The sequence below is a fragment of the Periophthalmus magnuspinnatus genome, chromosome 1, assembly GCF_009829125.3.
Source record: "Periophthalmus magnuspinnatus isolate fPerMag1 chromosome 1, fPerMag1.2.pri, whole genome shotgun sequence".
Taxonomy (NCBI): Eukaryota; Metazoa; Chordata; class Actinopteri; order Gobiiformes; family Gobiidae; genus Periophthalmus; species Periophthalmus magnuspinnatus.
The window spans coordinates 17,656,658-17,945,015 of NC_047126.1; the positions used below are offsets into that span (position 1 = coordinate 17,656,658).

At 38.6% G+C, this 288,358-nt stretch overlaps 1 protein-coding gene across 2 annotated transcripts; it reads right to left on the reverse strand.

The window, feature by feature from the left end:
- Nucleotides 1-537: 537 nt before the first annotated feature.
- LOC117394140 (VPS10 domain-containing receptor SorCS1) lies at nucleotides 538-241,627 on the reverse strand. Of its 2 annotated transcripts, XM_055223835.1 has the most exons (28): nucleotides 241,064-241,627; nucleotides 132,050-132,117; nucleotides 114,521-114,620; nucleotides 82,101-82,259; nucleotides 71,399-71,472; nucleotides 62,913-62,977; nucleotides 58,602-58,720; nucleotides 58,375-58,464; nucleotides 53,526-53,705; nucleotides 49,765-49,911; nucleotides 47,034-47,136; nucleotides 43,931-44,007; nucleotides 42,009-42,100; nucleotides 40,797-40,904; nucleotides 33,377-33,494; nucleotides 30,069-30,202; nucleotides 26,221-26,334; nucleotides 24,062-24,233; nucleotides 23,387-23,573; nucleotides 20,797-20,930; nucleotides 18,776-18,902; nucleotides 14,863-14,975; nucleotides 11,967-12,101; nucleotides 9,155-9,254; nucleotides 7,518-7,623; nucleotides 4,706-4,863; nucleotides 3,043-3,102; nucleotides 538-1,181 (listed from the first exon to the last, which is right to left on the reverse strand). In XM_055223835.1, the coding sequence occupies exons 1-28, from the start codon at nucleotides 241,598-241,600 to the stop codon at nucleotides 1,117-1,119; spliced, it is 3,642 nt and encodes a 1,213-aa protein (XP_055079810.1). In that variant the 5' UTR covers nucleotides 241,601-241,627; the 3' UTR covers nucleotides 538-1,116. The 2 variants fall into 2 exon arrangements, 1 of the variants encoding a protein (XP_055079810.1); XR_008648783.1 differs by lacking the exon at nucleotides 538-1,181 and having other exon boundaries at nucleotides 3,072-3,102; nucleotides 4,706-4,859.
- Nucleotides 241,628-288,358: the final 46,731 nt, after the last annotated feature.

Below are 288,358 nucleotides of genomic sequence, written 5' to 3' on the forward strand. Positions count from 1 at the left end.
ATACGTTGCCCGTTTTGTTCACTGTGTGTTTCAGAAGTCACCCTTCACACTTCTCTGTTCAGAAATATAGTACATATTCTTGCTCTGAATAGACAGACGGGTCTCTCCTTTGACACGATCTCTGCTTTTCTGTCACTTTTTTTCATGTCATTTAAAATTTAACACTGAGCTTTTGATTGTGACCTTCCTCTGTTACTCTACATTTTATTTCAACTGTATTGCTATTTTAATTAACATAGGAACGGTTCTTCCCATTACGAAGTTTGACCTCGACATTAGTGATACATTTGGATAAATAGCTCATAACTTCATCGGAAAAGCTAATAATCTATGAATTTAAACTGTTCAGGGTTTTAAAGGGTGTAAATGGCAAGTAGTTTAATCCAAATGAAATACAGTCCTTTTATAGTCAATGTAATACTTTCACTTATATTTATAGTATTACAAAGTGCACGGCTGTCTTTAACTTAACTGAGAATAAACCCTTTGTATCACTATGCAATAATATTAAAATGTGTGTGATTTATAATACAGTGAAATCTGTTTATAAAGAGAAATAAAATGGAAAAAGAAGCCAGTGGAGTACAAAATTTGTATTGTGCCATAAATCATCTTTCCAGGAGACAAGCCTCGACGTACGCTTTTACAGTTTATACAACAGCATTTCTGTTAAGTATGACGTTTGTTATTAAAGTACACAAATATTCTAACATAGACATTCATGATTTACAAAATAAATGCGTATTCACTCTGACAACATACTTCATAAAAGTATTTTATATGAATAAATAATACAATACTGCTGTTAGCTTCAAACAGCAAACAAAGTGGAGACCTGTAAGCAAAACCCAACCATTGTAGCTTTGTACATTTCCCTCTTTCTCTAATAGTCATGCTGTAGTCCTCACTGGAGTGATTATCAGTCTTTATAAATAAATGTAATTTTCAAAAGGCCTTATGTTAAAAGATGAACCTGTACAGAGTCTGTGTGAACGGTGGGTCCAACATGCACAGGTGTAAAGCTCCAAACCTTTGAGTCCCGAAATGGTAAAAAAATATCCATGACAACGCTGTAAATATCCATGACAACACTGGAGCGGAGAATCCAGTCTGTGATCAGACGATGTACGTGGGGAGCTCTGTGGAAAACTTCACATGATGGACATGAGGTTTCATACATCCTGCAGGGGGCGACAGAGAGAAAAAGTCAAAATGCATAATATCTGTCCTGGACAATTGATAATCATGTAATGTTCATTCACTTTTCTTCCACTGAAAATGTCTGTTATTTTATTGTTGATCCCTTCTTCTGACTTCATCTGGTAATAATCCAAAGTGCCACAAATCCACAAATCTTCACTAAACTCATTCACTTAATTTCAATTCTATCTGCCTTACACCAGAAAATGACTAATGTTAATGTCTATTGTTTTATTGTTTCTCATGCTTCATTCTTATTTTGGTGTGCACTGTGTAACTTTTCTTGTGAAGGATCATACATCTGCTTGTTTCCATGGAGGTGCTATTGCTTTGCCTGAAATGTCACATAGTATTGCATTTAATCTTATCTATCTCCATGGAGACAAGCAAGTGACACTGCCTTGCTAAGTTACAGGTCAGATCTGTGGAGTGGCGGGCTTGCTCTCAAAAATAATGCATGTTTTAAAGGTATTTTCCAGCCATAAACGACCTGGAACTGAGCTGTGGAAAATTCTCAGCAGAGATAACATCTGCATGAAGATAAGAAGGTGACAGACCTTCAGAAAAGTTACAGTGCACCATTTATTCAATTTTTAAATAAGTTTGGTGTCACTAAAGGCCAAACGCTACTGGAAGCTGTTCATCCTGTTACCATGTCAACTGAAAACACACACAGTGCACCTGGTGTCTGTGTGCATTTTACCGTAAATAAACCACACAGGTGTCCCTGGTTGTTTTGGTTTAAACATGTGATCAGCACATTCACACCTGCCTCATTAAAGGTGCAGTGATTTAATTAACAGAAGGAAACTGGCATAAACATCAGAGGTGGATAGAACTTTTTAAAGAAACTGGACTTTTCACAGTGCTTTCGTAGCGGAATACTATTACTCCTACTTGAGTCATATTTTTAATTGAAGTAACAGTACTCTTACGCTTTATGTTGACAGTATGATGTGATTTATTTTGAACATCTGCGTTTCTTGCACTGCTCCTTCAAATATGATTTAATTTGTGTCATTGTTGCGTCTGTCCTTTGAAAATACTAGATTTTGTGCATTATTTAATGTTTTATCCTTCAAATTGCATTAACTTCATGTTGTTATATCCTCTCTTTACTCTTTAAGTTACTCTTACTTGACTAGTAGTTTTCCCAAACACTTTTTACTCTTACTAAAGTATTTCCATACCCCTACTTTCCACTTCTACTTGAATAATATTACTTTGAAGTAACATTCCTCTTACTTGAGTATCTTTTTTGCCTACTCTACTAACCTCTGATAGAAATGACTGTGGTGGAGGCTGAAGCTACTGGAGGAAGACATCATTGTAAGGATTGGTATCAGAGTACATTGTGAAGAATAGAGAAACGCACAGTATGTATATGGACTAATAACATATGTGGGGATATGAGTATGACATTGTACACAGCCAAAGGAAATTCTTAGATAGATGCCAGAGTACACAGAATGATGTGATGAATATGAAAAAAGATTGTAAATATCTTTTCAGCTGAAACTGAAGTAAACTAAGTATTTTACTGCAGTTAGTAATTGGTAGCTCCACTATAGGGCAAATAAAAAGAAGGCAAAATTACATTCAACTCCTTCTTTTTGAATACAAACAAATAGAAAATAAATAAGTTTGAAACTGATAACTGAATTTGATAAAACAATACATATCAAATTGGACATATATTTTAAGAATGAATGTGTCTTGGTAGAAGCTTGTAATATCATGGTTTACATAGTGATATCATTTTTTTTTCCATTAACTAGTTTTTTCTCAGTTATTAACTCTATCGCTCTGTACCCTGTAGTTACAGTATAAAATGTGAAATACCAGCAGATCTAGCTGCAGCAGACCTACTCTCATTCACCAGGGGGTCGGCCCATTTCACCTCTGAGAAACACAAAACAAAAAGATGACTTCAATGACACAAGCATGGACAATGAACGACAATACACTGCAGAATGTAATATCTGTGAGTTGAATATTAGTTATGATCTCATGATATTATTACATACACTGCATACAGTCCCAATCACTACCTTTTCCAGATATGTTTTTTCTTTGATTGAAACATAATTATAAAATACCTGTAATATACTTTATTTCTAAGATTATACAGACATACTACTATACTTTCATGGATTTTCATTATTGAACTTGACTTACCCAATCAAAGCCCTCCTCAGATCAGATATAGGGCAGATAGAGCCATAGACGGCAGATCCTGAGCCACTACAACTAAGCATACCACCGCTATGGGCTTGTTCCAGAATATTTATTTCGGTTTTATCATTATTTCCAGTTATATTATGGTGTATGCATGTCGTTTATCCAATCTGTTAGATTTTCTAACCCCACTGACAGTTTATTTGAAATCAAACAATCAGTCTTAAAGTGCATATGACAGGTTTTCATGTTTTCCTAATTTTACTTAGTTTGGTGGCATAGTGCCAGTGGTAAATATTTATCATAGTTTTACATCAGTTAAGTGGCAGTTTGCAGAAATAAAATGTTGAGAGAAATGTACAAAAATACAGGACGTTTACTCAGTTAAAAAATGCCATACCTATGTCATCAACCCTGGAAATTTCCGAGTAAGGAAGGTATTTTTCTGGCACTGCATTTAATAAAATAAAGATGTTGTCATTTATTTTTAATAGTCTAAACCATAGACTGGTATATATAAATGGACAAAGTTAACCTGCTAGTCGCCGGTTCCAAATAGGAAATGATCATGGGCGCACTTCTGGCTCCATCGACTTGGGCTCAAGTTCACTTTACATTGAAAAATTGTCACATTTCTCTCTGCTTCTGCTAGCATTAGCAACAGGTTCGATTGACAGCGTTACCTTCATCAGCCTCGCTCTGGATTGGCTCTTTGGTCTAATTCCAAATATGGAACTCAGCTCCAAATTTGCCTGTATAACTGCTCTAGTCTCGATGAGCATCATTTGACTGGAGCCGAACGCTATGGGTGACGTCACACTCACTTAGTCCACTTCTTTATACAGACTATGGTCTAAACATAACCACTGTGCGATTTAGACACGTTTTGGCTCTTGTTTATATTGTGGTTGCTAGGTAGTAGAACTGGAATTAACTCTACGTATATCGTCACTGCTGCCCAAGTCCAAACAGGAAGTGACATAATAAAAAACACACAAAAAAACTAGGCAATATTTTTAGTTATAATTAGTAATATAATGTTTTTAAATATATATATGAATATATATATATATGAATACATATACATATATATGAATATATATATATATATATATATATATATATATATATATATATATATATATATATATATATATATATATATATATATATATATATTTGAAACAAGTAGTCTACCCTGTCATATACACTTTCACAGCATTAATATTAGTAACTTCACCTCATGTAGATATCCACATTTTGTAGTGTGTGACATGAACAAGCACATGATGTAATATGAGACAAACATTCAGCCACATGTTGTTACCGATGGGTCGCGAGTTGAATTCTGTGTCCAGTATCTCCAAAGAGGGTCCGCAGTCCCGCTGTGAGGGGGGCGTGGCCTCGTTTGGATTGGCTGGACTCATCATTTCTTGTTCTTTTTCGTTCTGCATCTGCGCATAGACGTTGAGGCCTGGGATCTTCCTTGAGAAAAGTTTTACAGTGAGGCAAAGGGACAAAGACAATACAGTGGTCTACACAAGATGGTTCTCAAACTGCTCCCACCAGCCACCATCTCACAAAAGACAGGGCTTATTCATTTAACTAAAAGAAACATATATAATTAATCATATGAAGTCAGTAATTATAGTTACTGACAAAATACTTAAGCCCCTTTTTCACTGGCACAGTTCACTTGGGCCGCCTTGGAGCACATCTGTCAGAAAACCATCTCAAATGCAGAAAGAACCAGGGTTGTAGTAGCATTGAAAAGTTTATAGTAGAGTTGTACGTGTTGCATACAATATAAGTAAAGCAATCCCTAAGAAATTACAGTAACTAGTGTAATATAATCCTTTTAAAACTAGTATATAACTCATGTATAACTAATTCTGTTTAAAGTAACTTTCCCAACACTGGAGACTAACCACCACTCTCCCAGCCTGTGTGTCTGTACAAAAACTGTATTTTATTCACATGGTCCCTATTCAAAATCAAGAGTAAACCAATCCCTGTGCAGACTGCAGCTTGAGAACCACTGGTCTATAAACAAGCAGAATACATATTCTATTTAAGCCTGTTTTCTTATAATGTCCTAAGATGGTGTTGTATTGTTTTCCATGGCATATGCTCATTGGCGCATGGGCCCAAAAATGATTTTCTCTTCTGCATTACTTCCTCAACGCGGCCTAGCTCCTCCCACCCATGTGAGGTCAGAAAAGTGCATCGAGTGACCAGTTCTGACCAATCAGAGCAATAGCTGCTACAGCAGAGCTAGTGCGAGCTCAGAGTAGGGCTAGGCTAAATGATAGAAAACTAACTTTTTGCTGCTTTCAGGATTTAAAATTGTTAAATGTTCATGTTGTGAAAATAGAGAAGAATCCATATAAAATTGTCCCTTTGTGAAAGCTGTGGATGCCCTGTTTGAATTTCACAAAAATGCATGGTGCTCGATGGAAGAATTATTTCTGCGCCCAAGCTCCTGGGAGCTGCAGTACCTATAGAGCACCGCGGGACAGAGGGGGAATGTCTTATCACGTTCTTATTATAGATCCATGACACTGGTTTATCGTCAGTCCAGAGAAACCATTACTCAACAAGCTGTTTTTCTGTGATTACAGGTGAGGTAAGTGCACAAGCATTATATGATTTAAAATATGAGGAGCATATGTAGAAATGTTTTATTCAGCCAAGTTTTATTTTGAGATTGTTCTGTTGATTTAAACATATTTATTAACTGGCATTACAGCTGGCTTCTCCTGTTGCTGCCTTGTGTAAAGATCTTTAAGCCATACTATTGTTTGTAATACTTTTTGTAACATATGTAATTTCAAGTATTGGTGAACTGGTACAAAATAATAGGCGCAGTACATGAAAATGTTTGTATTATGACAAGTTCAGGGTTATTTTCATGAACTTGTTTTTCTTGTGTAAAACACACGTACCAGAAGTGTCTGGAAATAACTCTGTAAATACTAAAAGATTATTTTATGTAGCCATACACCTGAAACACCTCAGTTCAGTGTGAGCTGGTTTATAATTAGTATAGAGACCCATCACTCAACAAGCAGCTTTTCTCTGTTTACAGAGATAAAAGTCAACCTGTTGCACACAAGTTATTGTCCCTGTCGTCACATGTGCAACACAGATGATGTAACTAAGGTAAAATAGCATGCCTCCATGTGCTAAAAGCTAAACATTTCATTCTCTACTTGTCTGCTGATCTGTCTGGCCTCTTGTGCCCTTTTCCATTTGAAACCACACCTTGGCGAAGAGAAATCATTTAACATTTCACAAAGGTCAAGTGCTCACATATAAAGGGCTTCATATTGATAGCAACTGAACGCTGAGAGACCTTTCTTTAGCGAGGTCTGACCCGACAAAAGGCAGAATTTTTAAACAATCCCTCCTGTCTACAGAGGGCACTGGGGAGTCTAAGGATTGGCTTTTGACAGGCAGCTATCAGACTTCCTGTACTGCCTAGCAAGCATCTTTCTTTTACAAAGCTGTTGGAAACCTTTTCACACTGCTGCCTGTCTAGTTCCAGTTCTCTAAGTTGTGCTAAAATAAAACATCATCATCATCATATGAGGCAGCACACAGCAAGTTACAAATGGATAATCACAGACAGCAGCACCTTTACTATGATATAAATATGTCACTGGAGGAAACATCTGTGTTTAGAAAAGTAGGTATTTGTGTCTCGAGACTAATGCTAACCCCATATAAAATACAGCACAAAAAAATGACAAGTCAATTGTTTTTGTGTGCAGTAATTCAGATTGTAGAACTCTATTTAAATAATGAATGTAAAATTCAGTTAGCATTAGCTTCAACACAGTGATTTATTTATTTTACTGCAACCCAGTTAATTCCTCATATGAAGGGAGTGGATAATTTTAGAGTTGCATCTAAAAGTTGCAAAAAATAGTACATAAAAATAAAATAAACTTGAAATTTGCAATGGAATCTTCCAAACAAGAATATTATATTTCTGAACCTTTGTGTTTAATCATTATAATCCATTTTCATTCTCAGATATTTACCATAGCACATTTTAGCACATTTCTCATTTCGCCAGAATCCCAGAAAATATCGCCCAACTCTATACGATATTTGGCATTTTGTGGACACTTTACCTTTTGAATTTGTAGATGACAAATACAGCTAAACCCGCGACCACTCCCGATAGGAGCATTAGCATTGCAGAGCCACTGTGGTTCTCGCTCGTGTCCACAAGGGGCGCTGCAGAGACAGGGAGACAAGCAGTTCAACATCAACCAAACGTTCAAGCAACAACAATGTATTAGCCAAAAATCATGCCAAAAGCAGACAATAGCATGAAGGTCTCTAGAATATGGATTTGAAGGGCCTATATTTTGCAAGATTTACTTTTTTTTCACCCATGTACTGCCATCAACAAGGCTCCCTGTTGGCTTGTCACAAACTGTTTTCTTTTTCACTCTGATAGAGATGCAGGCCTAGTGTCATCATCTGCTGGTGTTTTGCATAGAACTTTCACAATAACTAGAGCCAGCAAAAATGTATATACCACAGAAAATAGCAAGACTGTGCTACGACTGCTAAGTAAAAACCTTAAATCTCTTTCACTGACAGTGCAAGACTATGTAACCAACCGACTTAATGAAATCCGACTTTCTAAATGTTGCAACATAACCAGGTAGATTCAAAAGTACTTTACGTTTAGGTTTACTTTTTGGAGTTCACTACAGGGCAGTTTTTCTAGGTCTTAAGAATATATGAAATTTCTACTTGAACTAGTTTAATTCACAAAAGTCTTCCAATACGACCCTTACGAACAAACAAAATACAATGTTGTGACCCATTTAATCATTGTACTTTTTGACATCCCTTGTTTGCAGTGGTGTAAATACTAAATCCTACATAATATAGGCCCTTTAAAAGCAGTAGTGTGGACTTCCTTACTCTTCTCTTATTTGGCCCTTTAGGACAGTAGCAGCATCACCAAAAGGAGGACGCACAAATACTTGTAGCGGTGCTCACTCTCTGAAAGTCTCTGTGTAGCTAAAGGGGGAGGAGCCAATCACACACAGAGTGCCTTGGATTAGTTTAAGGGGCCACAAATGGAGTTAATATTCCTGACTATCTATCAGTTTTTTTTCTATTAGTTTGCATGCGTTATGTCAGACCAACCACTTGTTCTCATTCAAGGCCCAATATAGTCAGGTGCATGGACATCTCTTTTTCTTTTTTTTTTGTAGTATAATCATTATTTTTATTTGGCTAATAAATGTGGTCAGATTTTAACGGATTTTCATTTTCATCGCAGATGCCCTCTTCATTTTAATAAGCCATTACTACGTTTTGATTGGGAAAAATAAAGATCAGACAGGCTAATAGTAATTGGCCATTTGGCTTAGATCTGTTTCTGAGATTTTATTTCATTTTTTGTGAATTGGAAGAGCCAATTCTCATTAGAGGCAAGCCCGACCATAAGAACCGGCATTTCGCTGTGAGCTGATCCAAAAGAACTTCATCTGAGCTGAACAATGACATGAATTATAATAAAAACAACCCCACAGAGCTTTTGAATAGTCCGTCCTATATGAAATGCTTCAGTTTGTATGACTTTAACAAATACACAAGCATAATAGGCGTAGTTATTGATTTGAGAAAATACAAAACTTCTAATCTGATAGAACAGCACTTGATTCATGAGATATCCAGTCCTTTGTATCTTAGGCCTTGAGACTGAGAACAAGCTGTAGATGCATAAATGTTTGTGTGTGATTACCTGCTGATAAGTGCGCCGCATACACCGTGACCTGGACTCCTGGTCTCAATGTGAACTGCACCAAGTTTTGATTTAAAGCGCTGAGCAAAACTTCTGACAGCTGTGGAGACAGAGACATAAAGTGCATATGACAGGTTAGGCTACTATTCATCCATCCATCTTCTTCCTCTTATCCAGGGCTAGGTCACAGGGGCAACAGCCTAAACAGGGACTCCCAGACTTCTCTCACTCCGGACTCCAGCTCCTCCAGGGAGACCCCAAGCCGTTCCCAGGTCGGCTGAGACACATAGTCCCTCCAGCGTGTCCTGGGTCTTTCCTGGTATCTCCTTCTGGTGGGACATGTCCAGAAAACCTCCCCAGGGAGGCAATTCCTCAACTAGAAGCAGAGACTCTGGACCCACCTGGAGAAGGCAAGCCACCTTTTTTCCAGAGATTTAGAAGAACTGATTTTCATCCCAGTCGCTTCACACTCGGCTGCAAACCGCCCCAGTGCATGTTGTAAGTCCTGGTTTGATGAGGCCATCAGGAAAACATCATCTACAAACAGCAGAGATACAATCCTGTGGTCCCCAAACCGGGCCCCCTTCGGCCCCTGGCTGCACCTAGAAATTCTGTCCATAAAAACAGTGAACAGAACCCATGACAGAGGTCAGCCCTGGCGGAGTCCAACATGCACTGGAAACATACATCGCTGCATGTCCAGTCATATAGGGACCGGGCAGCCCTTAACACAGACCTCATACTCCCAGAGCACCCCCAGAGCAGCACAAAAACAATGCTCCTCAATCTGAGGTTCGACTATCGGTTAGATTTTTCTTCTAATACCCTGGAATAGACCTTACAGGGGAAGCTGAGGGTTAGGCTACTAATTTCAACCATTTCTGTTTTAACGCTGGTGAATTAGCCTACGTCTGATGCTGGTAGCAAGTGCCGTGGTTGGTAGGCTGGTTTTGACCAGAAATTACCTGTTTTTTTTTTTGTAAGCAGCAAGTTTTGTATTTTGATGAATTGTTTGTTGGCAGTTTGCCATTTTTAATTTTGTGTTGTTGTTTTTTTCTTTTCTGGGCCCCACTTCCATGTTTGTGGGCTGTGGGAGTCATCTTGATCTTCATGCTGTGTAGTTTGAATTGCCGGCTGAGGCTCTGGACTGCAGCCTATGTAGCCTACTCCTACAATGTGGTCCTGTTGATGACTACATTCTAGATATTTGTACCTTCAAATTTTACCACAAATGGTTACTTGATTGATGTAAAACTATGCTAAATGTTTACCACTGGTAGTATCAAACCAAACTAAGCAACAATTAGAAAAACAAAACAAAACATGAAAACCTGCCATATCCATTTATAAGAGATTGTTTAAAAATACATATAAAAAAGAGAGAAAGAAAGGGTCGTTGTTCAAGTTCATCAAACTTCAGGTTCATCTGTCTCCACCTCTTCATACATCAACACTTGTGACATTTCGAAGCAAATGAGTTTGTAGTCCTGATCAATCTTTGCATGGATTCATTTTTTTAATGTCAAGCGAAAAATAATGGGGTTCAAATACTGGTTGCCCTTGCTGGCACTTTGAGGGGCGCTGCTTCATAAGTCTGATACAGCAAGTTGTGAGTGATAGCCACGAGATATTTACTGGAAAAATATTAACCGATAGTGTAGTGTGGTATGAAATAGGTAATGTGACTGTACAAAATTGCAGAAACAAATTTAAAGGTTTTCATAGAGTAACTATTTGTCAAAGTTTTAGATTACTTAAAGCTACCATCTGCAAGTTTCTTCTTATTTTTTTTTTCACCAGTAGATGGCAGATGTGAACCTTGTGCCCTCACCTGGGATTGTTCAATGGGAAGGGGGTAAATTCTCAAGGACAAATCCTCTCCACAAACAAGATGAATGTGACACATGTGCATGGGATTACAGTTTCACATGTAAATAGAAAACCTCCCCAATTCATCAGCTTCAAATTATGCTCAAGATGAGCTCTGTATCTCAAACGCTACACCTGCTATAACAGAATTAATGATCCATACCTTCACACTGATGAATAGAATTCTCAATCATCCATGGGAAAGTTACAGATTTCAAGATACAAATTCAAGTTAAGGTTAACAGGTGATGTTTATATACCAAATATTGTCAAAGGGAAATCTGAGTCTTGTATCTTTTAAAATGTTTGAGTTTTGGGAGGTGAGATAAAAATCAGATCTAGCAAAAAATAATACGTTTCCTTAACCATCGACTTTGGACTGTATGTTGCAGTTTGTTACATTTCATTCTAACCTTTTATACTTTATAATATAAAGTCTGTCAGTTGGGTGTAAACTGTGTCATATTGTGTCGAGGCACCAACAGATGATACGCCATACTTGAGAGAATTAAATAAATGTAGGGGCAAAATCCAATGGCAGTAATATGAAATATGTAATCTCTACGACCCAACAGAGAAACATGAGGTAATAAACAAATCCATGTCAAGAAATCCCTTTGTTTGGCAATACTGACATCTGCTGGACAATAACAGGAATTGCGCCTGGAGTGGATCAATGTTACAACTTACAGTATGCTTGGCTTTTTAATTGTGAATGTCTGTTGAATTAATTTAATGTGGAAAAATGTTCAATTACATTTGATGTTGATAATGGATAGAATAGAATAGATATATTGCTTAGTGAATGGGTGATACTATTTGGACAGTTACTCAATTTTTTTCTGAAATTAAAACAAAAACTAAGAAACAGATAATGTTACTTATGTATAACAGCTGAGCACAAGAATCAGTTGAGATTCTTTCACATGTTCAAAATACCCACCTGGTCTAAATGCACTGCGCTCTTGTCGGGCTTGCCCTCTGTTATCTGTTTGTCAGGCAGCAGGAAGAACTCTGCGGCTGTGGGTAAACCAGGAAGTACTGTGACCAGGAGCTGTTCCTCTCTCACACCTGTGGCCTGGAAAACACACACACACACACATAGTCCAATTAGGTTCAATAGGTTTCATAATATAGACTTAATTGTAGAGTGTACAGCTGTGACATTAAGAAACTCTACATTATAATTATAACATACAGTATACTCAATAAAAACAGGAGATAAAGGTGAGGTGAGTTCTTTGGTGTTGCTCTAGTGATTCATATAGAAGGATGTAAGACACAGGTGCTCTTTAAGGATAAGGCCACCCATCATGAAATAACAGAGATGTAGCTTAGCACATACAGACGTGGAAATGTACGGTAGTGGAGCTGGCCCATATCTTAATAAAGGACATGTAATGTTTCTATGCAAGAGTGCTTTGGATTTTTTCAGCTCCACCTCAGTTTACATCTCCATGTCGGTATGTGCTAAACTAAATCTCTGTTATTTGATACAATTTACTCGTTTGACAGTGATTTTATATGTGAGTTGACACCTAGGAGAAAGAATATGAATAATAAAGTTTTAATGTATGTATTTGAAATCATAAAAGTAATCACAAATATGTAGTTTTTGGTAAAATTTGAAAGCCGTCAAAATATTCTGAGAGGACGAAGCTCAAGTTCAATACTCAATACTACTGGTTCCTTAAGGTGGCACTAGCGAGCAGTTCCCCAGCACAATGCACAGCTGGTTAACAGTTCATGAGAATTTGACAGAAGAGGAATGACGTTAGAATTAGAACTTAAAAAAGTTTAAAATGTCAATCTGTGTGGACAAAAAAGAAAAAAAATATATCTCTAATCGATTGGACTTCACACCTTGTTGTTGTATTCACCTTTAAAGCAACAAAACATGTGCCAAAACTCCAAACTTTTCCCCATACTGCCCTGTTCTGTTCCGTTTCTTCTGCTCCATCGTGAATTTGAATGTTTTCGACCACAATCACGTCAAATTGTCAACTCATTCCCTTTTTCATGTTTTGCCTTCGGCTTTGGGTTGTCGTACAGAAATGAAGTCAATAACAAATAACAAATCTGACATGTTCAGTGGAGAATGAAGAGCCAGAAGGAAGCAGGGGATATTTTTGGCATCTACTTTGATTTCTGCCCCATCAAAAAGTGTGAAAATATGATGCAAGGCTGCGATCTTTTCAGGAGGAGAACTGTATTGATGTTTTGGTGCGCATCGCTGCAAACAGGGAGTTAATGAGGCAAAAGCTATACCTGAGCTGTGCCGTGAAGAAGCGCTCAAGCCATATTGGATTCCTTTTATTTTGTATATTATTTGCACTCAGATGGTTCAATTATCAGCATTATTATTATTAATATTATTATTATTATTATTAATAATATTATTATTATTAAATAGTGCATTGCACTGTTTATAATAATAATAATATAATAATATATTGTAAATATTAAGTTATGTTTTTATGTTTATCACTGAGGACTGAGGACTCAGAACTCTAACGAAGTATGGAATAGAAAATTGTAGTGTGAAAAATGTAGTTACACAATTAATTTCTTAACTAAAAGGAAGTGTCTTACTTAATTACATGTATGACAAAGAATTTAACATATATTTCCAAATAATGTGTCTGTATATGGAGAAAACTATAGAGCTAGGGATTGAGCCATAAGGTCAATAGATAAAAATCATTAGAACTTAAAAATCTCAATATGTCTGTGTCGCTCAGGTCAGTTACACAGCAATTTATTTATTTTTTTGTTATGTCAGCTGGAGAAAGTTAATAAATCTCTCTTGCCATATACAAGATGATGAAAAAAGACACTTAAAAAACACAAAAAGTTTTCATAAATCATAGTTTGTTATTGTATGCCAGTAGTACTTTGTCTTCTTTTCAAGTTTTAAAGATTTTGCCAAGAACGTTTCCCAAAGTTTATTTTTAGAAAAACATATGTAAAAGTGTGTATGTGCTGTGATCATCAGACAAATACTTTTTCCTTTGAAGGCATCCGTTCGGCTCAGGATACATAATGGATTAGATGTACTCTGTGCGTGTTGCCATAGCAAGACTGACATACATTTAGGCATCTGACTCAATTGTAGTACTGACACAAACTGTAGAATATAACATCACTGAAACCTATGAACTGATAGAGGTCTTTTCATGTACATGTGCATCTTAAAGAGGGACTAAGTACCTGAAGGACCAAAGAAAAACGTGAGGGGGGGAGTCTGGACATATGAGGAACAGTGTGATTGGTCTAACAAGCGTCCACAGTTCAAACTTCACCCCTGCATGGATGTAATCAGGGCAGTCTTTAGTGATGTCACCAACTACTGGGAACTGCAAAGGCCACTGAAAGGCAACACAAGCTTACATTTTGACGTTTTTTGACCAGGAAGCTGCAAATTCTACCTTAGTTCCCAAAAATAATACTATTCAAACACCACACACACACAGTTCAGTGGATTTAGCGTTTAGTTCCACTTTAAATGGCATTCCGTACTTACGACTCTGAGGATTTCTTCCGACTAAAACAAGTCTTTTTGAATATTTTTCCCCAGTACTACTTCTATACCTCCTTAAATCTGGTTACTCTGTGGCCGTGAACCCCGCAGTGTGCTCCTCTACTGCAATCAGCATGTTCTTGAACCACATTTGCCTCTGCCCCCCCTCCTCCTCCGCTGCGTCATCCATCATCATAAAAGTCAAACGCTTGTCTGAAAATCCTTGAGGGGGTCGACATAGAGAGGCAGAGGTGCGGTCACTGTTTACCCGAATAAAGCTACAAGCAAAAAAAAAAAAAAAATGTAGACAGTGCACTACCTGGATCAGGGCGTTCTTGATGACTCTGCTAACATCCAGTCTCCACTCGGCTACGTCAGGGTTGTGTTCGTCTAGGTTTGATGAAAAGGCCAGAAGATGAGATCGGAAATAGTCTGCGGGGAGAGGAGAGAATATATGAGTGTATTTTAACATGACCTAGAGACGGAGGGGTCAGCAGTTCTACACAGCAACAGCCTCAGTGAAGACTACCCTACCATTTATCAAACACATTCAGATTTGACCATGTACGAAACATAAACCATGTAGTTCAGCGATTCACCAGTGACCACAGCCTGTGAAAGCTTTTCAAGTAGTGGAAAAAACAATAAAATAGATCTAAACCTGGAGGCAAGGTCCTTCATGAATAAAATAAGAGGTATCTAACCAGCAACTTGCATTGGGCTTATCTTCCAATAAATGTAATAAATTCTTGTCTAGCCAGGTGTGCTAAATAAGTTTTTTGGTAGAGACTATGCTATCTGCTCGTCTCCATGGAGATGTCAATGCTTGATCTCAGGGGTGTCCAAACTTTTTTCACAGAGTGCCACATACTGAAACATATTGGAAGCAGAGAGCCATGAACCAGAGTCAATACAGAGAGTCAAACGGTGCATTTAACACAGGTCTGATAGAGCCATTGTACCTTTAATAAGGCTTGGAAGATTATTTTTAGGTCTGTGTCACATTACAATGTGATGTTATTCAGGATATAGATGTTGAATCTCTTCAGTCTGTAATAAAAAAAAAAAACTTTCTGATCAATTGGGCCAGTTTAGAAGGATCTTGCATTTGTCTTGTATTTATTCAATTGGTGGTGCTTTTATTGCTAAAAAATACCTTGATAAACTTCTTATAATGGCCCTGTGTCTCCATATAGAAAAAAGTTTAATGCTATACTGTGGAATATTACAAGCAAAACAACATCATTCTCTAAGCAAAAAAAAAAAAAAACTAATAAAAAACAACTAAACAGACAGACAGACAGACCATCTGAAAAGCTAGTGCAACTTTAAACCAATACCAAGAGAAATTGAGGACATCAGATAAAATGGGGCTATTCAAATATGACATAAGAAAACAGCATACCATTAGTTTGAAAAAGAAAAAGCAGTTACCCATCATGGTTATGCTTTTCTTGAGTAAGTAAACCTAAACTAGTCTACATAAAAAAGAAAAAAAAGGCTTTGTGGAAGTCTCTGATTGTGATGTTGCATATTTAATATTTGTCTTTTAATTATGTACTCTAAAATTCTGTTAACTACAGAAGGAAACTATTCAAATGCACTTTATGCTACATCTTTATTGTATCTGTTATGCAGGTTGCAATGCCCAGTGGAAACTTGTACTAATCATAAAATAACTGGACTAAGTATATTAGCTCACACTGTACTAGATACATGCAGCACAGCAATATTCAAATCTGCTTCCAGTGCAGATTTAACCACAAGCCAATGCAATGAAATATATTTACTGCAATCAGGCCATAACACAAGAATGGACACTGGAATGGATAGCCCCCATGGGAAAAATATAATACGTAGTCCATTTCAATGCACAAGGGGCTGGGTTTATGTCAATTTTAATGTATTGTGTGTTGCCACTCATGGTGCCTCACCAGAGGCCCTAGAGTATAAGCACTTCTGTATTCATTAAGGGTGCACTATGTAACTTTTCTGATGAGGGTTTTTTGAGCTGCTGTGTCCAGATAGTGTGCAGATAGTATTACTTTCCCCTGAATGTTCTACATTACTGCATCAGTGTTGCATTTATTCAACTACATAATGTTACACGGCTCTTCTCCAGACATTATCCTGACTCTCCGTTTGTGTGAAGGCGTAGACCAACCTTCTATAGACATTATACCGAGAGGTTAACTCAGGTGTACACCAAGTGCACTAATCAGCTCAAGAGGCGTGTCAACACAAGGCACAGATACAAAGAGACAAAGGCAACCAAGATGACTCCTGACCAACAAGTGGGCAGATGATGACACTGGAGCTGATGACACAGCTGACGCAGAGATCCAGTAAACCCTGCATAATGCTGCGAACAATCACCTGGCATCTGAGAGAACACGTGATTCACATTATCATATATTTACATATTCATACCAGGTTCATTTGAAGATTTATTTAGCCTGTTCAATAGGCTATTGAAAGTTGTAACCAATGTCTGAATTTGTCTGAAATAATATTTTGATCATTTCTATTTATTTGTATTTAATAGACCATGAAAGCAGCTGCAATTTCCCAAAATTCTGGAACTTTTTTTTATTTTATTTTTTTAATCATCTGCTTTACACAGTGCTGATTGTGAATGTGTAGGCCCTTTATAGTCTAATCTAATCTATCCACAGCAGGATCACCTCCCCCCGTGAGCTGCATACTGCCCTCGGTATGTGCTGTCAGGATTTTCTAAGGAGTGAAAGGCCAGTTTGATGGACATCTGCTACTGTGAAACGCTCTGGTTCTGTGGAATACCAGAGTCAGAGCCAAAGGTAAAGTGTCTTTTTTACTATCTGCTTTGGAAATGACTCATTAGGAACTTAATTTAAATTTTTCTGCCTTAAATTCGCAAAGGACAAAAATGTGAAGAAATGCAGCTGCATCAGTAAATTTTCCACACGGACCTTTCCTGCCCACCAAACACACACAGATGGCTTTCATGCAGACGACTTTTATGCAGAAGGCTGTGTGTGCAGGATGTTACAAGATCGTATTTTCCCCTGCTGTCTTCATTGATAGTTTCTTTTATGGTTCAGTTTGTGCAGTGAATGGTGCATCAAAAGCATCAGATCACTAACAGCCTCACCCACCCTGTACCTGTATCTATCTTGTATCTGTAGGAGCCACTGCTGCACGTCTTTGCTCCCGCCCCGACTCATTTACCCAGCCGTGTGGATCAGTACACGCCCAACAGCCTGTCATGGCGCTGCGTGTGAATGAAACTGTTGTGACATTATCCTACTAAGATTCTCTGCACCTTGTCCGATGATGGTGTGTGAAAAAGTATTGAGAATCAGATACTAATTAATACTAAAAAAAATAGTATCGGAACTAGATTCTCCTTTGACCAGGTATCGATACTAACACAGCAACATGGACTCTCCTTTAAAACAGTGTAACGCACTGCTCTGATTTGTTTAATCCATATACACCATGCTCCCACAAACTGAAAATAGTTCACTTTTAAATCTGACAACCTTTTGGCAGTTTAAGGCATTACTTATTTCTGCTTTAGTTGAAGCTAGTCCCTCCTAATAGTAGTTAATTTGTTTACCCATTGCTATGGTGATGCTCACAGCGTAGCAATACAGAACAGTGATTAACTGTTGCCGGGCTACCTGTGTGGATATACATAAATAATGAAATTGCCATAAGAATACTCACTGACCCAGGTATAAGACCACACAGAGCAGTACACGCTCATGGAACACTATGGAACATACCTAGAGGACTCAGGAATTACAGATATATAACACCACATGGTAATATAAAAGAGAGTACTATGATTTCACATAGTGAATTCTATTATCAAAAGACAGACTGTGTTTTATTATCATCATAGAATCAGAGTGGGTATTGAGTATTAAGTCTATTCCTTGGTATCAAAAGTTGGAAATTTTAGTATTGTAACCGCACTACTATAGAGATAAATATGTTTAACTTCTGTTAATGTCTGTTGAACATTCCAGCTACAGCAATAACAGCTCCACAGACAAAGAAGTGATGGGCTTTCGACCAGAAAAGTTACACAGTGCACCTTTAAAGTCATGGGAAACAGCTGAACCAGAGCATTTGTGGAGAACCATTATAACACTAAATCTACCATTGGCAAGTTATTTTTATCTATTCCCATTTTAATTTACAGTCACATATTCCCTGTAGAGTAGAGTGAGAAGATGTCGGCTCACCATGGACCGCGATGGTTTTCTTGTCCTGCATTATGGCACTCCCCGCGGACACCTGCACAGTCACTGAGTTGGATCCTTCCCGGGAGAATGTGCACGCCACACTGCCCTCTAGAGTGATGAGGGGCTGCTGCACACACAAACACATGGGGAAATGAATGAATGACATAAACACAGTTATAATGTCCATGGGGAAAGCCTTATAAACAGTAGGTTAGAGCTTGTTCCCAATTTTGAACCACAAGTGGAGAACTCAGAATGAACTGTTAGCCCCGCCCAGTTTATCCCTCGCTCTGAGCCTGAACCATGACAGAGAAACAACTGTGGGATAGTCACAAGCAGTTATTTCCAGATGGCACTCATTCAACAATAGCTCTGTTTGGATGCAATTGTCTGTTCCTGATGACTGCTTCCTTATGGTTCTCATCTAACAAAAGGCTGTTAAAATGTAAGCTATTTTTTTTAATCACAAGCAACTTAAACAGAATACTGACAAAATATAAGTTGTTTTCCTGAACTAGAAGTGCTTATTGCTTTCCCACCAACCAGAGTTTCCTATTCAAAGTATGCACAAGCAGATATTTCCTTTGTGTCGCTGAGCAAGACACTTACGACACTTACATTGGGCACTGAGTCACAATATATGGCATGTTCCAAATAATCATGCAACTGAAATAAAAAAAATAAAAATAAACTCAACTCATACACAAATATCCTCTTAATTAAAATATTCTAATGATGAAGTACAACAACAACAGCTACTACTACTACTGCTTCTGCTACTACTAGAATTAGTACTACTACTACTATTGTTAGAGCAATTTCATTTCGGTGCTGTTTCTAGGGCACTTACAGCCAGCTCAGTCCTTGTTATCTTGGCCTATGTCACCAGAAGTATAATACTCGCTACAATGAAAGCATAGCCAGACCAAACTGTACTAGACTGGAATGGACAACACTATTACAATGTCTTGAGGGTTCATGTCTCTTCTCTTGTGTTAAAACTCAAGTGTCATGCCTCCTCGGGCTACAACAATTTATTCTACTTCTACTACTACTACTGCTACTACTACTACTACTAGAGTACTACTCATTCTACTCATATTTCTACTCCATAGGCTACTCTTCCTCTTATTATTAATGCAATTTAGTTTAGTGAGCTTAATTTTCCATTTGGTACCACACACACACACAGAGCTTTGTGCCTTGTTGCATTGAAGTCCTGGTCCTTAGAGATTTCCCACAGTACCTCATTATTCACATCTCCATTTGCTCTTCACATGGGGCTAGCTGAGATGCTAATGCCATCGCGGCGCATGTTAGCACTACAGAGCTAACTGTCCGTCATGGCGGAGAGCTTCATGTTAATGCTGAGCAAACATTTACACAATAGTAATAATGAAGCCAGATTGCATAAACTAGAGCATTTCTATATAAAGCTTTGAAATATGCACTACATCTACTGTGCCTGACAATTGGGATTCACGCTATTTTTACACACTATACTTTTTTTCAGAAGCAAACCTGGGTTATTCAATTATAAAACTATCATAATTCTAAATAGATTTTTTTTTTGCTTTGTTTTTTGCACTATAGAAATAATATTTTCCTCTTGCTTCATTTTACAAAGTCTAAGAAAATAGCAAACAAATGAAGAAAAAATACTCCTAATATAAGATACCTAATATCAGTCAATTGGCCCTATATCCTACTAAATATACTGTGCACTGATTCTCTTTAAAACTTACTTTGAAACTTTTGAGCAGAATATCTGATATATACACCTCAGTGACCATCAGTAATTAACTCCATGTATATCTGTCAGCTCAGCATTTCGCACAATGGCTTTCAAAGCTGATTAACAAGGCCACAAGTTTTTGCAACCTGGTTCTGCACAGAAATAATGATTGCGTATTTTAGAGCACATGGAGTCAGCAACCTACTTAATTACAAATGGGCAGAGGTGCAAAGAGTATAGAGAAACATAAGGAGACATGGAGAGAGCGTGAAAGTCTTAGGGGTACCTCTGTGTTATTTCCTATCCACCAGATGTAGGTGACTGTTCCCACTTGGCTCGGCCACAGCACTGCAGTCAGGTTCACCTCCTTATTCCTCACAGCCACAAAGGGAGCGGAGAGATGGATATACTCCAACTGACCTACTCGCAAACACACATGCAGCATACGGTTAGTACAAAGGAGAGATACAACTTATACCAAACAGTAGCAAATTAAACAGGAAAATAGCATGAAAGAGTAAAATGGACTGTAAAAGAGAATATACTGCAAAGAGGAGTATCCTGAAGTCAATCCGTCTTTGGTAAAAAAGTAAAGGGATTTATAAATGGTATTTTCTCATCTTTTATTGTATTGATTAGTTCATTGCCATCATTACATTTATTGTTCATTGATGCCATTTATTTATTTACATTTTAATTCCATTACATTCAGCCTTTATTATTATTATTATTATTATTATTATTATTATTATTATTATTATTATTATTATTATTATTATTATTATTATTATTATTATTATTATGTATTAATTTTATTTTTTTCTATCATGCTATCACATTTTTATCCCAATTTAGTGCGTCCATCCAGATATATGCTATCCATGTCCATTGCCTGCAAAAACTGAATGCGGGGCAATGTAGGGCATGATGTGGGCTATAAATGTTGAAATATACAAAATAAAATAAAATAAAAAAATCTTCCTAGTCTAATTATTTTCTGGACCTATTTTTTGAAAAGAATAACCATCAGTTCCTCAGTGTCCATGTGGAGAAAAAGGTCTTTGAGCTCATCTCAGTGTAAACAAAGCCAAAGATGTTGCAAAGAAGCGTCACAGTTTTATTTATTTATTTAATACCATAGATGTCATACAATGTTCTTTACCTGCACAAAAAGGGAAAAAAAAAGTGTTGTTTTGTCACTGTATGTTATATCTTAGCTTTGGAAACTCAAACATAGAAGTATGAAGCTTATATGTGTGCGTGTTTGTACAAAATTCTCTGCAGCCCTCGCTCGAGTTGCTTACCATCTGTGTGTTATTTTTCATTCGCGAGACTCCTGAGGACGCAGCGGCTTTATTTGTACGGCTGGCACATACGATTGACAGATTGGAGGGAGCAGCCGCACTCCCTGATCAATAAGTCAGCTCCATTACATCTGTCACCCAAAGCCACAGGGGGCGCCGGTGGTCAGTCTTACATATTACTCCTGCCTCTTTCATATAGGCACCAAAAATCTGGATTCCAGGAATAAGGCAACTCCGGAGAAATAGGATTTGTTCTATCTGACTTGTTTGTTTGGAGATTGGAGGAGGGGGCTTGGTCTGTGCCGAGATAGAGTGTGTACATGCTGACAGTCACAATCCCACTCTATGTGATAAAAAAATAGGGAAACTGAGGAATAGTTGAATGTGTAAAAAGAGACTCATATCTGTATGAATGTACGTCACACAGCTTAGAAAAAAGTAAATGCGAGTGTGTGCCACGGCGATAGGGAAACTGATGGTTCGGTCAAAATGAATTGGGGAAGTTTTTCAAGATATCAACAAGGTATTCACATTGTGGCCTGGGTTTATGAAAATAAAACATTTATTTTCAAAAAGATGTATAGTGCTTTATGTATTACAGTGAATGTTGGATTATAGAAAATATAGACTGTATAAAGAAGTGGACTAAGGGAGTGTGACTTCACCCATAGTTTTCAACTCCAGTCAAATGAAGCTCATCGAGGCTAGAGCAGTTATAGGGACAAATTTAGAGCCGAGTATGATATTAAATTATCTATAATGATTTTATTAAATTACAGGTAAAAAAAAATAGTGCAGTTACCTCCTTGTCTCCATGATGATATAGATATGTTTAATGCCATGCTGTGAAACATTCCAGGCTAAACAATCTTCATAGAGACAAGGGCCCTTGAGCCCTCCAACTGAAGTTACGTAGTGCACCTTGAATACAGAATGTGTGGACAGTGGACACCTGTAGAAGCCCTATACCTTGAGTGACAAGCAGGTGTCAGTTATGACGTTTTTAAATTTAATTTAATTCATTTATTTAATGAAATACATGAAGTTGCTTAATAAGTTCACTTTTATAGTAAAAACAGGTAGTGCTACTTAATTCAAATTGTATTTAAATCTAAGATGAAAATGATACAAAGCAAATGTATTCCATTATTCCCTGTGGGGTGTTGTATTTTCACTTTTTAAATAAGGCTCCACTTTGCATCCTGAGCCTGTTCTTGTTGATGGGGTTTCGTCTAATCCCTGCCTCAGCACTGAGCCTAAAGCACATGTCTCTACACACTACAGCTGGGAACCACTTCTTCTCCAGTTCGATGCTTTGTTTTGTATTTTTTTTATATGTAAATCAAGGAATGAATAAAATAAAATAAATTGTCCTACATTTATATAATGAAAATAAAAAGTATTTTAAAAAACATATTTTTTTGTTTAGTTTTTTTTTTTTTTTTTTTTTTTTTTTTTTTTGAGCACTTCTTATGTAGTCCATTTAGTCCATAACTCAGATCATGCACCCAAAACTAAAAATCAGTTTTCAAGCCATTTAGATATTGTTGTACCAGTGTTTCTGAGACTCACAGTTGACGTGGAGGTACAGGACTGCAGTCTCAGAGCCCAGACTGTTCTCTCCTGTGGCTGTTACTCTGTAGATGCCCACAGCTCTGTAGATGTGCCTGATGCCTTCCTCGATGGAGCTCACGTTGGAGTAAGTCACGGCGTGTCCATCTCCAAAGTCTAAAGTGATACTGGTCCTTGCCCCATCGCCCTGAACAAGAGTGTATGACACAAAGTGATTTATAATAATTCATTCAGTAAAGTAGAATATGGACAGACAGAAATGAGTAATCTGGAAAAAAAACAACAACAAAAAAAACAAACAAAACATGAAACTAAAATAAAGACCATAAATATTAGATTTGATTTAGCAAAACTGACTGTGGATAAATAATAAATATTGGACATTGGCAGTAATGTAAAGGTTACAGCTGAAATACCCAACTTTTTCTGTCATAAATTAGAGAAAAAAGTGAGCTGTAAAAGCAGAACTTTGTTTGCAAGAAAGAGCCATGTGGGTCATTGTATGATGCTTTGTGATGAGAGCTGATAGGCTGTACTTTGATGGTCCACCCTGTTCCAAGTTCAACACTTTTCTTCAATTTTTCTTGTTTATATTTCCATATCTTACCATATAACACAGAGTCATTATTGAATACTGCCCCCATCTGATTTAATGTAATAATGAGCATGTCCTACCTCCTCCAGAAACACAAGGAAGGTGACATTGGCTCCGAGGGTGGCAGTGTGGGTGCCCTCGCTGGTGACCAGGTGCAGACCTTTGGGTGCTTGGATGGGACATGGCTGCCTCCGGGCCGTGTACTGCACACTCACCCCCGCAGTGCAGTTATTAGAAACCACTTTTCTGTAACTAAACACATAAAACAACTGCATTATAGTGGAGATATACAGTAAGTCCACGTGTATATACATGATTATTTCAAATGTGGAAACACTTCCACTTGTTGGAATATTTGGCAGGTATTGGTTTTCAACATATTTGTAGTGTATTGTAATCATATCAGTATCATGGGCTATGTACGTAGAATCATGACGTGTGTAGTGTGTGGTGAAGACCTTGTATTTTTCTGAAGCACTTTCTTCTCTTTGTGCTGCTGCTGTTTGAGAGTAAAGACTCTTCTACATAAACAACAAGGCCTTTTGACAGAGATGAAAGTAATATGAGCGCTTCAACTCCTTTCACACTTTTAAAAAAGCTTTGCACTAGTTTTCATCCAAGCATTGCATTCAACTTTATTCCACTACCTCTTATTGCTACAACTTTGTACTACAAACTCCTAATACTCTTACTACTACTCTGCATCTTCACTATGTACTTTATCCACTCCACTTCACTGGGATGTAAAAAGAGTTGATTTATTTTTCAAGATACAAGCTTGTCTATGTATGTAAAAATGAGTTACTACTCACATTAGTGATTATTTCTTTCTCAATTAATGAATGAATGAATTACTTAATCATTGACTTTATATGGCGCCTTTCATGACACCCAACGCGCTTTACGGTGCATTTTTTCATTCACTCCACACTGGTGGTAACCTACTTTTTTAGCCACAGCTGCCTATGGGGCAAACTGACAGAAGAGAGGCTGGCAATCTGCACCATCTGCCCCACCAACTACCACCAGCGCTCTCACGCACACACCACTTCCATACTTTCTTGTTTTACCCCCAAAAAAGAAGTGTCCATGTGTATTTTTATCATTAGTATACAATTATTTTGTATAAATTTATTTATTTGGCTATATAATTGAGTTGTTTAGCCTACATTTTTATTTTTAGCAGAGAGAATTGAAGAAGAATGCAGCATTTTGGTCAGATTTTCATCATAAGACGTTTATGAAGTGTTGTAAGTTGGCAGCATTATTTTCCCCATTATTCCTGCTTAGATCTGACAGCATTCATAAGGTCATAAAATACCACTACTTAACAGTGAGTCTTTATGAACTACATTTGGATGTTGTTCAAAAATGTCACTGTCTTAAAATACTACTTCAGTTCCACTTCATCTGATTATTACCTCTCTTCCTCCTCTGCTGGTCATCATATTTAGTCAAAGTGAGTTTCATTATTCAGCCCTCATGGGTCTCAGTTTGCCCTTGTCTGTCCCCAGTAAATTAATCTGCTGCACAAAGTTACAAGCATCTAAAAATATAATCAAGAAAGAAACAATCACTTCAAAACAACATTAATATTAATAGCAGTTCCTTTCAGTTTTTTTTAAAATAATAATGTATAGACCGTATAATTCTATGTAAATATTTGATGGCATTTTTCTAAACATGCAAAGTTGACTCACAAGTTGCCTTATAGATGAAAGCTATCTACGTGTGGATGGGTTTCAGCTTTTTGCTTTTGGTGACATTTTATGGACTTTTCATAACTCAAAAGATATGTTCAACAGTGCTAATTTTTCCAAGACTGATGGATAGAAGACCCAATCATCACACACTTTCATACAAGTAAGGTACGCTTTGTTTACACAATGGGAATGAAACCATCAAATACAAAATTTCATAAGCACTGAGCCCAGATTTTTTATTATATATATTTTTTTCTCGCGCCAATGTTTATAGATAGGCCCAGTAATTACAGCGATAGAGACAGAGCATGTAAACATAACATCTTAGTTAAGCCAATCTGACCGCTGATGTAATTAAGAATGAGTCTACTGAAGTTATGTAGAGCTACTTGAAAAACAAGGAGGAGCACTTTCTGAAGTACCTCGTAATGTCACACTGTGGAACTGAGATTTTGAGCTGTGAAGAGTGAAATACAAAGTTAAAGCACAAGGCTGTTTAAGTTACTGCCAGCGCTGGAGCTCTTATCCGTACTTACCCGGTGCTGTTGAGAAAAGTCATCCCTGTAGTGCAGCTCCTGGACATGGAGGACAGGTGGAACCAAAAGGCTGGAGCACACTTCCCGCTGGTCCGACGCTCAAAGCCATAATCACTGGAACAATATTTAACAACTCTGGATTAAAATGATTGCTGTGTATGTCCACTGTTTCTCCATGTATTATTTAGTGGTGAGTAAAGAGGCCATTAAACAGGACGTTGCCATATGTGTTGGGTCATGTGGTCAAAGTGGTACAATTATAATTACTGCATTCTACTAAATGTACCACCTGTGCTACTATGCGTCTTTGTTCAATATATTCATCCATCCATTTTGTTTCGCTTATCCTGGGCGGGGTCACGGGGGCAGCAGTCTAAGCGACGACTCCCAGACTTCCCTCACCCCAGACACTTTCTCCAGCTCCTCCGATGGGATCCTTGGGCGTTCCCAGGCCAGCCGAGAAACGTAGTCCTTCAGTTTATTCAGTTCCATTTTATTTATACAGCACATTTAAATAAAACTTAAGATGCCCCCTAGTGCTTCACTTAAAAAGTCAACAAAAAAACAAAAATACAGATAATACGACACATTGGCAAAGAACAATAAAACAATAAAACGCTGATATATCCTGTCTTGCTTGAATTAAATGCTAGGGAGAAGAGGTGAGTTTTTAGTCTAGCCTTGAACTGCAACTACTACAGACTGCGAGGATGTGACAGACAAAGGGAGACTGTTTCATTTGGGTGCAGCCAACAGGAGGTGGTCAGCTGACCTCAGAGCTCTGGGTGGAGTATACGCCTCCAGTAACTCACTCAAAAGAGGACTCATAGAGTGCAGACATTTAAACACAATTAATTACTATATGTCCAATTGTGTGTGATGTGAAGTCAGTTGTTCCAAGAATGTATGACTATTCTAGATTTAAGTATTTAGATCCCAAAATCATGCACAAAATCAAAGCAAAATACAACTAATACAAGCTACAATACATCATAGCATGGTTAAAAGCTAATATTTCCCCTTTAAAATCACACACAAACATCAAACCAGGATGAGAATGAAAACAAGTGGGAAAAGACACATGACAAAGACAGATCAGATCTTCCTGAGGCAAATTCAATTGGAGCCAAGATGGAGGAGACTGCAGTGTGACACTCGCTTAAGAGATGACTGATGCTACTCAAACCCAGACAGACGGAACAGGGCTTCACAGAACATATTAAACAACACTATACCACTGTGACATTCAAACGCTTTGCCTTTATGCGATACACTCCAATCCACCGCAGTTGTTTGTCCTAGGAATTAAACGGCCAGGCCTCAGCGCTTCCTCGAAAATGATGGGGACAAATTGGCTCAATTAATGCAACGCGCTCGCAGATGCAAAAGTGTTGTGATTGTAAATGAAAGCTATTAAGCCTGCAGATTTATGAGGGACAGGGCTGCTTCACTCAAGAGACCCGCACCCCAGAGACACCGCCGCGTAAAGGAGAAAAGAAAAGATAAAATACATTTAGCTGATAATTGTGTAGAAAGCAGGTTACGGTGTTTATATAGTAACTCCAGCTGGGGCCATGGGGAGAATGGATACACAAGCTGATCTGAGGTATGAGCTTTCTACGATACTATGACTGACCTTTGACCTACTAGTGCATACTGTCAAACAAATCTGTGGCTATTTATTGAAATTTTCACCTTCAGTATATTTATAGTGTATACAGTGTAACCCTTGGTGCCACACTGCAATCCTATAACTGTCGTAGGCAAACAGCATTTTGAATTAAACTGCAAAAAGTGACTTGAATTCAGAATATTTTTAACATTTTTTATTAGGTTTTATTGGACTTATTCAATTTAATGTATTTCTGGCTTGTCAATACAATGCTTCTTTTTTAAAGCAAAATTTACTCCCAATGAGGTAAACAAAAATCAACATATAATACCCATTTCCAGCCAAATTACATCAAGATTTTGTTAGTTTAATGCCACATCGCGGAACATTCAGCAATATCACCTCGCATCATCGAGACAAGCATCGAGATAAAGGCAGTTCTGATACGTAATAGCTAACATTTAGTTTAAAAAAAACAAAAAAACAAACAAACTTTGTTATCACCGCTGTAATACAAGTAAATACAAAATGTTCAGTTCTGACAATTTTGTATTCAAATCTAAGAAATGTATTCAAAATTATTAATAATGCAGTTCCACCTGAAAAAAAAAAAAATGAACTTTGTTCTGAACAAACTACCCCAACCACTTGGTCCTCTGTGAACCAAAATTGCATAGTTCAAAAAACATCCTTGGACTTGGCTCAATCTGCCTTTTCCTTTCAAACCATCAGATGGTCGAATCAGCCTCCAGACAGTCTGAAATTTTCTGTAGATTTGAATAATTTTAATAGAAATTTTAGTCTAGTTTTTAGTCTAGTTAAGCTGTACTGTTCTGTTTCACTGTAAAAACCTGCATATAATTATATATATATATATATATATATATATATATATATATATATATATATATATATATATATATATATATATATATATATATATATATATATATATATATATATATATATTTATATATATATTTATATATATATTTATATTTGTATAGACTGTAGGAAACATCCTGTATTGGACATGGGGACATTTTATTGTATTTTACTGCTAATGTTATTGATGAACTGTTCGTCTTATAGTGTCATTGTAATGAAATGTGTATTTTAAAATGTGTTCACCTGCTCAGGGTGGCACATGGAAAGTAGCAGTAGCTAAATTTGATACAAATCATCTTTTCTTTTGTTAGATTAATGAATCTGTACATGGTCCCTGACAAATTACGAACAAATAAATAAAGAAACAAAGAAAGTTTAAACTTAAATCAAGCCTGATTTAGTTTTGTGGTTAGTGACCTTAGACCTAGTCAAAAGTCAAGCAACAATTTTAACTTCCAAGATGAAATTTGAGATTCCTAGTGCAAACTCACACCCAGCCCTCTGTCTCACACATCATAATTGACCTGGACTTGTGTAATCTCCAAAGCTTTATAAAAAAAAAAAAAAAAAAAAAAAAAAATCAAGATTAATTACCCATTTCCAGCCAAATTAAATACAAGAAATGCTAAGAAACTATTTACATTTAAGTCTGATAGACCAGAGCAGATGTCTGTATTTACCCGGGACAGTCCCAGTTTTAAACCCTGTGTCCTCTGTCCCGGTAGATTTATCAAAAACTACGGATTTGTCCCAGTTTTGCACAAGAAATGTCCCAAGTGTCTCTATTTTTGACCATTCTGATCCCCACCAACAGTAAAGGGGAATATGTTCTCATTTGTTCAGCTAAAATACAGAACACAAGGTTGAAAATGAGCATAAGGCAAAAAAAATAAAAAATAAATTCACTGACAGAAGTCCTTGAAATGCTATTTATACTAACCATCCCAACCCGGGCGTGTCCCACTTTTGAATTTTGAAAATCTGGTCACCCTAGATAAGTAAATATTATGCTGAGTGCAAGTAATTTTTTATCTCATGTAGATAATGACGTTTTGCAGTGTTTGTTTTTTTTTTGTTTTTTTTTGTTTGTAATTGAATAAGCTAAGGTAAGGTAAACTTTATTGTCCCTAATTTGTTTTGGGCTATATAAACATAAAATTCCACGTGCAAACACAGTCACTCAGAACAGTATACAGATACATGAAGTCTAGCTCCTAAAATATCCGCTGTCTGTTAAAACCTGTACAAATCAACAGTTCATAAGCCCCGTCACAGCCATCAAAACACAGTATACAACACAAAAACTACTACTGGCGAAAAAGTGCCACAAAAATAGAGCGAGTCTCACCACTCAAAGTCGGCCTCGGTGCAGTCACACGGAGCAGACGACATAGACAAGGCAAAGCTCTGGCCCATCACACAGCGGGACATCGACTTTAGCTTTCTGTAGATCCTCTTGGCTCCCATCAGGCACGGTTCTCCCTGGGGGTTCCAAAGTATGGAAAGTATATTTAAGAGTCAAGTCACAAAAATAGCGCCATGAAATAAACTGCTTTTGTCATGCTTTTCTCTATAAACAACAAAGACATGCAACAACAATCTTTGTACAAAAGTTGTATGTGTCACTGCTTTAAATGTATACAACAAAATAGCATCCGAGAAGCTGCCAGGTCTATCTCCATTTTTAGTCTAGGTGGGAAGTGAATATGAGATGAGCTTAAAACAAGATAAAAAAGATTAGCAGGCGATAGTTCCCCCGGCATGCATTGGGTGTCACTAGTGAGACGTCAAAAAGCAGCTTGGTCTCATGAACAGACTTGGTTTTCCAATTGTGATGTTTTGATGAAAAAGTTACACTATAAATCTTTACTGGTGAGGGGTTCGTTACCTACTTGCCTTTAATATATGAAGAATTTGCTTTGCATGAAATATTTCACTGTATGAAGCCTATCTATTTTTTTTTTATTGCTAGTGGAAATATGCATTCTTACAGTGAGCGGGGGCCTCTCCAGAGACTTTTAACTTCAATTTTCTGGAGAGGTGCGCTAGATAAGTTTAATGCGTCACTGTGGAACATTCAGCAATATCATCTACCATTACTGGGGCAAGCATCGAGACAAAGGGCATTCTGATAACATTTAGATCTGGTTTAGTTAGTTTAAACTTACACGAAGTCTGATTTCATCTTGTGGTTAGTGATTACATCAGGCATGCCCAAACTGTGGCCCGGGGGCCAAATGCGGCCCTCAGAGCAATTTTTCTTGGCCCTCAAGCTTAGAGGTGAATTGGCCCATATTATCTTAAACGGTACTTTTTATTGTACATTTCTGAATATCTACTTTAACAAGCCCATATCAAATATTGAATGTGTCCCATTGAGGTTGTAAGCATGAATAAAAGTCTAATGGTTCAGTCTAACTTGTAATAATAACACAGATTTGAAGTATTTACTATACTGGCGACCAGTCTATGGCCCTCAGTCGGTCCTCAGCTTTGTCTGTGTTTTTATATTTGGCCCTTAATAAGAAAAGTTTGGACACCCCTGGACTACATGCTGGTTTGATTCTGATTTTTGCCATGTTCTGTTTAATTGTACTTTACATCTTGCTGGCGTAGACCTAGATAGAAGTCAACTAAAAATTTTTACATCAAAGATGAAACTGAAATTTGAGATTCCTTGTTCCAAATCACACCAGCACTTTCTCTGTCTGCGCTGCTGACTGGGACCTACCCCGTCACATCATAATCGACCTGGACTTGTGTCATCTCCCATGCTTTATAGTTTGATCATTGGCAGACTGGGAACATATGTGAGTCCAGACTGATTACTGCTCTGGTGTAAGAATAAAGGGGAGCTCCTGTTTGGTCTGGGCAGGTCTGAAGAGCTTTGGGAAGGATTTAATTCATGCAAGAAGACGACACTTGTAGACACGCTACGTAAATGATTAGAGAAAGTGAGATCAGGCATGAGGGCCCAGCAAATGAAAATATACGCAAGATCATTGCAAGATTTTGATGAACAAAGGGGTATGTTATTGAATTCAGTGACAGGGAGGATTTTTTTTGTACAAATAAGGTAGCTGAAGTGTCTTGCCAAGGACACAATGCAAGATGGAACAGCCGAGGTAAGTCAGGGTTCTTGCCATAGCTAAATCTTCACTGTCCTTCAGTGCAACAAGGGCATTCTGTCAGGAGCAAAGGCTAAAAGGAACAGTAGTGGGAGTGGTTTCGAGAGGAACTTCCACTTCTATTTAACATATGGAAAAGGCCAAGTGAAAGGTCCAATCTGTGGAGTGACAACCGCATTCATAGTGATTACAAAATGTTATTATTATTCGAAAATTTTATACATGAGGACTAAAACATGGGTCGTTCCAAATAGGACACGCTTCTGGTTCCAACAATGTCAACAATGTCATTTTGGTCTTAAAATGTTTGTATTAACCCACTCTACATGATTCTGGTGTTTTTATTTTGCTATTGTGTCCTGTACAATGCTATTTGCTATTGTTGTTTGATTGACAGCGTTGGTAACTGGACTACACGAGGTCAAAATAAAGCAAAACTACATTCAAAAAGTGAAAAGTGAAGATGTGTAAGGATAAGACGTCAAGGGCCATGAAGAATAATTGAGACCAAGCACAGCAATACAGTACATCCTCAAGTCTAATCAACAATCGCTTAATAAAAGACAAAACTGTTATAAAATGACATAACATAAACGACTGGATCTCACCTTGTCAGCACTATGTAAATGACAGTCTTATTAACATATCATTTTTTCACAAGATTGAGAGTTTCAGCGCTGTGTTATATCTTATGCAAACCTGGTAGTGATCCAATTTGAAGATGGTGAATTTTAACACAAATTTATGGAGATGTCGCATTAAGTGTCGCTCTTATGTTCAAATGAAGCTGGGATCTATATTCCCGCTCCATCTGGACAGTGTTTAGAGGGGCCGCTGTAATGAACAGTTTGGACTCTTGCGTACCTAGTTGTAGAGGCAGAGGTGCGTAGAGCGGCCAAAAAATGTATTCAAGTAAGAGTAGCGTTACTTCAAAACAGTAAAAAAAACTATTGGGGAAAACTACTACCCCAGAGTAATTTAACTGTTTAACAATGGGAAGAAGAATCAAAACTTTTACTCATGTAAGAGCACTGAATGAAAATATTATACAAGTATGAGTAAGTACGCAGCTAGAAATGTACTCTGCCTTTAAAAGGTTATTCAAGTACATGTAATTAAGTAAATGTAAATGAGTATTACCCACCTCTGTGTGAAGGTGTATTGAACAGTTTGGGTTCTGGTGTACCTGGTTATGGAGGTGTAATAAACTAATGAACAGTTTGGGCTCTAGTGTACCTGGTTGAGGAGGTATAATAAACAGTTTGGACTCTGATGTACCTGGTTATGGAGGTGTAATAAACAGTTTGGGCTCTGGAGTACAGGATTATGGAGGTGTAATGAACAGTTTGTGCTCTGGTGTTGCTGATTATGGAGGTGTATTGAACAGCGTGGACTGGTGTACCAAGTTATGTAGGTGTAATAAACAGTTTGGACTCTGATGTATCTGGTTGAGGAGGTGTATTGAACAGCTTGAGCTCTGGTGTACCTGGTTATGAAGGTGTAATGAACAGTGTGGACTCTGGTGTACCTGGTTGTGGAGGTGCCAGGTCTGATAGTCTGTTTCACTGCACCTCCGGTTGAAGATGGACCTGAAGTCAATTTTCACCAGCTGCCACTCAGAGCGATGACTGACGTGGCCGAAAATCCTGCGAAATAGGCACACATACAGAGGCTTGTTATTGAAGAGCACGCTGTACCAAAGTTTTCTCATAGATTTAAGGATATGTATGTGTTTTGTGTTTTAAAATATGTCTGAAACAATTAGAATTATAGAAAGTTAATCTTGAGTCTTTCATTTTAAAGGTGCACTATGTAACTTTTCTGGAGGTGGTGCAGCCTGCCGCTTGCCTGTGTAACGGAGTAATATATATGCTGCTTTGCCTGTAATGTCCCATAGTATAGCATTAAACTGGTATATTTTGCATGTATGTCTTTATTTAAATACACTTGTTTTTATTGCCCAAAATTACCATGTTACCTCTCCACAGATCTGGCATGTAACTTGGCTTGATGATGTCACATGTTTTTTTGTGTATGGAAATAAACAAATTTATAATGTAATAAGTAATATTCTTGAAGTATGAGAGACAAAAAATGATAAGGAGGATATTTCAAAACTATTAGATTGAAAAAAATGTTATTGTTCAAGAAAGGATACAAAATCTTCACATTAAAAAGTTAGAAGAATCTTTGAGCAGACCACCCTTGCAAATTGAGGGTAATTAATCAAATCTACCAATTAAACACATCATGTTTTAATGATAAATGAAGGGCAGGCAAACACTACCTTGCAAAAAGAACCCAGCACTATAGCAGTTAATTTTATCTGAATTCATTTGAACTACAGTGAAACCTTTGCTAACCAACTTACACCGATTGAGGTCCAGCACATTGCACGATAGTGATGGGACTTTCGGCTCATTTGTGGGATCCAAATCTTTTGGATCCGATCTCATCAAAGACTGGCTCTTTTACTGTTTGTGAGAACAATGTGAGAACTCATTTTATCCACAAACTAATCACAGAGAGATGACCAAGGCTGTTTAAAATGGTTCAAACTGAGAGTGGCAGCATGTTTACCCTTTAGAATTATGAAAATCCAAATAAAATGTTGCACTACATTATTATTATGATTATTATTAGTAATAGTAGTGGTAGTAATAGTAGCAGTAGTAGTAATAATTATAGTATATGACATTATAATCCCAAATATGTTTTTTTTTTCTTGCACAAAGATCTCATTCGTGTTCCGTGCTCTGCTTCTGTGCTGATTCTTGTTCATGTTGCTATTGTTTGTTGGTTTAGCATTAATCAGTGAAAATCCAAACAAATCAATAATCAGTCAATCAATAAGATTTGGTTCTTTTAAAAAATAAGATCCGGTTCCAACCATTGATATGAAGGAACCGTTCAAAAAAGCCGACTTGTTCGCAAATGTCACATCCGTACTGTATGGCATGTGCATATTAAACACAAAAATACCATATCTAATGCAAAAATAATCTAACACGATGAAGAAAAGAACACGATCAGCATACAGCCTGAACAAGAACATCTTAGTCCTGTAATGGGCACTCTGCAAGAAAAACGGTCATGTATCTTATTGCATTAGTCAGGAGACAGATCTACATGCACTTTCCTCCCTCAGAGCTTACGGTAATCACCACAACTAACCAGATAAATATTCTGTATACTTCTTCAGATTAAGCGGGAGTATTTTTGTGCGCTGACCGCCCTCACCGTTCATACCACAACCTATTCATCACAATCACACTGTCAATTAGGCTCCCAGGCACCCAGCCGTGACAGGCACTTACTGTAAAAATGAGTACAAATTGATAAGAAAACGGCATTATGAAAACTAATGGTGTGTCTCTTGTTCGGAGGGGGTTGTAAGACACTAGAGTACTGCTGGAACGTGCTGTGTAAAAGATCAGGGACATTGAGGGGGAAAAAGATATGGAACAAGAACTGATATGGACATTTCTGAGGAAACTTTAATTATCCTCCAAAGTAGATTATGTTCTTTGTGTTGTAAGGTCTTTGCACTACTGTGATAAAGAAATGTCGTTTTTGGACTAGAGATAAAGCGAAACCATGGCCATGTACATAGAAATAGGTAGATAACGAGGAAGGGTATAGGTTGAATATCCAAAATGGTGTACATCCATTAATGTTATGGTTAAATCAGATTTCATTCATGCGATAAGGCCCAAAAAACTCCACAAAATGGCAGTGCTGGGAGTCAAAAAATACAGTTTCTGGAAGAGAGAGTTATGTTTGCAGAGAGGGAGCCAAGGTGGTTCTGAATAGGTGAAATGGAGTGGGGAGGATTGATAGAGAATAACTTCAGAATTGGAGGTGTTGAGCTGAAGAAAGTTCTGCCCCATCCGACTGTTCACATCGTTAAAGCAGTCAGCAGCCAGGCTTCCAGGATTGTTGTGTCATTGTCTCAGTGGGAGGTGTCGTACAGCGTGGTAGTTATGGTGGACCACGTGGACTAGTACAGTCTATGTGGTCTCATTTATTGGTTTCAGACATACACTGTATATATAAATGGACATAGCTAACCTGCTAGTTCCTGCGTTCCAAATAGGAAGTGAGCATAGTTGTGGTTCTGGCTCCTTTGACTTTGCATTAGAAAACTGTTACCCCTCTCTCTGTAACTGCTGCTGTCAGGCTTGTCATTTTGGTCTTAAAATGTTCATATTGACTTGCTCTACGTGATCCTGGTATTTTTTATTTTGCTATCGTGTCCAGAACTCAAGATATAAACATTAATAACAGACAAACATGCAGCGTCTATCCCCAATACTGCTCCCGTTAGCGTTAGCAACCGGTTCGATTGGCAGCACTGCGAAGGGGTGTTACCGTCAACAGCCTCACTCTGTATTGCCTCTTTGGTGGCTATGATACTCGCAGCCAGAAATCCAAATATGGGAATATACACACTCACTCAGTCCACACTTTTTGACACTTTATACAGTCTGTGGTTTCAGATATGCAATTCCTTCCTGATTTGAAGGAATTTGTGAGGACCAGGTGAGGACCTTTCCCCAAATGTTCAAAATGTTAGATTTGAACTGCTATGGCCACGTGTCAATCACACCCATCTGAATTCAATGACCAGGCTCACACCTCTGTAAAATATTGGGGAAGTGTGTACTTTGGATTCCAGGCAATATGTTAAATTATAATTGGCTGTAAAAAAGTAAATTAGCATATGCTCAAAGTGACAGTGATGGTATTGCGAAAGCTAAAGGCGTGTCTCCTCTTGCACTGGTTGCAGCAGACTTGGGACAGACTGAAACGTGTGTGTGTCTCCTTTAGGGCGCACTACAAAGCTCTGCCAGTCTGTCTATGGTGGCACTTGTCATGAAACATTGATGTAAAGCCTGTGGAAATCCTCTGCTAACACGAAATAACTTCTAATTTACTGCTGCAGAGAGGAGAGAGCGGGGTTATAGACCATGCAAGTCACAGTACAGCATTCCAGTGAGAAGAAAGTTTGCTGCAGTATATGAAGGAATACATTTATCAGGAAAAAATATGCAAATTGCGTTCCCTTCTTGAATTTAATGATGTTATAATTTCAGATGAGAGATTCACTATTTTTGAAATAAATAAATGCTGAACCATATTATTGTTTGTTAAGGATCCACAGACATGCCATTATAATCTTATACTTTTGTTTATTTATGCTGACAGTGAAGTTTTTGTTTCACGTGGACAGGCCCAGTAATTACATAGATATTGGCCATAAACCAGGTCAACAAAGAAAGTTGAACGGCAGATTCCACCATAGAATTATAAAACTATTATATGTGTTGAATTCAGTTTTATTTAAACAGGGACGTCCCGCTGAGATTCAATACCTTATTCACACGGGAGATCTAGCCCACGAGGGACCTACTGCGGTACATATGTTTACAGAGGGAAAACCAGAGCACCCAAGGGAGACATACAGGGAGATCGTGCTACCGTCACCCAAAAAGACACCACACAGGAATAGTTGCTGTGAGGCAGGGACTAACCACTTTGCAACATTATTTTAATATTACTTGGGTGGAAAAATGCTTCGAATGTGTTCAAATCCAATCACTCTGAACCACTCTAGCTGGTGACAAAAGAAAACTCCTGCCACTGTCGTAATTAAAAAAAAAAAAAAAAGAAGAAGAAGAAAAAAAGAAAAATCCCAGATATTAATGAATACTAAAACTAATATTATTTTATCATTTGATGTGGCATTTTTTTACCTTATTATAGTTATAATATTGATTTGTTAAAGGAGGTTTAATTTCACAGTGTCAAACAGCACATTAATGCATCTTATACTAGTCAGAGGGAATTTTTGTGTAAGGTGGGCATTAAAGCTATTTGTAAGTAAAAAAAAAAGGGGGAAAAAATGTTGATGATAGTAGTGCAATAGATCAACTACCTAATTTGCACTTTTTTGTGATAATGTGCAATAAGTTTCAAATATATGCTGTTCAGTGTGTTTAGTTGTGATTTGTAGATTTGTATTGTAACAAATCTTGTGTTCTCATGTTAACTGCTACTACTGGACTGACGTTGCATGGTCTTGGCGACAGTAGATCAGTTGGTAGGGAGTTTGTCCACTGATCCAAATCCCGCTCCCACAGATGAATGCCGCCATTGTGTCCTTAGGCAAGACACTTAACCTACCTCGCGCACAGTCTCTGCGTAGATTGGTGTATGAATGTGTGTGTGAATGGGTGAGTGCCTCCCATTGTGATAAGTAAATGCTCAGCTTCGACAATTTAATCCTGTCTTCAAATCTAAGAAACCTATTCAAAATTATTAATAATGCAGCTCCACCTCCATTGAATAAAAAAAAAAAAAATTAAACTCTGTCCCGAACAAAGTACCCTCGGCATCAGACAAAGGAATCAGCTCCCAGACAGTCTGAAATTGTCTGTATATTTGAATAATTTTAGTAGAAATTTGAAAAAGCTCATTTTAGATAATTGCGTGTCGACATCAATCTAGTTTGTAATGTTCTGTTTCACTGTAAAAACTTGCACATAACAATTTTTAATATTTGTTTGGACTGTAGGAAACATAATGCATTGGACACGGTGACATTTTATTGTATTTTACTGCTAATGTTAATGATAAACTGTTAGTCCTATAATGTAATTGTAATGAAATGTGTATTTTTAATGTGTGCTCACCTGCCCAGGCACTGCAAATGGAAAGGAGCAGTAGCAAAATCTGGTAGATATTATCTTTTCTTTTGTAAGATTAATGAATTTGCACAAGGTCCCTGACAAATAAAGACAGACAGAAAGAAAGAAAAGTGCTATATAAAAATGTGACAGTTTACCATTTGGTGTTGTGGATGGGGAGTGATTACACCGTCTATTGTCGTTTGTTGTTGTGTTTTGTGTCTATTGCCTGTCCAACAAGACTTTCCCGATAAAGGAGACAAAACGCAAATTTAATCTAAGTATGGTTTTGCATTGTATTGTAATTGGTATTGCGTATTAAGCTTTTCCTTTGGTGTCTGTGTAATCTCTCAGTCGTCCAGGTCTGATCCACAGTAAAAGAAAAATTCAAATCTGTCAACTGGACAAAAAGTTGTAGGAGTGAAGATGCTTCGCTGCTCATCTAAGCCGCTTCTTCAGTTCCGGTCAGATTACTGATGGACACGGCCTTATATTTATCTGGAGGGAGGAGCAAACTACACTGAAACTAATGCACCTATTGTTTACAGTTTGTTTGTTGGCTTGTTGTAATGAGCTACACTTTTTCCCTTGGTATTAATATCATGTTTCAAATGACACTAGCTTTAATCATTTTTCTTCAGTATGCAAAAACGCTAACATTATCATTGATTATGCAACAATGTTAACTATTCATTTCCATGCACTTTTCCCTTATGGGGCTTGGCAGTGGAGCTGAACCCGCGTTTGATGAAAGGTGAGGTGCACTCGGGACTATGGCCAGTTAATACTTTTAGATAATGAGAGACAACCAGCGAAGCACTACAGGCAATCCACATTTGCAAATTCAAACTCCGGATGTGAAACCACAGAAGCACAGAGCAGAGAGAGGCGAACTCCACTCCAAAGTACTGCTCTCCTACTGTGATGACATTAAAAACCAGCCTAAGTCGAGTTCACACAAAATATAAAAATACCATAGTTATACGTTCCTGTGTAATTTCTCAAGTTCTTTTTATGCATGTTGTGATAATTTGTCTTCCTGTTCATCAAATGTACGGATCTCCTGTGATGCTTGTATGGGGAGTGCATTTTTGAAGTTGGATATAGACCTTGAAGGAAAGCTGTTTTATTCATGAAATGGAAAATATAAAGTATACAGGCACAGTTGGGAGGGCTGAATTGAGCAGGCTTAGATAGAGACGCAGACAGAGGCTTAGCTCACACAGCATAAACTAGGAGCGTAGAAAATAGTGCAAATATTGTTACTCTAATATATGGAAATAGCTTACATGTACGGGAATAATTTTAAGGCAGTACATCTGACAAGAGATTAACCAAAACTCTACAATCAAATCCTTAAAAAATACTGACAAATCATGTTCAAACCACAAACTGTGCATTTTTTAGTGTTCTGTTCCCAACACATCCTAACAAATTACCACGATGAGTTTATAAGCAAATTTCACAGCAATGTTAATAAACACTTGCATGCATAAAACATTTTATAAACCAGGAAGTACAGTGTTAGCATGATATATGTTATTGTTAGCTTTTTAAAACTTCACTCTGGTCTCTGAAAGTTCTGAAAAGTGCTTATAAATAAAGCAGTTGTAATTTGTTGAAGAATAGATGTTAATTTTATGTTTAAAGGGCCCGTATTATGATATGTTCTGATCTATGTTTCCTCATCAAAAATATACTCGGAGTTGTCTTTTGTTTCATTCACACATGTTAAACACATTCTGCATATTTAAGCTGTTCTTCTCCTCAACAGAAAACACTCTGTTCCACCTTATGATGTCATCTGGTAATACAGGACATGCTTCACTATGTTTTTAAACTTCATACACTTTCACTAGAATCATTTGGATACTTTCAGGCCAAAAATGTCCCATTTCTACTGATTAAAAGGTAAAAGGAGCTGTTAACTTTTACTACCGCTGTTACTACCGCTTCATGACATCACAAGGTGGAACAGAGCATTTTGAGCTTTGGATGTAGACACACTAATAATAAAGGATTACTAAAACATGTGTGAATGAAACAAAACACATTATAATATGATTCAACGCTCACAAGAGTTAATTTTGCGTAATATAGGACCTTTAAACAATGTAATGTTGCAATCTTGAGTAAAACCAAATACCTCAACCTCTATGCAAAGATATACATTCCCAGCGTCTACCCTCTTCACACTGTGGATCAGCACTATCTTTAAGCCTACATATGATATTATCTCCATATTTGTGTTGTACTCACGTCATGATAAGCGTCTCCTCTCCAGGCTCGCCCAGCACCCCGTCCACAAACAGCGGCGTGTTTGTGAAGCTGTACTTGTTCCACTGTCTCCCCTCGTCCACACTCAGCCTAGAACACACAAATGATCAGTGTATGGACCATATCTACGACACGTGTGTGCAAAATAATGACCCGGGGGTTGTCTAGTGAATGCTACTTCATTTCAGATTCTTTACAGAGATGGCAGTTAATCCTATAGTATACAACTGCACAGGAAAAGGTGAAACTGGGTGGAATGATACACTATAAGCTGCATTTGTAATGACTGATGATATTCTGTGTCTGTTTCTGTTTTATTTCTGTTTCAATGAATAAATGTTATAAATTGACGATAAAAATTACTGTAATCTCATTTTGAATATTGTTAGGGTTATCTGGGCTGTCGTTGTGTAGTGGAATTATTCAATCAAAATGTAAAAAGAATAAACCATTTCAGATTTTTATCACCATAGTCACCATATTTCAACACTAAACATTTGTACTGTAAATATTGTAAAAAAATAAAAAAAAATAAATAAAAAATGCACGATAGAAATAATGATCTGCCCAGTCAACTTATTGGAAGTCAACTATTTAGATTTAATACAAACTCAAAAATGGCACTGTTGATACTTCATCAATATTCCCTGGTGATGTGAAGCTAACTGAGGCACTGCTCTGTCTGAAGCGCTACTACAAAAGTTAGACTTTAATGTGTTGAAGCATAGCCCATAAAAAAAAAAGAGAGATTTGGAGCTACAACCGGTAAGCTGAGTCATGCAATTAAACAAGTTCCTCACAAATAACTTTACAGTCACAAGCTAGCTAGCATCAGCCAACAGTTTTTCAGTTAACCACTTTCATTTTTTTATGTTGAAAAGTGGGACCATGAACGCTCACATTTATCACAGACTCTTGAATTTGTATTTTGTTGTTTATTTTCTTAGTTATTTTAAAAGGTTTTTGATTGTTACTGCTAATGTGTGCACCATCATAACAGCTGAACATTCTGCCATAGACATCAATGCTTCATGGTTGGAATCATATGTTAACTGCAATTTAACAAATGTATATCGTTTGTCTTATCCTAGTCGTTTAAGTGCGATTGCGTTAAGCCTTGTAAACTTTCTGTGCAAATTGACAATAATAATAATGTGACAGATGCAGCTTGTTGTTATAATAAAAAGTAAGTACCACAGGTGTCGGATGGACTGCGGAGTGTGTCTTATGGCCACCAGCGCTCCTCCTTGGTTGAGAAACAGCACAGCATACTCCTCGGTGAAGATCTGCAATGACAAAACAAATGTCCAAATCTCAACATACGGACAAAAACGAGCATAATAAGCCTACACTATATATACGCGCATGTGTCATATGCAGCAAATATAAACTATACACAGCTGAAACAAAACACGGTGGGTTATAATGATATTTTAGCACATTGAAACTCCATCTGTACTATACCAAAAAAACCATGTATAGCGTTTGGATGTTAGACTAATAATACATTTAGACTTGTTTTGGCATGGTTGCAAGGTAACAAGTATGAAATTAGCTCAATGTGTCACCTCTGCTGCCCATGTCCAACTGGGAACTACTGTGTAATAATAAAAAAAATAAAAATAAATTAGTAATAATAATAATAATAATAATAATAATAATTCTAACTCCCACAGTTGAGTGCTGCCGTTGTGTCCTTGGGTAAGTCACGTGGGCACGCACAGTGTCTGCGTACTCATGTGCATAAATGTGTGTGTGACTGGATGAGTGTTTCCTTGATGTAAAGCGCTTTGATTGCCTTGAAGGTGGAAAAGTGCTGTATATAAATGTGACCAGTTATGATTTACCATTAGTGAAATGAGTAGGACTCTTACATAAATGCATATATAAGAGGATATTTGGCCTCTTGAATTATTGATGACAGTTATGTTCTACTCTGTACCAACAAAATCAAACATTTCGAAAGTTTTAAATGTATTTAAATAATAACAGTAATAGAAATCATATCTGACTCCACAGTGCACCAGCCATGCACTACATACATTCATGATATTATCCTCAACATTATTCGTTTTCATTGCCTTGTTTAATCAGAAACAAGCCCTCTAAATTACAAGTGACAAGATCAAGGGAAGAAAGGGCCACCCACTCGTGACTCATACCGCCACTGAATTGAATTACCTTTGAGATTTGATTTGATTAATGACCATAAGGAACAGAGACAAGAGTACAGTGATCAAAAGATTGCAGATTAGTCTTAAGTGAGAGGAGATAAAAAAGCAATAGAAAAAAGCTGGTTGTTTGCTCAGAGGGGCAACGAAAGTCATGGTCATCCACCTACTTCAACAAGACGTCATTGAAAAGATGTTAATTCTACACAATTGATAGAAACATTATCTTTTGAATGGAGATATGTAAATGTGTTCACACAAAGATACGATGTAAAACTGAACCCTCCAAGATGAATAGGTCTACACAGCATAAGGTTTCCTTGAAAGTATGTATACATTTACTATAGCCCTGACTATATATTAAACACAAATAATGCAAATGTGTAGAAATTCTGAGAAGTATATCTGGTTCGAAGAAGAGATATATTAAATTTGAAAAGACGTGTTTGTTTCTTTTTTAAATACAATTATTTCTGAAGTGCACGGTGAAACAACATACCCAACTACATCCCCATAAGGCACCTTTATTTGCACCTGCTACATAAAGTACAGTAACAAACCTGTTTATGAAATGACATGTTATCATATACTATTACAAGTACAAGTACAAGTAATGAAAAATAAAGTGTGGAAAAAAAGGGCAAAAAATGTGTCGTTCATGAAAGAGCACTTTTGAATTATTAATTCACATCTAATTTCCATTCTGGTAAAGGCTCTCTCATCTCATATTAATTCATTAATTACAGCTGTGTCTCCCAGGAGGTGCTTTGAGTAGACTCAATGCTCCTTCACACTGAGAGGAAACAGGTAAAGCTCAGATGACCCCTGGATGCTTCTTTGAGGAATTTTCTGAGAATTTTTACCATAAATGTCAAGTCTTTGATTGATTGACTGGTTGATGGATTTGTAGATAGGTAAAGAAATAAAAAGCATGTTCCTTCTCACCTGTCTCCATGTGTTGCCTGCATCTGATGTGATGAACACTGTGACGTTTGTGGTGGTCAGCTCTCCCCCGATAGATCCTGAACAAAAAGAACATTTTTTATTCAAAACTACTCAAATTTGGATTTCAAGTTATTTTAAATACTCTGGATGTGCAGTAGATGTGCATGTTTGTTAAAAAAGGTTTGTGTAGTGCTGGTTTTCGCAGCATGTGGAATGACATTCACACATCCGCACCCTGAAATGAACCAATAAATCCACATTACATTGGTCTCTGCAGCAGCCTCGTATGAAGACAGGCTCTCTGCTCTAATGACTTTGATTTAATCGTAATTGGAGGCAGGTGGTTCGACATGAGGCTGGGGCAGGGCACTTCTGCAGAGGTGTGGTGAAACCTATTAGTTTGGCTTAGATAGGACGCATTAAAAAAATGAAAAATTACACCGCTAACAGATTTCCGTTTAATTCCCAAGAGTGTTACAAAAATAATAATTTAACTAAACAAGAAAATGTATGATTTGACCACAGTTAAAATGCAGTGTGTTGTATGCCTAGAATTGGCAATGTGCGATTATTACCAAAGGACAAAATTATATCAAGAGAGATTAGAACTTGCTACTCTTTAGTCAGCGGGAAATGTACACTATTTCTTAATTTTAATCAAACAAACTTTATTTATCAAGCTTTAACATCACCTGCACAATAGTCTCATCTTCCCGCAAAAGTAATGCTCAATAGAACTAACTATCGCAGATCGCCAGCTTCTCCTGACAGAACACTCATATTTTAGCCTTTTTTGCTAGATTGAGATTTTGCCTTCAAATACATTATACTTAACACAATGATAAAACATTTTTGGCTTTGTAGGCCGTGAGAAAACGTCACAATTACAACATATTTATCAATTCATTTATTACTCCTCAAAGCTTTTCTTTAGCCATAACTGCCCAAGGTCTTTAGGGCTTTAAGATGATTTCTCTACCCCACAAGTCACTGTTTCCCTGCGCTTACATTCCTCCATGCATTTAAAGGTGGCAGATTATGTAAAATCATCTTTAATGAGCTAATAGTTATAACAGTGTTTGTACATGTTCGGATTAGCTAAATCAAAGTTGTATTTGGATTGATTCATGTATGTTTGAGTAATCTTTCTTTGTTCTGTATTCAAGTTTTGAGTTTCACCTACCCTCTATTTCCACCCATACTTACTTACAATTATAACGGTCAATAGATCTGTTTCTAATATTATAACTAAAAAAAAAAAAAAAAAATGTCTTTCTTCATATTTAGCCTCTCTTCACTTCTTTCACTCAGGTCAAAAGCTGTATGATTTGTGCATCTATAATAATAAAATAAAAATACATAAGGGCCATTGCAATAGTGTTCAAAAATGTTAAACAAAATATTATATCTTTTGAAAGCTCTGAAAATGTTCCATATAACAGACATTGCTCCATATAACAGAAGTTTATGAATAGTCTCAAAATGGCTTCCATCTTTGTTTGTGCTTTAGCCTGGCCTTCCCAGGACATCAGGGCCACGTGCTGCTGATGTGTTATTGACAATGCAGGCACACGCTGAGTAAATATCACTGAGCTGTGAATTCACCTTGGGGCATCGGACACATATTGCACTTTTGCTCTCTTCTCTCTTCCTTTATTTCTTCTCTAAAGCCAATTCTATGTTTTTTTTGTGTGTAAGACTGGTACATTTCCAGGCTCTGCAGCTCAGTCCTGCCATTTGGCCCTAATGAAAGGTGAAGTGACACATGCGGGTTGTCATACGCTGTGGGGAACAAACAATGCAGAGATTTATATGGCAACACAAGAAAAGAGGATTAGACATACTGTGGACTATGTTGTTGCACTGAGATGTTGGGAGCAAAGATTTTCAGCAAGAGAAACTGGCAGCTTTTGTCTGTGTTGTCTAAGTGATTTTACAGTCTTTTATGTCTATTCAAGTTAGCGTGACACTTTAAATTGTGTTCAAAGAAAGGATAAATGCTTGGTCTGAAAAGGAAACTAGATTGATATGGTTTTGGAACCCTGTGCTGTATCAATGTGCTTTTGTAAATATCTTTGGAAGAACCGATCAGCAAACACAATACGCAAACAAGTAAATGTCAATAATGCATGACGTTACTATAGAGTTTTCTAATGCTTAATATTAACAGCAAGCGGTGGAGCTGGTTAGCCTGATGGCACCCTACCAGCCTCTCTAACAACCGTTCAAATACCAAATCTCAGTCCAGTCCCTATGGATTAAAATGACTTTCAGATGGAAGTCAAAACGTCTCGATTTCAAACACATTGTCCAGTTGACTACCTTTGAAACTTTTCCTATTACAGACTGCAAGGCCATTTTCAAGCTGCCCAGAGAATCGATGGACTTGTTGGTGCACATGAACACTGGACATTTTACACAAATCAACTTTATTTATGGAGCTAGCGTAAATTCAGCCTGGAAGACCTAACTCCGCTCCCATCTACTCACCACTTCTCCAGAGTTTACCCCCCTCCCGCTCGCCCCACACCCTCTTCATGCAACCGGCACCCAGTCTGCCCTATTTAAACCCCTATCGCAGATGCATGGCTGCTTCAGTTTGTGCCGCATCCCACCCCCTTCGCAGCACCTCCTCAGCTTCAACTTTACCACCTCCAGTGCCTAGACCCTGGGGGAAAGACATCTCCTAAACATCATCTAACTCACTGGCACGCCCATCTTCGCAATGTCTTCTGCCGGGGTCTCAGCGCCAAAGATAACTCATTCAATAAAGCCTTCTAATACTTCTCTTTCGTGTCTGTCTGTCTTTCCAGGTTGATATAAAACACCTGACAGTCTCCTACTGTTTAACTTTACATTCCTACTTAACCAGAAGTGCGTGTTAGTAACCATCTGAAGCAAAAGTGGGCGGGTGGGGCAAGTGGACTGCAATAAATCTGGTTTTAAAAGGGTTATGGAAATGTAGTAATAATGTCTGCACGGTTTCTCATCCAAAACATATAAGACAAAAAATAAAGCTACGGTTGTTGTTTGAAAATTCATTTACATATTACTTCATGCAATAAAAAAATCACCACAAATACATCTAGTAGATTTTAATCACCTGATGCAATTATGAGTCCTGGTGCTGACTCTTTGCTCGCGATGTTTCCAGATGTGTAGGGATTCGCCGAAACGTGCAGATGGAGATGCAGTGAACAATATGGCTGTGGAAAAGAAAACTGAAGTTATTTAACAACCTTGTCATGTTGAATCACATCACCAGAACGTTCCAAAATATCCAATATAAGAAAATTACAGTTACAAAGTCTTGGATGCAACACTCAAGTTTTATCCTCGATCAGATTTCCCCATTGGCTGGTCTCACCATTAATTTTGATTGGGTTAACCTTTACAGACACAATTCTCATTACGAGGCAGCCAAATGCCAGTATGCAGCCAGTGTTGTGGCTCGCTATGTTAGAGGTTTATTAAAACTTTGACATTTCCTGACAAATAACTGTATAACACAAAGCAGAAGGTACAGCACTGAATGGCTAATTGGTTTATCTTATGTGAGTTATTTCCATGTAATGCGTTAATGTGAGACTATAATGCTTAGGTGAACAAATGGAGGTGAAGGCAGGTGTGCAAATGAATTATACACAAGACATTCTTTGCTTTGTGTTAAAATCAGCAGAGAAACAAATTTGGTTAGACGTTCTAACTTTTTAACTGAAAAGACAGAATTTTATAATGAATCTATTATTTATTAATAATGACCAGTAGATAGCTCAGCAATTACTTGATTAAGGGGTTAGGAGGTAGATAAGTAGAAGTAGTTGCTAAGTCTGAATAATTCTTAATTACTTGGTCATTATGACAAAATTATTTCTACAAGCCTCCTGCCGCTTTTCACATTACTTCTCACACTACTCACAGTGCCTGTCATGGAACACATGCTATAATATTCCACAGTATAGACAGATTCATCTCCAGGGACAATCTTGTGAAGTATAATTTTAATATTCTATTTTAAATGAATCATGCTGGTGACGTGCCACCTCCGGAAAGTTAAGCAGTGTTACTTTATGTATCACGCAAATGAATTTGTAGATTTCCTTCCTTTTATTTGTTTTAATCTTTTCTTTTTTAGACTTAAAATCTTGAATATAAAACCAGAATAAAAACTAGATACTATATTTGTCTGTATCAATAAAAAAAATAAAAATAAAAAAACATCCACAGGACAAAAAATGTACCTTTCCCGAATAGCTTTAGAATGATCTTGCTGTATCAAAGTACAAGATCACATAGACTATTATACGCCCATGGAACCGGACAACTGGAGGCTCACACAGATATAAGACACATGGTAACATAAAGGAAAGTACTATTATTTAACGGTGAAAATCACAGTGTCTTTTATTATCATTGGGGTATTGGAATCAGTATTTAGTATCAAGTCTACACCTTACTATCAAAATCAAGTTTGAAATTTAAGAATCAAGATAACACTAGAATACAATATCAACATATTTATGCAAAATTAAGATAGCCTTGGCTCGGCTATTTCCCCTTTGTCAAACTTAAACAGTCTAATTCGTACATGAAACATAACTTTAGAGACACCCGGCAGTGAAAAAGGCCTTTGTGTTCCTGTCACACACCTTGTCTCCGTCTCTGTTTGCTAAATGGGAGGTCAGCTCATTGGACTGAATCAAAATGGCTGCCCTCTGGACTCTAAGCACTCAGCTTTGACGGCAGCTCGAGTCAGCCTGCTCCTGTCAAGGCCCTTTCTTTGAAGAAGTGAAAACACATCCACATATCCATACAGTAAGGATCAAGAGGTGGCTAGTACTTACTTACTGGGTAGTACTTACTTATTACTTTATTTAAATATTATTAATATTTTAAGTTACATGTACTTTGATGAGTTAAATAAAATTGTACAAAAGAGAGTAGGTTTCAGACAATAGACTTGAGCAATATATCTTACTAAAAAGTTTGGTTACTCTTCCCACTGTGAGTAAGGGTGCATTTACACACAAACCCTTAACCAAAATTAGTAGTAAACTGAGACTAATCATGGAATTAAATCTGGAATAGACCAGGACTAAACCAGGACTAGAACAGGACCTACCCCGGCTCTCATCAGGAAAAAACTGGGCTCAAGACCAAAACAAGTACATGTGTGAGTGCATGTGAACAATGCTTTATATTGAAAATATTAAATGATCTGAGTGTTTCTTGCACTGATCCTTTATGCATTTTTTCCTCAATATTTGTGGTTCATCCATTGAAAATACCAGATTTTGCAGATTATATAATATTATGTAATGTTTTGTCCTTCCATTATTATTTAGCAGCTTCAGCCACCCTTTTTTACTTTTACTTGGGTAATCTCTTGGACCCCTACTTTGTACTTTTACTCGAGTAATATTATTTTGAAATATGGCTACTTCTACTTGAATACAATTTTGGACTTTATGCACTGAAATGCGAGTCTGAACAGGTCCCACAGTGGAGTGTTTTAGGTCCACTTTTGTTCTCTGGCTTTTAACATTATACTTGAGTTGTGTAGTGCTCCATCTTTTATTTCTTTTTATTTACTTTACTTATTTATTGCTATTTTATGCTATAATGGTTTTGTTTTTATTTGTTTTTATTGTTTTATGGCTATTTATTTTACGACTTATTTTCAGGACTATGATCAAATGGCCCTATTTTGTTGTCTTTTCATGGTCTCTGTGCAGCATTTTGTTTTGTAAATTGTGCCATATAAATAAAGTGGATTTTCACTTCTCTCCCTTCCTCTGTAGTTATCCCTGTCTATGTAAAAGTATGGGTCTCACCAGAGCGCAGTGGATGTTGTTTCCACGCAGGTCTTTGCTGGGTGCCTGCAGGAGCCTCCAGTCTCGCCCACGGTTGTAGGTGATGTATGTCTTCACCTGGTTGTCCATCCTTTTGTTGGCTAAAAACATGCCTTTGATACCGGCCACCTGGTGAAACCAAAAGTGAAAAGGTGAAGACATAACACCAAAGTAGTTGCTTACGTTTACTGTTGACTTTTTTCTCACGTTGAGTCAAGAATATTTCAAACAGGACTAAATCCGAATCACCCCAAATTTCAAGTTGAGTCTTACAACCCATTTGGGCATCAACAATTTGGGCCAATTTAAAATATAAAAAAAATGTTGAAAAAAAAGTGCAATGTGCAACTTTTCTGAGTGTCTGTCATCTGCTTGTCTCCATAGGGATGCTATTGCTTTGCCTAAAATGTCTCACAGTATGGCATTTATCAAATCTATCTCCATGGACACAAGAGACGCCCCGCTGACCGTGAAACTGCTTCTGCCTGTAATTTAATGAATGCAAGATCAGCTGAAACCCATACTGTGGAACACTCCAGGCAAAGCAATAACATGGAGACAAACCAGTCCAGCCCTCTCTCCACTAGAAAAATTCCACAGTCCAGCTTTAAACTTTTTATCATTTCAAAATCTCTCAAGTCAAACAGAAAGTTCCAGCTAATATTCGCAAGTCTCAAGTTCATTCAAGTAATCCACAATTGCACAAAACATACTCCTGTTTATGTATATTTCAGTCACGTTGAAAACTTCACAAATCACCCCCCTCCCACAGAGGCCCATTCACACTCTATAAGCTCTTTGGTGCCACCGGCAAAATACAAATAACTTCTTCAACACTGAGTGGGTGTCATCTACTGCCCGCAGGCTCCCACCCAGTAATCAATGCTACTCTTAAATGGATGTGACTTGTTGTTAGAGATCTGTACTTCGCCCCGCGGGACACCGCTGAGGCAGTCGGCCACTGAATGTCCACTTTAGTAATTGGCAGGTACTTCAATCTCCCTGCAGAAGCAGATTTAGCATATCCTGCCTTTTGGGTGGCGACCCCAATCACGGCAGTGGATCTGAGTCTATAAGTGAGGCCACCCGGACACGAGCTGCATCACACATGGATTAATGATCTGATTGGGAAGATAAGAGAGGAAATAAGAGGCCGCAAAATTATCAGTTTTAAATCTGTGTTTCTCAAACTGTGGGAGAGGTACCGCTAGTGGCACTCTTTTACAGTTCTAATGTTTATTTACAGACAATTTTGTTCACTTTTTTAACTTTATAATAACTATACTTCCAGCCACAGAAAAGCATGGAGTAATACTTGAAGCTGTATTGTGGTTTCCAGACTCTAGAATGTGATGGTACCATACTCCCAGATGGGACAAGAGACAGATTTCCCTATTGATTACAATGTATTTTCCAATAAAATATCCAAAAGGTAACCTGATCATTTCTATTAGTGACCACACCCTATAACTCTATATTACAAGAAAATCTGCATTTTAACTACATACATTTTAGCTGCCCCCGCATCTGTGTTAAATGATATGGGCCAATAGAAGTGTGTGATGTCATCTGAAAACCTGCAATAACATGGTTGAAACCTCAAAAAAGTATTAAAATGTCCTTTGCTGCACAACTTATTGGGATAGCTATCGGCATCAGGTACACATTTCGATCATTGCCATAGTATTACTTGGTATCATATCAAAACAAAAATCACTATTATTGCCCATCATTACCACCTACAGTAGGGTAATCGGGCACCAGATTACTTTTTTGCTATAAGAATGTATAGTAATCTAGTAATCTTTTTTTTTTATTGTCCTAATGGTCCCTCAACCACAGCCACTTAACCATATTTCCCCTATACCCTGGTTCAGATGGATCTTATTGCAGGGAGTAATATCTCTGGTAATTCATCAAAGAAAGAAATAATCTGCTCCTCCCAAAATCCATATCCCTGGCACAATCCCTGCGTGTCTTCTTCAGTGTCAGCATATTTGAAAGTGCTTGGTATTCACTCTGTGCCTTTGGAGCAGTGTAGGCCTACAGCAGTTTGCTCCAAAATGACAAAACAAGTTCTTTTCATCGTCGGTACCTCCCCGCTCCACTATATTGATCCAAGCACATAATAGACTTGTGGTTTGGATGCTCATCAAGTCCATTGTGTGCATGGTTTTGTATAGGCTTTCACAATCATGAGTGAGTGACTGCATCCATTTTGTACCAATGTTTTGTACGGAAAAACTAGCTAAGACAAAAGATAGGGTGAAAAAATACATTAAATGAAATGTAACTGAAAGAATCATACAAGATCACGGTCACATTGTAGTGGCAATGCATTAGAGGAAGAAGAAAGTACATTGTACTTTGTCTCGTCTTCATCGATCTATTAAAACATGGGACACAAACTTGCAGATTTCTAATTTCCATTATTAGTGGTATGTCGATAAAATGCATTGCAAAATTATACAGTTCCCATAATGCATTGCTACCTATAGCGCCGATTTGGCCCCTCCCCTACTGCTGGTGCAGCAGCGGCAAACAGCGAGACGGAGTGAGAGGAGGAGACAGTGCTTCTACAAAGACTTTAAATCAGACCTATTATGCAAAATCAACTTTTTAGAACTTTTAACCATGTTATAATTCATTCCCCTTCTCATTTACTCTTTGTTGTAATTGGAATGATTTGTGTATGTTTCAGCAATCTTTAATTTCTTATTTACAAGACGCCATGTTGCTGATCAACCCCCATTTTCACCACCACTGGCACACTCCCGCTGCTCTGTACTTACTTCGTTCTCCAATTTTATTTTCTTAATCGGTGATACGCATAGGATTCCGTAGCATTGTATAGTCATTTTTTTTACAAAAAAACAAAACATCACTAGCTTGATCTGCAGCTATCCATAAGAGGTGCTAACAACTTCATAGCTCTTTGTTGCGATGACGTTTGCAGTAATGGGCACCGCAGTTTTCTAATGTGGAAGCCAGCAGACTTGTTTCTTTAAGTCACTTTAGATGAATATTGCATTTTAAAAAGTACAAATTAGAACATAATGAGCCACAGGTATCACAGATTATAACTATATAGCAGACACAATCACAATAGGTCTTCTTTAAAACTTACTCCATACAAGAAACAAGACACATGTGAGAACAAAAGCTTCACAAACAGGTGGGGTGACTGTCAAAGCGAGAGGGGCAGCCTAAAGAGCTAAAGTCGTGGCTTAAGTGGTCTGGAAAAAAGTACCAATCGTTGCATTGCACATCGTACTTGATATTTACTCAATGGCATCTACTTAATGGTTTGTTGCCTTTGCAGAAGTAAATATTTATCCTGGCGCTCTGGTTGAAAATATAGCAAATTGAAAGCAACACGGAGGTACTTGAGGACACTTTTTTAGGATTTAGAAATACTGGTTAAAAGCCTGTAATAAATCACAAATATTACTTTTATTAACTAGCCTATTCTTAACCCCACAGGGCCCTCTGTCTTGCATTAGCCTATATACACAATCATTTAGTATCCTAGTATATTATGTGTATTATTATCGCTTATAAAATAACATACTATGTGTAGATCAATCAGCACTGATTTTATAAATTCGGCCCCTGCACCAACTGAGTTTGAAACACCTGTATTAAAATATCTGGATAGGGTAAAAGGCTAAATTGTTACCACACGCCCTCTGTCTCACACTGCCTATAAAATTAATCATACATATATCTGTGTGCAGTTTTACCTCATACAGGTCGACCATGACGTTGCCCTCGATGCCCATGCTGCTGACCACGTTCTCCAGGGCCAGAGAGTAGAAGACTCCAGAAGTATCTGACACGTACAAGTTATATGTCTCATTCTGGTTCCACTCCTGCACCGCTGCCACCACGCGGTTATCATCGGTGCTGATCACATGGAGCTCCTGTAAGAACAAAGACTTATTATTATACAGTTGTAAAAGACATTTGTTATTACATGTGATTTTAATGCACAGACACAATCCGACTTTACTGGTGGAGTGTGCACTACCTGCTTGTCTCCATGGAGATGTTATTGCTTTGCCTTCAATGTTCATAAAACGTATCTAACTTTATTTATTCAATACTGCTGTATCTACCACTTGAAAAACATGCATTCTTACAATGAACAAGGTTGCCACTCTCCACAGATCTGATCTGTAACTTGGCCTGGTACCATCCATTGCTTGTCTCCTTGGAGGCAGATACATTTAATGCCAAACTGTGGAACATTCCAGACAAAGCTATAATATCTTCATGGAGACAAGCAGATGATGGACTTGACTAGAAATGTTACAGCACCTTTAAGTCAGATGAAAATGTAAACACACTGTAGTTGTCACAGTACTTACAGTAGCATCTATCATAATCACAAATTATAAACTACATCTTCACTTTCCACTTTCATTGATACTTTTGCATTGTATTGTACTTTTATTAGTGTGAATCAATAGCTTTCAAATACAAATCATTTCTTTTGTTGGCATTATTCTTTTTTCTAATATGGTTTTATCATAGTACAATCTTACCCTTTCCTTTTCCTTGGACTCTGGAGTGTGCCTGTTCAGTACCTCTCTGTGTATGCCCCTACTCAACGGTGCTTAACCTTTTTTGATTCACGTCTGGTCAAAGCTGTTGACCCTCTCATGCCTCTGCCCTGAGCTTTAGCTTGTCTAAACTGTTTGTATGAGAAATCTATTTAAAAGGTACACACATGCCACAAGTTACTCCTCGGCTGTTTGATCATTCTTTCCCACGATAGTTCGATCTTTAAATGTACACTATGTAACTCTGCCAAAAAATACATTGAAAAAAAAATAGCCTGTCTCATCATCTCTTCCTCTCTGTCTTCAACACTGACAAAAAGTGACCTAACCATAATCCTGTTTGGTATTCCTCCATTGAGTCGTCCAGTCACAGCCAGTAGGTGGAGCTTGGTGATGCAACATTTCTAGCACTAAAACGTATCTTACCAAAAGTGTCAAAATGGCTGCCAGATTTGATTAAGAGTCTAATACTGTCCTTCTTCAACATCAAAAAAATGACCGTTACCTTGGAAATCCGCCATGTTTTTTGACAGAAGTGCAAAATGTCCACACAGCAATGTACAGTAAACAAATAATAAGCTGCTGGGTCAGTGCCATAGACTGTATAAATGAACATAGCTAACCTGCTGCCACCGCGTTCCAAAAAGGAAGTGATTATGGACGCGCTTCCTGCTTCACTGACTCATCGAATCAAGATATGAAGAACATAAATAACAGAGAAATCAGACGCCTTCTTTCCACAAGGTCACTCCTACTAGTTTTAGCAACAGGTTTGATTGACAATGTTCTTAAGCGCCCGGTCCCTGCTAAACCAGTAATGTGCGCAGGACCCTGTAGTGACCGAATACTTTTGAATGAACACTAAATGGCTATGAGGTACAACACAGCCCAGAGCTCTAATGGTGGTTTTCAGATGCTAAATTGATGTGATGATGTAATAATCCCAGATGGGGACAAGAGCCAGTTTCCTCTATTGATTACACTGTACTTTGCCTTATCTAATAATCTAATTATCTGAAAATAAAGTCACACAAGTTGAACCTGACCATTTCTATCACTAACCAGACCATCACAATCTGCATTTTGCTAACAATAATTTAACAATAACAGGTCTACTTGCTGTTTCCACTTGTAGAAAAGTTAATGAACACCTCTGTTGTTTCTCTGGTTAGACCGCACCTAATGAAAGAAACATTGAAAGAAGCCAGCGCAGACTATATCTCTGTTGTTGTAACCGAACTCCCACTGAGCACAAAACAGTCTCTCTGCGTTCCCTTCCCTGCACATTCATTACATCTGATTTGTAATTTCCATTCAGCAAATGAACCAACCTTATTCCAGAACTTATTTCAATTACATGTTATTTTTCCACACACCTACTGCGCTTAATCATATCGTCTAATCAGGCCAGCTACTGCTCCGCTGGTCGTGTTTTGGGTCCAGATGCCAATCGCTCTGCTGCGTCAGCTATATTGGGCAGGTTTTGTGTACGTTTTACCATTAGAGGCAGTGATCCTACATCCAAATAGCTGCACACTGTGATTACAATGTCACTGAGAGCTACTTCAGATAGAACTAGAATAACTGACCTTTTTAAGTGTTGTGTTTTGCTGTGTAATATTTCAAAATCTATTAAAATTATATGAAGTACGACACATATAGAGCTGATTCGGCTTGCTCTCTGTGGACTGTTCAGACCTCAGTGTTTGCTTTCCCAGTAAACAACACTTTGAGTTTTACTAAATATGTTATAACAAGTTTGCTCAGTGTGTTGAACATTATAGTAATAGTGATGCTCAGTTTGTCCACTACAACTCAACATCTAGGAGTACTCAATTTCAGCTTTGTAAACAGGGTTACTGCAAACATATAGCAAAACAACTGCATATTTTAAAGTAGCATTGGTGTTTTCTTATTGTTGACTTTGACATTTAGCTTGGATAGAGATTGTACTTGGGCAGCTTCAATGGGGTGATCAGATTTATTCCAAAATTTAATTAAACTGCATGTGATTTTTCCGCACACCTACTGCGCTTAATCATATCCTCTAATCAGGCCAGGTACCGCTCCCCTGGTTCTGTTTCGAGTCTAGATGCCAATCGCTCTTCGTCAGCCATATTGGGCAGGTTTTGTGCACGCTTTACCATTAGCCGCAGTGATCCGATAACGTGTGCGCTTCATCTACCACTGACTGTGCCAATAGCTGCACACTGTGGGTCCAATGCCGCTGAGAGCTGCCTGGGGTCTGATTGAATAAAACACGTTTAATTGTCAATGGGGACGTGACAGGAGCATTCTGGGAGAACCGGAGGAGCGCAGTGGAATAACAATGGAGGTTGCGCAGTTGGAGTTACTTTGAGCTGTGATTTGGTCATAAATAACAAAGACAGAGCCACACTGAGCGACGGTAACACAGTCTGCGACTTTGGCCAGAATATAAACAAGAACTGTTGGACGATTATTGGGGCTGGTTTTAAGTACGAATTGTATAAAAGCAATTGTAACTGTTTTCTGTCAGACTGAAGTGGCAAGGCAGGGGGTCCAGAAGAGGCAATTTCAGTGGCATTGTGCAGCACTGTGTAGTAGCAGGGTAAAATATTAAAATCATTGCTAATCAAACATTTATAGTTAAACCATTGTAAACACACAATGGAAAGTGATGTGGGGTGGGAGTTTATAAGTTATTCTTCTTCCCTCTCCATTTTAAGCTACTGTGGTGTTTGTAAATACTATAGAACATTTAAAAGTAGGTGTAACTATGACTTAACATGTGTGCATCGTTCTGTTATATTTGCAAGCTCACAGAGTAATGTTTTTCTTTTTTAATACATTCTTTCTTAATAGTTTCAGCAGCTCACTAGCGGTCTTCCTCAGAGTAGTCATGTGATGTTGCTGTAATGTGTCTGGTCAGCTGATTTAAACAGGTTTTGGTGCTGTCTTCCTACCGGTTGAGGCAGGACGAAAGCATCATCTACAGTCTGACTTCTTCAGGGCAGTATCCCAGGTTTGTGAGAGTAAAAAATACCCCTCGTCCTGGTTTAAAGTCCCTTGGCCACATTTTCATATTCCAATTTCCTCCTTAATCCAGCAACAATGTTTTTTGTTCTCTGGCCCAATGATGTTCACTCCGTCCCAGTCCATAATGTCTCTCTCTCTTTTACAATGGTCAGAAACAGCCGATTTGAGTTGCTCCTGTTCTGCTTTATGTTTTGTTGCTTGTGTACACATCTTCGCTTTTTCCTTCTCACATTATATCCTATGTTCCTTTTTGCATGTACTGAAAGCTTTCTCTGTTTTCCCAATGCATGTTTTATTGCAAAACATGCCAGTACATTGGAATATGACGTAAGAGTAAGAGTAATGATTAACAAATCTCAAAAAATATGTGTGATGAAGCCGACACTTTTGTAATTTACGTTCTAACAAGAATATACCAACAAAATATGTTCAGGGACGGCATGTTTACAGTACATTTTTGGAATATAGATTGAATTACAGTGATTTAATTTTTACTTCTTAATGTTAGTCCTGTTGATTGTATTATGACCAGAATAATCACAACTACCTGAATAGTCTTGAGGCCTACAGATAAATGCTCAATTGTTTTTACAAATCCAAAGTTGTTGAATAGATATTGTCGGTCCAAAACAATAAAATAACAATAAAAGAAGATGGGCTGTTTAAGTGTTGAGTGTTGCAATGTACTATTACAAAATGTCTTTCTGTGGACTGTTCAGACCTCAAGGTTTTGAAAATAAACAAGATTTTAGCTTTTACTAAATATATTATGACAAATTTGGTCCCGGGTGAGGGAAGTCTGGGAGTCCCTGCTTAGACTGCTGCCCCCACGACCCGGCCCCGGATAAGCGGAAGAAAATGGATGGACGGATGGAAGTTTGGTCAGTGTGTTTGCGCTGGTGATAGTGATGCTCTGTCTGTATGTACTAGGCGTACAGCTAAACAATTATATATTTCAAAGTGGCACTTGCATTTTTCTATTTTTTGTATTGTTGACTTTGACATTTACCTTGGGCAGAGTGTACTTGGGCAGCTTCATGGGGGTGAACACGTCTCTTTTCGCGGACACGTAGTAGATTGGCCTCCCTGTAGTCGAAACCTTTGCAACAAGAAACACCATTTTGTAATTACATAACAGACAAATCCCAACATACTTATTTGTTACAATGCCCTTGTACACCCCCTTATTCAGTCTAACCTCTTTATTCTCCCAGAGCAAAGTGGACCATTACATACCTGCACAAACACGTACTCGTCCTGCACCACCAGAGAATTGGGGTCGATGAATCCCGGGAATGGCTTGCCCTTATTGGCCTCAGTGCAGTTCTGGAGTCGACAGGTGACGTACAGTGCCTCTGCTCCCAACACAGAAAATACACATACGTCAAGATATGGACCTATAGTGTAAATGTAGATGTACAACCACCCACAAGTGACACAGTATAAACCAAACACTAATCTTTTAATGTAATGTTTCATTCATTATTTTATTTAGAAACTCACCGAGAGACATGTCAATAATTGTGATTCAAACTCCTGTCACATAGCTCAGCACTGTTAAATTTATGTGCAACTAAGCTACTGTATTAGCAGGGCCATTTCTCATGTGAATATATTAGACGTTCTATCTAAAATGTCTATTTGTTTGTCACATAAACCATATTATAAACCAATACAGAGGTGTAGTTGGCAGTACTCTTTATAGCTTTTTTGTTGTTGTTAGGACATCACATCTAAACTAGGGTAAAATCAGTTCTTAATCCCAGGAAAGATGAGCCTAAATCAACATATACTAAAACAGACTTTGAAGGGGCACTATGTAACTCTTGTGGTGGGAATTGCTTTGCCTAAAATGTTTCACAGTGTCATTAAACTTATCTGTCTCCACAGATCCAAAGATACAAGCAGGTGATACCATGTTACAGTTTAGGTCTATAGAGCGATGACCCTGTTTACAATAAGAACTAAATAAATTGAATATTTGTGTTTAATACCAAACTGTGGCGAATTCATTGCAAAGTAATAGCCTAAATGCATTACACAAGCTGGTGACATAAGCCCCTAGATGTAGTTGTATAGTAACTTCTATAACAGACTCCTCCTTAACATCTGAACAAGCTGTTTACCAGTTGTCCTTGCCCCCTGAAAACCCCTTATCAAAGCAGCGACCATGCAGCAACCACTTGCCACCTCTCAGTCAGGTGTCTCCTTTGGGTGTCTGCACATTTACAGGTGTCAATAAACCTCTTGAGAGCAGACGATGGGTGCGTTCTGGTGTAGACAGATGACTGCCCGGGCCAATTGCTTTCTTTGGCTTCCATCGCGGCGCTGTCCGGACACATTAGCCTCTGCAAAATGTGTGAGGGGCGCAGACAGAACCAGGGGCGATGGATCCTCGCTGTGTAGACCTAACTTGTGACACTTGTGATGTTTGGTATGATTGGTTTTTCTCTATTATGTCAGCTACAAAGGCCCACGCAGAAATCACATCAAGGTGGAACAGACTGCACTGAAGCAGGAGGGATACAGCAGGGAGAGTAAGTTAAGGTAACAGAGTTTGAGAGTAGTTAATACATCCAGACATGAGAAATAATAGATATACTGAGGGTTTCTTATAGTGTGCTTTTGCTGGTGTTACTGCTTCAACAATACCCAGACAACTATTGACAAGAAGAATTACATTTAATAAAGATTTTCTCCAGTCTGATCCAATCCACCGATCAAGAATAATGCACACATAACACATTGAACTAATCCACTTTTAGTTTAAGCCTCTGCCCACATCTGTGATATATATATGAAATGTAAAATCCATGTAAAATCCCTATATTCCTTACAGCTAATCTTTTGTACAGACCCATCATTGACTTGAACCATTGATCACACAATCAATAGACAAATGTTTAAACAAAATGATTAGCACTTTGCAGGACTAGCCCGGTCAATAGCACTTCTGGGAGGTCCATAGAAAAGCATTATTATTTCATGATTGCACTGACAGCCTGTGTTATGTGATTGACCTATGGAGATTCAGAAGGTGTATTTTTAATCACACTAGATTGAATAATGTAAGATGGCCTTCACAAAAACTAGATTTGTCACTGGAAAAAAAAAAAAAAAGACCAGAACCGAAGAAGCGGCTTGAATGAGAATTGAAGAACTGAAGATTAATCTGACTAGAACTGAAGAAGCAGCTTGGATGAACAGTGAAACGTCTTCACTCCTACAAGACAGATTTAACTTCGGCTTTTGTTATTAAAGGTGCACTGCGTAAAATTCCTGTCTCCATGGAGATGTTATTGCATGTTCCACAGTATGGGCATACTTACAGTGACCAGGGCAGGGTCACCTTTCCGCACATCTGACCTGTAATTTGGCATGGCAGTGTCACTTGCTTGTTTCCATGAAGGTAGATTGGCTTCCCTAGAATTCCATACAATTTAGGGAGATTCCAGCTAAAGCAATCACATCTCCATGGAGAAAGCAAAAAATATATATAGAGAGAACACCTTTAAAATTACTTCATTTCTGAATATTTATCTAAATTTCAGTAGATTTTACTTGTTTATTAGTTTAGTTTATATTAGGTTTATGTTTGGGCCTTTGCGAGTAGGGCTGCACGTTTGCTCGACTGCAGTGTGTGTGGGATTTGAACTCTTTTATTGCTTCTTTATGGATCTTTTGGTTTGGCTAACCACGTACCAGATGCTAATGTGGACTTACCCGGATTTTCCACCATGAGAAAGGAAAGCACGGAAAGCAAAGGCAGGAGCCTCATTCTGTATGCTAACAAACTATGGTGTCATCCCAACCATCTGACTTTTAAAACTGTCATATGCTGCTACGATCTGGAACAACTTGGTGTTTGCATCAGACCATACTTGGTACCACATGATTGTGTTCTGTGTTTACATTTCACCAAGAGCAGGTGATTTTAACCATATGACACTAGAGGCTACCCTCAAGTCGTTCCATCAGTACGCTGACTGTCCCACAAGGAAAAGTAGGGCAATAGATCTGTTGTATGTAAACACAAAGGATGCCTACCCAACCTCTGCCCTCCCTCCTCTTGGCAGATCTGACCGCAATCAGTTCACCTGCAGCCTACCTACACTCCCCTTGTTAAAAGGCAAGCTGTTACATCTAGGCAGGTCAGGAGGCATTGAGAGACTGCTTTGTCACCACCATGGAGAGAGGTGCAGAGGGAAGTTAAAATCTGCCTGAATAGGTCTAGGGAGGCATATGGGAAAAATCTGGAGGGTCAGCTGAAGGACAACATGCAGGAAGTCTGGAATGGTATGAAAAACATGGCTGGCTGTGGCAGCAAGAGCAGTGTGGTAGGCGGGGCTCTCCAGATGGCTGATGAGCTGAACCTATTCTGTAACCGGTTCAGTTCCTTTCTGGGCACCTGCTCTCCTCCGTCGCCCCCTGCTGTTCTTCTGACTGTCATCGTTTTGCCTCTCCTCCTGTATCACCCTCAACGTCCCTTTCTGCCCCCCCATCATAGCTGCGGACCAGGTGCGGATAGAACTGCATCAACTCCTTTCAAGGAAGGCTGCAGGTCCAGACTGTGTCTGTCCAAGGCTCTTAAAAGCCTGCGCTGAAAAACTGGGAGACCCTTCACATCGTGTCTATAGCCTGAGCCTGCAGCTGTGGAACATGCCCTTATTGTGGAAAAAATCCTGCATTGTTCCAGTGAGCTGAATGACTGCAGAACAGTTGCACTCATGTCTCACGTGATACATGCCACATGGAAAAGTTCTCAGATGACACTGCTATTGTGGCATGTATAAACGAGGGTGAAGAGGGGGTCTATAGGGACCAGGTAAGGGCTGGTGTCAGCAGAACAAGCTCCAACTGAACATCTCCAAAACCAAGGAGATGGTGCTTGATTTCTGCCAAGCAGTGGCCTCCCTACGCCCCATGATCACTGATGGATCAGAGGTGGTACCCTCATACAAGGGGCTAGACAATAAATTGAACTGGTCTCAACACATGGACATCATCTACAAAAAGAGGCAGAGAAGGATGTATTTTCTGCAGAGGTTATTCTGCTTCAAGGTCTGCTCCAAGCATCTGAATGCATTTTGTCAGTCTATTGTTGGTTTGGATTGGCTTATAAGGAAAGCTGGGGCGGTGGTTGGACTGGGCCTGGACTCTGGGAGAAGGTGGAAAAGAGGACTCTGGAGAGTAAGAGCTATCCTGTCCAACCAGAGGACACTACTTTTTATTTCTTTGCCAAATTATTTACAATTGGGTATAAACATATGGTAACAGTTTATAAAAACTTTTCCTAATTGGCCTTAATAAACCATTTATTAATACTAATTAAGGTTATTATAAAGTGTAACCAAAAATGTACTCTTGTAAACTTTATATTCTTCATTTTCTCATTGGTTGCATTGGTTGTACTTGTGTGTCTGCAACATTTGTCTATTACACATTTGTGAGTGCTGGCCTTTCTATTCCACTTCACCCAAACGCTCGCAGCACAGGGCTCACAGACATGGGGAAATGGAGGTGTGGACTGGGGATTGAATTACTCACGTCCGTCAGAGATGCTGGTTTCCAGGTGAATTAGGCCGGCCTCTTTGTCCAAACCCATTTTGGACCTGAAAGGAGAGGCAGACAAATGAGTTTCAGGAACATCAGCTGCACTTTAGTCCTTGTGTGCCGTCTGGAGCGATTCCTCACAAGAGTGTTGAGAAGTTCAGAGAAGTAGGGGAAGTTAAACAAATATATAATGACCAACATGTTTGCATTTAACATCATAACTGTCTCTCTTTTTTTCTTGTAATAAAGCAGAATTTGTTTTCTCCAGTACAGATATATTGTAAAAACAACTCCTAGGGTCAAAATCAGACTGCTGTGTGCTACCTGCAGTTTTATCCTCTGTGAACCAATATCCTGTTAATTGTTGTTTTAATGTCATATATAAGTTATATATTGTACCTTTAACATTTGATGAACTAAAAATATGCAAGTCCTGTGCATCTAACCTGAATGCTCACATCGCATATGCTTATAGAATTAACATTTAATACTTAGGCTCCAGTATTAATACCTAATCTTCCTCACAAGCTTCTAATCAGCAGACATGCAACTGAAATGTTAATTGCATGTATGATATAATTCCTTGACCTTTAGACATCCAGTGCTTTGTAAATTTAATCCAGTATAGATTTTACATCCAAAGCCTCTCCAGCCATCTCCTTCTATAATCCTCCATCTCTTAACTTATTGTGGAATATAACAATTACACCACCATCATAATTATTTTGACCTGATTAAACTCTTTGTGACTACATACATGTGTGGTATCTGTTTTATCAATATGGCATTTAGGTTTTTGACTTTAGGTCTGGTTTCAAAGATAGATTTATTGCATACTGTGGAACATTCCAGGCAAAGCAACAACATCTCCATAGACACAAGCAGGTAGTGGACACTCAACCAGAAAAGTGGCACAGTGCACCTCTCTTGTGAACCATTTCTAAACACATTGCCCCACATTTTTTCCACTTTGCTCTTTTATTGCTTGACCATTTTCCCTGAGTCTAACCTGAGAGACAGCAGTGCCCAAAGTTAGACAAATGCCTAACTGCAGGCACTGTCAGCACCAATGACACCTGTGGTAAACATCAGCATTAGTACAGCGAATGACCAGTGCTTTGTCTGTGCGATGGGACCAGACAAAGTAAAAAAAAAAACTCAGGGATTAAAGGCTCACATAGAGAGATGGAGCGTGATGTTTCCTGACATCATTAGCGTGGGAAAAGCCATTGATTTGCCAGTGGTGCGTGTGCTGGGCTGCAGATGGAACGGCATATAATCATTAGGGCATTAAATATGTATTACACAGACTGGGGGATCAGTGTGGAGCTCAGAAGAACCGATAAGGATGGATTTGTGGACAGGTAGCACATGGAAGACAACTGGTTTCGATCCAGGAGGGTTAAAGTATCGGCTCACTGCAAAAAAGACAAGACATTTAAAGGTGCACAGTGGAACTTGGAATGGAAAGGGCCATCACCTTCTTGGTGTGAGGAGGGAATTGCTTTGCCTTGAATGTTCCACAGTATGACATTAACTATATAGATTTCCATGGGAATAAGCAAGTGACCACACCAGGCCAAACTACACTTTAGATCTGTGGAGAAGCAATGCCACCCACAGTAAGAATGCTTTCCTTAGCAATAAAACCACCAAACGGTATTAACACAGTGGAACAGTTTTAGTTCTTGCAGAGTACTTTGAGATAACGGCCAAATAGTCGTAACTGACTTATCATCCTGGTTTTCTAGTTTTTCCTTATAACAATTTTATAACTTTTTTTTTTTTATTCATTGCTTACATTTAATCTGTTCATGTTTGAAAACCTGTGGATGGCAATGACGTTTTGAAGAAAAATACAAACACAAAATCTACATTACATTAAATTATACATTTTATTCTGTAAAGCGCTTTGAATTACTTTGTGTACGACTTGTGCTATACAGAAAAACCTGCCTTGCCTCTTATTGTGCTTAACAGGCTTGACAGGTCTCTCAAAGTCCTAAACTTATTCCACCCCACTGCCCTATTGACATAAGCACAACTGCCATTCTGCACCATCAGCCCCTTCCTCCAGCACCACCAACACTCACAAACACTATACAAGGCAACATGTGAAGCATCTTGCACAAGAACACAATAACACTTAGCACTAGTTGAAGCGGGAGTTATTTATATAGTCTCCTTGCTTAAAAGGTTTACATTTGTAATATAAGGCTCCAGCAATTCATTACGCATTTGAACGATTTTTCTTTCAATCTAGATCATACCTGGACGACTGGGGGATTACACAGACATCGTAACCATAGTTCATTGAGCGTAAAATGGACTATATATCCTATGATACATTCAAATCTCTAAACGTTTGATTTTTAAATATTTTAGTCAGTGCAGATTCCTCATTTCAGTATTTTATTGATGGTGGATTTTGATATGTCTGAATTATTTACATAGCATATATTGTTCTTTGATTCTATCTCTCTTTTACCAGTTCTATTTTACACCATGAGCTGAGCCCCGTGGACAGGACTGCACATAATCATTAGAACATTAAATATGTATCACACAGACTGGGGGATCAGAGCTGCTCTAAAGAAGCCCCAATATGAGTGAATTTGTGGACCAGTACAGGCAAGACTCAGCAGAGGTAGAGCAGATGACTCGGTGGCCATTATAGCATCCTTTCATTAGACTTATTGGTACATTGGTAATTTCCCAGATGAAGCACCGCTGTGAATAGGCTGTCCTACTTATTCAATCCACATTTCCATTTTACACTGAATAATGCAGTCAGGTGCAGAGCAGAGGCAGCTGTGATACCGTTTTGGAAATAGTGGGGTCTAAAGTTGAAATTAAAATCTAATATCTCGCTTAAAATTGACGTACAATAACTTTTCTGGTGAAGGTTGTTGCATTTTTGTCTCTGTAGATATTGCTTTTCCTGGGATGTTTCACAGTATAGATAAATGCTAACCTACTGGCAGACTTGTAAATTTAGTTTTAAAATGTTTATATTAACCCGCTCTACATGATCCTGGTGTTTTTATTTCGCTATTTTGTCTGTAAATCAAGATATAAACATTAATAACAGACAAATCAGGCTCCTTCTCAGTGTGGTCATTCCCGCTGCCGTTAAATCAACAGGTTTGATTGACAGTGTTGCTAAGCGCCCACTCACTGCTAAAACAGCGTTGCAGGCGGGAAGGGGCATTACCTTCAATAGCCTTACACCAGATTGGCTCTTTGGTTGCTATGATAGTCGTGGTCAGAATTCCAAATATGGAACTTGGCTCTAAATTCGCCTCTGTAACTTCTAGCCTCGATGAGCTTCATTTGACTGGAGCCAAACGCTGTGGGCGACGTCACACACCCACTTCTTTATACAGTCTATGCATTAAACTCAGATTTGTGTAAGAATGCATATTTTTCAAGGTATTTTAAAGCCATACCAGGCGTCTCCATGGAGTGAGTCAATAGCAGAACCCTAAAAGAAAAGAAATATAGTGCACCTTTAAATAAGAAAACAAACTTGCCAATGGGATAAGTAAATTGACTTTATATAAAAAGTGGAATACTTATGTCCATAATGAATTCAAGCCATTTTAACTCATCTTTACTTGCACAATGTCCAATTTAGAGGGGAAATGCTAAAAAATGCCTGCCCATGTTTGGTAAGTGGAAAGACAGCCCAGTTGGATTTTTGGTCACAACAGATTGAAGAAAATCTGAGCCAAGTCTCTGGTGCCAGGAAGAAATATCGCATGCAGGCAGCTCCAGATGTTTTTGTTCAGATTTGTAATGTCATATGCAAACCATTTCATGGCTGGGCATTAGATATACTCACTAACGGGATGGAGGGGAGGCGGGGGGATTTCAGTGTATATTTTGTGTTGGATTTTCTCTTTTTAGTATTTTAGGAGAACATAGGCTTAAAAAACTCCCCATACCTCTGATTGGTTGCGATCCTGAATAATACCCCACAGACCTCCACCAGGATGCACCTCCACTGAAATGCCCCTCCCATCTTTATAAGCCGTAAGTGATTTCAGTTGTTGCCTTAGTTCATTGACTATTCAAGTTAATTAAAGGTGATAAAGTTAATTTCCAAGTTTTCAAGCGAAGCACTTCAAAGACATTTAATCACCAATAGATTTCATTTTTAGTTTGAAATGAAATAGCTTTGTGTTGCCTCTGCTCTGTTCTGATAGGGAAACAGATATTTAAGTGTCAGCATAGGCCTACGTTTACAAGGTCGTAATTAGCGTAGACATTAGATATAGTTTGTCCATAAATGTGTTGCTGTAGGCCCTGCATGTGTCTGATCTGTGATGGTTATGGGTTAGTGTAAAATTACAGTATGTCTACTTTGATAACGGCTGGCAGGAAACAGTGGGCTGGCGGTCTTTGGTATGTTTGTTTACTTTTAGGGACCTGTGGATGGGGGTAAGTCACATGAGGGTTTGGTGGAGGTCTGCAGGTTGGGTCCTCCACCTCAGGCATAGCCGCAGCCCTCGATCAGTCAGTCAACCCAACCCACCCAAACCCACTGCACACTGGTCTCACTCCTCCCAGAAACAGCAGATGAAGGAGAGAACCATGCACAGAACCCTTTTTTTTTTTAGTTTTTTCTAACAAACGTAGAAACATTGTGCTGTGTGAACATAGAGCTGACCTCATCCAGGCAACCCATCTGGACTGGAGTTCAGTTCAGTCTGTTCCGATCAGGGAATCATCGCACTATGGTGAGTGCTTTGACCGCGTCTTTACTGCTGTTGGCTGCTGCTGCTACTTCCTTTCCAAACTGATCTGCAGCAAGTTGTATGCAAATTATGCATGCTGTAGTTTTATGTTTAAAACAACGAGTCCATGATAACTTGGGATGAATTCACATATGGAAGTTAATGAGGGCTATAGTGATGTGTCTCTGGGTGTACAAATACTAGTTTGCGTTGGTCAAAGGGACAGAAGGGATCAGCAGATTAAAACAATGTAACAATTTACCACTCTACATTGTAAAAAAACACTAACAATTTTTGAGGGTGTGACCATTATCCTCCCAATTGAAAAGACAGCTTCTTTGATCCAAATTCATAACATTTATAAGATCCCATTTAAAACACCGTAGACCTCCACACTACCTATCCCAAACGACTTACATAATGCAGGGATTTTGGACGGACATTTTAATTGGACGTAGGTTCCCACCAACCCAGTCCCATTAGCTCTCCTCATGTTTGGTGTCTACAGCAGATACGCAGCGCTAACTTCCAAGTACCGAATCATTAGAGAGGCTATAGCGCCATACCTCACCCCCCCCCCCCACACACACACACACCCACACACACACACACCCACACACACACAAACGTACATATACCTGGTTCTCCTCTTAAAATAGCTCTCTGGGTCGGCAGCCGCATTCCTCCAGGCTGCCTTCACTCCCGGACCGCTTGTTAACAGTCTGACATCGTCTCTACCCAATGGGAAAAGAACAGCGGTGTACATGTGAGCGTATACAGAGGCTGACTAAGACCAGAGACGGGCTAGCTAAGGCTAAGTTTGGACAGAGCCATGACTTGAGCTATTTATTAGCAAAGTAGAGGTGCAGAGGTAATTACATGGGACTACACTAATATGAAGTGTCAGGGAAAGTTTTATGAACAAATTGGATTTCAGTAGAGACAGAGAGGATGAGGTGGCTGATGGTGCAGTGGTGAAGGAGTGGAGGAGGGAAAAGGACAGAAAGAGTGCATTTCAATGAACAGCTTGAGAGGCGGTTGGTTGAGAAGTTGCCTGACAACCAGTCCCTCCTACTTTCTGTTGAAATGCAGAAGCGTCTGGAACTGGACCATAAAGTGCGTCAAAGTCTCCTTACTCGGCACGGTCCAATCACAGACGGTAATTTGTAGCGGGCGTGGCTTTCAAATGCGGTTGAGATCTCCTCTTGTATATTCAAAAGAAAACAAATATAACTTTTTTTTACAGCAGATACAAAAGAGTTGAGTGCTTTGCTTGTTGATGCTGTTTTTTTTTTGTCGTTTGCGTTATATGCTTTGTTTTTGTTGGATTTTTGATGCTTGGCCATAACATCTCATCTGAATCATGGAGATAGGATGCAGTTCCAGACCAAAATGTCTTTCCAAAGCATTGTAAAAGTATTTTGGCTGGACAGAAAAGTTGAGAGGCAGTGATTAGCTGATAATAAAAGATTGGCACCTGTTAGACGGTTCATGTATTAAACAAGTGAATATTTTGTCTTCAAAGCTGGTTAGACACAACGAGGAAACTGAAGGATTTGTGCGTATTTGACCAGGGTTAATCTGAAAATGGCTGGGCAATATGCCAAACTTCAGCTCTGTCAAAAGTGGTTCAGAGGAAGGAACAATAGTGAGCACATATATACGGACTGGAGCGTAAGTCGGGCTGTAATACTGACCTACTGTAGTACATTTTATTGAAGTTAATCTTGGTTCTGATAGAGAGGTGTCAGAACACGGTGCAAGCTTCATGGTTGGTTAAATAATGCACTAGTTATATATGGCACCTGTATTTATTATTCATTAAATCCTTATATAACTTGGACAGACACCCATTTTACCACCACGTGTCACACAACCACACATAAACCAACAAAGTGGGTGAAGTGTCCTGCTCAAGGGCACAACAATAACATGTACTGCCAACGTGCTTTAGTTAATCTTTTGAACCAACATTATTTTTATTGCTCTGTCATAAATTAATATATAAGTAAACAATTATGCTCGTCTCTGTGTCAAGCGATATGTAGATCATTATATTAGATTTTGTTCATTATTATAGTTTTGGAAAATAACTATAGGCAACATATTTGAATACTTCTGTTTGAAGTTTGAGTTTAAATGAAAAAAAAAAAAAAAAATACAGAGTTGTCAAGTCTCAAATGCAGGATAAAACAGGATTACGCAAACCTGCATGGCTCAATCAAAACATATCCACTTAAATGACAAACATGATTTCATAAGAAACATTTTTTTGAATTTCCTTCAAGGTAAAAGGCAAGGCAAGGCAAGTTTATCTGTATAGCACAATTCGTACACGAGGTAATTCAAAGTGCTTTACAGAATAAGAAAGACATTAAAATCACACAAATCAAAACATAAATAATCACCCAATCTGCAACTCTCTCACCCACTCATTTGCACCCTTTAAAAACTCTCTCTCACACTCTTTAAACACTGTCTTGCTCAGTCTGAGAACTTTCCCATTACTTTACAAAAAAAACTTTCCTGTTACTTCTCAAAAACTTTCCTGTCACTTTACTATGTCTAATAAAAGTCCATCAGTCCATGTTTCTTTTGTCATCATAAAATTACCATTAAAGGAGAAGAGTGCAGAATAAAAACCTTTCAGTCGTACGCACAACTAAACAGAACCGTTTTGTGCCTGGATTTAAATATTGTCAAAGTAGAGGCCTGTCTCGCAAGGTAAAAAGTGCCCAAAAGTAATAACAACATGCTACAGGGTCCAAACGCCTTGATTGTTTTGCTCTCCTTTTCTCTGACAGACAAATACATCAAATTCAAACTAGACTGATTATAAGGCCTTGTCCTACAGAAGCTCACTAGGGTCAAATCATGCACCTGTCTGCCACCCACAACATCAAGTGTGACACCCACATCAATAATGAAAGCTGTAAAACCTCAGCACCCTCGTCTCCTGCTCGCTATGGGGTGAAACGGTAACGTAACTGTCCCGGAAGTTTGCAAAAGTGAAAACTCTGCAAACTAATGTCACACTTCAGAAAGTAGTAACTAGCCATAATAAAGCATCAGCTCAAGCTTATTCATGCTGATTAAGGTGTAGTTATTTGAAAGTGTTAGATGTACATACATGAAAGTAAAAAAGAGTTGAATGTAAACACTTAAATAAATAATAATGTGTTAAAAGCGCTGTACTAAATTTTTACATTAAAACATAATTAATTCATTTTAATCTGTTTGTAACTGTCTAGAATTATTCCTCACTTCTACCGCAATGAGTTCATAAGCTTTACACAATTTTCAAAGGCCAGAATGAAGATCGGGCTTCAGATGACTGCTCCCAACTAGCATGCTAACAGCACACCATTACTTCCTGGTTCACGGATGATGAAAATGCTTTATATTTAGATGCTGACTGCACAAGGTGATCCAATATTGACCATAAGAGCTGCTTTGGCAATATATCTGTACTGGTGCAAAATACTTTTACTGTGTTATATGAAAAAATGGGGCACACACAGAAAAGAGTTTCATATGGTGTTTTTAATCTATGCGTGACTTTTACTTCGTTCTTTTAATAGCAGTATTTGTGCACTTAGTTTGAGTGGTTTATGTAAGACACTTCTGTAATCACTTTTACTGCTGTCAATGGAGAAAAAATACAGGTTCTACTGTATCAAAAGGTACATGCTTTTTGGGTTAGAAGTAAGAGTGCTCTTTTTGTGCAGTGTAAGTACTCACCAGTAGAATCGATTGGGGGCCACTCTCTCATGCACGAGTTGCCACCTCCGTCCAAACTCCACTGAGCTGTACAGCTATGAAACAACACAGGAAATTAGTGAAGAATCAGCACTGGAGAAGGTTATGTTACAATTAAAATGTCCTGCTCAGATTCAAATTAAATGTTGTTAGTTTGATACGGGTCATTTTCATTTAACCACAGAAGCCTGTGTTGTAATACGGCTGCCGTGGTTTTGATACTCGGGCTTTGATGCTGAGTTTCCAATTAGTCATGATTAAAGTTTCTACATTTGTTAATCAACTTTTTGAGATTTTAAGCCTGTTTTGATTAAAATATGTCTAATTGTATGCTCAAGTAACCAGGCAGTTGTACAGTTATAAAGTAACCAGACAGTTATATAGTTAATAAATGAATTGAATTGATTTATTTAAGTTGTATAGGTAAGTCTATGGAACCATTTTGATAATATTTTAGGTGCTTTGAAAAGTATTACAATTTGTTGTGTCCAATACTTCACCTTTACTTTATAAGGGGGCTGGCTACAGTCTGTCTATTTTATCCCCATGATGAATCACTATACAATACTAGACCAGAAGTTAAATTAGCCAATCGATGATTGTTAAGGGTAATGACAAAACAGGTCCTCTCTAAACACAGCAATTTGTAGAAACATGTATTTTCAGAATCTCATAGTTAAATCTAAGACAGGTCTGTCTTAGATCCACTTATTTCATTTTTTTTTTATGTTTTTGAACAGTTTGGTGTTCAGATACTTCATCTGCTCAAAAAACATTTAAAAACTAGACTGAATTAAAATGCTTTAAATATAAAGTAAACTACTATTTTTCCTCAGAATCTAGTACTGTCAAGGTACTGTCCAATCTTTTTGTCAACTCCGTCAGACATTTTCAAAAACCCCTTTACATCAGAGAATACTATTATTATCTAAACTCTGAGGGCCCTATTTGTTACCCTTACACCACTTTTGCATATGTAAGACCAACAATGTTGAAATTTCTGCCATAACAGATGAAAAATGTCAACTCCGTCAGTCCATTCTGTTTATTTAAACAGTACTGAAGTGAGTTGTCTGGTCACTGAGTTGACAAATGTACTTGTACCATCTAAATGCCTTTTACTGGTTTAAGTTTCATATAATATATATTCATATAGCATAAATAATATACTTTATAACATCAAGCTGAATGTGTGGAGTTGGCAAACCCACCAACTTTGTAAAGAATTTAATGTTTAATTCCCATTTGACCCCTGTCACTTATATTTCAAGCCTGCTGCAGCCCAATCAGGTGATGACACTCGCACTTCAAAGGGTCTAATATTAAATAAAATATCAGAATAAAAACCTCCAGGGGAGATAGAGACAGATAGAGATGACAGACAGTGGGAGAGGGAGGAGGAGGAGTGAAGTGAAATAATTGTTACTTTTGTGGAGTACAGACAATGTTAAACCTGTAGCATCTGTTTTCAGTTTTGTTCAGTTGTTTGCAGTGATCACACATTTTTGTCAACTCCGTAAGGTTTTTGTCAAACTTTGTCAGTTTTTAGTCAATTCTGTCAGATCCATGCACATGGAGGGTGTTTTGTCTTAAAAAAAAAAGAAGAAGAAACTTGATTCTTGCAATTCAGTTTATGCGATTAAAGTTTTCAGATATACTTTAGTTGGATACAATGGTCAATAATTTATGTGTTTTTTGCCTGACTGAGTTGACAATAATTGAGTTATATTGGGCCATATGCCAAAAATGTTTTTATTAGGAACCTGTTCTTCTGCATCTCTGCACAGCCCAGACCTTACTCTACAAAGATTTATAACTTTCATAAATGTAGAATGCTTTTGAAAAATGTCTTTTTTTTTGTCCCGACTCTCAAGAATCACTGCTATACAAAAAAGACTGATAGAATCAGTCCTCATCAATCAATCATTCAATCAATTTATCAATGAATTGTATTTCTAAACAGGGTGAAAACTGACAAAAGACATTGTGAATAGGGAAAAGTCACATTTAAACTTAATTCCTCTGAAAGATCCACAGTGTATTGCAAACTCACTGTACAAAAGAGCACAAAATTACTGCAGGTATAACAAAAATAGCTGTCAAAGAAGCCCTATCCCACATCCCTTTTCTTATCAACAGTGAGCGGAAACACTATTCACGGCGAATGCGTGACTTAAATGTCAAATCACTGTATTATTCAAAATGTCTGAAAGTCTGAAATGTCTATTGTCTGCTCACAGGTCGCTCATTGCACATACAATACTGTGCACTAAAGCCCATCGACTGTGTAGGGTAAAGCTGTGAGGAGTGTAATGTGTTTGTGAATGGGCAGAGCAGCAGAGAATGGAGGGGGCTCTAAGTGGCCATTACTTAATCAGTGTCTGTGTGGAAGAAATGTCCACTGTGTGTCCACAGTGAGAGGCAGGGAACTGTCTAGAAAAAAAAAAAAAAAACATACTTTATTTGGTGTGCACATAATAGAGGACAGGAGGGCTGGTGCATGTCTGGATTTTTTTTTATTAATTTTTTTTTGTCTGGGCATGCTAACGCGTTTTATCGCGTTAACTCAAAAAATCATTAATTGTGATTAATAATTTTGTTACGCAGTAAGGCAGGTCACATGTATGAGTCAAAAACACAGGATCAAAGAGCCCCACTCCAGTCTGTGATCCACTGCACTCGCTTTTCCCCCTCTCTCTCCGCTCAGCACACACACACAGAGGGGACGGGTCCACTGTGTCTGTTCACTGGACGAAGAGGGCCCTGCTGTACAGAGAGTGCGACAGAGACAAGTCCGAGCTCCATCAGAGTTTTTAAACTCTCCAAAAAGAGTCAGTAATGACAGAAAAAGTCTGCAAACCGAGAGTGACACTAAATACATCAAATATGTGAGCGGAGGATTAGCGATCTATCAGCAGCAATGCATGAAGTTTACAGCCTGTGCCAGTCAAGTTTACTTTGAAAACTACAGAGATACTAAAATCCCACATGTTTAGGAACCAGTGAGCTGGTTTGAACTGGAACTGCACCAGAACTGAACCAGAACTGAACAAGGACTAAATGAGGACTAAATAGGAGGAATGACCTTTAGCAGATCAGAATCAGGACTAAAGCAAGACTAAGCCAGGACTCTAGCTGCCTTCTGTTAGGCTCATCATGAGCAGTAAGGAACAACAGACCACACAGGGCGATTAATCATGATACAAATTTTTAAGCGTTGCCCAGCTCAAATATTTTAATTATTATTTTCAAATATACAAATATGTTTTAAGTAACAAAACAAGGCTTAACCTAAATATTTTAGTTATGAATTAATGTTATTTATTTATAAGAGAGATTGCAATGTTTAATCCGTAAGAACATATAGTATAGTTGTTGTTTTTTTGTTTGTTTGTTTTTTATTGTAGAAAAGTAATACAGTCCAGGATGTTAGCTGCTACAAGCTATCCACAAAAACTGTATTGTGCGACAAGATAATCTTCATACATAAACATCATTATACAAATCCAAAAAAAAAAAAAAAAGAAGCATAATTTGGATAGGCCTGCAGAAAGTTCTGTTTAAAAATAGAAAAAAAACAAACAAAAAACTGTAGCAAAACTTGAATTTAAAGTATTGTCGAGGTAGAATTTCTGTGATTGTTTGGATGAGAATTTACACTGCACACTATACCAGAAAGTAGAAAACCAGATGCAGTCTTTGATAAACTGTTGGAGACTGGAGGAAAACTGAATGTCCTTCTCAGTTTAGAGCGATTCAATTGGATCTAGAATGAATGGAGTAGCATTGATTTTCATCCTACTGTATGGCCATATGGTGCAGAAACAGCATGATGCCTCCTTGATTCTGACTTTTGGTTGAATCATTTTTATTTCAAGTGTTTGATATTATATTTCATACAATTTGTCTTCTTTCATTTCAGTTGATGCCCTCCAAGAACTAACTGCCTTTCGGTGTGTCACATTGTGAATTGTGAGTGCTCTGATAGCTCCATTTGAATGATCTGTGTTGCTCTTACTTGCACTGTCTGTGTGTTGTCTCTTGCCCAGGATGTCATTGTAAATTTGTGATGTGACATTCGTGAATGAGTCGACTTGTTTGAACAGTTCCTTAATGTTGCTGAGTGTCTGAGCTGAATCTTATTCTTTCTAATTTGTATGCATTTCTACAGTGATTAACACTGAACCAACACAACAAGCAGCACAGAACCAGAGCAGGCAACACGAGTGAGAGCTTTGTGCACAAAAAACATAACTGGCATCATATTAACAGTTACTTTTAAAATTATTATTATTGTTTTATTTTAATTATGCATAATTTGAAAAAGTAAACACTCTCCCACGCCAAGTTTGAACTATTTTAAACACATTTAAGCCTTGGTCATCTCTTTGTGATATGTTTGTTGTTAAAATGAACTCTCACATCGGCTTCTATAATATAAACAAATAGTAAAAGAACCAGTCTTTTAAACGGCTCTTTGAAATGAATGGATCCAAAAGATTCAGATCCCATAAACGAGCAGAAAGCCCCATCACTATTGTAGTTTTTCTTTATTGATCATCCTCGTTAAATAATGGATAAATATTTAAATATGACTCATACTACCTTTGACCGGTCCTTCAATGCCACTGTAACCTGTCAGAAGCCGCCTGCAAAACCCTGCATGTGTTCACTTGATGGAGGCAACAAACAAGGTAACAAACTCTGCACAATAAGGCCCCAACTGCCTTGAACATGGGACCTTTAAATAAATCTCTCTCTCTCTCTCTCTCTCTATGCCTCTTTCCTACCCTCTCCCTCTTTCTCTCTCTCTCTAGACATTATGAATCCACATTTGTGACAGATACAGGACACTGGAATCCCATTGTCTGCGAACACACCTGCATCCTCCCCAAACCACAAGCAAAGCCCTGGCCTGACACAGTGTACAGCTGGAGTTTAATGAGCTGTGAAACTTTATGCCTGCACTGCTGCCCGCTGGACTCTCCCATTTGAAGCATGAGCAGCCACGCATGAATGTAAACAACCATTTATTAACCCATAATCAAATGTGACTTTGTCTGTTTGAAATAATGACTTTTCATATTGTGTGTTCTAGTCATTTATTCAGGATTAAACATGGACAGTTTCAATTAAAATGTCCACTCATTCTCCTGATATTTCCAAAATATCTGTGAAACAAACCATTTGGCACATCACTTGTATTCACATGCATGACTTTTTTGGCTGCTAGTACAGCTTTAGCTTTTTCAGATTATATGGATAGCACATATTTATCAACAACAAACGTCAGAATTAGCCATGAAGCATGTTTGGCCTCTCCAAACAAGTCTTAAGATGACTGCAGTACATCCAGAATGCTGCTGCTCGGGTCCGAACTAGAACCAGGAAATACAAGCACATAAGTCCTGTGCTCAGGTTTCTGCACTGGTTTCTTATGGCTCAGAGAATAGACTTTAAAGCACAAGTCTCTCCTAGGCCCAGCACCAAAATACATCTCCGCCATGTCATGTTATTTCCATATGAACCCTCTCACACTTTGAGGACTTCAGCGACTGGCCTCCTGCTGTAGTCCTGGTTTAGTTCTGATTTAGTCCTGGCCTCCTGCTGGTGTTCAGAATCAGAACTAAACAAGGGAAATCAGCATTTCAGTTTTGTGCAGCTAAAACCTGGAACAGTTCTGTTTATGGCCTGGGCGAGAGGCACCAGCAGGAAAACATACATACAATACACCGCATAGAGCATATTGACAATCAATACAAACAAAAGGGACCAGTGTAAAAGTCTAAAGAAGAACATGTGTCAGCCACCATCTGCTGGAGTTTGTGTTTGAAACCATGGCTGACAAATAAATTACCCCCTTTTATAACCTTAATAATAGCGATTAAGCTTGAATTACACTACAAGTTTTATCAGTTGGGTCAGTCTTGTTTTATTGATGCTAACCATAGCTTTTTTGAAAGAATATAGTCTTAGGAAAATTGACTAATTCTATAGGATGCCACTATCTTAAAAAAGGAGACAGTTAATTAACCCTGTAGCCCTGTAAACTATTATTTCAACCATGCACCCACTGTAAACATGCAAAGGTCAGAGTGACAATGGAGCTAACATTATCATAGTTGGCTCTCAAACAAGACACCTTAAAGGACACATAATCATAATTGAGCTTTTTGAGCTTTTAACCATGTTGTCCCCTCATCGTAAACAGAACTGGAGTTGTTTTTAGTTTGATTCACATTGGTTTCAGTAAATATGCACTTTGAATTTTCCCAGGATTGTTGCATCCATAAATCGTCTCATTTCAAACATTTCTGTCATCAAATTGTGTTAATTACTGCAAGCTTACAAACATGAGCAAGTTTAATTGTTGCTAATTGCAGGCTGTTAGCTATCAGTCACAACAGTTTTGCCCTGACAGACAATTTAGTCAATTTGCCCAAATATGTATCTATGAATCTGAATTTTGATTGACATCTTGAAATTCCGATGCATATTATTACAAAGTACATTCAACACACAGCAGAAGATATTGTAGAAATGCTCGTTAATATTTATATGACTTATCCTCGTTTGTATAATCCCTCAGCCATCCAGGTAGGACCAATACCAAAAGAAAATGCAATTCTGTCAGCTGGACAACAGTTTTAGAGTGAAGACATTTCGACGCTCATCCACGTGGGCGGCTTATCCTCAGCCTTGTGGCATAAGCAAAAATTTGTAGCAGCATTTTTTATTTATTTTTTTCCCAGTAACTGTAAGTGGTTTCTTTTAGTATATTTCCACTCAAAACACTTGAATGGGCACATGAATAATTTCAGATGGAGTGTATCTGTTACTACAGTGTATGGAAGATTCATGGTTACAGGAACCAAACAGAAAATCCAAAACTCTAAACCCTGTCATTATTTGCTTGGAATTTCCTGTACAAACATGCCATAGTGGTCAACTACCAAGGCGTTGATGTTGAATGCTGAGACCCCATTTTGAAACAATTGTCAAAAATTGATTTTTACTTTAGTTGATCAATGCAGACAGATAAAACTGAATAGGCCTAGTATTGCAAATATGGATTTTAAAACTGTATAAACCAGGTCCAATCATGTGGCAGATAAAAACTACCATAGATTTCTGACTCACCCTCAAACTACATTTTAAAAGGGAACTATGTAACTTTTCTGGTGAGGTTTCTGGCACCAGTTCATCTCCATTGGGATATTGCTTGTCTGCAACACACAGTATGGCATTCAACTTTCTTGCATGTATTCAATTAGAATTGGTTTTATTGCTCAAAAAGAAATTGGGAAAAAATGCATTTGGGGTCACCTCTCCACAGATCTGAGTTGTAACTGCTTGTGGCCTAGTGGTGTCACCTGATTGTTTTCATGAAAAAAAATCTAAGTCTAAGGGAGCATTCCAGGTACAGCAATAACATCTCAACACAAAAAAAAAAAAAAAAAAAAAAGAAAAATGTCACATAAAGGATTCTAAAATATTTTGAAGTCACAAAAACTCAACCTTGCTCCTGTCTTCTCCAAACGTCTGCGTGAACAACATATTGCTCATTAAAGTAATGCTAGCTACAAAATGCTACACTTACTCTTGACGTGCACATGGAATTGACTAAATCTTGACATTAGCATCTGCCTGGTGTACTTTCATGTCATCTACAAGAACACTATTAGCAGGAGAGATGAGATTTTCACTTATTTTTGGTGGCACTGAGCAGATGCAGATTAATCAGATTCTGTATGTCTTTGTTACTGCAGCAGGATACACGTCTGACAAATGCAGATGGAGTATACATTCACCTAAAAAGCAACATTTTTTTCACTTTTAAACTTTTTTTTTTGTGAGCTACTATACATTCGCCTCCATAGTCTGTATAAAGAAGTGGACTAAGTAAGAATGATGTTACCTCTAGCGTTTGGCCTCAGTCAAATGAAGCTCATCGAGGCAGTTATAGGGGCAAATTTGGAGCCAAATCTGGAGCTGAGTTATATTTGGAATTCCACAGTATCATAGCAACCAAAGAGCCAATCCGGAGCGAAGCTGTTAAAGGTAACCCCAGCTGGTTTAGTAGAGAGCAGGCACTTAGCAATGCTGTCAATCAACCCTGTTGCTAATGCTAGTACCAGTATCATGTAGAGAGGGTCAATATGTGAATCGGAGCGAGAATCGATGGAGCCGGAAGCACCCACGATCACTTCCTATTTGGAACGCGGTGGCTAGCATGTTTGCTATGTCCATTTATATATACAGTCTATGTTTGCCTCTCAAGCAGTTCAAATCAATGCACTCTCTATGTCATTTATTCTGCCATATCAGCTGCATGCCAAAACAATATACGCCCTGACTCCACCGAAGCAGGACAGACATAAGCCTCCGCAGCCTATCAGTCTTCTTCTCTTCTACTCTTCGCCTTGACAGATTGTCCTTATAAAATCTATATTAGAATCATAATTTCCATTGCATAGTTGATGTTTCTGATTGACTTGTCGAGATATACTTTTACGCTTTATGCTTTTAACCTTTTAGTTTTGTGACAGAACATTTAAAGCGTAGTTGCAGTAAATGGAAAATGGAGCGGAACTTTAAGCTCCTTCTCCTTCATCACACATACAAATAACTCTTTTTAAAACTTTTAACCACCCTAAAATACGTAACTCTTATAGTGTGAGTTGTCCACTTGATATATTCACCTCCTCCAAAATAACTCTTGAACCCTGGTGTGCTTTTAACTGCAAAAATATTCCACTTGTCAGAGCGACTTCGGTGGTTTGGGCTAAAATGTAATTCTAATAGCACGCAATGAGGTACTTGCATGAAGTAGTTTGTCCTGGGTTAACTTCCTTAGCTAGTGTTCTACAGGCATCCGCCCACTCATCTCTCCCTCTCCTGCACTTTTGAAAAAGAAACCCCAATTTGGAGAATATTCTACCTACAGCAGGGTAATTAGAGGTAAAACTATTCAGGATTTAAGCTTAACCAAAGGAACTATTTAATATAAAGTGAATGAAATGCAAGGACTCGACAAACTCATTGCTAATTGACCTTGAAAATACTAAAAGGAAGTAAAAAACGTATTTGACCATTTATTTCTGGACTGCCAAAATTATATATATATATACATTAATGAGCACTAAAAATACCTGTAACAAAGTAAATGCAAGATCTATAAATTTAATGTCATCTCCATGGATACGAGTATGGCGGTGGAGCTTTGTTCAAAAAAGTTGCATAGCGCACTTTTAACTTCTCATGGGATTTCAAATAATGTTATCAAGAAGTCATTTTAAAATTATTAATGTGAATATTTGAAAAACAAAAAAACAAAACATAAATTCCCTGCACCGTGGGAAATCAGACATTGTAAGAAGGAACAGTAACAGCTGCAAGATTGATTGTGCAATACAATACAATCAGGTTACTAAGTTTCAAAATATGATATTAAAACTCTGAATAACTGCTTTATTTGTGCAATGCAATAAGTCATATAGAACTATTAGCACATTTGTGTTTTTAGATTCAGGTACTTTCTCCCAGGACATGTTTTTGGTTGATGTTAAAATGAATACTTCAAAAACTCAACACGGCTCGGACGAAATCACACCTCAAGGGGGGGTGCCTACGGTTCACTACTCTTTTGTAATCCATATCTCCAGCCTTTTCTTCAACTCACACCTTTTACACTGCGCGTTTGGTTATTTATAGAACCAAAAAATACATTTAGTACGCCGACTACATGCTGCCAATCAATGTGTTTACCTGTTTGCACACACTGACTTCCAGCTCGACTCGCGCCTTTTATACGTGAAAGTAATGCATCTATTTTATTTCACTGCTGATGTGTTATTGCCAGTTTTAGGGAGAAAATGGAGAGCTAGATTTTAGATTTGAGTTGAGTTGTTGCAATTTTACGTTTCGTTCGGTGTCACTGTTTTTGCAGATCCCCAGATAATAATAATTCCGTTGTAGAATTTGTGTGGATGTATATTTGAAATGAGGTGCAATTTCAGGTTTGTATGGGAAAAGTTTCAGCAGAGACAGTTGGTAAACTTAAGGAATCAGGTAAGTTTCCGTTACTTTAAACGAAAGATCAACTGATATGGATGTTTTTATGGCAGATGCTGATACTCAATCCAGGGAAACCGGTGGCTGATATTTTTAGGGTAATATGTAAAGCAGATTTGGATTATTTTTCCCAAATTCTGTAACATACAAGTACTACAAACATATTCACAGCCCTGTTTTACTATAAGCCTATATGAAAGCTGTATAGTCATGTTTTGTGCGGTTACCTCTTTGCACTTTACGTATATTCTTTAGGCGGCAGGTCAAACCACCATATAGGCCTGTGCTTGATATATCTGTCTCTCTCTTCTGTAGACCACATATTTCGATCAGATTTTCACTTTTCATCTTTTTCATGTAATATTTTTATTGCCACATCTCTAACCTCAACTGCCCCCGTGTTACATAACCCAGGCCCCCTTCTACACCTGCTCTGAACTCAGCTCCAGTCTTGTGTAACTGGATCTGTCTCTCACTTTGCTTTGAGGCATCGCACCAGCTCCCAGTTGTTGCTTATCTGGACTTACACTCTATTCTTTTGAGGTGTTTGAAGGTGTAAAAACCTGCCAAAGACCTGAGTAAACCCAGACTAAACCCCCTGCTCACTGACCTTCTGGTCGTGGCTGTAGGCCAGGATCCAGTCCTCCTGTTCGGGGTGGAAGAGCAGACTCAGGATGTAGAAGCTCAGTCTGTATTTCTGGTAGGTGGCTCCTTCGTCTGAGCTGATCAGCAAACTGCTCTCCACTTCTGGGTCGGTCAGCAGCATGATCTAAGAACAAGATATACAATAAGGTCAAAGGATGGGGATGATTGTAATTAAACCCAGCTTTGAAACTGTTCCATAGGTTCAAGGTTAGTAACATCCTAAAAGTCCCCTGCATTTTAAAATTATTAATACAAATTGTATATTTTTAATGCTCAGATGAAAAATAAATACATTCACCGCACCATGGGGAAAAATGCATATAAAAAGTTAATAATATGGTCAAAATATATGTAACAAATGCCAAATGCAAAATGATGTGCATATAGCTTTTTTTCAACTGCAAGAAGAAAAAGGTTAAATATGTAATAATACAAATCGACTACTCCTGACCAAGATGATGTATAGACATTTTACTATATATGTTACGGCCCTGGGCCTTAAGTTCCTTTTTGTTGTTTGTATTTATATATTTTGTTTATTGTGTGTGTCCCCAAGTCTTCTTTTTCCCCCTTAAACATGGCCGCCTGATCCCTGGGCCGTGATTGGAGGACCATCTTCCAGCCTCGCCCACCTCCAGCCGCCTCCCTCCCCATTTAAGAAGATTGGGGACACCTGCTTGGGGCTGCTGGCCTGTATTCCTTTGTGTGTGGTCTCGTTAGTTCAGTCACTACAGGGGTAGTGGCTTTTGCTTTGAGACTCTTCGATTGTCAGTACTGACTGCGTCTGATTGTAAGATTTTGTTACTGTAAAATTTGCGTTTAGTTACTTTACCTTTTGGTTTTTTTGGTTTAATCTCTTGTAAGGAACCTTTGTTTATACATGTTTAGTTCCCTTTTGTTTAGTTCACCCTTACATTCCTGTAAATTAAATTACCTCTTATTTTACAATTTTTCCATCTTGGTTTTCTTTTTTTACTTCCCTTCCCCACACGAGTTGGGTTGTAACAATTGGGGGCTCATCCGGGATCTTAATACCCTATCCCACCCGTTTACGTTCACCATCCCCATCTGCTGTTCCCTCAAATCGATACAGTACTAATAAATTTAAGAATGAAGTCAAGTTATCTAACCATAAAGGGAGTTAAATCAAGAATGTGTGTGTGTTCAATGTAACTGTTTGTCTCATTGTGGCCTGTGCTCAGCGAAGCCTCCAAAGCACTAATTTCCCATGGGAATTGTCTTTTCTTAGACATCCAACATTCCGCCAAAACTTTATTACAGTCTCAAGAAAAATACATGAAATCACCAAGGAATTCACAGAAAATATTGTGAAAATCTGCCTAATTGAAAGACTAAATTTGACACAGAGAACTAATTCTGATTTGTACAGCGTGAGAGTCAATGCACCACTGAATACATAAGCTTTGTTACAATAAAAGCAAACAAAAATAAATCAGCTGTGGTAAAAATAAATAAAAAATAAATAAAAAATCACCGTCTGGCTTAAAACTTCAATGGAAAAAATCTAATCAGGCTAGAAGCTGATGTTTTGCTGTGTTGGTCCCAAAAACAGAACTTGAGTAGAGTTTGGAGTGAAATGAAAAGTAAGTAACATTTATTTATAGAGTGCCTTTCACGGAGATCAAATCACAAGGTGCTTTACAGATTTAAAATATGCATATTAATAAAAAGATAAAATGAAAAAAAAAAGGACATTTACAAAAAAACAAATAAAACGGAGAGCAATTAAAACAGATAAAATGGGATATAAAAGGGGGATATAAAAGGACTATTAAGGAAAATGATAGTAATTAGCTACACTTAATTTAAAATGTGTCTTTTAAAAGCTGTTATATATTCCAAATGGCTGCAAAAACAACAGTAATGTGGTAGTAACGTTTGAGTAGGTGGTTTCATCCAAGTACACAGGCTTCCCCCATCAAATGATATCAGTAATCCTCCAGCTAGGTAATCATGACCAAGATCCAGGGTCCCGGGGCACTCTACAGTGACTTCACGCTGCTTCTGAAGGGCTGTTCTGAGGGACTGGTTGGAGAATGGGTCAAATGCATGAATCAAATTTCAATAAATAGAAAAGCGCTGATTGACTTTAATAGGTCCTAATAATGGGCAATACAAATATTAACTGACTCGGGAAAGTGTCTGAAACTCTGAAAGATCTGCGCAACGTCCTGAATCTCACACAACTAATTTCCATTCTGAGTAGATTTGACCCTAGAAAGTTAAATAAAGGAACACTCATTGATCCTCCAATTATAAGGTAAATGATGTTTTCCCACTGGAGCGACCACTGTTCAATTGGGCGTGAAAAGGTGAGAAGATCGTATAAACTTTTCAATAAGTAAGCCTTCATCAGCATTCCCTGACCCTGGTATGGCTTTACATTTTTTTTATTAATACATTTAAGGACATTTCAGACCGACAAAGAAAGAAAAGTTAGAATGAAAAACTGTAAAAGTCCTTGGTTCAACACAGAAATTGCAAGTTGAATTAGAGAAAGAAATGCATATGGGAAACTGCACACATAACTAGATCAGATATGAATGGGCTTTTTGTTACAGTTACAGTTACAATGGCAAAACCTTCTTACTTCATGTCTGTGCTGATAAAGAGTCATGAAAAAGTTCTGGGGGACAGTAAGATCCCTCTCAGAATCTATTATTCAGACATTATACACCAATATTGTATCAGATTCAGCTATTGTAAATTCTAAAGGGGAAATATGTGGTGCTTTTAATCGGCATTTTATCTCTGCATGTGATGTTTTGGATAATAATGGTGATCCCTCTGATCTTGATTATGTTGAATCTGAACCTCGGGCAGATAAAAGTCACATTTTCTCTTTAAGACCTTTCACTTACATGGAGGTCTTCAATGCACTCCGCTCCATACACCCAAAGAAGTCCACAGTAGCTGACCTTCATCCAAAACATCTATTACTAGTTGCCCCATATTTAATTCAACACCTATTACATATTTTATATATAGACCAGAATTATGGAAAACGGCACATGTTTTGCCTGTACAAAAAGGTGGCACAAATCAAGGTTGTTGCAAATCAAGTTACATCTTATTTAAATAAATGATCCATTTTGAAGTTTTATTATTTGGGTTTCAGAAAAAGGGCATGGTACTGTCACTGCAGCCACAAAAGTTTTAAATGACATTTTCACAGCCTCTGATGACAAACAAGATCGTGTAGCTCTCTTTATTGGTTTAACTAAAGCTTTTGATTCAGTGGATCATAAAATCCTCGTGACACATCTGAAACATATTGGATTTGACATTGCTACATGTAACTGGTTCCAAAATTATCTTCCAAACACAACCCAGTCAGTAACAGCTAATGTGTTTAAAACACTTTATATTATTTTTTACTTAAGCAAAGGAGTACCCCAAAGCTCCATTTTGGGCCCGCTACTTTTTCCTATATTTATTAATTCCATTGGTTTCAATTTAAGAGAAAGCCTCAGTTGGATGATGCTGTTTGGTTTGCAAGTGCTCCCTCTGCTGATCAGGTAATTTAAAAACTGCAGCAAGAATTTAATGAAATCCAAAATTCCCTCAAATAAAACCAAGTATAAAACATTTAAGTGATCTGCAAGTTGCAAATCTTTATACACAAATGGTACATTGACTGAAAGAGTCACCGATAAATATCTTGGGTTTTGGCTTATCAAAAACATATCCTTTAAAATGCATATCTCATAATTATGTAACAGTTTAAATCAAAATTATCATTTGATTATAGAAACAAATTTTGTATCGCATTGAATTACAGAAACAACTAACCTTTCTTTCTGAACTAGATTATGGAGATATAAAAACATGCAAACTTCAGCCTTGAAACCTCCAGATTTACTCTTTCATTCAGCCCCATTTCATAACAGTTGATGAATTTAAAAAACATCAACGTACACTCGCTATCTGTCGGAGGAGAAAACACTGTATATAATTTATTTATTGACTGTCTGAATCTCTTATCACTTAAAACTTGTTTGTTGAATGCTGATATGGGAACTTTGAATACAACATCTCATGATTGTCTATGACTAAAAACTGACCGCACTAGAACTGAAATTGGAAAAAAAAAAAAATAATCTTTTGGTTATGAAAAACTCTGGTACTCTCATTGGGCCAGTCCTTGTATAAATAAAGATAAATAAATGGAAAAAAAAGAAACAAATAGAGTAGAAGTTAATATTGCCTTTATTTTAGTTTTAGTTTTATTACCGTAAATTTCGGATTATAAGCCGCTACTTTTTTTCCACGCTTTGAACCCTGCGGCTTTTACAGCAGTGCGGCTTATATATGGAATTTTACTGGATAACGGCCCCTGGGGGGCGCTCTCTAGCTGTAAACGTAAAAGTGAGACAGACGTGGGGAAAGATTCTGCTCTGAAGAATTCACTAGTTTTGATTTTGAACGATCATTTTGCGCATCATGAAATGGATATGATGCAGTTTTTAAGATAAAGAAACAGAAAGGAAACAGAGCAGGGGTCGGCCTTTAACACGCAAAGAGCCATTTGGACCCACTTTCCACATAAAATAAAACACTGGGAGCCGCAAATACTTTTTGACATCTAAAATGAAGATAACACTGTATAATAACAATAATGTAACGGAATAATGTAGGTTTTACTTTCACGGACAAGCCTTCTACACGTGGCAGATAAATATGGCAAAAACAACTTAAGTGCATTAAAAAAATACAACTCACCAAACCGCTGCATCATGCATCGCGCTGATTATGTGATTATGTCTACTCTACTCCGCAGTTTCTTTAAAAAAACAACAACAAAAAAACTCGTAGCGTATCGTTTAATCCCAGGTGCTTATTCTCCATGTGCCAAAGCAGTTTTGAAGGTTTCATTGCCTTATTTGCTTTTCCCGTATGTTACGCAGAGCGGACTCTGTGCGTGAGTCACCTGTAGCGACAAACCCAGATTTTAAGTAGGCATTGTCTGTTAAATTTATCTTTCTTTTTCTTGGAGGTCGTAGTCTCTTCTTCTGGCTCCTCAGTTGTCCTTTTCCCCTTTGTTAAAAAGATCTCCAAAGACTTTTGTTTTGGCTCATTTTCACTCGCTTGTGGCTCTACTTTTGTGCGTCGTGTCTGATGTGTTATACGTGATACGTCACCGCGGAGACAAGAGCAGATAATATACTTGCTACTACATCAAATAGATTTCTGTGGCGATTTCCAGCAGGATTTTCATGATACATCTACGGACGAGCTTATTAGTGTGTCATTAGGGACGGGCCAAAGTTGCTCCTGACCCCTGTGCGCACAACGTCTGAAAATCAGGGCTCTTTACGCAGGACTGTGAGCTGTGTCTGTGTTAGTTCCCAAGCCACGCAGAGCCGCAGTATGAGGCGGAAAGAGGCGCATACGGCTCCGGAGCCGCGAGTTGCCGACCCCTGAAATAGAGCCACTGCACGTAAGCTCGACATCAATGAATCCAACTTGGTCAATGTAAAAAGACGACAAAAGTTTTCAGAGGAAATAAAAGCAGATTTTCCGTGTTGGTGCAGCTTTATTTTCTAAACCTGCAGATGTGTTCATCCCGTGTTGTTGTCGTGTTGGTGCCAATTTTCAGGCACAGTTTAAAAAAAAGCGTGTCGGTGCACCGTCTTTCTGTGTAAATGTCTCATGTTACAATATGAAAACCTGCGGCTTTTATTCAGGTGCGGCTTATATATGTACAAAATTGATTTTCTCTTCAAATTTAGCTGGTGCGGCTTATATCAAGGTGCGCTCTGTAGTCCGAAATTTACGGTACATATGATTCATTGTCTTATGTGGCACCATATCTCCAAAGCAGATTCCATGTATGTGTGTTTTGTTCACTGACATTGGCAATAAAACTTCTGATCCTGATTTACAAACTGAAGATACAGTCATTATCATTGTAAACTGGTCTAAAAAACACATAACTGCACGTACATTGGTTTATTCTGGCTCATCACAACCACGCAGAGGAGAACCCGCTGGACAGTCAAACCTTTACCTCATGTGTCCAATCTCGCACATTACCTTCTGTGTTGCGACCTCATCGGGTCCATTAAGCCATCAGCTGCTGGTGTGAACGAGAATACGCACTGCTCCACTCTCTATGTCCCTCTCTGCGTGGCACCTGCCGACCCTGTCATTTGTCAGGCGAGGGTCGGGAAACGTGGCACAGTGGGCAAAACCCTCCAAAAACAGTTCATCAATCAGACACTGAGTCGTGGTGCTGCAGACGTGAGAACCATGCAGAGACAACCAAAACTACTGCTCCAATTAGTGCCTGCTTCACTGAGGAGGGCTGCACAGCTGGAGGAGCAGAGCTGAATTTGCTGAGGCATTTTGGTGGAGCAGATGACATGCAGTATATAATTCCTCCGATGAGTATTCTGCCCAGATATGAGGAGGTAACTACTACATGCAAATGGTTTCTTTGTTTCACCCATGTTTTCATTTTTTAGTAATAAAGCCAAAAATCATGTTGTGAAATGTATCGTTTCAAAAAATATTGTCTCTTGATTATCTAGATTTGATGATTAATAAGGATCTTAAAGAGGGGGTAGGTTATCAAATTTACTTTTTTTCCATTGTCAAAAACATGCCCAAAGAGGTTTTAGATGTCATCCATGCATGTTTGAGTAATTTAGTGATCTCTCCTAGGCCCTATTCAGACCCTCCGTAAGATTAGAAGTATAGTTCTGCTCAGCCCAAAAGCCTATGTCACCTATGCTCCCACATAGCAATTTCCCACATACAAAAGCAGAATATAAACAATACACTACAAGAAATTAAGCTAAACTATTACAAATCTATGGAGCTAAACAGGTCAATTTAATGTCAGTTTAATGCCATAATGTGAAAAATCATAGAGAAAGTAATTATATCCCTGAACAGATGATGGCGTACCCTCCATCAGGAAAGTTGTGCCTATCATTCTGAAAACACAAATTATTGGTGATTGCATCTTATGGTATATAACATTACTACTACAACACTTTCTTTCATATACAGTACTTCATGCAGATGTTATTTTGTGCTTTATATACAAACCAGAAGAGCATTTTTGATATCTCAGTCCTTCTCACTCGACACAAATCAAAAGAGCAAACTTGTACAGGACAAGTGCCAAACAAAGAGGAGATTACTGCCGAGTAATGTATGCAGCTGAGTGGAGATACAGGCTTCAGTCTGTTTGTATTCTGAAGCGGTCGCTGCACACGCCTCTTCCTGCATGACAAACAGGCCCAAAATCAACCTTTAGCATGTAGCTGTTTTATGCTGTGTATGCAGCCACTCCCCATCTAACATGCTGTGCTAATGCTAATACACACGCAACCTTGATTATTATCATCTAATAAGCATAAAAAGAATGTGGTAGCTTTTACCAATAATGGCTTTTATGAGTATTTAACCAATCAACAGTGTTCTCTTATCATTAGCTCTACACCTCAGCTATCTTTGCTCACATCCCCCTGCACTAACATGCAATTTCATCTGGATCACGACGGCAGTAAATAAGTCTAAACAGAGATGCCCTGGGCTTCCCTCTCTACACACACTTTCTCCAGCTCTTCCAGGGGAATTCCAAGGCGTTCCCAGACCAGCTGAGAGAGGTAGTCCATCCAATGTGTCTTGAGACATGTCCAGAACACCCCCCCAGGGCGGCACCAGGAGAGATCCGGGAGACACTTGGAGGAGCGGTGGCTCTACTCCGAGTTCTTTCCGTGTGACTGAGCTCATCAGCCTATCTCTATGGGAGCACCCAGCCCAACCCTGCAGAGGAAAATTTCGACCACTTGTATCCCGATGTTGTCCTTTCAGTCATTGCCCAAACCTCATGACCATAGATAAGAGTTGGAATGTAGATCGACCAGTAAATAGTGAGCTTTGCCTATTAACTTAGCTCCTTCTTCACTCATCCAGTAGTCGCCTCACTGCATCGTTAGAACCATTATAATTGAACCTGTGAGGTCACATTTAAATGCCCATAAGCCTTGAATGGTGGTATTTAGCATTCTTTCATTTAGCAACATGACACCACACAGAACTATGCTCTCATAAAAGTTTCACTGGTAGCCATATACTTCCTTGTTTCAACTATAACATTTAACTCTGAGCTGTGTGTGTGTGCAGATCTATGTGTGGAGTCAGTCTGTAAATTAGGAGGGCAAAAGGGCTGCAAATGACAAAGGTTAATGACGCGTACAAGCTAGCGGCAGACCACCGGCAATATGTGTAAGGAATACTCCAGCTAGCTCACCGCTCCGTGCCCCGAAACACGCCCAGATAGAATATTAATGAAATTAACTTCACACTACACCGTTTGACTGACTCACTCTTTAATTGAATTCAGCTCTGAGTCTATAAATCTGGTATCCCACCATAGGGCAGTCATAAATACACGTTTGTGAGTAGTCGGCACAGGTGAAAGAAAAAAAAAAAAAAGTGAACAGAGAAGATGTACTACTTTTCTCTCTAGGGTGAATCCGTTTGATTCTTTTTGAAGACAGTTGTTTGTTTTCCTGGTGATTTAATGCGACTTAATGGGCACGGTCAGAGCAACAACTACAAACAGCAAAGTCTTCATTCAGTGCTATAGTTTGGCATTGACAGAGCCCCAGATCTAGCAGAGTCCACCGTCTGAAAGAGCAAGTTGTATTTTAAACAAATAGTGAGACAACTTTTCTGCTTGTCTTCATGGAGATGATATTGCTCTGCCTGCAATATCCCACAGTAGGGCATTAGGGCAGGTGACACTATCAGGCCAATTTACAGGTCAGAGCTGAGGAGTGGCGATCACAATAAGAATGCCTGTTTTTATGAGTAGTTGAGCTTAAAAAAAAATTTAAATGTGCAAATGATGGAAAGCACAATAGATATTTAACACTTAACTGTGGAACATCCCATGCATTTCCACAAAGACAAGCCAACGCAGTTACACAATGCGCCTTTAAGAGCAGTTGCAACCTTCTGGTCAAGAGAAACCTGATTTTTTGTGATTTTTTTGTGGTATTTACCAAGAAAGGATTTCAAGTACTTTGAACAGTATCTGTGAGCTACAAATAAATTATATTATGATAAAACTCAGATTTTAAAAGACACAAGGACAGTTATATTAAACTAATGAACCAAATGAAATGAAGGCCACCTGACCTCCAAACTATTTTACTTTGATAAGATAAATATTTGGATCATAAGATTGCCGAGAGATTCCCTGATGTCCAAAAAAGTCAGCAGTAAAGTAAGTAGCCTACTATTTGGGCTATGGTACTATGTAGAAGGGACGTTAATTCTGGGTAAAGATTGATGGTGGGGCAATGGGTCAATGTATTTTTTTTTTGTGAACTCCGCAATCACTTCCAGGAAACACACTCAGCTATGAATCAATATCTATGTATTTTCTTTGAATGTGAATAGTGGATGGACAACTGAATAGACTTCCAGCTCTTCTCTTCTCAGAACTGTATCTGTGTGTATGGAATCTGAGCCATAAAAGAGCAGCAATGGATTAGCTTAAACTTAATGATTTTCTCTTTGTACAGAATTTCTTTGGACACCCTTATGCAGCCACTTCATGCTCCGAGGTAGTAAGATATTTAGGGTATTTGGACTGTTGGGGTATACTGACTGGAGAAGCTGCCAATCTGCACCATCAGCCCCTCTGGCCACCACCTATCACTTTCATACTAAGATGGGTGAAGTGTCTTGCCTAATGACACAATGACAATATGCATTAGAGCCACTGCTACCCCATGGCACTTTTCTCAGCGGTCTCCCATCTCAGTACTACCCAGACCTAACCCGGCTTATCTTCCAGCATCAGACAATATCGGCATTGACAAGGTGGTATGGCTGTAGTTAATTGCTCCACTGAGAACATTTGTCCACTGCATGTTACCCTTTCTTCAACCAGCGCCTCGGGGTAACTGTCTGGAGCAGCATGGGGAGCCTGCAGAAAGTTTGGAAAAATCTTAACAAAAATGAATTTCATTTGTATAGCTCATGTTTGAACACTAAAAGACACATTACAGTATTCAGTCATCCTACAAACAGTGGTGGTAAGAAATTATTGTAGCCACATCTCCCACACATGCTGCGTTTTCAAAGTACAATGGAGACAAACGAAAAAAAGGTGTTAACATAATTGACAATATGTAGAAAACACAAGAGCTGGCTGGAGTTGCGATGCAGCGAGGGACGACAAAAAGTGAAGATTTGTTTGCAGCAGTTGGGAATGTACTGGAAAGGTACAGTTAGAGCTGAGAAAACATGTCTGAGATAAGGACGGATGGCTCCTTGCTACACTCAGAAGGTTGCCCAATGTGGTGACAAGGTGGCACACTGTATCTTGCATCAGGAACAACTGTGTGTCAAATCTACTGGGTTGGGAGACGTTGTGCACATCATAATTGAAATGCATACGATCAAAGGCACTCTCACACCGTCGGTTCAGAGCTCTTTTGTTGGAAGTTGATGCGCAAAATAGTCATGTACTGTACCACCAAGAAGTCCGCTGGCTAAGCAGGAGAAAAGGGCTCAAAAGGTTTTTTTGAGTGGCACCATGCTATGTCTCTGAGTTTCTGACAACCGAGGAAGGTGACATCCAAGTCCCGTAAGATGAAAAATGGATTTGTGATGTGGCTTTCATGGTGGATATCACGGGTCTGCTCAACTCACTGAACGTTCAGCTTCAAGGAAAGGAATAGATCATAGTGGAGATGTTTGACCACGTGAAGGCCTTTCAAATGGAGCTGGGGCTCCTCTGTTGACAGTATCAGTGTCTGTATCACAACATGTTGCACAGCACAGGTTTATAAATGTCTTTATTAAGAATGTGGTCTCCAGTTTGCGCTGTCTGTGGTACTTATTTTGTGCTTGGCATTGGGGCGTGCCATTGTGTGTTCATGTGCACTTACTTGTCTGGCTGCTCATTTTATGAATTTAAATTTATTGCAGTTGTAATGGTTATTGTGGGCAAATCTCAGGTTTGCTAAGTTTTCATCCCAGGAAGTGTAGCTCACTTCCCCAGCCTGTGAGAAGTAAACGAATATGCAGGATTTGTGAGCAACCTAAACAGAGAGTTGGATGTACGTTTTGTTGACTTTACGAAAAGTGCTGGTGATATTAAGGTCTATTCTCAACCCTGGAGCTGATTGAGTTTCAGTGTAACTCTTACACTTAAACACAGATTCACATGACTGAGTCTTAAAGACTTCTGTACACAGGTCTCATTACAAAGGTACCTATAGCATGCATAGGTGATGTTGTCCTTGTTTGTCAGCACTTACATCTGTGAGCAGACCTTTAGTGCTATGAACCTGAACTCTGACGTTCCTTGACTGATTGATACTTGGGTGATATTCTAACCATACCAGTCAGCCAGCTGCAGCTTAACACTGAGAGGCTAGTGAAGGCAAACAGCTCCATGTGTCTCATTAGCATTAAATCCTGTTTAGTCCCTGGTTTATCACCTTGCCTGGCCTTGTTTTGTTGTGTTTGCTGTTATTTTGTGGCTGCTGGTGCAGATTTTTGTTCTAACAGGAGGTGTAGCTTTGTTGTACTGCTTAACAGTTACTTTGAAGCATGTATATCCCATTGATGAAAAGTAAAGAAAAGTAAAAGAATTTCATTCTCTAAGTAATATAGTTTTAATTGTGTGGCACATGACTATGGGCCTCAGCCCACATGACTTTTCACACTGGCCCTCAGTGGGGAAAAAGTTTGGACACCCCTGTTAGGAACCTTGAGCAAAGTTAAATGAGGACAGGACCTTGAATCTCATTCATAGTCAGAGAAAAGTCACAAATATTTGACCATAGTAAATATCAAGAGAAGGTCAAGAAAAGAGTTAGAAACCGAAGCAAACGCTGTGGAGTACTTTTTAGGATACGATTTAAATATTTCAGGCTCTGAACATCAGCATGCATGCAATCAAAACATTTGAAACTGGCAGATGAGACAGATTGTTGTACTCATGCAGCTATAGATCAGATCTATACACAGTTTCAAGTTAGCCTACATCAAACCCATTTCAAATGTATTTACCATTACTGACAAATGCAAAGATTTTAACCTTAGATCAGAGTTTGAGCTCTGTTCTACTCTATATACTATTCTTCGTGCTGCTGCCTCTTGACTAAAACATGTTGAGGTACACTCTGGACCCACAGTAACCGACTATTAAAAACTGCTAAAAGTAGTAGTTTAGCCTGTTTAGAATAATCTCAGTGATAATAGTTGGATTAAGATTGAGATTTACTATACATTGCATGCTTTATTTTGTAGAGGGAAATTGAGTTGAAGTGCATCAGGTTCAAAGTTCTGTGTCTTCACTTAAGCTCTGCAAAAGCCTGCATTAGTGGCATGTAGAATATCACATCACTCTCATGAATATGCACACTGCACTGTTGCTATCAAACCTGATCAGCCCCTGTGCACTAAGTGCCGGACATGAAAGACAAAGAGGATATTTATAATTATGACTTCTCCCATAAGCTGGTCCGCTCTGCAGCATCCATGCTTTTATATATTTGGGCCATCTTATTAGATCCAACTTCTGTGAGTATTGACTTGAGGCATTTACGTGGGGTTAATTGAAGATTGCCTGACATTTGGGCAAAATCTCAACCTCTGCCAAGATCTGACAGAGACTGACATGTGAGTTTCCACCTTTTCTGAGTAATTGGGAAACATCTCCACAGCTGAAGTGATAGATGACATTATGTAGAAGCAGCTGAAAAAAATCTTTGCGCTTCATAATCCATCACATCTGATCGGACAAGGTCAAGATGTGTTTGGTTAATTAACTTTGTAGTTCAGACATTAGGCTCTGAGCACCACTGGAATAATGATAGCATTAATAAGTAACGTATGTGTGCAAGTAATTTAGAAATAGTAGTGGAATTTTTTCAAGCTTCTATTTAAGAGATCACAAAACCATCAACTTGTAGCATAATTCTGTTCCTCCTCTAGGCTTGTCTGGCAAATTGAGAATGATATCTCTGTATGTTTTATAGATTTATATCAGTCTGGTCCACATCTGTATCAGTCTGGTCCACACTGTGCATCTCAAGCACAGTCAAATGTGACCGTGTGAGCAGATCGTTATTTTCAGTGACACATGTGAAACGATGGAGCTCATTGGTCACCTACCGTTTAGTGCTTCGCTCATTTATTCCACAGAAATCCGCAATGCTTTTCTTCCCCGTGGTATTTTTTTCCATTTTATTATCTCTGATAGTGACGGACCGTGTGTCTAACCAATTGGCTAATCCACCTGTCAGTCACACCCATTTGACAACGGGGAGATTCACTGGTGACCAGACTCACATAAAGTATTGGAGAAGTATGTATGGTGGATCCCTGGCAACCTCTAGGCCTGTAAGCAACGGAAATTTTATTTAATTTCATATGTAATCTCTATACAGCAATAGACAGATCTAACTTTTTAGAAGTCAGAACAAAATATAGACCACCTACACCCAAACCTGTACATTTGAAGCCAGAGTTTTAAAAAAAAGGCTCTAAAAATATATGGTTGAGTAGTCAAGGTTGCAAGTATTTAGCAGTGGAATCAATTCATACAACACTTTCTACACTACGCTTTATTCAATATACTACCCTAAAAAAAAAAAAGTAAAAAAGTTTTTGTGTGTGTGAGTGAAGACTGCTGCTCATCCAAGCCACTTCTTCAGTTCTGGGTCCAGGTGACAGAATCACTTTTTTCTTTTACTATAGATCATACCTGGATGACTAAAGGATTACACAGTTAAGCCTTACATGTTATTACCAGTTATATAATAGTTTAGTTTAGTTTAACAGTGACCATGTGCACACATTAATCTCATAAAGATGCTTTAAACTAGGTTTTGCTAAAGCTAGTTTCCATCTACAGTCCCCAGGCAGGTTAGAAACAATTAAAATTGTCTAAAGATCTAAAGAACCAATCATTTACAATCAAACCATGCATTCTCCCATTCTTTCATTTAAAAACACCACACTCCACATTTCCACAATAATAAGAAGAACAGTCAAAAAAAAGTTATCTATAATTTTTTTTTAGGATCTGCTATTAATGGGATTTCAGGTTCATGTTTTATGCAACATTTCAAGGACTTTTTCCCATTCAAAAGATAAATTTAGTTAAGATAATTTGTTGATCGCAACGACAACGGTTTTCATCATTCTGAAATGTTTGGAATCTCCGAACAATAGATTATTTTGAAATTCAATAGACTATTTTGAAATTCTGGCCACAATACAACAACACATGTGACTAGGATCCAGAGTATACACTTCTCCGATTCTTTACGAAGATGTGCGCCTGGTCACTGTTGAATCTCTCAGCCCTCATTCTGGTGGACTCTTTCATTCCGATCACGGCCGGAGTCAGCGGTGCTTCCCAGTATCTTCACGTCTTGGATCCTGGCAGCTTTAGCGTTACTCAGTTGTACCGTCTCACACGCTCTGAGGCCGCCAGCCAAACCAATGTGGCGTAAAGGCGCGGAAAAGAATATTGATGGATTCCCACAGCTCACCGAGATTTACCCATCGCAGAGAGGACTTTTATAACACTGGATGCCCTCCCGTTTTATTTCATCGACACGTCGTGCAGTATTGTCACTCTCCCACCTCCTTCCTGCCCGTATCTTCCCCCGGCTTTTCTGTTTCTGGCTCCGGGCTCAGCCATTTGGAGACAGTGCCTTAGGCTTAGACAGATGTTGAGGCATTCTCGCCTTCCACTCACTACCCCACCATACCATTCTGTCCTCGCTTTCCCGCTCCCTCTCTCTTGCCCCTCTCTCATCTTCTCTTGCCCTCTTTCCTTTCTCTCCATCCTCAACCCCTCTCCCCCGCCGTCTCATCCTCTCTTACCTATTCTACTACTACTACTTACCCACTTTCTCCTCCTTCTCTCTTAGTGTCTCTCTTTCACCCCCTTCTCTTCCACCTGCCCATTCACCCATCCTCCACTCCATCAACCTCCTCTCTGACCCTCTCTTCTGTCTCTACCCCTCTTCTGTCTCTTTTTTTTTTGCTCTCTCCTGCCTGTCTTACCTCTCTCCCTCCTCTCTTCCTCCTCTCTAACCTACCTTGTTCTCTCTCTGTCCATCCCTCCTCTCTCACCATCTCTCACCCTCCCTCCCACACATCTTTACCACCTCCTCCTCCTCCTCTCTCCAGCCCGAGCCCTCATTTGTTAGCTTGCGTCAGGTTGCGTTGCTGTGTGCACCAGTGTCCAGAGCAGCATGTCTGATTTGGAGTGATGCGTTCGGGCACAAGGTCAGTCCCAGGAAATAGATAAAGACGCGTTTGTCATGCTATAAGCTTTTTAAAAAGATGTTCATCACTGCTCCACTGCTGCATCCCACAACCAAGAGCTCCTTCAGGTCCTGCAGTAAAGAGGAAAGTTTTATATTGCATAGAAGGCTTGAAGTTGGATGTTTTTTGAAGCCGTTTTGACAGCTTCATCTGACAACACATGGAATTCAATCATCTTTCACTCATTGCTTTAAGGTGTGCAGTAGCCTTACCCAGCTGCTCTAGAATGATCCTGAGACAATTTCCTTTAAAGACAGGGTATTATGCAAAATTGACTTTATGCACCAACGTGTTCCTTCATTAAATAACATGCCTGAACTGGTTGTATACTGTATGGCATCCATTTTGAGTAATTTTGCAATCTCTCCCAGGCACAATTTAAACACTCCTTAGGGTTAGCAATATGAGCCTGTACAAAGCCACCCACACTCCGAAAAAACAAAAAGCACGATGCAAACAATACACTACAACTTCACAAACCTGATGCGGTAGTTTCATTAGTGAAATACATGCTGATTGTGGGTGTTGTGATCGGACTCTGAAGGGGGAGTGACGGAGCAATGGGTTAGGGGGTTAAGTGTAATAACCTTTTTTGCTTTTTGGGAGGTATTTTGCACTAAACCCTTGATGCACATAGATCATTACTTTACATTTTGTCCACTGCAAATCACAATATTCATCTAAAACTGCTTAGTAAAAGACGCAGGTCCATTGACTTTCCAAATGACTGTTCCAAATTGCAGACTTGATACAGTAGTTCACACCTCTTTATCATGGCATTTCACATTAGTAAGCAGAATGTTTTGTTAATTAATTTTTGGATGACATTTTCTAAGCACTCAAGCCTCGAATGCAGGATTATTTAAATAACATATTCCTTATAAGTAAAAAGTTAGTCAGCTACGGGCACAAGGTGGAACAGCTATCCAAGAGAAGTGCTAAATCGCTAACCACTGTACAGCTGCTCAGTGTTACAGCTGAGGTCTTGCAATCAATAATGTGGGCGGCCTGGATTGAAACAACAACCTCCTTGCATGCTAACCACTCTGCCACAATGTCCAACCCCCAACTTTGAGATTTTGGATATATTAAAGATATGCACAAAAAACATATGCATAACAAGTCCAACAAGAAAATAATGTAAAAATGTAATACCTAGACCCTTTGTTTGTCAGTTTGTAAATGCATGCCCTTGTTTTTCTCTATAATGAGATGGTTAACATTGCTGTCTATTTATATAACAAAGCGTGCGCCTGTGTCTTTAAATAATGCACATAGTTATTGTTTTATGAGCATCCTACGTAACGGCATAACTGAAGAACAAGCTAATCTCCACATTAAATCTATGCATGTGTTTCAGCTTCTTGTTATATGCAACATTTTGAGGACTTTTTCCAATCCAAAAGTTATATTTTGTTTTAAATCATCAAAGAGTGTCAACAGTAGCCACACCCACAATTTGATATTGCACCATTACACAAAAACAACTGTCTCCTGCAGTTGGTTCAACGCGGTTTCCATCAAATGCTACCCTGCTAATGCTAGAAAATCACCTGCATGGTATAGTGTTAGGCAGTTGTTGTTTTTTGGGTTTTTTTCTCCCATGATTCTTAGTGAACAATGTCCCTGATTGGATGAAAGTGAGTGACCATGTTAGTAGCTTCTCTATTATTACCTAAACAAAAGGCTTTGTAAAATCCATAGGGAAGTTCTTTCTTCTTAGTGTTATTTTTTCTCAATTATCTGAAATTACAGGACACTGCACAATACAAAGGCTATACATCACATTCAGAAGAAATAAAAATCTGGTATCCATGGTAACTTTTTTCAACAGCACAACTTATTTTACACAGACACAGTCACTGTTTACAAATTGATATTTTCAAAAATTACTAATTAAAATTTAAATGTATCGGGTCTTTGTGGCAAGGACAGAGGACAAAGACAGGTAATAAATTTGTCTGGTCACTTCATTTTGCATAGACACAACATTTTAGAGGTGACTCAATCAACAACACACCCACAATAAAACCTCATTCTCATATTTATGTTTGAAATGTGAAACTTTCCCTCTTTTTGTCATCTGCAGGTTGAGGACACAGTTGACAGAATTAAATATGAAACTTCACTTTTATGTTGGTGTTTTTCAAAGGCATTACGATGAACAACAAGTCTTTGAACTATGCACATTCATATTCCTCCCACAAAGTGTTGTTGAAGTCACAGAGTACACAGAGATATCATTGTGTCTGAAGACCTCAAATATGCTCCTCCAGTAGGACGAACAGGGTGACAAGTTGGGTTCATGTATGGGTAGTTTTGAAACTGCCCATACTTAAAAAATTAAACTGTGGGACAGGTCAGTTTCAATAGTAAAATTTGCTGTTAAAATGCCAAAATGCATATAATTTATCATAGTTTATGGATAATATGGTTAAATATGCAGAATGTAACCTTTCTAGGTGACACCCCAGGCTAAGTTACAGGCCAGATGAGTGGAAAACACTATGAAATATACAAAAGTTTAACAATCAGATTTACTGGAGCTGATTTTTTTCTCATCCACTTCACACTCGGCTGCAAACCACCCCAGTGCGTGTTGCAGGTCCTGGTTCGATGAAGCCATCAGGACAACATCATTTACAAACAGCAGAAATGAAATCCCGTGGTCCCTCTGGTCTCTGGCTGCGCCTAGAAATTCTATCCATAAATACAATGAGCAGAACTGGTGACAAAGGGCCGCCCATGCACCGGGAACAGGTCTGACTTACTGCCGGCAATGCGAACACAGCTCCTGTTCTGGTCATACAGGGACCGGACAGTCTTTAGCAAAGAGCCCCAGACCCCATACTCCCAGAGCACCCCCCAAAGGACACCACGAGGGACACGGTTGAATGCCTTCTCCAAATCTACAAACCACATGTGGACTGGTTGGGCAAACTCCAATGAACCCTCACACCCATTGGAGAATATAAAGCTGGTTCCAGTGTTCTGCGACTGGGACGAAAACCACACTGCTCCTCCTGAATCCAAGGTTCGACTATAGGTTGGATTCTCCTCTCTACTACCCTGGAATAGACCTGACCATGGAGGCTGAGGAGAGAACTGGGCAGCTGACCAGGGAAGGGTGTCTCCATGACCCAATCCGCATAAACATTTGGCTGTGGCAACAGATGCAGGACCGCAACCAGAAAAGTTACATAGTGCCCCTTTAACATGTGCAATTATTTATATGATTGTGGCTTTATTCATACACAAGCATAACTGTTGCCAGTTGTCAGGACTTTAAGACACAAGATTGGTTCGTGAACCTGCTCTCTGATATTTGAGATATTTCATTTAGCACTGGCACTTCAATTTTCTTTTCTGATCTTTTTGGAAAGGTTAGCATAAAACAACTCAAGTACGTGCGTCAAACTTAATTTTCAGGAAGTGAGACATAAGTGCAGTTGGACAGATCACTAAAAACATGCTTTCAGGGGGGCTGATGTTTGGTGAACTCCAGGGACGTACATTTGACTTTTATGGGTAGGCAAGCAGAATTGAGGTGGACATCAATATTTAGTCGATAACAATTTAACACCATGTTTTATACAAACTATATTGCAAATTAGTAGATGTATTTTTACTGATATTAAAGGCATATATACTGAGCCATTTGGAAATGGAGAAGTCTAGGCCTATAGTTTATTGATATTTTGGACTGTATTTGTCTGTGGGTTATTTGTTTCTTCACAGACTTACTCCTACACCTCATTTATGCAGCTGAGACTTCAGTATTATTGTCATCTATGTAATTATCATTTTGCATCTAGAAACCATATGAGTGACAAATGACAGCTCAACAGATGTGTAATGCACTTACTACACAAAACGTACATTCATGATAGCACGCAGAATAGCTCAGGGAAGCACAGTGACAGTGATAGTGACGTTAGGGAGCAGTTTAGACCAGTGAAGCACAACTCAGTCAGAGGGAACAGCTCCAAACAGACAGAGACTGTGTGTGCCCCACGTACAAAAAGCACAAATAAAACACCCCTAAACTCTGACAAGGAAGCTGTCAGATCTCATAACTTAACAAAAATAAATAAATGTGCCGCGAATAAACAAAATGATAAGTGTGTAAAATGTGGACTGCTAAACATCAGGTCTCTTTCCTCCAAATCTCTTTTAATAAATGAACTAATTGGCGACCTTAATATTGATCTGTTAGCCCTAACTGAAACATGGCTTCAGGAAAATGATTATGTTAGACTAAACGAATCTACACCATCAAGTCACATGAACTTTCAGAGTGCCCGGAGCACAGGTCGAGGTGGTGGTGTGGCCGTCATCTCTCATTCTAGTCTAATTCTCAGCCCCAAACCCAACTATACTTACCTCTCCTTTGAAAGCCTCGCACTCTCCATTACGTGCCCCAATTGGAAAAACCAAAAAGCTGTTATATTTATAATAATTTATCGACCTCCTGGTCCATATGCCGACTTCCTGACAGAGTTTTCTGATTTCATCTCAAGTTTAGTCTTGAACTGGGAAAGGATTGTTATAGTCGGAGATTTCAACATTCATGTAGATAACGGCAGTGATTGCCTCAGTAATGCTTTTGGTGCACTCCTGGATGGGATCGGTTTCACCCAGAGTGTGAATAAGCCGACTCACTGTCACAATCACACTCTAGATCTCGTTCTAACCTATGGTATTGAGATTAATGATCTAATTGTCCTTCCTCAAAACCCTATACTCTCTGACCATTTCTTAATTACCTTTCAATTTATACTAAAAGACTATCCAGCCCCACAGAAAAAAAACTATAATGAAAAGAACATTATCAGATAAATCGGTTACAGAGTTTAAAGAAATTATTGAGCCATTACTGAAAGATATGTCATGTGACAATGGCAATAATTTTAATCCAATTGTCACTGATCGATTGGTTGACAGAACAATGCTCACCTTAAAATCTGCTCTCGATGTTGTAGCTCCGCTAAAACAGAAAAACATTAAACCAAGACCTCCGGCTCCATGGTACACGTTACAGCTCAGGACACTCAAACAACATGTAAGACGCACAGAGAAGCTTTGGCGCCGCTCGCGCTCTGAGCAGTCTCTGAAGGCATGGAAGCTCTGCCTGCTCACTTATAAGGCCGCTCTGCGGAAAGCCCGAACTAGATACTATTCAAATCTAATAGAAGTAAACAAAAATAACCCCAGATTTTTGTTCAGCACTGTAGCCAGGCTGACAAACTCCCACACTGCCAATGAGTCTCTTATCCCCTCGAACATTAGTTGTGATGACTTTCTTCACTTCTTTGATTACAAAATCACAACCATTAGAGACAAAATTAACAAAGCTACTCCAAAAATCAGCTCTGAGCAAATCCAGTCTGTAATGCCAATATCCCATATGGACCCTCTAATAATATTAGATAAATTTACTCCTGTTGATGAGGTGGAGATTACCTCAGTCATCATGTCGTCAAAACCATCAACCTGTTTGCTCGACCCTATTCCAATCAGACTCCTCAAAGAAGCCCTCCCCCTAATAATAGATTCCATCCATAACATATTAAATATGTCGTTAGAAAATGGCTACGTTCCTCAGTCCTTTAAGTATGCTGTGATTAAACCCCTTTTGAAAAAACCTAACCTAAATCCTGATGAATTAGTCAACTATAGACCTATCTCTAATCTTCCCTTCCTCTCAAAAATTCTAGAACGAGTTGTGGTGAAACAGCTCTGCCGCCACCTGCAGGACAATAATATATTTGAAAAATTTCAATCTGGATTCAGAGCTCACCACAGCACAGAGACTGCACTGCTTAAAGTAACAAATGATTTACTACTAGCTGCTGATAACGGGCTGGCTTCAGTCCTGGTCCTACTGGACCTCAGTGCAGCGTTTGACACCATTGATCACAACATTCTACTGCAGAGGTTAGAATGTGACATTGGAATCAGAGGGACCGCCCTCAAATGGTTTAAATCCTATCTATCAGATAGGTACCAGTTTGTTAGTATAAACCAGAGCACCTCTCCCTGTTCTAAAGTAGCCTGTGGTGTTCCACAAGGATCTGTGCTTGGTCCAATCCTATTTACTCTGTATATGTTGCCATTGGGTAACATTATCAGAAAACATGGCATTAATTTTCACTGCTACGCTGATGACACTCAGCTGTACTTATCAATGAAACCAAATCAGACTGATCAAATAGATAAACTCAGTGCCTGTGTGAAGGACATCAAAACCTGGATGACCTTGAATTACCTGCTCTTAAATCCTGAAAAAACAGAGGTCATTGTCGTTGGTCCCAAAGGTCAAAGAGATTCTCTGTCAGACCAGATAATCTCACTCGACAATGTGAATATAGCTTCTAGCCCTACTGTAAAAAATCTTGGAGTCCTATTTGATCAAAATCTCTCATTCACAGCCCATATAAACCTAGCTTGTAAAACCGCATACTTTCACCTGCGAAATATAACTAAAATTAGAAATATTTTACCTAAAAACGATGCTGAAAAACTCATCCATGCATTTGTTACTTCCAGACTTGATTACTGTAATTCCCTGCTTGCCGCCTGCCCCAAAAGTACTATAAGGAGCCTCCAGTTGGTCCAAAATGCAGCGGCCAGAGTCCTAACAGGAACTAAAAGAAGAGACCACATCAGTCCTGTACTAAAATATCTGCACTGGCTTCCTGTTGAGCTTAGAATCAAATTCAAAGTCCTCCTCCTGACATACAAAGCCCTAAACGGTATGGCCCCATCCTATCTGCAAGATGCTATTGTCCCGTACCAGCCAAACAGAGCACTCCGCTCTCAGAATGCAGGACTATTAGTGGTTCCTAGAGTGTCCAAAAGTACAGTGGGAGGGAGAGCATTCAGTTACCAAGCTCCTGTGCTATGGAATCAACTCCCTGCTGATGTTAAACAGGCCCCCACAGTCTCTGTATTTAAGACCAGGCTTAAAACCTTCCTCTTCGGTATAGCGTATGACCAGGTTACTTAGTGAGGGAGTTAGGGTTATTAAAACCCGGGATAAGATAAGCTGCAGTAGGAGTAACTAGCTGGGGGAAGTATGGCAACCTGAGCACTATCCTCTACTTTGCCCTATTTTCTCATCAGCAATGCTATTCACATGTTGTCCCCTGTCCCACTCCCCCTGTGGAGTGTATCTCTTTCAGATGCCCCGATGACAGTTGGACCTCCTCCTTGCCTGGCTCTCCTCCTCCTCGCCCGGCTCTCCTCCTCCTCGTCTGGTCTCCTGGCCGATTTCTTATGTTGTCTGATTTTTCCTGTTGTGTCTGATTTTTCCTGTTGTGTCTGATTTTTCTTGTTGTGTCTGATTCTTCCTGTTGTTTTGTTTTTTGTGTCTTGGCGGCACGGTGACTGAGTGCCATCACTCATGTCTCACAGCAAGAAGGTTGGTTCGATCCCCGGGTCACCAGGCCTTTCTGTGTGGAGTTTTTCATGTTTCTCCTCGTGTCTGGATGGGTTTCCTCCGGGTACTCCGGTTTCCCCCATCAACCAAAACATGAACGCCCTTCGAGACAACTGTTGTTGTGATTTTGGGCGTTACAAAAATAAATGAATTGAATTGAATTGAATTGAAAATTGAATTGAATGATTGCCTTGACTACACGCCTCTGGTGAACTCTAAATCATGAAGCAATGCTATAAACAGAAATAGTAATCAGGCACTTCTATTTGTTAATGTATATTATTAGATACCTTGATGAAAAAAAAAAAAAAAAAGATTTAATATCAAAATAAAGTAAGCTCATCATACTAAAGAGGTTAAACTCAGTGAATGAATAAATAAACAGGTATTTAACTTGATGGGAAAAATAAATTAATAAAATATAGCAAAAGACAAAGTTTAAATCTGTCAACTGGACAAAGCGTTGTAGGAGTGAAGATGTTTCTCTGCTCATCCAAGCCACTTCTTCAGTTCTGGTCAGATTACTGGTGGACACTGCCTTATATCTATCTGAAGGGAGGGGCTAATTACGCTGAAACTGTAAACAGCTATTGACAAAAGAGAACAATAGGAGGGCCATTAAAAGTAGAATAGGACTTAACAATTTGCTATGTTGACAAAACTTCTTTAACTTCTTTGTCTTTTGCTCTGGATCAGACCTGGACGACTGAGGAATTACACAGACCTCTTGATAAAATATAGTTAAGTGAGAAAGAATAAAAAAGTGGTATAGTAACTCGGTAGATTATTGTGTTGTTCTCTGGGCAAGACATAAAAGTTTATCAGCTGAATAACAAAAAAACAAACAAAAAATAAAACAGAAAAATAAATGTAATGAATTAAAACACCGTGCTTGCATTTACTTGATTGCGCCACTGAATCTCCCTGTCATTCACTGGTCCAAATACTATGTTTCCAACCGTCTGGACTCATTTGTACCAGGCTGTGTTTTCAGTGGCACTCTCAGTCCATCTCCTGTAATGACGAGCTCTCATCCCAAACCTGCGGCAGGTTGGATCAGCCCCTAATGTGTTTGAGAGCCCCCCCCCTCCTGCTTTGGGCCTCTCTGTGCAGTGTGATATGAAAATGGAGGTAATTGAGACATTGATGTGGTTTTGTGGATGACCTCTGGACCGTTACGCAATTCTGTTTATTTGCTCTGCCACTTTACGCCATCTACCTCAACACACCTCTCAAATTTAATGTATACATTTTGGGGGTTTTCCAGACTAAAAATTACACAGTATTTTCTAAAGTGCATCCATGACAATGCAGAGTTAAGGTCAAAATGTTGTTTGGTCCACTTTAACTATTAATGATTAAAAATATCTCCACCAAAAACAATTATCTTTAGTAAAACAGCAATTTTCACAGCATACTACATCCATTCATAACAACACGGAATAACGCATTTGAGTTTTTGCTAACAAACTTCTAACTTTATTATGTTCAATGAAGTAGAACTACAACAACTACAACTATTACAAGTACTACTAGCTCATGCTGATACCACTCTCTTCCTCTTTCTTTCAGTCTCTCCTTTCTTCTCTACTCACTCTACATACCTCCCTTTATCTCCCTTTCCCTTTTTCTGTCCATTTCTCTTCTTCTTTCTCTTCTTTCTCTCCAAAAACTCCGACATTTGGCTGTTTTACAACAACTACTACTACTATAGCTACAAGCACAACTACAACAACTATTACCATTACGACTGCTACTACTTCCACTAGCCTGAAAGCTTTCTAGACCTCTCTCTCACCTTCTCTTTCTATTTATTTCCCTCTTTCATCTTCTCTCTCTCACCCCCACTCCCCTCACCCCCAACTTCTCTCCCTTCCTCTTCTCTCTATCTCTCTCTCCCGCCATTCTCTCCCTTCCTCTCTATCTCCTTCTCTCCCTCCATCCCTCTCTCAGTCTCTCTCTCTGCAGACTCCCACGTTTGGTTGATTTACTTCCACAGCGAGTGCAGAGAGGGGCCCTTTTGTGCCCCAGCAGCAGGTCACATGCTGCAGTGCCGTGGGTGACAGTCTGACTGACGAGCCTCGAGCCTCCTCCTCCTCCAAAACTCACCTCCACAAAAACTTCACATGCTTCTGGCTGTGTGTGTGAGAGAGACAGAGAGGGGGGAGGAAAGGGACAGAGGGAGAGGGACAAAGAGGGAGGGTGGGAAAATGAGAGAGAAAGAGCAGGAAGGAAAGAAAGACAGGGGAGAGAGGTGGGAGAGGTTAGAAAGAGGTAGAGGAGAGAATGAGGGATGGAGAAAGAGATACAGGAGAGAGAGAGGGAGAGCGAGGGAGAAGAGAGATACAGAGAGAAAGGGCAAGAGGACCTAACGCAGTGGGAGGGACTCAGAGCTGTGCGTGGGTAAAAATATTTGAAATATGGAGCTGTGTTGTAAACTGTCCCTGAATAAGCTTCACCAGAGAGATTCATAAAGTTGTGTTGAATCTAGAGGTCGACCAGCATTTTTGGATACACACATGTGGCAGCGATTTTAGTCAATCTTTTCACAATTGTATGATATGAAAATACATTGCTCTGTTCTGCATGAAGAAACATTCTATAATAAGCAATGATTTTCATTTTGTGCAGAACCCCCTCACGGCCTGACACTAATGCAGGACTTTTATTCAAATAAATGTTCATGCCTTTCCTACACTGTCAGGTGCCCAACAATTATTGTTCTGTTCCAGAGCTTCAAGGCAGGCAACCATATCTGCCAAACATCAGACAAACCAGTACATAGAATATCTCACAAAACAACACTCCAGGCATGTGGATATAAATTCATGTAATTTAACATCATAAATGTTGCACTCTGTGTTTTTTGGGCAGATGGTGCACCACCTGCTTGTCTCCAGGGAGATGTCAATGGCTTGCCTGGAATGTTCCACTATATGACATTAAACATCCATCTCACGTTACTTTTTTTTTTTTAATAGCAAAATATATTATTAGGTTATATATTAAAATATATCCACTGAATAAGACGGATTATTTGTATTTATTTATTAAAGAGACGATGCCTATTAAAAACAAGATAATCTAAAAAAAAAGCATGTACTTATAAATATGCAGATTTCAATCTGAAACACGAGCAAACAAAAAGGGTGGAGGTATGTGTGCAGTTTATAATCAATTTAATGAGTAATTTAGTAATTTCCTGAGTACGTTTTCTTTAAAATGGAGCTAAAACAATCACCCTCCATACTCAGTCATATACAAACCTCCCCAGCACTGTCTGAGTTTTATTGATGATTTTACTGAGATGCTTTCAGTCGTATGCACAGACTTTGATGGTTTAGTCATTACAGGTGATTTTAATGTACATGTGGAAAATGTGTTTGACAGAAACGCTAAAGAGCTCAGTTCTGTCCTTGAAACCTTTGGTCTGACTCAGCATGTCAGCGAGCCCACCCACAACAGAGGACACACTCTGGACCTGCTCATTACAAAAGGAGTAAATATTAATTTTATGTCAGTGTTCCAACCAGCGGCTGGTCCTGCAGTTGTTCGAAGGAGACACAAAAATGAAAACACAGGTGCACTGTTCATGGAAATGATACACTTTGAATTGAAAATGCCTCATCTTCTAATGTTGATGATTTGTTGAATTCTGTGACTTCCAAGTGGTTTGAATTTTCTGGACACCATTCCCCTGATGAAGGTTAAAATGGTTAAAGATAAGCCGAAAGGGCCATGGAGGAATGATGACTCGGTCAGAGCACAGAAAAGGGAGTGCCAGACGGCCAAATTGGAATGGTGCAAGTCAAAGCTCCTGGTTATTTATAAGATTTACAGAGAAAAGATGCACATGTACAACCACAGTTTATGTAGAACAAGGGAGAGGTATTTTTTGGACATTATTGGAAGTTGTAGTAACAACTCTCGTGTCCAGTGTACAACAGTAAACAGATTATCAAACCCTCCAGCTCCACAGCCTTGACAACTAATTTCCACATCTAAGTGCAATGAGTTTGCAGTTTTCTTTAATGACAAGGCTCAGGGCATTAAAATGACATCAATTCCTCAACTGAAATAACAACCCACCTCCCACCTAGACACTTAGAGCTGACTCACTTTGCACCTGTAACTGAAAAAACTGTCCAAGAGATGGTCACCAGTCTGAGTTCATCTACATGCTGCCTCGATGTGTAACCCGCTAAATATCTAAATTCTCTGCTCAACAGTTAACATGCCACAGCATAGTTAATATGTCACTTCAATCTAGACATTCCCAAGAAAGTACAGTCATCAGGCTTCTCCTAAAGAAGAGCCGTCTTAATGCCACAGTGCTGAACAATTATCGATATTAAAAAGTTATTTACCAACAGGTTACTAACTTCCTCCAAATGAACAACTTTGATGTCTTCCAGTCAGGTTTTAGACCCAATCACAGCACTAAGACTGCTCTTATCAACAAATGACATTCTCCTGAACACTGATGCAGGCAAAGTCTTGATCCTGTTAGATCTGAGTGCTGTTTTTGATACTGTCAATCATGGGATCCTTTGACAGAGACTAGAAGACTGGGTGAGCATCACTGGTGCGACACTAAACTGGTCCAAATCCTATCTAGAAGACAGGGAGAACTTTGTTGACACTGGAAACTCAGATCACATGGCACTGACCTGTGGGGTGCCCCAGATACTCTACAAACTGCCGTTAATACGAGCAATAATGTGTGTCTCCCACAACTATCCAGATGACACTCAGATCTATGTCTCACTGGCAGCAGGTGAATATGGACCAGTGGATTTACTCTGCCACTGCATCCAACAGATCAGTGTGTGGATGCAAAACAACTTTCTCCAGCTAAACTCAGACAAGACTGAAGTCATTGTCTTTGGCCCAGAGAAACAAAGTGTCAGCACCAGTCTCTCTCTCTCTCTCCTTCTCTCTCTGTCTCTCTCTCTCTCTCAAATTAGGCTAGAAATCTAGGGGTAATAATGGACTCAGCCTTGAAGTTTAACAGACACATCAAATCAATATTCCAACTTTTTACTATCTAAAAACATTGCAAAAATCAAAGGTATATTGTCAAAACCAGACTTGGAGAGACTTATCCATGCATTTGTCCCCAATAGGTTAGACTACTGTAACAGTCTGCTCACTGGCCTCTCCAAATGAGCGTTAAGTCATCTGCAGTACATCCAGAACACTGCTGCTCAGGTTATCACTAGAACCAGGAAGTACGAGCACAAGTCTATGCAGTGGCTTCCCGTGGTTCAGACAATAGACTTTAAAGCAGCTCTGCTTGTGAACAAGTCTCTCAATGGCCAAGCACCAAAGTACATCTCTGACATGTTAGTGCCATATGAACCATCTCACACTCTGGGAACCAGCAAATGGCCAGTCCCTGTAGTCCTCAGAGTCAGGACTAAACATGGGGAATCAGCATTTCAGTTGTATGCAGCTAAACTCTACAACAGTCTTCCTGAAGATGTGAGACAGGCCTCTATTTTGACAATGTTTAAATCCAGGAACAAAACGGTTCTGTTTAGCTGTGCATATGACTGAAAGGTTTTTTTATTCAGCACACTTCTGTTTTAATGTTATTTTTATGATTATTTATGTTTTGATTTGTTATATTGTGACTTTAATGTCTTTCTTCTTCTGTAAAGCACTTTGAATTACTTTGTGTATGAATTATGCTATACAAATAAACTTGCTTTGCCTTGCCTTGCCAAAGCTGAGCCAAGGCAGCCACATAACCCACATTTTTATTGTTGTAGATAGATATAAGGCAGTGTCCACCAGTAATCTGACCAGAACTGAAGAAGCTACTTGTATGAACAGCGAAACATCTTCACTCCTACAACTTTGTGTCCAGTTGACAGATTTATCTTTGGCTTTTACTATGTGTGGGTTATAGATCTGACCTGTACCTTGGACTTGTCTTAATGGCGATAGATAACTTTAATGTGTATGGAACATAGGCAAAGCAATATTATCTAAGCAGGTGGCTGACCCTCTACCAGAAAAGTGACATAGCACCTTTAAATCAGCACTACACAACAGAGTTCATAAGTTTAGTCCCAGTGTGATATTGTGAACACAGAGCCACTTTGGTGAAGCAGACAATGCCCCATGCAGCAGTCTAAGTCTCCATGGAACTGTAGTAGAAGTAAATGTTCTAGACTGTTCAAATGCATTATCCCTCTCCATTGTCACATTACAGACAGGAGCTGATGTTATTGCTTCACTTTTGAGTTATGGTGCAGCAGGTGATGAAAGTTTGTCAAACACAGAGACAAGGTGAAATTGAGACTGTCATTTGGTGTGCAATGGCCAGAAAATCACCCTATTTGGAAAACAATATTTTCAGACAGCTTCAAGACAAGAATAAATACGCGGGGATTATTAGAGTAGTTAATAAACCTGGTGAATTATTCAAATTGTGGGGGGTAGAGAATGACAGGACGGGCCTGAAAAAGTCTGTGGAAGATAAATTGTTGGTATACTTATGTTAAATGCTATTATTTAATGTTGAAAATCACATTCTATCGTTTCTGGTGATGATGGGTTGTGTCTACAGATAGTGTTTTTAATTTTTTTTTTTATTGTCATAGTATTTGAATTGGAGTATCGAGTCTATTCCTTAGTATTGACGGCACTACTAGCACAAGTCTTGCCCAGAAAGTTCAATAGTATGGCATTAAACCTATCTTGCATTCATTTAAAAACCTCAAAAAGCATGCATTCTTACTGTAAGTCGCTAGCCTTTCCACAGATCTGACTGGTAACTTCTTGGCCTGGTTGCGTCACCTGCGTGTCTCTGCAGATATAGGCAAGTTTAATGCCATACTGTGACTGTGGAACATTCCAGTTAAAGCTATAACACCTCCACCAATACAGGCAGGTAGGTGGCTGACCCTCCTCCAGAAAAGCTACAAACTGTACCTTTAAATCTGCAATCTGAATCAAGGTATAGCAGCAAAAACATCATGAGTTATGTTCAACGATTTTAAATAAGCCAAATATACACGACTTAAACCTGCATCCAGGCCTGACATTGCACTCACAGAGGGGGGAAAACGCTCATTAGTTTGTGTTTTTGTGTGAGAAAACATCTTTAACAAGCTCTACGTTGCTCACAGGTCCTCGTCTGCTCTCCTCTTCTGTTCTTAAACATCTGTCTCTCCGCTGCCAGAGACTTTTGGACAGCTTTTTGTGATTTCCTGTTGACCCTTCTCCAAAACACATTCATCCCCAAAGCTTATCACGGTGCCAAACCTAATCTAGTAGCTGAAGATAGATCGTCTAAGTTTGGCAAAAAGAGCAAGGACAGGCCTATCTCCCATGGTCTAATGAGTCACTTTCTTAAAATCAATTGCAATTAGTCACAACCTGAATTTCACAAAGCACTGGCAGCACAGGCTATCAAGTATTTCAAGTTACTTTATGGAGAGTTTTTGGTCATATTTTAAGTTTAAATTCTGCCTTGATTGAACTACTGATCACTGACTAACATTTAGCTCAATCCATGGGAACTTTTTCCGTAGCTGAGCCTTTGAGTTAGGTTGGAGAATCGACCTTTGATGCCAGAATTGCACGCTGCCGTTACGTCCTTGGGCAAGACACTATACCGTCTGTGCTTCTATTAATATGAGTTCAAGTATCGGCATTAAAGGTGCAATATATAACCTTTCAAGTAGAGACTCCACTACCAGCTTGTCTTATGAGATGCCATGATTTCTTTGCCTAGAACGTTACGAAGTATGGCATTAAAGTGATCTATGTCCATTGAAACACACAGTTGATGCTATCAGGCAAAGTTACAAGTAAAATCTGTGGACAGGCGAGTCTGCTCACTGTAAAAATATCTTTCTGAAGGTATTGTTAAGCAAAAGAATATGTTTAATAGATATGTTTATTGCTATATTTCTGAACTTTACAGGCAAAGAAATAAAACCTAAAATGTATCGCTATATGCACCATTGTTATAGGAACAATACCATCAGCTACAACTGCAACATAAATACATCTCAGTGTTTATCTGCAGTCTCCATGGCGACGTCCCTCCAACCTTGTCTTTTTTGTAGTGTTGTGCCCGATGTCATTTCTCTCAAAGTGATCTGCAGTCTTCATAAGGAATACCTGTGGGGTTCCTCACCTCAATCCTCCCTCAATAACTACTCCAGACGCTTTGTTCCCAACTGTACATCACATTTAATTTGAAGCCCGTCACCTCGAGTAACCTCCGGGGTTAGCCAATCATAGGGGGCCGTTCGGATCATGTGGGCGGTCAGAGTTCTTTAATTAAACGCCACTGACTTCTTATCTTCATTATTTTAAACGTAATTGGTCATGAGAACTTGGCCCTGGATTATTAGAGTCTTGTAAAGAGATAGGTGGCAATCCTCAGTGAATTGTGACAGATGGTGCGAGGTCACAGGGCCAAAGCTATAGGACAAGACACTAAAGACATACAAGCAGTTATAGGTTAAGTGTATAGGCAGTGGGCCAACACTCTACCAACTGAGCCACAGCACTTATTTATGAAAATGTGAAAAACAGAACTGGTTAATTTTGAACGGGCATCCTGATTATTATCCGCAATGAGTTTATGCATTCTTTTCACAACCCTCAGAGAACAGAGCAGAGTTATGTCATGACAGTAAAGCTAACAACAACTAGCATGGTAATGTGCACTTCCTGATTATTGAACAGTAAAGTAATTTGTGGTTGCCATGGTTATTGCCATTGCCTCTTGTGGCTAACTGACTCGCACACTGAGCAGTTTTTAAACTTTTAACTGTTTGTTTTTTTTCTTTTAGATTGTAGGATTTTGACCAATTAAGAAGTGCAGCAGGCGCAGTTCAAAGAGTGGACATTAAGGACTACTGGACTGTGTGATTTGAGCAGTTTGTTTTTTTGTGTGTCCATGGCAACCCTGCATGGACCAGTTACAACAATGCAACAGGCTTTCTACACAAAATATGGCAGATGTTTCACACTTTGACGGGAGACCCATCTCATCACCGATCAAAGCACAAGAGCGGAGTGAGAGGCTTAGAAGAGATTTGTGTCTCCAGATTTCACGTGGCTCCCCCTGGAGGCTGCTGTGATGCCAGAGCTTCAGGACAGCGAGGATGTAAACTTTTGTCCTGAGGGCTGTTACTCCCCTCGAACTGCCCTGACATTGGAACTGAGGACCCTAGCGTTTGAGCAGTACTGAGACTTTTGTTTGAGCTTTGTTATTATGATATTTTACAGTTCAATGTGCTTAAATTGCCAAATAAAAACAAATAAAGTGATACTGATTGATTTCTAATGCAGACACTACACAGCAGACTTATTTTGACCTCAGAAGATGTATGGGGCAAGGCAAATTTTGCTCAAATACATGGTAAAAAATGGGTACAGTCCCTTTAAGAACACATGGATCATTTGTTAAAGGTATGATTGTCAAGTTTTCTCTTAATGACGCAGGTATAGTTGAGTTGACTTGGGCCCTACACCCTCCAGATCTCAAAAAGAAAGCAGGAGGAGCTTATATAACAGGCTATATAAAACATCAATTTACATTTCCACTATGCCAACCAGTGCCTTACCTTCCTCTTGTTGTTGGGGCTCACATAGAGATAGCTGAGGATGGTCTTGGCTCCTACTTTGTCATTGAGCTTCTGGTATGTGGCTCCATAGTCCGTGGACCTGAAACGACCACAGACAGAGAGGCAAGCTCCATGAATCAGCTCTGATAATTAAAACTTTCCAGCGATGATACAGACCAAGGAGGGGTAAAGGCCGATGACGCAAGAGTTTGGAGGGCAATGTGGGATAGAGAGAGAGCAGAGCGAGGAGATGGGAGAGACAGGGGAAGCAGAGAGAGGGAGAGAGGAGAGGAGAGGGAGAGAGGGACACACAGAAAGAGGGAGAAAAGGGAGAAGGGGAGAGACAAAGAGGAGGAAGGGGGAAGAGGAGGGGGAGACAGGGGAAGGCTGGGCATGACTCTTGGGCCATGGCACTGCGGTCACTGTTCACTGCCTTCAGCTGCCGGGTTTATCAGCCACAAACAACTCCAATGAATGTTAATTAAAACTGTGCTCATTAAGATGCAGCTTCTTCATTAGACCAATAAAGAATTAATGAAGACACAATGTAAGATTTATGTTTAAATTGCAGGGATAAAATCACAAATGTTTTATAAAATGAGGGTTCCATTACGTTTGATTGCATGTATGTTTAGAATATAACAAACAGCAGTTGTTTTTGTTTCGGTGCAGAAGCCGCAGGGCGAGGATCATAAGATGTACTTTTCAGAAATAAATAGCTTGAATGTGAAATATGGAATTGGATTCTTCTGTTTAATGATTATTTAGCATCACTTGCTCACATTTTGACAGATTGTAATTACTGAGTAATTGACTTGAAATGGAAAGACTCGGCTGGAAGAAATAATGTAGTTCTTGACAGTGGTGGAATGTAATGAAGTAAAAGTAGTGAAATACGGTACTTAAGTGAAATGTATATGTACTTTACTTAAATGGATACTGTTTACCTTTACTTCACTACATTTGAGAGGAGACATCTGTATTTTTGACTCCTCTATATTTTTTAGCTGGACTGAAAATTAAATATATATATATATATATATATTGTCTGAGACCTGCTGAAAAAGCTGAGGGTTTATTTTTAACACCTTCATTATTTGAGCAAACAAAAATATACAAATAAAAACAGGGGGGAAACAATCGATTAATTTGTTTCTATTCACCAAAATTCAGCACAAATCTTTAATCTCTACATTTGGAGCCTCATAACACCTCAAAATATGCATGGAATATTACTTTTTACTCTTCAAGGTCATTTTGAAACCTGCAGTAGATTTTTTCATGTGATACTTTTAAGTGTTTTTTTTTTTTTTTTGCTCTACTATCTGTCCTTTTAATTAAATAACAAAATTGAATACTTCCAGCACTGGTTCCTGGTTAAAAATGAGCATGTGCATGATTCCAGTGTCAGTAAATATTAAAATCTTATTAAAAAGAGATAGATAAAGACTTCTTTTTTAATCGACATCCACACAGAGAAACTTGGATCTCTGTCAAAAGATACATACGAACTGCAATGGACTAAACAAAGGAATAAACCCACACATCATCACATGCATCAGTACTGAGCGCTGTAAAACCGGGATAAATGAGCTCCTAAAGCCCGCCAAACACAATAACTAAAAGATGTATGATTAATGTGATTATTTAAAAAAAATGTTTACAGTAAAAAAAATAATGAATCTCCACTTGATCTATTCTCAAAATACTTTTAAATGCTTAGAACATGTGAATAAAGGCTTTAGAATAGAAACTTACATCACAACATTATATATGGACCCAAGTTATTTATTGTTGCTGTTGCTTCAAACTTTTCACGTTGTAGTGGTAAAGTTAGTGTTTGTGTTTTGCCTTTGCCACAGGGGTGCAGATGTTTTGGCCGTGTCCTCACAGAGCTCTGTTCAGATGTGTCCTGACCTCCACCTCACAGCACCTTTTAGAGACAAGTTCACAGCCAAGTCACACTCATCCTCCTCCAAAAACTCAAAGTGCACACCCAGGTAGCAAAACAGATCAACTTCAGAGCGCACACTTGAACAATTGAAATTATATATAGAATAATTAGATAACCCGATATAGATAGATCAGACAATCCGCTCTAAGCATCCAGCTCTTACTTATGGGTTTGCGATCGATAAAATACTTAATTATTAGATGCAAACAGCAGACATCACACAGCGGAGGAGCTTTGTGGAAGTGCTGTTTCATTTTATAAAGCCCCAACTTCAAAACTATCATCTGTGATTAAACTGCTAGATTTGACCTGACAGAAGAAGACCAGAGAGCACAGCCTCTGGTCTGTGCTCTCTGGTCTGAACAACAGCCATCTGTCATCTACTGGTAAAAGGTTCAATGGATGGGACACAATAGAGGCTATTCAGCTATAATGTGCAATACATTTTAGTAAAACAAAACAAACCAAAACCAAAATATATTTAGTTTGAAATTTGGCTAAATCATTTGCGGTTGATTTTGCCAAATTGGTATACTGGTCTAATTAAGATAATCAAGATTGGGACTAGGTGAAACTTAACACTAAAACTTAATTACAATAAACTGTATGGTTAGCTAGGAGTAGGGATTTACACAATTTAGGCTGTGTCTTTATAAATTAAGTGGTGAATTTAGCACCAGTTTAATTATTATTATATTGACATTATATCATTATATATAACAAAGGCCTACTTAAAAACAGCCTAATCATTTCAATAATTTGTAATATTGTAAAATAGTAGTTTAATCTCCACAGCAGCTTCAGGGCAACAGACACATAACATGATGATTTACCATATTACTTATCTGTGGGGCATGTAAAAATAGGAGAAGCCCGAAGAACATGACAACTCCACATATGTAAACAAGCTAGCACATTTGAATCTGCTCCTTTGCCAGATTTGTCCAAAGTTTTGTTTTCTCTCGTGAGGCTTCGAGATACTATGTGGTGTATCATCCTGAACTATTCACTAAATCTGATGTCTAGATCGGCGGCCGATAGTGATACCAGTATTAGATGAGGACATCCCTCGCCAGAAGCTCAGATATTAAGGTTTTGTGATATACAGTAACTGGGCCTAATGATCACAATGAAATGAATGAAAGAATATAAATCTTAGATCAAAACTATTATAGTGGTGCAATCTTTAGTTAAATGTGCTCTGTTAGTCACAAGATAATCCCAAATCTGTTCAATTCTGAAGCATCTGCAAAACTTCAAATGACTTATTTCAGTTGTCAGGTCTGATTTATTTTGAAAGGCTCCACTAAGGACTCATTTCACAGGAAAATAGAGCTAACTCTTGGAAAGCCAAATAAAAACAGAGAGATAGCATGAGTAAACCCCTCATGACTTCAAATGAGACAAGCACCACATCCAAACATGTTTGTGGTCTGCACTTTTGTTTTTGTTTTCAGTTTGTTGGTTTTAGGTTCAAAATTTCATAGCAATTTTTACAAATTATAATTTATGTAGACCTGTCGAGCAGTACTTTACCATTCATCCATGTCTAGTTCAGTTTGACATAACATCTTAGTGGCATGGGGGGAGCAGTGGTTAGTGCTTGCACCTCACAGCAAGAAGGTCCTGGGTTCAATTCCAGGGGCCTTTTAGTGTTTTTGAGTTTGCATGTCCTCCCTGTGTCTGGCTGTCCCTGATCACTAAAAAAAACATGTACAATAGGTTCTCCTTTGGGTCAGAAATCCTATCCCACCATAAGGAGGACTTAAATACATACTGAATATCTCATACATTCCGATTTTAAAGCAGACGTATTCTGCAAATGTGACTTTCAGAGCTTTTAACTATGTTATAGTTGTTTCTCTTTCTCATTTGCCCCTCGAAGTTGCTTTTCACATTGCCGATCAATCTCCGTTTTCACCGCTACTGTCATACGCCCACTGCTCTTTACTTACTTTTGTTCTTCAATTTTATTTTCTTAACCGGTGATTCGTGTAGGACCCAGCAGCATTGCGTAGTCATTTTGGTACAAATGTTTAAAAAAATCCAACTTGCTAATGTGATCTGCAGCTATCCATAAGTTACAGTTACACGGCTCTTTGTTGTGGTGACGTTTACGGCAATGTCAGCTCCACTTGGGCACCGTTTTTTTTTAATGAGAAAATCAGTGGTTTGTTTTAAATGAAGACTGCGACTTAACATAATGATAATGATCCACGAATGTCATAGATTAAAACTATATAGCAGACACAAGCAAAATAGGTCTTCTTACATTTGTACTAAGTTACATATTTACGGCGTTGTAGAGAAATGTATTGCAAATGTGCGTTGTCTTTAACACTGTTGGTGAGTTTTCCAGACACTGCATGTAGGGGACTGATTTTTGTCACCGCACTTTTTTCCACAACAATAATCACAACAATTCTTCCTCGGTTACTACCCTTTTGAGATCAATACATCGTGACTATAACTTCTTATGCTTTTCATCAAACATCAGACCTTCCACTTTGCCGTCTGACCACCTCCCATCGCTGGACGCTGACATCACCGCATCGACCCGCACACAGGGGGCGCACTAACGCATGATTTAGGGGCCTATGACTTATTTTTAGTGTCACTGCAACTTTCAACACAGTCCAATAAAAAGCCCACCCGAGGCCTGAGAGATGAGAGAGGCACTAAAGTGAGAATGATGGTTTTCCAAGGACAGAGATCGAGGGAGAAAGGCGACTAACTATGACCACATACAGTGACCTAATGGCTCCCAGGAAACAAGAAAAATGAAAATTGATTGTTTTAACGTTTTTTTTTTTTTGTTTGTTTCTTTTTTATGTAAGTTTTAAGTGTGCATTACTTTAAAAAAATGTATTATTATTATTATTATTATTATTATTATTATTATTATATTTTATTTATGTTTTTTTTAAGCAAACTAAAAAGTGAAGTGAAAAATCTTTAAAATTATTGAAAAATACTAGGGTTCGTAAATGAAGATCTGGACATTAATAACAAATCAGGTGTATTCTTTCCCTGATGTCGTTCCTGTTAGCATTAGCAACCGGTTTGACCCTCAGCATTGCTAAGCACCCGCCCCCTGCTAAACAAATGATGTAGGCAGGAAGGGGCGTTACCCTCAACAGCCTCGCTCCGGATTGGCTCTTTGGTTGCTATGATACTTGTGGTTTGAATTCCAAATATGGAACTTGACTCCTAATTCTCCCCTGTAACTGCTCTAGCCTCGATGAGCTTCATTTGACTGGAGCCGAACGCTACGGGTGACGTCACGCTCACTTGGACCACTTCTTTATACAGTCTATGCACAGGGCTCATTACTGTGGAGCACTTGACAGTAGAGCCACAGCAGAGTTTAAATGCTGATAATAATAATAATATCCTAATGTCACAGCTTCGCAGTATTATAATTAGGCCTGTATAAGATATAAGATATTATTTCCAAAACACATAAATAAAAATAAAGCCATTAGTAAGGGAAGTAATAAGAAAAAGAGAAAAATGCAAAATATATTATTAAAAAGCTAAATGTGTTATTCAAATGTACATTAAACATAGTCAAATTTAAATCAATTCATTGTGAGTTAAATCAGAACAATCATGTGATTAATCACCATTAAAAAGTCAACAGCCCTAAAAAAATAAACCCATGTACACAGACTTTTTAAAAACAAAATATAATTTATGTGTGTATCTTTCATTTATTTATTTATTCAAACAACTAAAAAAATCCCACCAGAGATGTAAGAGAAGAGAGATGCACTTATGTGAGAATAATAGTTGTGCAAGGACAGATGGGGACATAGAGGTGTGCTGAGGAGGCTATCGACAGTGTCCTATGTGTGAGAGGGGAATGTGAGGTGAATAAGTGTGGAGCAGGCTCAAGTTGGATTAAACACACAAGGAGGAACAAGAACATATAAAGGGTTATCGAGCTGTCCTCAATCGAGTACAATGACCTAATGGCACCTCAAGTACACAAGAAAAAGAATATTGATTGTTTTAACATTTTGATATTTCTGCTGTTTTTTTCTATACTTGAAGCAAAACTCTGTAACTTTGTGAAGGTGGTTTGACCATGAAATATTCCATTTGAAAAGTTTTAGGTGAGTTTTATTGGTAAAGTCCTGCCCTGCCAAACACATTCACAATGATTTCAGTGTTCAATTACTTTACAAACCAATCTTTTGATTAATCGATTAGTTGTTTGCATTTTGCACAATTTGAAGATTCAAATAAGTAACAGGATTTGGAAATGCACAAATATCACAATTACAATCCTTCATTTGTATAAAAGTTTATTTGCTTATTCAATTTAAGATCATAACAGTTAAAGTGCACAACAGCTGAAGTGATTCAGTCACATTAATGCACATAATGAATATAAAACCCACGTGACCGTCGGACTGTCGGACCACACACCTGCACTGGACTGGAGTGGATGCAGGTGATGGACAAACCCAGAATAATCCCGTCAAGCTGGTGGTTGTTTGCCCTAAATCCTCCAGAGAATTACAGCTGAACAAACATTGCTGCACTAGCGTAATTTGTGAGGTTCAAGCTAAAAACAAAAGATGATGGCCAATTAATAACATGCCCAGAGACATACGCACACTGTCTAATCTTGATTAGTGGGTAATTCAGGGAAAGTTTATCGTTGTCAAACACTGTGGACAAAGAGCGGGACTTCAGAGGTCGTTCTTTTTCTTTTTCAGTAGCCTTTAACTTTGGAGTAAAACATGTCTATAGCATTATTACACTTTAAACAATATGCTAAGTTTTGGACACAGCACAATTCTAATGTGAATTTTGGATATACACATTTCATATAGATGGAAATGCAGTTACTGAAGAACTGCTAAGGTTATGTGCATCTTGGGCCTCTTTAAAACAGATTACCACAAATTAAAATGATGTTTTATTTTTTGTACTTTATATCAAGCATAAAAATAATAAAAAATTCATTAAAAAGTGTCTTTTTTGATTAACTATACTTTTTACTCATGCACAGGAGAAAGGGAAGCTTTTCTGGTGCAGAGAATGTTAACTCAGGGATGGTGCTGGTAATAAGACAAGTATTCTAATGCGCTCTAGTGTGAATAATGTCTATTAAATGACAACGCCTTAGAGTAAAAGAGTCACATAATTTAGCTGTTCTTTGGTCTTGAAATTCTGTCTACCAATCTCTTATTTCCACACAAAATGCCTAAAAGCTCATTTAGTTGAGCTCTGTATTCTCTGAACCAGTTTGCACTGATGTCTTGAGTGAGTTATTAAAGGCATTATTAGATAGTGTTTCAATTATAATTTCTGGAGAGGACTGAGCAGTGATAGGGAGTAGACTGTATATAAGCTGGTTTTATATTCACTCTGGGGCAGGGAGTAATGATACAGACGCTGGGGGCTGCGTTTGAGTGGAGTTAACATGAGGTCAATAGTGGAGTCACGGCAAAGAGAAGTTTAAATTTACTACATAGAAGGCACTGTGTTAATGTTTTATAATTGTATTTAAAGCAGCATTAAAACTGTCATTTGGACTAAACATGAGATTAAGACTCATTTTGGTTTATTGTACTGAAAAAAAGAAAGAAACAAAACAAAACTTTGTGGGCTTGCATTTGCACAGACCTGAGTCTTACTTGGGGCTTCCTCCTGCTTGTTTCTATGGAAATATTCCTGTCGCTATAATTTTACACATTATGAAATGAAAACAGAGAATGTTCCAAAGAATGGGTTTAAATTTATATGTCCATAGAATTATGCAGGCAGCAAGCCTCCTCCAAAAAGTTACATCTATAATTATTGATTTATTTTGATTTTTTATTTAGATTTTTTAAAATTTAATTCACTTACATTCAGTTACATTTTCAGTTATTGATTATATAATTCAGTTACATTTGTTGGCGTTTCATTGCGGACGGCCCTCTTGGTGTAAGGGTTTACATGACATTACAATAGAAGGCATTGTCAGTAGAGTCCTTCATTCCTCCAAGAGTGTTACAGAGTAAAGAGGTTTCAGTCTTAGCTATTTGGCCTCTCATCCAACAGGCTTGATCAATTGTGACAACACAATCTGAGAATGTAATATATAATGCAATGAAAGGTGGAGTTTAGGATGGAAATTGTTGGTGTTTTTCCTGTGGACACAACAATTGGGTGATGTTTGAACCCGCAACTTTGCCGTTATTGATGCAAGTGGATTATTTTCTGTCTTTTTTTCTTGTTTTGCCTTATTTCTAACTGTGTAATAAAAAAAACTGAGATTGTATTTTGAGAGAGTGGAAAACAAAACATCTCTATACCTGCCTTGGGTTCATTTCGACCTCACTGCACATACCAAACCCTTAAGCCAGTTATGTGAAAAGAAAAGAAAAAAAACATCACTTTACTGAGATGCTACTTATGAGTAACATGGCCATAGCCAGAAGAAGGTTTTTGATATAAATCTATTATCATCATTTTAAAATAATTACAGACCAGAGAAAGAACAAGGGAGACACGGGGTCATGGAACACTTTGGGCCTTTGGGTAATTTTTCGGTGCAGTCTTCATAAAGTTCTAAAAGAGTTATTTGAATTCTGAGTAAACATTGTGTTCTTTTCACTGGACCATCTCAGCCTTCAAATTGTGCAATTTCAAGCAAGAAAAAGCAGTTTTGAGCGAATGCTTTGTTTTTGAGTTTAGATCTGAGAAAACACATGTTCAAAAACGACTATTTGACTAATGCAGCCCGGAGTCTTTGAAGAAGTCTGTTGACGGCTGTGACTTAAATCGGACTCACCGTTTTGAAAGATGTTTATGTCTACATCTACAACTGCTTTTTTTTTTTTTTTAATGATAACCAACATAGCAAGTAACCATTTCAAGCAAGTTCTCTTTCTACCGCCATGTGCCTAATGATCTACCATCTAGTGATCAGGATTCAAATTACCACACGTCTGATTATAAGAATGACCAATGTACAATACGACAATGTGTACAATGTGTTGCCCCATTACGATTCTGACGAAGCTCTCAAATGAAATATTGGAGTATACCAATTGGAGGAATTAGTGAGATATAATTGATGAACTTTACTTCTCAAATCAAAAAGGGTGGTCTGGGTTAAGTGGGATGCTTCCATAGCCCACCTCCTCTTCTTGTACTTTAGCATTGGCCTATTTGTTAGCTAAATGGGCGCAGCGTGAGTTCGTAGAGGGGAGAGTGTGACAGGGGAGCGTCCCAGATTGGGCAAATGGGGCAAGTTTGATTAGTGATCTAAGAGGCTATTTGTGGAGTTTGCAATGGTAAATCTTGGCTTTAACTGTGTTCTGTTAAAAGGGACGTAGTATGCAAAATCGTCTTGCATGAGCTTTTGTTTGCCTTTTGTTAGCGCACTTAAAGTTGTATTTAGACAGTAGTGGAACGTTAAAAAGGAAAAGTAGTAAAGTACTGTACTTAAGCATACATTTTAGGTGTCTGTGCTTTATTTAAGTACATTTTAAAGTGGATACGTTTTACTCCCTACGTTTGAGAGCAGGTATCTGTACTTTCTACTCCACTACATTTTGAACAGGACTGAAGTTAACGTATTTGTTTTTTATTAATGTCTGACACTTGCTGAAAAGGTTTATTTTTTCACACATTTGTATTTTGAGCAAACAAGAATATACAAATAAGATCAGAAAAAAAACTATTGATTCAATTGTTTCTGCTGAAGAAAATTCAGCACAAATCTTTATCAAAATCACTACATTGTAACATGATTAGATCTCAAAATCTGCACTAAATACTTTCACTTTTTACTGTAATTTTGAGAGGCACTGACCTGGAGGCGTGCCCTTATCAGTCCAGGCCAGGTGCACATCATCGCCCTGAGTTGCTGCTTGAGGAGGGGAGGTTTTTTACTGAATTAGTTGAAAATGTAGTTAAATACATGAAATTATATTAAAAAGAACTGCTAATACTAAAATAACACTGTGCAATAAAACTGAATGTAGATCATTTTAAATAGTAAATTCTGTAGTTTTCCTTCAGCTAAACTTACCTGTGTCTGGCCTTAGTGGTTTAGCCCATACTAAATAATATTTTTTTTGTTGCACTGTGGTTGTTGCCTGTTGTCTGTCCTGAGGAGGTGCTGCCTTTCACATCTGCAATAGTGTGGTCTATAAAAAGGTGAAGAGCTCACAAAAGTTTATTTTGTTTTTTATACCCCTCGGATGCTACAGTTTTCTTTAGCTAGGAATAAGGGAGATAACATCTATAATCTGACAGTACTTGAATATTTTTTACATGTGATACTTTTACTCGAGTATTTTTTTGCTCCGGTTTCTGTACTTTTACTTAAGTAATGAAGTACTTCCACCACAGTATTTAGACTGACTCACGTATGCATGTTTGAGTATTTTCCTGTTTCCTGTTTTCACCTACCCCCTAACCCCCTACATCCCTGTACTTAGTTGCAGATTGAAATATTTATATTCAGTAGAGCCATACTGCAGTTTATAATGAACAAAATTTATAAATGTTAATCTATTTATGTAATAGTTAAATAATGATTACCTGAAACCCCTGCAATGCATTCTGCTGCTGTGTCCTTGAGTGAAACGGTTGAATTGTACTATACTTGGTGTCTTGTTATTGTAAAGCTGATGGTTTAATTCAGTGTCTATCGTTGTTGAGTCCTTGGGCAACATGTTCCTCCCACCTTGCCCGTGTGGATGTGGTCAGTGATTAGTGGTGGTCAGAGAGGCCATCGGCGCAGCCCTGTTTCTGAAAGTCAACTGGGGCTTTGTCTTTAAAATATACTGAGCTACTATTCAGTTATACACAAACATTCAAATAATTCAGCAATATCAAAGCATACATTGAGAAATAAGACATTCTGAGGTGTGGAGTCCATGAGCCCGAGGCGGTACAGTTGTGTCTGTTCCAGCTCCAGTTATGTGCTCTGGCAGCAGACTCTTAGTGACAGCCATGATAAAACCCACAGAGCACATTACAATGCATTTAAAGTGTAAAGAACTGAATAATCACATGGCTTAACGTGTTGAAAGAGGACAATGCTTTGCTGTTTGTCCATTGGTACACACTGGTCAGATTGAAACAAACACTTGTATTCAAACTGTAATGTTCATGATGCTTTTAAAAACCTGCTCAAATGATGGCAATCCGTGTAATCATCTAACATCATGGACTGGATTAAATACATGATGTTGTTTTACAGAGCAGCGATTACTGGGTCTGTAGTAGCGAGTTACATTTCAGATTCATAAATCGCCCCTGTGAATAACTGGGTTTCACAATGATCTAGCTCCGGTGTCATAGCAATTAACATTTTAGTGACACTTTATCTTAACTACATTTACAGGTACAGTATGTGACATTTTGTGTATGAAGATGCAAGCTCACAGTAAGGATGGATGTTTTTTCCAGTCTTATAAAAAAAAAGAACAAATAAGAATGATTAAGACTTATTATAACTACTTAATTAAGGGTTAAGGGTTAGGATTTTAATTAGTAGATACTAAGTCTGTACCATTCTCAATTAACTATGTGTTCATTATGAATTAAATCTTTCTTCATGCTCTATTAAGGCTAATCAGGTGTAGTTATAAAGTGTTAACAAACAGTTGAAAATAAATTATTACATCTTTTCAATGGGCAAAAGTCCTCAAATGTCACCAATAAACAGAAAGTTGAAACCCATGAATACAAAGTGCCTTGTTATGCCTGACTAAAACAGCATTTTCCCATCTGTTTTGTGCTAAACTCGCGGCCATCCACTCGTCACAGTTGTGCTTGTTGACATAATTTGAAGGCATATGGATTTTTGAAGTTTCAGGCGGTTACCTCATGCTGATGTGTTTCAGGGACAGGATGAGCTGATACGTCTGGTCTCTGATTGTCCCCTGAGGAGCGAGGTTAGGCCAAGAATCTACGTGAAACACCTTTATCTACAGCTTTAGTGGGAAATGCTGATATGTGTGGTAAGATTTGGCACACTCATGTTAAATTTTTTTCTCTCAAAACCGCACAGGCATAACATTATTTTATATCGCAACCATCAGGAGGGGGACAAGACAGAGTTTTTGGTTTTGTCTTGTCCACCATAGCATCCATCTTATTCAGTGAAAAGTCTAGGTCTAGTTCTTTCCTTTAATCTACAGAACGGGCCAATATTTTGTTTTGGCTAATCAGCTGCCTAAAGAATATGCATAACGCTTTATTTGAACACTTTAGTGCAGTGGGCTGTGAGTGAATTTCTAGTAAATTTAAATTATAACCCTAATAAAATAATAATCAAAATTGGCCCTACATATCGGTCCATAAATATCGGTAGGGCATATTGGCCATCGGTTGCTCTTTATTCTAAACAATCGGCATCAGGCATGAAAAAACCCACATCAGTCGATCTCTACATTACATTGGAAGGAATTGTTTTAGAGCAGTGGAATATTTTGCCTTGAAAAACTCTGGTCAGTATCATCTGGTGTACAAAAAACTTTAAAAAAGCAATTTCCAAAGAGCATTTAAGTAGTGATCAGAATCAGGCCAGAGCCGTTGTATGAATTCTAAAAATAAGGAAATACAAATCCTCACACACAGAACACAATTCCACAATAGTTGTTTTTGATGAAAACATTCTTTAGAAACAAGCTAAATTTGGCTTAACAGTCAACAAAATGTGTTTCTGAGATGGACAAATCATGTTATTGTTTGTATCGAATGCCTATGGTAAAAAATATGTTTTATTCATGCCCTAGGGGGAAAAATGTCCTCTGCATTTGGCCCATCCTTCAATGCTACTGCGGCAACCTGTCAGGGGCAGTGAGTGCCAAAGTCCAGCAGCACAGGGCCCATCTCCAGATCTGGAACTACACTTGGTCAGGTTGGTGTGATTTATATTGTGTATGTTTTAACCCATGTATTATCATGTCAGAAGAGTGTCAGAACCTAACGATCTATCCATTATTAGAATCTCTATTGTTCTTATATGATGTAAGTCTTTTAGCCTTTAAGCTGTTATTTCAGTTTAATTTTGGACACTTGGATGTGTATTTTACACTAATGCTCTCAGCAGATAGAGAATAATCTCTTTCGCTGATAACACTGAGCGAAGTCAAACCCACACCGTTTACTGCAGAGGGGCCAGAGCCACAACCTCGGGCCAGCCCCTATGGAAACTCCACTTTTTTTCACAAAACACTTTCAGTTTCATATAAGGGGCATACACTTTTCTAAAACTTTCATTTTGATAAATATATCCCCACAGTCACACCTTAAAAGATCCACTTTATAGACTGCATTGCCCCAAAAGGCCTTTTCGATCATTCACTGCCATGGTAAAGTCATGCTATGTGATGCTAAATGCTAGGTTGGAGGATCCATCTTCCATTGGGGTTAAATTGAGTGGACTGGCTTTTGAAGATACAGTATAGCGGCTTAAACTTGGAGTAGCCCGAGGCAGACTTTAGCCCACAAAGATATAGCTCTCACTGCCCTGGTCTGTCTATAGAGGAAGCAAATCGGTCGTACGCACCAAGAATACATTTGGATTTCACTGTAGCCTCGGCCTGTGGTGGTCTGGTTTGTTTACAAGGTTATATTTGAAAACACATTTTTGGGGGGGCATATAAATCAATTTGAAAATGAAATAATTCCCTGCTCCCGTGAGGTTTGTTCATTGGCAACACTAGGTCTGTATGCGACATTGGGATGGAATTGAAATCTGCCACTGCCAGATGTCACAGAATCTAAAAGGAAGTAGGTGAATGCATGATCGTACGTTCATGTATTCATCTGAAATGGTATCAGCTGTTACAAAGCACAGCCTCTTCTCACCACTATACTGATTGAAGGAGTACACCGGGGACTATGGTGAGTCTTCATTTCTGAGAATGTGTTAAAAAGTGCAGTTTCTTATCTTTTTAGATGTCACCAGAAATGTTTATCATGTCCATATCAATATTGGCATAAAAAAAACAACCTCTTAAGCAGAAAATCATTTAAATAAACTAAACTAAATCTCAATCAAGTGAAGTTACAAAACAGAACTATACTGAGACTAACCCAGCTGGACTAAACAGGTCTAAATTACATCCAAACCACGTCTAAACATGGACAAGGACTACATTTTAAAATTAACCTCACAAAAGTCAAAGTGCTTTTTGTCTGGCATTGTCACATTCACTTTAAAGAACGTTTGATTTCCATGCACAGTTTCCCATTCACAAACTAGAATAATGTTGATCTAAATCAGGGGTGCCCAAACTTTTCTAATTAAGGGCCACATATAAAAACACAGACAAAGCTGAGGGCTGATTGGGCCATAGACTGGTCACCAATACAGTGAATACTTCAAATCTGTGTTATTATTACAAGTTAGACTGAACCACTAGACCTTTATTCACGCTTACATCCTCAATGGGACACATTAAATATTTGATATGGGCTTGTTAAAATGGATTTTCAGAAATGTACAGTAAAAAGTACTGTTTAAGGTAATATGGGCAAATTCATGTGGAAGCTTGAGGGCCAAGAAAAAATGGTCTGAGGGCCGAATTTTGCCCCCGGGCCACAATTTGGGCATGCCAACAATCAGATTTTTGGTGTGTGTGGAAACCATACCTGTCACCCATAGCGTCAAGTATCATAGCAACCAAAGAACCAATCCAGAGCAAGACTGTTGAAGGTAACACCCCTTTCTACCTGCACCACTGATGTAGTAGGGAGCAGACGTTTAGCACTGCTGTCAATTAAACCTGATGCTAACGCTAGTGGGAGCGATCTCGGGGAAAGAAGGCACCTGATTTGTCTGTTATTAATGTTCGTATCTTGAGATAAGGCCACAATAGGGAAATAAAAACACCAGGATCATGTAGAGCGGGTGGACTAACATTTTAAAACCAAACTGACAAGCGTGCAGGAGCAGTTACAGAGAGAGGGGGGGCTAGCAGGTTAGCTATGTCCATTTATATATACAGTCTGTGATGGAAACATAGCCACTGTTCATAGTCTGAGTCTCTTTACCGCCTATGCCCTTTGTGTCCTTCATTTTTGACAAATGCATCCAGGTGCAGCCTCCCTCTCCTCATATCTATCAACTGTCTGGAGTGAGGGTCAGACCTGGGCAAAAAGCATGGAGGAGATTCATTATAAACCGACCTGAAATATTGATACGAGTTTCAACACTGACTACATTACATGAGCCCTACGAGCCAAGAGGAAGCCTAATATCGAGCGAAACATCCAAACCAAAATGACGGGGCAAAGTTGCTGTGTTACATCAGCACGAATCATCCCAGGCTATTTTATTACCCATTCCTGCCCTAATCTTTGGTATATTTGACCAAGTTTCACTTTTCAAGCTCTTATCTGCAATTACAATTTTAAGGGGATATTGGATAAATGGACACAAGTGGGATAGCATTTCAGAATAGTCTTCAGTGTGTAATAGCTCACAATTTTGTTAAGCCTTGTCTCAATCTTGGACTTTTGACAAATTGGCCAAAAAGATCGTTGGCTTTTGCTCAGGCGGCCTTTTCGTTTCAAACCATCAGAGAGTAGAATCAGCTTCCAAACAGTCGGGAATTGTCTGTGGAGCTTAATAATTGTACTAGAAATTTGAAAAAGCACATTTTAGAAGTGTGTTGGCAAGAGTATCATAATTTCTTCTATATTGTATTCACTGTAAAAACTTGCACGGAATGATTTTTAATATTTGGACTGTTGGAAACGCTGTATTTATTAGAATAACCTCAACTCCTTATACAAGTTTATCACCCATATATTTTGCGGTGGTAGTACAATTACAAAAAAAAACTCTTAAATATATAAAATTGTAGTTTTCAGACATACTTTGCTCGTAATATATTTGACAGTGTGACAGTACTTAACAGTAAAAATGTCGGGTACATTTTGAAATAACAATCCTACATCTTTGAAATGTGTGAATATTTGTATTTCTGTATTGTAATAATGCTGTATTTAGTCAGTAAAAAGATTTGCAAAGATTCAAAATGTGTTATGAAAGATGATTTAGTTTTGACTTACATTACATTGTTTTACTGTCACTTTGTAAATTAAACTATGTACAATATTTTCAATCAAACAAGTGCAAATGCCATGAAGTGAAGTAGTTCAAATGTTTTCTCTATACACAAGTAGTTCAGTGATGTACAATATAAGACAGGTTTAAATCTGGTTTAGTCCAGGTCTAGTTTAAGGTTTGATTTAAATAGGTTAGGGTTAGTTTTAGGTTAGTGTCAAGAAAACTCTGTTCTTGACACGCTGACTCAGGACAAGTGTTAGACTTTTCTTCTACTCTGATCAGAGGGGAGCAAGCACTGAGAAGAAACTACGCAGACTGCTCCCAAGGTCTTCTCTGTACCTTCTCCGATGCCCCCTTTTCATAGCAGGCTTTTATTAACATCTTGACTCAACTCAGCAGTTTTCCCATCATGCTTATAAGTAGAACAACACTCTATTCCCTTCCCCACACTGACATGATCTTTCTTATCTTTCAGTTCAGGTTACACAGCTTTTGACCTTTCACCCACACCCTCGTTTTTTGTTTCTCAATTCAGTTACTTTTCAACAAAATTATACTTTTCAATTACACAGGCTTGTAGTTTTCCACTACACCCTGTTAGTCTCATAACACAATATAAGCATACAGTTAATTAATGATCAAAATATAAACATAATTTTATTCACAGTTAGACAAGTATAGGCCTGTCACGATAACACACTTTTAAGAGTGATATATAGCTGAAGTTTACGATTAACGACAATATTGAAACCAATCTATGCCATTGACCCAAAAACACAAATGTAGATTTAAACCACACACTTTAGTACTTAGTTATAGCATTTGTAATGAGTCGTAGAAGTTATTAATTTAAATTTCTACAGTTCAAATTGTATCATATAGCCAAAAAATAAGCAAAAATGTCCCAGTTGTGCAATGGAAATGTACACACGATAAATATATACCCCAAAAAATATTGTTCCAGCTTTCATATATAGAACGATAAGTAATTATAATGACAGGTTTAGGCAAGTAATGACTATGGTTAAGGTTAGGACCAGTCTCCAGCGAAAATAAGCCCCCAACATGTTTGTGTGACTGGGCTACCGAGTTCATTTCGGTCCAATTTGCAACCCAGCTTTTATTTCTATAACAATTTGCAAATGTTCTTTAGTTGTAAAACATTTTGAAAGCCGCTCGGAGCCATCTGACACGCTCACATCAGAAAGCAGGCGACACTATTCATGGCTGGTCAAGGTAATTTGCTGAATATCTCTATAGCGTCACAAGCATTGATGAGCGACTTTAAAGTGAACCATCGTCACTGCCCACAGACATTTGAACCAATTGAGTATAGAGCGGCCAATTCAGACTCCTCGTTTGAAAAATCACTTCTTTTCAAGCTGGGTATGTTTTATTAATTCCCATTATAACATCCAATGGGACTTCACAGCACTGGCTCCGAGCAGTTGAGGCAGGACTACAAAATACAACTGTCCTTGGGTTAATGTATTGTGTAGAACATGCAGCTTGTGTGGCGTGACAAGCTTACCTCCACAGTGAACTCTCGGTCACGCTGTTGAGGTTGAAGTCGAATAATTTGGTGAGCATCAGAATCACCTGCGAAACCAGATAAACATTTCAGTCAATACACAGCGTTTGAATACAGCTCAAAAGAGATCAGTGTTTTGATTCTGCCCACCGCTGACATGAGCAGCAGCAAAAGGGACAGAATTCAAAGAGAAGCAACACAGCGCTGGTTTAAATGAGCGAATTTGTGTCAGTTAGTGAGTTAGTCTTGATGTTCCCAACTTTGTTCTGCTATGTCCTGGCAGTGGTTCATTTTCTAAGTTTGAGTTGCTTATTTGAAAGTGCATTATATAACTTTTGTGATGGGGGCGGGGCATCTGCTTATCTACACTGAAATGCTATTACTTGATGGGTAATGTTCCACAAATGGGCATTAAATGTATATATCTTGCATTTATTCATTACAAAAACAAATAAAATCCTTTCTGAATTCTTACTTTCTTCTAACTTGGCTTGGTGGCATCAGCTCGCCTCCATATATATGAATACGCTTAATTTCATACTGTGTAACATCCCAGGCAAAGCAACAACGTCTCTATGGAAACGGAGAACTTGGCGGAACCTGCGTCTAAACAGGTTGCATTGTTCTCTTTTACAAATTCATGGCGTGCACACCCACTTCTGGTTGTTGACATCTGCTATACACACTCTGATAACGCTATACTCATCCAGCACAGTGTGACATACATGCAGCTAATGTAGTTTGCATCATTTCCAGCCTCCGCTATCCTTCACCATTTCTTCTTTCTATGTACAAAAATACTGTAAATAAATAAACATGCAATATATATATATATACATGTCTAGATCAAGATGAAATGAAACATTGCAGTCTGTCTAGATGTGATCAAAACCATTTCTGTTGCCTAAGAGAATAACCAAAAAGAGCATCAGTCCCTAAACTCTGACTGTAGACAACAAAAGAAATGCAACATGATGATAGAAGTTTCATGATTCTGTGTGAAGTCTGTGCTATTCCATAATAAATAATAAATGAAATATATGTGTTTGAATGCCCCAATCAGTCAATATCTCCTATATGAATGTTTTATCAATGCCATTTTGACAGTATATTGCGTGTTAGTATTTTCAACATCAACATATAAAAACACAGGTGGAAAATAACTACAAATACTGATGTTAATAGATTTTTTGCTAATTGAGTAAAATTTTAGCAGTGTAATTGTAATTAGCGACATCATCATTCCAGTCTATGGTTGTCTTCGTAGACCCACAAACGCATGTAAACAACAGAGTTCAGCTTTCCGTACTTTGTATAAATGCAACAGAAAAATTGAGCTCTGAGTATTACTTTCCATGTGTACTTTAAACTTTTTAAACTGAATTTTTATCGTCTTAAACAGTCGAAAAATTGTCTTTTAAACAGTTTGCAGTGGTCCAAAGTTACATAAGTCACATAATCTATAGGCGCTTTTCACAACTTTCAGAGGCCAGAGCGGAGTTTTACCATCACTGTAAAAAAGATAACATCAACTAGTACGCTAACTGTGCACTTCCTGATTCTTCAACAACATAAAACTTTAATTAGATGCAGACATTACACAGCGAACTTATTTTGACCTCAGGAGCTGCTTAAATAATATATCTGTACCGGAGCAAGACGCATTTTGCTCAGATACGTGGGGGAAAAAAGTACATGCCCTTTAAGTACATATTTGGCAGTGTATAATTTTAGACATTATAAGTCATGTACAACTTTTCAGTACTTTTTTTCACCGCTAGCAAAAAGTTAAAGCCAGCTATTTTTGTCTTTCTTAATATCATCATAAGTGTCGACAATGATGCTTTGAAATATGGTCTCTCTGTGCAATGTAATTTAACAACTAACAAACTTACAACACCCACATGCCAAGCTTTCAACTGCATCTCACTCACATATCTCACTCGGATTATTGTTTTAACGTGCAAGCTTAATCAAATCAGATTTTTAAGCTCCCATCTGCAAACATTCCTTACTTTTTTGCGCATAGCCTTAAGGTGCCATGGATCAGGGAAAGTGGGGCAGCCAACCACTTCAGGCACAGAAACCTTATATACAGCTATGAGCATTTAAAGCATTGCGGAGAAAAAGTCACAATCTATTTAGTTTGTGGCTAGAGGTGTATTTGAATTGGATAATACGATGAACATTTACACAGGGAGCTACTGCAGTTTTGGGTTTAATAAAGTTGAGTTTTTTAGCCTCACTTTCCTGACTTGCGTTTCATTTCGATAGGGGTAGAATTCCCCGCGGAGCTTTCGTTATGACAGTAATCTGAGTAGTGCGCTGTAACCTGGAGTGCTGTGGTGGTCAGGTGATACAAAGGGGACATGTGCCAAAATGAGACACATCAATTCATATTATCTGTGGACACCGGTCAAGCTATGTGTGCCAATACTATACAGGAATCTTCAGGGTTTAAGTTATTGTGTCTTTCTTTTAATATTTTCACAAGCAGTATGTGTATTGCACTACTGATATGACTGGAAAAGTGATAGATATATTCTCAGAATTGTTCAAACTGACCTAATTGCAAATTTTCTGAAAAGCCTTACGGTTGCAATTAGTTTAAAGGGCCTTATGTTATTTTCTGATCTGCGTAATGTCGTTTCCTCATCACAGACATACCTGGAGTTCTGTTTTGTTTCATTCACACGTTTTTTGCTCAAATAGAACGCTCTGTTCCACTTTGTGATGTCATGTGGTAATACAGGAAGTGCTCCACTGTGTTTTTAACACACCTTCACTAGAATCATGTGGATGAGTTCAACCATGGAATTGTCCTCTCTACTAAACCCTATAGGGTCGAGGGCTATCATCGCCGATAGAGCGAGGTTGCGGACTTTCCAGCAGCGTAACTCCGCGCCCAGTCGTGCTCTCATGTAAATTCAAATGGTGTCTCAAAGAGGAGGCACGGGGCTATCTAAATATTTTACCATCATTACGGTAATCTGCCTCTGTTGTCCCTCGAAGGTGACGAATGAGAGCACGGGTGGATTTTCCCAGTCATTTATTCGATGCGTAAAAGAAAACATACGGATGGATGTGTAAAATAGAAGTAGTTGTGTGAAAAAATGCAGTAAATTCTGATACTTTGTTTAAGATTATTTTAATGGCTAAAAAAAGAATAAAAGTCTCTGTGAGCTATACTGGCCCATAGTGTGGTCAGTCCTTAAAGGGTTAACTAAAGGTAAGAGGTAGCTGCTAACTTGAAAAGTAATGCTTCATGATATCACAAAGTGGAACAGAGCATTTTGAGCTTTGGAGATGTGGACAAACTAATAATAAAAGATTACTCAAACATGTGTGTGAATGAAACAAAACACAAGTCCAGGTGTGTTTTTGAGAAGGTAACAACATTAAAATCTAAACTGGCACTAAACTTGGGACTGGGACTAAATCTGGACTAGAAAAGTATTAAATCAAGTCTACATCAAGACTAACCCGTGATCAAACCGTAAAATTACTCAAAGTTATATTTCAATTGATTCATGCATATTTGAGTAATCATGTTTTGTCATGTATTTAAAGCTTGAGTGCTCACAACAAAAATTCAGTTTTCACTTACCTCTTACCCTCGCCCACTTCTCTACACTAACATTTAGGGTTCAAACAGTGTGTAGTCATCTGTCAAAAATGTAAAATAATGACCTATGTATGTTTTTTTTTTTTATATATTACGCAAAATTGACTCTTATGAGCTTTAAGCCATGTTATAATGTTGTTACTTCCTCAAAAACATGTCTGGAGTTGTGTTTTGTTTCTCAACTCAAACTAAATATGCAGAATTTAAACGTGTGAATGAAACAAAACAAAACTCCAGGTACAGTTTTGATGAGGAAACACCATTATAACATAGATCAGAAAATAAGGGCCCATTATGTCACCTTTAAGAAATGTTGTGAGCGATGCCCTGAAAGTTGCATTCTCCCATCTCCCCTACTGGCCGCAAACCCACGGACAAACCTCAAACCACAAAAGAATCCTGGATGATTGACACCTCCGTTGCTCTGGCTACACCTGCTAACCCTGCAGAGCTGTGACTCAAACAAACAAGCTCCATCTGCGGCATTTATTTGTTTTGTGTAAGACGCCCGCCCCACTGAGCTGTCTGACCACCCCACCGCTTTCCCTTGGCCTGACTCTCCTTCAACCACTGCAGCCCGATCGGAGTGACTTTGTAAAGTGTAGAGCAGCATGGGGCTCCGGTGAATACAAGCCAAACAGATGCATCTTGGGTAGGAGGAATTAGATTGCGATGCTGGAGCCGTGTTCCTCGGCCTTATTGGGTATGCAGCAACATCTGTAGACCCCCGAAACGCTTTCAAGACTTGGGGAGAAGTTATGACCCGTGGCGATAGTGGTGGATAGTTGGGACAAGTAACAACAAAATCTAGTCTCAGATTCAGAGGTGCAGCCGGAGGAGTGAGGAGCGATCAGGAGAGCTGGCCCTGGGAGAGTATAACCTTAAATTTCCAGACTAGAGCCTAGCATGCTAATGACTGGCCATGGACCAAGTTAAAGCGGCACTCTCCCCAAAGGCATATTGATGTTTGCTAATGTTGTCGCACTGCTCATGCAAATTAAACAAGCATTTTGTGTTTCAACAAGTACCCTTTTGTCAACAAACTTAAAGGGACCGTATTACGCTATTTTCTATTCTGTTATAATGTTTCCTCATCAAAAACATACCTGGAGTTGTGTTTTGTTTCATTCACACATGTTTAATGTGTGAATGAATGTTTTCACACAAAACCCTGCATATTTTCTCAAACTGAAAACACTTGTTTTTAAATTCCATACACCTTCTCTAGAATCATTTGGATTATTTCAGCCCTGAAATTGCCAATCTCTATTGAGCTAAAGGTAAAAGGAGCTGTTAACTTGAAAACTACCACTACATGACATCAAAAGGTGAGACGGAGCATTTTGAGCTTTGAGCTTTGGAGATGTAGACGAACTAATACCACAGGATTACTCAAACGTGTGAATGAAATAAAACACAACTCCAGATATGTTTTTGATGTTTTGTTTTTTTTATAACATGGCTTACAGCTCACAAGAATCTATTTTGCTTAATATAGGACCTTTAAAGGTAGAACTTTTCTGGTGGGGAGCCCACCATCTGCTTGTTTCTATAGAGATCTAATAGCTGTTCCCAGAATGATCCTCAGTATGACATTAGACATATCTGTCTCCATAGAGAAAAGAAAGTAATTCTGGCCAAATTACAGTGCAAGTTACTGGTCAGTTCCGTGGAGAGGCAAACCAAAGTAAGAATTTGTTTTTCAAGGTGTTTTTGAACTATAAAAGCAATTGAAATTGAAAAAAAAAAGCAACGTAATATGTTTAATGCAGTGCAGTGGAGCATTCCAAAACAACAACATCCTCATGGAGACAAGTCTCACCAGAAAAGTTACATAGTACACCAGAGACATTATCAGGAGAGCTGCTCTGAGAACAGACAAGCTTAAATGTCCAGACCAGAGCCTAGCATCCTAATGACAGACTACGGTCTCCAGTTAAAGCTGCACTCTTCCAAATGGCATATTGATGTTTGCTAATGTGGCTGCACACCTCATGCAATTTAAACAAGCATCTCTCAACAAGAACAACTGTGTTCTGGTAGGAGCGCCACCATCTGCTTGCAAGTTTACATATACTATCTACAAGACATATGCTTTTTTTTCTCACTGTCTGACATGAAATCAGACTAAATTATTTCTGTTTTATGTCAATGTGGATTACCAAAAGTATTTTTGAGAAGGATGTTTTCATTACTTTCTTCATAGTAACAAGTTAACATACAGTAAAATTACTATGCATTTACACAATTTGGGATGATGCCATGTCTTTGGAAGCTTCTGATGGTTTTATTGACAGAATTTGATTTAATTAGAGACACACCTGCCGATGTATTTGAAGGCACACCTGAAACACACTGCTTCATTGTGTAAAATCATTGGAAAGTGAAAAGATATCAGCCAAGATATTAGGAAGAGAATTGTGGTTATGGAGAGGTCTGGTTCATCCTTGGGCGCAATTTCCAGATACCTAAAGGTGCTATGTTCATCTGTTCAAACTACACATGAGTATAAACACCATGGAAATGTCCAGCCATCATACCGCTCAGGAAGGAGACGTGCTTTGGTCTAAAATGTGCATATCAACTCAAGAACAAAAGCAATAGCTTGTGAAGATGCTGGCTGAAGCTGGTAAGAGTGTGTCAATATCCACAGTGAAACACGTATTGTACCAACACGGGCTGAAGGGCCACTCTGCCAGGAAGAAGCCAAGATGAAAAGTCAGATTACAGTTTGCTAATGCACACAGAGACAAAATTTAATTGGTTTGGCCATAATGAGCCTCGTTATGTTTGGAGGAAAAATAAAAAATAAACATTAATGAATGAAAAAAAATATTAACGTTATTTGGAAATACTGAAGCAACATCTCAAGATCAGTCAGGAAGTTAAAGCTTGGGCGCAAATGGGTTTTCCAAATGAACAATGACCCAGAGCATACTGCCAAATTGGGTACAAAGTGGCTTAAGGATAATAATAAAGTCAATGTTTTAGGGTGGCCATTATAAAGCCCTGATCCCAATCCTATTGAAAATTTATGGGCAGACCTGAAAAGGCATGTGCGAGCAAGGCAGCCTACAAACTTGGCTCAGTTACACCAGTTCTGTCAGGAGGAATGGGCCAAAATTCCAGCTAACTATTGTGAGAAGCTTGTGGGAGGATATCCTAAAAGTCATACAGTTTAAAGGCAATGGCACCATATACTAATGAAATATACGTAAACTTCTGACCTTGAAGAAAGTCATGAAAAATTGTCTAAAAAAAAAATCCTTCTCCCATTATTCTGGTATTTAGCAAATAGAATTAATTTTGTTCCTAATTGACCTTGAACAGGAAAATTGTCTGTTTTTTTGAAATATGGTCTATCTTTGCAATGTCTAGTGTATTTTTTATAGAGTGTATATAAACTTGGAGGAAAAAAATAAATAAATGTAACTATGAGAAAAAAAAAAAAAAAGTCTTCTATTGTTGCCAGAAGTGGTAATTGCATTTAGAATGTAAAATGACCATTGCTATAACAAGGATAATGTACACACTGAAATAGAAATTACCTTGAAAATGGTTCCTTTGTGCAGTCTAAGCAGTTGACCATTACATGTAATAGTCCAATTTGTGCAGAGTCTATCAGGAGGAGTTGGGTGAAGGTTGGGGTAATGGTCCAGTTATGTTTTTACACCGGTGTTCACAGGTGAAGGTGACTACGGGCCAAATGACTATATAGTGTGCCCATTCTATTACTCTAATCTGCAGAAGGCTGTGTAAAGTCATTGAAAAGACTGGAGTAATTGCTGGTCATTCTACTTGATGAGTTGAAGGGCAGAATCCGTCCGTCTGTCAGATGCCCTCCCACTGGGAATCGGCATATGCTCCATCACTGACCGCGCCAATTACGCCTATGGGCTTGTGCTGCTGTAGACACTGCCCCACCCCCTTAGACCGGGCCAGGACCACAGAACACACTGAGCGCTGACAGGCCGTGAAGGCATCGCGAGGAGTTCTATCTGACTGCTGGTGTGTGGGCTTAACAGATGCTAGGGCCAGACACATGCTGGGCCAGTGCAGTTTGTCATGCGTGAATGAGCTGTTGGTCATATTTATTAGAGTTAGAGCAGTGCATTACATCAATCTGGGATTGATTTGGAAAATGAAAATCATATGTGTTACTGTTTAATGTTTATTTAGGGCAACAGAATAGTTCCATGTTACATTATTTACAATACAAGTGAAGAAATTCTTGGTTGACTAAAGATTGATTAGTTTACTACAGGTAGGCATGGCAAAAACAAGCAAAACTACTATGATCTGACCATGAAGACTACAGCTGCATGGGAGTTCATGCAACACCACCATTTAAACAGAAATGCACCAGGAAACAATGTTTTGAAAGTAGATTAACTTCTAAATCATCAGGTGATTCACACCATACATTCTCTTTTCTGCTGTTGTCTCATATAAATCATTAACCTCTATATCGACTAATAGACATTTTGGCTAACCAAGATACGATCGGCTGCTTAATCGACTAAACAACTAAAGGAGTACAGCCCTAGCATTTAAGTATTTATTTATTTAATATTATAGTGTTTATGTGCACTATGTAGCTTTTCTGCTGAAAGGTCTGCAACCTGCTTGTCTCCAGGGAGATTTGTTTTGTCTTAAAATGTTTCACAGTATTAGAATAAAAGCATTCTTCTCCATGGACACAGGTAGATGGCACCACTAGGCCAAGATACGAGTCAAATCTGCAGAGAGCTGACGCTGCCCAAAATAAGAATGGAATTTTTTCAAGGCAATAAAAACATCTGAACTTGAAAATGAATCTGAAGTTTGCTGGTTTGAATCCCGACTCGGGATCATATGCAGAGCTGTCCGATCCACTCACCCACAGGTTGGCGGTGCAATACCAACTCCCACATATGAATGCAATAGTTGTGTTCTTGGGCAAGACACATAACCCCCCTCGCCCCCAGTGTCTGTGTGCACTGGTGTATGAATGTGCAAGTGAATGGATGAGTGGTTCCTTGATGTAAAGCGCTTTGAGTGCCTTGAAGGTGGAAACGTGCTATAAAAAAATATGACCAATTACCATAGGCCGTTAATGCTATATTGTGAGAAGGTATCACCATATGTGCAAGTGAGCATTTTAGTGCACCTCTTCCGTTCTAATTTGTATGAGAACTGAATACAGCAATGACAACTACAGACTTTATTGTCAAGACAGCTCGATCAATCTTTCAAGGAACTCAGCAACGTGGTTAACTCCTGCTCTAGCCCAATCGGACAGTAATGAGAAGACAGTTGTTTCTTAAGATATAGTGTGGAAAGATCTGAAGGACTGGGCCAGAACTGATCAAAAGGAGCTGCCACTGTGTTGGATATGGTACAATAAGTACAGCAGTCACACATCCCACTCAAGTCAGAATAACAAGCCACACTAAGTCGGAGCACATCTGGTGGTTCGACATTCAAAGACAAAAGACTGCTTTCTGCTCATTCGGTGAACAAAGGGAGAAAAAACAAAACACAGTGATATATGGAGTTTAAAATAACAGCATAAATGTGTGATAATGACACACCACTCTGATGTTTGAGAACTACACACCACATATTGCAGTCAGATGCACTTATGGTTAGTTCTTTCTGTTATGAAAAAGTGTTGCATTAGAATAAAAGAAGATTGGAGGGCACATAGTTCACAGAAAATTGATGGGGACAAAATGCCAGAGCACTCAGCAATGACCCTCATTCACACATGGACCAGTCCCAGAACATTGCCGGGTCTGCTGTGTTCACACCATAGACTGTATATTTTAAATGGATATAGCTAATGTGCTAGTCGGCACTTTTCAAATAGGAAGTGATCACGGGCGCGCTTCCAGCTCCATCGACTCTGGCTCCAATTCACTTTATGTTGAAAAATCTCCACCTCTCTCTATAACTGCTGCAGACGGCTGCAGAGCCTTGTCATTTCGGTCTTAAAATGTTTGTATTAACCCGCTCTACCCAATTCTGGTATTTTTATTTAGCTATTCGGTCTGTAAATCAAATTAAGAAGATTAATAACAGACAAATCAGCCGCTTTATTTCCCTAAGGTACCAGATTTACTCCCATAACTGCTAGCCTCGATGAGCTTAATTTGACTGGAGATGAACACTAGGGTGATATTCAATTCACACTCACTTAGTCCACTTCTATATACAGTCTATGGTTCACACATAACCTGGCATTTCGCTCTCTCTTACATTACCAGGAAGCCAAGTTTGTAACCAAGGAAACCAAGCAGTGGTAATGGCAATTTTTCTGGCTTTATTCACACATAAACATTGTCTGCATATCTCCAGTAATTTACCCAGGAAATTGCTAGATTAAAAATGCAAGGATATTAGTTTGGGCTTCGTTCACACGTGACTCTGGTCTTGCTAAATGCAGATAAATTCCTGGGTCAGGTTGCATGTATAAATGGGGTTATTGTTTTATCTGAAAATGTCATATTTGCACATAAATAATTTAACTTGCACTACAGCTCATCTGAACAAGAGTAACAAGAGTTAACCGCAAAACATGTTCAGTTAATCATATAAGCATGAAATGTGCTCCAAATAATATTAACAGCTCCATTGTAGAACTTTTCTAGAGGGGGTTCCACCACCTTGTGACCATGGCAACATTATTGCCTTGCCCGAAATGTTCCACAGTATGGCATTAAACCTATCTTTCTTGCATTAAGTGTTATATCGCTAAATTAATACCTTGAAAAACATATATTGCTTCTATGAGGGGCCTGCTTCCCCACAGACAACGTGCTCGTCTCCACAAAGGTATAGATTAGTTTAAGGCCAAACAGACTAAGCAAACATCTTCATGGAGAAAGGCAGGTGTCAGACCCTCCACCAAAAAGTTACACAGTGCAGCTTTAAATTATAAAATGAGAATGACTAAACTACTCTTTTTTTTGTTTAAATAAATTTCCAGTCCAGTCTATTATAGCACAAAGTTAAATCTGACCTTGGTTTTGAGTTGGTGATATTAGTCATGCAGCGGGAATCCTGAGCTCTAGGTGGGGATCAGCCACAACAGCGCCTGCTAAGCTGTGTCTGTCTCCAATATATCTCTCCATTATTTCTTTTTAATCAAAACTATGCCTTTGCTGCCAGCCAGTACTGTTATCTCTTCTACCGTGCTGTAATTGTCCTTGGATAGAGGAGAGAAAATATCATTGTGGATCAAAATTCCCAAACATGCATATACAAACAACAATTACCATTTCCTGAGGCGGAGCGGCGCAGAATAAACAAATATGAAAGAGTATTAGTGAGGATTGTCAGGCTCCCAGAACACAGCCAGGGCGCTCTGCTCCATCTGCGGGTATTATTCACTATTTGTTTAGCTCACATCTCGTTTTTGTAATCACGAGTGGCCATATTTCTCTAAGGGACAGCCTCTTGTGCACGTTTTATTATCACAAAAAAGAATGAAGTAATCTGATTGCAAAAAACTCATGTAAAAATAGGTACACCTTTGACGGATAGACAGATTAATTAAAACAAAGTACTGAGAGCTCGTTGAGCATATGATGCTGGCCCCAATTTTTTTTTAACACAATATCTGCATTGGTAAGAAAAAAACAATAAGTTGTAATCTCCATGGAGACAAGCAGGTGACAAGTTGTAGGTCAGATCTGTGAACATGTAAACACCTCTCCCCACCCCCCCATGCCTCGCAGTAAGAATTATGGTTTTCAAGGTTTTTTAAGGTATAAAAACACTTGCAAGATAGAAATTTTTAATGCCATATTATGGAATTTTCCAGGCAAAGCAGCAACATTTCCAGCCCAGACAAGCCCTTCAACCAAAAAGTTACTTAGTGCACCTTCAATTATGCCGTATGTTACAGTACAGTACAATTTAGATTTTTTGGCGGGAATTTGGGAATAAGCTTGGACTAAAACCTGGAACTAAACCTGGACTGGACCAGGACTAAACCAGAACTAGAACAAGAGCAAACCAATACTACATCAGGACTAAACTAGGCTCAAAGCTCGACCTAACCAGGACACGTGTGAATGTGATCCTAGTCAAATATAGTTACAGTTGCAATTTTTCCACCCTGGAATTCAAAGTGACCTGTTATGACATCTCATAATCTGTAATATAACTGAAATTCTATTGTAAAATTGTTGACATTTAATTAAATTTGCATATTTTCTACATGTTGCCCTGACTGTTTTCAGAAATGTGTGCGTAGTAATGAAGTATACAGGTAGAAAAGCATGTGACACACAAGTCTAATGATGTAAATAAGTCTCATATCCAAAGTGTCAGACTGGAGAGATGTCCCCCTCTCTCTGGATCGGCCTGTCACCTCCTCCCTCTGAAGATTCACGGTGCAGGCCTATTGCTAATAAAAACATGAAACCAATCTGCGGGAAATATGTGGCTTTTCAGGCACTTGTCAAGCACCTAAAAATATGTTGAAAATTGATCAAGGGTTACGTCGAGGTTACCAGACACTAATGAGAAAACCCATGTGATGTGACTTAATAAATCCCGATTAGCAAAGGCTGGCCGTGTATTCAAAAAAATACTTTATTACATCTGATTTATTATTATTGGATGTTTAAAGGTTTATATTGCTACTTGTGGAGCCTTTCCAAACTTTACAAAGTCATTTTAAAGTCTTGGTACATGATTGCGTGTACCTCCAACTATAAATATACATATTACTAATGCATATGCCCTTTGCATCATTTTTGCATGTAATTTTGAGATGTTTACTGTTAGATCATGTATTCATGCTTGTATTTGTTGTATTTCAAAATGATTCACTACGTAAGTTTTCCGGAGGAGGTCTGTCACCTGCTTATATATATATTGGTTTGCTTGGAATATTCCACAGTATGGCATTAAACCTATCGATCTTAAACTTGTTCAACTCTAGGTGATATGAATATTTAAATTATGTCTAAAATGTGATCACCTCTGCGCAGATCTGACCTGTAACTTGCCCCGGTGCCTTCGCTACTATGGAAACAAGCAGGCGGCGAATTTTCTACTAAAGAAGTCACGTAATGCACCTTTAACACTGACATAAATTTAACTCCCAGGCATTTAATTGGAGTATAAAGTTAAGTTGTCATGTCGTTTCAACAATCAAACATGGAATCAGAAGTCAGTTTTTGCATTACTATGAAATCAATATGTATCTTTTATATGCAGAGGTATGTGTCTCAGCATATCTCTTGATTTAAAGTCGTGTTTCCTCTTGAGAAAACACAAAGATACTATTTCTATTTTCAAATCTATTGGAGCAGATATTTTCAGATGCGTGTGATATTTGCAAAGATGCTCACAGAATATTTAAGCTGCCGAATATGCTTTGGTTGCTATAGTTTCCTAAGATCCTGTCACCTTTGTCAATGTTTGTTTTAAAACTGTAAAGATCTTTATGTTTAGTTGCATATACTTCTTATTTATATTTAAGGGCCTTGTGAGTGTAATTGGTTGATGACCCACTTTGCAACTTGTAGACATCTCTCCAGCGCATCTAGGCCAAACAGTGTGGGAGAAAATTATGGCCATTAAGTAAGTGATCCTTCAAGCTAAAATGCTGCTAATGCACTTTACGATGTTAGCACATGGTAGTGGTAATAAACAGACCATTAATATATTCCCCATAGCCTATTTCTGCTACAAGGGACTGGAGCCAAAATGTGTTAAATGTCCAAACCTACCATCTTGAAGTCACTCAAAACCAAGACCAACCAACAATACATTAATGCATCTGCTGGAACTGTTTTAGACCTGGTTTAGTCCTGATTAGACATGGTTTAGTTCTGGTTTAGTCCTAGTTATATCTGATTGTTTAGTTCTTTTTAGTTTTGGTTGGTACTGGTTGTAATTTAGAACTGCTTTTGTCCTGGTTTCCTTAAGACCAGAGACTGTATAAAGAAGTGGACTAAGGGAGTGTGACGTCACCTATAGTGTTCAGCTTCAGTCAAATGAAGCTCATCGAGGCTAGAGCAGTTATAGCAGGAAATTTGGAGCATAGCCACCAAAGAGCCAATCCGGAGCGAGGCTGTTGAAGGCCCTTCCCACCCTTCGCACTGGTTTAGGAGGGAGTGGGCATTCAAACCTGTCGCTAACACTTGTAGGAGTGACTTCGGGGAAAGAAGGTGCCTGATTTGTCTGTTATTAATGTTCATCACTTGAATCACCGTAAAGTGGATTAGGCCCAGAGTCGATGGAGCCGGAAGTACGTCCATGAGCACTTCCTATTTAGAACGCGGCGGCTAGTGCATTAGCTATGTCCATTTATATATACAGTCTATGGTTAAGACCCTGGTTTTGACCCATTTCACTACATGTTTCAAGGAAGTGAAATAAGGGATATTACAAAGTTTGTGGTGGCAGATGCTTCACCAGAAAAGTGCATCTTTAACCAAAACATTTCAACTACCATCCAGAAGTCTTTGGAACTTCAGAACTGACCAAATGACTATCTTAGAAACCCCGAACTTGCTAGGTTTTGTACTAACCACTCTGCCACACTATACCACGTAAACATGCCAGAACCCTGCATGTTACAAAGCTGCTCCTCTAATATAGTTTGTAAGGCTGTGACTCTGAATGACATAGAACTAATCCTACTCAGGAGCGCTGCTGTCGTACTTCTCCATACATAATGCATGAGCCACAAACATTGCACAGAAATACACGCATATGCTCTGATGAATATGCAGAGAGCCCAGTGTTATGTTGATGTACAAGACTAAGCCAGTGCCAAACTTTAAAAGCATCTCCATGGATTTTATTTGTGGGTCATAAATCAATGTTTAGCACTTTGTCATAAGGGACGCGATAACACATGACACAATTATTGAAAAGAAACTCACGGACACTCGTCAAACAGATAAAGACAGGACAAGCCCAGTACTCTGCCTGATCTGAATATGAAGCTATGAGCCCAACTTCAATAAGGAAATGGCATTTGGAAGAAAAAAAAAAATTGCACTTTATAATGATCCAACCAAATCATCAAGAAACAATAGAATATATGAATGTTAATGGTAGGCATCTGTCTTGCTTTTAGTCTGGAAAAATGAGTGTTGATAATATAGCGGGGGTGTAAATTCAAAGAACTACAATATGTCACTACCTCTGTCCCATCTTTGCCGCTGCTGTAGATAAGCCAGCCTCCTAAGCCACTCCATCTCCTCCTATTTCTGTCACCAGTCTGAAAAGGACATTTTTTTTCTCCCAATATATATATTTTTATCATACTGTCAGTAGTTTACATAATCTTTTCCTGTTAAAGGTGATTTGTGTAAATTTGCAAGAAGGGGGTCTGCCAACTGCTTGTCTTTATGGAGATAACATTGCTTTTCCTGGAATATAGCATCAAACTAATCGATATTGCATGTATTTAATTGCAGTACCTTGAAAAACAAGCATTATTAGTATGGGTGGGATTGCCTCTCCAATGATATGACCTGTAAGTTTGTGTTTTGTTGTCACAGATTTGTCTCCGTGGAGTTATGGAGTTAGATAATTTATTACCATAATGTGCAACAAGCAAAGTAGTGACATCTCCATAGAGAAAAGTTGCATAGTGCACCTTTATTTTGCTGGTTTCTTTCAGTTTAATACTATTCCCCACACCTCACCCACATGTGAGGCTGTCATGGTTGAAATAAAAGAACAGAAGCTTTTTTTAAGAGTTGCCAATAGACATTATAAGTCTGTGAAGTTGTGGAGAACAGCTGAAGGCGGTGTGTAGCCCTGAGACAGATGGAGATGTCCCCAAGCACTGCTGTAATGGAGGATCAAAGCTGAAAACTCAAAAGGAGACAAGGAAATGGGCTCTGAAACCCAGTCTAGTCATCACTTCTGAGATATCAAAGATTTTCTGAAGGATTGAGTTAGATACTTAAAGTTAAATTGACCAATTCCTTTGGAGAATAGTGAGGGAATTTACAAGTATTCAAAGCGCTGTGAAATGTGATATGGTGCAAAAAACAGTGATACTTTTCCTTTTTTGCTCAAAGGCACAATGGCAGTGTGTAATGTCAGTTGAGGGAATTGAACCACCAATCGACGTGGGGTGTACTGAGTGACTTTCTAATCTGTCTGAGAAAAATGCTGTAATTTCTGTGGAATTGTGCATGAGTACATATGACACATGCAAGGATCTGTGCTAGACTGTTGTGAGATCATTCCTGGCTTTGACAATTTGCTGAATGTCTCTCCCCATACTGCACTCCCATTTCACATTGGACAATCTTGTACATCTCTGGGTCATGGGTCAAAAAAATGGAGGTCAGCAGTCCTGTCGAGTGAATCAGTGAAGAATCAGTACAGAGCATAGACTGTTGTGTATAGATTTGATACAGTCTATGGCACAAAAGCAAAGCAGGTGACGCAACTGAGACCTGTGTGCACAATAATCATAACAGCAATTACTTTTTAAATTATTATTATTATAGTGCAACATTTTATTTACATTATGCATAATTTCAAAGGGAAACACTCTCTGTGATTAGTTTGTACATTAAATTAGTTCTTGCATTGGCTTCTGGCATAGAAATAAAGAGTAAAAGAGACAGTGTTTTGAACGGCTCTTTGAAAGGAACGGATCCAAAAGATTCGGATCCTGTAAAAGAGCCGAAACTCCCATTACTAATCCTGCCCATCTCTCAGATTCTGTAAGAAACAACAAGCTCCTATTCATTTTTCTCTATACTTCAAATATTAATAATTTAAAAGGAAAGGTTTTTGTAGCCAAGTTCAATTATTTTAAGCCAAAAAGACCAAAATCTAAAATTCAGCTTTTTTTTTGGTTTGTTTTTTTGAATAATCCGTTATGTCATGTGGCTTAAGGTCATTATTTACCACATTATCTATGGGAAAAATGCATCAGACTTTTACTCATGGAATCCGAGAGGTGGACAGGACTGTTAAGCTCCACATTGAACTGACTTCATTTTTGTGCAAATTGTGCCAAAAGACCACAGCACTTGACCAGACTTGTCTTCAGAAGAACCAACAACATGAATCTTGCTGCCAATGAGCACAATTACTCAAAGTATCTGATCTGGCTAATGACTTAACATCTCTCTAAAGACGATTACAACTGCATCACTTCACGCCACAGAAAACCAGGGAATTTGTCAACTTGCTCAAAGAGAATTAAGAGCCATTGATTGTGTTCATTTTATCCCATTTCGATGCTTTAAGGCTGGGTTGCAGTTTACCCAAGGCGGAGTGAGATTAAAAGAGACCCCTGAGGACTTGCCGGGAGAGGCAAGCCGACAGTGGGACTAACAGCTTTTATGTGTGTCCCATCTCTGTCTTGTTCTCAGTGATGTGCACCAAAGCATTTGCATGTGATTAAAGGTGGTTATAAAGCTGTGATTAGAAATGCTACTTGTCTATGGAAGAACACATACAAGCTGAGAACAGGCGTTGTCTCCCTTACACAGAACCTGCTTTGTTCAGTCCTTCACAGCTGTACTTCTTTTTGTGTGTTCTCTGTATTCAGAGTATTGATTTCACCCAAATTATATAACTTTTTTTATGAGTTACTGTTTGAGTATAACTAAAGTTAGAGTTCACAAATGCAAATTGATCCAATTGCATGCCTGATAAAGTAAAGAGCTGTATGAGGAAAGGCATCTGGTTTAAAACTAAACACAAGTAACGTAAAAATAACTTGAAATCACATTAAAAGAAATACATTTATTGTTCCGCATGATTCAATTACAGGTGTTTTTATTGCTCAAAAAAAACTTGAAAAAGATCTGGGGCCTCATTTATAAAGCCTGTGTACGCACAAATCTATGTTTGAAATGTGCGTACGCAACTCGCTAAAAAACTACCTGAAAGTGAACCATTTCACTCATCTGCCCAAAATCTAGAGCTGCTGTACGTGGTGCATACTTTTCATACAGCTCAGAGAGCAGAGAGGAGCCGTGATGGGACAGAGTTTCTAAAAGTGGATATCTGAAACTGTTCATTTTGATGTTATTTTTTTCAGAATAGACACAGAATCTAAATGAATAGTGAGCATTTGTCAACACCAGCATGTTAGACGCGTACACTATTTATTGTGTATCATAATTTTACAATGTGCTGTGATCATTAGAGAGGAATAAAGATGTGTCTTCAGCCTCCTCCCCACACACACAGAGAGCTCTATGATTGCCTCTCCTCTCTCAAACCCATGTGCATGTCGCGACAGCGTGGCCAAAACTGAACATATCCATGTATTCCCCAGGCCCCCTCCACACACACACTCACTGCAGGCACACACTTCCTTCACATACTACATGTCCATGTGCATCTGTAGGCTGCTCAAAGCCAAATGAGAATAAAACAGCCTCTAAAGCGGTCAGTCAGACTATCATTCGTTTCTGTGAAACACTCCCCCTGAGCCCCTCCCTTTTGACTCCCGTGTGTCAATCAAGCCCACTCATTATCGGCTCATGTTTAGGTAAATCTCATTGAAAACTCATTTGGCATTGTCCTTTTATAGTGAAATAGAGGCGTAAAGGGGGCGTTGCATTAGGCGAGATCATGTGTGCAGATTTCTGCTGCAGGTGAGATCTATGAAGGAGAAAGTGTCTCAAGCACTTTCTCCTTCATAGATCAGCACGGAGGGTTCTATAAATCTCAATATTTTTTAACATACATGAAATCTGAGTCTGTACATACTCTGTCAAGTAGAATTTGACCCACTCTTTTATAAATGAGGCCCCTGACTTGTAACTTGGCCTGGTGGCATATCTATTTGTGTCCATGAAGATAATTTTATGAAATACTGTGGAACATTCTGAGCAAAGGAATTCTTCCACACAAGCAGTGCACATATAAAATGAAATTTTATATGTGCACTCAACATATTAAATTTGAATTATGTAGTAAATCATAGTTTGTTTTTTTCTGCAAACATGATATGCCAGGGCAAGGCTATATTAAAGGTACTTGAGTACTTGCCAGATCTTGCTCTCGTCTTCAATGCAGTGAATCAAAGCAGGCTATTTGCATGTGATTAGAGCTATAGTTGACAAGGCTGGATGAACCTATACAACATAATCATTTTAGACATCTTCTTCCTGACACGGTTCTCCTTTGTTCAAACTATTTCTTCAAAGCACTTCAGAAAATTACTTGTACGGCGGCATTGTGTTGGCAACTCATTTGGACCACCGGGTGAGTGACAGCACATGCCGCAAAGATAAGAAGCCAAAATGAAAACACTTAGAAAGGGTAAACGCTGTTGTGCTGGTGGAAAAATTCAAATGATTATCAAGTAGATCGCGACCTTGTCTCAACAGTGTGATAATGAGAGGACGAGTCTGGTCCCAGAGGAGGGAGGAGGCGGGACTCTTCATGCATGTATGTATACAGAAGAGGCAGAAAAACAAAAGACGTGTTTACATTTGGTATTACCATTTGGTTTGGGTTGGGATACAATTACACAGGTCAGGTGCATACAGCATGTAAATGACGACATGTACGTGCCTTTACTGTTGTTTTAAGCATGTTGTTTGGAATAAAATTAGTTTAAAAAAAAGGCTAACTCGTTCCTGTAGCAATGTCTCTGTATAATTCAATAGATTTAAAGGCCCTTTCTATAGTTTTTAATTGTTTTTTACCATGGCACCTCATCAGAAAAATACAAGATAACTCAAATGTTATTTATTAAGTTACAACTACACAACTACACTGCCTCTCTCTGTCTCTCCACCTCTTAAAAAAGCCACCACCAACAAGTCAATTTATCGTATCGTTCACAAATCTCTCATTTTGATCATTCCAGAGCTAAACTTGAGTTCACTAGCTACTTATCTTAGGTCAAAAGTAAAGAAATATGTGCTGCCTGCATCTAATTATAAAGCTTTGAAATCATCAGCAAAGTAGGAAGTAATGTTGGTGCACTGTTAGCATGCTAGTTGTTGTTAGCAGCGGCGTGACAGCTCTCAAAGTCCTGATATGTGCTTATAAACTCATCGCGGTGAACTGTTAGGATGGTATGTGTTTGGACCGTTTTTTTCTTGAGTAAAAATCATGTACTGCACCTTTAAAAAAAAATCGTCCAGCTTATTGTCCAGCACAATCCATCTAAAAAGGTAGATAATAATATATAAATCAATTTTAACATTCCGCCCCTTACCACTACTTAAACAGCCTATACACAAGTCCAACTACTTCCACACTATGCAGCATGCCAGGTGAGTTAACATGCCATATTTTTCCGCTGCTCGGGGCTATGAACCAGAATCCAATCCAGCAAGTCCGGAAGTCCGTGAAGGCCAGCGGGTTCAGGCCTGGCCCAGAATCAGTGCACAGGTCCAGGCAGGAGGCGTGCTGGCTCACCCCTTACACCAATACATCCAAGGACAAGTGAGTGCACCTGGCAGAATGCAGCACAGAGGAATGGGCCAGAGAAATGCGGTTTCACACTTTCTCTGCAGCAGACGTGGACTTTTTATTCATGTCCTATGTTTTTCATTCTAAGGCAGACTTTGATGTGCTAGTATGTGGTTGGTCGTGAATCCTTGGAACACAAAAGTACTGCTTTCTTAAATGTATAGTCATAATATACGATTTTTTTCAGTACTATGGGGGGGCTAGTTTCCCCTCGAATGGCCATTTTTAACCCACTTTCATAACTCATCCAATCTTGGCTTAAAATGTTCAAATGGCAACCACAGAGTTAAAAATGAGAGTATAAATTAAAAACAATTCCATATTTCATACATTTTCATAAATCAGTACAGGGGCAACTTACATTTAAACTAAGAGGGAGGGGTCACACTCGCTTCCATATAAGACTCTAAATGAATATGTTAAGTGAGCGCCTCCATTGAAGAATTTAGCACCCCATAGATCCTCCAACCAAAAATGTTTGGCACATCCCCTGCTAGCCACTAATATAACCAAGGAGATTTAATCAGAATTTAGTTACAAATTAGTTTTGGTAATGCTTATTTCAAGGGCTTCTGGTGTAGGGAACATTGTTTGTTTATGAGGTTACAGGTCAGATCTGTGGGAGGCAACCTCACGTACCATAAGAATGCCTGTTAAGGCATAAGATCTAAAAATCCACACAAAAGATAGGTCTATCATGGATCATCATTATCATGGATACAGCAATTACTACAACTTTGATCAATCCAAAGCTAGCCCCAATCCAAAATAAATGAGAGGATTACTAATTCGCCAAAATGTACAAATCATTAAGAACATGTACAAATATCGATACCATTATTTATGTCAGATTTTCTTTCATTCCTAAAAGGTAAATGGACGGAGGTGAACCTACTGGGTAAACGTGTACATTTGCAGATGATGTGGTCAGACTTATTGATGTGAATGAGCGGTTTTGTGGGGGGTTAATGCCACCAGATCAATGCCCATCGAATCCCAGTGTGAAGCTGGACATACTCACTGTGACCAGCGTCCCAAGCTCTATTGCTCCTTTTATACTGCTCTGATTGTAACAGGTTTCATCCTGCTTCCTTTACCTCCCGTGATCTTGGTCAGCGCACCTGCGCGCTGATGACCGCTGCTAAAAACCATCAAATCAACCCTGAAAATAGCTCCAAAGTCAGATGAGGTGTTGAAATGTAAGTATTTTAGATTTGATGCTTTTGCTATTAGGGTTCTCAAAAGTATCGAAGGTAGATGTTCATTTGAGCAGGTATCAACACTAAAAAAGTCACATTCACAGGTCAGAAATCAACCTTTACAACACATGTGTCAAACTCAAGGCCCGTGAGCCAAATGTGGCCCTCCACATCATTTTATGCGGCCCTCGACAGGGTAAATCAAAAGGTATGATGTTCTTAAACAGTCATTTTACCAGGAAATACACAGTTACACAGTCATATTTTAACATCTAGGCAAATGCATATGGAATATCTGTAACTTGAATACAGTAGGTAATAAATACAGAAACAGTGAATTAACAAGTTAAAAAAGTTGTTAGATTTATTTCACAACTGGCCCTTTGAGAGCAGCCATTTTGCTGATGTGGCCCTCAGTGAAAATGTGTATGACACCCCTGCTTTACAATGATCAGATCGAGTATAAGACTGCATTGGCTAATATACACCTACCACTATGGAACCCGACGACTGAGGGATTATAGATATCAGACCTCATGGTAATACAAAAAAAAGTACTATTATTTAACGTTGAAAATCACATTCCATTGTTTACATAAATAGAGTTATTTATTGTTATCATGATATCAGAATCGGTGTATTGAGTCCTTAGTATCAAAAGTGATTCCTTAGTATCGAAATTGAGTCGAAGTTTAATATTGTGGCAACACTACTTGTTATACAGAAATATCCTGTACTCTACTCCAACTGCAATATAGCCTTTCTGTGATAAAAAAAAAAAAAAACTAATGCAAGATTTTATTTTGGGTAGAGCAAGTAACAAATCAACTACGCGTCCTTGTTAATGTGTGATTTTGCTGCTCCTTTTGTCTCCTTTTGCACTTGCCATCACTGCATACAATGTGCCACTTCGTTGTTTGAATGGGGATGGTATTGCTTTGCCTGGAATGTTCTGCATGTAGAGAATTACACTTATCCATCTAGACAAACTAGTGACGCAGGCAAGACTGATTTCCAGGTTAGATCGGTGAAGTGGCGAGCACATTCACAGGCAAGGCAAGTTTATTTGTATAGCACAAGTCGTACACAAACTCGTGTTTTACAGAATAAGAAAGACATTAAAATCACAATACAGCAAATCAAAAATAATCATCATAAAATTCATATTAAAAGAAGAGAGCCCAGAATAAATACATTTCAGTCATATGCACTGTTATACAACTTTGAGCCTGGATTTAACCATTGTCAAAGTAGAGGCCTGTCTCACATCTTCAGGAAGACTGTTCCAGATTTTAGCTGCATAAAAATGAAACGCTGATTCATTGAAATGCATGTTTAGTCCTGACTCTGTTTACCCGCAGGAGGCCGGTGTCTGAAGTCCTCAGAGTGTGAGATGGTTCATATGACACTAACATGTGCATTTAGATGTTGTGCAAAAAAACTTCTGTAAATAAATAAATGGAAGATAGAGCAACATTCCAGGCAAAGCAATAACATCTCTAGATAAACAAGCAGGTGCCAAAGTTACATAGTGCATTGTTAAGATGAGATAAACTGATAACGCTTCATACACTGAACCACTACAAAGCTATTACGGAAATGCTTTTGTATTTGCTGCTCATGATGTGCCCACTGTGTCTAAATGAGTCCTGCATTTGACCTGAAACGCTATTAGAGCTATATAATGCGTGCACTTTTATCCCACTAAAGCCAAGGCCCAGACCTATAACTTGACCTAACAGCTATTTAAAAAGCTAGTGTTGAGAGAGCTGAGTGATTGTTGACCTGTTTTTGCAAAGCCTCTTAATATTTTAATGGTTTTCCTATAAGAGCCTCCAATTACTAAGTACAGAGCAAGCAAAAATGAACAGTGTCCATTGGAAATATCAAGCTGGAGTCTATCCAAGTGAATGCATAAATGATTTAACATGCTGCCTACAAAAGAGAAAGGGAGGGTTTGGAGTCTAAAGCAGGGATATAAGAGGTGGGCGATACACGTCTTTGAAATCATCTGTATTCTTGCTAAATCAAAATGCTGCAAGATTTCACACCCAGGAAGAGAAACATAACGAATCTTGTGTTTATTGTTTTGTATCCACCTATAAAGTGATAATTCTTCATGTTAAAGATACACTATGCAACTTTTCTGTTGGATCATCTGCATCGAGATATTGCTTTTCCTAGAATGAATTGATGAAAGTACCTATCTCCATGGAAACAGGCAGGTGATGACGCCATACAAGTTACAGGTCAGATCTGTGGAGAGCTGACCCTGCTCACAGTAAAGGCTCATTTATGCTCTACGCTCTAGACTCACACGGATATGCATGGAGGCTTCTGTCCGTCCTCTGCGTTGTTCTGTCTGTAATCTGGCCCCTCTCTGCAGAACATGTGGAATCTTAGTAGCTGTACATGAGATAATTGCTGGGGGCAGTAGTGAACACAGCTTCATAGTGGCAGCTAAAGTTTTTAAAAGTGACTAGAGCAAACTGCAAAATAAATAAATGCTCTCAACTCATTTTTGTTGGCTCTGTCCCAACAGATCTAAAAAGTGCTGTGGGCGTCGCCATGTTTTTTTTGTTTGTTTTTTTTGTTTTGCTTTATTTTGTCCGTTTGGGTCAATTCTTGAACTGACTATAAACTGTACACAAAAGTGGACTAAGGGCATGTGACGTCAGCTCCAGTCAAATGAAGCTTATCAGGGCTGGTAGTTACAGGAAAAATTTGGATCCGAGTTTCATATTTGGAATTCCAACCGCGCGTATCATAGCAACCAAAGAGATCCAATGTAAAACGGAGCTGCTGAAGGTAACGCCTCTTCCCGCTCACACCGCTGGTTTGGCAGGGGGCGGGCACTTAACAATGCTGTCAATCAAAACTGTTGCTAACGCTATTGGGAGCGACCTTGGGGAAAGAAGGCTGCTGATTTGTCTCTTATTAATGTTCATATCTAGAGTTAGAGACATAATAACAAAATAAAAAAATAGGATCATGTACAGTGCCTCAATATGTACATTTTAAGACCAAAATGACAAACCTGACATCAGTTACAGAGAAAGGAGCGATAGTTTTCTAATGTAAAGTGAATTGGAGCCAGAGTCGATGGAGCCGGAAGGACTCCCATGATTATTTCCCATTTGGAATGTTGCAGCTAGCAGGTTAGCAAAGTCCATATATATAAAGTATGGAACTGACAGGTCTTGACATTAGACATGTCTGGAAGCATAAATGCAGTAACGGATACTACGCTTGGAATGCACAGATCTGTTTACGTACAAAAGTGGAGCATTTTCTACGCATTTTCTACGCATTAAAAAAGCAAGGTTTCAGGGCAAGGCAATAAAAACAACCTTAATGTCAGATAAGTATGTTTAATGCCATACTGTGGAACATTTCAAGCAATGCAATAATATCATATGAAGACAAGTAGGTAGCAGTGCACCTTAGCCACAAAATATCCTAAACAAGAACAATGACCTCTTTCTTCTGTATTGATTCAAATATAGCATTGGGTCATTTTATCGAGACCCCCCCCAACAGTTATCAAGATATTACATTTCCATCAAACACAAGTCCCATTATTGGTAAACCGTAACTTCCCCTGGTGTTATCAAGCGGGTTTATTGCTTATTGGGGCAGTTCGCAACTCCACCACACACTACAGATTAACTAGCATAGCAGTCACTAAAGCAGGCATTCTCTGTGGTCAGCTAAATCAGACAGTGGAGAGGTCCTCGGGGAGAGCAAAGGCTGATTATGGAGAGAGAATTAACAGATGATGCCTGTGGAAGTCGCTCTAAGTTTAATTCAATAGTGACGTATTGACCAGAAGCTTTGACCCAGAGCTCAATGAGGAAGGAGGTCTATATTTACAGGATCCTTTTGGTCAATTGGGAGAATAGATAACTAGATCATGGCTATGGGATAATGGCATTTATACAGAATGCTAGTATAGTGTAGGCAATGAAATTAAACATTGCTGGAATAATATGTTGAAATATGTCTTACTATATACTGTTTTATTAGGATTCCCATACAGCTTTTTAATGGGGAATTAAATCATATACAAGGAATAAAAGGAAGAAATTAAATCTTATACAATATAGATTTTCTCGATAAATTAAAGTTAAAATAATAACACTACATATATTTTATTGTTACATGATTTATCTTGTTTTTTTAATCTACACAATCCCTTGTAACTTTTCTGGTGGCTTGTCTCCATAGAGATTATGCATTGCTTGACATGTTCCACACTAATAAAAAACATGTCAGACTAAATACAATTTATTCAGTTTGACATGTTTTTACATTTCATTTGAAATTAAAGACAAATACATTTAATGCAATCATGTGGAAAATTCCCAGAATAGCAATAACAATCACAGCCGCAAGCAGGGGGCGTATCCACAGCCAGAAACACTAGGCACATTTAACTTGTTTTCCTCTTGTTGGCCTATAGTAGAAATTGATATAGCAATATTAAGGTGGACACTTAAATATTATCTAAATATTATAATAAGAAAATGACAATAATTAATATAAGTAACCCTTAAAAAAAACTAAAGTTAACATTGGAAAAATTTACCATTACCAGTTCATGCTTTAAGCTCATGGTAAAAAGATGACATTACAATGGCCGAGGATGTTTGTTTGTGTTTGTTTATTTTATTTATTTATTTTATTATTATTATTATTATTGTATATATTTTATTTATATATTTTAATTTTATTATGTTTTTTTTCCCCTCATCTTATGCAATCTTTTTTATTCTATGTTTATGTTTTTATTGTTTTATTTTTTTGAAAGGGGGGAAGGGGTTATCATTGCTGCATTGTTTCATGTTTTATTTTTGGTTACACGAGCTCTGAAATTATCAAAATTCCAACAAACGCTGGAATGTCAGTTTCAGATGATGCCTGGCAGATTCAAACTTCCGCTGCACTGGATCAAATGAAAAAATGAGTTTGCAAAGGTCACTGGCTCATTTGTCAGATGGTGATGTTGGGATTGATTTGTGAGCTACAACAATCCCTGTTAAATCTGCGCTTCTCTGCAGACTAAATGTCATTTCCAAATGTCCACCACAGTCAGGGGCAGGAAAATCCCAGAGGGGGGCTTTATTTTACATGGGCTATTCACCAAAATGTAATTACGCTTGTGTATTCAGGAATGATTATCAAAAGACATATGAATGAAAGATTTGATGGATCAGCTCTGGCCAGGATCAATTTCACTGTCCTCTGTATTTACTTTTCATAATTAAAAACGCCACTCTGGCTTTTGTTAAGATGACACAGCACAAAAGCAGCGAGAAGTAAATTCCAGATATATTTTAAGGGCACGAGATCCAGTCCCATAAGGAGCAAAGAAAAGCCCAGTTTCCAAAGTCCAAACCATAAATGGCAAAGTTGAGATTTATGTCGTGAGTGGAAATGCCAGAGCAGAGAATGAGCCTACACATCTCCCTCTCTCTCTGTACATCTCTTTTTTGCCCAACTAATTCTTTGTCTATCTCTCTTTTTCTCTCTTTCTGTCAGTCCCCACCTCCCCTCTACATAGATCTCCTCGCGTTCTCTCCCCCCCCCCTCTCGGTCTACAAATTCCCCTCTCTCTAGACACATAGCTCTCCCTCTCTCTCTTCTCGCTCTACAAGTCAGCTCTCTCTCTCTATCCATCTATCACTCTCTACACATCTCTCTCCCCCTCTCTCGGTCTACAAATTCCCCTCTCCCTCTCTCTCTCTCTCTCCTCTCTCCACAAGTCAAGTCACTCTTTACACATCTCTCTCTCTTTACCTCTATCTCTCCCTCAGTCTAAAACATCACCTCACTCTCTATGTCTCTCTCTCTCGCTACACATCTCTTCCCTCTCTCTACACATCTCTCTCTCTCCCTCTGTCTCTCTCCTCATCTCTCTTGGTCTAAAAATCCCCCCTCTCAAATCTCGCTCTCTCTCTCTCAGTCTAAAACATCACCTCACTCTCTCTACATCTCTCTTTCACTACACATCTCTCTCTCTCTCCCTCTGTCTCTCTCTCTCCCCATCTCTCTTGGTCTAAAAATTCCCTCTCTTTCAACACACATCTTCCTCTCTACATCTCTCTCTCTACACACACATCTCTCTCCTCTCTCTTCAAGTCTCCCTGCACATCTCTTTCTACATACATCTTTCTCTCTCTCTCTACACATCTCCTCTCTTTCCCTGTCTTTCTGTCCTCTACCTCATTCTCTCGCATTCTTGCTTTAGTCATCTCTCTTTCTCGCCTCTTTTTCACCTCTCTCCATCACTCTCCCTCTTGCTCTCAATAACTCTCTACTCATTTTCTCACTTTTTCCCCTTCTCTCTCTCCCTCTCTCTCATTCACTCTCTTTTTGAGTGATTGCTGCAAAGTGCCACATTCTTTGGAAATAATCCTGCCTTAAAAACCTGCTCCACACCGCTCCAATCACGCCCCTGGCACAAAGTTAAAAGCCTAAACGGGTCTCCTGGTTAGGCAGGGATCTCGCTCATTCACAGATGATAGAAAAGCTCTGATTCTTGCTCCTGTACTTCAGATGCCCTGGCAGCTGGTCGGACCGGAGATTTTTGGCCCTGATGAGGGACCAGGTATGGGGTGTATGCCATTTTCTCAAATGCAGCGCCACAGCCAAATTGCGTGAATATGAGTGCGCTTTTTAGTTTCGGTGTAGGAAGTTTGAAAGTTAGTCACATTTCACATTTTATTGCCTAAACTAATGTATATGTAGATTTAACTTAAAACCTGATATATAGTATTGGCCTCTACTGGTGCAGAAATCAGTTTGAATTAGGCTAAAAACAATAACTGTTATTTCTAAATCAATCAATGTTTATTTATAGAGCACTTTACACTCACCAAAGTGACCAAAGTGCTTTCCAGTAAAATCAAATTAAAAACAAGTTAAAGTACTAAAACAGTAAAATAGGAGAATAAAATTGAATAAAATACATTAATACAACAAAATATAAATAATGTGGTATTATAAACACAGAAGTGGACTAAGTGAGTGTGACGTCACCCACAGTGTTCATCTCCAGTCAAATGAAGCTCATCGAGGCTAGAGCAGTTATAGGGGCCAATTTGGAGCCAGGTTACATATTTGGAATTCCAACCACGAGTATCATAGCAACCAAAGAGTCAATCTGGAGTGAAGCTGTTGAAGGTAACGCCCTTTGCCGCCCACACCACTGATTTAGCATGAAGCGGGCGCTTAGCAACGCTACAATTCTACCTAGTTGCTAACGCTAGCGGGAGACACCTTGGAGAAAGAAGGCGCCCGATTCGTCAGTTATTAATGTTCATATCTTTGTTACGGACACAATAGCGAAATAGAAACCCTAGGATCACATAGAGCAGGTCAATATGAACATTATAAGACCAAAATGACGAGGCTCACTGCAGCAGTTACAGAGAGAGGGGTGACAATAATTTTATGTAAAGTGAATGGAGTAGATAGAGCCGGAAATGTGGCCATGATCACTTTCTATTTGGAATGTGATGGATAGCAGGTTAGCTAATTATTTGAGAATATCAATCAGTTTACACTATATTTCTTTTGCATGTTGGCAGCAGTAAAAAGCATAACAACACACACACACGTACACACACACACAAAATCAAACTAAATGCAGAGTTGCAAAAAAGATACACACACATAGCCTACTATTATAACATTTTGAGACTGTTACTTTCCTGTCAGCTTACTTTTACTCTTCCTGTCAGGTGCTGAAAACTTTGTGGGGGAAAAAAAAACTAAAAAGTGTTTGTGGCAGTGACTGGACCGGTTGCTTCACCTGTCACTCCAAAGAGGTCTTTCATACTTCAAACAGTGTTTGATCCATCTGCATAACCAAACGCCAGTGAAAAAGGCAAACCAATGACTATAAAACTGCCAACATCCCCCGTTTTGTAGATACTGCAGTTTGAACTGGATTTTGCGCTGTTTACGTTAATCATTTTGGCAAAATTGTGACCAAAAGTATGCTTGTTACTGCTACAATTCCAACCATTTAACACCATAAATATTAGAAATTCTACAGAGGGCGTTCTTATCATTTGACTCCTCTGTTTTTGTTTCCATGTTGGACTTGATTTTTCTGGTTCACAGGGATAAGAGTTGGTGTGTAATCAGCCTCAAAAGCACAAAACGGTTGTTTTTAAGCCAAAAGCACCAAATAAACGCAACCTGCCAGATACCACCGTCCACCACCGTCCACAGCCAAGAACAATGGCGGCTCCTGGTGAATACTGATGCTGGCCGTATCAATGGGAGTTGTGTTCTTCCCAATATCCAGCAGGCAAAAACTGGTTTGTATTTCAACACTTTCAGTACTTATGCATTTGAGGCACTGTACTGGATTTGTACTGTTCTGAAAGTGTGAAAAACAGGTGTGTTGGTGTGACGAAAAACAAGTAGCATGCTAACTCACACTTCCTGATTATCTGACAATAAAACACCTTCTAATTAGATCCAGACAGGACACAGCGACTTATTTTGACATCGAGAACAATACATCTGTACTGGGGCACGACTAATTTAGCTCAAATACATGGGAAAAACCAGGTATAGTCAATTTAAAGGTGCAATATGTAACTTTTCTGATGAAGGGTCTGCCACCTGTCCATGCAGATGTTATTGCTTTGCCTGGAATATTTCAGTATTGCATTATACGTATTTATCTTGCACTCAATTACAGGTCTTTTTCTTGCTTTGAAAATACCCTAAAAATGATGCATTGTGTGAATGGGCAGACCTCTCCACAGATCTGAGTTGTAACTTGTTGTTGTGTCAAGTATTTGTTACAGTAAAGTACGATAACAAAATTTAAATCTGTCAACTGGACAAATCGTTGTAGGAGTGAAGACGTTTTGCGGCTCATCCAAGACACTTCTTCAGTTCTGGGATAAAGTATGATAAAAATAGATTTGTTTAATGCAATACTGAGAAACATTTTAGGCAAATCAATAACAATCTCCATGCACACAAACAGGCGATGAAACCACAACAAGTCGTGATAGAAAAGACATTTTAGTTCACTCCGTACACTTACCAATTTTCACAGAACACAGATTCACAGCTGCTGTACGGTATTAAAAGCGTTTAAGTGCTTTTATAATTATTACAGAGATTAAAAAGACATATTCATTCAGTTTTCATAAAGTTTCCAGCAGTAATTATCCAAGAAGCAAGCAGCAGTCAGCCAAAGACAATTTGTGAATACAAGATAATGAGGCAAATTGGCCCAATTAGGTTAATTATTCAGCCTAATTATCCCTGTTAAATAATGTCAGCGCAATGGACGCTGTACATTTTGGAACAGAACATCTCAAGTTGGCAAGAAACTCTCTGCCTTACACGAAGACTTGAATAGACTTTTTGTTAATATAATTGATGTGAATTGATTAACACAAAAGATCAAAAATATAATAATAATTTGTGAATAAATGCACTGGCTCAGACAGATCCAAAGCACTTGACACTGAAAATGAAAGAAGAATAAGCATAACCTGATGATTTCTTTGTGATGATGTTGTGATGATGTGGAAAACTAGGTTGGAGGGTTGTTTTTTTTTGCAGATTGTCACCCTCTGTACAACTGTGTAATGTATTGCTGTGGTATGATTCCTTATGATGGAACTCAGTGCTAGCAATATATGGGGGAAAAAATAAACTAAGAAACTTTATTTTTTTCCCCATATTGACTGACCCCGAGTTTCGATTCAATCTTCTTCCATCTTATTGAAAACATACACGGGTTGACTTCAGGTATAGAGAGCAGGGTGTCAGGATCACTACAGTTTTATTTTGTGTTGACTGGACTGATAATTCTGGAGAAATCCACAGTTAAACTTGGAATGAGTTTGTACATTAGCCTGTCCAGGGACTACAGGTGGAAATGAGTATTTATGCTATAACCTGGCACCAGACATCTTTCCTGTTTTTTAAGGTCAATGTAATGTTGTGCACTGTCCCTCTTTCAAATAAAAGCATACCATACCATTATTTTAAGCTTAAAAACATGCTTGTGTCACCACTATCAGCAGAAACACGTGCGATGTCGTGCACTAAATGAGGTCTTTCACTCATAAACTGTGAGAAAATAATCATTTACTTTCCATATCTTTGATTCTAATGGTAAGAAGCACAAGAGAAGAGAAAGAGAAGAGAAAAGGTGAAGAGCTGCATCAGAAAGAGGGAGGGGGAGTGGGGCCAGATGGCACTGCATACACAGAGGCAGAGGGAAGGAGACGCTGGACTTTTGGTCAAATTGTGCAGATTTAAGTCAAAACCTGTGAAATTTGAGGAAACATGAAGAGACACGTTGTGGTTCTGACTCAGAGCTTTGTCCTAAACAACAGCGCGGTCAGTCCTCTACAGTACAGAGGCTTGTCTAACCTGAGTGTTGTATTTGATGAACTTGCAGAATGACCCGTTTAATGAGATTGGGAGAATTTGATGTGTTCCACGTAAAAACAAAGTGTCCAAATCCAAACAGCTGAGCGGATGGTCAAAGTTTCACAATGTTGTGTGCAAGCACTGCAGAAACTCAAAGGACATGGCTCTGCCGTGGGCGAGCTCAGATCGGCTCCAGATCGGCTCCGGGCACACACGGGAGAACAGCAGAGGGGTCACGTGTGGCATAGTGAGAACACACAAGACACATACACTCGAGCATACACTGCACTGCTGTCCTCAAGGTGCACAGACAGGAGGAGGGAGGGGAGGAAGGTGAAATTCATTGATGCATCAATTTATTTTAACGCAATTCATAGCAAATAGTTAACGTATTAATTTTCCCAGCCCTAGTTTAATGCCATGTTTCTAGTTTTGGTCTAGTGCTGGTGATACTTGAAATGCCAAATATTTTTACACAGTGGTACTTTTCAGCAGCTTTACATTTTGTCCAAATCCAGATTCGACTGCATTAGTATAGAATCTGGGATTATCAACATAGAAAGGCACAGTTGGGCTAAATTCACGCTTCAGTACATCCATATGTTTTGAGCAGCAAGCAGTTTCCTATTTTTTTTAATCTTTGCTTATTTCATACCATGACACATTCCCCGCACACATCAGAGCGTCATGCCCATGGTATATTGTCATTCTCCTCCTCAGTCTTCCTGCTTGGACTCCGTGTGAATGCTGCTGCGCTGGCACATTTGTACAGACGCGTTAAATCCATTGGTCCCGCGCTCCCTGAATGTCCGTGCACGCGCCCCACTCGGCCGCTCAAACATCAGTTGTTTCGGTGCATAGATCTCATTACTTAAAATCTGTGGCTGAGAAACATAAGTTCAAAGGTCAGCAAATCCTCACTTCTGCTTGGGCTTATGATTCCATCCTGATGCAATTTTCCCTCTCTTCGATTCCATGATTATCACACTCCTGACCGGCAATTTGATCCCTGGTCTTACCTAGTTCAGTCACTCGGTGAACCCAGCTCTGGAGCAGACAAAGTCCTCATGAAACCCCTTTTACCGGAACAATTTGTGAGTTTTTATACTCCAAAGTCTGAATTGTCAGTTTGGGTCTGTCTGAAGATGTCTGCAAACTTTTCTTTTTATTATAAAGGTCACAAAATGAGGCGTGTGGCTTCAAATACAGACATAAAAGTTAGGATGTAATACAGGTGCTGTCTTCCTGTCTATGAGTAGGAAGTAAAAAGAATTTAAAAAATGGAATGGAAAATAAAATAACACAATCAGCATAATGAATACATTTGCCACATGGAACACAGTACATTATATCACATACACAACTATCCTAATTAGTTTGACAATAAAATCACTTTACATCAGGAGTCTCAAACTCGCGGTCTGAGGGCCAATTGCGGCCCGCGAGATGATATTCTGTGGCCTGCAGGACAATATGAAAGTTTAATGTTAGTGTGGCATTACCATGTTGAGTGCCAAATCGGTAAACCCCAAACTCACGTGCTGTGTACTCCCATCACACAAGATTCAACAAATAATGGTGTATATCCATAAAATCCACAAGAATTGACATATTTCCTTATGTATGTTGAAAAGAGTGATGACGTTTAAGATTTTAACAAAACCTTTTTTTTTAAATATCTGATGTGGCCCAGCCTCACCCAGATAATTTGAGTTTGAGACCCCAGCCCTAAACCACTCACACATTCATACGCCAGTTTACGCAGACACTGGGGCCGAGGTGGGTTAAGTGTCTTGCCCAAGGACACAAAGACAGCATTCATCTGTGAGTTGAAATCAGACCGCCGACCTGTGCGTCAGTGGATCTGACCACTCAACCACTGATGTTTATGTTGAGAGCAGGATTCGAACTGCTAACCTTCGGGTCAGTAGATAAATACTCTACCAACTCAGCTCAGTGGAACTTTTGGGAAGGAGGGATTGCTGCTTGGTGATGTTATTGCGTTGTCTAGAATGTTCCACAGTATGGTATTAAACTTTTTCCATGGAGACAATAGAAACAGACAAATAATAGACCACACCTTCCTGCCTTTAATAGGATCAATAATTACTTTAAACATAGCAGTGCAGTCTGAAGCACCAGCAGACTAAATAACCCCACCGTATCAAAAAGAGTCAACGTAGAAAATGAGCAAAACTTTTTAAAATGCACTTTCAAATGAGTTTGAAGTGGCGCCATATGCCACTATCAGATACAATGTCTTACTTGATAAGAGCAAATAAAGCCAAGCATGAAACACAAGCAGATGTTACCAAACTAATAAAGTTACACAGACACCATTTGGAATACTTTCACAGCTGCAAATGTAAGGAAGACTCAAGTTTACAGTTGGCATTTCGCCTCAAACTCAATATTTATGTTAATTTGGTAAACTAGATCTGGTTTCTGCTACAGTTTGGCTCATTTACATGTTTGATTTGCAATAATATTGTCGTGGGCTAATTAGCACTTCAGCGTCTGGTTGAATAAATAACACTGTTAAAATAGTGTCTAATGTTCTAAAGATAACTGCATGGTAAAACTATTGTAAAGTGAACAGCCTTAGCAAAGAACACTCAACAGTTTGATGCAGAGGAGAGGTTGGTGGAGTGTCTTGCTCATGGACAAAATGACAAGTTGAGCAGTGGATAACGGGATTTGGACCATAAAGCTTTACCTTTTGTTTTTAGTTCTTGGCAACTTGTTTTTTAAACCAACTTTACTTATTTTGACATAATTATTGTACTGTAAATCAGATAAGATCAGACACAATCGTGACTTGTTTCTCAATAAAGAACACAATTTTTGTAAAACAGTCTCTGCAGTTGTTTGTGTAACAAGTTGAACAAATTGCTCTCTTGATTTGGCGTCAACAGAACACATATATTAGGCTTGTACTTTGTTTGCGCATGCATTTGTTCCACTTTTGAATGCTTTATTGTATCCTTGTTGCCACAGGTTGGGTAACTTGTGTTTGAAAGTGCTTGTGCATCATCATATACAAAAAGTTCATTGGGCTATTGGCATTTTTCTTAGGATGACATTTGTTACCATTTTCTTTAGACTTTGTCCCAGTTCTCTCACATTTCTTTCATTTGTTGCAGCGCTGCTCTCATCTTCGTTCATAAAAACCGAAAGTTTTGCAGTAGACGCAGCTATTTCTATGTCCAGTTCAAGTTGCTCTTGTTTTCGCCTGAGTTGTGATGCTTGCGCCTTCAAATCATGCTTTTCTTTTAAAGCTGCTATGCGTGCTTCTAGTGCAGGCCCTTCAGCCTCTGCTTTTGTGTTTTTACTGACTTTGTGGTTACTGACACTTTTTGATGATTTGTGGGAGACTTTGCTTTCAGTAGATCTACTGTCAGATGAGCACACCTTCGATGAGAGTCAGAGCATCCATGTTATACTCACCACAGTGGATCAGTGTTTGTCAGCCACACATTCACTTCATCAATACTTTCATTGACACACAGCAGCATTTTCACTTCACACCATATAACATGTTTTTCAGACTCTTTAGGAAGCAAACTCAACAAAGAATTATAAATAGTTTGAATTTCATTGCAGACACGTTTGTATTTGTCAAACATGCATTTCACTTTTTTGTCACAATTTCTGGCCATTGTTATTTCAAGAATGACCATCTTTACTTTTGTTTGCTTTGTTAAACATGCTTTTCTTCATCTTTGTACTTAGTTTAAATTTCATTTTCCAAAAGTGTTTCCATATTTAGTGTAGATTGTGGAGAGGCCCTCCTCCTGTGTTTGAGTATGTGTGGTTGACTGATCTTGACACAGCATTTTACTCTGCCCTGGATCCTCCAAACATTTGTTTAAGCCAACGCCGAGTCACCATTCTGTCTTCATGCAGCTGGAGCTCACACGTTTCATAGAGCAAGATTTTTACTTTAATGTAGTGACTAAAGCTCCTCAGTGTAACCTTAATTGGGCGTTTAAAATAGATGCGTGCACTCCCAAGATGTTTGATTGATAAACTTGATTGAATATAATAACTATATCAAGAACAAGCAGCCGAATGACTTAGCTGTCAAAAACTCACCCAGTCTCACACACCTGCACAGCTGAGCCCACCCATACAGACACACATACTATGACGCACACATTCGTAAAATACTCTGTTACGCTCACGAAATATTATTGTTTTTCTGATTGTAGGATGTGATGATGTCATACTCCCAGATGCGCGGAACATGTCCGTATTGATTACACTGTACTTTGCCATGAAAAATCCTAAAGATAAATGCACAAATGTTGAACCTCTTCATTTCTTTTTGTGACACTACCCTAGACCTCACCATATTTAAACAAAAATCTATTTAACACTATTCACTTTAGCTGCCCCCAACTGTATTAAATATGATTGGTCTATAGAACATAGCTTTTAACATTTCTGTACATTTTTTTTAAGTTTTTGCTTTACAATGACTCTGATCCCAAGTGTGAAGAGCACCAGGGTGAAACATTTGAAGACACTCGTACAGTATCCCAGTAGCTTTTAGCTTCTTGTGAAATAATCTGATTATTTCACTTTACCTGCCAGTGGTCTTAATGCAGTGGTCCGTCAGTTGAAATCTAATTAACCAGGCATTTCCCCGTTAAATCATTTCCACATACAAGCAATACATCAATTATCTCATTACAGATCTGAAATTAAGCCACTACACATGGTCCACTCACATAACTTTAGCCCACATTCCAACTCCTTCCCAAAATGATCCCAAAAATAGCTTGACGTTACTCACAATTACTCAAATATGTGTCGAAAGTCGGTCCAACAGTGAGACCAAACAGGTGGCCAATGAGATTACGATGCGTTTGAGGGGATGAGAATCTGGATTAACTTTGAGCAGTTCTTGGAGGCAGCGGGGAGTGATTTATAGTGGACATAATGAGCAGTGTTGATGAGGTATAAATGCACAAAGTGATCCAACCATCATTAAATACGGAGGTTTACCGAGGCCAAGAAAAATACTCAGAATTTGTGCTAGCTGCACTTGGACTGAGATACACTGACGATGAAGAAGAGTGGACTAAAATGTGAGATGCGCTACTGCCTTAGTTAGATCCTGTCTGGAATAAGGCCAAGGATGCTTAAAAGTTGCTAACCTTAAAGAGGAGGAATAATGTGAAATAGATTTTTTTTAGGCTTTCTCCCATGTGGTTTTTCCTTCATCAAAAACACCCCTGAAGAGGTTTTATCTGTTATTCATGCATGTTTCAATAATTAGCTGTAACATTCTGTACAATGCTAAACCCACAAGCCTACGTTGTGATATAAACATGGTGATATAAATATATTACGTGTTAGCAGTGAATACCACATAAAGGTAAAATACTCCCTCTTTACATTTACATTTACATTAATGTTCAAAAACAACAGGGACATACTTAAATCGTAGTTAAGTTGCAGGTCAGCTCTGTGGAGGGATAACCCTGCTGACAGTAAGAATGAAGGTATTTAAGCAATAAAAACATCTAATTAAATAAATGCTTCATGTTTAATGTCATATTGTGGAACATTCAAGGCAAAGAAATAACAACTCTGTAAAGGCAAGCAGGTGGCAGATTAGAGTGTTTCATGGTTAGAAGTGGCAGAGCTGTCAGTCACCCTGTCAGTCAACTCCCACATTATTGGCCTAATTATCACTTTTATAAGGTATAACAAATAATTGGGTGTTAAAGCAATTAAAATAATGACGTTGGAAGGTTATACATAGACTTACAAATCTGGAAATGCAAATAAGTCTGACAAATCAAAAATTCCAACTGAACCTTAACACAATGACAAAATGTGAAGGTAAAACGTCAGTCAGGGTAATATGAAGTCTTTGTAATGTGCATATTTGTCTAAAATGTTAATGTTCCATAGTTATTTTTCTGGTTGTTTAGATTTTTTCTATCGCAAATGGGGTCTTGGAAGTGCTGTTGCCTGGTTAAAATAACACTGCAACAAAGTAGCTCTTTGCAATAGCCACTGTTATATTCTACTGATAGACTGTATATAAGAAGTGGACTAAGGGAGTGTGATGTCACCCACAGCGTTTCGCTCCAGTCAAATGAAGATCATCGAGGCTAGAGCAGTTATAGTAGGAAATTTGGAGCCAAGTTCCATATTTGGAACAAGTGATTTGTCTGTTATTAATGTTCATATCTAAATGTACGGACACAATAGGTAAATAAATATACCAGGATCATGTAGAGCAGGTTAATGCAAACATTTTAAGACCAAAATGCCGAGGTTCACTGTAGCAGTCACAGAAAGAGGGGTGACAATTTTTCAATGTAAAGTGAATTGGAGCCAGACTTGATGGAGCAAGAAGTGCACCATGCTCACTTCGTATTTGGAGCTCAGTGTCTAGCGCATTAGCTATGTCCATTTACACATACAGCCTATGATTATACTACATGATTGATTGCATCCTATCTTATCTAGAAAATAAAATAGAACACATTAGTGTTTGTAAATTGTGCCTTTTTCTTCATATTAGGGGTGTGAAGATTAATTAGCTATTGTAAATGGTTATTGAAGTCATAATATAGTCATGTTGTCTTTAAAGCTAATCATGAATAATTTGAAGCAAAAAAGATGTGATTCAAATATAATTTACACTCCAAAAAAACATTTGGCTGTTTCTGTCACACAACCTTGAAGGTATTTGTCATTCTTCCAACGCTGATTTCACTTTAAATATGGTCTTCAGACTCATATTTCCTGTGAACATTTGGCCCATGCACAACAGACCTCACTATACATTCTTTGTGACAGTGGAACCCTGAGTACAGAATGGCCCCACCCAACCCTGAACTTTCCACCCCTCTGACCAGCCCCGTTTTACAGTGAATCCCGTAAGCAGAGAATAAGTTTAAGGTTAAGACGCACTTAGACCCATGATACTATTAACTGCTTACATTTTCCAAACATAGCCGTGCTAAGCTACACTTTATCTCTTTGAGCTCAGCAGAGGCATAAATACAAGCCTAATGTTGCCTATTCTTCCCGCAGCTGATGCCATTTGGCGCATCCTTTCCCAGGGACTCTGAGGAGGAAGCTGCTTAGTGAGCGTCATAAAGATTCAAGGGTGAATAATGTCCCAAGTTCCTTTATCAGGGTCTGACACGCGAGCTGACAAAGTATTACCATAACAAGCTGCTATGCATTTTCATGACTTAGCAAAAGCAACGCTGTCAGCAAAACAAAAATTGTTAAGGCTACAACAACGCACTCCGCGCCTGATTTTGGAGACTTAAAAGGAAGAGAGAAATAAAAGAGGGTAGTGACACACCAGCAGACTACGAAAGTGCATTAATTAAATATTCACTGATAATGCTCTACTTCTATTGCTGGGATTCAGATTACATCACAGCATTATTTAGACCCGCAGTGTTAGATAAGAGATAGGCAAAATGCTATTGTAAAGTGCAATTTCTGGTAGAGGGATGCCATATGTATGATATGTAGTATGTTATTTAAGATATGGAGACAAGCAGGTGGCGTCATCGGGCCAAGTTATAAGTCAGATCTGTGGAGAGACAACCCTGCTCGCAGTGATAATGAATGTTTTACAAGGTACTTTTGAGCAATGAAAACATCTGTAATGAATATTTGAAAATTCTGGGGAAAGTGATAACATCTGCATGACGACAAGCAGTTGGCAGGCCTACCACCAGAAAAGTTACATAGTGCACTTTTAATATGCCGATGTGGAAGTGTAGTTGATCGGGTCACAGATAGGAATGACTTGATTAAACATGTATGTAACTGCTAAATATAACCTAATTATATATAGAAGTAACATTATCCTTGCCAGGTAAGTCCAGAATGATATCTGTCTGTATTTTTATACAAAGGGATGTCAGACTGGTCATCACACCTGTGTCTCGAGCCAGGCTCAAACATGTATGTGATATCAGATTTATTTAATGCTCTGCAACATGTCATGTCTGAATTAAATAACACCTCAAATTAACAGATTAAGTTTTGTGCTTTGCTTATTGATTCTGCAAAAATCTGTGATGTATTTCAATCACCTGCAATATTATTTCCTTTCTTTTTTCATTGTTAGCAGGTATGTACTGTATATACTTTTCATATAGACCAAGCGTTTCCCTAATTGGCTAATCCACCTGTCAATCACGTACTTCTGAACCCGGGGAGATTCACAGGTGAAGTGTGTCAACACTGCACAATCTACATATAACAATAGTACTGTACCTGCTTAAATTAGCCAAACAGCAGGCAGGCTATGGTCAATGTGGCTCCAAAACCATCATACTTATGTACGGCACATTTCACATTAAACATTTTAATAGAATAAAAGTTCCTAATAGCCTCAAAATCTGGCACAGTTGGCTGAGACACTTTTAAATATGGACATTTCAAACACTTAACTCCAAACTCCTAAAATGTGTTTTCCCCATGTGCATATGAGCGGCATGTCCAGGAGCTCTGCCAGGCTCTGCTAAGCTGCCATCAGCACTAACTAGACCAACAGCCACCACTTTAAATTCCCTATTGATTAAAGATTAACTTTCTTGTGATTACAAAAATGCATCTTTAGAAGACGGTCCCTCAGTGAAGGCATCAGAGAGGGCTTTGGCTGCTCTTTCAGATTGTGGAAGATTTTAGATCATGGATGTATTTGGCCCAAGAGAGCTGTGTTCCCAAACCACTTTTGAGATAACTCAATTGTCTATGAGCTGTTCAACTATGCAGCAAGGAAAGGAGTGGCACCGACATTACACTGACATGTTTTGGTGTCAGTCAAAGAGGGAACTTGGGGGAAAAAAAGCATACTAGCACCAGTATGTTTTTGTTTGTTTGTTTTTAGTTGTCTTGTCAATACATGACTAGAGAATGTAGAACTTTGAACATATTTATAATGACATGTCATTATAAATATGACAAATAACAACTTTGAATTTCAGCCTTGCAAACAGCTGTAAGAAGCAGATAAACACAGTGATCACACTGCGTTATGTTTGGAGATTATGCCTTTAAATATTGTCTTACCAATATAGTTATATAGACTCTTACCCTCTATCTGACCTTTTGACCCCATCAATGTCCTAATGGTGAACCCAACCCATTCAACATGCAGGCTTATAGAATGCTGTCATGTCAACTGTACCCCAAAAAGTAAATCTGGATTGAATGTTATTGGCAAAAAAAAAAAAAAAAATCTGTATGAAAGCGTAAAAAACTTCCATAGAGATGTGTTTGCCAAATGCCAAAATAATATTAAAAAAACAGCATATCAAAGAGCCGTCAATAACCCCATTAGACTCTGGGTCATTATATTGATGGATATATGTATTTACGTTTACTTTTACATGAGCGTCCTTTTAAAATACAGAACAACACAAACAAAAGCAAACAAAACAAATACCTACATAGGTCCATTTAAAACATTAACAACAGGTGCAGGTGTGAGTATAAATGTTTATCATCCGATTATTGAAGTGCATTAGTGGCACCAATATATCCAGTTTTGCATGTCCTCGAAATGTATTCCAAAATAAGCAACATAACCAAGTTTTTAGATGTGGATAATCATAAGATCTTGTATTAAAGGTTCCTGTATCAAAACAAGAGAGATATTCAGGTGGTCTATCAAGTAATCCTTTATAAATACATTTTATACACTGTTCTCTTCTGAAGACAGTGATGACCAATTCTGCTTTGGCCATTGAGTGTACAGTGATGGGTTTTAAATTCATCACTTCTTATGTAAGCAAGGGCTGAATAAAAAAGCGTATTAAAAGGTTTCAAAGTAGAGGCTGAAGTCTGCATGTATCTCCATAATCTAGTACAGAAAGAAAGCTCGCTGGAACAGTTACTGTAACTCAAAAGAATCTGTTTCTATAATAAAATGATAAAAAACAGAAACTAAAAAACATATACTTAATTTCATTTGTATTCAATGATAATTTAAGATTTTTTATTTAATTTGGGATTTCATTAAAATCTTGAATTTTCCTGATCAGCAGAGGGAGCACTTCCATACAAACAGCATCATCTGCATTTAAATGTATGAGGCTTTCTCCTAAATTGTAACCAATGGAATTAAAACATATAGTACAAAGTAGCAGGCCCAAAACTGAGCCTTGGGGAACTACTTTGCTTAAAGTTAAAACATCTGATTTAAACCCATCGACTACTACTGCCTGGGTTCTGTTTGAAAGATAATTTTGGGAACAGTCACATGTAGCGTTGTCAAATCTAATATGCCTCAGACACTTCAAGAGGATTTTATGATCCACTGAATCAAAAGCTTTAGTTAAATCAATAAACAGAGCTACACAATCTTGTTTGTCATCAAGTGTTGTGAAAATGTCTTTTCAAACTTTTGTGGTTATAGTGACAGTACTATGCCCTTTTCTGAAACACAGTTGATAAAACTTCAAAATTGAGCATTTATTTAAATAAACTGTAACTTGATTTGCAACTGATGTTTATAAAACTTTTGCAAGACAAGGTCATTTAGATATAAGCCAGAAATTATTTACATTTTAGGTAATTCCACCTTTATATAAAGGCAACTGTGCTGTTTTCCATAATTCTGGCATAACTGCCATTTGAACTGAAAAATGAAAAGATATGTAATAGAGGTTGCCATCACAGGCAGATTATTCCTCTTCCAGAATCCACAAACAATGATCCAGATCCGACTAAACGTCATGTCACTGAAAGAGGGAGATGAAATTAGACCAGACATTACATATTGTTTTCCCAAATTTAGCACCATGTTTATAAGAGATCTTAAGTCACTTTCTAACACCTCGGACTGTTGTAGTTTCATGTCATTGGAGCCGATGGATATGTTGGACAGTATGTCTGTTGAGCAGGGTGTTTATGTGTGATACCTGAGCTCAGATGTAAAGAATTGTTTACTGAACTTTAAATGGCTGTGATGCCATCCATTTTACAACTTCAAAGCTTACACTCAAAGCCCGAAAAGAAGCCCACTGTGTTGAGATGACTTGAGATAGATTGACACATGATCAACACACTCCAGGTATGTATTTAACAAGTAATGTAGAAATCCTGGCTTAATACCGAAGTAGCATCATAGTACACAGATATTTACGCCAGCTCTATATTTCTTGAACTTGTAATTTCGAGTTACTGCCACTGATCAAGAGATTTTTTTGAGTAAAAATGCCTTATAGAGTTAAGATGTTTTCGTCACTGTGCACCATGCATACATGCATCAAAGTATAGTATCAGAATATTTTTGAGTCGTAAGGAGTTAACATCAACATCTTGGTTTAATATTAGAACAATGTGGATGAGATGTAATAAGATAAGAGAACCTAAAAAAGAAAAAAAAAAGAAAATTAAAATAAATAACAATTAAAAATCAAATTAAACTTAACAATTTTAGTTAAGATTTAATTTAGACATTGAAAAGAGTTACAAAAAAAATAAAATACAACAAGTAGAGTAAAACTGAAAGGCCACAAAACTATGTGAAGTGATGTGATGACAACTCCAATGTGTACTGGCAAGGCTTAAGTGGATCGTGCATTGACAGGCAGCAGTATTGTACCACCCACCGTCTGCTCCCTGCCTCCCCCCTCTCTCCCCGTCGCTCTTCTCTCCCTCATTCTCCCCTCCCTCCCTTCCCTCCTCCCTGGGCCTCTCATTACTGTCAGCAGATCTGTGATATCTTCAAGCAGGGCCTCGCGGCGGGGCTCCACTTGCACGACGCTCCCGAGTGGACACAAGCTGCCAGCTCTCAGCCCGCTCCCCCTCCCATGGACACAGCTTTTCCCGCAGTTTAAACCACGCAGCCAAACATTACACGCCTAATTATTCACACTCATTATTTATCAGCTTGCTTTGACTAATCGTCCAAGATCTTTTGGACACTAAATGCGTTTTACAATTAGCACGGGGACGCTAACATATATACGACTATTACAGTGTAGCGCTGGGCCAATTAGATGGGTTGCTTTCCAAAAATAGTATGCACAAAGGGGGCCGTTTTCCTGAAGTGTCTTTTTATATGTGTTTTCTAATATATGCAGGGTTCTTTATAGTAAGGATATTAGGAAGGGGCGAAAGCAGCAAAAACGCAGGTGTAAGCAGAACTAATGAATATGGCTATAGTCGGCTTTGTCTCCATGCAAATCAGCCGTTTTGAGACGGATAAGGTTTTCAGATGAGTGCTTTGAAATGCATTGGAAAAGTCATCAAGAAAGTGCAAGATAAAACAAATGTCCTACTGCAGATCTCATACACTCAAGTAGAAACTCTGTAGAAACATGACGCAGGAAATTGCAACCGTGCTATAATCAGTACTAGCTTTGTTTATACAAATACAGTACTATACCTTTATTTAAAATACACATCTGTTAGTTGTAGTAAAGTTCACAAATAAACCGTACTCAGAAAAAAAGATACGACATGAATTAAGAAATAATTAAATACATATAAATACTTAACTCTATGATGCGCACATGAACTAACTTGTACTTTTTGGATGTTTATAACCGAATTTTAACCCCCGAGTTCACAGGAAACATTGCTTAGGATTCAGCATTTTTGAGGGCAGTAAATGTACTATGCACTCTCTTGCAAAACAGGTGCTTCAACACTGGGTGGCAATAACTATATGGACAACAAATAGCTTTAGATCTGGTTAAACAAACGCACCGGAGTAATTTATGTATCTGTGAGACATCAGTGTGAGATAAACAAGAACATAAAACACATTGAAAGTGTTTGTACTGGACGCTATTGGCAACATGTGGATTTAGCCGATAACACTAGCCAAAGAGCTAATGAGGTAATCAATAACTGGTAAGAATAGGGCCAGTCAAACACAGGGGATACTTTAATTGTTTTTGTGTGCGTGTGTGTGCGTTTGTGTGTGTGTGTGTGGATTAACAATACCTGGTAGTGATCAACATGTAAAGTCATTTGCAATAATGGGATTTTGCCACTTATTGCAACATTACCATTCCTTTAAAGGCATCACATTTTGAAAAAAGAATAAAAATGACGCAAAAAAATGAAACAAGAAATTTATGGACCAAAGAATCGATATCAGACCATAACTGAAAAAAAAAATAAAAATCATGCAACTATCTGCAATGTATCCACATAAGCTATACTTGAACCATTGTTTCAGTCGATTATTTTTGATTAAAGGTGCACCATGTAACTTTCTGTTCGGGGATCTGCCAACTGTTTGTCCCTATGGAGATATCACTTTACCTCTAATATGACAGACTTCACATGTTTTCAATTGCTCATTCACACTGCTCTAAAACACCTTGAAAACACATGCATTCTTATTGAGAGTCCCGCAGACCTGACCTGTAACTTGGTCTGGAAGCATCACCTGCTTGTCTCCAGGGAGATAGTTTAATTCCGTCTGTGGAACATTCCAAGCATCTCCATGGAAATAAGCAGGTGGCAGACTCTCCACCAAAAAAAAAGTTACACGGTGCGCCTGTAAAATGTGTTCAGAATACGATTACATTTTGATCTTCGTGACAAACAATTTTACGACGTGCCAAATTATCCGAAACGTAGCCTCTTTTCGAATTCTCTTATGCACAAATTCCTTGCATGACCTTGCTTTCTTCGTAAATACTTTTATTTGTGTCAATTAGCCAACAGCACGAGCTACATGATCAGTTTAAGGAGAAAGCGCCCATTAGCGACCCAGTGTACAGCCAGTGATAGTCATGCAACAGCTGGGAAGGGCCGCTTAAAGAGCCACCACAGCTGATCAGCATCACATTAACTTTCAACTTATGGACACTGTGGCTCTCCTCCAGCCATCTCCACACCAAGGTCACTTCTGATGAAATCATGATGAAGCCTCCCTTTTATCTACAGATTCCTCCTCCTCTTCTCTTTCCATCTCTCTCGCTCTTTCTATTTCTTTCTTTCTTTCTTTCTCTTACTCTCTCTGGGTTCATTTTGAGAGTTCCCAAACTAATAACTTTATTTTTTATAACCTGGCCAACTATTCCGTCAGAGGTGTTCTATGGTTGAACGATATTAGACGTTGGCAAGTGTTACTCTGTACTTGTTGATTTAACCACTTCATAATAACTACTTAATGTTTTAAAAGCTTTATAATAAACAACTTGAACAAAGATGGAATGAACATATACTTTATTAAGAAAGATTCAGACTTTGTATCTATTTAAGAGGTCAGGGTTAGTGTATTAATTAAGTAAATCATAATCAATTAAGTCTTTGTTCGTGGTTTATTAGTATTTTTATTGCAAAGTGTTACCGTAGACCTACTTCCATCTCTCTCCCCTCTCCGTCTCTCAGCGCTGGTCTCTTGGCACAAAGTTACCAAACAGTGGGGTGACGGCTAAGTTTTAATTATAAGACGTTCTACTGAGTTAATTGAAGCTAGCGCGCGCCCCTAATTTCACTTGCAGCAAATCAAGATGTTACTTATGTAAATGTGTCCGTCCCACTGGGAGACAGGGACTGGAGCCAGAGCCCAAAGTCACTCTCTCCTCATGGCTCTGAGTTGCTGCATCGGCAACTTCATCCAGAGGACTTTTATAAAGCAGAGACACTCCTTCAAACACCGCGCTCTCAAGGAGGTCCATGTGGCACTAGGTCAACGCGAGCCTTTGAGAACACTTTTAATAAAATGAGAGCTAAAAATTAGTAAAACTGCCCTTTTAAAAGATATAATTACAATCAGAGTAAAATTTTGCCCATATGATAGTTTCTTTCTAAAGTAATGTACTTAAATATTTTAAAAAGCTGCTAGAAAGGAGTAGAAGCAAGACCATAATGGCAGCAGAAAGTGTATGTAACGCTGACTGAAGCAGGAGCAGGTGTCATTTGAACATTACCTTCATATTGGTATTATAAAAGTATTATTCTGTGTGAGCTTCGTACAAAAACGCTGCCTTTTGAAAACACCAGACGAGTATATACTGCCTCTAAAATATTGACACAGCTAAAATCAGAGGGAATTTTCGTTTAGAATTGACTTGCTTTTTTGAAACCCAGCGGCTATTAATACACAGTCCACTGCTTCTGTGAGTCTGCCCATCTCTGCAGACCGTATCCACACAGAGCACTAATACGGCCAGAGTTTGGGCAGTGCAACTACACGGTGAAACCAACAAAGAAATACATTTCATAGTTTCTAACAAGTCTATAGTGTCAGAAAATGGACTACAGTCTCAACAGAACCCGGGTTTCCAGTGGCTAAACCTGCAGAGAACACGTATACGTTTTTCAGTGTAAAGGTCATGTCTCATGTTGTATTTGATTTGCACATTTATACCTCATATTTGAGAATACGGATAGGTAAATTTTATGTTCCTTTCACTAGCCAAGTATTTCGGGCTAGAATGTCAAATTGTATGGTATAATGGTATATTTCTATCATCTATTGTCACGGAGTTAACCAGGTGAAGCCATCAGGTCAAGTTATAAGTCAGATCTGTAGAGAGACGATCTCACTCACAGTCAAAGTATATTTGTGACATTAAATAAATGCTGTATATTTTAATGCAGTACTGCAGAACATTATAGATAAGCAGGTGGTATTTCTTCCACTAAAACGTTACAGACTGCACCTTCAATTAAGAAAAAACAAATAAAACAAAAAACACAGGTGATTGGCCCTATCTCTCGCTACACATTTGTACCTTGTGTGGGTTGGACAGACAGGTGCTGGTGGCAGACACAGCACGTCCATGAGCTGTGGAGCATTTAAATGAGACGAGATAGATTAGGAAGAATCCGTTAGTGCTGACGAGGTGTTAACTGTGCACTGCTACTTTCCAATATGCCAAGGACTTACGGGAACACCAGGACTTACGGGAACACCAGGCTCAAATCTCTGATCCAATTTGGAAACAAAGCAACGCTATTAAAGTCATCAGTACAAACATGCATACAAGAGGGGATTAGGTCTGACAGGTCCATGATGAAGTCCTGCGGGAGGAGGAGGAGCAGTAATGATAATCTCCACTTTGTATTGTAACACCAGTGAGATGTAAGAGACACTAGTTTGCATGTGTTGATTGAATATGGCCCTTAGAGACTGTGTGTCGGAGCAAACATCCACACAGGTTTGCATTTATAGTGATATTAAATTGTTGTATTTTTGGTCCAACTATCTCTTTTCTGCTTGTCTCCATGTAGATGTTATTGCTTTGGTAAGGTAATGAATGAGGTAAGGAATAAACCCTGGAATGTTTCACACTATGGAATTCAACTTGTCTGGCATTTATTCAATTATAAATTGTTGTTGCTAAAAGGCAGGCCTTAGTGATAGATATAGACAAGCTTAATGACATTTAATGCCATGCTGTGCAGAATTGTATGGAAAGTAATAACATTTCCTTGCCTGACCAGCCAGTCCCTTCTACATTCTGTTAGAATCCAGAAGGGTCTGAAATCAGACCACAGACAAACCGTGACAAACCTCCGTCGTATCCGACCACATCATGTGTTTTTCAAAAATTTTTGTGCCATTCAAAACAAAATATATAACTTATTTTACCCGATTAACAAGAGTCTGGTCCTTCAATGGTTGATTTTGCAAAAAAGTGTGATTTTCTTCTTTTTTAATTAAACCCCCATATATGTTTTTATCAAAATGGAGCATGCATCTCTCTGATCGGTTAATCCACCTGTCAATCACACCCTCTCTGGGAAACACAATACAATTCCAGACCGACTCATCTTTGTACAGTGTGTGGTTCTAGTTGGCCAGGAAAAAAATTTCCATGGAGACAAGCAAGTGGTGAACCTTCTAACAAGTTGCTTCTAACAATGTCACAAAAAATGTATGACTAGGTTCAATAAGTGTTTTTTTAAATATAGTAGCTTATCATCACCTTAGTTTATGGACAGATTTGAAAATGCCATGTAAAACACCTCTGAGAGCTGTGGTTACAATCTGCAAAATGCCCTGTCCAACTCTCCACATAACACTTATTTACACCTTCAAAATTTGGCAATGTGGATAAGCACAAAAACACAGCAGCAGTGTTGTTCACTTTCAGTAAAGAACCTCCAAGTTTCTGCTAATAGAATAATAACTTTGATACATTAAAGGCACATTAATGCTCTCATATCCTAGCCTCCTAACAGTCCACCAGTGTTACTGGTACTGGTTTGTATTAAAAAAAAAAAAAAAAGTACTTTTTCAATATATCTGTACTGGGACAAGACAATTTTTACTTTAAGTCATGAAAGAAAAATTAGGTACAGCCACTTTAATTCTAAACTAATTATTTTATGGACTCAACATCGTCGACACAGCACGTTTCTATTTCATAGGTTATTATTACCTGGAGATTGAAGACTTTATTTCTCAATTCAGAGAACTGAATGTTAAAACTGCATGCTTTTTTTTGCCTTTACACAAAGGTGACACAACTAAAAATGTAAATAATTTCCAGCCGATATCTAAATTACCTTGTCTTGCAAAAGGTTTAGAAAAGCTAGTTGCAAATTAAGTTAAAATGAAAATAAAAATAAATGCTCCGTTTTGAAGTCTTATCAATCAGGTTTCAGAAAAGGGCATAGTACTGCCACTGAAACCACAAAAGTTTCAAATGACATTTTCTCAGCCCTTGATGATACAATAATGTGCAGCTCTGTTTATTGTTTTAACTGAGCCTTTTGATTCAGTGGATCATAAAATCCTCTTGAAGTGTCTGAGGCATATTAGATTTGACAATGCTGCATTTAATTGGTTCCAAAATTATCTTTCAAACAGAATCCAGGCAGTAGTAGCCGATGGGTGTAAATCACATTTTTTTACTTTAAGAAACGGAGTGCCCCAAGGCTTATTTTTGCCCACACTTTTTACTATATTTATTAATTCCAGCGGTGGCAGTTTAAGAGAAAGCCTCATACATTTAAATGCAGATGATGCTGTTTTGTATGCAAGTGCTCCCTCAGCAATTTTAAAACTGCAGCAAGAGTTTAATGATAATAATCCCCAATTCCCTGAAAAATCTTAAATTATCATTGAATATGGGAGATATAATAAACATGCAGACTTCAGCCTCTACTCTGAAACCTTTAGATACACTCTTTTACTCAGCCCTTCTTTTCATAACAGGTGATGAATTTAAAACCCATCACAGTACACTCTATGAAAAAGTAGAGTTGGCCATCAGTATCTGTCAGAAGAGAAAAAACTGTATATAATGTATTTACAAGGGTCTACTTGATAGACTGCCTCAATATTATATTATGTAGTATTACAGAAACGTTTAATTCAAGATCTCATGATTTTCTATGTCTAAAACCTGGCCATACTGGAACTGAAAAACAAACAAAACAAAAAAACAACTTTTTGATTATTTTGCTTCCTAGAAATGGATCATATTTCAGCGACACACAAAACAGGATACACTGGTGCCACTAATGCCCTTCAATAACCTGGTGATAAACATTTATAATCACACTTGCACCTGTTTTTAATGTTTTAAATTGACCTGTGCTGTTATGTGTTTTGTTTGTTTTGTTCTGGTGCTCTCAATCGGCTGTGTATAAAATAAATGAAATGAAATTACAAAACAAAAAGCTCTTCCTTTTTTCCCCATGTTTCTTTGCACATCAATAGTCTTGCAGTAGACTCTTTCTCTGGCTTCCCAATCCGGACTGTTTGCACTTTAAACCTTGCGGGAAATCCCATCCACCCCTGGGGCATGACTGATAACAATGAGACTGTTCACCTCCTCCCTCCTCCTCCCTCTCCCCATCTCTGCTCACACCTTATCTTAAATACCTTCAAGTCCAAGAAGCCACTGGTTTGTTACTGCATTGAGTGATATAGAGCCACATACACGCACCAGACATGTGAAAAATTACCAGAAAAAAGCGTCTGACGCATTTTATGAATATGGAAAAATGCCTCAAGAAATAAAGGGATTAGGAAAGTATTACAAGACCGTCCCTGAAGTTTCCAGACATTGTGAATGGTTTAAAAGTTAACAAACAGCTCACTTTGGTAAACTGGGTCCCAACTACAATTTGGTGACTATGGATTCAGCTCAGCAGGACCTACCGCCCAAAGCTTATTCACAGCAGGAGTAACAACAGGACAAGCCATTACAAATACTAACATGGCGGTCTGGGTTTGGGGACATTTTGGGATGATTTGGTCATCGTGACATCAAGACTTAATTGGTCTAAAAGCAAAGTGAGTGCAAAATGACACAAAGCACCTTTTCACAATGGATGAAAAGCCAGAAACTTAAGTTCAAAAGTATATGCAGTTCACCTATCTCACAAAATTACACCTTTTTAAATGTATTTATTTTTTAATCTGTTTATTTTTATTGATATTTTACATAACGTTATATTAGCTCTTCCAGAAAACGGTAAAGATGATTAAGGGTTAAAGTCACTAATCCTTGGCGTCTTCCCTGAATTAGTTATTGCTTTTGGTCCTTTGTCAAAATGTTAAAGAGATCCAGAGAATGTACTAGTGTAATTTTATTTACTTTCCTACAAAAACATTTTATTATTACCCGCTAACATGGTTAGAAACAATATGATGCTACGCTTTCATTTTGCCAAAAACTAAGCATGCCAGTTGGCCGCTGTGATTAGCCAAAAACTCCGCTCAGAGTCCCTCCTCTTCCTGAACGATATCGACGAGAGCCCTTCCAGATTGACAATGTGTAGAAACTCAACTCAGAGTGCTACACATTGTCAATCTAGCGTTAGCCAGGTTAGCACAGCACTAATTGAGACCATCACAATCCTACCACTAGTTTTTGAGGTACCCTGCTAACAAACTAGCCAACCCACCACAGCTTTTTCACAGTGGGACTCCTTGATGGACAATGATAGCTGAAGACCACCACTCTGAGAGACAGGACAGAGCCAGAGACTTGGCAAAGCAGTTGAAGTCAAAGGCGGATGCACCACTCTTATTTTAAATGTCATACTGTCTATTTAATTTGCATGGAGGAAGCATCGGGAAGCACAGACTCTGCCAAGTTACAGTCAGCAGAGATCTTCATTTTGGCTGGAGTATAAAAAGGATGTGAAAGACAAGGAGTTACAGAGAAAGAGCTCATGACAGCAGAAATCAGTATCAACAAAAGTTTGGAGCTGTGAGTCCTCGTTAGAGCCAAACAGTAGATTACACCACTCTGCCTGTGTTACTATAGATTTGATACAATATAAGTGTCTCCTGCTATCCAGACATCCAGACATAGGCAGAGTTGGGAAGTAACAACACGTATGTACCAAAACATTCACTACATGTAATAGTACAAGTACAACATAGTAACCGTGTTGTGGTACATTTACAGTTTTCATTTTGTGGCCTTCAGAATATAAGTTTTATGTTGAACATAGTTTCCTTAAATGAAAGGAATACACTGTGGTACTGGATCATGCAATTAGGCTTCACACTGCATGGTATTGGAGAGAAAAATATAAAATGCTGCTTTTGTGTTGAGTTCAATTTTGTGCAATTTTTTCTTCTGTAATTACCGAAAAATAAATGCAACATACAGTATTTTTTCAGTTATTTGAGAACTCTGTCAAATGGCTGCCACTCTGATTGTACCTCACCCAAAGCCCACCTACATTTGCAGCAGGAATGAGGAGATAGGTGAATAGTTATAATCAAGTCACAAAAGGAGTTTCCAAGTTGGAGTCCCTTGGATTTTTCTTTTGTTGTTTAAAAGTATAGTTTCCAAGTCAGTTTGGGGGAAAAATATGAGAGATAAAGCTACATACAAAAGACCCTAAATTGGCCAATTAAAACTTAAAGCAGAAAGAGAAAACAACTGAGGATGCTTCCTGCTGTTATAATTGTTAATACGGAAACACTTTGTGATAACTATACCAACCTAACCAATAGTTTATTAAGAATCATCCAGTCTTGCCAACTAGTTAATTGTTAATTAATACCTTAACGTAGGTGGCATCTACAATACAACTGGGATGGATCTGCCAGTCTAATAACGTAGCTTTAAGTGTTGTTCGTGTTTTATTTATGCTAATTAAAGTTTAGTTATTAGTATTGTTAATACTGTCTCTTTGTAACAACATGGTGTAACCCACTTCAAGGTATGTACACGTCTCGACCTCTAGGTTCATAAGAGCTGAGATACAGCAACAACAAATGGACACAGGTATTGGTAGTTAAATGTGAACTTTCAGTTAGAAAAATATAAAAGGAGTGCACAATACATTTACAATTACAACCTATGGGCCCAGAATAAACTAAAAATAAAAGTTTCCCATGGGAAATGTTCCTCCTGGAAAGTGTTGCCTTGCAACTTCAATCAATGTTCAAGTCAGTAAGTCAGGGGAATAGTCAAGTCATGGAATGTATCCAAAGTAAGTTATCATTAGTGTCAATCAGTGGAACTGACACAATCCTACCAAAGTTGTATGGGCTGGTAGAGGCTCATTTGGTTGGGAGGCTCGCCATCAATGGATCTCATCAACCTCATTAGACACTAAGCCTGGGAGCACCACTTCTTCTTGAAGTCAAAAACCTGACCTGTATTTGCAAAACAGATTTTATAATCCAAATTCTCCTGTATGCAATTGCAATTAGGTTCATTAGATTCACATAAAGGTCTCTGTAATAGTGTTGTACAACATACATTAATCTTATCAAATGGAAACTAACTAAATATAGCTAACAAGTAGGTAACTACAGTTACACCCAATGTTCCCTCTAATTTTTCACGAGTCTGAGCAAACACACAAATTCCCTGAGCGGTCCCATGGACCAATGTGAGTGACATCAGACGTGTGCACTGTGGTCATGCTGCATCACATCCATCCAAGTTAAATGGTTTTAAAAGAATCAAATTACCGCATTTACATTTCTGTTATAAGACTTTTAATTAAGTGCTTTAGCCCACTTATACAATGAAAATGACAAAAATCTTGCTCATGATCTGTGTAGTATGTTAATGCTATTGGAAGTATAAATATTTAATTTTAACTATGGCAAAACATGAGCTTCAACCAAACCAAGACAACTGTAAACTCCAATGTTGAAAACACACTTAACATTTTTATGATAAAGCTCTGACTTGTATTATGAGTATAAGCCATTGTGTGAAGCTTTTGCTGTGACTGAGTGAGATTGTCCTACTGTGCTCTGGGAGACAGTCCGGTAACTCTTTTTCAGTATATGACACGATCATTTGATTTTTACAACTCAAACTAGTGACAGTATCAATGACCAATACACACTGAAAGGAATCTGTATCTGCACACCCAGCTGCTCTATTACTGTACATTTATATACCATATCAAAACACAGTATAAAATGTATATTTGTATATAAAATATAGTCAAAACGAGTGGTATGGGTCAAAACAAATATATATTTACAAACCACACACTGCAAACAGTGAACAAACACACACACTTCAAAATGTAAACAAACACACACTGGACACTAAGAACACACTGTACATGACTGTACAGTGTGACAGTCATTCTGCTACAGTGGTACAGTGGTGGGGGGGGGGGGGGGGGGCAATTAAGTCAATAGCAGAATAAACCACACTTACCGATCAGGAACAGCATCCAGTCCATCAGCACATCAGGTCCTCTGCTCCTGAGTCCACCATGAGATCTTCACTCGGTTCCACGAACCGCTCCAGGTCCGAGATGCCTCTAGTTTAACTTGTACAAACATCCACAGTGTCCTCGGTCGAGTACTTCCTTAGTTTTGTCCGTTTCCTCATGTTTAAAACGCAAAACTGCTACAAAATAGTGCGTAACAGTGCGCCCGAGGGCGGGCCGTCGGAATGTTAAGGAGTTAAACACTTAGCATCATTAGCATCATTAGCATCATTAGCGAGTCTTCACTCCACATCGGCTAAACCTCTGATAGCGGCGCATGAGGAGCCTGTCAATGACGTAGATAAGCTGCGCAAACACGTATGTGAATCACATAATTGTCTGGAGCAGCTCGTCCCCGGTCACACTCACTGACTCACATTGAAAAATAGCGCAGAATGAATTGTTGTGTGTTTATTTTATTTTCAATTCCGGTTCGATTTTCTTGTGCGCAGCACAGATTTTCTGTGCGCGGAGACCGTGTCAGCAGTGCGCAATTGCGCACGCGCGCAGTTTAGAGGGAACAGTGGTTACACCCCCAAACAAATGTCTTATGTTGATAAAATATATTATTTTAACCCATAGCAATTTCAATGAAATGTAATAATATGGTTACATTTTACCAATGCATTCACTTATTTATGAAAAACACATAAACCTTTATAATATAATGATGCATATACAACCATATTTTCTGATGTGTATCGTTCCCCTTTGCAACCGTTTTTAAAATAGGATTTTAGATTTAAAAAATGAAATACATTATTTTAATTAACAAAAATCACAGCTTTGCTAGTTTTACCCATTTTAGATGAGTTAAAATGACAATTTCATCTTCAAATGCTTTTTACTTTGACCCATAGTCACATTTAGCGAGTGTGAAGTTTCATTTGCAGTGTATAATATCCATCCTGCACCTTTAATGACACACATCACCATAAATTATCCCTCAAACATAATCAATTAAACACTTTTAGCAATATATTTCTTTACAAAATGAACGTAAAATGTGCAAAATACCCAAAATGATGAGCGTGCATGACCACAAGGGGGCGTCTTAATACATCAATAAGAACATGTGAGTGCTAGCTTACCAAGAAGATTAACTCAGGAGTGATTCAGCAAATTAAAAGTGCTTCATCCATGGTTCCCCCACCTCTAAATAGGAGTTTTAGTCATATTAGTATATATACTTTGACATTTGTCATTTTCAAGACATATTTCGTTTTTCATACCTTTTTCTTTCTTTTTCAACCAACACGTGAGAAAAAAGACCTGTGTGTCAATGAGCAAGGTGAAGCTATCTGTGTGTGTCCATACTACTTCCTGTTTCCCGTCAAAATCAACTTCCGTTTTTCAAAATAAACTCACATATATGAAAACGTGAAATAAAAATTTCAAAACAATTTAAATATTATTTGACTCTAACCAGGCGGGTTACAATCATATCTGGGTATTTGGGGTCAAATTTCAAGCCCCCTAAGACAATTCTTAGAAACATGTTTGTAAGTAAAATGGATGCAAAGGCCAATTTCTCTATAACATGCATCTCAGTCAAAATCTTTCCAAAAATCTGCTACTCGAACACAAACATGCAATACCCTCGTGCATTTAGAGACCAAACTCCTCAAAAACTGAAAATCCTAAAACACTATAAATACATTTTGTGAAGACACCATGGCAACATTGTCATCCAAGCAGCCATGACACTGTCTAACAAGCTCTTTAAAATTCATCGTTTCTGAATGGAGCAAACGCATGTGGACAAACAGATCCAGATAATTGCCAGACCATTCATTACACAGATAATGAGTATTTGAGCTCAAATGTTAAATAGCAGTCATCTCAGCCATGGCACGAATCACTGCTCACCTTTGTCACTGCAGTTTATGTTGCAGTTCAATCCAAAAAGCACAAGTGCAAACATTTCAGATTAAAGAAGATCTGTGCCAGCATTTCACAAATGTCTGCTTCCTTTGAAAAGTGTAGTTTTCTGGGCTGTTTCAGAGGTGATGGATGGCAGAGAAAAAGTCTACATTGAATACAAGAGTAAAATCAACAAACAAAATCTAAGCGTCAAGGCAGTATTTTGGCAATTCAATGAAAGGTAAGGCTATAACAAAATATATATAACACTTCACTTGGTAACACTTTATAATAACTATACCTCACTGGCCTTAATGAAACACGAAGAAAGAATTAATAATGAACAAACAGTTTATTAAGAGCAATTTAGGTCTATTAACTTAATTAATACCCTAAATAGAAAACCATTTCCTCATTATGAGCTTTTTCATGTTTATTTTTAATTTATTTATTTTTTATTATAAGATGTTTGTTCCAGAAAGGAGGAATTATATCACTGTGATTCAGGCTGATTCTGGTAAATGATTAATTCATCATTAAGCTCTACATGTATATCCCACCAATGTTCACAAAGTGTCTTGCCTAAGGACACAACAGAAGTTTCCACTAGAGCCACTGCTGTCCCACTGCGGCACCTGATATTCCCTGCGGTCTCCCATCCAGGTAGTACCCACATCCGGTCTTGCTTAGCTTCAGAGACAAGACTGAGCATTGACAAGCAGGTATCTGTCTCTGTTTAGGTCTCACCATATTGAAATAAGTCTTCACTTCCTGACTTTATATTCACAAAGGTCATTATTGTTTAGCACCAAAACCCAAAGCAACTCCGTGCCCTCACCGATCGTATCACTGATCATATCCAGGTCTCACTATGTAACCCTCACAAATTAACTCTGCTCTAAATTGCACTCCCAGATAATAACATTTTACTTATTTATTTGATTATTTCATTTCTCACTGTCAGCTCCCCTCCCTGAAACCAGATAAGCATTACACCTCTAGCGAGCACTGACTCCACTTTCTCCTCTACTTATTCAAATTTCCAGACTGGGGCGTATTGCAAATGACAAGACATATGCGTTTTGCTTGTTATGAGGAACACATCTCTCTGTCTGCAAAAAAAAAAAAAAAAAAAAAAAGGAAGGAAGACTAATTTGCACACGCCGTGCACACGTTCTGGCTAATGATTGATAATGTTTTATTAATGCAAAATATTCTCTGCCAGGGATCTAAACAAATCGTGGCAATTTAGTCCCTCCAATGCACCTTATCAATCATGTGAGCAGAGGAAGGCCCATGCATCAATGACATATTCTCCTCAAGCAAGTTCAGAGGTCCTCCAACAGCAGCTGCAACGCTACACCATGAGAAAATCTGTTGTTTTTGCAGTAAGATTGACAAGAAATAGGTTGCGCTCACATTGCACAATAGTCTAACATCCCTATTGGTTCAAACTGAGATGGTGAAGAGGTTAGCATTTTATCGGGGAATTCGCTCTTTAAATCTGTGGTACCTCATTATTATTGTCTTTAAAATGTGAAAAACAGAATTATGCTGGTTTGCAGGAGTCTTAAGTTATTCTTCACTTACCTTATACATTCCGAGCATCTTAATTATTCCCCCGTCATGAGTTTGCAAAAGCTTTTCATAAATTCTTCGGGTCAGAGTGTAGTTTTACGATCATGGTAAAGCTAACAATAACTATCATGCAAACTGCACACTTCCTGATTATCGGAAAATAAAGCACTTTATACATGGATGTAGACAGTACACAGCAGACTTATTTTGACACCGAGAATGTCTGCACTGGGGCAAGACAAATTTAGTTGGAAATACATGGAACAAAAGTTGGATAAATGGTTTTAACTTTCTGGTTGTAAATTTGTTTATCTGTTGTTGTTTTTTGTTGTTGTTTTTTTTGTTTTTTTTGTGTGTGTTTTATTTATTTATTTGATTTTATTTCCTTTTTGTTCTTTTTTTGGGTGTTTTTTATTATTATTATTAATATCTATATAATATTACTTATTACTGGGTGTATACGCACAAAACAAAAACTGGCACAAAGTTCAACACTTCTCTGTCAGTATAAATAAACATAAATATATTTTTTCCACAGTAACTTCAGAAAGTGATGGTTCAACACCAAACAACATGATTTTTGTCAATTAAGGTTTGAATATCTGTGAATCTCTCATACAGCGATATAGCCCCCTGCTCTCTAACTGAAATTATGACATCATGAATTTACAATGTGGACGCAACCTATGCTCAACGGATAATGTAACACGACTATGATGTTTACATTTAAATACTAGAAAGACTATGCAGGAATGACGTGTCTAAGTGTTTCTGTTGCTAATGAGTAGCCAATAAACAGCTAGGAGCCCGGGGTTACAATACGCTTGAGGGAGAATTTCAGTGGCTTGCATTGCATTTTAACACCCAGATAAATGAGCTGTTTCAATTACCGAAAGTAGGCCACGGAGAAAGAGTAATACAGTGTTGGGCCATGCAAATGCTGATGTAACAAGTACTTTTACTGGGAGAGAGTTACAGGCCTGTGCAGGTAGTGATGCTGTCGACAACATCGGTTCTATCTGGTTGATTTTGGCTTGATTTTAGACTATGACAATACTAGATGTTGCGTGCATATGTTTTCTCCCCATCTTCATCAGCATCTAGGAGCGTGAGGTTGGAACCATTACATAACTTTTCTGGAGACCCGCTTGTTTCTATGGATGTTATTGCTTGTAGTGTTCACAGTATGGCATGAAACTTTTTAAGCATTTATTAAATTAGTTCATTAATCAATGTATTGCCTCTCCACAGATCTGACCTTTAACTTGGCTGAAGAAGTTCTTTAGATTCTGTGGCCACACTCGTCTGCAGTAGTGAAAGTAAAAAGTACAGTATGAGAGACTGAATCCTCCTGGCTTTATAATTTGACCTTGACCTGTTTCAGTTCAGTGTAAAAGGAGCTTGAGAGGAGGGCTCTGCATCCCACTAGTGTTGGCACTGGGTAAGCTTTTCAGTGAGTGAGTGGAGTAAATTCTTCTTTATCCTGTATAAGAAAGGAGTTTATATTTTATTAGTTTATTCATATTTTAAAGAACACATATTACGCTTTCATGTGGTTTTAAGTCCCTTTTAAACATGCTTTTGGTCACTTTAGGATTAGTATTTCACATGATCTGCATTTCGAAAATACTACTTTACTTTATAAACTTCACGGCCATTTACAACGAGGGATTTTGGCCTATGAGCTCCCTCTGCTGTCAGAAACGGGAATTAACAATCAGAAAGTAAACTAATTAGGTCCTTATCCCCAGTGAAAATGCTTATAGAGTGGATTGTGAATATAGTTTGACCGCAGGATGAGTCCGGTGATGGCTCATAGAGGTTCGGATTTTTACCTGTGATGCAACTAAACTGGCAAAATGTGAACAGAGCATTTTTGAGCATTCAGAGCAGATTAAAGAAACAAGCGTGTATGTTTTAGATAAGGACAACAATATAGCATGCAGACTCTAATTTAATTTCATCTATGGCAATAAAAGCTCACTGATAATTGCTTTCCAACTTCACAGTGGAAGAAATGGGGACATCCTCTTTGGCATGTGAAGCTAATTGGCTGTGAAATTCTTTTTGTTATTCCAACGAAGCCTTTAGGGATCCATCTAAAGTTGCCTGTTTCTCTGAGCTGTGCAGACAAGTGCCCGGCAGCGTTGTTCCATCCAGGTGGAGAATTCATGTCCACAGGGGGGTGCCGATGGTAAAACGCTGCCAGGACGCTACAGGACAAATGCTTCCCATAAAGGAGAGGCTTTCCTAACCACTTAAGGTTGTCTATTTTGATTAAAGAGATATTACACAAGTTCACTGTGGCTAAGTCACGTATTTTTCCATTAAAAAAAAATGTTAAAAGCTAATCTCATCAAGACTGAAAGCTGTACCTGATTTTTAATGTATTAAAAAAGTGAAAAACATCTAGTTCATTACTTACTCCCCACTTAGAGTATGGATTCTGAACATCCTAATTATTCACACAACTATGAGTTGCCTTATAAAATAAAAGTTAAATGAAATGGTATCAATTCTGGATCTTCCAATACTGATCGGGCAGTCCAGTCAGGTGTATATTGAGAATACATTTTTCTCCAAAACAATAACAACTACGGATGCACCTTTTCAGCTTTTTCAGTTCTGATACCGATTCTGATACTCTGTCTTTAAGTATCAATACCCAATATCAACTGATACGAGTGCAGGGACTAAAAACAAACAAACAAAAAAAATCTCTCTCTCTCGCTCTCTCTCTCTGTCTCTCTCTCTTTCTCTCTCTCAGAACTAACTACTCAAACATTATGAGACTTTCTGGACCAACTGTGACCAGAAAACAGTCGTATTACAATTTATAGGCCCAACCAGGATATCAGCAGAACCAATATTTTGGAGCCGATACCCAATCCAGCAAATTTTCATGGATCAGAGCCAATATTCAATACCAGTATCGGTATCAATCATTCCATAGTAAAAAATACAGTAAACATACCATACCTAAGTATAGGATCTCCAAATCAATCCCCCAAACAATCATTACCCCTTTGATAAACAAATCTACAAATGCGTGAGTAGAATAATTAGATGTGACACTGCATGTAGTATCTTTCGACTTATGTGATAAACAAAACAAGAACAAGACTGCTTCCTAATTTACAAATTTCAGTACAGTGCACTTTGTTCAACCCCATACTGTATTTACACACAAACTTTCATTATAAACATCATTATAACTGTTCCCTTCAAAACACTGAATACATAGGTCACATTGGGTTTGCATTTAAAAAATCGCTGCATTGCTGACAGGAAGTGAGATGGCTTGATTCTGTTAATAGCACTCGGATGCAGCTATATTCACAGCTAGCAAAATGCATAAGTAGCGCAAAAGGAAAGGAGAAACTTTTGAGCGAGAACGGGAGAGGAAAGTTGCACGATGTTCTGGCTGCTCAAAGTCTTGTGATGGGAAACAGCAGGACTATTTTTGACTTGCCTGACTGCGCTTGTCACTATTCACACTCGTCATAAGAGCTACACAAGAAGTTTCGCCAACACGCAAGTAGTTAGGAGAACCATGCTGCTGTCACATGAAAAGTAAGGAAATGGACTTGGCCAAAAATAAGATTGGGGGACTCGGAAAAACCCCATTGAAAAGTGCATACTAGTCTTTTTTAGTCTGGTTAAACCTGAATGTCACTCAGAACATAACAGAGGCTGACCAATAGGAAGAGTTGTAAGTGAAAAATGTTTAGGTGAGCAAAAACAAAATAGTAGTAGTAGTAGTAATAGTAATAATATTTATAAAAGCATTTATTTTGATGAAAGTAGCAGTATATGGCAAGATATAGCCCTTAATTTCAGAACTGTATTGTATCCTGAATATGTCCTAATTGTCCTACTTATTACGTATTTATATATTTTATCTGTACCTATATCTATCTCTGTATATGCATACCTATATCAAATGTCAGCAGAATCATATACATAAGGTGAGTCAACTGTCTTGCCCATAATAACATCTATTATTCTGCAACGACAACAAAATATGTGGGTTAAGTAGCAACAGTTTGTCCCCAATGTGATCTGAACTTAAGTGCAGCTTAACCTTGGCACATAAACTATAGACAGCACAGAGAAAAAAAAAAAAAAAAAGTGCTGAAGCCAGAATTTGTGTGGAGTTGTTGGCTTCAGACAAATGGGGCAGACACTTAAACCAGACCATAAAATTGATTTCTAAATAAATAAAAGCACAATGGAGATCGTTTTGGCCACAAGCTATCTATACAGGTCGGGTTATGGGCAATGGGGTGTGGCTGCAGAACCTCAACCTAAAAATAATGCTCTGGTTCTGTCTGTCTAAACAATATGATTCATACAAGGTAGTTCTTCTTGCTGGAGCATTATGTCATAAGGAGCTGAACAAACATGAAGATATTTAGCAAGGACACCAACTTCATATAACCACTGAGAATAAAAGTTTTTTACATAGTGTATTCTGATCACTTCTTACATGTCAGAAAAAAACACATTTCGTTCTCTTTAATGTTTGTGTTTATGCAAAATCAAACTTGTCACTTACATTACATTTAATATTATCATTATTATTATCATTCTATTTCTAGATCTCTCTGTTAAATAGATTATATTTATATGCAAATAGAGCTGCACATAAAAACATCTATTTGTAGTTTTCTGACAAGTATTGTAAATGTGATTTATGTAAAAGAAACATTATTTTCAGAGTTCTCATTTCAGAACATGTTTGTAGCAGGGTTTGTTTTGTTTTTTGTCCCCCCTCAATGACAGGATATTGTAACCTGGCTCACGCAGTCTGATACGTGTAGCACTCTGAATTGAGTTTTACACATCAATCTGGGATGGCTCTCGCTGAAAGCAATCTGGAAAATGCAGAATGTCATGAGTAATATTTGAATCTGATTGGTCAAAGTGTCACAACGGTGAAACAAACCCAAAAATCTAACTTTTCTTCAATCCAGATGAGAGAAAAGCATAGACGTCTTCTCTGTCTAGAAATGGACGGAGCTCTTGCCTTTTGCATGTTTTTCACAAAGAACAATAGTCCATATTTTTGCTTGAATAGGCTGAAGTATGTCTGTCGGAGTTGCCATGTTTGTTTTGGTTTGCTTAGGTGCTTAGTCTTTGGCTTTTCTCAAGATGAATTCTCTTGATCTCGAGAAACCATCTTGCTGTGTGAGGTTATTGTGTTGGATATTGTGTTGTTTGCAGTGGACGGTCTATGACCTAATGCCAGTGTTTGCAATTTGGCAATTGCACCTACTCAAACTGCAGTTTCAATTTGATTGCAATATATAGATGGACCTTCAAAGGATGGTGAAAGCATTCATAATGTTTGCGTATTTGAAGTTTAGACCTACCAGTGTATTTTATTGTAATAATGTACAGTGACCACCAATGAGCTGCTATTGTATTTGGCTTGAAACCAGCAACCTAAATTAAATTATAAGACAGTGCACTTTCATTATTTGCATTTTGAATATTCACTCCAAAATTCTCATTGTCTTTCTCATAACACTGTTTTTCTTTTACATTTTTCCAGCCGGGTTTAGATTTAGTGCTACTTGCTGAGTTGAAGTTAACTATGAGAGAGAAGAGGATGCAGAGGATGGGGTTAGATGAAGGCAGGTGATCCACTGTGGGCGATATCCAAATGGAAATGATGAAGATAATAAAACATACTGACAATTTTAACGGCTGAAAATTAGGCCACATTAGCAATTAATTGGGTTTGGGGTAATGCAACCACTTACTGAAAATGTGTTTACCGTCGGCAGATTGGTTGGAATATTTACTAAGCTCGAAAGCAGGAGCCATTTTGTGCCTAATTGCATTATAAGTTCTTTATAAATGAATGTTGTGTTATGCTGAACCAAAACTCTCATTCTCATTGGCTTTGGAGGCAGAACATTCAGCCGCAGACGAATTACCCAGCATCCTCCAGTCCTCCATTTGTCTAGGCTAATGGCCGCTGCCTCCTCCCTCTCGCGCCGCTGTTGTTTTTACCTGTAATAATGGATTGATTTGTGACTCGCAGGCAAAGCGGCTGAGAGGGAGAAAGGAAAAGTTTGCGTTGAACTCATTAAAGTTTGTATTATCCAGTGTTTAGAGCCTGATTACAGCCATACAAGCCATCTGCTGAGGGAGGAGGGCCCACTGCTGCCTACACCTATCATATTTTATAGTGTCGAACATTACGACATGCAGAGGTCAGTCAGGTCAGGACAAAAGTAAACATGAAAAATACGCTTTGGGTTTTATTTTTATAAACAGTATTTTCAATACATTATTTTATGTATATTTGGAATGATCAAAAATGTCCCTAATAATAAATATATTGTTTCTTTATCTGGAAGGTCCTACTCTATATAAATTATCTCTAGCATTGGATTGTGTTTTTATAGCTCAGAAATAATAGGAAAAAACATGCATTCTTCTGCATTCTAGAAGCAGGCTTGCCTTTCAATAGATCAGACCTGTAACTTGGCCCATCACCAGTTTGTCTCCATGGAGATAGATACATTTAATGCCATACTGTGGAGCATTCCAAGCAAAACAATAACATCTCCATTTGGAAAAACAGGTGGCAGACCATACACCAGAAAAGTTACACAGATCACTTTCAAGTTTCCAAGTCCAATTACTGCATGTTTGTTTATTTGATGAATTTATTTGCATATATACATTTTGTTCATTATTACAGATTCATTCTTAAAAACTAGTCCAAACTTTCTGGTTGAACAACAGAAATATTATTTAACTATAACTATTAACTAATATATAACTTAATATCATTCAGCCAGGTCAATGGCACTTTTACCTTCACCATTGCGAGCTGCAGGACCAGTGCCTTGGCAGGGGTCTCTGTTGTCCAGGCTCTTTAAACAGTACATCTTGTGTGAACAGACTTTGTGTTATGTAGCAGGTGTTTTCATTGTGTCCTTGATGCTCTGTGTGCATGAGAATGAATGTATTAGGTATTAATTTACTCATCCAAATTGGATCTCCTCTCACACAGATGAGATTGACTCGATCTCATTAAAAGTAATAATGTAAGGATTCTCCGGTGGTCCTTGAGACACTGGCATGTTCTTGTTAGTCCTCTGGCCAAACCCTGATATAATAAATACAAATAAAAGTATTTTTGGAGCCTATTGCGCCAATCTGATATGGTCCAGCAACAAGGAAATATGGAGGCAATTGCACATGGTTGTAATGTGATGAATTATTAATGGTTATATAATGTTTTATGTATCATTAGACCTCAACACCCTTCTTACATATAGGGCTGTGCAGTTTAAGTCTTCATTAAGTGAAAAAATAGTTAATATTAAACAGTTTGCAGTGGTTAAGTTATTCCTCACTTACCTTATACATTCCGAACGTCCTAATTATTCACCATGATGAGTTTATAAGCACTTTTCACAATTTTCAGAAGCCAGAGCAGAGATTTACTTTCACGGAAATGCTAACTGGCATGCTAAGAGTGCGATATCTGATTAATAAAATGCTTTCCAGGATTGTTCAGGATTGAAATATCGACCTTTACCCAGCCCTAATTTTATATATATATATATTTGGATGCCTCACATTTCCATTCTAATCTGTGAAGCTAGGAATCATATTTTAACATTTGTTTGCATTAAATCCTGTTTCAATGTGCTAGTTCTGTATTACTAGATGAAGAGAATTTGCAAAGTACTGTATATAAACTGACTAATACAGCTTGTGTATTATAATATATTTAGTATTGTTATTGTCAGACCGTGGAATTAATTTACACAATTTGTATTGCATGTCGGTTACAGAAAGAATTTCCTCTCAGGGACGAATAAAATAACTAAGATAACACAAAGCGAATGAAAACTATTTAAGAGCCACCAAATGCAAGCTAAAGTTTCTCTAGAAGTCGCTCAAGCCCTGAAGTGCCACAGATTGGGCTGAAAGAAAAAAAACTTTGTGACAGTCTGTTCCACCCCATGGGCTCTCTGTTCTTGTACATTCCTTCAGACTTTTAGCCCTACAAAAATGCACATATATCATAAGAAGTAGCCGTACCCAGCTCACTTCTCTCTTTCGCTCCTGCAGACAGCAAAATGATCCCAGGCCTGTAGCTGTGGATCTCTGAGGCGTTCACTGACACATTTACAATAGCTGCTAAATCCACTCTTATTTAAAGGCACGTCTCCACTTTGAGTTACACTTGTTGGAGACACTTCAGAATGTGAATGTTGTAACTCTGCGGCCTTCAGGCTAAGGGCTGTCTGCACAAAAAGGTCAAATATATGGGCTATTGTTAGTCATGGCCTGCAGCGGTGAATCAAACAACAAAATGTTCTTATGCACGAGTATACAGAATGTTCATACAGAGTTTGTCAAAGTCAATTTGCATGTTCTGGTTTAGGAACATATATATGATTGTGATTTTTCTAACAAGCATTGCGATTATATTTGTGATTTGCTCTAATAATATAATTCAGTTCAAAGTCCATGTTTTAAAAGTGCTGAAGAACTGACAAAAAGACTGAACTGATAAACTAATACAAAAAAGAATAATTTCCAAACATGTCTCTACAGATGTAAACAGCAGGGTTAGCTGTTTTTATGCAGATTATACAGGAGGTGTTTGTGATTGTGGAGGAAATAAAAATGAAAGGCTTTGCAGTTACTGATTGTGTCTAATCAAATTGCAATTTTGTTTCGATTGCAATTAATCCTGCAGCCCCAGTTGTGATGATGTCCAGAAATTGTACAGGTGAGCATATTGTAGCGTAAATATATTGGGAACAACACTTTGCTAAAAATGATAAATGATAAAGCAACATGTTGTCTATTCCAACTATCTTGAAAACTTGGCCATGAGAATGTGAAAGACAATGTTCTGTCATTAAAAGAACAGGTTTTTATGGGTGTTTTTATCCTTTGAATAAGTAAGTTTAGTTTGTTGCTATTTATCTGCTTTATTATTATTATTATTATTATTATTATTATTATTATTATTATTATTATTATTATTATTATTATTAATTCTATTTTATATACATTCTTTTCAATCAGCTTTCTGAAATATATTCTAGTTGAGTTTAATGCACACATCAAACACTAAACATTTCCACTGTACTCAGCCAATACTTTTGACAAAGTACAGATAAATCCTGAACATTATTCATGTGTAAAATATATTTAAAGGCAGTTCAAACGTGTTCCCCTCATAGCGCTACCATAAATAATGCACTGATTCTTTAAATATGCTTTATGAATACATTACCATGGGTGTCAGAGAAACCTACAGCATCATACGTGCTGTACTCAGTCATATTTAATGAGCGTGTCTAAAAACAGATCACTTGAACCTCTCTATTGTAATGAGCCACTCCAGTACACCTGGAACAAAACAGTCAACTCTGTTTTAAAGAATGGGCACTACAGGTTAGAATATTTAATTAATACATTTCGAGTCGTTCATACTGGCATCAGTGTGAACAAAAAAAATCTATGTTATAATTACAATTGTTTGACTGTCACAATTTAACACTATGAGCAAAAGATATCAGGAAATATGCTGTATTCACACTGTTCAACATCTTTCCTGTTTTATGACTATTGCTATGATGATTGAAAACATTAGATTGTTATTTTTGGTGTATAGAATGAATTTAATCCTTCTGGGACATCCACGATGACTGTAAACCTGATTATCCATAACATATCTGTTAGAGAAATTCTATTTCTGTGCTGTATCTAGGGCACGTACTGCCAGCTCAGTCCTTGTTTTCTTTGCCTGCATCATCAGAGGTTTAATACTCCCTACAATGGAAGCATAGCGAGACTGAAGAGGTAGTGCCCTCTACAGGTGGACTGAAGTGTGAAGTCAAAACATGAGAACATAGGTACAGGTAGTTTCAAAGAGCCCACAGAGCCAAAATCTGAATTGTGGAAAAATAAATGAAAAAAAAAAAAAATAGGAAATGAATCAACATTTTTACCTGTCTTAAATTATTTTGTTATACTATTGCCAAAGGCTGACAAGAGCAGGGAATTATACCAGGGAAAGAACCACTTACTATTCTTTATGTGTTTGACAAAAAACCCTGACAATTATTTCATCTGTTTAGAAGTCGATATAATGACCAGCATTTGTGTGATGTGCTGTTGGGATGACACGCACTGGAGTATAATGTGCAGTAATTATGCAGAGCAGCGCAGTTCTGTATAAAAGTGTATTCTCTGAAGTCTTTGAGAGTGAAAACAGACCCACGGAGAGAACACAGCACCATGTGTGGCCCAGCTGTTTAAAGTGCTGACAAAAGCCTATTAAAACAATCATTCATGTCTTTCAAAACTGTTGTGAGGGAAAACTATTAGATGTAGTTAATAGGTTGTGTTCTATAAGGATGTCATACTTTTTGGAGGGCCTGTACCCTGTTTGAACCTTATCATTAATTGTTTCAGCTCAACAAACTCACCATATTAATTTCATTTTTGTTTCTTTATGCTAACAGAGAAGACACCAAACTCTGTCCCAGTTTTTGTTTCATGGGGTTAGACCAATTAATTACCGAAATATTAACGTTCCTATATTACGCAAAACTGACTCTTATGAGCTATAAGCCATGCTATAATGTTGTTACCTCCTCAAAATCATACTCAGAGTTGCATTTAGTTTCATTCACACATATTTGAGCAACGCTTTTATTCATCTGCTTACATCCCCGAAGGTCAAAATGCTCTGTTCCACCTTGTGATGTCGTGATGTTTTCAGTTTGAGAAAAGGAAACAACATAACATAGATCAGAAAATAGCACTTTAACCATAAAAAATCTGCAATCTGACGTCCAGCTCAATGTTAAACTAAACAGATTATACACTGCAACCTATAGTTCATTGTGCAGTGTAATGTTTTGAATGGCTGTTAAGGTGGTTGAGAGTTCAAATCCCAAGCTGGGTGAAGCAATCTCTTTTGAGTCTACAAAGGAAAAGGCTCAGTACTTGATACTGATTTCAAGAGCACAATTATAATGCAAAACACTCTTTTATTCATAGTTATAGTAGTTCTGACAGACATCAAGGTAATCATTTATTATTTAATTTTGTGTGAAATGCAGTTGAAGTGTCACTGTTCTGAATATAATGGCTCAGTTTGACAGGCCTCTCAAAGTACTCAACTGTGGCCTGTAATTCATTCATCAAAATCACTACGTGGTGGAAAGTTGAGATGCTGTAGTTAGTTTAAGAAATATTGAAGAATTGTCAAAATATAATCTTATCATTATCGGGATTCTTAATATTTCAAGAAATTCATTTTTTTGTCAATAGTGTACACACTCCCAGGCATCCCAGGCATAGCAACAGCATCTCCGTGGAAACCAGCAGGTGCCAGACAAATCAGAAAAAGTGATGTAGTGCCCCTTTACGACAAAAGACAGTGACCGTAATATCAGGAAAGGTTTCCTCAAAATGAGTTCCAGTGACGACAAAAGTAAAACTCCAAGATAAATTATAACTTTGACTCAAAATAGACAAAAAAAAAATGTGCAGAACTGTTTTTGTTTACGAAGCTTTGGCTCTATTCCGATGTGTGCAAGAGGAACCAGTCCAAAAAGAGGAGAAAGACAACGGAGACGCTACCATCTCGCTGTCCCAACAAGTGCTCGACAGACAGGACAGAATAAAAAATATATTATTAAAAAAACAGAAATGACAAAACAAAGCAAAACAAAGCACTCTCTCAACACATTCACACAGACAAGGTTAGTGTAATGCCAAAAGACGTAACAACGGATTCAATGGCAAAACATAAAACTACCACTATATTATACCACGTCCGTGAGTAGGAAAGGGCTGGACTATAAAGACATTTAAAGAACATTTGTCTTTGATGTCCACACGAGGAACAGAAAAAAATATATTTCAACTGTGATCAAAAGAGCCAGAGGCCGGTTTGAATTCAGTTTAATATGTCCTCTGATGCTCTCATAGTGTGCATTCACCATACTCTAGATTTTTATATTGATGTCTACAGCGTAACACTGAAGAGCAGGATAGGTCAGAAAACTCTGGTGGATTTTACTGTTTAACTGTCAGATTTCAGATTTGTTTACTTAAAGCAAGTTTGTGGAGCCAGTCCTTAACAAATAATGATAAGGTTTGACATTTGTAGAGCATAAGTCTGGTTATTTCTTCCAAAAATAGCAAATCTCCCATTGAGTATTATAACCCTCTGCCCTCCGATCATCAAATTCTAAAACATGAACGCAGCGTATTCATGGGTTTCGGCTTTCTGTAATATGCAACATTTTGAGAATTGTTTTCAAATCGAAACATCAAATATTTATGGTCTTAAGAAACCCATGGATTAGAATGTTAACAGAATATAAACCCCTATATCCTACACATAGACTGTACATATAAATGGTCATAGATAAACTACTGCCACTTTCCAAATAGGAAGTGAAACTGTGCCTCTGGTTCCAATTCACTTTCTATTGAAAAACTGTTGCCCCTTTCTCTCATAACTGCTGCTGTCAAGCTCATCAGTTTGGTCTTAAATGTTCGTATTACCCCGCTCTGCATCCTCCTGGTATTTTTATTTCGCTATTGTGTCCATAAATCAAGATATCAACATCAATAACAGAGAAATCAGGTGCGTTCTTTCCCTGAGGATGCTCTCTTTAGCTTTAACAACGAGACTGCTCCCTGCAAAACCAGCTTTGTGGGCATTTTGACTCTTTGGTTACTATAATACTTCGGTCGCCCTATAACTGCTAGCCTCGATGAGCTTCATTTGACTGGGTAACGTCACACTTCCTTAGTCCACATACACTTTATGATCCTATACATGGGTTTAAGCTTCTTGTGATATGGATCATTTTGAGGACCAGTACTTTGTTTTAAATTGTTCATCGCTGTGGCAACGATCCTAACTTTTCATCACTCAAAAACTCATGAATTAAAACTTTTGCAAACATATTATGGAGCCCCATAGCCTATATAAGCAGAATCCTGTACCTGTTGTGATAAATACCTCCACACAGTGAGTGATGGGTGCACAGGCTGTCCTCCACATGGGGCTGACGGGCCGCAGTCACTATAAACAATGTGTGTGACATTATCAGAGACTTATGCTCCTCTCGGGAATTGGGCGCTGCGGAGAGAAAAGCAAACTCACTGTTCAAACCACTCCCACATGCTGAGAAAACCACAGCCCAAAGCGAACCCAAACACGCCTGGACAATTTACAGCTAAACTCAGTTAAATTGCAAATTGTTCATTCTCCATTTCATCCAATTTCCTGATTTATCACACACAGTCTAATTGTGAATCCAAACATGGCGTGGCTAATTACACCCCCACACAGACAGTTACAGAGCAGGGTTCAATGGAAACATAACAGCTGCGTTTTATGGAGCCAAATATAATGCGGAGTTTATGCAGTATATATGATTGGTGGGACTTTCATCTCGATTGATCATTGTCCAATTTATATATTTGTCGTATTTGGGACAATTATGGATTTTCTTATGTAGAACTGTCACTTTTGGTCCACATTATTCCCAGTTAGACAGAAAAAAGAAATAAGAACGTAAAAAGTACACTATATAACTTTTCTGGTGTTTGTTTTTGAGATGTTATTGCTTAGCCTGTCAAATAACATGGCGGTCCATTGATCCACAGGTTGCCGTGTGAGTTCAGTTCTCACAGAAGAATGCTGTTGTTCTGTCCTTGGGCAATACACTTATTCCCCATCACCCTCAGCGTCTGCGACTGGTGTATGAATGTGCGTGAATGGTGTGTGAGTGGTTCCTTGATGTAAAGTGCTTTCAGTGCCTTGATGGTGGAAAAGCAGGTTAAGTGTCTTGGCCAAGGACACAACAACAACATTCATCTGTGGGAACCAACGTGTGGGTCTGTGGATTCTATCAATGACAAACACTCTACCACCTGAGCTACTGTCGCCCCATATGTAACATTATAAACAAGCAAAACGAAGACGTACTTTATGTAAAATTATTACGATAAAGCATCTCACTTTTTAAGCTTTAAAAGAGGATAAATACCAGATTTGGACCTGCTTTTTAAGGCAGTCATGCAATGGGCAGCAACAACTAACAACAAATAGTAGTTATTACAACAAACTGGACAACAAAGCCTATGAACCACATTCCACAAGTCAATATTTCAATCTAAAAGTTAGTCTATAGGGCACCTCCAAGTGCATGCAAAAACCCTAAACTGCCACTTTCTCTCTTCAGTTTTATTTTATTTATTTATCTTTATTTATCCAGACAGGGCCCAATAAGAGCACTCAGACTCTCCTTTTCATGGGTGTTCTGTTCAAAATACAGAAAAATATAAGCAAAAACAAACAAACAAACAAAACAAACAAGCATACAAGTCCATTTAAAATATTAAAAACAAGAGGCGGTGTGAGTATAAATGTTTATCATCAGATTATTAAACCGCACTTGCGGCACCAATGTGTTCAGTTTTGCATGTCCTTGAAATATATTCCATTTCTGGGAAGCAAAATAACCAAAAGCTTGTTTTCCCATTTCTTCAACATGTCTTGACTTCTGGTGCCGCCTCAACAACAACATTATAAAATCATTCATTAGAAAACATGGCTTTCCGAGTACAGAGCTGGTATGTGTAAACGTTGTGACACTTCCCCAGTGCAAACAGGAGTGAGATCACATCCAATCGTGTGTGATGGAAGGGTCAGGTGCAGTGTCTTTATGCATAATTCACAGCCCTCTATATAAACTCACTACTCTCCCCTCCCACATGCACTACTGTCACATAAATATGTCTGAAAAGCACTAACACGTTTATGTAACCAAATGTGTGGGTGATGGACAAGAGGAAACTAGACATATATCTCTTTTACTATCAATTGAGCAATAAATACAAAATTAAAGGTGCAAGGTTGCTCAAAAAGACCTTGATAGACATGCACTCACAGTGTGACTGGGCTTGCTTCCCCACAGATCTGACCTACTTGTCTCAATTTACCTATATAAGTTTAATGCCTTTCAGTGGAACATTCCAGATAAACTGATAACATCTCCATGGCGACAAGGAAGTGGTGGACCCTTTAGAAAAGTTAGTGCAGCTTTAAATGACTGGAGTATTCATTTTCTCATCAGGAGTTTAGACAAGTTTTTACAAGTTTGAATGACTACTTCAGATTTTTTTTTGTTTTGGCTCAAATGTTCAACAGTACGGCATTATGGATATAAGTATAACTATATATATATAAAAAACTATATCTCCAAACACACAAGTGGGTAAGTTACAGGTTAGATTTGTGGAGAGAAAAGCTCGCTCACAGTAATTCAATCTTAAGCTTAGATATATTCAATGCGTCACTGTGGAACACTTCAGGTAAAGCAAAAACATCTCCATAGAGACAAAAATAAAAGCTATATATCCTTTAATATTATCAAATGTTCAGGCTGGGTGGCATTCTGAGTAAATCTACGTAAGAGCATTGATCAATGAGGTTCATGTTCCCAAAATAACACATTATGAAGTACCATGTGAATGCAGTGAGGGATGTGACGCTAAGCTAGTTTTTAACAAACATAACATTAGTATTCATCATTAGCCCTAAATGGCTCTGTTAATGGAGCAGGCGCTAGCTCCACACCAATCATCCGTTCACTACATTTCTGCAACATTAGTTTGTACAAAAATGAGCCTAATTTCTCCTCGTCATGACATTGTTTTGGCTCCAACTATCTCCATTATGTAAATATGTATAAAATTATATAGCAGAGGCAACTACAGCTGAAATACCACTAATATCAATAATATTAAAGCAGAACTAAGTAAGATTTTTACGTCATTAACTGCCTTTGGTTAAATATGTGTTTTGCTGTCTCTGTGCAGAAAACCAGAGCTGTAATATGGCTGGCACGACCTGAAGAGTTCTCCTGGGAAACCTTGGCTCTTTTTTTATATATTTGGCAACATTATTTGTTTTGTATGTGATTATACTGATTTATTTCAATAAAAACAAAAACAAGAAAAGAAAAAAGGCACTTATGAGTCTGTTCCCTGACAGTGTATTCTCATAAGGGAGCTGCAGGGGGAGTTACTTAGTTCTGCTTTAACAAAAATGTGATTTATTAATGAAGAAGCTGCATTGACCATTAAAACAACCCTGGCTGGCACTGGCTCCACCAAATCTGGAAATGGCTGTGCACAACAGCCAGAAGCACAAAAATGTCTGCATGCATCAAATAGTTGCCGAATTAAGGAGAACAATTAAATTACAAAGCAAAAGAAATTTTCAAATCTGTCAACTGGACAAAAAATTCGAGTGGAGTAGGAGTGAAGATGGTTTGCTTCTCATCCAAGCCACAGTTTCTGTTTGTTGGCTAGGTCTGTTGAGCTGTACTAAGTGTGAAGAGTGCCTAAGCTCACATTTAGAATAATCATTCAGGCCCCTAATGCTAAATGTTACTCCGAAAGCATTCAAACTTTGCGTCGCTCAATAGAAAAACTTTAAACAAATAGATGTGTTTGTTTCAGTGTAGTTAGCTCCTCTCTTCAGACAGATATAAGTCAGAGTCCACTAGTAATCTGACCAGAACTGAAGAAGCGCCTTGGATGAGCAGCCAAAAGTCTTCACTCCTACAACTTTTTGCACAGTTGACAGATGTGAATATTTCATACCTGGACGACTGAGAGCTTACACAGTCAATTAAATTACAATTAAAATAAACTCAAGTAGTGATAAAAACAATAAATATATTACATTACTTGTTTCTATGTATATAGTTTCTCTAGTGCATTAGATATAATTCATTATTGTAGGACACCTTTTCTGAAGTATACAGACTGTATGTTGTCAAGTGTTGGTGGAATACAACTTCCTTTACCTAAATAACTTCTTATGTTTGCTGTTAGGGTACTCGTGTTTTTTAGTCAAGCCTCCATAAAAGGTTACTGACACAAAAAGCCAAAATTCTGTATAAATAATAAACAAATGGCAATAAATAGTAGCAGTAGTGGCAGCCTGAAGGTTCTAATAACAAAAGCAGTTTTAAACATATGAAAGTGCCATTGTACCAGTAGTAGAGGTGGTAATTCTTACAGTAGTATGTGTAGTAAAAGTACACCTTACATGCACTAGTACTTTGCAATTTGTCTAAAGTATATCTTTTGTTAAGTACACTAACATTAGAGTTTAATGGTAATGCTATTTTCAAGCTTAGATTAGTTATAACCCAACATTTTTAGCAATATTATAAAGAGTTACCCTTAAATTATAGTAACAAATTGGTTGTATTTGGTCAGTTTCATAGTGAAGGAATGATTTTACTTTTTTTATTTTTGTAATGGCAACATGGCAGTGTCACTCTGACCCAGCCGTCTCTGCAACCCAATTAAACCCTGGAACCCATTGATGTCTAAACAGTGGGTTTCTCATTATCATTTTTGTACTTTTTAATATATCCCCCTTTAGATCGGCCCGTCAGCGCTGCTACCAGAGGATCAAACACGCCCGAAATTTGCTTGAGGTGAAAATCTGAACGTGCTCTTCGATTGAGGAATACGGTAACAAGACCTCCACTTGAACTGAGCGAGGCAATCCAAGCCCCCAAGCAGTAAGAGATCTCATTAGGCACCAGTCCCTTCTCTATTCACCTGTGCCATCACGCTGTTAAGACATTCTCACAGCCAAGTTTAAGGACAAAAACATGAAAGATGAAACATTCGGATCGCTATGGTGCGCTTTGGTGATGCTGGAAAAATGCATAGCTGCAAATGTATCGCTACATATTAAAGCAAAAAAAAAAAAAAAAGAAGCAAGAAACAGCAAGATTTGAAACTCCCAGATGGGTGACTTTTGCGCATGAAGCACATATCAACATAAGAGAAGTCTCCAAAAGATGGTGGAAAAAAGTATGGATAAAAATATCTTCAAACAGGTTCAGACTTTGTTCCTGGGCTGCTGAGGCAAGGACCCTCTGCGAAAGTAGAATTCCTCTCACATATCAAGAAAAAGTGGAGCTATCGTCAAGATCGGCTCAAGTTCACACAACAAAACTGTACGGTTTCCAGTGTAAGTGTGAAATCTTAACTGTGCACACTGAGGCAGGAATCCTGACTCTTCAGCTCACATGTATTGTATAGAATATTTGAAATTTTCGCCTTTTCTAGTCAATGCTAGTGGAAATACTCCTTTTGTGGGCACTTGTGCTAAAAATTACCTATTGATTTCCATTATAATCATTATTTTTCAATCAAGTGTAACGCATGCAATATCTAAGTTCTATATATTTTCTGAAACACCTGCCTTCAAGTTAGTCTTCTGACATATTTTTGGAGAATGTCATTTTACATTATTTGGTCAGCAGCAGAAATACATGTAATTCCCCACTGACCATTATAATCATTATTTTTCAACCTGCCTTCATACAATATAAAGCATATGATTTATTTATTTTTTCTGTATATTTTATGAATAATGAATTAATTTTGACCATATATGGTAATTGATGGAAATGCATGTTATTTTCCATTGGGGAAGACAGTGTTTTTGGAGCTACAGAAGTCCCAGAGAAAGGTGAAAGACTGTAATGAACTTTAACACCATGCATCAGTAAGAACAGCAGAGAGTTCAGTATTAGTAGTAGTATTATAAGTTCTAAACCTGCTCATTCATATACCATACTATGCTACCGGTATATGGAAAATGCCATACTATTTCATTAGGTCAAACAGCTTAAAGTTTTGTTTGGGTAGGTGAGTCTCTCTGGAATTATTATCTTATATTGTACAGAACATTATGGTACTGAGAATAAGACACTTGACACTGTGGGACAACAGCAGAGGTAGTAGTCAGTCACATTTACTTGGATAACATTTTAAAGACAATGTACTTTTCACAGGACTTTTCTAGCAGCATACTTTTACTTCTATATGAGTAATATTTTTGTGAAGTAACAGTACTCTTTCGGTTACTCTTCCCACTGTGAATAAGTCTACAAGTAGCAAAAGCTTTATGTTGACAATATTAAAGGGTTTGAACATTAGTGTTTCTTGCACCGCTCCTTCAGATATGATTTAGTTCGTCTCATTTTTGTACCAGATACCAAATTTTGTGCATTATTTAATGTATTATCCTTCAATTTACATTATCTTCAGATGCTATGTCCAGACAGTTACTCTTTAAATTACTCTAACTTGAGAAGCAGTTTTCTGGCAGGATTCGTTTTGTGTGTGTGTGTGTGGGTGTGTGTGCGTGTGTGTGTTCTGTGCTGTTTTCCCCACTCCCTCCTGTGTTTGAGCCTGGAGCTGGGCGGAGACTCTGGCACAATCTCCACACACCTGCTTCTGATCAAGGACTAAAGGACTGAGGACCCGACACTCTGGGCCAGATCGTCTTGTCATCTTTCAGTATTTTCTTGTCATCTTCAGGTGTTTCTACAAGTCATTCTTCATGTCATGCTCTGGTTTATTTTTCCGTGTATCCATTGTGATCCCGTTCCCTGGAAAAACTCTGCACCTCCGTCTCCGACCCAGCTCTCCACGACCTGTATACGAACACCTCAGCCTCAGATCCAGCTCATCTCGACCGGTACGAACACCCCAGCCTCTGACCCACAACCTGCTCCACGACTACTGCATAGGTCACCGCTCCCATCTGCTCTGTCAACCTTCATTCTGCAAATAAACTTTATTCTAACTTGTACCCGAGTCTGAATCTTTGGTCCCTCCATCAGTCTTTATGACATTTTCCCGGATACTTTTTTACTCTTACTTGAGTTATTTCTTGGACAACTGCTGTGTACAGTTTTGGGCTACTCTACCTCCCTCTGGAGAAGGGAGAGCTTCCGAACAGGCATTGTTTGTGTTGCATTGTTTTCAAGGTATTGAGAGACATAAGCCAAGGTTTATCTAATTTCTCTGGAGGAAGGCCCGCCACCTGCTTGTCTCCATAGAAATGCTGATCGTATTTATCTTACATTTACTTAATTACACGTGTTTTTGTTGCTAAACTCTAAACCTTTGTTAATGTAATCTTTAAAATACATTGATTCATGCATTATTGCCATGATCAGGGTTTCCTCTCCACAGATCTGATCAGTAACTTGGCCTGGTTGCATCACCTGCTTGTTGCTACAGAGTTAGATCCGTTTAATGGTATATTGTGGAACATTCCTGGAAATCAAAGCAATAACATATCCATGGGGGAAGCAGGTAGCAGAATCTCCACTAGAAAAGTTGCATAGTGGATCTTTAAGCAAGTGCAAAGACTGAAATTGTGAGTTTTCCACTGCCAGTGCTGGATGATATGTGAGAGCAAAGGATTCCAAATTGGTTTAACCTCAAATTCTTGTAACCTACTTGTGCACTTCACCACTGACGTCAGCAGCACCTGAATATGAAGTTATTTAAAAAGGTGACACTTCGTGAGACGACATTTAAAAAAACAGGAAGAAGAAGAAACAGGAAGCCTTCTGAAACTACAGCCGCTGGAAATGTCTTCAACAAAAAACATCAAGTCTCTTAATGTCACAAGTACCTGCTCTCATTGTGTCAGCCTTTATTTAAATGACAAATCAGAAAATGTGCCATGGCAAAAGATCTCAACACTGTTTGAAGACACAAAGCAAATGTGTATAAGTGACGGTTCAGTTTGCTAGTACTGATCTGAAGGTTGGCGGTTCGAATCTCGCTCCAACAGATGAATACTGCTGATGTGTCCTTGGGCAACACTTCACCACCTCATACCCAGTGTCTGTGTCCACTGGTGTGTGAATGGGTGAGTGGTTCCTTGATGCAACAGCGTTATATAAAAATCTGTCAGTTTACCATTTTGATGCATGCTCACCTTTTTATACAGCAAAGTGACATCTAACATGCTCTTATCCCACAGTTGTGTATAGTGAGGAACATGGCTCATTCTTCCAGGTTTGAATGCAATGTCTGTTTTTTTTACCCCCCACAAAGAGTCACTTTCACAATATATTTACTACTACTACTACTCCATTACAAGAATACAGTTGGATACCCCAGCTTAAATACTTTGATACTTCAGATAAAATATGGGAGCTAAAGTACTTAGAATAAGAGACGGGGAAGGAATCCATTTTGATCATTTCAGTGCTCAGATTTCACTTTGAAACTAACCAGCTTTTACAATCGTAGCTATTGTTTTTATCCTAATTAATACTGCTTCACTCTTCAGTGCACTAACACCTGGACTACTTGTGCCCCCTACTGGCGCTGGCATTTCATATACATACATTTTAGGCCTCTGATGAGTTTGTTTTCAATAAATTTAGGTTACACAAATGGATAGACTAAGACACAAAAATATGGATTATATTGCATCATTTCGGACTATCTTCAACATCACAAAATCCACCACAAAATATCTGTACTAGAAGTGCCGTGTTGTAAAACCCATAATACCCCCCCTCCCCTCACTCACATAAATAATGGAGCGTTTACCCTTCTAAGATCTTGCATTGTTTAAACCTGTTCCTTGTGTGCGCACCTGCTTCGTCTGCTACAAGTTACATAAGCCTTATTCCTGCCTTAGTTGATGGGGGAGCAACTTTTGTGCATCTCACTATCCAAAGACGACAGGGAAAAGAAATAAATAAACAATATAAAACTCTGCACGTTGTCATTTTCATCAGTGCCACTCGTGTTTGCGCGCCTAACCTGATTCAGTCAAAACATCTGACAAGGCGAGAGTGAGGAGGAGGAGGAGGAAGAGGAGAGTCGAACTGGGAGACGTACAAAGCAGAAAACAAACAGCCGAGTCAAGTGTCTATATTTCTCCTCTACCACTGAGACAAAGTTGCATGTTGCGGCTATAGAGTTTGCTAAGACTCGCATATCCGCTAGCATGCTATTCCCGGATAATGAATAATGTATTGTTGATTCGATGCGAGGGGCAGAAACGGAAGCAACAAAGTGGATACAAAAAAGAGCTTGATTATAAGAGTAAGTGTAGGGTGTTACATATAGTTTAGCAAACACCAAGCTTAAGCCAACAATTTATTAAAAAAAAAATTTAAAACATTTTTTTCATTTTTTTTTTTTTTTTTTTTCCTAATTTAAGGTAAAATCTGTAGAACTAATATTAGCTAATTCAGCTAACTATGAATTAGAATTTTTAGGTTTAACTTAAACGCACCAGAAATGTACATATTGCATAGTGCATATTTGTTTCCATGGAGATGTTATGATTGTGTTGCCTGGAATAAGAATAGCGCCAAACGTATAAATCTTGCTTTCATTAAATATTTGGCGGTCTTAACCTTGTAAAAGTCTAACACCCTCTGAGCATCTTTACTTTTTCTTTTCGTCCACTTTCCGGTAAAGGAGAATTGTGAAGCTCCTGGGCGCATGAAACATAATGATACCCCACTCGTTTTCATCAGCCAGGGGTGGCGCTAGGGGAAAAATGGGAGTAGGGGGTAACACTCCATTTTTAAAAAGCTCTAAATTAATGTGTTAAGTGAGCACCCACATTAACGATCTTAGCATCTCCTCCAACCAAAAATGTCTGGTGCTGCATCTGCAATCAATCATTCTGGGAAGAGTCTGGACCTTTTTGTACCCCAAACCCACAAATAAAAATAAAATGATAGGACTTTATTAAGAATTACAAAATTGCAAGCACCTAAATCTCATTTTAGAGATATATGATCCAGCTTTGACATGGGGCATCCTCCAAAATTAGGCAGGATTTGCTATCTGATGTTTTTCTGTGCGTAGCTTGTTCCAACTTATAATGAGAGTAGATCCAACAGAGGCCAAAACTACAGAGTCTCAGCTTCACAAAGAGCCCAGCCATTTCTCTGAACTCCAAAGGGTTCAGACACACATTCGGTTTGAATTGGTGGTCATTTTAGTCAAGATTATTAGGAAAAAGGCCAAATTTGTAATAATAATAAAAAGGAAGAACATAGCAGGATTGCCTCTCCACAGATCTGACTGCAACTTGGCCTGCTGGTGCAACGAGCTGGTCTTTGTGAACATAGATGAGTTTAATGTCATACTGTGGAATTTTCCAGGCAAACTTTCCATGGAGACAAGCAGGTAGAAAAGTTACATCATATGCATCTTTAAATTTGTGTAATGTTCATTTGTGGCATATTAAAAAAAAAAATAAAATAAAAAAATCTTACGTATAGATTTATTTTTACACTTTTTTACTGATACTTAAGAATTTGTGGAGCGACATTGTTCTTGAATCATTAGTTATACCCCATCAGCTCATTAATGATCATTGCTGCTTTGGATGATAAATCTTTTTTTTTTTTTTTTTTTTTTTTTTTTAGAGAGACATCAAAATTAAAGCAGTGCAGGACTTTGAACACTTTTCATCACCAACCCCATCTCTTGTTTTTGTAGTACACCCTGTTTAAGTTACTATCACGGCTGGAAATCTTGCTTCCAGATAACATCGTGACAGCCGTTTGGCCTGGAGGAAGTGTCTTATGAGAATCAGTGGCCAGATTTATTTCCTTGCCTGGTGCCATTTTATGCCTGTAACCTTGAACTTGGTTGGACCAGGGGTAGGATGAGGGGGTCGCAGGGTTGGGTCAGGACGATGGGGTCAGGGGGGTGAGGTCAGGGGGGTGGGGTCAGGGAGCTGGGGGTGGAGGTGTTATGACTTGCCGGATGCTGCAGTGTAGTCTGTCATTACAACAATTAATTGCTCCTTTTGGTGATTTACAGCAAACAGGAGGTGTGTGTTAGAAGTGTGTTAAAAAGAATAGGAAAAAATTGCATTTGCGAATACATTAATAAAATAGTACAGTTACAGTTTGCATTTTACGCAGCCAAAAGAACTAACAAAAAGACTGTGGGCCTACGAACTAACACACACTAACATTGTTTTAAACTACAGTGTTATCTGTTTTTATGGAGAGTAAGACTAGATATTTTGTTGTTTGTGTAGGAAATTATGGCACTTAAATAATTGCAGCCTTTGCAATTTGCCAATGCGACTAAATTTCCATTTAGTTGGAATTAATTTTGCAGCCCCGTACAACATTAACTGTAATTTAATCACTTTTTTTTTCAGTTGAACACAATCCTATTATAAACCAAATTGCAAATCTAACTGCACTCACAATGCTTGTCAGAGATATCGGCGTTAGATATTTTCCCCAAATCATTCAGTCTTCATATCAGATCCTATGGCTTGCCCAGAGTCTATTGACAACTGCAAATTTCAATCTTCGTTGACTGGCAGTAGCGTGTGAGGAATTGCAGTCATTTCATTTGGAGACTTGGACAGAATGAATATGCCCCATAAAACCATCAGCAGTTACAATGTGCTCAGATGTCCAGCGAAATTTCTATTCAGCTAATATTGATCATACCCAAACGTATCCGCTCCACTAGGACAGATGGGGTTAACTACACTCGAATACAGCCACATGGGGGGATTCCACGTCCATGTTTTTCTATATATATTTTAGCAATGAAAATACCTGTAATTGAATGAGCGCAAGATACAATTTTAATAACATACTAACCCATCATATACATTTTTACAAGTACCATAGTGACTGTAGTAGTGGGAGAGTTGAAGAGAAGTGACATGACGCTGGAGTTCTAACACGAGTTGTTTATTTACGATCAGTACGAACCAGCACCCGGAGACATGAACCCTCAAGACATGATAACGTTGTCCAATCCAGTTTAATCCTGTCCACCCTGGCTATGCTTCCGCTGTAGGGAGTATTATACCTCTGATGACGCATGCTAAGATAATAAGGACTGAGCTGACAGTGAGAGCCCTCAGGATACCGCAGAAATGGAAGCGGTCAGTCCCGTTGATTTTGTCAGTCATGTCATTTGAAGTGCTATCGTTTTCTTTTTATAGCCGCTTCTACCTTGTAAGTATTCCAGTTTGTGCAGCCTCACACTCGTATCCATGCTGTGTGCACTTTGTGGCCAGTGGTCGTTGCTGGAACAGTGGGCACAGGGGGAGGTGTGAGTGATGTGGCCCTGTGGAAAGGCCATCTGCCCCGGGATCCAAACCCGACTTCAGCCCCTTCTCCCTGGGACACTGCACCTGGTAGCACTGGCACAAACACTGGTCTGGCACTGGTCCAAACGTGCAGAGATAGGACTTGGATTTGGACATCTCCGGCCCGCATGGAGCTGCTGAGGGACTGGAAAGTGACCAAATGGAAGAGGAAGTGCAAAGGGCAACGCTGCAGGAGACAAGGGAGCTCAGCAAGGATCAATGTGGAAAAACAGACCAATAAAGTGGTACTGTGCTGAATACTATTAACCACTGAGCCTGTACTTTAAGCACACTCAGTAAGGTAGGTATATTTTACACATACCTTCAATCTTTATGTGGTCTATGATTACATGTCCGTAAAAAGAGTAGTCATTAAAGAGAATACTATGTAAAATTGTCTTTTCATCCACTCATAGTTGTATTTAGGGTCATTCAGGCATATTTGCGTAAACTTTATTCTCCTGCATTCCTGCATTTTCCCTACACCACATACACACCCATTGCTCAGTATTTACTTTGTCATCATTAGTTATTATTTTGGTGGTGGTAAGGTACTTATCTGTATTTAAAGCACTTCGTAACTCAATTAAGAAAGGTGCTATATACATCATTATTATTATTAGTAGTAGTAGTAGTAGTAGTAGTGTTAGTAGTAGTAGCAGCAGTATTTCTGTAGCCATAGCTGTCCTGAGGTAAACACATAAAAGTCACCAATTTGCACCATCACCTCATCAAATAACATGAACCAGAATTTGAACCGTCGACCTTTGGGTTAGAGGAAAACGCTTTAACTTTACTGGAGCAGCAGAGCATTCAGACTATTCAGCCTTTCAATCTTCTCTTTTAGCTTATGCAAATTTTTAGATTTGGAGAAGCTGATTTAGAGTTAATGCATCCCAACTCCAATGGATGAAATCAGACACATAATTTAACAATGTCCCACCTACACAAATTTTATCCTCAGCCTGTATAATAAAATTAAGAACATTTAATTGCTTACTCAGTTTAATCTTTTGATATTGTTATAATTATCCAATATGTGCATATAAAACGGTACATTTGTCCCTCTTACGCTAATTTTATCAAAGTGCCCTCTACCTCCTACTCCCACACCTCCACAGCTCTGCAGCCAAGTGGTGAGTCAAAATCTAACACCGATTCAAGTCCCATACACCATTATGTGATCTTACACTTCAACCGCACTCATTACAATCAGTGGGTGTGTAATATCAGAATGTCTTAAACACTGCAAAAATTAATATCTATGAGGTAAAATGACTCAATACGTTGGCAGACTTAAACGTTATTGCAACCACGATACCTTGAATTTAATTATAACGCTTTTCAGGATAGATATTACTTTTCATTGCATCATTCATTCAGTCCCCCACTCAATGTTGGTGAAAATAGTCACATCTGCCCTGGGGTAGACTGCCAATCTGCGGCACTGGCTGTGGCATTGGCCCACCCCTCTTCATTCACAGTATTCAGTGAAATGGTATATGCACTTGTCTGTTTTTAATCTATAATCTAGGCCTGAGTTGTTATTACATCTTACCAAGTCACAACTACTCTGAACAAAATAGTTATTTCAACCTAAATTTTTCCATTTATTTTGTATTGCAGTAGAAGTTAAAACAGTAGGTGCTCCACTCTTCCAGACAGGCCTCTTTGGTCCCATTTCTGCCCAGTTTACGTGAGCCTTGGGAGGGATAGGAGCAGCGATACAGTCCCCTCTTTTATAAGGTCCACGGTGCCCCCTGGACCCGCTCACTGCTGACTGGGGGAATTAATTAGACCCCAGTGTCTGCAGTGTCCAACAGGAAGACACTCGTAATACTAATGAGGCAACCAGTGTATAACAGATCATCTATCATTCGCTTTCATGACAAGATTACTAGAGAAAACTGCAACAGAAATGCAACTCGGTATATGCAACATTTCTTACCAACTTTTGAATGTATATTTGTCTCCTGGGGGATCATATAGTTGAATTGTTTATTTCATATGTAATTTTCCCTTTGAAACTAAATGCTGCTACTGCTGCTGCAACTGCTACTACTGCGAATACTACTACTTAGGGTGACTAGACATCCCTATTTTCCTAGGACAGCCCCACTTTTGAGCCCCCTGTCCCAACAGATTTATCCAAAACTACTGATTCTTCCCATTTTTATACAAGAAATTCAAGTGTAGAATGATGTAGCCACATATTTTGCGCTAAACAATTAATAATACACCTGTGTCCTTGTTGAGACACTTCCTAATGAGACAGCAGCAGTGTTTGAACATTAAAAAAGACATTGTGCTTGTGTCTGCTAGTAATAATCTAGAAGACCTGTGGATCATTATGTTATAATTTGGACTTTTTAAATCACAATATTGATCTAAAAGGACTTAAAATAAAACAAGTCCACTGATTTCTGCATTAAAAAACTGTGATGCCCAATAGGAGTTGACGTCATCACAATAAAAAGCCAACAAGAACGCAGCTGTCAGCACAATTTGACCAGTTTTGAGCCCTGTGTCCTCTGTCCCAGTAGATTTATCCAAAACCACTGATTTGTCCCAGTTTTATATAAGAAATGTCCCAGGTGTCCCTATTTTTGACCAATAGCTAAAATATACAAAACTGTGCTTGAAAATGACCCTACTACTACGCTTACCTTTGTGTTTCCAATCATTTTACAAGTCAAGAAATGCAGAATCTGAATCACTATAGGGTAACTATACTACGAATGCTGTCATTGTGTCCTTGGGCAAGACACTTAACCCACCTCGACCCCAGTGTCTGAGGTATGAATGTGTGTGTGAGCGACTGAGCGGTTCCTTGATGTAAAGCGCTTTGAGCACCTTGAAGACAGAAAAGAGCTGTATTAAAAAGTCATAGCCTACAGTGTCACACCCCCACTATTATCTCAGTAGAGAAAGTAGATTTGCTGCTGGTATTTTCTGAGAGCATTTGCAGATAAGGTCAACAAAGCCATTAGCGGCGGCGCACAAAAAGACCACAAGTAAGTGCAATGGCCAAACCGTACATTTCTAAGTTCATGCAGATTTACCGGTGCTATCCCTGGTTACCCCTGCCCCACAGTTTCAGAACCATTCCCATTTTACAGGTAACATTTCACACTTTCTGTTATATCAGAGTCCTTGACATGGTGCTTCTCCTTTGCTGTCACTGCTTTATAATGGCCTTTGAAGAGTCGCTGAAGGCTGGCAGCGCTGTGACATGAGGAGGCAGGCGCGATCAAAGCTCTACGCAACCGCTACATGCTAATTTCACACGCTAATGACGGGCGCTGGCTAAATGCGCAGTGACGTTAGCATCTGGAGCAGGTACTGTAGCTCCAGATGTCTTATGCATCCCCTGTGTGTCTTCTGAGATGTCTCTATACACAGATGTGCCAAATACCAGGAAGTTATCGAGGTTCGAGAAACACACGGTGACCTCCAACGGTGCAGTGCCAGCAGCGATAAAAATTCAAGCGCAGAATGATGTAGCCACATGTTTTGTGCTAAACAATTAATAATACATAGATTCACACCTGTGTCCTTGATGAAACACTTCCTAATGAGACGGCAGCAGTGTTTGAACATTAAAGAAGACATATTGTGCTTGTGTCTGCGCGCTATGACCTGTGACACCTGTGGATCATTAAATCGCAATATTGACCTAAAATGACTTAAAAGAAACCAGTCAGATGATTTACATATAAAAAAAAAAATTAAAAAAAAACGTCACCCCAACAAAACGCCATGCAGCTGTCGGGACGTCCTACTTCGAGAAGGTAAATGAGAAGGAAAACAACTATAACATTGTTAAAAGCTCTGAAAAGTTCATTTTTGCGTAATAGGTGCACTTTAACGGAAGGTTGAATTCTATTTATCTATTTTATTTTTATTTTAATATAGCAAAGAAAAAAAGTATAGTTAGCATGTTTTAGTGGCTGTGTTAAAATGGACACCAAAAATCTAACCATGATCTGATTTCTGGATTTATCAGATTTTTTTTTAAAATTTCAGACATTTAGATCACATGTGAGTAATCTGATTGTTGATTGTTCACACATCTGCAGGTTTTTATAAGGTAAGGTTTGCAAAACAGAGGCAAACTAACATGGAACAGACAAAAATGAAAGAGAAATTGAAGAGTTTTAGTTTTAAATTCATTGTGTTTTGTCTTCCAAATACCAAAGTTATTTAAAAAAAATAATAAATAAAAAAAAAATCATCGAGTAATGGATTACTGATTATTGATTATCAGATTTCTTTTGTGCATGTAAACAAACAGCAAATATCTCAGCACGAGTATCAGTTGATATCGGTTATCGCCAAAGCCAAACTATCGGTACTGAAAAAACTGTCCACTTATCAGCAATATAGGCAAAGGATGGTACCCGCCTTATGCTCAAAGTAGCTGGGATATGGTCTAGTTTTCTATATATCATCGATTCTTCAGATTCTGTAGGTCTGCAGGTCTGTAGATGTCATTGGCTCTGTCCTTGGCCACAGTTTTACACAAAAAAACAAAACAAAAAAAACCTCAAACCCTCTTCATCTTACTGACATAATGCAGTTTAGTTTTGTATTATCCCAAAAAAAAACATGAAAAATTACTTAAGCAATTATGCCATGAGTCTAACGATGTGTAAGTTATTAAATAAACCAACAAAGACATAAGGTTTTCTTGCTTGCTTGCCTTGACGTAGTTAGAATCGTAGCTTCCATTCTCCAGATGGCTCATCACTGTCATTTGAGTCTTGAAAAATACAAGTATGTTTGATTTTAGCAATAAGTGAACAGTGCTACCAACTGTTTGTCTGCTGTTTCCCCGAAGAACTGCGACTAATATGTTTTTGTGTTTTGTTTTTTCTGAGAAGCTAACAGCATGTTGAAAAGAGCAATAACAAACACATTTCCCAACCGTTAGGACTCAAATGCCTACATAAAAGCACCAGAATCTCCTAGTTTGGCTCAGATGTGAGGGACACAGTGTAAATATGTGGAACAAATCTGTTTCTAAACAAGCTTGTCATGTTGCCTAATCTCAGCAAACATTACATGGGCAGAAATGGGTAGAAGAAAACACACAAATGATGAAAGTGATATTGAATTGCTAAGACAATAAGAATCCAAATTGTCACTTTGTACGCCTGAATGGGCAATGAGCAACAACAAGGCTTGGTAAAATAGAGAGAACATCAAAATGTGCAGAAAAAAAGACATGAATAGTGGCCATTGGTGGTACTGCAGCTTATGATCATTTAATTAGCTTTTAAACATTCATTTCGTCACCTAGGCATTAGTATTTCACATTTTCTAACTTCAAATTATGTATTAATTTGGAAAAAGTATACTTTGTTATAAAGTCTTGTGTTCTTAGTAAACACAATTTGGGCTCTGAAATGCTCAGAACAAGTCCAGCCTCAAGATTTCCATATCACTCGAAGTTAGTGATTTCTTCGGGCTCAGTGAGAATGTGGTAAACAGCTGTGAAAGATGCAAAATACAACTCCAGGTATTACTTATCTATTTTATTTTATTTTTAATGATGGGTCAGCAGTAGAACATCAGCCTGGGAACACCTTAGGGTCCCATCGGAGGAGCTGGAGGACGTGTCTGGGGTGAGGGAAGTCTGGGAGTCCCTGCTGCCCCGCGACCCGGCCCCAGATAAGAGGAAGAAAATGTATGGATGGATTGTGATATCAAAATCTGTTTTGAGGCCCATCCTTAGTATCACAAATGAGTTTCTAGAATTGTGACAAAATGAATCCAATGTAATGCAAAGTCATGTGTACAAATAATGTATTTTATGTGATATTACTACATGATTCTTGCTTGTGGCCTTCCAACTTCTAACTCCCTTTTTAAAATGTATTTAGGATTGTACTTTAAAACACAATTATAACATTTGAATTTAAATTATTATCATTATGAAGTGGCCATTTTTCAGACTTGATAACACACTGCATACCGGCCACAGCACCCACATACACCCACATGCACCCACATGCACCCACATACACCCACATACACCCACATGCACCCACATACACCCACATACACCCACATGCACCCACATACACCCACATGCACCCACATACACCCACATCACCTCACATTATTTTCAAAGGCTTCTCTGGCAGCATGTGAAAACCTTTGCATCCTACAAAAAGGAAATCGCTGTGTGAACTTGACCACCCGGTAACACACAAATGAAAGCCATCACTCAAACATTAGGGCTTGTCCTTTTTCCAATGTTGCAGCGTGACAAAATAGTGCTTTGACTAACGATATGTATGTGCTACTTAACACTGCAGCGTCGTTGGCAGCAGACCAGGGTGTGTACGTGTGTTCGAGCGGGTATTCATTACAGCGTGAGGACTGCAATCTGTATACACGCTCACATCATGTGGATATTAAAACAAGACAATTATTTTAAAACGCAGCAGTGGTGGAAGAAGTACTCAGTTCTCAATTTAATCAAGTCAAAGTACAGATACTGGAGCAAGAAAAACAAAAACAAAAAAATTTCAAGAAAAAATATCACATGAAAAAAATCTACTTAAATCAAAGTATTAAAGTACCTGTTTAAAAATGCACTTAAAGAGTAAAAAGTAAAAGTACAGATTTTTTTGCACAGATTTTGAGATCTAATAAATGTAGTGCTGTGATAAAGATTTGTGCTGAATTTTGTTCTACAGAAACAATTAATTTCATATTTTCTTAGCCGTTAGCCATTTTTATTTGTATATTTTTGTTTGCTCAAATTCTGAGCGTGTTAATAATAAACCCTCAGCCTTTTCAGCAGGTCTTATACAATAATAAAAATACTTTCACTTTTTAGTCCAGTTTAAAAATGTAGTGGAGCATTAAGCACAGATACCTTCTCTCAGATGTAGTGAAGTAAAAGTAAAGTATTCACTTTAAAATGTACTTAAGTTTTCTGTCGTGTTTTATTGTATTTGTATGTTTTTATCTAATTTTTATCTTGTTCAGTGTCCTTGGGTGTTTTGAAAGGCGCTTATAAATACAATGCATTATTATTATTATTATTATTATTATTATTATTATTATTATTATTATTATTATTATTAAGTGAAGTACTGATACCTAAAGTGTGTATTTAAGCAAAGTACTTCACTACTTTTACTTTGTTACATTCCACCACTGAAAAGGTGTCATACCTGCATTAAGGTTAAGGCATACGTTAATGTCAGTTAGGTTAGTCCCCAGGAAATGAATGTAAATCAATGTAATATCCTGTGATGGAAATTTAAGTATATTCATGTTGTGAAGTAAAAATATTCTTACCATATGTCTATGTGTAAATGCAGAGACCCAGACCAGACATTAACATGTGTGAAGGCTCCAGCCTGTCCTCCAGGAAAGTCTTTGTTGTGTTATCTGTCCTCAGGTGGAAAAGTTCATTATCTCATGGGTATGAAACAAAAGTCACTGCTTTGAAATATATATAGCTTTGTCATTCTGGTATAAATACTCAGAGCTCAGATGCTCAGGGGAGACTAAGGACCAGTCCGAGAGATGCTCTAGGGGAAAGACTTGGTACACCGGAAGGCTCCCAGTCTGTGGCCAGGAGAGGCCTGGGCCCTGTCCTGTCCATATCTGCTGTAACAAAGAATAAACCCCTTTTTGTATTTCAAAACTCACCCAGGCTTCGCTATTATATTACTTTTCATCTAGAATTGTATTTTTGAACAGCCCCCATAAGGCATGTTAACCCAGCCGTGTGTGTTTGTGTGGGCAGTGGAGGAGGTAAAGACGAGCAAAGACAAAAAGATGTTTTTGTTTAAAATTTTAGAGGTTAATTTTAACAGCGTGAGTGGGCCACACAGGGTTGTTATTGTATAGACATGATTTGAAATGAGTCATCGTTTGAACGGCACTTAAAGCTTACCTGAAAAATAATTGTCAAAGGTCTTTCTTTTGTGGGATATCTCTATTGATTATTATTTAATTCAACTTAAAAATGGGGCATTTTGAGAAACACTTGCAATGAAATTACACTCTCAAATGAAGAAATGCAGAACATAGCATATTTTCCATAGTTGTTTTTTTTTGGCTTCAGTGGAAAGATAAAAGTGATAGAAGTGGAACCATGTCACTTTTTAGATGAACTAAGGCCCCTGCACTTTCCATGTCACTATGTTTTTTAAAGGCACTATACCAAATTCCTGTTGTCTTGACCCAGAACTGATATTTTGTAAAAGCAGCTCTGAGGGTCATGCTGGCGCTCTGTGGCCTCTGAAAGTTGAGTGAGGAATAACTTTGGATTGCTGCAAATTGTTTAAAAAGAACTTGTTTGGTTTTGAGAGAAGAAAATGACAGAAACGGAACATGCAAAGGTGTTTTGTTTTATAAATTCCATCCCAATTTTACCATCACTACAATCACAGCAGATGCCCTTACGCACGACTCAACTCTTTATAAGCTGAGAGCAGTGGAGAAACAGTGCATTACTAGCATGTGGCTGGAATAGCAAATGGCATGAATTTGAACATGTAGATTTGCTTACGTTGTACCTTTATACCTTCCAGTACTGTACAAAAATGTACTTCTATTGCACAAAGATAGCATGTTAAAATAGTCTCATTAAGGTTTATCTGACTTTGCAACAAGAGGTTTTTATTTGAAATTGTGAATCACCATCTGTATCTCTGCTTTTCTGAGCCAGGACAAAAACACACTCGTTTTTTCATTTTCACATTGCGACACACTGCGGCCGTTTTACAGACATCCTGGGATTCAATTTGAGACACCAAATGCTCCTGCTCTCCCCCTGCCCCTGATCAGAGAGAGAGATGGGCCTCAGTTTGAGCCACGGAAAGGGAAGAGTTCAGAAAGGAGGCACATAATGTACAAACACCATGGACTGCAATTCAATCGCTTTTACTTTGTTCCGTTTGTCCCTTTGAATGTGTGAAGGAGCTACCATCTACAGATTTAAATGAAAAAAACTGTGCGGCTAAATTCAGGGTAGTGTTACATTTGGATAACTCCTGCTGAGACTGAATCTTATAGTTTACAACCAGAAAACAGCAAGTGAAAATAGTACTAAGTATTGAGTATTTTGAAGTTCGCTATTGCTGAAGTAAATGTAGATGATAAACGATAATTTGTCACTGATACAAAAATCCAAGAGCAGATTTAAACCATAAAGACTATTCTAAATCTACAATATTGTTAAAAAATCAGTAGCTGCAATAAATAAACAGCAGAATGAAACACTTAACACTTCAGTTTGCATCTTTAATGAGTCATAGAAGTCATTAATTCAACCTTTAACAGCTTAAATCTTATCGTACAGCCAAAAATCTTCCAGGAGTGCAAAGAAAATGTGCACATGATGAATACTGACTGCAAAAATATATTGTTCCAGCTTTCATATACTGAATAATAAGTCATGGTTATGGTCACATTTTTATACAGCGCTTCTTTTCCACCTTAAAGGCATTCAAAACACACACATTCAGACACCAGTGTACACAGACTTGGGGCAAGGTGGGTTAAGTGTCTTGCCCAAGGTCACACAGCGGGATTTGAACCACCAACCTTCCCATCAATGGACAAACACCCTACCAACTGAGCTACTGTCGCGCAAAGTTGACACTGTAATCATCGTGTCAAGCCTACCTGGTACAGATATATTATCCGCTCTATAATCCAAGTATATTAAGTGTTAAACAGGAACTACATTAGCATGCTAGTTGCTTTTAGTTTTACCATGATGGCAAAAATCTGTTCTGGCCTCGGAAAATCACGCAGAAACTCATTGCAGTAAATAATGAAAATGCTTGGAATGCCTAAAAGTAAGTGACAAATAACTTTAGATCACTGCAAACTGTTTACAACAATCTAGTTTTTCAAGTTTTTAAGAATGAGGTACAATTAAATCGAAAATCTGTGTGTTAGCAAACCTTAATATTCCTCTCAAAATACAATACTGAAATGTGACTCAAATTAGTTTACGCCACTCAAATTAATGGGTCACCTGGGAATGTAAAGAGACCCCATTTTTATTGATAAACCTCTAAATCTTTTATTCAAACATTAGATGAAATAAATAAAATGTAAGAAAAAAAAATTAAAACCCATTACACTTGTAGTTTTGGCAAAATCCATTCTTTTGGCTGAATAGCATCTGCCTGTATTGTTTGGATAATTAGCTTGAGCGTAGCCATTGAGAAATCCCATTTGTGGACTGGACCTGCCTCTGCCCTGTGCTCCGTTATAAGGCCAGTGTCACCGTCAGTATTATCACAACTGTCAATCACAGCTCGAGCAGCGGAGGGGAGCACCAGGGGGAGGGTGACGGGCGACACTGGGGGGTCGTGCTCGGCCCAGCGGGGAACACAAGAGCACCGTTTTCTGAAGAGAGGGATAGTCACTGCAGTGCTGAGAGCAGAAGACACTGATCTACATATAGTGACGTATGACAATGGTGAGGTTATACAAGAAAAACACTGGCTGACAGTCGGTGTGAAGCGTATTACCATAGAGTGACACTGTGCAATCGGTTCTACTCTTTTGTTTTCCTTCATACACTGCAGAAGGTAATATCTAAGTAAGTTCAAGTTCAGTGTCTAAATTAATTACATTTTTACATTAGACTTGACTAACACAAACTTTTTTATTTTTATTTTTGCAACTAGCTTTTCTCAAGATCATGCCTTTTGTTCAATTTGTAGATCATTTTATTTGTGAAATTTATTCAGATCGAGATAAAATGTTTTAAATTTGATATAACCTCAGCAAGAGTTGACCTTTTGCAGCGTATCCTTTATCAAACTAACTTCATGATTGCAAAGTTTGCATGTTCTCCTCGTGACTTTAGATTCCCATTAGCAGTACCCAAGGGTCAACTAATCTCTCTTGTGTATTCTGTAATTTAAGTCCAAGCTCTGTTATCAAGCCGTGCTAGTAATTTTCATTAAACCAAAAAGATAATCATCAACATAATGGTAATAAAAATGTCCCAGGGATGGTGGAGACTAAATTGAACATCAAGTTTAGAAATTCTAATACTATTCCAATATATTTTGTAAATTAAAAATGCCACATAAAGCAATTCATTAGGCATTTTGATCATGATTCAATCTTTGTGATAGTCTCATACTGTGAAACATACTGGTATTTCGATCTTTTTCAACGCATCCTGTCGTTGTGTTCTTTAGCAAGACATTTAACAAACTCCAGTGTCTGTGCACATTGATCTATATGAGTGATTCTTCTATGTAAACGAAATGGTGGTCAGAGGGGCTGATGGTGCAGGTTGGCAGCCTCACTTCTGTCAGTGTACCCCAGGGCAGTTGTGGCTACAAAAGAAGTTTACCACCACAGAGTACGGAGTGAATGAATAACGACTAAAAGTGAACTATGTAACTTTTCTGGTGGAGGGCCCATCACCTGCTTGTCTCAGTGCAGATGTTAATGCTGTGTATCTCCATGGAGACAGGTGGTTGACTATACTAAGCCAAGATCTGTGGAGAAGAGACCTTACCCAAAATAAGCATGCATGTTTTCTCTAAGTAAGACTGTCACGATGAACAAATTTTGAAGTGTGATATATTGTTGAAGTAAATATAGACAGTAAACGATAACATTGAAACCAAAAAATAAAGTAGAATATCCCCCAAAACGTATTCTAAATGTACACTGTTAAAAAAAAAAAAGAAAAAAAAAGAAAAAAAAGAACTGCAAGTAATAATAACAAAAATGCAACCCTTAAGTAGTTAGTTTGTATCTATAAAGAGTAAACATTACTGGCTGAGCAGTTACATCCACTGGCTCACAGGTTGGTGCTACGATCCAGCTCTCACAGATGAATGCTGCCATTGTGTCCTTGGGCAATTAACCCTGTGTACACTGGTGTATGAATGTGTGTGTGAACGGGTGAGTGGTTCCTTGATATAAAGCGCTTTGAGTGCCTTGAAGGTGGAAAAACGATACATAAATGTGACCGTTTACCATAGAAGTTTGTAATTCAACCTTCTACGGCTCAAATCTCATTATGATACAGTAAAATAGACAACATGTTCCCACTAGTACAAAGAAAAAGTAGCAATGGTAAATATTGTCCTAAAAAATTATTGTTCCATCTATACTGAACAATATGTCGATATAGTTATCATCGTGACAGGCTTATTTCCAAAGTATTTTAAATTCAATTCTCTATACTCAAAGCAATTACGACTCGCTGCAGGTGACAGACATTCACCAAAAAGTTCCTAGTGCATCAAATCGTAGCACTCTGAGAGGCTCTGACACGCCTGTAAAGCACATTATTATTATTATCATTATTTATGGACACATGCCAGTGGTTTACCCTCCTGCAGAAAAGTTGCACAGTGCACCTTTAAAACTTTTCCTATAGTATGACACAGAAGACGCCTCAAAAAAATGCATTGCTATTCCCCAGCACACCTGTCACACCGTCTGGAGTTCAGAGACGACTTTTTCACACAAAAGATAAAATCTGTCTACAATATTTCCAAGCACTTGCCACTCGAGTATACAGCCATTTTCTCTATAATAAAGATACCACGGGGGGCAGATTTCTCCACTTAGCTATGAGATGAAGAGGCTACAAAGTGAGTGGGCACAAGTGGTATAGAAGTGTAACTAATCTGAATTAGAAGAGAGGAGGTGGTAATGCAATGGGAATTACACAACATGGACCACCAAAGGAGCTTGTGGGTAGAAAAGTGTCCAAATTTGTCCGTTACTCAATTTGTAAACTTTTTGGGAGCCTTACTGACAACGCTTCAAAGTAAAACAAAATAATGGCTTAGGCCTGAAGGAGGATAGATGTTCTGGGGGGGAAGTAGTTAGCTTCTTGGTATGGCGTTGCCCGTAGCGACTCTATGGAGCGTGACAGTGCTAGCTCGCCTGATCTCTGCAAGGCACGCACCCTAAGGACCCCAAAGCCTACACAGAATCCTTCATGTTGTTTGTTGTTTTAATGTGTGGGAATGGGTATTTATCACATTGTGGGGACTTTAATCTTTACACACTCACATCATGGAGATCAGAATCTTTTATGGGGACAAAAATCTAGTCTTCATGATGTAAATTGTTTGTTATAATAGATCAAAGTTCATATATGGGTTAAAATAAGTTAAGGTTAGGGTTAAGGTTCAGATCAGTCTCCAGGAAATGAATGTAGGTCAATGCAAGGTCCCCAAAATGCATAGAAATGTAATGTATGTGGGGGTGTGTGTTTGGTATTTTGTTCACTGTCATCTCAGCGGGGAGCCTTAAATAACAGGTCTGACAGATGATGATTAGAAGATGCTGAGGTTGGCTTTGTAAATGAATATGATTTGATGTATGGAAATTGATACAAAATGTAAATTGATGTTATAGACCTAACAGTAGAAGTAGAGGGAGTAACTATAAGCAATCATTTAAAAAGGTAATGTTACTTTGAGTACAAGTAAAAATAATCCAAATACTTACTGCTTACTGTTACTACAAGTGGGAAAATTGCGTTACATAAAAATCTCTTGTGAGCTTCAAGACAATTTTACAAAGCTGTTACCTTCTCAAAAACGTACATGGATTTGTGTTGTGTTTCATTTACACATTTGAGTAACCCTTGATTATTCTGTCTGTCTACATCTCCAACCCTCAAAATGCTCTGTTCCACTTTGTGATGTCATGTAATGGTAGTTTTCAAGTTAAATGGGATGTTTTCGCCAAAATGCAGATGAAGTTGTTTAGCAGGCGCCGCTTGATTGATCAAGACGGAAAGACAAATGTGCATATTCTGCTGTGGATAGACAGTTCCAGTAAGTAAAAAAGTAAAAATGCATGAGGCTATGCTTGCTAATTCACAAAGTTAAAATCGTATAATAATTATTTATAATAATTTTTACTATGCCAATACCTTTAAAACGGCACACTTTACCTATGACACTTTGGCCCTGTCCCTTGTAATCCACAAAAGAAGCAAGTGTCCAGGCAGCTGTCCTGTCCCTCAAATCGGACTTTCACGTGTCTCGTCCTTAAAGTCTTGACAGCAGAGACTGAGAGGCTGACATGGTGTACAGGAGGAGGAGAGTCTGTTATGGGTTATGGACCAGATGATCACCTTCTCCTTCTGTGCGGTTCCAAATGGCCCAGCCCATTCATGTCCTCCTGCGTCAGATTTCATTCACACCGCTATGATCTGTCGCAGGCTCTATGAGGAGCATGAGTAGGCTACAGTATAGGTTTAGCTTGTGTTTCCCAACATGTCTCTGGTGTGCGAGCATCAGCTGTTTCTCATGTACACATCTTTGAATTTGACTGTGGATCAGGCAATGCAAGCACGGGGCCTATGGCTTCATTTGCGTGAGGCATATGAGCTTCTGCAGTGACTACAATGTAAATCCAGTGTTTTTTGAGTGTTTGCTCAGATGCTAAACTCTCATTTACATAACAGATTTGCTAGAGAAATAAGAGGTGCAGTTCATGATAGTAAATCATGTGCAACATGCCCACAAACAGCACATGCAATTTTGTTTCCCCCGTTTGCACTCACTAACATTAGTAAATATACTCCTTACTGAATTAAGGGTTTAAATCTACTTTTTTGCAACTAAACTGTTAATAGCATTATCTACAATTTACCATGTCTACTCCAATTTCTTTTTAGTGTAAACTAACTTGCAGCTTTTTGGTCAAAAACGTGGAGTTAGTGTTTCTTCAGTGGCAGGGGTGGAGTTTAATGTGCAGATGCCTGTTAGACCAATCACACTGTTCCTTATACAGTTGTGGGAGTTTATGTGTTTAGTCCCACTTTAAGTCAAAGATATGTTCATGGTTCTGAACCCAATAGTAATAAAACACACTCAAAAATCAAGATTTAACAGTAAGAGGAAAAAAACAAAACAAAACATTTGTTTGTCATATCATATTGCCTAGCCCTCCTTTAACTTTAACATTAATCGTCATTGTCCATTTCTGCTTATATTCATATATTCTGGAAGTACTCTCTTATGCATGATTTAAAATTCAAATTCGGCAAATGTATGCAAAATATTAGTTGTCAAGAGCTCGAATGACACATACAAAGACAAGAGTCAACAGCAAGTGATTAAATCCATCATGGTAACGTCATTGAAGTCAGACGTCTTATACATCATGTTGAAGTTACCCAACGTCATGTTAAATAGATGTGTCACATTGTTAAGCTTTTTCTCTGACAGCGACTCTACACTGTCAAAAGCACCGTCAACTTTCTCTTTGACAAACAAAATCTACCTTTCTTGTAACACAAACACTCCGCAATCCACAAAGACTTGTTCTTCTTCTTTGGATTGTGAAGTAGCAGATACTGATCGATCTGAGGACACTTTTTTAAGTTCCTAAATGTGTTTCCCAAAGTGTTTTTAAGAGTAAACTCATAGTGTCAAGAGCTTTAGGTGAAGGAGCTGTCCATGGTGCTGAACCAAATACTATTAAAACACATTCAAAAGGAGGCAGTCTCTTTAAATAACACACTAAGACTTCAGTGAAGGGGTTTTAATACTGCCAGACAAACTCTTATCTACTTTAATTATGCATAACTAATTAATTTGTTTAGCGTGATCACATTGGTTTACACATTGAGAAGAGAACACGGGAAAGAAACTGCCAGTTTAATAAGTTATATTACAGTTCAGGTTTTTTTTTTTTTTTTTTTTTCTGAAGTATACCAAAGAAACTGCCAAAGAAGCATGCACACTATATTTGGAGAAGCTAGCGGCTAACTGCCAACTTTAACTCAACACTACATAGCCTTAAGTGACATTTACGCTGACATCAGCTTCTACTGGGCACCGCCATTTTCTAACGCTGGATTCAGTATTCTAATGCTGGACTTGTTTCTTTTATTAAGTTTATTAAGACACATGCACAGTAGGTCTTCTTTAAGTTTTCCTGATTTGATTTAACCTAATTAGCAGAAAATTGTCACTTTAACTGTAGTAACAAATCATCTTATAATAATTAGCTTTTTTTGGCAACCATTCAAATTTTTAACTGTGACTAATTTAAGCATGTGATTAATCACAATTAATTGCATGTTGAGCACAGTGGTCAAAAAACAATACAAGTTTTTTTTTTTTTTTTGTCTCTTAAATAGCTCTTTATTTTACATTTCAGGCCTGCAGTATTCACCCAGTGCTTTGATGTTTTGACTTGTATATGATTTTTCTATGGATCTGGTACTAAGTTATTTAAACATGAAGTCCAAATAATATCAAAAGGCTCAGTGTTATGTTTTGATGTCTACTCAAATACAGGATTGGAATGTTATTTAACCTTTTGAAAGTAAAACTATTTTGTTTCTGTTTCTGTGGCAGGACTTGGGCTCGTCTCTGTCGCGCTCTCTCTGTTCAGGTGCGCTCTCTTTCTCATGTCAACGTGCCCAGCCCTAGTTTTAGAGCATTTGTCAAATTCACAGATGATCCCTGTCACTTTGCCATATGTCTGTCATGTTTAAATCTGCAACGACGCGTGTAACAGAGACGCCATCTTGAATGAGCAGCTTGTAAATGTTTAATGTGTGACAATCTAATTCTGACACTTCTCAATCAAAACAGAAGCCGATTATTAAAATCCACAAGTACTGACCGTGTTTCTGTTTGTCTGCCAAAAATTAACATGCTCAAATATTTGTCTTTATATGCACTATGTAATTTTCCATGGGTCTGTCACCTGTTTGTCTCCATGGAGATGTTACTGCATTGCCTGGAATGTTCCACAGTGAGACATTAAACCTATCATTCGGGCATTACAGTGTTTTCATTGTAGAATATTCTAGGAAGAGCTATAACATCTCCATGGAGACAAGCAGGTGGAGCACTCTCCATCACAAATGTTACACAGTGCACATTTAAGATATAGATTTTATTAGGTGAATTCTTTAAAAAGAGCTCCTCATATTTATTTTTTATTTTTTTATGTTACACAGGGCATCCAAGGCTAGTTTGAATCTGACCTTTTATTTTATATTTTTAGTTGCATTAGGACGGTGCATATTAATCAATGTGTCAACAAGCAGCCTCAACATAAATGTGCCAGAGTTAGCACAATAACTTAGTAAGTTTCATTTGCCAAGAAAAAACAACATAACAACGGACACATTACCTGACATTACAAGACACTGAACATTGAAATCTAATAGACAACAGACACTGACAACACATTTGAGATATTACAAAGAAAGCAGAGACTTTTATGGACTTACAACAGTGGTAATCTAAGCTCTGACGCTTCAACATTACAAAAAACATTTTAATTTACAACTATATAATAGTAATATAGGAAACTTTTGCCCCCTCCATTCAGGCCCTTAAATTTTCACATCATTAAATTCAAGAACTCAAACCTATTAAATGTATATAGTGCTACAGATATTTTGAGGTCATTTGAAAACAAGCACAGGATCCCTAAGTCAGACTTCACAGAAACTAAAGACTCGTTTCCATGGGACGGTTCATCGCTGGAGGTACTACCTAGTACCTTAGAGGACTGGCAGGATTAAGACCTGGGACCAGCTCACATGGGGTGGGGCTACACATGCCTCTACGCAGTCATCGGAAGACCAGCAGTAAGCCAGTAGTGGTGCACGCGTGGCAAAACAAATATGTGCCACCTCATAAAGGAGGATATTTCTTGGATAAACAATCATCAATAACATGGCTCGAGATGTCACATGGCTGGGACCGTCACATTTCACCATCTCGCACTGTGCGGCGTAGACTAAGCACTCGGGCCACTACGTGGCTCCAGTAACAGCAGCAGAAGTGTCCTATGCTGCTTTATTTAAAGGGCCATGTTGTGCATTTGGTTGTGTCTTTGTAGTTGCCACTGCTTCTGGTTCTTGATGACAGAAAGCAGAGTCTTCTGTTCTTGTTTGTGCAGGTTCATGAACAGAAGCATGGTGCACAGAAACTCTGCTCATTGTTGTGTCGTGTTGATCAGTTTTCATGCTCCTTTAGCATACCATTGGGCGTGGCTTGCTAGACCTGCGTCACGCCCAAAGCAGCCTTGGCTGATTGTAATGGAAGCACTCCCTGGGTGGAGGTGGCCCCAACCAAGGCAGCCCAAAGCGAACCATTCCTTTGGAAAAGAGGCTTAAGTGCTGGCTGTTAACTGATGGGTGTCATGGTAACAAGGAAAAGCACTGAGCAAGAATAGATGGAGCCGACACCTGGAGAGCGGGTGCGAGACTGAGAACTGTAGTGTGGTGGTGATGAAGTCATAAAGTTATGTTTTAAATGGTTAGAACAACATGCAGTATGTTGGAGGTGGGATTAGACTGGATCAGAGGTTCTCAAACTGCGGTTCTCTAAATTTATATGTGAATGTCATTGTTTAAATAGGGGGCATTACGCAAAATTTACTTTTTGGAGCCCCTCATCAAATGCCTGATTTGGTTTTATATGTCATCCGTGCATGTTTTAGTACACTCTACAGTACAAGCCTGTGAAGTGAGATTCCAAAACACCAGATAGCATGGGCTGGCGAAATGTTTGCATAGTAGCAACAAGCTAATTTTATCTCTGTATGTCGCTATTATTTATCTATGTGAAAGAATATGTAAAGAGAATTGGTTATTGAACTTGGTCTATCTATAGTTTCCTTACTCGATTTACTGGCATCTATATGTGAAGAATATGTTGTAACTAGAAGCAGCTACACCAAAATGCAAACATGTGCTTCTGATTGACAATCCACTGATCTTCATTGAACATAAAATGTGACATTTGCTAATGTAAATAGTATGTCCCTTTCATGTTCCATAGGCGCAGAACGGCACAGGCCCCCGGAGAGAGAGGCTGCATTAAGACTATAACCTTTTCCATGAAGAGTGTCTGCACTGCCAGCGACTCAGTGGGAAGCATCAGAATTATCAACCACACTCAGGCTTCTGCTGTCAAGACCTCACGTAAACAAGACACAGGCACATCTATGATTATATGGCAGATTAAAGGTTTATACGCTAACTGTATTGATCTTCTAACATAAAAGTGATATTATGCAACTTTGACTCTTTTGAGCTTTCTACCACGTTATAAGGTTGTTGCCTCATTAAAAACATGCCTAAAGAGGTTTTAGATGTCATTCATGAATGTTTGAGTAATTTTGCGATCTCTCCCGGGCACTATTAGAACCGTCCTTATGGTTAGCAATCCGAGCTTGTGCAAGGCTCAGCCCACGTAACCCACGTAACCCACGCTCCCGCAAGGCAATTTTTCATAAATATAGAAAAGCATGATACAAAACAATAACCTACAACCTGATGTGATGTGCAGTAGTTTCATTAGCAGAAAGAACTACAGTATAATTGTGTTGTGATAGTGCTCTGAAGGGAGAGTGAGCATCAGAGCATGAAAACAAAACTGAACTATATTATATTTTTTAAACATATTAATACATTTTTGTTGTTTTTTTTTTATGTTAGCAATTAGCACTGCATAGAAGTGCAATACCCTTGACTACAAACAAAGCGTGGATACCTGTCCGGCCAATTACACTGTTCCTCATATGTCCAAACCCTGCCGCTCCTCCCCCCTCACTCTCCCCTCATTCTCCCCTTTAGTCCTCCAGGTACTGCCCGGTTTAGCAGCTCTATCTGAAATGTGGGCGGAGTTTAGGTGTTTAGTCCCACTCTAAGGCATTATAGCTAATTAACTCTAAAGACACAAAGCCAATGTATGAAATGATATTCTGGGGGCATTACTGCATAAAAGGCATTTCTAAAGATTACAACAATGAATAGACTTGTTATTTAAATAATATTTAAACATAAAACACGCACAAACATAAAACATCTCAGTATGTGATAAAATACAATATTTTGTTGATGTATTAAGATCTTTCTATTGACGACAACATCAATTGTCCAAGTCCTCCACACAGAGCAGAGCGACATGGGTTTTGGGGGGAGGTGTCTGAAGTGACTTGTGACAGATGAGTGCTGCTGCTCTGACGCCCAGTGGGGGGCGCTCTTCAGATCTGTCACTGCCTGTATGTCCTCCTACGCAGCTGCTCCGCTCAGCACTGCTGCAACTTTCTCTGCCACAAACTTTTCCTTTAGACGGGCCTTTAAAAGAGACACTTAACATCAAAATTACTATTGGGTTGGAAGTTGTTATATTTTCCTAAACTGGCTTATTTGGCTGATCCAAACAAATATGGAGCTATGTTTTGTTGAGTACATTTTGGGGTAACTACACTTAAATAGTATGACTTAATTTACTGTCAAAAATATAAAAACTCAGACACTTCAAGTCCTGATACTTGTTTTAGTATCGATAAAAGACAGCCCCTTCCTCTCTCTTCCTAGTATCGATATCAGGTTTGAAGTTTTAGTTTTGTAACAACACTAACTCATAATGAAGCAATGGTTTATTAAAATTCACTCAGGCTTAGTAACTACTTTCCCTAACTCCTAATACCCAAATCTTGCAGTACTTCATAGGGCTCCTCTGTGTTTTTAAAGCCCATTCATAATTCCAAACTCTAACCATTCCCGTTTCCACCCAACCAACCAGTTTCTATCCACATATATTAACTTCTACTACATTAAAGTACTACAGTTTTCAAAAGTAAGCTATCCGTCCGCTGTTCACTAAAGACCTGTCTGTTGCTTTGGAGATTAAGTGGAAAATGATAGTCAATAGGAAAATATATATATATATTTACGAATAAAAACTGGATTTGATGAGACGGCCACCCACACATCCTATTTGCATGTACATAAAGTATCTGTACTTGATTTTTGTTTATGTACTTGCCCAAAATGTGTCTTGCCCCAGTACAGCCATATTATAAAAAGAGATCTTAGACTCAAAATGAGACTGCTGAGTACTGTCAAGCTTTTTTTTTAACCTTCCGACAACTAAGCAGCGCTAGCATGCCAATTACTGTCAGTTTTACATGATGCCAAACCGTCGCTCTGACCTCTAAAAGTTGTAAAAAAAAAAAAAAAAAAAAGTACTTATGAACTCATTGCAGTGAATATGTGGATGCTAGGAATGCATTAGGGAGTGAGGAATAACTTTGGACCGCTTCAAATGAACTGGCTCTGCTTTTTTGCGTTTGTAAAGACGGTAAAAATCAGGTAGCGCATTTCATTTTTTTACGATGAAAAAATACAACCTTTTCAAAGACGCCAAGGCTGAGTTCACGTCCTTACACATTTTATAATTAAACCCATAATGGCAGTAACATATGCAGAAGCAGCCTAAGGACTCCCGCGCCTCTCTTGGATTATTCCTACATTATCCCCTGTTGTATGTATTTTTATTCCTAATGTGCTGTTCAAACTGCTGTTATATGTGACTCTAGTGGCCGTGGCATTATGATTCATAATTAGAGCTGAATACTATCTGCCACAGAGCCCTGCAGCGACGTGGGCTGGTGAAGAAATGACAGTAAATGACTTTAAGGTGAACCATAAGACTATAGAGGGGCTTATCGTTCTCCCTTTCACAGTGTTGACTCACGCGTACTTATTTACACAGCAGTGCAGTTTGTACACAAATACTGCTTTACATAACTAATACACGCTCATAGTAAAGCTGAGGAATGCCAGAATGAGGGCGATGTTATAATGGTGCATAAATAGAGATGTGTTAGGTTGTTCGATTTGGTTCTGGGGGTGATGTTTTAGGTAGACATTGTTGGTTGCATTACAATTTTTCGAAGCTATAGTTTATTAAAAATGATCCAGGTTTAGTAACTACTTAATGAATACCCTAACTCCAAGTCTTAGTTTTCTCTAAGTTTTAAGTGGGGTCTGTATCATAAACTGTATATAAATGGACACCGCTAACCCGCTAGCCACTGCGTTCCAAATAGGAAGTGGGCACGGGCGCATTTCCGGCTCCATTGATTCACTTCATATTGAAAAAATGTCACATCTCTCTCCATAACGGCTGCTGTTAGGCTCGTCATTTTGGATTTAAAATGTTCGTATTAACCCGCTCTACATGATCCTGGTGTTTTTATGTCACCGTTGTGTCCATAAATCAAGATATGACCATTAATACCCTTTAATAACCTTCTTTTTCTCCCGCTAGCGTTAGAAACAGGTTTGATTGACAGCATCGCTAAGCACCCGCTCCCTGCTAAACCAGCGTTGCGAGCCGGAAGTGGTGTTACCTTCAGCAGCCTCACTACACATTGGCTTTTGGTTGCTATGATACTCGTGGCTGGAGTTTCAAATTGGTCCCTATAACTGCTCTAGCCTCGATAAGTTTCATTTGAGTGGAGCCGACCGCATTGGGTGACGTCACACTCCCTTAGTCTGCTTCTTTATACAGTCTGTGATCTGGTTTCACAATTTACTTTAATATCTGGCATTTAAGTTTGGAGTCTTTTTTTGGGATGAGTTTTTGTAGCCACAGATGCCTTGTAGCTGACTAGCAAACAGGGCTGCCAGTCTGAACCAACAGTAGGAGTGGGTGATATCACAAACAACACATTTACTTTATATTTTCTTTATGTATGTATTATTTTTTGTATCATAGGCAATCTATCAGAAATGGACTAACATGTGACTTTAGGTCATTTGATTAAAGGGCCACATTACGTTATTTTCTGATCTACGTTACAATGCTGTTTCCTCATCACAAACAGACCTGGAGTTGTGTTTTGTTTCATTCACACATGTTTAACGCGGAAATGCGGCATATTTTGGTTGAGTTCTTCCCTCAAACAGAAAACACTTGTGATGTCATGTGGTAATACAGGAAGTGCTCCACTGTGTTTTTAAACTCAATACACCTTCACTAGAATCATTTGGATAATTTTAGCCTTGGAATTCACAATCTTTTCTAAAAACCGCCGCTTCATGACATCACAAGGTGGAACAGAGCATTTTGAGATTTAAAGATGACAGACTAATAATAAAGTGAAATAATAAATAATAATAAATGAAACAAAACACAACTCTAGTCACGTTTTGAGGAGGAGTATATGCACTGGTCAACTCATCGCCCAACAAGACCCTATAAGTAAATTGTACTCTATTACTCAATCAGCCATTGTGTTGAGAGTGTATTTTAATTTTCAAGCGTAGATAAGACATCTCTTCTATCCCGACAGCAGTAAAATGGCATGTGTTCCCGGTCCATACTAATTGCATTTTATCTCGAAAGAAAAGACAGAGGCGTGCTATCAATTCACTTTCTTCTCCCACAAAGCTTTCTTCTAGCAGTGTTAATTAAAATTTAAAGCAAGCGTCTGAAACATTGCAGTGAACGGATCACCACGGATACAGCACTGATTCAACATAAGTCAAAGGATTCACTGTTTTTCTCTCTTATGTCTGTAAAAAGGAAACAAAACAATATAAAAGTGGATTCATCGGGTTGCAAAATATACGATGTGCTAATGGAAATGTTAAAGCAGCATTGCATAACTTTTCTGGTGGAAACTTTTCTGCCTCCTTCTTGTGTCCATGGATAGTTTATTGTTTAAGCCTGGAATGTTCCACAGTGTGGCATTATTACGTGGAGATAAGATACATCATTTCCTTTACAAACTCTGAACGAAATATTCTGTGTTCTTCATAAAGACTGAATAAAATTGAAAAGCAGGTCAAGTTACAAGTTGGATCTGTGGAGAGGCAAGCCCGCTCACAGTGAAAGTTCATATTTTTTCAGTAAAACACCTGAAATTGAATAAAAGCTAGATATACAAGTTTAATGCCACAGTGTGCAACATTCAAGTCATTACATTACATCCCTAAGGAGACAACCGGTAGCAGACCCTCAACCAGAAAAGTTACATAGTGCACCTTTAAAATCACTTGACTGAAACGAAAACAGAACAAAAATAGTCGGTTGCCTTTAAATGTGAGTAGAAATGTTTATCAAGTGTACAAAAAAAAAAAGAGTGCAATTATTCCTGCGGTTCAAACAAGCTCCTCGGCAACAAAACACTCCACAAAATTGATGTTGATAGTGTAATGACATTAACAGCACTAAATTATTATTGAAGACGAAAATGGGGCAACAGTGACAAGTCCTTAGTCATGGGTAATAATCAAGGACTCGCGCTTCATTTACTTTCTTTCCCTCAATATCAATGATACCCACACTTTACCTCGCACAGTGCACCTGTTTGTCTCCATGGAGATATTTCTGCTTTGCCTGGAATTTTCCACAGTATGGCATTAAACTGACATATATATCTCACATATTTTTTGGTTACACATGTTATTCTTGCTAAAACATGTATTCTTTCTGTGAATGAGGTCGGACTTGTAGCTTTCTTTGGTGGCGCCACTTGCTTGTCTCCATGGAGATATAGGTAAGTTTAATGTGGCTCATATTACACCTTTAAATTTAATCTGATGTCAGTCGCCTTATTACTATATTACGGCTCACGTAACATATGTGCACTTTTATTACTTTCCAGAATAGTAAAGTATTTTCTACTGCTACCAAGCAACGATTTGTTCAGTTTGATAAAATGTGCAAAATTGAAGTTAAACGTATGAGAGAGACACTATATTGGCAGTAACGGCATGCACTAATGTATGAACCCATGCCAAAGATAAAGGTCAAAGAGTTATAGCTCTACACTTTTTTACTAGTAGTGTTGTCACAGTACTAAAATTTCAATAATACAGAATAGATCCAGTACTCTGACTATAAAAATACAACAGTGAAACTCTCTAAAAAACTCTTTAATCAGACAACATCATGTGATTTTCAACATTACGTAACAATACTTTCTTTCATATTCCCATGTGGCCTTATATCTGTGTAATCCCTCCGTTATCCAGGTAGCAGCTCATGGGTGTGATCTTATACTTGTTCTGACACAGCTCAAGATCATTCTAACCCTATTCAGGAAAGGTTAATTTCTGTATCCAGTATCTAGTTTTGATCCTGGTTTTAGTATTGGTTAGTAACAGATTTTCTACACTTTTGTCAACCCTAAATACTAACCCTAACTACTCACCATTTCCAGCAGCGGTACTCAATACGTAAACTGTGCGCTTTACCAATGACACTCTATCACCAGATGGAATACAACTACGCACAGCTTGGCCGATGGCAAAAGCATTAAGACGATAAAAAAGTGACAACATATTTAAATGAACAAGTGAACCCACAAAAGCAGAGTGAGGTAAATTGACCCAGAACATGCCATTTGACGTGCCAGGTGTTCAACTTTTCAACTTACAGCTAAATTACCAGTAGAAGTGTTCGTAATGCTTTCTACCTCTCCATCTCAGGCCTCTGTAATCTTGGCTCTCACACTGGATGAAGGAAAAAGGTATTGCAAGAATAGCCTGACCTCTTGAACAACCTTTAGCAGCTACACTCAAAAGTCCTACCCCCGATACTGAACCAGAGCAAGGTTAGATGTTTATATTATCCTGGAGTACAGCGAGCACAAATCCAATTCACAACAATATAATGGGCTATTCATCTTGTGTAATAGTTCTTCAAGATAATTAACCATTGAACCAAAATTGCAATTTGAGTGGACACAATTTGCTAACTGGTTGGCACCACTTACGTCCACAAATAAAATATTCTTCTTATTCTGCAGCAAAACCCCGTAGTTTAGATCTTATTGGTTCATATTTCAGTCTTGTCGATTCTTCTGGATGCGTTGAAAATGTGAACTTTCAACAGAATCCTATTATTAAAACATAAATCTAATCACAATCGCGATGCTTGTCAGAAAAAAGTGCAATGCAATGACAGTAGAAAACATTTACTGCATAAACAACACGGAATGAGTGTGAGTGTGATGCAAAATCCATTTGATGTCCCAAGAAACTGTTGTTGGAAACTGAACCTGGTCAATCAAGCCAGCAAAAGCAAATTAGTAAGAGTCTAGGGTAAACACAAGCAAATATGCAAATGTGTGCTTCTTAATTTGATGGAAAATAATTATGTGTGGACATGTCATAGTTATACAACTCATTAAGTCGCGTAAAGAAAGATATTAGTCATTTCTCAGCAACAACGTGGGCAGCTGCTGTGCGTAAACGTCCAAACAGCGTGGTAAGTGTGGTTAGAAAGTCCAGAAGTGTTTATCTGCTTCATATATAGTTTTGTGCTTGTGGTAATTACATGTGGATGATATTATGAGTGAGTTGTGAAGCAGGGACACGGATATAAACCAAGCCGTGCACTTGGCGCCTCCAAACCGCTGCATTAACAAACAGTGAGCGCTTCAGAGTGGACAGAGTGAAGGGGGAGACTTACGCTGCTGTTCTGCCCGGACCAGTGGACCATAGCCTGGTTGTGTGAGGAGTCTCCGGACAGCGCGAAGGTAGAGCTGTTCAGTTTGAGCTCGTCTTGTCTTGGCACGGCTGCACCTCTGCGTTCCTCCCCGCTCCAGCGCAGCTCCGACCGCCTCACTCTGCGTCCTGCGTCCAAATCTTTCATCTCTCCTTTGTTTCCGCTCACTTTAAAACCAGCATTTGCAACTTTCACTGCGCTAAACTCCAGTAGAGGCTTGTCGTCTGTATTCCTTCTCTTTTGGGATCCTGTAGCGCATTCACCGTTTGCGCAATGGGCACTTTGGACAGGTGTTTCCGCGCTTCTGCCGCTCCGTGCCAAAACTTCTCCGCTCGAGTCGAAACGCACCAGTAATTCCTTGGGTCGCCACAGATGTCCGGATTGACACGACCTGCAAGTTATGTCCGATTTGGTGGCGTGGAGCAGAGCCAGCGCCACGAGGAGAGGAAACCAAAGCGCGTTATTGTGCCACTTCGGGCTCGATTTGACCCTCCACTCCATGTCTGCTGCGCACCAAAACACAAAACCACTTGGTCTTTTGCTTCTTAAAAGTCTTGATTGGATCTGGTAACGCTCGCCTTTTCCTGTCGCCTCTGCTGCAAGTGGTGACGCTGCCCAAATGCGGTGTTGTTAAAAGTGAGCCCGAGTCTAAACGGACCAAGTTGAAGGATTTGATCAGATGAGCGCGGTGGAGAGGGAGGAGCCGAGGAGCGAACGAGAGAGAAATTGTTGCGACTGCTGCGCCTGCTGTGTTTTGCCCGGCGCTAATTCACTCTTTCCTTTCATTCCACGTGTGCCCCAGCGCTGATGGGATCACACACGTACACGTCCGTCCTTCAGAGGAAATAAATGTCCTCGTTTAACAGATGAAGCGCTCTTTTTTTTTTTACCTGTGACAAGCCTGTTTGTGAGAGATGGTCCTATTCTCAACAGGGGTTCGCGCTAATTGGAACATATTAATACGCTCCCAATTAAGCGCACTGTCAAGGCTGGGAGATTTTATGAATTCTTAAACGCCAATAAAGTATTCAGCAGCCCGCACAGGAACAGGGTTTCTACTGTTAAACACGTCTCCACGCGCGTGTATCCAGGCAGGTCACATGGCACATCCCCGCGCGCTCTGGGCTCAGTGTGAATGGGGCAAACAGGCCACACACATATTATGTATCAGTTAATAGTTTTTAAGTGGAGGGAGATAATGGTTTTGAAGCACAAGTTCTTACAAGACCTCTTCTGTTTTAGGCAAATTGAAGAAACCATATACAAACTTTGTGTCAAAATATGGTGAAAAAATACTTCAAAATAATTACACTATTTGGAGTACATGTGTACATCCTGCTCAATAAATAGTCTAGTTATTATCAATGTGTTTATCGTCCAGATTTTCAAATCAAAAACTGACACACCTGGGTTGGGGCAGTTGGTAATAAATGTATTTAATAATATTACAATGCACTTGATCCATTCATGACTTATCCACACCTTTTTCACGACTTAGTATATCATTTTTTGTGTTCTGGCAATTTTCAAGCACATTTTTATGTATTTTGGCGAAACAAATCACAATTTATGCCCCTCTTTACTTTTGGCTGGTATCAACTTGGTCAAAAATAGGGACACCTGAGATATTTCTTGTGTAAAACTGGGACAAATCAATGGTTTTGGATAAATCTGCTGACACAGGGGACACAGAATTCAAAACTGGGACTGTCCTGGGTAAATAGGGACATCTGGTCACGCTATGTTAGCTTCAGTAACATAAGATATGATGTGTACATTTGAATATGCACATACTAAACTGAACTTCTAATGCTGGATAATTGTAATAGTCGGTTGATTTTTTTTTTTTTGGCAAGATTAAATGAAAAATGTGTCATGCTGTGAAAGTTCACTATTCTACTTAGGTGTGACTCTTAACAATTGTGCGCCAAGTCTGTCAGGTCAGCAAGAAGTAAATTTCATGTAACTCACAACAAGGACAAATGCGATGCAGTGGGCTAAGTGCTCGCCCACTCTAGACACTTAATGGTTCAGACGTCATCCATGAACCATTGCCACCGTCACTGACATTTCACTTCCGTTGCATTGCCCCACTTCTGTAACAGTCATGGTTGGCTGCTGTAGGTACGGCATTCGACAAAACAAAAACCTCACCTATAGGTTTTTGGTAGTTGGTTTCTTGGTAGATAATCAAATGAATGAATTGATTTATCTTTATGTAAAGGTGCACTGTGTGACATTTCTGGTTGGGTATCTGCGTCTACATTTCATTACCTTAAAAAACATGCATTCTTACTGAGAGATGGTTTGCCTCTTTGCAGATCTGACCTGGAGACCTTCATCCATTAGATCTTGTTTTCTTTTTCCAATGACAGACAACTTTGCATTGAAATAACATCAAATCAACATTCAAAGCCATTTAAAGGTCCTATATTCCACAAAACTGACCCATCTAAGGTTTAAACAATGTTATAGTGTTGTTACCTCATCAAAAGACAGACCTGGAGTTGTGTTTTATTTCATTCACACATGTTTGAGTAACCCTGTCTGTCTACATCCCCAAAGGTCCAAATCCTCTGTTCCACCTGATGATGTCATGTAGTGGTAGTTTTCAAATTCGCAACCTTTTACTTTTTGTTCAGAGATAAACAATTCTAGGGCTGTAATTATCCAAATACTGAAATTCTAGTGAAAGAGAAAACACAGTAAAAACACAATGGAGCACTTCCTGTATTACCCCATGACATCACAAGGTGGACGTCGCAGTGTTTTTCAGTTTGAGAGAAGAACTCAGTCTGAATTTGCAGGGTTTGCGTGTTAAACTTGTGTGAATGAAACAACACAACTTCAGGTATGTTTTTAAGAGGAAACATTATAACAGAGATCAGAATATAGTGTAATCTGGGCGCTTTAAAAGTAGATATTTCATCCATGCTTTTTGCAGTGCACATTTTATCCCCGCTCTCCGTGCCACCAGAGTTTGTTGGAGGTTCTGGCAGAAACAAACCCGTGAAGTTGTGTCCCCTCCCTCTCTCCCGTGCAGGCTGGGGTGGGCTGCATTGCTCGCGGTGCCTAATGACTGGGGGTTATGGTGATTGCTGATGAGCTCTTAGTGGCACAAAAGGGAGACGCCAATGGCCACGGTACTGCAACAGCTGGAGGCTTTCTGGTTCGCATGCAGCACAGGAAGGCCATTGTGCTTGGAGAGCGTGATTCATCCCCGGGCAGAAAAAAAACAAAAAAAAACATCCAAAATCTGCCACAAATGTGCGACTCAAAATGACGGGGTTTGGAATGATAGGCGCTAATAGGGGAATGAGTTTGTTTCTATTACTAAACAGATTCACGTTGGGACTGTAGCTTGTTCAAAGTCACATACTGGTAATTACCCATCTGTGGTGATTACAGCTCAACCGATCCACACGGGTGTTCATTTGGCCTGATGTGAGACCGGCCACATGTTTCTATTTCAGACAAATTATCGCCCTTTTATTACATTTTTATCTTCTGTGTGAATGGGGTTTGAATAGGGCTCAGGCAAGGAGTGATATTTGGATAGGAAAGCATGCAGTGGTGCCCATAGATTGTGTATATAAATGGATATAGCTAACATGCTAGCTGCCGTGCTCCAAATAGGAAGTGGGCACATTTCTGGCTCCTTTGACTCTAGCTCCAGTTCATTTTACATCATAACACTGATGCTCCTATGAAGTATGCATACTGAAAAAAATACATAATATAATCGGGGCAGAATTGGACCTTTCCCGAATAGTTTTAAGATGATCTTGATCTTTTAATTAAAATGCATATGACAGTTACTAAATAAAAAAATAATAAAAATAAAAAATAAATAAATAAATAAAAAATATTAATAAAAATAAAAAATAAAATAAAATAAAATAAAATAAAATAAAATAAAATAAATAAAATAAAGGGGAAAAAAACAAAAACCATTATGTCACCATGTATAACAAAATGCTATTTTTATATTGAAGGGTTGTTGGTTTAACTTTTAACTAACTTCAAATGAACTCTTTTATAATTGTCTGAACAGAGAGTATGTTGTGTGCTTAGTGTGCTGGTTTTGTGCTGCTTTTTTCCTGCCCTGTATTTTTAAATGTTCATTAATATATGCTGTCCCTTTACAAATAAATACATGAGAAATTATATTCAAGATTTTACTAAAATGCATTGGTCTTTTCCACTTTTTATTTATTTATTTTATTTTGGTGAAGTTTATAATTTTACTTCCTGCTTAGAGCTAAGTCCATAGCTGTTACCTAGCAACCATAATGTTAACAAGGGCCAAAGCTAATCTGTATTGCACAATAGTTATGATTTCACAAATAAAAATACTGTAAACAACACGTATGAGTGACAATGACATAGGTAACTGATGTAAAACTATGATAACTAGTACTCTCCTACCAGACAGAGTCGTAATTAGAAAAACATGAAAACTTGTCATAAGCACTTGGAAATAGAGTTTGAAATTGTCATGTTGTGACAAACAGTAGTAAGAGTGATTTGCCATTTCAAGGAGATTGTGGGCTGTTTTTCAATCCAGAAAAGCATCTGTCTAACTAGCTCTCACAATTCCAGTTGCTACTATTCACATGTTTTTGGCCACTAGAAAAGCTTTAGAACTGCATTTTCAGATGGAAGTGGAGCAGAGTGGACCACAAAAGGATGATTTGAAAAGTGTTTTATAATTAGATAAAGACAGTGTGTGCAGTGGTCTGTTTTTTGGTCACAAAGTTCTGCTTTTACAATACATTTTAGAAGTTGCGTAATTCAGCTCGACATTCCCAGCGATGACCATTGTAGTGTTACTTTCTCATAGGTATTTCAGTTTGCTTCCAGCTTCCAAAGGCATGCAAATTCAAATCAATGTGTGGATGAATGGTCTGTATTGAATAACCAGCGCCTCTATAACTCTCCTCTGATAAATGTTCAGTCGTGTCTTTTGTAACCTTTTGCTTAGACCTCGTTTTATTCACCAATGCCAAAGCTGTATGCAAGCTTGTGTTTGCTCGAGTTTCTCCACTTGTCAACCTGTAGACATATTTGTATAGAAAAGGAAATGGGTTAGTCTTGGGTGGTCTGACTATTGAACTGCTGCTGTCTATAGAGAAACCACAAACTCGATGTTGTAGACTTATTATGACTCTCCATTCAAAGCCAGTTCAATTCCATTTACCAGAAACAGAATGAAGGCCATAATTAGATGTGAACACTGCTGGGTCAATAGAATAAACTATAGCAAACCATAATCTGAATTAAAGTTCAATAGAAGTGGGCAGAGTAGCCAAAAATTGTACTCAAGTAAGAGTAACGTTAGATCAAAATAGTATCACTCAAGTACAAATAGTGGTCCCAGAAATGAATAATTAAGTAGAAATAAAAAGGTATTTGTTACTCAAGTTAAGGTAACAAAGAGTAACTGTCAGGACATAATTTGAAATTAATGTAATTTGAAGGACAAAACATTAAATAATGCGCAAAATCTGGTACTTAAAAAAACAAAAACAAACATTATATCTAAAGGAGCGGTGCAAGAAACACAAATGTTCAAATCATTTCATATTGTCAACCTAAAGCTTTTGCCACTAATAGATTTACTCACAGCGGGAAGAATAATCAAAACATTTGCTCAAGTAAGAGTACTGTTTGTGCCTTGGGGTCCCACCAGAGGAGCTGCAGGGGTGAGGGAAGTCTAGGAGTCTCTGTTTAGACTGCTGCCCCACGACCCGGCCCCGGATAAGCGGAAGAAAACGGATGGATGGAAGAGTACTGTTGCTTCAGTAAAATATTGCCGTAGCAAGAGTAAAAGTATGTGGCTAGAAATGTACTCAGCTTCTTTAAAAAGTCACTCAAGTAAACGTAACTGAGTAAATTTAATGGAGTACTACCCACCTCTGAAGTGAAATGAGTGTCAGCAAGAATCACTGCATACACTCACATACTGATGAGACTGCTCTGTCTGCACCATCAGCTTTGTTGATCTTGTCTAAGATACAACCACTAACCCCTATGATCTTTTCTTTTAATCATGCACAATTTACACAATGTTTTGACCCAAAGATTAAAACTATGGCTGAATATCGGCGCTGCTTTCTATGCAGCTATGTGCTACATACAAACAGCTGTATCAAAGTAAAACATTTGACAAATTAAGTTTTTCCAAAAAAAATATACAGTAGACTGATCATGGACTAGCTGTTTAATATTATTGTTCTTGAAAGTTTACCTCTAACCAAAAGAAATTGCACAAGTCACTGCACAAATCCTTGACAATTTTTATTTCACAATAACACTGAGGACAAATCTATTTCTCAAATAAACTTTTTAGACTTACCTTAATTTTCATTTCTGTCAGGATCAATAGTGAAGACCTTCAGGTTTTGGCAGTTTATATTACATTCCAGATCCAAAGTGGTTGCTGTTGTTTCATTGTGAGAGCGTACACCAAGGTGAGCCAGTTTAAATAGGAAAGATAACATATTTTAGTCACCTCCAAATACTGTAGATAGGTTTAAAGAGGTAAAGCTAAATTTAAACTAAAAAAAAACAAAAAACAAAAAATGTTACAATACTGTCCATCAAACTAAGATAAAAATATTAATGATCTTCTAAACACAAAATAATAAAAACAACATATAGAACTTTTATTTGATGCTGTGTTCCTTTGGGGACTCTTTTGACTGTAACACCAATCAGGATATCAATGGTAAATACAGTATACACCACACACAGAGTAAATAAGTGTACATCCATACGTAAAACAATATTCGTTGCATGTTAATGATATTTTTATGGACTAGCTTTTAGTTTTTGGGAACATGCTTTAAGTGAGTGTAATTGAATTATATCTAGTTTTGGATTATAATTGAACGGTCTCTATGAACCAACCAGGATTGTTTTGTGGTGTATTGGTGTAAATACTTTGCACATACATTTGAACACTGGGTTTGGAAAGGAATCTGGCTTTGCTTTGCAGCCTAGTTCATAGTTTAACATCTGCAACTAATACTACCTTTTTATTTTTAATACGCTAGCTGGATTATGTGTTATGGAGAGAGAAGTATAAATTTCTTTTGGATTATCTCTTTAATATTATTCAGATGATAACCTTGCAGAGCTTTAAAGTATTTGTAACCCAGTGGCTGGAGGAATACTTTGACGATGTATTTAGTTACAGAATAGTGAACACCTAAATTAAAATGTATTTTGGAACATATTCCGTTACATGGTCCAATCAGAGTACTGTATTCTGAATACTTGGAATACTTTTGCATGGAGTAGTATTTAAATTATAGTGTAAAAACAACAACATAGGGCTAAAAACAACTTTGTTTCACTTATTGTTATGCAGTTCCTATCACTGATTTGAAGAGGGAAACATCTCACATTTACTCACCACAAGCGTAGTGTTTAATATTTTTTTCTCACTAGTTATGTGCAGTTTGAACCCAAAATTGTCTGTGATCAAGTACTGCAATGTATTACATTGATTTTAGGAAAGTAACTATATTCTGAATACCACCTAATTAAAGAATACCTGTACAAGAATACAGTTACTTAATATTTACATTCAGTTACTTCCCAACACTGCCATAATCATACATCAAAAGGCATAATATTATGAAACAGAACCCTTCCCTGATCGAGCTACTTTAGCATTCTGCTCATAGTACGTTAAAACTGCATGTTTGCACATCTTTTTATTGTGACAACAGCTGAGGTAATACAAAAGTGATTGAATGAAATGACCCTTCAAATGATGTTCTTAAAATAAATCGGACCACTCCTTCCCAGTTTTTTCCAGGTCCTCTGGCCCTGTCCTGTGGGAGATACTGAGGATGATAAGTGGGAGCTCTCATCGCAGTGCACAGCATTAAGCAGACATATTGTAGTGAATTAATGGAGCTGCAATGGACAGGCTCCTCATGGCACCTGTTAGACACTTATCAAACACATTTCTTCTTCTGTGTGTGTATGCGTGCGTACGCGTGTGTACATGTGTGTGACTGCCACCCCACATTGCCCCCTATCCCCCACCCGTGAGCACCATCCATTCACAAGGAATCAATGTCATGCCAATAGCTGAAATGGATTTTTGAGGATGTTGCAGCAGGCAATATGCAGGGCGCAGTTGTTGTCATTTGTATGTGCGGAGTGAATACACAATAAGATACCAGAAAACAGGGGCAGAATTGTAAGGAGGTCTTCAAGTTGAGGTCAAAAAGTAGGATTTAAGAGTGAATTTCTGTCCAAGTCTCAGCACTTTTGCAAGAGAAACATGCAGACTTTTGTGAACATGTCATGTCACGGGCTCTAGCGATTATGTTGCTGCATTTGTTACTGGTTACTTTTTGTTTTCATCTTACAGACCAGTTTGTTTGTTTACCTTGACATGTTTTGACTACTTGTCTGTAGTCATCAGCAGAAGTCTTTGGTGCAATCTTCCTTCCAGGGGAGGAAGGACAACAGCGCCCTCTGTAGTCCGACTTCTTCAGAACAGTATTCCAAGTGCGGGAAAGTAAGAACGTCCTCTCGTCTTCGTTTCCATGTCAAGATAAATAAACCGACAAGTCTGTTAGATGAAAACAAAAAGTAATTTGAAGAAAAGACCAAATTAACCTTTTTGGATTAAGTGCTACTGGATCTGTAGCAGTGTTTGATTTTTCCAATACAAATTTTTTTGCCCGGGACATGCATGACTTAATTTGTGCATGGGTGAGTGTTTGAGGGAGGGGGAGTGCTAAACACTCGTTTCATGTGCATGAGAACAGGCCATTCTTCAGCTTGTGAGCTTGTGTCTAAAAACAAATACATGTGTCCATCGGGACAAAAATTCAAATAATATGCATTTTGTAAATACTATCCATAGTCAGCCCATAAATGCAACCATATCTCAAGAGGAAATCAATTGTGACTCTGAATGAGAGCCAGTATGTGAATGATGTCCTTTACAAGACTCTGATGGGAGTCATTCAGAGGCCCAGTACATTCTTTCACTCTCTGCTTATTTGAGTGTATTGAGATTTTGATTAAAATAATTGTCTTTGGAGTTGGCAATAATCATTTTTATTTTATGTTAATAGTTTGCTGCAGCGTGGCATACTGCTAAAAACACCTGCAAAAAACGCATCTGACCTTTTCTTCTTTTTTTCTCAAAACCACAAATTCTTCCATTTGAGTTGTTCAGTCAATGTATGACACTGACTCATAAAGTCTCTTTTCACAGTTTTGTACGTGTTTGGTGATTCACAGCCTGTTCCCTGGTTACCCTCTGTCACCAGCTCTTCAGAGCATTACAGCTTCAGAACAGTGGACAAACAGGCCATGGCCTTTATGAAGCAGCCAAAACATGGCGTTTTAACAGAAGCTCAGACAAAGAGAGGCCCGGGATATGTAAAACAGCTTTTGTGTTTGAAGAGCGTGAGGTGCAAAGAGGAAGGAAGTCAAAAGCACACGTTAGAAAGAGTTCAATGGCGTTGAGGTTTTATATGGGCTGATACTGACTTGAATTAAAAGTTACTGCGGCTTTAGCACTGCAAGAGATTGTTACACCAGCCTTTTTACAATTGCCTGGGATCTAGAGCACACTTCTTCAACACTTTTCAAAGATGTGAGTTTAGTCACCAGTGAATCTCTCTTAGTACTGATAAACATGACTGACAGGTGGATTAGCCAATTAGGGACACGCATTGTCAGTTTGTATCAAAACAAATATGGCTGCTTACGGGGAAAAAGGGGGGGGAAAAATATCACAGGGGACTGTAAAATATTGCAGATTTCAGCAGAATCAATGAGTGAAGCACTAAACTCTGTTAATCTGAGGTGAGAGAAATGTTATTTTGTTTGGAAATTATGGATGACCAATGAGCTTCATTTCACATGCCTCACTGAAAAAAACAAATGTTTGTCACAATTTATTTTTACACAGACTCATCAAAAACACTTTTTGATCATGTTTTAAATGTTGGTGATTTTTCAATGTAAATTTGGCACAGTTGGTTTGATTTAATGCAGCGTCATGAAGCGTCATCACCTTTTCACATCTGTAACAGAAACATGAAGATGAAGAGTTAACCTTACTACAACTACACCAGGATCAAATTTAAAGCAAACCAAATTCTTGAATGAATATTAGGGATGTAGCGATATCCAAGTCTCACGGTACAATATTATTTCTTTATAAACCTCATAGTACAGTATTTATTGTGATATTTGGGAATGCTCACAGTATTATAAAAAGGCTCATGACATTGATCTTATGCTTATAATAATTAACATAACAGCCATATTAGCCAGTCATTTGACTTCATTTGTTCTAAAGCGCAAAATACCAATTTATGTTAAGAACAACTGTAATGTGACCAGCCTGGTAGAGTAGTAAAAAAATAATGTCCAAACTGAACTAAACTATGTTTAATGACATTGCAAGTTTATAGTTTTAACACTTTCTTGTTCTGTAAAGCATTTTGAATAAGGCCCTACTTTGTGATGTGCTCTACAAACAATCTTCCCTTGTCTACACAATAAATAAAACTGTGCAGGAAAGTTTATATTCTATTTTATTTTATTTTATTTTGCCAACATCAGAAAACATGTGAATCACAGGCTGTGTTCGGCAGTATACCACATGCAGTTGTAGCTTGGTGCTGTTTCTCTGAAATCTTTTATCTTGGACTGGACTATATTTTTGATGAATTTGTGGAACTTTTCTCAGGGTAAATTTTGCCAAGCAAGTTCCCATGATGTTTGTGTTTCTCGAGGAAACATACACTGTGTCTCAGCAGAGCTAATGCAACTACTGCGTTGTTGTTCGTCTGCCTCCTATTCTCCTTTAGTGTTTGTGGTCTTTGCAAAACCAAAATTGTTATTGTTGTTGTTGACACGAGACGTTGACACGTGGAAATTGTGCAGCCTGCAATCCTATTGGCTCAAACTGTGGATCTGACAAGTGATATGGCGCAAAGGATCATGGTGTAAGTTATATGTAAGTTATATTGTCTGTGTAGAGCCTCAATCGTCCAGGTCTGATCCATCGCAAAAAACAAAGTTCAAATCTGTCAACTGGACAAATCGTTGTAGGAGTGAAGACGTTTTGCTGCTCATCCAAGCTCTTCTTCAGTTCTGGAGAAGAAGTGGCTTGAACTGAAGAAGCGACTTGGATGAGCAGTGAAACATCTTCACTCCTATAACGATTTGTCCAGTTGACAGATTTGAACTTCAAGTTATATTTGTTTTTTCTGCTGACACAAGCTCAAAATTATTATTTTGGGCATAAATACATGCCGTTAATACCGAAAAGATACGATATCAAGGCAATTTTGCAACTGCGATATCTCGAGATCACCAATACCGTTCCATCCCTAATCGAAAAAGACATCCACTACTATCACACGGACACAGACCCATTCAGCCAGAACAATGAGTTTAGGAGATCCACAGCCACAGCCCAAATCAAAGCCAATCCTTCACCTACTCCAGCCTACTCTAGTGATCCGTTTGCAGTCCATTTTCATCCCAGGAACAGAATCTAAAGCAGAGTCCCAAATTACCCAGGCCGGACCTCTCCTCTGTGTTGTCAGCCTGTTTGATGGGATGTAATTGGATAATCCATTTTTAAAGGGCCCCAAAAAACCTGACAGGGGCCATTGGAGCGGATGGAGTAGGGCTGAGTAATGTGGCCATGTTGGATTTACCGTGACCTTGATGTTGTCAGCCTGATCTGTGCTTCCTGAGTAGGAGATATAAGGCGAGGTGCAATTTTAGTGAATTTACAAAAATATAGCACACGAGTACGTAATGCTTAGCTTGCTGTCTTCGTGTATTTGACTCTTTATATTAGGGCAGTGTCAAAATGTCATCAATATTTAAGCTCAATAATCAGCGTGGGTCTTTTAAATGGAGAGGTCTACAGCCAATTGTCTGTCAGTAAAAGCATGTGGTTTGGAGTCGATTTCAGACTTTGGAGGAAGGATTATGTGCGTGTGTTGGCAATGATTAAAAGTTTGTATATGTGAAGGAAATTAATATTAATCGTGAAAATCATGATACATTTTTCTGCTGTAAGACTTGGCCCTACATTATATTATATGGTAAATAATCAATGTATTAAAATGTCCCTAAAGTAATAAAAACTGTAATACCTTATCTATAAAACTAATAAGTACACATGGGACTACAAAGCATGTTTTACTGCAGTATTTAACCTCCCGAGTACTTTTATATTATATACGCTAAATCAAGTCACAACCCAATCGAATGTTACTCTTCTTCTGAAACTTAACTATAAAGAAGTTTGTATTATTCTAAAGTATTGAGCATAACTAAAGTGTTTTTACAAGTCTGGTGCAAAGACACTGTTTTGCACCATCATGGTACAAAGGGATTCTTTGGTTCAGATATACTTCATTGTCTCTATGGAGATATTTGTCCTCTGCAAGTTCCTCTGTTCTTATGGTAAGCCAAAAGAGCAAATCGTTTTTCGGATTCATATTGAGCTTTTTATTGAGAAAGAGATTCAAAATAACTGCCAGCTCCACTTTCACTGATTACTGTAATAATGTGGCTATTTCTTGTGCAATGAGACGTCTATCTCTCCATTCTTCACTACAATCTGTTTTGTGGCTCTTTTCTTCATTCTCCTTCATGAGAACCTTAACTCTAAATTGCTGTTTTCTGGTGGCAGACATAATGGCCCAATGATCTCGCTATTTCTGCTTCTTGAAAGTCTAATTGTGGCTGAACAAGAGCGCAGAGAAAGAGGGATTCTGCGGGGATTCAAAGAGACACTTCATCACACTCGGAGCTTTGGGAACTGTGCATATTTCAGACACAAAGGCCTCTCTCTCACACACAGCCCGGGCCGTGTAACAGAGGCGGAGCTGGGGTGGAGGGCAGATTCATAATGACACAGTGGCAGTGGCTCAGTTAGTGTGTGGACTTTGATCTGAAGGTTGTGGGTTCAAATCCCGCTCTCTGCCTTAACGTATAAGAGTGGTCACATCTTGGTGTGATACTGTTGTTATGTCCTTGGGGAAGACATTTTCCCTCAGTGTCTGTGTACACTGGTGCGTGAATGTGTGTTTGAGTGGTTCCTTGATGTAAAGTTCACTGAATGCCTCGAATGCCTCTTGATTTATGAACATGACCATTTATCATGTATTGGACGCAACATCACAAGTGAGAATAATATTTGGGTGTTGACATTTAACCCACCTGCAGTGCACTAACCTAGTACTTCTCTGTGTGTAGTTGTTTTTGCATGAGATCAACAGGTTCGAGAAAGTTTCTGTTAATTTTACTCTAAAGGTTGCAAAGACTCACTCATTATCATAATAAATGTCATATATATCTTATGCTTTATCAACATTTTCTTATCTCTTCTGCTATTCATTCACCGTGATTTGGCAGATTTGTTCACAAAAACATGAAAGCCTTGGTACGGTTTATTTTTAAATGGGGATGCACTAAAAGCAAAAGTGTCTGCTCAATAGCGACAAAAGGCTAAATATTCAATTTAAAAACACAGTAGAGTACTTTTGTGCTTTTAAGTGAGAGATGGTCACTTGCTTGAACAAAATTTCAGACTCATATGTTTGATGACAAAACATTATAAGATATATTTTGTAGGTGCAGAAGGATGGAGTCTTGTCTAAGGGTCAAACGGGTGGTAACTTTAAAAGCTTTCCAAGTGAGACTGAAATATTCATGTTCACTGCCCAAGAACATCACCAGGAATAAGACGGTGATTATTATTTCATCTGATTTTGGGGCCAGTGTCCAGTATTGTCTGAGCTCTACAATGGGCATTTCACTGTCTAATGGAGATACTCTGTCACTTATGTAATCTTGGAAATTTGTAAGGCTTTTTAGCAGTGGATTTGGGGAGTTCTGGACCTATTTCTGTCTATCCTGAAAAGATTTAGTCTGTCCGTGGCCATGGTTAAGCAGAGCTGCACATGATGTTCAATAAGTGATAAAGATGGAACAATCAGATTCAGAACATGGAGTCAGGTTAGTTTTTCATACGAATGTGCCATTATGAACCAGGGAACTGGATGTGAAATGATTTTAGTCACAGGGAAAGTACCAAAAGAAGAACATTGTAGGTTGTTTTATCATTTATTTATTTTAGCCATGCTTTATGTAAGAATCGTTTGCTCAGTTCATCAACAACAATTAAACATTTATTTTTACTTGAGATTTGATATTCTGTGGAAGTTTACAGTCAAAGGAACAACATGTCCGTGGAAATAAGCAGGAGAAAGCCCTCAAAGCCAAATAAGAGTTAGGTTTGTGGAGATGCAAGCCCGCTCAGAGTAAAGCCGCATGATAACCAAAATTAAATGAATACAAGAAAACACGCTTTTATTTTTAATTGACTGCGTGCAACTTTGAGTCTAGATTTCAGCACAAATTCTGAAACTTGCCAAAAAATATGTTGATATATTTGGATGAGGTCCAAGTCTGACACAGTTCAGATACCAACTACTAAAAAGCACAGATTTATATATTGTTTGTTTCCTAAGTGATTATGTAATATTGTACACACATTTTACAGCATGTACCTGACAGTATAAATAGTTCTTGATTCCCAAATAATGTTTTTTTCAGCAATAATTTCGTCAGCTCTCCTGTTGTGTTAGTCTAAACTCGTTCTCATCGTTGTATGCGCTCTGGTTGTTTACCTCTGTGTTGATGACTTATTCATGGGACAAGCTCTGCATTACTTCACAAGATGCCACAATTTGTCTGAATACACTGATCAAGTCCATTGTTTTGCTTTTTGATCTCCTTTTCAAAAATCCTTCATAGATGTTTTTCTGACGGTTTCAGTCTGACTAAACATTCCAGGGACCAAAAGGATGAAATCAAACTTTGTAGTCTTTTGTTATGGTTTAGCTGCCGTGTTTAGCAGAAAATCTACAGTTATATGACAAACTTCTGTACAAAGATATGTTTATTTGGACAATCCTCACCCCTTTTGCCAATATCATCAAGGCTTACAAAACTATTTTGCAGTGTAAATAGATCTGATCCACAATAAAGTACTTGGTGATTAGCCAAATAAACACTAAAGGGGAAATATATAGCAGTATTAAAACATTAGTTGAAGTTATACGCAGTGTTCTGGGTGTATTCCATATAGTAACATCAGGATGGTCAACATATTTGAGCAAGAGAGTAATTCGGAGCTTTTTCGGTTCTGAAGCAACTGTTGGGAGAATAGAGGCGACAAAGATGGGAGTTGATTAAAAATTATAAAATAAATGATAAGTATATAAAACAAAACATTGTTGAAATAGTCAAAATATGAGTTAAGTACACATCTATGGAGGAAATATTTATAATACACAATGCACTTCCCTGATATTATCATTAAAATAAACGTAATGCAACAAGTGGCCAGTTTATTAAAGTGATTGTACAATGCCAAGCCCAGGTACAGAAGGAAGGGCATCTGACATAAAACAAAACCAGGAATGGCATGTTGTGGAATTTAATTTATATTATTATTATTTTATTTATTTATGTTTTGTTTTTTTACCTCCCGATTGGACAGGGAAAGCAGATGTGACATACATAGCAAGGCAAGATTATTTGCGTAGCGTAATTCGTACACAACGTAATTCAAAGTTGCTTTTGCACAATACAAACTAATCAAAACATAAATAATCATCATTAAATTAACCTTAAAACAGGCGAGTGCAGAATAAAAATCTTTCAGTCCAAACAGAACCGTTTTGAACCTGGATTTAAACATTGTCAAAGTAGAGGCCTGTCTCACATCTTCAAGAAGACTGTCCCAGGATTTAGCTGCAAAAAACTAAAACACTGATTCCACATGTTTAGTCCTGACTCTGGGCACCAGCAGGAGGCCTGTCCCTGAAGTCCTTAAAGTGCGAAATGGTTCATACACACGGTGCCTGTTACAATGACAGTGTTAACACAAATGACAACATCTTTTTGTTTTTTTGTTAAATCAATGTTTAAGCTGCCAGAAAAAAATGTGTTTCTTGGACATAACTTGTCCCAGCATTTTGGATGGAATGACATATGTAGAGGAATTCCATTTTAGAAGTCACCGCTATCGTATATCTGTGTACTTTCCTCTTCATTTTTTCACTCTTAACTGTAAAAATATGAATTGACCACATGCACTATCCCACCAAACCAAGTATGAAAAGAAAAAAACACAAAAACCTCTCATATTCACTTAAAAGTTGTTGAAATTATTACAATATAAGAACAAAAAATGTAAAGCACTAAAAGATGCCAAGCCATCACTTAAGGCCAGACTGCTGAACAAGCTAATGGCGACTATTAGTAAGAGCAGTCTATGTTGCATTTAACTGCTAATAAATGTCATTTGTCTCATTGTATTTTGCGGCGAAGTGCACTCACTAACATGCTAATCCATATATTTATAATTGACCTCTAGTCTGAACCGGACCGCCTGTCTTAAGGGATAATTACCAGAGAGGCAGTGATAATGATCTCTTTAAGTTTCTGTGCCCTGTGCCATCCGGTGAACTTTGACCCCAGGAAGAGTTTGTAGTACGGGTGTGAGTGTATAAAGTTCAATGAAGTGGTAATTTGAGGTGGAGGGAGCGGAGAGAGTGGAATAATTGCAGAGTTGGTAGGTGGTCTTTGACTTGAGTTTGAACATATTTAATAAGCACACTGCGTCACTTCCCAGCTGCGTTCAGCATCTGTCCCCCAGTGTGAGATGGCACTGAAATAATAAGAGGAAACTCCTGATTTATGCCTGTTTCAATGGAAGTCCATGGCAAATTGAATAAAGGAGGTAGAATCAGATAAAATTACTACAACCTTCAAAGTACTCCACAACCTTGCACTCACCTGTACCCACTTTTGAGGTGAATTTGAGAATTTGAAGGGCGTCTATAAAAAAAATGATTTGTTTAATATTAGTGTTGTTGTTAAGACAAATTAGGCTATAGTGGATCGCAAAGTCACTTCAAGGTTGTTAGTTCAATCGCTATTTTATGCTGTTGTTGTGCTCTTGACCATTTTGCCTTTATGCGTTATGTGATAGGTGGTGGATCTGTGCGCTATGTGTGACCAGCTTTCTGATTTCAGGCGCCATTTTGAGGACATTTGACCATTAAAAAGCATTTTGTTTTGAATTGTTGTTTCATCATTCTGAAATCCATGAAAATATTGTTCTATTTTGGCTACATTTTGCTGCTATATTAACAAAATTGAAATAAAACATATGACTGAAAGGTTTTTATTCTGCACTCTACTGTTTTAATGTTAATTTTATGATGAATATTTGTGAGTATTTATGTTTTGATTTGTGTAATTTTAATGTCCTTCTTATTCTGTAAAGCACTTTGAATCACTTTGTGTACGAATTGTGCTATACAAATAAACTTGCCTTGCCTTGTACTACTTCTGATTGTTACTGACCCTTTCGTGCTGGCACCATAGACTGTATTTATAAATGGACAAAGCTAACCTGTTAGCCGCCTCGTTCCAAATAGGGCACACTTCCGGCTCCATCGACTCCATCAACTGCTGCCCCGCTCCAAAATGGCTCATTGGTTGCTATGATACTCGCGGTCAGAATTCCAAATATGGAACTCAGCTCCAAATTTGCCCGTGTAACCACCAGCCTCGATGAGCTTCATTTGACTGAAGACGAACGCTGTGGGTGACGTCATGCTCACTTAGTAAACCTCTTTATACAGTAGCAACAGATGAAATTTAAATCTGTAAACTGGACAAATCGTTGTAAGAGTGAAGATGTTTCCCAATTCCAACCAGAACTGAAGAAGCGGCTTGGATGAGCAGCGAAACGTCTTCACTCCTACAACAATTTGTCCAGTTGACAGATTTAAAATTTGTCTTTTGCTATGGATCAGACCTGGACGACTGAGAGATTACACAGACATCTTTATACAGTCTATGGTTAAGCGGGAATCTCAATTATTTTTATGGAAAAATAGAAAAAAGTCTTGCTGCTAAATAATTATATCAACCGAAAAACAATTGTGTATTTCTGCAGTATCAATGAGCAAACAACTGAACAAATTTGAGGTGAGAGAAATCATTCAAGTCAAAATTATGGGTAACCAATGAGCTCCTTTGTTTCACATGTGGCACTGTCTGAATCCGACTAGAGGCGAAAACAGTGGGGACCGGCCTGTTATCCCCGTGTATAAAAAAATGACCACATTCCAAAAAAACCCCTAACAAACTCCAAAATTAGCACCCACCCATGTGTAGTATCTCCTGTTGCTTCTCCAACGTGTCCTTGCAGCCCCAGTCCCTCCTCCGGGCTGTATTTAGACATCACAGGAGCCCAGAGCAGACCCCAGCCTCGTCCATCTTCCCAAACTGAACCACTGCTGTAATTACACACAGTATTAGGACACATCTGTTCTACCAGGGGGATGAAACTCGGGGGATTTTAACTCGCACATTGCAGTTCCTCAACAACAAGCTCTAAAACAAAATTATATACTTGTATTTTTATAATAATTATGTCACATTATAATTTCCCTATATATAATTAAAGGTTCTATATTACACAAAATGGATTCTTGTGAGCTTTAAATCATGGTGTTACCTCATTAAAACATCCTTAGTTGTGTTTTATTTCATTCACACATGTCTGAGTAATCCTTTTATTAGTTTGTCTACATCGCCAAAGCGCAAAATGCTCTGGTCCACATTGTGATGTCATGAAGCAGTCATTTTCGATTTATCAGCTGCTTTTTACCTTTTGTTCAGTAGAGATTGGCTGAAATGATTCAAGCGAAGGTGTTTGGAGCACTACCTGTATTATCACATGACATCACAGAGTGGAACAGCGCGATTTCCATTTGAGAGAAGAACTAAACATTGTTGTGTGTGAATGAAACAAAAACTCCAGGTCTGTTTTGGATGAGGAAACAACATAATAACATAGACCAGATAATAGCATAACATCAGCCCTTTAAAATTAAATGATTAGTTTATTATTGGACCTACCCAAAATTCATTGCAAAATCTAATTTGATTAATTTGTAACGTTATCTGCACTTCTCGAGATGCATGCCCTTGGTAACTGGTTTGGGCACACTGCAGTACCACTCCAACGTACAATAATATATCTGTAATTGGTGGTGGTATAAAATGTGCTTGGAGGAATTTATTATTCAGAATTTTATGACCATTTTCCTTTGCTCTTTATTATTAGATTGTAAATTGTGAGTGAGGTGCGGTGTCCAACTCATTTCTCTTGTGAATCATTAAGCTTTGAGTTTAAGGATGAAGAATACAGGTAAGATCTAGAGGCCACGTTTACCTTGAAAGACTCTTATAACGTGATCAGACACGTGAGTCCCGGGATAAGCGGCAGTACAAAGCAGATTCACAAGTCGCTCTGTCAACCTTGTATTTTCTGAATGAAGCTGTGCACCGTCATAGAACATGGGGCAAGGTGAGTGCAAGCTGACCGTTTAGACCAAGGGTCCATCCATCCATTTTCTTCCGGCAGCAGTCTAAGCAGGGACTCCCAGACTTCCCTCACCCCGGACATGTCCTCCAGCTCCTCCGGTGGGACCCCAAGGCGTTCCCAGGCCAGCCGAGAGACATAGTCCCTCAAGCATGTCCTGGGTCTTCCCCGGGGCCTCCTCCCGGTGGGACATGCCCAGAACACCTCCCTAGGGAGGCGTCCAGGAGGCATCCTGAGCAGATGCCCGAGCCACCTCAGCTGGTTCCTCTCAACGTGTAGGAGCAGCGGCTCTACTCCGAGCTCCTCACCCTATCCCTAAAGGTGCGCCCGGCCACTCTGCGGAGGAAGCCCATTTCGGCCGCTTGTATCCGCGATCTTGTCCTTTCGGTCATTACGCAGAGCTCATGACCATAGGTGAGGGTAGGAACGTAGATTGACCGGTAAATCGAGATCTTCGCCTTCCGGCTCAGCTCCTTCTTTACCACAACGGACCGATACAGCGACCGCATCACTGCAGACGCTGCACCGATCCGCCTGTCAATCTCCCGCTCCATCCTTCCCTCACTCGTGAACAAGACCCCGAGATACTTGAACTCCTCCACTTGGGGCAGAGACTCACCACCCACCCGGAGAGAGCAAACCACCTTTTTCCGGTCGAGAACCATGGCCTCGGATTTGGAGGAGCTGATTCTCATCCCAGCTGCTTCACACTCGGCTGCAAACCGCCCCAGTGCCTGCTGCAGGTCCTGGCTCGAAGAAGCCACCAGGACAACATAATCTGCAAACAGCAGAGATGAAATCCTGTGGTTCCCAAACCAGGCCCCCTCCGGCCCCTGGCTGCGCCTAGAAATTCTGTCCATAAATATAATGAACAGAACCGGTGACAAAGGGCAGCCCTGGCGGAGTCCAACATGCATTGGGAACAGGTCTGACTTACTGCCGGCAATGCGAACACAGCTCCTGTTCTGGTCATACAGGGACCGGACAGCCCTTAGCAAAGAGCCCCGGACCCCATACTCCCCAGCACCCCCCAAAGGACACCACGAGGGACACGGTCGAATGCCTTCTCCAGATCCACAAAACACATGTGGACTGGTTGGGCAAACTCCCATGAGCCCTCGAGGACCCGATGGAGAGTATAGAGCTGGTCCAGTGTTCCACGACCAGGACGGAAACCACACTGCTCCTCCTGAATCCGAGGTTCGACTATCGGTCGGATTCTCCTCTCCAGTACGCTGGAATAGACCTTACCGGGAAGGCTGAGGAGTGTGATTCCCCTGTAATTGGAACACACCCTCCGGTCCCCCTTCTTATACAGAGGGACCACCACCCCGGTCTGCCATTCCAAAGGTACTGTCCCCGACCGCCACGCGATGTTGCAGAGACATGTCAGCCAAGACAGTCCCACAACATCCAGAGACTTGAGATACTCAGGACGGATCTCGTCCACCCCCGGAGCCTTGCCACCGAGGAGCTTGCCAACCACCTCAGTGACTTCAGCCAGGGTGATGGACGAGTGATGGACATTTGGTTTTTTTTAAATAAATCAAATAAATTATGTCTCTCTGTGTAGCCTATTAAGTTCTTTTTTAAAGTTTTTTTTAATTTTTTTTCTATTTTTTAAAGGCCAAAAAAAATTTCTCTCAATTTGCTACACTCTGATTTACTCTAGTACTAGCAAAGCATTCTGGGATTTGTAGTATTAGCGATGCATGCGCTATATACCTACGGGCCAGCTCTAACGCACATTTGATATGATCTCATGGGCCAAACATAATTACACCGTGGGCCAGAGTTTACCCCTGGGCCTGAGTTTGACAGATATGGTTTAGACCAATGGAGAAGAAAAGAGCTGCATACTTTACACGTGGGAACTGTCAATCAAAAACGAAATATAGGCTATGAAGTGCAAGTGCAAGCCAACAGAAACGCGGCCACTGTATTCATGTGAAGTGGAGAGCAGCCAATCACTCCCACGCTCGTTACGGCACATTAAGTACCTAAAGCCTGAATATTACTCATCGATATAGCAGAAGTGTCAATGTGCTCATCATCAAAAATAGGTCAGCCTTTAATGTACCGTGCAACACTATGGGCTGAATGAACGACACTTATGTCACTTATGTCGAAAACGCACACCTCATACAAATGTACACACCAATTTTTTTTTCATTTTTAAACGTTTATAGACTTTAATGATGTGTGTTTAGTCTAACGCAGTATGGTTTAACAGTGTGTATGCAGCTCAGACATAACCTTCAAAGCTGAAAGTATTAAGTATCATCTTTATAAATCTGTGAGCACTGATATAAAAGAATTCTCATTTTATCCATTTCCTCATGTCACCTCTGTCTCTCTGCCTGGCCACTCACTCGGGTCACGGCACTGGATGCTTGTCTGTGATTGGTCAGAGAGTCATCTTCTTATCTTATTTGAGAACTTAACTTGGTCTGGAGCAGGGTATTTGCGTTCAGGTCATATTACCTTGATAGAAAGTCATCCTGCTTCGTAGTACAGTACTGCTAAACCAGAGTTAACCCCAACGTTATCTAGCTAACCCCTAATCCAGCTTCGTAGTACAGACCTCAGAGCAAATTGTCCCTCAAAATGTCTGCAATTGTTAAAGCAGTATTTGTTTAAGTAGCATCAAAATAAATTAACCACAACAGCAGCAACAACAGCATCGTCTTCGTTGAAAAGCCTGCTCTTGTTTGTGTACTATTATAAAAGTTTGTATTTCCAAAAGAAGTTGATTTCATTTGTATAATTGATTTCACAGCTCTCAATGCATAAAAATAACTCCACAACAAGTTAGAACACTTTTCTTGAATCAGATAAATAACATCGTTTTCACAGTGCTCAGAGGCAGAATGGTGTGGGCTATGTTCTGAGTTTAGCATACATATTTATAAGAGACCACACTGGATTTATGGTGAAGGCTGTGGCGTCGGTATTGGCACTAAAATCTATGGCTTTATAAAAGGATTTAGTGAACGAAACAGTCAATCAGCCGTTTGGGTCCACGGCAGCTAAGTTAACAGAGCATGGGGGGTGAGAATGTGTATTTACTATGAACAGATGCAAATCAAGTGGATATAAAATAAAAAGATTAATAGTTTTGGGACCAGAACTCAAATGGTTGTGAAGAAGAGGAGATGAAGAGGAGATGAAGAGGATGCACTGGAAATAGTGTTTGACTCATAGACTGTATATATAAATGGATATAGCTAACCTGCTAGCCACCGCTTTCCAAACAGCAAGTGAGCATGGGCGCGCTTCCGGCGGCATCGACTTTCACTCCAATTCACTTTACATTAAAAAACTGTTGCCCCTCTCTCCATAACTGCTACTGTCAGGCTCGTCATTTTGGTCTTAAAATGTTCATGTCAACCTGCTTTAAGTGATCCTGGTATTTTTACTTTCAGTATTGTGTCTGTAATTCAAGATATGAACATTAATAAGAGACAAATCCAGCTGCTTTCTTTCCCCAAGGTCACTCCCTCTAGGGTTAGCAATGGGTTTGATTGACAGTGTTGCTCATCACCTGGCACCTGCTAAACCGGCATTGTGGGCGGAAAGGGGTGTTACCTTCCACAGCTTCACTCCAGGTTGGCTCTTTGTTTGCTATGATACTTGTGGTCTGAATCCCAAATGTGCAGCCTGGCTCCAAATTCGCCCCATACCTGCTCTAGCCTCGATGAGCTTCATTTGACTGGAGCCGAACTTACGGGTGACGTCACACTCACTTAGTCCACTTCTTCATACAGTCTATGGTTTGACTTCAGTCAATTAAGCCGATTGAGCGTAACAGTTACTCTGGAGCCAAGTTTCATATTTGATATTCCAAGTCTGCATTTCATAGCAACCTAGAGATTGGTTCAACAAACTTGCAATATTAATATCATGGAATAAAGTGCACTACTTTAAGAAGCTAAATGCTGACTGCTTTTTTTTTTTTTTTTTATCTATGTGACAGTTAAACAGCTAATTCTACCATAAAGTTCTGACCTGCTTAGTTTTAAACTATTCACCTTATTCTGGAAGTTGCCATGGGCGCTGCCATCATCATTTGTGTTGTAATATTTTTCATGGCGCTGCTGATCCCGATAGCAAAAAGTACTATATGGACTAAAGAGCTGTTTTAAGGCCTCCCAGAGAATTGGTGCAGTGTTGCCTGGTTGGTCACCTGAACAGTGAACATTTCACATGAACCTACTTTATGTTACATTTAGGAGGCAAAACTTTTCTCATATTCTCCATTTAAATGAATGGGATTTGGCTTAAGTGGAAGTGCCACCACAAAGAAAGCGCATTTTAGACGCATTTACATTGAAAGTGGACGGGGATAAATAGGCCAATATGGATCCTACAATTTTGTGATGTCAGATGAACGCAATCTATTTGTTAGTTACTTCCTTTGAGTGGTTACCTGTTTAAACCTGCCATACATTGTCATCACTCTTCCACAGAAACAAGCAAAACTACTGAATAATTGTGTTTATTATCTGCCATGGGTATAAATGAATATGACTCCTCTTAACCACAAGTGCTTACAATTGAGTTGATGCAGAGTTGTAAAACCTGTAATTTGCCACAAACACTAAAAAGACTGTAATCTTACAATATCGCCAATGGCTGTGCTGAAGTAAAAACACATTTTGGTACGAAGTGGCTGAAAGCAGTTATTTCACTTTTCACTTTCACTTACACCATTTTCTTTTCAACAGCAGTAACTTTCTAAACGGCCTTGTATATTGGGCAAATTGAGTGTTTTTAAGCAAAGCACAAAAGATAGCCAGGTAACACTTAATAATAACGACACAGTACACTTTTAATAGCCTTAATAAAACAAAAAGACTGATTCAGGCTTACTCAATTAATACCCTAACCCTGACTCCTAACCCTAGCTATATTTTGTTTGTTTTATTAGAGCTAATTAAGGTGCACTTAGTATATAGCTGCACCAAAGCACGTACATGGTATCTTTTGACCATGTAAAACAAAGATGCTGTCTATGCTTATACAGGTATTATCATATGTCACATGTAAATCGGGCTGTAGTCTTTGCAGTGACTCGTGTGCGTGTCTGTGTAATCCTTCAGGGACCCTCTTTTGCTATGACGTTTGTGCTTCCTTAAAACTAGATGTAGTATAGCAAGAAGCAGCAGCTAATTTTATTTGACAGGACAAGAGAGTAGTCCCTGGAAGAGAGCTTGTATCTCCAGACAGGGTTTCCCTTTCTTTTTCCCTCTTTTGCCCCCCCCCATCTCTTTCCCTTATCACTCCCATTTTCCCTCTCCCTCTCTCCCACTCTCAGCCCTCTCCCCCTCTCTGTCACTCTCTCCCTTTCTTTTTCTTTCTCTCTCCTTCTCACACTCCCTCTATCTCTGCCTCTCCCCCTCTCCCCCACTTCATCACCCCTTTCCTGCCTCTTTATCACTCGACCACTCTCGCTCCCCGACTCTCACCTTTTCCCTCTGTCACTCTCACTCTCCCTCTCTCTATCTCTGTTTCTCCCTCATTACTCTTTCCCCTCTCCCTCACTATCCCTCTCTTTTTCCTCTCTCTCCCACTTTCCCCCTCTCTATCATTCTGCCAAATTTTCCCCTCTTCCCAACTCTCACCTTTTTCCTCCATCACTCTCCTTCTCTCTATCTCTGCCTCTCCCTCTTCACTCTCTCATTCTCTGTCTCTTTTTCCTCTCTCCCCCTCTCACCCCTTTCCTCATCCCTCTCTCTCTGCCTCGCCCTCATCACCTCTTCCCCCCTCTCTATCACTCTCTCACTCTCACTCTCTGCTCCCCCCTTCCCCACTCATCTTTTTCCCCTGCCACTCTCCCTCTCTCTATCTCTACATCTCCCTCCTCTTTTCTCACGATCTCTAACCCCTCTCTCATCACCCTTTTCCCCCTCTTTATCACTCTCTTACTCTCCTTCTCTCTATCTCTGCCTCTCTCTCCCTCATCGCCTTTCCCTCTCTCTATCACTCTTTCACTCTTTTTCCTCTCTCTCCCACTCTCACCTGTTTCCCATCACTCTCCCTTTATCTCTTCCTCCCCCTCTTCCACTCTCTCTCATCCATCACCCCTTTCTTCCACTCTCTCACTCTTTTTCCTCTCTTTCTCCATTACCCCTTTCCCCTGTCTCTGCTTTTCTTCCCGCTCTCCTCCACCTCTCTACCTCTCTTTTTCTTTCTTCCTCTCTCTCTGTGTGTCTGAGGTCTTTCCCCAGAGTGGAGATTGTCCTGAGGTTCAAACTGCATTAGGTCTGAGGAGTTACACGGTGAAGGAGAAGACCAGACCAGTGGACACAGGCTCAATTGGCGGCAGACAGCAGATAGTAAATCCAATACAGGTTATAATTAAAGTTGTGATGTTAGATTACAAGTTCACGGACAGCTTACACGTCTAAAATGCTATCATTATTACTTGAGAAGATTTCTTGAGAAAATGGGTTAATCAACAGGTGATGAAAATTTAACACTGATGCCATCACATCTGTGTGCAGGTGTGAGCCACAGAAAAAGAAAAATTCAAATCTGTCAACTGGACAAAACGCTGTTAGAGTGAAACTGCCATCATAATTAAGCAAGGCACGTTTATTTGTATAGCACAGTTTGTACACAAAGAAATTCAATGTGCTTTATAGAATAAGAAAGACATTAAAGTCACAATACAACAAATCAAAACATAAATAATCATCTTAAAATTAACATTAAAAGGGAAGAGCTCCTCCCTTCAGATAGATACAAGGCAGTGTCCACCAGTAATCTGACCAAAACTGAAGAATCAGCTTGGATGAGGAACATCTTCACTCTTACAACGTTGATATGTGCAGTACTTTTAATGAACGTCCAGTTGACAGATTTTATATTTTTCTTTTACTATGGATCAGACAAATGACAGACAACTTTCAGTCTTAGCACAGCTAAACAGAACCGGTTTGAGCTTGTCTTCGGGAAGACCAGGTTTTAGCTGCATGAAACTGAAATGCTGATTCTCCATGTTTAGTCCTGACTCTGGGCATCAGCAGGAGGCCATTCCCTGAAGTCCTCAGAGTGTGAGATGATTCATATGGCACTAACATGTCAGAGATGTACTTTGGTGATTGGCCATGGAGAGACTTGTCACAAGCAGAGCTGCTTTAAAGTCTATTCTCTGAACCACAGGAGCCAGTGCAGAGACCTGAGCACAGGACTTATGTGCTCGTACTTCCTGGTCCTAGTCAGGACTGGATGTACTGCAGCTGTCTTAATTAATTAACAAATCTAAATATTCTATTTTTTGAATGGTCAAAAGTCCTCAAAATGTCAGGTTATTGAATTGTAAGAGGAATAGTTAGACATTCTGCCACTCTCAACATAAACAATGACTTAAAAAAGCATTTATCTTGACTAAACTCAACAATTTATCAAAACAACACCAGGAGAAACACATTCCATCACCATTGCTCTTCGGGGCAAAATCTGTTTTCCTCTCTTACCTTTAGTTCAGGTGAGTCATGGTCTAAGATCAATTTAGATTCCATGCACAATTTCAGTCTGCGTCGTGTATTTTAACAACAGGCTGCATGGAATGATTACACTGAAGTAAGCGTGTGTATAATGATGCACGTGCACTCGCCACGGGCAAATGGGGAGGAAAGATTAAATACAACAGTTATTGTTTGCAAACTTCAGAGGAAATAATGACCTTGGATAGAAGTTAATAGCTTCAGAAAACAACTCATTTTTTTGCATTCTCATAAAGGGGGATTGCTGCCAGACCTTTGATAGTGACTTGGTGACAGTGACAATGACAAGTGGTGAATGTTTATGTTTTTATTGGTTTATTTTAGCTTTAAACTAGGCTGAATGCTGCTGCTGTATTGTTTATGTAAAAGGCAATATTACGGGCTTTTTTTCATTTTGAACATTTTGATTTTTGTATTTCCTTTAATACAATACTGTGTAAGTTTGCAGAAATACCTCAAAGCCTTAGTTGGAGTCAAATTTATCCATAGAAAATCCAGCAAAGAGGCATGGAGCTGCATCTGCTGGTACATTGAAAAGTGAAGTAGTTTGCATGACGCTAAAACAAGGGTAAACTGGTCAAAAACACAAAACTGCACTTTGGTTGAAATTTGAGATAAGCAGATAAGCTGAAAAAAGATGTGTAAGATGAATTCAAAAACAAGGAAGTACATCAGAGAGACGCAAGCATGTTGAGCTTTAGAGACGCATATGGACTTAATGTATGTAGTATTGGTTTAGCAACTTTTGTGAATTTACTTTTTGGATATTTCATAGTACAATAGAATGTAATTAATAAGGATCATTGGCTCTTGCCCCCCATCTGAGGATATGACATCACCACATTGTATAATCTGAAAAGTTGTGTAATCCCTCTTTCCTCTAGGAGTGGTCCACGGCAGAAAAGTCTTCAGCAGTATTCATCTGATTGTGTTTTGGAAATTGAGACGTTTGAACTGCTATCCAGAAGTCATTTGCAATCTTCAATCAACATCAATTGTAATGCATTTGATATAGAGCTTTTCAAGACACACAAAGCTCTTATCGTATAACTTCAGACTTTCCTTTCAGACTGTTCTCGACTTCCAAATGACAGTCAAAGCATCTCAAGTTCAAAAACATGTCACAAAAAAACACTGCTCCTGAGAGTTTACCCCAGCGGTATTGAAGGATGGGTCAAATGCAGAGGTCAAATACAGGGATAAAAAAGTATATCTTAACCTAACCTTTAGCTTCCTCTTTTACAAGCAGGAAGAGATTAGAGTGAAATCTGCTATGGACACTGTGTGATAGAAATGTCTGAGCAAACTTGAGGCTAAGGTAATGGCTCGGTCTAATCCCTGGAGCCTTGTTAATGTGATGGCATTTCTAACTCTAGACTCATAGACTGTATCAGAGCCACAAGTGTCATGTTTGGAAAGGTATGTCTCCAAACCGTAACATTTAAAAACATACAAAGGTTATTGTCTAATTAGGAGTTACATCATTAGTGCATACCTGATAGACAGATACAACGACTCTACTGACATAGTTACTGTGCACATGACAGGTGTTCATGTTTTTGTTGTTGCTCAGTTTGATGGTGTAGTATCCAGGACTGTATATGTAAATGAGAGTAACTAACTCGCTAGCCGCCACGTTCCAATGAGCTGCAGTGAACCTCTTCATTTTGATCTTATAATGTTCATTTTAACCTGCGCTCCATGGATCCTGGAGGTTTTCTTTTGGTATTTTGTCTGAATATCAAGATATAACATACTAATCAGGCACCTTCTTTCCCCAAGGTTGCTCCTTCTAGCGTTAACAACAGGTTTGATTGACAGTGATGAAGCGCCCGCTCTATCCTAACCCAACGGTGCGTGCGGGAAAGGGCGTTACCTTCATCGGCCTCGCTCTGGATTGGCTCTTTGGTTGCTATGATACTCACGGTCGGAATACCAAATATGGAAGAAATTCACTCCTGCTACTGCCAGCCTCGATGAGCTTCATTTGACTGGAGCCGATCAGTATGGGTGACGTAATACTCCTTTAGTCAACTTCTTTATACAGTCTATGGGTAGTATCTGGCAACTACTGTATCTATCATAGTTTTATAAGATTTTTATAAGTGGGGAAAAAAGAAGAAAAGTACAAAGATACAGGAAGTAGTAGTGAGCTCTAAATTGGAATACCCATAACCTATTCAAAACACATTAGTCTAATAATAACTAATGTGCAATTTAGACAGGATTTCTTAACATCGTGGTTGCTAGGTAACAGTTATGGAAAATTACAAACTTCACCAAAATGTCCTGGTCCTGGTTTGGTCGTGAGTCGAGTCTAGTTTAGTCCCTTCCTATTTCTAGTTCAGTCCAGGTCTACGTCCCGGTTTAGTCTCTGTTAATTCCCAATTTTGATGTGATCCATGTTAGTGTGAATGCACCTTAAACCAGCAGGACTATGTTCTATCAGAGAACTTGCTCAAATTCAATCAACCAACATAATCTTCCATTGGTACCTCTATTCTATTTCAGAATCCCTACATTTGACTTTTTAGATAAAGTCATATTTTATACACTTTTATAAATCCTTCTAAATCATTTTACTGATATTAAAATCAAACAGTAAGAGCAGCGGTTTTATGGATTTTCTCAACGGCCCGAAAAACGGATCATTTGCTGTCATTTTGAAGCCAAATCGGTCCATTAAAAACTAAGGGATTGTCATATTGTCAGGTTAGCCTTTAAAGCGTGCTCATTTTCCTATTTCATTTCAGCTGCAGTGGCTTTTCCCATCAAACAGCATGAAAACCCCCTCTTCATTTGCATCATTATAAACCGGACACCAAAATGCATTTGAACAGATTTTGACGGAGTGGAAGTTGGAGGTGCAGTGGACCATGTGAAGAGGATAAGAGCCACATTTTGACCAGTGCTTCATATGCTCAATACACGAGCCATTATGTTTGAATGGCTCAGTGCGTTTCATATTTGCAGATGTACACATTACAGCCATTACATAAGTCGTGCTAAAATCCCTCTCAGTAGTCACAGTGCAATTCAAAATATACTCTGGATGAAACTTCAAACATGGCGAATTTCCACGGTAACAGTCGTTTTTTGAAGTAGCAGTGCAAAAGTCTCAGATGCATTAGCAAAAACATGATTTAAGGATATGATATAATATAACGCTGTGTGTAATAGCTGTTGTAATTAGGCCTGTCATTTTGGGGGTCCGTATTTATCGTGGTACTTTTTCTTTGTACTAGTGAAGAACTTTTTCTTATTTTATTTTTTTACTTTTCTGAAAATTTGAGCCGTAAAGGGTTGATTAAATAACGTGTATGACTTCCATGTATTTTATTGATATTATATCGCAGCTTATGTTTATTAAAAGTACTGCACAAATCTGAGGAAATCCTGCTTTAGGGCAATTGTGTCAGTAGCAAAATTTGTTAATATGACAAGCCTAGTTGTAATCATGCAGAAAGTTACATATTTTAAGTTACTCACAGTTACAAGTTACTCAAAAGTAAAAGCTTCTCAACACCGTCGTGAGAGCTTCTCTGGACCACAGTCTTCCTTATATTGAGAGGGGAGTTAAAGAAGCAATTTTTGTTAGGAAAGACAATCCTTCGATGAACAGGAATAGGGGCCTTAGACACCATCTTTCCTCCCATCTGTAACTCCATCCCCAGACCCCAAGAAAACAAAGGAAACAAAGAGAACTATATAGCTAGCCAGGATGCCAATAGGTGTGAAAGCACCCATCAAGAGTTGAATGATTTTGTTAAGTATGACTCAGGCACAGTGCTCACTTAGTGTAGCTCAATAGACCTAGCCTACATACAGAAACTGTAAACAATAGCTGTTTCCAGTTTCAGTGTTGTTAGCTCCTCCCTTCAGATAGATACAAGGCAGTGTTCACTAGCAATCTGCCCAGAACTGAAGAAGGGGCTTGGATGAGCAGTGAAACGTCTTTTCTCCTACAACTTTTTGTCCAGTTGACATATTTTACGTTTTGCTTTTACTATATGATGAGACCTGGACGACTGAAAGATTACACAGACAAGGTACTCAAAAGACTACATAATGTAACTGCTATGACAAACTGGTTCAAGAAAAGTTGGCTAACCCAGTTTAATACTTGGTTTAGTCCTGTTATAGTCCTGGTTCAGTCAGGATATAGTTCAGATGTAGGATTTTTGGATTAGTCCCCATGTATTCCCAATTTTGATGCGTGAACGCAATTTTACGCTTACTTTGCAAAACAAGCATCTATATTTTGTTCATATTCTCTTCTACTTCCATGTACCTGTATTCGTTTTATTTTTCACTTGGCAGTTCCATCTAATCCGACCACCCACACCAACATCTTAAAACACTCTGAAAACTAAATTGGGAAATGCCACTGGTGAAGTATGTTCCCTTTCACTTGTACCACACAGTAACTCGGATCTCATATTAATTTAAGCATGCCCCGCAGAAACAATAAAGCCATATTGGGAGCACTATAGTAAATGAGTGCTGAATGAAAGTACTTGAGCCAGACTTTCTTTTTATCTATCCCCCCATTTCCCTCTCCATGTCTGGACCACCACCGTTATGACACCCTACAACACATATTTTCGAACAGTTGCTTTAAATTATTCACCAGCTTTGCAATTTTCATGAGGCTAGCGAGGTGATTACATAGTGAAATGACTCTGCGGGCAAAACAGGAAGGAATCTCTTTCACCCACTTAAAGGCACTGCTGCACTTAAAAGACCCATAATATGCTTCATTTCCTTTTTTTAGCTTATACAATGTTATAATATTGTTTCCTTATCAAAAATATACCTGGAGTTGTGTCCTGGTTCTTTTGCATATTGCTGAGTATTCCAGGTTATTGAGGTCAGCTCCCAGGGGTTCAGAGGTCATTTAGAGGTCATTGGTTACGTACGTCGAGTAACCTTTTAGTAAAATTTTATCTCTCCATACTTCATTTTTGTGGTCCAGCCTTTGAAAGTACTAGATTTTATGCACTAATTAATTTAGACCTAAACTCAAAAATAAGAAGTTGCGTTGAGATAATGACTCTTGCTTTTACTTGATTTATAGTATCCCCAAATACTTTTCTTTTTGGTTATATATGTTATTGTTTTTATCTATCTAACAAAATATTGGAATATACTGTATCGTAAAGTCGCAAAAAATATTCAGTTTTCTTCATTTAAAAACATTTATTATTACATTAACTTAGATATTGTATGAAAAATAATATCAAATCTAGTTCTCACATCTAGTCTAGTCTGCATGTGTGAATTGTAACTTCTCCTACAAAACACAATTTATGTAAGTACTTTTATGGGGTTTTCTTAATAACTATAGCAAGAACATGAACTTCAAAGTTTCAAAATGTCTGCCCACATTGTACAGTGTGGCTTTAGTCTAACAGGGCCGTGATCTCTGACCTCTGATTGCCGCATGCAGCAGAGGACATCCCAAAGCGGAAGATGAATGAAAAGCAGAGGAGAGACGTTTACGAGCCACACAAAAGGCTCCTTCGTGAACCGTTCTGAATGAATTTAATTGTAGCAGTGGAACAGTGGGGCACAAGTCACAACCTTTTGGCTCAAACAGGGTCAATCAAAGGCCAAAACTAATTTAAACAAAAACTGATTCATGGAGTAAGAATCTCAGAATAATAATAAAAGAAGGACTGTTGTTTTCTAAAGAACAGTTGCACAATAGTCTTTCCAGCAAGATGAATTCTCACGATTTTTGTGAGTTCACAAACTCTTGAGAATCTATGCAAACCAGCATTGTGGTTTGGGTGGAAGCCAGTGCCAAACGAACCAAAACAAACAGGGCGATGCTGACAGAGGTTATTTGGGATCGTTAATAGGGTGACGACCTCAAATGGTAGAAAAAGTCTCCATGATGTGGATGTGCATACAGGTTTTAGTCCACACAATGTGATAAATGACACTTCCTCCAGCTCCTCCATGGGGATCCCAAACGGCCAGGAGCTGCTGAAGGAGTGAGAGTCACTATCATATTATTCCTTTAGATTTGCAAATTTCTTTGACTTCTCAAAAAACACCAGTTACAGAACGATTCCGTATTGTACGTAATGATTGGCAACCCTCAGCTAACCTGTACAATCACAGAAACATTACCACGCAGAGCTGGAGCCTCATATTCACTCAAACTTTAGTAATTGTTGAACTGACATTCAACAATTTTATAGGATGAAAAAAATTGTGCAGTGCACATCAGGCTTAAGATGTAGGTCCCTCCAGCTGACTCCTCACTATGTGGAAGAGTAAACACCTGGGTATGTTAGTTTCAGTGTAGTTACCTCTTCCCTTCAGACAAATAAATAACAGTGACTTATACCAAAACCCTGTCAGAACTGAAGAAGCCAGGAAGTGAGGAAATATATTCACTCTCAAAAACATGTCCAGTTGACAGAATTCAATTTTCTTTAGCAATCTATTTGTTAAACTCATTTAAAATACTTACCACATTTTGACCCTTGTAAAATAATCCGGCAGTTTTCCGGATCCCAGCCACTTCACTCTGACGTGTTTCATATTTGACAAATATATGCAAAGTCACGTGATCTCGTAGCGGCTAGCGGCGAGGAAGCGACGTGCATTTAAAAGAATTAGGAAGTGTCAGCTAGGCTCTGTTTGGCCTGGGCAGTCCTTAAGTCTCACGGCTCATACCATCCATCTCTGTCTACGGCCACAATGAGAGAAAGATAGATGCTTTCAATAAACGCAGTCTCGAGAAATCTGCAGGAAATGATTAAGAATGATAAATGAGGGGACTATTTTTTTGACTGCAGTTTCTTGTGACATCTGTTATGAGCTCAATGGCACAAAATGGTGCGATGAAAGCTAACGCACAGACCAGAGAAACACACATACACCGCAGACACACTAGTGCGTGTGTTTTTACTTTGAAGTGGTTATCTTTAAAACGCACACTGACAATAACAAGGCCGGCTGTGATGAATGTTTAATTGAGCCAACGGAAGATTTCTCTGCTAATTGGGAAGCACTTTGTCACATTCTCAAAAGCATGAACCAGTTTAATACTAATGTTATTGTATCTTGGCTGTAATATTATAAAATGGGCTGGTTATTTGTGGGGTGGGTTACAGTGAACATCAGATATAACCGTTTAAAAACATATCCACTTGAGGGAATTCAGAGTTACCGCACTGACATTCAAATTAACTTGTTTTTTAGTGATATTTACATCAAGTGCCTGTCCTGTCCCAACCAAACATGAACATGAATGAACCCACTGCACCCATTCGATTTAGATAAACACAGGCACGGCAACTTTATTTGTATAGTGCAATTCGTACAAAGTAATTCAAAGTGCTTTACAGAACATAAATATACAAAATACTACATAGCTGCGTAGCTTTTGTACCAATTAACCTAATGTGTAGTAATGAAAAAAAGATAAAAAATTGAAAGTTTTAGGTGCGCTAATATGGAGTTTGTACTATTTCAGAAAGTATAACAGAGAAATCACAGTTTTTGCAGCTTTCATACACTTTACTCACTTTGTAAACTTGCCTTCCTTGAATACCTTAATCTTGTTCTGTCATACAACAAAGAGTGTGGTCACAATGCAATGGAATACAGGGCCCTGTTCAGCTCAAAATCCAAAAGTGCAGGTTTTAACCAAAGTTGAAGACTCTATTCTGTAGCTGCGTATCCTGAAGGCAAATGATAACTGATTAAATGTGTCCTGTAAGTGTCTGTTTACATTCACACCAAAATCTGATTATTATCTCATTTCTGGAGCTTGACGTTTATTTAAATGACACGCCAACTACAAAATCTGGTGTGAGTGATGAGAGAGACCATGATCAGAAAGAAATGAGATGATTTTGCTGTTTATAAAGTCTATTAAAATGTAATGTAGAGTGTGATTTAGCCGCAGACAGTGTTGTCTTACAGGGGCTCTTAACTCTGTCTGTGTAGGTTTCCTTGGAATGCAGTCATCTATTTCAGACAATCAGACAGATTCAAGGTTCTGGGTAAAGATTTGAAAAAAAAAAAAAGTGTTTAAATCCATCTGTTTGGTGGCACTGAAGGAAGGGTCAGCAGTAAAATGAATACATCTGTACAAAGAAAATCTACACCTTTGTTCATGTCAGGCGACTACAAGCAGAAGCTAACAAGATATTAAACAAACAGACATTCCTATAAGTATATCTTTGTACTTGACCCTGAGTAATTTGTCTTATTTTGTTTAGCAATGTGTGGAACAAGTGCTTCCTCCTTCACAGGCCAAACGCGCTGCTTTCCAGGGGACATATTAATTCTGTGGCCAGATAGCTTTGGCTTGATTGATTCAAAGTCTATTCTTAGTTGGCATTTAGCTTAGCGCTAAATGATTTTCAGCTTGAACTGTCTCTGTCTCTGCTGGATTCTTTCCTCCTTTGTATTTCCCGGTCGCAGTTTCTTTGGCCCTCTCTGAAGTCCTTTCTCTTCTGTTCTCTCTCTTTTCCTCTCTTCAACCCCCCCTCTCTTCTATCTTTCACTCTCTCCCTCCCTCTATCTTTATCTCTCCTCCTTCTGCCTCTCCATCCCTCCCTCTCACGTCTTCTCTGTCTCAATCTTACCTTCTCTTTCCACTTTATTCACTTCTCACTAATTGCTCTCTCTTTCTCTCCAACCTCCCTCTTCCCTCCTTCCTTTTCTCTCATTCTCTTTCTCTTCATCTCCTCCTCCCCTCTCTCCTCTTCTCTCCTCCACCTCGCTCTCTTACTCTCTGTCCTCTCTTTCACTCACTCACTCTCTCCTCCCCTGTCTCCTCTTCTCTCTCTCGCCTCTACCTCACTCTCCTATTCTCTATCCTGTCTTTCACTCACTTTCTCTCCCCTCCTCTCTCTCCCTCTTTCTTCTACTCCCTTGCCTCCTCTCTCCTGCTCTCTCTCCCTGTCTCCTCCTTTTACTCTCTCTTTCCTCCTTACTCTCCTCTCTTTCCCTCTGCTCCTCATCCCCCTCATCATTTCTCTCTTCCTCTCCCCTCCTCCCTCTGTCTGTCTCTTTCTCATCCTCTTTCCTCCTTATTCTCTTCTCATTTCTCACTCCTCCCCCTCTTTCTCTCCTCCTCTCTCTTCATTTTCTCTCATTCTCTCTCCATCTCCACCTTCCCTATCTCTCCTCCACCTCGCTCTCTTACTCTCTGTCCTTTTTTCCACTCATTATCTCTCTCCTCCACTCTCCCCTCTCCTCCTATCTAGCCTCTCTTTCACTCACTCTCTCTCCCCTCCTTTCTCTCTCTCCTACTCCCTCACCTCCTCTGTCCTCTTCTCTCTCTCCTCCTTTTACTCTTTCGCCCCCCCCCTCTCCTCCTTACTCTCTTCTCCTATCTCTCCTCTTTTTCTCTCTGCTCCTCATCTCTCTCTTCCTCCTCCCTCTGTCTCTTTCTCATCCTCTCTTTCCTCATTATTCTCTTCTCCTCTCTTTCTCTCCTTCCTCTCCTCATCTCCTCCTCCCCTCTCTAACCTCTTTTTGGTTTTTCTTCTCCTTTTCTCTCTCCCTCTCTCTTCCTCTCTTCTACTCTCTCTCACCTCTTCTTTCCCTCTCTTCATTACGCCCGCTCTCTTCCTCATCTCTTTCTCTCCTTGTCCTCATCACCTCCTCCCATCTCTCTCCTCTTTTCTCTCTTCCTCTCTTTTCGACTCTCTCTCACCTCTTCTCTCCCTCTCCTCATTACATCTGCTCTCTTCCTCTCCTTCTTCCTCTCCTTCTCCCTCTCCTCATCACCTCCTCCCATCTCTCCCCTCTCCCTCTCTCCTGCTCTCTCACCTCTTCTCTCCCTCTCCTCATTACACCTGCTCTCTTCCTCTCCTTCTTCCTCTCCTTCTCCCTCTCCTCATCTCCTCCTCCCCTCTTTTCTCTCTCTCCCTCTCTCCTACTCTCTCTCACCTCTTCTCTCCCTCTCCTCATTACGCCGCTCTCTTCCTCCTCTCTTTCTCTCCTTCTCCCTCTCATCGCCTCCTTCCATCTCTCCCCTCTCTCCCGCTCTCTCACTTCTTCTCTCCCTCTCCTCATTACACCTGCTCTCTTCCTCCTCTCTTCCTCTCCTTCTCCCTCTCCTCATCACCTCCTCCCATCTCTGCCCTCTCCCTCTCTCCTACTCTCTCTCACCTCTTCTCTCCCTCTCCTCATTACACCTGCTCTCTTCCTCCTCTCTTCCTCTCCTTCTCCCTCTCCTCATCACCTCCTCCCATCTCTCCCCTCTCCCTCTCTCCTACTCTCTCTCACCTCTTCTCTCCCTGTCCTCATTATGCTGCTCTCTTCCTCCTCTTTCTCTCCTTCTCCCTCTCATCGCCTCCTAACATCGCTCCCCTCTCTCCTGCTCTCTCTCACCTCTCCTCTCCCTCTCATCATTACACCTGCTCTCTTCCTCCTCTCTTCCTCCTCTCTTCCTCTCCTTCTCCCTCTCCTCATCACCTCCTCCCATCTCTCCCTCTCCCTCTCTCTCTCTCACCTCTTCTCTCCCTCTCCCTCCTCTCCTCATTACGCCTCCTCTCCTCCTCCTCTCTTCTCTCCGTCTCTCCTTCGTGCTTGTTGCAGTACATAGTCGTGGCCCGTGGTTGGACAGGCGCAGAGCAGCTGCCTCTCGTCTCACTCGGCCTCGACAGATTTTGTTACAAATTCCAACAAACTGCTTTTTTAAGGCCCTGCTGTCGTGCGCCTCCAGCTCCTTCATTTCTGCACAAATTTAACTCTTTTTACAACCACATTTGAGTTAAGTCGTAGCAAAGGTGGATGAAGTACTCAAGTATTTCACACAAATGTTGTTAGTGTTAAATGTGGTGATACTGATTCAAAAATGATACAGAATTTGGTCACAAGTTGCAATACAAATCAATTTTTTCTCATCAAGTGTATGTATTTATTTGTGTTTGCTCAAAAACTTAAACTTGTTGATCATAGTGCTTTTTACTTTTCAGTACAGTTCAAAAATTTAATGCAGTAGAAAGTACAGATAGTGCTTTCAAATGTAGTGAAGTAAAAGTAAAAAGCATCCACTGTAAAATAAGTTACACACAGATACCTAAAAATTCTACTTAAATATAGTATTTTACTACTTGTACTTCAAGTCTGAACTATTATTTCAAGATATTATGTTTCTTTTTTGACATCTTTGTATTAGGATCAATAGTAAACAAAGATCAGGAGTCTCAAGAGTAAACAAAGATGGTAGATGGTATAAGTATAAAAGTAATAAAACGTAAAAGAGCCATACCAGGTTTTTTCATGCAATAAAGTAAAGTTTGTTTTGCTCCACATATTGTAAAAGTGGCCTTATCTGCTGTCTGCATGAAGCATTTTATCATCCACAAACTAAAGTAATGCTGGTGCACTGTTAGCATCCTAGTTGTTTGTAGCATTGGCGTTTCTGCAAAATTGTGCTCCGGCCTTTGAAAGCGGGGGAATAATTAGGACGCTAGAAATGCATTAGCAAAGAGAGGAAAACATTTGGCCCACTGTAATCAGTTCAGGTTTATATGCTTTTTCACGTCTTTTTTTTTTTTAAAGCTTGTAAAATCAGGTACCGCACCAGATTACGAGACTGACAAGACCGAAAAGAGACTTGGATGATGCATAAGGAGGCATAATAAGCAGGTTTTGCACATTTGCAGATGTGTCATGACAGTCAGGGGCTTTTGGTTTAACTATAATTTTCAGCCTATTCAGGAAACCAGTTTTGCTGCCACAGAAATTAACGCCCAAGTGAGGGAGTTATTGAGCGGAGAAGTAGACATCCGAGCGGCAAGTTGACAGTTCCAGCATTTTAGGAAAGTAAAGTGGCTGCGAATAAATGAAATCAATAGTTTTTATATTAGATCTTTGTACTATACTGTGCCCAACAGAACAGAGATGAGATGGTAACACTTTACACAGAGACTATTCCACTTCACTGGGCTGTGCTCTTAACATTAACAGATGGAGAAACATATAGAGTCCTTTTGCACAGTCTGCCAATTTATGTGTGATAATTATGGTTAACATGCTGTTCGCAGTTCAAATATTGTTGGCGTATAGAGTGACAGAATATATACACTGCAAAGCCCGATAGCATTTAGTCATGATAGCACTAACGTAATCATATCATATAAGTTTTATTTATGCACGTTTTTTCTTTTGCACATACAGTATTGCTTGTCATGAATGTGGTTTGCCCAAGGACACAACAAAAGTAGCTTAAGATAAGATGAGAAAACCTTTATATGTCTAACAGTGGGGAAATTCCAGTAGTATTGCAATGTAAACTTCAAGAAAAGATATATATGTGCGATTATATAGATGTATTGATATATGTAATCAAAAATCTGTATATATAACTATTAAAAATACTTAAAGTTAATGAATCTAGCTAACTAGGTAACCCTAGAGAGGCGGATGCTATCGTCGCCGATGGAGCGTGGTTACCGTAGCTCCGCAACCAATTGTGTTATCGTGTAAATTCAAACGGCGTCTCAAAGCAGAGGCTTGGGGCTCTTTAAATATTTTACTGTCATTACTGTAATCTGCCTCCGTTGTCCCTCGAAGATGACGAATGAGAGCGCAGGTGCCACGGGGGATTTTCCCAGTCACTTACTCAAAGCTTCAAAGAAAAAAATATGGATGGATAAAGTGTAAAATAGAGGTAGTTGTGTGAAAAAATGAAGTACATTCTGATACTTTCTTTAACATGATTTTTATGGCTAAAAAAATTATAAAAGTCTAGGCGAGCTACACTAGTCTATAATGTGCTCAGTCATTAAAGGTTTAAGATGCAAAAAGGCTTAAAGATAATAAATAAAATATCCTTAATAAAGTTTGAAATGTAAGGTCATTCACGGTCATATGACGCTCTTCCTCACTGGGCGATGCTGTGTCATCTGTGCCGCCTGTAGCTCTGTGCCACACGGGGATATCTGCACTGAACCGTGACACACAGAAGACCTTCACTCTCATATGACCACGCTGCCAATGATTTTATTCAACTTCCACAACCTGAGGCCTAAACAGCGGAGTGAAAGCCAAGTAATGATTCATATGTGAAATTGGGATGCATCCTGAACAACTACTTCCATGTTATACCGTAATATCAAAATGTAGTGAGACTTATTGTAATGTCAAAATACGCCCATGTCCACAGCACCACGACAGCACAGGAGGAACCTCTACTGCACAGAGATACGGAGGTAAAAAGTTACTCAAGTAAAAGCAAAAGTATCGCATGAAAAAATCGACTTATGCAAATGTATTCAGGTATCCCTTTACAAATGTACTTTAAGTATTTCACACAAGTGTTGTTAGTTTGTTTAAGTCCTAAATGTAGTGATACTGATTAAAAAAATGACAGCTCAGTGTTTGAACTTGAACATTTTTGTCAGGATGTTACCACCGACATCGTAACAATAACCTCTCAAATCATATCTTATAAGTACTTTCAACTCTACTACATTTTTAAACTGGACTGAAAAGTAAAAAAGTTCAGATACCTGCGCTCAAATGCAGTAAAAGTAAAAAGTATCCACTGTAAAATGTACTTAAATATAGTACAGATACGAAAAATTCTACTTAAGTACAGTACTTTACTACTTGTACCTACTTATTACTACAACCTCTTAGCTTAAGTTTTTGTGTTATAATTAATACTTTTATTCAACTTTCACATCTAAGGCAACAACACAAAAGCCAAGTAATGATTCATATGTGAACTCGGGATGCATCCTGAACCAAAATATTAGTAGCACTTACAGTAAACTCTGTGCTCCCCTGTATTTTACATCTATACACTTACAAACACATACTTCCTCCGTTTGTGGTTTGAAAATGGTTCTTCACTGATCTTCAAACATAACAAAACGCATGCACTTGTCACTGAAGCCTGAATCCATTGTAATAGTACATGTTAAATATTTTATTACTAAACAAATGTGGTGTTCCAATGCTTCTGCAAGTTTTATGTAGCTTATCACACAGAAATGGGGGAACAAACAGCCAGTTAGCTTGGTGCTAAATGCATTATAAAAACACAGCAGCGCGCCCGTAAATCAGCTCTAATCATATCAGACGTGCAGTAAAAGCTTTTGCATTTTCCCATGAAATGTTATAGGTGTGCTGCAGGTGTACACGAGTCTGGGGGTGATTAAAATAACAGAGGTACTTAAGTATGTCTTATGTAGCCCATCTCTGCTGGTCATTTTAACATAGGGCTATTTCTGATTTATGAAAGCTTCAAGGGAAACTTCTTATCTGGCCACTTTTACGCCTCCATTAGGCCCCTGTGCGGTTATGGATGGCTCAATGGAGATTCATCATTTATGGCGCAGTATCTGACACCACTCCTCCAGATCAAAATCAGGGCCAGAGCTTTGCATCTTCACTTCCTTTGACTGTCATGTCTGTGACAAAGGCTTCTCTGCTCTCCTCATGCAACCAGGAATTAAGTTCAAATATGTGGTGAAATGTGGTGGTATTATACCGGGGACAAAAAAAATAAAATAAAAATTAATTAGTCATCACAAAGAAATGTATTTAGGTTTTCTTTGGTGTGTTACATAAACTTGTCCATTTAATTTAATATATTCTCCTGAATGTCTTGTGAGGCTCCTGGGCTGAACTTGCAGGAAAATTATTATAATGTTACCTAACTAAGGTCCAAAATATCAATGTAGTATTAGTTGTGATAGTTGTGCAATGTTTTTACCATTGTCCTCACTACTACTGTCACTCTCACGCTAATGTTGAGTGTTGTGTATATTTATACTAATTTAATGTATAGAAATGTAAAAGTATTGTATTCAGAATGCAGTAGATACTCTGATTGGGACATGTAACATGTGAATTGTATTGTATGTCATAAAATGCATTTTTATGCTCTATAACTAAATTTTAAGTATTCTTCTAACCATTTACTTTTAAATAACGTCAAAACAAGGCCACTGTGTGCATCGAGAAAACATGTCATTGTCACATAGTCAGGAAATGTGCATTAGCATGCTAGTGTCATAACAAAACTCCACGCTGCTCTCTAAAAATTGTGAAATGAACTTATAAACATTGCTGTGAAAAATTTGAATGCATAAGGAAACCATTGAAAAGTGTTTAAAATAAACTAGTTTTTCATGTTTTTAAGATCGTAAAAATTAGGCACAGGACCTTTAATTTTTCATTTGTTGCTACAACTTATCATATGTTTTTTTAAGACCCAGAATGGCTGCACTGGTTGGGTTGGCCCACCAGCAGCTGCTGGATAAACCCTGGTCCCTCATGTGCAGTGAAACATTTGGCTCAGTGCTGTAGCCAGACAAAACACTAGTGTGATTAACAGTGAGGATGGCTCTAATGAGAACGACCATGAAAGTGAATGGCTCAAATGTACCTTCTCTGTAAGCTTCAAGGTTCAAGGTTATTTTATTGGAACAAACAAGTAGATTTTGTTTAGCAGTGAGTCAGCTCCCTCACACAGATAGACATCATCTGGAGAAGTGACCACAGTCATAGTGCAGGCTAAAGAACTAAAACCCATCAGAAACAACACATTAAAACAAAAGTACAAATATAGAATTCTATCAGCGTCATCCTCCACTCATACCCCACCCCTCCTTCAGCCACAGCCTCATGTCAGTGCACCTCAGGGGTCACAGGAAGTACTGAGAAGTGAATCAGAGCTGGAGCAAAACCACTGAGGACAGATATGCAAAATGTTCTTTTTTTGAGGTTTTGAGCCTGTACCTTCATTCTGATTCTGAGCATTTCTGCTGCCAAATTGTGTTCATTACTACTCCATGTATATTATTATTAGGCCCGAGCCTGGGACAACGTCCCGACGAGGGACAATGGCAAAAATCAAGTAGTAAACACGCCCCGACATGCCAGTGAGTGGTGTCAAAAATTAGAACTCGATGAGCTCAAATTGTCACAATAGACCCTGAGAAAAAATAACAAAAAACGACTCGGTAGCGCCCCCTCAAACTTTGATTTTCATGGGGCCAATGGGAGCCCGACTCAGAAAAAAGTCAATGTAAAAATTTGAAACTCACATAAAAAAATAGAACATGTCGGGACATGACAAAAATGATATTATGGCCCCGCCCCAAAAATGTACAGGAAGTCGGCCATATTGGATCAAACCCGGGAATGACAAAAGTGCACACCCTCACATTCAGGACATTTTCTCGCACAATTTTCATCACTAACACTTCAAATTTGGCCAAATCCCTCTAAACCCATGTGTGATTAAAGATTATCAATTAGATTTTGAATATGACTATGGGTCTGGTCATGGTAAATTTTCGACACAATCACAATTTTTGGAATATTTCAATAAAATAAGAAGAATTATATAAGAATTTTTTGCGCCATGGATTTTCATTCAAGAAACTTGCAAATTGGTCCAAATGAACTAGATCCATGTGGGATTATAGGCGACTCTCTTGAATTTTTCTAAGTCATAAAATGTGGGTGTGACCAGCCTGCAAAGAAAAAAGATGTTTTTTGAAGTTTTAAATGGCCTGTACCTCAAACATGTAGTGTCCTATTTCCCGGCATTATACGTTTTGTTAAAAATCTTGTTCTTAATGTAATGATATAAATTTTCATAGGTCTCACATTATATTGCTCCACAGCGCCCCCTTGAACTTTTGAATAGGACCAAAAAAATTACTTTGAATTTTCATTTGAAATTCGGCATGGACATCTGGCTTGACAAACTGAACAAAAAAGCCTATGAGAATATACCTCTATCTGCAACCATGTTACCGTGGTAACATAATAAATGTGTCATTGAAATGAATGGGGTTCAGAGTGCTGGTCTTTGTTGTCGACTAAAACAGATGCTCTACACTAATCCAAATATGGCCTAAAATTCAAAATTGGCAAAAAAAAAATTTATTTTCATGTGCAAAAAAATGTATGTTTCATAATGACTCAATAGCGCCACCTCAAAAATCAAAATACATTATGACAATGAGAGACCTTTTTCATCGTAGACAAATGAAATTTGGTACAAACAGAACATGTCAAGACAAGTAAAAAATGTATATTATGACTTCACCCTAAACCCTACAGGATGTTGTGGGCAGAACACAATATTTTCTAAATTGTAACTCTCACATTTGAATTTTTTACACTGTGAATTTTCACTCAAGAAACTTGCAAATTGGACAAAATGAACTAGGCCCATGTGCAATGTTCCCTCAAATTTTTCACGAGTCTGAGCAAACACACAAACTCCCTGAGCGTCCCATGGACCAATGCGAGCAACATCAGATGTGTGCACTGTGGTCATGCTGCATCACATCCATCCAAGTGAAATGGTTTATTAAAAGAATCAAATTACCGCATTTATACGATGAAAATGACAAAAATCTTGCTCATGACCTGTGTAGTATGTTAAATTGGAAGTATAAATATTTAATTTTAACTATGGCAAAACATGAGCTTCCAACCAAACCAAGACAACTGTAAACTCCAATGTTGAAAACACACTTAACATTTTTATGATAAAGCTCTGACTTGTATTATGAGTATAAGCCATTGTGTGAAGCTTTTTCTTCATTTTCACAACTCATAAACTAGTGACAGTATTGAATGACCAATACACACTGAGAGGAATCTGTATCTGCACACCCAGCTGCTAAATATATATTTACAAACCACACACAAACACACACACACTTCAAAATGTAAACAAACACACACTGGAAAATAAAAATACACTGTACATGTGACAGTGTGACAGTCATTCTGTGACAGAGGTTGGAAGATCGAGTCCCGCTCGGACCAACTTCTGTCATTGTGTCCTTAGGCAAGACACTTCACCCAAGTGGTGTGTGCGTGATAACTGGTGGTGGTCGGGGGGGGGGACTTCATCCAATCCATCAAAACATAAGGTCCTCTGCTCCTGAGTCCAACATGAGATCTTCACTCGGTTCCACGAACCGCTCCGGGTCCGAGATGCCTCTAGTTTAACTTGTACAAACATCCAGAATGAATTGTTCTGTGTTTATTTTATTTTCAACTCCGGTTCGATTTTTTTGTGCGCAGCACAGGTTTTCTGTGCGCGGAAACCGTGTCAGCAGTGCGCAATTGCGCACGCGCGCAGTTTAGAGGGAACAGTGCCCATGTGGGATTAGAGGCTCCTCTGACGGCTCCTCAGGGATGTAAACAGTCCGTCCTGTGACCAAACATCCATCAACGACCACAACCCCTGAAAAACAAACTTCTATGAGCACATCTAAAGTTTGAAGTAACAGTACTGGACTATACAGTTACTCTTACCACTGTGAGGAAGTCTATAAGCAGAGATGTGTAGTACTCAGTTACATTTTACTTTTTGAAGAACTGTATCTTTACTCCTACTTAAGTTATATTTAGTTTGAAGTAACAGCCAACAAGTGACAAAAGCTTTATGTTGACAATATGAAATGATCTGAACATTTGTGTTTCTTGCACCGCTCTTCAGTAGTAGTTTCCCCAAATACTTCATATAAATACTCTTTGCTACTTAACAAATTTCTTGGGTTACTCTTAATCTTATTAGTACAATTTGGCCAACTCTGCCCAATTCCGCTGAAAAACAAACGAAAATTTGACCTGTCACATTTGAATTTTTTACATTGTGAATTTCTATTCAAGAAACTTGCAAACTGAACAAAATTAACTAGACCCATGTGGGATTATAGGCAACTCATTTGGAATTTTCTACATCAAAAAATGTGGATGTGGCCTGTAAATAAAAAAGCTATTTTTTGAAGTTTTAAATTGTGCATAACTCAAACTCTCAGTGTCCTATTTCCCGGCATTAATGTACATTTTGTTAAAAATGTTGATCTGAACGTAATGATATAAAATTTACATGGGTCAGATATTACATTGCTCCACAGCGCCCCCTTGGACTTTTGAATGAGACCCAAAAAAATGTATTTTGTCAAAAACATTTCAAATTTGGCATGAACAAAAAAATTAATGAGAACATACCTCTATTTGCAACCATGTTACCGTGGTAACATAATAAGGGTTCAGAGTGCTGGTCTTTGTTGTAGACTAAATAGATGCTCTACACTAACCCAGCTATGACCTAAAATTCAAGAATGGTGAAAAATTTTGAGTTTTCAAGTGCTAAAAAATGTATGCTTCAAAACGACTCAATAGCGCCACCGCAAAAGTCAAAATACAGTACGCCAATGAGAGACCTTTTTCACCGTAGACAAATGAAGGCAAGGCAAGGCAAGGCAAGTTTATTTGTATAGCACAATTCGTACACAAGGTAATTCAAAGTGCTTTACAGAATAAGAAAGACATTAAAATCACACAAATCAAACATAAATAATCACAAATAATCATCATAAAATCAACATTAAAAGAGAAGAGTGCAGAATAAAAACCTGTCAGTCATATGCACAGCTAAACAGAACTGTTTTGAGTCTGGATTTAAACATTGTCAAAGTAAAGGCCTGTCTCACATCTTCAGGAAGACTGTTCCAAGTTTTAGCTGCATAAAATTTAAACGCTGATTCCCCATGTTTAGTCCTGACTCTGGGCACCAGCAGGAGGCCGATCCCTGAAGTCCTCAAATTGCGAGATGGTTCATATGGCACTAACATGTCGGAGATATACTTTGGACTTAGGCCATGGAGAGACTTATACACAAGCAGAGCTGCTTTAAAGTCTATTCTTTGAGCTACAGGAAGCCAGTGCAGAGACCTGAGCACAGGACTTATGTGCTCATACTTCCTGGTTCTAGTCAGGACCCGAGCAGCAGCATTCTGGATGTACTGCAGCTGTGTTAAGGCTCGTTTGGAGAGGCCAGTGAGCAGGCCGTTACAGTAGTCTAACCTACTGGAGACAAATGCATGGATAAGTCTCTCTAAGTCTGGCTTTGACAGTATACCTTTGATTTTTGCAATGTTTTTTAGGTGGTAAAAAGCTGCAGATGTTATTGATTTGATGTGGCTGTTAAAGTTCAAGTCTGAGTCCATTATTACCCCTAGATTTCTAGCCTGATTTGAAGGTTTTAGAGAGAGAGACTGGAGGTGACTGCTGACACTTTCTCTATGTTTCTGTGGGCCAAAGATGATAACTTCAGTCTTGTCTGAGTTTAGCTGGAGAAAGTTGTTTTGCATCCACACACTGATCTGTTGGATGCAGTGGCAGAGTGAATCCACTGGTCCATATTCACCTGCTGCTAGTGAGACATAGATCTGAGTGTCATCTGCATAGTTGTGGTAAGACACATTATTGCTGCGTATTAACTGG

Coding starts and splice junctions, on each gene's coding strand:
- LOC117394140 (XM_055223835.1), bottom strand. CDS start 241,600: ATGGAGTGGAGGGTCAAATCGAGCCCGAAGTGGCACAATAACGCGCTT. Junction 71,473..82,100: donor CCTACAGCCACGACCAGAAG/GTCAGTGAGCAG, acceptor GTTGTTTCATAG/CTGTACAGCTCAGTGGAGTT. Junction 53,706..58,374: donor CCAAGTACACTCTGCCCAAG/GTAAATGTCAAA, acceptor TTGTTCTTACAG/GAGCTCCATGTGATCAGCAC.